At 44.5% G+C, this 288,358-nt stretch overlaps 2 protein-coding genes across 2 annotated transcripts; both read right to left on the bottom strand.

Annotated features, from left to right (window-relative positions):
• Positions 1-67,005: 67,005 nt before the first annotated feature.
• Positions 67,006-68,758, bottom strand: LOC146863374 (uncharacterized). The gene is made up of 2 exons (XM_085642803.1): positions 68,327-68,758; positions 67,006-68,035 (listed from the first exon to the last, which is right to left on the bottom strand). Exons 1-2 carry the CDS (start codon positions 68,751-68,753, stop codon positions 67,011-67,013), a joined length of 1,452 nt encoding a protein of 483 aa, XP_085498929.1. The 5' UTR covers positions 68,754-68,758; the 3' UTR covers positions 67,006-67,010.
• Positions 68,759-70,386: 1,628 nt separating this feature from the next.
• LOC146863373 (uncharacterized) lies at positions 70,387-257,847 on the bottom strand. The gene is made up of 4 exons (XM_085642802.1): positions 257,716-257,847; positions 204,636-205,488; positions 160,076-160,256; positions 70,387-72,742 (listed from the first exon to the last, which is right to left on the bottom strand). The coding sequence occupies exons 1-4, from the start codon at positions 257,726-257,728 to the stop codon at positions 72,545-72,547; spliced, it is 1,245 nt and encodes a 414-aa protein (XP_085498928.1). The 5' UTR covers positions 257,729-257,847; the 3' UTR covers positions 70,387-72,544.
• Between the last annotated feature and the right edge of the window lie 30,511 nt (positions 257,848-288,358).

Here is a 288,358-nt window from a genome sequence, read left to right as displayed (position 1 = left end):
ACATTCACGCACATTCATGCAAGAAAAATATAGTACATGCACACAGAATCCTGCTTCCCGAGAACAGCGTACAATCTGTCCTATTACAGAATTATAACATACAACAACTAAGCAGCTTACCTCTGCCCAGTTCCTCAAACAAGCTCAGAGAATACCTATTACTCCTCCCGCAATAAGCTTTAACGGCAATCCTTACGGATCCCTGGGACTTAAGACCAGAGTTTCACAGATAACCTTCACTACGATACACACTCCTTATATACCAGAAATATCTAATAGTAACATACGACGATGTCACTGATTCCGAACCCAGACAATGTGAACGCGCAACTTCAATTGTCACACGTAATTCCTTACAATCCCGTCTTTCCTGAGAGCAGCATATACTTCCCTCTGCCCTACTACGGAACTGCTACAACAGCTTCCAAATTCCAGAAGCACTACATATAACTCAACATGACGACTCCAACATATAGTATTAGTACATATACCAATATCATCAAAAATAAATCAATAATCAATAAGCTAATATACAAGCAATCTTATCTTATCAGATCAAGACAACCATCTATAACCATCCTCTGCTACCAGAGAAATTGACAGAGATCAGGGTACCTAAAATAAACCCACTTCCACAGATAGAGTAATTTCACAGTTACACACACATACATTCATCATACGCTAGGGCCCATTTCACTAACATACGCTCAAATACTCTACCAGCATAAGACCTGTGGGAAGAAAACCCTGCATCTATATCTAGGACGATAGGACCTGATTATAGTGGTTATCCTTGAACATACTCTATACAATCTATACAACAATGATCAAAATGTACACAATAATTGACAAGAAAGAATATTCAACACCATGTTTAAAAGTTATATTGCTTTATCTAAAATTAGTCAAAGTAAATCAGAATAAATCATTTCTCATAGTTACCTATTCTAACTAAGTGTCAGAACGGGTCAGGACCAGTCTCTCGGTAAAGTCTCTCAAGACAAAGTCCTCAGCATCGATCCTCAGCAACGCAAGTTCACGCGGCAAAGGTAAAATGGCAAGTGGCAAAACCCTCCCTAAGCTAACAATTCTTATAATGAAAAATACAATGGAAACACACATAAAGTTGGCAGGATAAACTGTATCACTGAGCAGAACGAAAAGGAAGAGATGTAACATTGCTACATCTGAAAATCTTCGCTCAGGAAAAGTCACAAGACGTGAACTACGGAACAGGAACCAAGAAACTATCAAAGTATCCAACTTGTACAACTTCCCTCGGCAGCCAGGCCACAGTTCATTGTTTATTTCTGAAGCTCCTTTGTTTGCCAAGGACGTTCCATTTCTTTTGGAGATCCTCCAAACTGCTGATGTCCTCATGGAAAAATACAACAAGGACCACGGTCAGTTGTCTTCGACCTTTTTCCAGCAGGGGTCTCTCTTGCCACATCACAGAATATGCCACAGCCAGGCTTCGAAATACTGTCAGCTCGGCTAAGGCCTTCATAGGCCACAATAGACCATCTTAATTAAAGAGACAAAATAAACGTTACTACAGCATAATGATTAAACAGTGTTAACCCCACTAATACCCTTATGTGTATGTATTTATCTAGCTTTGCGACATAAAAAGCATTAATTCAGACAGCGTTTTGTGCTCAAAATAAATAGCACACAGCAACGTTTAAACATGAAAACTTGCACGTTATTATTAGGACAGAAACAGCACAAATAAGCCAACCCTCGTGTAACTTTCTCTTATGTTAGGACAAACGGGTTGATTACTAAAACACACTTGCACAAAGACAAATAGTTAATTGTTAATTATTAATAAATTAATAAAACACATAGACATGCCAGAGCTTCAAAAGCCCTAGAATTTTCTAAAAGAAAACTCTGCTCCAGCAATCCCCCCTTTGGTGATTTTATCACCAAATAAACCCAAAAAAAAAAAAAAAATTAGTGAAAATTTAGTCCCATTTTAGGAAAATCAGAAATGTCTTTTCCCTTTACACAACATTAAACACTAGTCACTCTTTCATCATCTCTCTTTGTCTCTAAGTAAACACTCTCCCTCAATTCTTCTAATTCAATTTCTTGAGGTTCTCTTTTCAACTTCTTATTTTTCTTTTCCTTATTCAATTTCTTTCTCCCTCCCCTGTTTTTACAACACACACACACCAATCTTATTATTAACAAAGCCACAATTATACAAGACAAGGGAAACAATATTCTACCTATAATTGTACTACCTATTTTTGCAATAAAATCCTTAACATCTATCATTTTATTAGCTATTTTAGTCCACAAACTCCCAGCTTCAAGTGGTACTAATTCTTCATGTAAATCAGTAATATTTCTGATATAGACCTTCAGGTCTTTACTTTCGTCAGGAATGTAAGTGCAACAATGTTGAACTTTCAAAATTCCACAGACTCCACCCTCCTTGGCCAATAGAATATCAAGGGCAAGTCGATTTTGCATAGACATGGCACGTACGGCACTTAATTCCGTATTTACCAAAAGAAACCCTCCTGCGGTATTTGTCGATAAGCGATCAACCACTGTGGACAGTTTCCGAATTCCATAAGCATTTAAAGAAATTCCCACTGCTGGAATCAAAACCCCAAAAATATCACCCACAATTTCAGACCAAGTTTCTCTCTTAAAACGTGTTAATAAGTTAATATCTTCTACATCTCTTATTTTATCTGTATGAAAAATTTTAGGAAAAACCAGGCCCACATAACATGTGCCATACCAATGGTCAGGCAACTTGTAATAAGCCTTGTTCCCACAAACATAGTACACTCCTGGAAAAATCGTATCTTCTCCACCTCTGAAACCCCAACCTGTCGCAATGAAGTATGTATCATGGCACTCACTAGTTCCCACAAAATATGTATCATATTGGGATTTCCTTCTGGTAATGCAAAGTTTACCCTTCTGCGGCGCATCTAGAGCTAAAGTTGGACTAGCCCCATTCTTCAACTCTTTTCCCATCTCAATGTCCCAAATTGTTTCACTCTCTTCATATTTTCTCCCTTTCTCATGCATGTTCATTCTCCTTTCTTCTACCATATCCAGGAAAGCTCTCTCCTCTTCTTTCAAACTGCAAGTTAAATTATTCTTAAAAATATAATCTAATGTTAATCCTTTTTCTTCAATAAAAATCTCACCAAAAGTGTTAGCTTCTTTAGCTGGATTCAGCTCTTTGTTCATTGGCAAGTGCCCAAAAATACTATCTCTGTTAGACATTTTATAATCTATTTTCCCTAACAAATAAAAAACACTACTTAAAATACTACAAGAAATACCATATGTAGCTGGTAAATGATGATAAGTAACACCCTCTGAAACAGATGCAGGTAATTGCATGCAGACATAGCAATCCCTTACTTCCATTGTCTTCACATATTCATATAACAGTTTAGAAAAAACATTACTAGAACAATTATTAGTTGACCTATCTTTGTGTATGTAACTACTACTTCTAATTGGAACTACTTTTTGTGAATTTTTCTCTACATTTGTCACATTCTCTATATTCATTCCAAACTCTACTCTAAAAGTAACTAATAAAACTAAAACACCCCATAGAAGCATTAATAATCCAGTACAACAGCAGCACATTCTGCACCACCTCTTAAAGAAGGCACATCTATTTCTATTATCCTCTATGTTAGCCATTTTAGTTTAGCCTCTACTACTCCACTACTGTTTGAACTTCTTCAATTCTCCAACAATTCTTCAGCTTTCAGTTTATCCAAATGATCTCCTCGTTCACTTGATCTAAGTGAACCCTTCTTTCACTCAGTTTGGATATTTGTCATTCTTCACTTCAATTTCTTCAACATCAAATTGTATCAGATCTCCAACGTCGGAATCCTCAGTACTCGACTCTTCTCCAATGTCAGTCAAGAGTACTTTCAAAATTTCACCAGTATCTTCCTCAACCACTTTTCTCAAGACCACTTCCGGATTATCTCGAGTCACTGTTTCTTCTTTTCCTTCTTCAGATAGTGTCACATAAGACCATTCCGGTGATCTGTACTTTTGGTTGGGTCTTTTAACTCTTCTTATTTCTACTGGTTCTTTTGATTTCTTTGATTCTTCTCCTTCAGCCTTTGAAGTTTGACTTGATATTTCATTTACTTGTTCGGCTTTCGATGAATTTGCTCTTATTACTCTGTATCTCACTCTTTTAACTCGGTTGTTAGGCCAACGATCTCCTTTCACAACCTTTTTCGGCCTTAATTCTTTAACACTCTTTTCTCCAATCGAAGTTCTCTTTCTCAGAACTCGACCCTCTGTTTGTTCATCCTCATCATCTGTTTCAAGTGCCTCTTGTTTCCGTTTCCCAGCAGTTTTCTTCTTCTCCACAGATTTCTTCACCACTGTTTGAGACTTCCCTACTTCTGTCCCTCCTCGGGTCTCCGACACGCAATCTTCTTGCTGTCTACTTGTCCCTTCACCTAGCTCCTCATCAATGTTCCCTACACCTCCTCGGGGGTCTTCCGCAATCTGTCCCTCTCTATCTTCTTCTGACCCTGTTTCTTCAAGAATAATCTCAAGTGGTTCTTCAATCTCCTCCTCTTCTGATTCAGTAGTAATCTCTGTGTGATTTCTTTTTTCTTTTCTTTTCCCTCCACTGCTACTTGAAACTTCAGGCTCTTTAACAGAATCTGATCTTTTCTCTGATACTCGCAGTGATTCTCTTGAAGCTCTCTGTGCTTCTTTTCTCACTGATTCCGTATCTTCAGTATCTTCATCATCACTGGAATCCGACTCTTCAAAATACTCTTTACCAGTTCCCTCTCTCGGACTTGGAACTCTCAGAGTATGACTTGCATGTACCCAGTGCTTCACTCCAGCACACTTTACTGCAGTCGTCGTAGTCAGAATAACTTGTCTTGGCCTTCCCCACCTTGGAATCAAGCAATTTCTCCTCCTGTGAACTTTTATCCTCACCCAATCTCCTGGACTCAGATCATGGGCTTGCTTCTTCTCAAGTGTGGTAGCTTCTTCTCCAACCTGGTGAAACACAGAATGAACTGCGTCAGCCAGGCCTTTACAGTAATCCAAAATCATGTCATCAGTTATTGACACCAACTTATTCACAGGCACGAATGCATGGCGCATAGCACGTCCCATGATTATTTCATGCGGGCTCAAACCAGTAGTTCTATCTGGAGTAGATCTCATTGTCATCAGAACTAGAGGTAACACATCTGGCCATTTCATGCCAGTGGCTAAACACATCTTTCCAATTCTATTCTTGATTGTGCCATTGATCTGCTCAACCACACCAGAAGCCTCTGGTCGGTATGCACAATGTAGCTTCTGCTGTATTTTCAATGCTTCACTAATCAAACCTATGAGTTCATTCTGAAAGTGCCTACCTCTGTCAGACTCAACTGTAACTGGAAACCCGTACCTAGGAATCAACTCTCTCAACAGTAATTTTGCCACTGTTAATCCATCATTTCTTCTAGTCGGGTAAGCTTCCACCCACCTTGAAAACAAACAGACTACCACTAGAACATACCTCAGTCTGTTTACTTGGGGCATTTCAATGAAATCAATCTGCATTCTTGTAAAAGGACCTCCTTCTCTGCCTATTGTCCCTAGACTCACCACTGTCTTTTTCCCAGTGTTAAATTGCTGACAAATTAAACACCTTTGACAGATGCTCTCTGCAATTGTCCTGAACTTTGCATTGTACCAGGTCTGCTTGAACGACCTTACCATCGCATCCCTCCCCAGCTGTCCCTGGCCATGATACATCCTTGCCATTGACGACAAAATGGAGTTAGGCATCACTGGTCTGCCATCTCTGTAGACCCAAACATGGTCTGTTTCTCTTGGAGCACATCCTGCTTTAACCCAATCTTGTTTCTCTTCTTCTCCTGCCTCATCTTGTAACTGATTTACTTCATCCCACGTTTCTAGGACATTAGTAAACATCACAGAAAGAAAAGACATTTCCTCTATTCTGTCCCGATTAATTGACTGATTTGTTTTAGCACAATACTGTGCAACATCATTGGCGTACCTGTTACCAACAGTAATAAAATCATCCCCTGGACCATGGGCAGCACATTTTACAACAGCTAATTCCTCAGGCAGCTGTATCGCCTCAAGCAATTTTCCAATCAATTCAGCATTCTTTATCGGAGTTCCACCCGACGTCAAGAAACCTCTTTGCAGCCACAACTGGCCAAAGTCATGCACCACTCCAAATCCATACTGACTATCAGTCAACACGGTTGTTCTCAAATCTTTCCCAATCTCACAAGCTTTTGTCAATGCCACTAATTCAGCAACTTGCGCAGATTTCACTCCTTTCAATGGTGACGCTTCCATGACCTCTGAAACTTTGCACACTGCATATGCTGCACATAGCACACCATCATCATTCCTCAAGCATGATCCATCCACAAACAGCACATGGTCATTCTCAGGTAAGGGAATATCCCTTATGTCTGGTCTCGGTTTTGTACAATACTCAAGCACATCCAAACAATCATGATCATCTTCCATCTTTATACCCACATTTTCAATATCCGGCAAAAGTGTCGCTGGATTCACATTCACACATCTCTCAAGAGTCACATTTGAAGCTCCCAGAATCACTTTTTCGTACTTAGTCAGCCGACTATGTGACATATGCTGAGTTCTGCTTCTTGTCAAAAGAATTGCCACATTGTGAGGTACGAATACCCTTACAGGATATCCCATTATGATTCCCTCACTTTGCTCCAGGCTTCTGCATGTTGCAGCCACAGATTTTAGACAACCTGGTAAACCCACAGCTACAGGGTCAAGTGTCGATGAGAAGTATGCAATAGGCCTTCTCAATTGTCCATGTTTCTGGATTAACACTGAAAGTGCACATCCATTTCTCTCACTGCAGTACAATTCAAACTCTTTTTCGTAGTCAGGCATACCCAAAGCTGGAGCCTCACACATTTTACTTTTGAGCTCTTCAAATGCTGCCAATTGTTCTGCATCCAGATCTAATGGATCTTTCATTTCACTTTTCGTCAGCTTAATCAGTGGCTTTGCTATCAGGGAAAAATTAATTATCCACTGACGACAATATCCCACCATACCCAGGAACATTCTCACTTCTCTCTGGGTTTTTGGAGCTTTCATTTCTCTGATTATTCTGATCCTGTCAGTAGTCACTTTTCTCAGACCCTTTTCAATATTGTGTCCAAGATAATGCACCTCTTTCTTGCAAAACTGCAATTTGGCTGGAGATACCTTTAACCCTCCATCTGCCAGATGATTCAGTAAAGCTATGGTATCCACTTCACAAGCTTCACGTGTCTTTGATGCCACCAGTAGGTCATCAATGTACTGCACTAACACTGAGTTTTCGGGCATAATCAAACTCTCCAACGATTTCTTCAATAACTGATTAAATATCGAAGGACTCTCCGTATACCCCTGTGGGATTCGACACCATGCTAAGATACGCTGGCCAAACCTAAATGCAAAAATCGGCTGGCTGTCATGATGCAATGGAATTGAAAAGAATGCATGACACAAATCAATCACTGTATACCACTCAGCATCATGTGGAATTTGATACAGAATCACTGATGGATTTGGCACAATAGGACAACATGCCACCACAATTTGATTAATTTTTCTCAGATCCTGTACGATCCTAAATTTGCCATTAGGCTTTTTCAGTCCCATTATCGGTGAATTACACGGACTACTCAGCAGTTCTCTCAGAACTCCTTGCTGAATCATTTTCTCAATTATAGGAGTTATCCCTTCAATTATTTCTGGTGTCATCTTGTACTGAGGAATGTTAGGATATGTAATTCCCTCTTTCACTGCAATTTTCACTGGATCTACATTATTCATCAATCCCACATCCTCTCCTGTAAAATCCCAAACTGCTCTTTTCACAGTGTCTCTCAGCTCTTGAGGCAAATCCTCCGGATTGAACACAGCAAATGCACCAATTAACTCATTTTCTCTATTTTCTAGAGTCATTCGGTACAAAACATCATCATCTGGTGTCTCAAAAGCTATTCCATCTGGTGTACAAAAAATTGTGCAGTTCATTTTACACAATAAGTCCCTACCTAACAGGTTCACTGGACTCGTGTCACAGACAATAAATCTGTGCATGTCTGAAAATTTCCCTATCTGTACTCTTACTGGTTCAGTAAGACGTGTTCTGATTTGTGTATTGGCTACACCAACTACTTGGATTGCTTCATCCGAGAGAGGAAGATTTCTAACATCTGTTGACCTGACAGTTGATCTTGTCGCACCTGTGTCTACCAAAAAAGTAACACTCTCCTCATTTATTTTCCCATCCACAAATGGTCCTGCCTGGTCTATTTCTAGAGTTGCACCAAGTATGCACTCTTCTTCCTCTCTTCGGCACCGTCAATAATCACCCTCAGACTCACTCCCTTCACTCTTTAACAAGTACTGCTGTACTTTGTTAGAACGTCTTGGTTTGTTTACCTGCTCATCATTGTAGAATTCCGAGTCCTGATTGTACTTTTGTACCCCTCTATTCTGCGGCAAGGGCGGTTTTGGCTCCTGACTCTGCTGTCTCACAACTTTCTGTTGTTGCTGTTGATTATTCCCTTCATTCTGGTTCTGCACCTGTTGATTTAAGGATTTACCCTCATTATTCACTAATGGTGGATTAGGACATTCAGATCTCCAATGTCCCAGCTGGCCACAGTTGTGACAAGGGAACTTCTTTTTCGCTTCCTCAAGACTTCCTTTCCCCTTTCCTGCATATCTGGGTCTATTTCCTGCATTATTTCCTGGATTATTCGCCTGTTCCACTAACTGTGCTTCCTGTCTTTCTGCAACTTTCACTTGTGCCCACATTGCTTTCTCTTTCAGCTTTCTTTGTTTTGCTTCAATTTCATCACTGAAGTATTTTGCATGTCTCAAAATCTCATCTACTTTTTTACTTTGCCAATCCACCGTGTGCTCACGAATTCTTTCACCAATTTCAGGTCTTAAACCATGTACAAATCTGTATACAAAATGACTCAAATCCTTGTCACCCAGGTGTTCATCTCCACTGAATTGTTTAAATGCCAGTATCAGCCTCTCGTAAAAAGCATGAACTGATTATTTTGCTTCCTGTTGTGTTCGATCTATCTTAACCCAGTCTGTCTCTTTTGGAGGAACTTTACTCTTCAGGTATACCATCACCTGATCATACTTCCTCATCACTTCTGGATCTGGTGCCCCTGTTCTCGGATCTCTTGGATATTCCTCAGTAGGCCAACTCACAACTATTTTACACTCAGTCCACAAGTCTGCTGGAACAATTATATCAAACAGACTATTCAGGTCAACCCACAGCACTTTTGACAACTTCACAAACCTGTCTACCTGCCTATACCACTCGACGGGCTTTTCTCTTAATCGAGGGAAATCATTCGTAAATGATAATATATCCTGTCTGGTCCATGGAACATGTACATATCCTCCTCCAGGTATTTCTCTCATGGGATAATGCTCCACTGGTTTCTCCTTTTCTCTCACTGGAAATGCTGAATAAGTTGTTCTATCTTCAGATTCCTCTCTTTTCTTATACCACCTATCCTTCCACTTTTCTACATCACCCCATCTTCGCAATAATGCCACCATTTCTTTAATCTGTCCTGTTCTACCAGAAGTATTCAAATTTTCAATGTCTTTCTCTGTGAAATCCATCCTGTAAGTTTTCTGCAAGACCTTTACTTTATCAATATCAACTCCTTGCTCATTTGCTATCGCTCTTAGTCTATCATGTGTATTTCTTGCTCTCCATGTTATGCTCTTGCACATAAACATTAATTCACCATCATGATGACTCTTCAGGATTTCTGTTGGAACTGTTCCCGTCACAAGCTCTTCTAACTCTATACGTAACTTAACCACATCAATAACTTGTGAATCCTTATCCTTTTTCTGAAGAACCTTCATCCAATCATTCAAATCATCAACTGTTATTTCAGCAGTTTTTCTCACTGGAACCACTTTTTTCTGCGGTTCTAAAATTGGCATCCCTGAACAACTGGGTTCACTAACATCCAATAGTTCACTACATGTGTCATGTCTTGTTTGTCTCAGGTCACTTCTTTCTGCTCTTTTATTTGAATCTCCTGAAGGACCAACTGAATTTGTCAGATTATTCCCAACATATGGAATCACCAGTCCATTCTCACCTGCTCTCTGTTTGTCAAACACAGGCATAACTGGACCTATTGTTACAGGCACCGTAACAGCTTCCAGATTCTTTGTTAACTCCCTAATTTTCTCAGTCAGTTCTGTTGTCGTTTTTGCTAATTTTCTGGCATTTTCCTCACTACTTCGATTTTCTCTCTCCCTGAAAGAACTACTACTTCTTGATTCAGGTGTCATTTTTTCTTTCTCAACTGTATCTCTTATCGGAGAAACAACTGGTGTACTCTCATCTGGTTCTGGTCTATATGGAGGTGGTCTCTTGTAAATCATGTCATTTAAGACCTCATCCTCATACTCTCCATATCTTCTCATATCTGACTCAGGAACCCTTTCTACAGAAGGAGCAGAAACTTCAACTGTTCTCATTGGATATAATCCCTCTGTCATACTAGCATCTCGCCATCTTTTCATTCGATCATGATGTGTCTCACGATCATGTCTCCTCCCAAACATGTACCTGTAATACCCTCCAGATCTTTGCTTTTCTCGGTCATGAACTTCCTCTTCCCATTCCACTAAAGCCTCGAACTGTGTAGGTCTTGGCTTCGGGTCTAAGCATAACATCTTTTCCCGTAAATTTCTCAACACGGCCAAATTAAATGAACCATGTTCTGGAAATGCTAGAACACCATCTTCTTTAGTATACCTAACCCAATTCTGCAACCATATACAGGTATGTAATCCATATTTCGCAACCATGAAGGATGCAGGTGTTTTCGCTGGAGGTAGCAACTCACCCTCTCTCGTTTTAACCTCTTTATCCTTACTAAACCACTTCTTAACTTTTCCAAAGAAGGTTTTCTTCTTTTTCTCTTCTTGGTAATACATTTTAGCGCTTACTAAAACTCTCTACTCTTTCCGTATTATAAATATACAATACGAGTTTCTCAACCAATTGCAGCGCGAATCACACTAACGCACCAATCCTGGAGCGTCTACGTCACTAAACAGCTCTTCCAATCCCTGCGCGACTCACACTAACGCACCAATCCTAGCGCGAACCCTTTTCTGATCCACTATCCAATCAGAGCGCGGACCTTCTGACGTCAACAGTCGCTGCAGTCTCTGTCTCCTGTCTCTGTCACTCGTCTACCCCTCCTTTACAAAAAACTCTTAGTAGACTTCGTGTCAAAAATTTCTACAAAATCTATTAGTTACAACATAAAAACATCTCCATTGTCTGCTTCGCTAACCACAGAATAGTAAAAGAGAGTCTATTTTTCAAGAGTCAACAAGCTTTCATACATCTCATAACTGTTTCCTCTAGGACTTATCCAAAGAGTCTTACAATCAATAAATGTATATACATTCACGCACATTCATGCAAGAAAAATATAGTACATGCACACAGAATCCTGCTTCCCGAGAACAGCGTACAATCTGTCCTATTACAGAATTATAACATACAACAACTAAGCAGCTTACCTCTGCCCAGTTCCTCAAACAAGCTCAGAGAATACCTATTACTCCTCCCGCAATAAGCTTTAACGGCAATCCTTACGGATCCCTGGGACTTAAGACCAGAGTTTCACAGATAACCTTCACTACGATACACACTCCTTATATACCAGAAATATCTAATAGTAACATACGACGATGTCACTGATTCCGAACCCAGACAATGTGAACGCGCAACTTCAATTGTCACACGTAATTCCTTACAATCCCGTCTTTCCTGAGAGCAGCATATACTTCCCTCTGCCCTACTACGGAACTGCTACAACAGCTTCCAAATTCCAGAAGCACTACATATAACTCAACATGACGACTCCAACATATAGTATTAGTACATATACCAATATCATCAAAAATAAATCAATAATCAATAAGCTAATATACAAGCAATCTTATCTTATCAGATCAAGACAACCATCTATAACCATCCTCTGCTACCAGAGAAATTGACAGAGATCAGGGTACCTAAAATAAACCCACTTCCACAGATAGAGTAATTTCACAGTTACACACACATACATTCATCATACGCTAGGGCCCATTTCACTAACATACGCTCAAATACTCTACCAGCATAAGACCTGTGGGAAGAAAACCCTGCATCTATATCTAGGACGATAGGACCTGATTATAGTGGTTATCCTTGAACATACTCTATACAATCTATACAACAATGATCAAAATGTACACAATAATTGACAAGAAAGAATATTCAACACCATGTTTAAAAGTTATATTGCTTTATCTAAAATTAGTCAAAGTAAATCAGAATAAATCATTTCTCATAGTTACCTATTCTAACTAAGTGTCAGAACGGGTCAGGACCAGTCTCTCGGTAAAGTCTCTCAAGACAAAGTCCTCAGCATCGATCCTCAGCAACGCAAGTTCACGCGGCAAAGGTAAAATGGCAAGTGGCAAAACCCTCCCTAAGCTAACAATTCTTATAATGAAAAATACAATGGAAACACACATAAAGTTGGCAGGATAAACTGTATCACTGAGCAGAACGAAAAGGAAGAGATGTAACATTGCTACATCTGAAAATCTTCGCTCAGGAAAAGTCACAAGACGTGAACTACGGAACAGGAACCAAGAAACTATCAAAGTATCCAACTTGTACAACTTCCCTCGGCAGCCAGGCCACAGTTCATTGTTTATTTCTGAAGCTCCTTTGTTTGCCAAGGATGTTCCATTTCTTTTGGAGATCCTCCAAACTGCTGATGTCCTCATGGAAAAATACAACAAGGACCACGGTCAGTTGTCTTCGACCTTTTTCCAGCAGGGGTCTCTCTTGCCACATCACAGAATATGCCACAGCCAGGCTTCGAAATACTGTCAGCTCGGCTAAGGCCTTCATAGGCCACAATAGACCATCTTAATTAAAGAGACAAAATAAACGTTACTACAGCATAATGATTAAACAGTGTTAACCCCACTAATACCCTTATGTGTATGTATTTATCTAGCTTTGCGACATAAAAAGCATTAATTCAGACAGCGTTTTGTGCTCAAAATAAATAGCACACAGCAACGTTTAAACATGAAAACTTGCACGTTATTATTAGGACAGAAACAGCACAAATAAGCTAACCCTCGTGTAACTTTCTCTTATGTTAGGACAAACGGGTTGATTACTAAAACACACTTGCACAAAGACAAATAGTTAATTGTTAATTATTAATAAATTAATAAAACACATAGACATGCCAGAGCTTCAAAAGCCCTAGAATTTTCTAAAAGAAAACTCTGCTCCAGCACTTCCATAACTTCTGAAACCTTGCACACTGCCTATGCTGCACTCAGCACACCCTCATCATTCCTCAGACATGATCCATCCACAAACAGCACATGATCACTCTCGGGCAATGGAAGATCTCTTATGTCTGGTCTCGGTTTTGTACAGTAATCAAGCACATCCAAACAATTGTGATCATCTTCTGTCTTTACACCCACATTTTCAATATCTGGCAACAATGTTGCTGGATTCACATTCACACATCTCTCAAGAGTCACATTTGATGCTCCTAGAATGACTTTCTCATATTTAGTCAGCCGACTATGTGACATGTACTGAGTTCTGCTTCTTGTCAAAAGAATTGCCACATTATGAGGTACGAATACCCTTACAGGATATCCCATTATGATTCCCTCACTCTGTTCCAGGCTTCTGCATGTTGCAGCTACGGATTTCAAACAACCTGGCAAACCTACAGCTACAGGGTCAAGTGTTGATGAGAAGTACGCAATAGGCCTCCTCAGCTGTCCATGCTTCTGGATTAACACTGAACGTGCACATCCATTTCTCTCACTGCAGTACAACTCAAACTCTTTTTCATAGTCTGGCATACCCAAAGCAGGGGCTTCACCCATTCTGCTTTTCAGTTCCTCAAATGCTGCCATTTGCTCTCCATCTAGTTCCAATGGGTCTTTCACCTCACTCTTTGTCAGCTTAATCAGTGGTCTTGCTATCAGGGAAAAGTTACTAATCCCCTGACGACAATAACCCACCATCCCCAGAAACATTCTCACTTCCCTCTGGGTCCTTGGGGCCTTCATTCCCCTGATGATTTTGATCCTGTCATCAGTCACCTTTCTCAGACCCTTTTCAATATTGTGTCCAAGATAATGCACCTCTTTTTTGCAAAATTGCAATTTGGCTGGAGATACTTTTAACCCTCCATCTGCCAGATGATTCAGTAAAGCTATGGTATCTACTTCACAAGCTTCACGTGTCTTTGATGCCACAAGTATGTCATCAATATACTGCACTAGTACTGAGTTTTCAGGCATGATCAAACTTTCCAATGATTTTTTCAACAACTGATTGAATATCGAAGGACTCTCTGTATACCCCTGTGGGATACGACACCATGCCAAAATACGCTGGCCAAATCTAAATGCAAAAATCGGCTGGCTGTCATGATGCAATGGAATTGAAAAGAAAGCATGACACAAATCAATCACTGTGTACCACTCAGCATCATGTGGAATCTGATACAAAATCACTGACGGATTTGGCACAATGGGACAACATGCCACCAGAATTTTGTTAACCTTTCTCAAATCTTGTACAATCCTGAACTTCCCATTCGGCTTCTTTAGCCCCATGATCGGTGAATTACACGGGCTACTCAGTAGTTCTCTCTAAACTCCCTGCTGAATCATTTTCTCAATAATAGGAGTTATTCCTTCAATTATTTCTGATGTCATTTTGTACTGAGGAATGTTAGGATGTGTAATTCCCTCTTTCACTGAAATTTTCACAGGATCTACATTATTCATCAATCCCACATCCTTTCCAGTAAAATCCCAAACTGTCTTTTTCACTGTGTCTCTCAGCTCTTGAGGCAAATCCTCCGGTTTAAACCTCCTGCCTGGTCTATTTCTAGAGTTGCACCAAGTATGCACTCTTCCTCCTCTCTTCGGCACCGTCAATAGTCACCTTCAGACTCACTCCCTTCATTCTTTAACAAATACTGTTGTATCTGGTTAGAACGCCTGGGTTTGTTTACCTGCTCATCATTGTAGAATCCTGAATCCTGATTGTACTTTTGTGACCCTCTATTCTGCGGCAAGGGCGGTTTTGGCTCTTGGCTCTGCTGTCTCACAACCTTCTGTTGTTGCTGCTGTTGATTACTCCCCTCGTTCTGCACCTGTTGATTTAAGGTTTTACTCTCATTATTCACTAATGGTGGATTGGTACACTCGGACCTCCAATGTCCCAGTTGACCACAGTTGTGACAAGGAAACTTTTTCTTTGCTTCCTCAAGATTCCCTTTTCCTTTCCCTGCATATCTGGGCCTATTCCCTGGATTATTTGCCTGTTCCACCAACTGTGCTTCTTGTCTTTCCGCAACCTTCACTTGTGCCCACATTGCCTTTTCTTTCAGCTTTCTTTGTTTTGCTTCAATTTCATCACTGAAGTATTTTGCATGTCTCAGAATCTCATCTATTTTCTTACTCTGCCAGTCCACTGTATGCTCACAAATTCTCTCACTAATCTCAGGTCTCAGGCCATATACAAATCTGTATACAAAATGACTCAAATCCTTGTCACCCAGGTGCTCATCCCCACTGAATTGTTTAAAAGCCAGTATCATCCTCTCATAAAAAGCATGAACTGATTCTTTTGCTTCCTGATGTGTTCGATCTATCTTAACCCAGTCTGTCTCCTTTGGAGGTACTTTACTTTTCAGGTATAAATCACCTGTTCATACTTCCTCATTACCTCTGGATCTGGTGCTCCTGTTCTCTGATCTCTTGGATATTCCTCAGTAGGCCAACTTACAACTATTTTACACTCAGCCCACAAGTCTGCTGGAACAATTATATCAAACAGACTATTCAGGTCAATCCACAGCACTTTTGACAATTTCACAAACCTGTCTACCTGCCTATACCACTCAACAGGCTTTTCTCTCAGTCGAGGGAAATCATTTGTAAATGATAAAATATCCTGTCTGGTCCATGGAACATGTACATATCCTCCTCCAGGTATTTCTCTCATAGGATAAGCATCCACTGTTTTCTCTTTTTCTCTCACAGGAAATGCTGAATAAGTCCTGTCCACTGACTCTTCCCTTTTCTTATACCACCTATCCTTCCACTTTTCTACATCACCCCATTTTCGCAACAGTGCGATTATTTCCTTAATCTGTCCTGTTCTACCAGCACCATTCAGATTCTCAATATCTTTGTCCGAGAAATCCATCCTGTAAGACTTCTGCAACACTTTCACCTTATCAATGTCAACTCCTTGTTCATTCGCTATTGCTCTTAACCTGTCATGTGTATTCTTAGCTCTCCAGGTGATGTTTTTGCACATGAATAACAATTCTCCATCATGATGGTTTTTTAGAATGTCTGTAGGAATTGTCCCTGCAACAAGCTCCTCTAATTCTATGCGTAACCTGGCCACATCAATTGCCTGTGAATCTTTATCCCTCTTTTGAAGGACTCTCATCCAATCATTCAAATCTTCAGCTGTTACTTCAGTAGTTTTTCTTACTGGAACCACTTTTTCTGGCATCCTCTGTGGTTCTAAAATTGGCATCCCTGAACAACCAGTATCACTAGTATCCGGTCTCGAATTAGACTGTACCTCTAATCCTCCACTACAGGTGTCATGTCTGGATTGTCTCAAATCACTACTTTCTGTCCTTTTTCCTGAGTCTCCTGAGGGACCAGCCAAACTTGTCATTTTATTCCCAACATATGGAACCACCAAACCATTTTCACCTGTCCTCTGCTTATCAAAAATAGGCATAACCGGACCTATTGTTACAGGCACCGTAACAGCTTCTAGATTCTTTGTCAGTTCTCTAATCTTTTCAGTCAGTTCAGATGTAGTTCTGGCTAATTCTCTCGTATTCTCGTCACTACACCGATTCTCTCTCTCTTTTTCCCTGAAAGGATTACCACTCCTTAACTCAGGTGTCACAACTTCTGTCTCAATGATACGCAATGTATCTCTTATCAGAGAAACAACTGGTGTGCTTTCTTCTGGTTCTGGTCTATATGGAGGTGGTCTCTTGTAAATCATGTCATTCAAGACCTCATCCTCATACTCATTAACTCCATATCTTTTCACTTCTGCCTCAGGAACCCTTTCCGTACCCTTCCTTTCTTCCTCAACAGTCCTCATAGGATATAATCCCTCTGACATACTAGCATCTCGCCATCTCCTCATTCGATCATGATGAGTTTCACGATCATATTTCCTCCCAAACATGTACCTATAGTTGCCTCCAGACCTCTGTTTTTCTCGCTCATGTACTTCATCTTCCCATTCCACCAATGCCTCAAACTGTGTCGGCCTTGGTCTTGGGTCAAGACACAACATCTTTTCCCGTAAATTTCTCAACACGGCCATATTAAATGAACCATGTTCCGGGAAAGCCATAACACCATCCTCTCTAGTGTACCTAACCCAATTGTCCAACCATATACAGGTATGATACACATATTTCGCAGCCATGAAGGATGCAGGCGTTTTCGTTGGAGGTAACAATTCACCTTCTCTTGTTTTAATGTCCTTATCCTTGTCGAACCATCTTTTTAATTTACCGAATAAGGATTTCTTCTTTTTCTCCTCTTGGTAATACATTTTAGCGTTTACCAAATCTTTTTAATCCCTTCCGTAATACAACTGTACAGTACGATATTTCATCCAATAACAGCGCGACTCACACCAACGCACCAATCCCAGCGCGAGCACTGTTCTGATCCACTACCCAATCAGAGCGCGGTCTCTATGACGTCAGCAGCCGCTGACTGCAGTTTCTGCTCTGTCTCCTGTCACTCGTCTACCCCTCCTTTACAAAACTTCTCGGTAGACTTTGTGTCAAATTCTACAAAATCTATTAGTTACAACATATAAACATCTCCATTGTCTGCTTCGCTAACCACAGAATAGTAAAGAAAATCTATTTCACAAGAATCCCGTCTTTCCCTGAAACAGCACTTACTTCTGCTCCACTACGGAATTAATACTCTCGTTGACACAGTAGCACATCCCTCTACTCTGCCCTTCTAACATGCATTCATTAACTGTTTCCTCTAGGACTTCTCCAAAGAGTTTTACAATCAACTAAATGCTCATACATTCACGCACATTCATACAAGAAAAATGTAGTACATACGCACAGAATTCTGTTTTTTCGAGAACAGCGAACAGTCTGGCCTACCACAGAATTATAACACACGTTAACCAAGCAGTGTATACCTCTGCCCAGTCCTTCAAACAAGCTCAGAGAATACCTATTACTTCTCCAGCGATAAGCTTTAACGGCGAACCTTACGGATCCCTGGGACTTAAGACCAGAGTTTCACAGATAACCTTCGCTACCATACGCACTCCTTTTATGCTGAAAATATATCCCTAATAGTAACACACAACAATGTCACTGATTCTGAACCCAGACAATGTGACGTGCAACTTCAATTGTCACACGTTTCTCCTGCATACATACAGGACCAACAATCCCGTTTTTCCCAAGAGCAGTATATACTTCCCTCTGCCCTACTACGGAACTGCTACCAGCTCCCAAGTTCCAGAAGCACTACATAGAACTCAACATGACGACTTCAACATATAGTATTAGTACATATACCAACATCAATCAATAATCAATAAATCAAAAAGCCAATATACAAGCAATCTAATCAGATCAAGACAATCATCAAAACCATCAAATTCTGCTACCAGGAAATTGGTGCAGATCAGGGCATACAAATTCTCCCTACTTCCACGGATAGAGTAATTTCACAGATACACGCACATGCACTCATCACACACTTGGGCCCATTTCACTAACATACGCTCGATTACTCTATCAGCATTGAACCTGCGGAGAGAAAACTCCTAAACACCCTGTATCTACAGTGAGGCCAATAGGATCAGTTTGATACTGTCCTGAGTCATGATCTAAACAACAATAATCAAATAGAGTACTCAATAAACAACAAGAAATAGCCACCAACACTGTATTTAAAATAATGGTACTTTATCTAAAATTAGTTCAAATGGAAGTCAATCAAAGCAAAATCATTATTCTCATAATTACCTATTCTAGCTAAATGTCAAAAATGGGTCAGGACAGGTCTCTCAGTAGAAGTCTCCCGAGTCGCCATCCTCACAGCATCGATCCTCACCAACGCAGGTTTGGGAAGAAGTGGCCTTAGACCCTCTCTAGGCTATCAATACTTATAGGAAATCTTACAAATTAAAGAAACATAAAATGTTCTGAATATCCGTTGAACCGCTGAGCAGAGCGAGCAGGAAAGTGAAGTACTGGGTATTTTAGACCCAGCGGTGCAGGGGCACACACCCTATGACTTCTGGGTTCACCCTGTTCCGGACCTACAGAAACACAGAGTCTTCTGGGTGAAGTCAAAGAATCGTTTATTGGCTGCAGACCAATGACAGGTATCCTAGAAGTACAACAGCGTGTATGTTCTCAGGAGACTGCTGAAAATCATAGGAACGGACTTCATCTTAAATACAAAATATCATGCTCCAGGCACACATTCCTTGGTTTACGATATGGCCATATAAAGGTATACATTACAAACGAAAAAGCAGAGTCATGATGACCATCCCACATTCCAGTTCGGCCAGCCCACAATGATTTACACAGTAAGATTCAGATCCCACGTTTGATGTAAAGAGACCCCCCAATAAACATGAGCATCTCCTGTTTTGGGAAACAAGTCATAAAGCAGGAACAAGCAGGTGTGGAAGAGATTAGCCGGGGGACTGTGTAGAATGAAAGGGTTTTATGACGGGTCAAGCCCTGATGCTAATCACAGGTGGACGGAGGAAGGGGAGCTCGTGAGACCGGTTTGACCCGGGGGCAGCAGAGCCAGCTGCCCAGGTCACAGAGAAGTCAGAGGGAAAGCCCATGTACTGTGAGGCCCGTATTTACTCCATTATAGCCTATGTGAGGGCAATGACAAGATGGCCACTGCTTCCAAAATGGAACCCGCGTAGTGAAGCTGAATAACGTGTAAACAGTGCATTTATAGCTAGAACGGTATATAAAGCACTCGTACATGCCGCATTTACCATTTGCGGTTCGCTAATACCAAGATAGACAGGGGTAGGGCCCTGTCCCCTACGCGGTCCCGAATATTAAAGTACGACAGACCCTCCTTTTGCCCTTACATAGGCAATCACTATACTCATCTTAATCCGAGTCTAGGTCAATGTCCGCAAAGTCATGGAGATGTTGCTGTAGCATCATCCTGTTACTTAGCTCGTCCCTCGATACAGGTTTCCTTACACATAAGGTAGTACAGAGACCACATATCGCGGGAGCACACTGTATACACAGGCAGAACAGGAAAAGAATGGCTAAGATCATTCCAATGACCATCAGAACTTTCCAACCCCAGGCAGATATCAATTCCCAGAACCACCCCACCAGTGACCAATCTCCCTTATCCACGTGTATGGCTTCAGATATTTTATGGAGTTTGGAGATGGCTTGATACACTGTTGGAGCATTATCTGGTATGAAAATGCAGCAACTGGATTGGATGACCTTGCATACCCCACCGCGATCTGCAAGAATAACGTCTAGAACCATGCGGTTCTGCAGAGTCATAAGGCGATCCGCTTGGAGCTCAGCTGTCAGATTACTAAGGGCACCAGCCGTTACATTGACAGTGGATTCAACCACACGTGTCAGTTGTCTCAGGTTCCTACTATTGACCATAGGTCCCCAAAACGGCAGGAAACCCAAGAAGAAGTCTCCTGCTTCCTGACCGGCAGTATCCTCCTTACTAATCACACCTCTCACAACTCTGGTCTTGTGATAGTCAGAGGCAGCAGTAAATGTCGGCGGTAGCAAGTTCGCAATATAACATGTGCCCGAGAAATCAGGGGGCAGCCATGTATATGCTCGGTCATGACAGATGAAATATGTGCCCTTAGCAGCCAAAAACGCAGGGGAAAACTGTGAAGGGAAAGTGTACGTTTCAGTACAGTCACTTCTTCCCAGTTGAGCTCTAGGATTCTGACCATTACCCTGTAAGCAGAACCGACCCATGTGGGGTACGACCCAGATTGGAGATGAGATTTTTCGCTGTCTTTCACCCAGACTAATACTATACCCCGTCGCGTTCCATCCTACATAAGGTCTCAACTCTTCTTTGGGAATAGAGGAGTATGCATCGATATCCCTACTCATATCGGCAACTCCTCTCATCAAAGCCTTATTATTGGTGATAGGTCTGATGGAACGCGGTTGGCGAGGGGAGTATGTATCTAGAGCATAGAGAAACATGGTTTGGAATGCCCATGACGATCCATTGTAACTGTACGGCAGCACCAGGTAGGGAATACCCTTGTTAATGGTATGTGGCATTAACCCACACACCCAGCAATTGGTCGTATTCATTACCAGTTGGTGCTGGTGCAAGAGCTGGATAAACGAGTTATTTACAAACTCTGATCGTCTGGTCTGTTCGTGCTCAGGCAAAGGGTGAAAAGAGTGAGAGGAGGCAGTAGAAAGAGGTATAGGCTGTTCAGTGGGTGCAATGGGCTTTTGAGCGGAGAAAAACACAAATCCTACAATAAACAGTATGATACTACACAGTGTAAAAAGGCATAAAAAGACAAAACATTTACTTTTTACAATTCTACACATCCTTGCGTTAAAGTTCATTTCCTCAATTGGTCTCTCCATCTTAAAAAACTCCATCCTCTACTCGGGCCGCTCGCGGTGGATGAGTTTCTTCTGCTAAGGAGTACGCCTGTCAGTCCAGGGAAACGCCCTAGACCAACCAGAACCGTTGACCTAGCGTCTTCGGCCTGTACCCCAAAGTCTTGGCACCGCGACCCTGCGGCAGAACCCGGATGGTGGTTCGAAAAACAAAAATCAAGAAAGTCCTTCAGATGGGAGAGCAAAAATGTCAAAAGGGAAATAATGAGGAAATCTTTATTTGTCCATGGGCCTAGGTCTCAAATTATAGCGGAGACGGCCAGGTGCTGTTTGGTCTTGAAACAAAAGTTCAGGCTCAGTGGTGTCCAGTCGACTTGATGGTGGCACAGCTTCCTGCAGAATATTGTCACTCTCTTGGTCTGAAACTGTGCCTCTTAAGCGTGCGTCACTGAATGGTACAAAGCGAGGTACAATGTCTGTCTCTGAGTCGGCGATACCCTCCTTGACCCACTGGTCATATGGCAGAGGCAAGGGGACTACCTTGCAGTGGGTACCATGAATCCAGTGCTTCTTCCCTTTCACTCGCACTGCTGATCTTGTCGAAAGAAGAACAAGATGAGGGCCGATCCAGCGAGGCTCGTCGTTGCTCTTACGCTGAAAATTTCGGACTAGCACCCACGTACCAGGGTTGATAGGGTGTCCAGGAGGTTCAGAGGCTTGGGGGAGAGTATCATGTACCTGTTGGTGCAAAACACGCAGTTTAACAGTCAAATCATACAGGTAATCGAACAGTACTGGATGTTCTATTTCGCTAAATTTCGCCGGTCTTGGCACGCCCCATACATTAGCCGGGCGGCCAAAGACGACCTCATAAGGGCTAAGTCCCACTCGTGAGTGTATGGTCATTCTGGTGGACAGGAGTGCTAAAGGCAGAGCGTCAGGCCATTTAAGACCGGTGCTCGCCTGGATTTTGGCCTGCTTGAGCTTCAAGGCTCCATTGTAGCGTTCTACTAATCCAGCTGATTGGGGGTGATTTGCAGCGTGGAACTTCTGCTTTATCCCTAGCCCTTCACATACATTCTTCATCACTTTACCCACAAACTCACTTCCGTTATCACACCACACCATTCTTGGCATCCCAAACCTAGGGAAAAACTCCTTCACAAGGGCTTTGGCGGTGGATAGGGCAGTGTTATCTTTCAGAGGATAAGCCTCAATCCATTTTGAGAAAGCACAAACAACCACCAATACATATTTCAGGTTGTTGCATCTTTCCATGTGAATAAAGTCCAGCTGCAAAACTTCAAATGGACATGATGGGGGTGCAAAGTGACTAGCCGGAGTTGGGGTTCCCCTACCAGGGTTGTACTTCAAGCATACTATGCAATTCTTGACCACATTCTCTGCACACTTGGGAATCCCAGCATTCTGCCATACTGGAGCCAACAACTTGCATATACCTTTCGTACTGATATGTGCCATTCCATGTGCCATAGTAACCACTGGAAGCACATATGCATCAGGCAACAACCATCGCCTATGTTCTGTCAGATCAATCCAACAACCATTCTTATCCAACTTACCCATACTTTCTCTCCACTTGCTTAACTCTTCCTCTGTGGCTTCAGCTTGAAGCAACTTCACACTCTCTATTGTGTTCTCACACATTCCCACATCATTAACCCATCTTGCGGGACCTGCAACATACATTCTAGTCTTCACATTCTGTGCTGTTTCTTTCGCGGTCTCATCAGCAAACGCATTCCCACGTCCAACATCATCTGTGACTTTCCTGTGCGCACTGCATTTCATGATCGCAACTTGCAACGGTAGGGTCAGTGACTCAAGGAGATCATTCACCAACTTGCCATTCTGAATTTTAGCTCCATGTGACGTCAGGAACCCACGCTCTTTCCACAGTCGCCCAAAATTATGAGCCACGCCAAAGGCGTACTGGCTATCTGTGTATATATTCACTCTCATTCCTTCAGACAACACACATGCTCTCGTGAGGGCGATTAATTCTGCTGCTTGGGCCGAATTATGTGGCACTCGTGCAGTTTCCACGACCGTGTGCAAAGTCGTGATAGCATAGGCAGCAGTCGTGTCACCATTAGGGAGCTTAAAACATGACCCATCTACCCATAAAGTGCCATCACACTCAGTCAGGGGAGTATCTTTTAGATCTACTCTCCCTTTCGTCTCTTCTTCTGTTCTGAACAGACAGTCATGTTGCTCAATCTCATCTGAGTCTGCTGGAATTGGCAACAATGTAGCTGGTTTCAGCGTATTGCATCTCTTTATGTGTATGTGATTAGCTAACAGTGTAAGTTCGTAGCCCGATAATCGTGCACTAGTCAAGTGTTGTGTCTTAGTTCTATTTAATAATGTGTCTACAGCGTGTGGAACCATAACAATCAATGTGTTGTCCATTACCAAACCAGCAGATTGTCGGATAGACATCGCTGCAGCAGCTGTCGCTCTCAGACAGCTTGGCAATGCCCTCGCTACAGGGTCCAAGGTAGATGAAAAATATGCGCATGGGCGCGGTCTGTCGCCAAAAGGCTGTGTTAACACTGACAACGCACATCCATCTTTCTCGTGAACATACAATGTAAAAGGCTTACTGTAGTCGGGAGTACCCAACACAGGTGCTGAACATAATGCATTACGCAATTCCACAAAACTTTTCTGGCACTCTTCAGACCATGGGATAGGATTCGGTGTGTCTTTGCATGTTAAGGCTAACAAAGGTTTTGCTAATAAAGAAAAACTAGGGATCCAATGCCTACAGTATGAAGTGATGCCCAAGAAAGCACGTACTTCTCTCTGTGTTTTTGGCACACTCAACTGTGCAATGGCTTGAATTCTTTCTGGGGTCAGTTTCCTTCCCTCCTTCGATAAGAGATGACCTAAGTAGGTCACTTCTTGTCGACAATATTGCAGCTTAGAGAGAGACACCTTGTGATGGAATGCGGATAAATGGCGCAACAGTGACAATGTGGCTGCTTTACAGATCTTTTCAGTATCCGCAGCGATCAGTAAATCGTCCACGTACTGAATCAGGATAGCGCCACTAGGTAAAACAAGTGCATCAAGCTGCGCTTTCAAAGCCTGACTATATATGGATGGACTCTCACAGTAGCCCTGGGGAGCGCGTTTGAAGCGGAAGCTTCGGCCTCCCAGACTAAAACCAAAAATATCTCTGCTCTCTTCTGCAATTGGGATACTAAAGAAAGCATTCTTTAAATCGATCACTGAAAACCATGCAGCAGAGGCTGGAATCATCGTTAACAAGGCAGTTATATCGGGGACAACCGGAAACTGTGGCACAACAATCTTATTAACCTCTCTGAGATCAATCACAAATCTGTAAACAGGTGGCTGTGAAGGATCCGTTCGTTTTAAGACAGGTAAAATCGGACTATTGCAAACGTTGCCTCTTGTCTCTTCAATCACACCCTTATGAATCAAGTCGCTGACAATGTCTAACAATGCTTTCTGCCCTTCATTAGAGATCTTGTACTGGGGAATACGTGGCAGTCTGACATTAGTCTTTAGAGTCACCACATATGGCGGTATCTCCAAGAGGCCCACATCATTGGGACCAGTAGCCCAAAGGGCATCCGGAAGGGATGACAATTCAGGTGGCATCGTGTTTTTAGACAAATACATTGGGGAAATCACCTTCTTGCCTAATGTAAGTTGTACTCCTGAAGGAGAACAATACAGTGTAGCATGCAATCTTTTCAACAAATCTAATCCTAGCAAATTCTCACCACAACCTGTTGTCAGAATCAGGGGTGCTTTCAGCTCGCAAGGTCCAACAGAAAGTGACATGGGACTAGAAATCGGGTTCCTAACCGGGGCGCCAGAAAAACCTACTGAAACATTTATATCGCCAGACAAAGGTGCGCCAGGGAGTTTTGAATGCATGATTGAACTCTTTGCAGCACCAGTGTCTAGCAGAAAAGGCTCCGTTACATTTGCTGTAGTCACCTCAACATACGGTCCACTCTGATCCACTGGCACTGAAACAACTCCCTCTCTTTGTCTACGGCTGTCCTAGTAATCAATATTCTCTGCATCACCGTCCTCTGCATAATAATCATTATTATAATACTGTGCCGTATTACTAGTCGCGTTAGCTTGCTGATCAAAGCTATTAATGGTACTTTGAGGCGGCAGAGGACGCGCGTTCTGGGGAACACTTCCACGCTCTCGGCCTCTAGGAGCTTGCTGACCACCCCTACCTCTTGTGCCATACGCATTACCGTTCCGCTGCATTAATTTAGGGCAACTGTATTTAAAATGACCTTCCTCTTTACAGTATGAACATTGGTTGGGACCTACAGGGACACGTGGTTGATAATACCCACTCATTTGCTGATTGTTCTGAAACTGTTGGGGTTGGTGATAGACACCTTGGGGTTGTCTATAATTATTCTGACCTCCACGTGGCGGATAGGCCTGCTGTAAAAGGACCTTTGTCTTTAGTTCCTTCGTTTTCTTCTCTGTTCTATCTTTCTCGTCTTTATCTCTGTTTTCATAATACTGTGCAGTAGCCAGTATCTGTGCTGAAGAAGAAACAGCCCAAGAACTTTCTGAATCTTTTAACTTTTTACACAGGTCAGGAAGTAAATTCTGCACAAACTTATCCACAAACAGCCGTTGGCCACCCTCAGTACTCATATCTTGCCCACTGTGATCAATAAATGTTTCTTCAAACCTAGTAAAGAAGTCCGACACTGTCTCATCTTTCTTCTGCTTGCATGCGGATAACTTGTCCCAATTTACGCGCATCGCAGGCATTATTGTCTTCATATACGTGATGATTCTACCAGGCAATTCAGCTACTAAAGGTTCTGGTTTCGCACCACCAGTTTGTCTAGCATCAGCAGCAACAATGTTAGCCCATGTATCCCCTAGTTCTGCATTGTGATCTACATTACGAATTGATCCCCATAGAGGCTGTGGAACAACATTACCAAACAACATGTCTATGTCGGCCAGATTCATAATGCATGACCCTGCCGTCTGTGACAACTCTTTATAATAACCTGCTGGGTTTTTACGGGGATCAGGCAAGGACTGCTTAAGCGCTAACACCTCAGAGCGCTTCCATGGAACATGCACCCAAACACGCTGGAAATGCGCTGCCACAGCGGGGTTACCACCGACAGCTGCAACCGCTTCCTTCCATACCGGGGGAACTTCTCTCATAGGGTATTGTCGCGCTTTTGCCTTTTTTCCCACAAGGACCTCTTGTTCAAACAATGATTGTTGGCAATCATCATTCCTTAAGGACAATACAACCGCAACTGCTTTATCTACTTCGCGGTCCACAATTATACCAGTTCCAAAATCGAACCTCACTCTACACAACTCCTGCGGGTTTGGATTTCTACCACTATCCTCCAATTCTTCACAGAGAATTTCGCACATTTTCTCAAACACATATCTCTGTTTCGGGGCATCCCATTGATGGAAAGTGTTGACAACTGATTCCACATCATACAGTGAAGGAAAAACGATCCATCTACGCGCCATGTGATCTATTACCTTTTTCTCATCGGGGTTAGGCAATTGGCTGCGCAACTGCTTACGCTGTAAACCAGGAGTCGCACCAGATGACCCAAAGAGAGGAGACATTAATGTAGTAACCACATTAGCTAAGCGCTGTCGCGCTGAAGGAGAAGCTGAGGCGAGAACAGGGGGAAAAACAGAGGGAAGAAAAGAGGATGTAGAGACAGATACTGGAGTGGTGGAAGGAAGAGTGTTAGGGGAGGCAGTTACTGGATTAGGCAAAGTCGCAGGAAGTGCGGGGGCAGTTGGAAGCACAACTGGAGGCGCTTGAGAGGGCTGCGCTACAGGGATAAGAACTGGCTGCAAAGCAACTGGCGGTTGCGGCAAGGCTTGCAGTACATGCACTGGAGGCGGCATATTTACAAGCTGGGGAGGCGCCGTGGCAGTTTGAGCATACGGGGGTGGCGAACTCAACAAATGTGACATCAGGGGATCTTTCTCCTTTTCTTCGGACTCATTCTGCTTAGAATGTGGCAAAGCTGGGTAACATTTGTCAATCCCTAACTTACGCTGCCTGTGCAATTGCCGTAAATTTCTCAAGACGGCCATATTAAATGAACCATGTTCCGGGAAAGCCATAACACCATCCTCTCTAGTGTACCTAACCCAATTGTCCAACCATATACAGGTATGATACACATATTTCGCAGCCATGAAGGATGCAGGCGTTTTCGTTGGAGGTAACAATTCACCTTCTCTTGTTTTAATGTCCTTATCCTTGTCGAACCATCTTTTTAATTTACCGAATAAGGATTTCTTCTTTTTCTCCTCTTGGTAATACATTTTAGCGTTTACCAAATCTTTTTAATCCCTTCCGTAATACAACTGTACAGTACGATATTTCATCCAATAACAGCGCGACTCACACCAACGCACCAATCCTGGAGCGCCTACGTCACCCTGTACCCCTTCCAATCCTTGCGCGGCTCACACCAACGTACCAATCCCAGCGCGAGCACTGTTCTGATCCACTACCCAATCAGAGCGCGGTCTCTATGACGTCAGCAGCCGCTGACTGCAGTTTCTGCTCTGTCTCCTGTCACTCGTCTACCCCTCCTTTACAAAACTTCTCAGTAGACTTCGTGTCAAATTCTACAAAATCTATTAGTTACAACATATAAACATCTCCATTGTCTGCTTCGCTAACCACAGAATAGTAAAGAAAATCTATTTCACAAGAATCCCGTCTTTCCCTGAAACAGCACTTACTTCTGCTCCACTACGGAATTAATACTCTCGTTGACACAGTAGCACATCCCTCTACTCTGCCCTTCTAACATGCATTCATTAACTGTTTCCTCTAGGACTTCTCCAAAGAGTTTTACAATCAACTAAATGCTCATACATTCACGCACATTCATACAAGAAAAATGTAGTACATACGCACAGAATTCTGTTTTTTCGAGAACAGCGAACAGTCTGGCCTACCACAGAATTATAACACACGTTAACCAAGCAGTGTATACCTCTGCCCAGTCCTTCAAACAAGCTCAGAGAATACCTATTACTTCTCCAGCGATAAGCTTTAACGGCGAACCTTACGGATCCCTGGGACTTAAGACCAGAGTTTCACAGATAACCTTCGCTACCATACGCACTCCTTTTATGCCGAAAATATATCCCTAATAGTAACACACAACATTGTCACTGATTCCGAACCCAGACAATGTGACGTGCAACTTCAATTGTCACACGTTTCTCCTGCATACATACAGGACCAACAATCCCGTTTTTCCCAAGAGCAGTATATACTTCCCTCTGCCCTACTACGGAACTGCTACCAGCTCCCAAGTTCCAGAAGCACTACATAGAACTCAACATGACGACTTCAACATATAGTATTAGTACATATACCAACATCAATCAATAATCAATAAATCAAAAAGCCAATATACAAGCAATCTAATCAGATCAAGACAATCATCAAAACCATCAAATTCTGCTACCAGGAAATTGGTGCAGATCAGGGCATACAAATTCTCCCTACTTCCACGGATAGAGTAATTTCACAGATACACGCACATGCACTCATCACACACTTGGGCCCATTTCACTAACATACGCTCGATTACTCTATCAGCATTGAACCTGCGGAGAGAAAACTCCTAAACACCCTGTATCTACAGTGAGGCCAATAGGATCAGTTTGATACTGTCCTGAGTCATGATCTAAACAACAATAATCAAATAGAGTACTCAATAAACAACAAGAAATAGCCACCAACACTGTATTTAAAATAATGGTACTTTATCTAAAATTAGTTCAAATGGAAGTCAATCAAAGCAAAATCATTATTCTCATAATTACCTATTCTAGCTAAATGTCAAAAATGGGTCAGGACAGGTCTCTCAGTAGAAGTCTCCCGAGTCGCCATCCTCACAGCATCGATCCTCACCAACGCAGGTTTGGGAAGAAGTGGCCTTAGACCCTCTCTAGGCTATCAATACTTATAGGAAATCTTACAAATTAAAGAAACATAAAATGTTCTGAATATCCGTTGAACCGCTGAGCAGAGCGAGCAGGAAAGTGAAGTACTGGGTATTTTAGACCCAGCGGTGCAGGGGCACACACCCTATGACTTCTGGGTTCACTCTGTTCCGGACCTACAGAAACACAGAGTCTTCTGGGTGAAGTCAAAGAATCGTTTATTGGCTGCAGACCAATGACAGGTATCCTAGAAGTACAACAGCGTGTATGTTCTCAGGAGACTGCTGAAAATCATAGGAACGGACTTCATCTTAAATACAAAATATCATGCTCCAGGCACACATTCCTTGGTTTACGATATGGCCATATAAAGGTATACATTACAAACGAAAAAGCAGAGTCATGATGACCATCCCACATTCCAGTTCGGCCAGCCCACAATGATTTACACAGTAAGATTCAGATCCCACGTTTGATGTAAAGAGACCCCCCAATAAACATGAGCATCTCCTGTTTTGGGAAACAAGTCATAAAGCAGGAACAAGCAGGTGTGGAAGAGATTAGCCGGGGGACTGTGTAGAATGAAAGGGTTTTATGACGGGTCAAGCCCTGATGCTAATCACAGGTGGACGGAGGAAGGGGAGCTCGTGAGACCGGTTTGACCCGGGGGCAGCAGAGCCAGCTGCCCAGGTCACAGAGAAGTCAGAGGGAAAGCCCATGTACTGTGAGGCCCGTATTTACTCCATTATAGCCTATGTGAGGGCAATGACAAGATGGCCACTGCTTCCAAAATGGAACCCGCGTAGTGAAGCTGAATAACGTGTAAACAGTGCATTTATAGCTAGAACGGTATATAAAGCACTCTTACATGCCGCATTTACCATTTGCGGTTCGCTAATACCAAGATAGACAGGGGTAGGGCCCTGTCCCCTACGCGGTCCCGAATATTAAAGTACGACAGACCCTCCTTTTGCCCTTACATAGGCAATCACTATACTCATCTTAATCCGAGTCTAGGTCAATGTCCGCAAAGTCATGGAGATGTTGCTGTAGCATCATCCTGTTACTTAGCTCGTCCCTCGATACAGGTTTCCTTACACATAAGGTAGTACAGAGACCACATATCGCGGGAGCACACTGTATACACAGGCAGAACAGGAAAAGAATGGCTAAGATCATTCCAATGACCATCAGAACTTTCCAACCCCAGGCAGATATCAATTCCCAGAACCACCCCACCAGTGACCAATCTCCCTTATCCACGTGTATGGCTTCAGATATTTTATGGAGTTTGGAGATGGCTTGATACACTGTTGGAGCATTATCTGGTATGAAAATGCAGCAACTGGATTGGATGACCTTGCATACCCCACCGCGGTCTGCAAGAATAACGTCTAGAACCATGCGGTTCTGCAGAGTCATAAGGCGATCCGCTTGGAGCTCAGCTGTCAGATTACTAAGGGCACCAGCCGTTACATTGACAGTGGATTCAACCACACGTGTCAGTTGTCTCAGGTTCCTACTATTGACCATAGGTCCCCAAAACGGCAGGAAACCCAAGAAGAAGTCTCCTGCTTCCTGACCGGCAGTATCCTCCTTACTAATCACACCTCTCACAACTCTGGTCTTGTGATAGTCAGAGGCAGCAGTAAATGTCGGCGGTAGCAAGTTCGCAATATAACATGTGCCCGAGAAATCAGGGGGCAGCCATGTATATGCTCGGTCATGACAGATGAAATATGTGCCCTTAGCAGCCAAAAACGCAGGGGAAAACTGTGACGGGAAAGTGTACGTTTCAGTACAGTCACTTCTTCCCAGTTGAGCTCTAGGATTCTGACCATTACCCTGTAAGCAGAACCGACCCATGTGGGGTACGACCCAGATTGGAGATGAGATTTTTCGCTGTCTTTCACCCAGACTAATACTATACCCCGTCGCGTTCCATCCTACATAAGGTCTCAACTCTTCTTTGGGAATAGAGGAGTATGCATCGATATCCCTACTCATATCGGCAACTCCTCTCATCAAAGCCTTATTATTGGTGATAGGTCTGATGGAACGCGGTTGGCGAGGGGAGTATGTATCTAGAGCATAGAGAAACATGGTTTGGAATGCCCATGACGATCCATTGTAACTGTACGGCAGCACCAGGTAGGGAATACCCTTGTTAATGGTATGTGGCATTAACCCACACACCCAGCAATTGGTCGTATTCATTACCAGTTGGTGCTGGTGCAAGAGCTGGATAAACGAGTTATTTACAAACTCTGATCGTCTGGTCTGTTCGTGCTCAGGCAAAGGGTGAAAAGAGTGAGAGGAGGCAGTAGAAAGAGGTATAGGCTGTTCAGTGGGTGCAATGGGCTTTTGAGCGGAGAAAAACACAAATCCTACAATAAACAGTATGATACTACACAGTGTAAAAAGGCATAAAAAGACAAAACATTTACTTTTTACAATTCTACACATCCTTGCGTTAAAGTTCATTTCCTCAATTGGTCTCTCCATCTTAAAAAACTCCATCCTCTACTCGGGCCGCTCGCGGTGGATGAGTTTCTTCTGCTAAGGAGTACGCCTGTCAGTCCAGGGAAACGCCCTAGACCAACCAGAACCGTTGACCTAGCGTCTTCGGCCTGTACCCCAAAGTCTTGGCACCGCGACCCTGCGGCAGAACCCGGATGGTGGTTCGAAAAACAAAAATCAAGAAAGTCCTTCAGATGGGAGAGCAAAAATGTCAAAAGGGAAATAATGAGGAAATCTTTATTTGTCCATGGGCCTAGGTCTCAAATTATAGCGGAGACGGCCAGGTGCTGTTTGGTCTTGAAACAAAAGTTCAGGCTCAGTGGTGTCCAGTCGACTTGATGGTGGCACAGCTTCCTGCAGAATATTGTCACTCTCTTGGTCTGAAACTGTGCCTCTTAAGCGTGCGTCACTGAATGGTACAAAGCGAGGTACAATGTCTGTCTCTGAGTCGGCGATACCCTCCTTGACCCACTGGTCATATGGCAGAGGCAAGGGGACTACCTTGCAGTGGGTACCATGAATCCAGTGCTTCTTCCCTTTCACTCGCACTGCTGATCTTGTCGAAAGAAGAACAAGATGAGGGCCGATCCAGCGAGGCTCGTCGTTGCTCTTACGCTGAAAATTTCGGACTAGCACCCACGTACCAGGGTTGATAGGGTGTCCAGGAGGTTCAGAGGCTTGGGGGAGAGTACCATGTACCTGTTGGTGCAAAACACGCAGTTTAACAGTCAAATCATACAGGTAATCGAGCAGTACTGGATGTTCTATTTCGCTAAATTTCGCCGGTCTTGGCACGCCCCATACATTAGCCGGGCGGCCAAAGACGACCTCATAAGGGCTAAGTCCCACTCGTGAGTGTATGGTCATTCTGGTGGACAGGAGTGCTAAAGGCAGAGCGTCAGGCCATTTAAGACCGGTGCTCGCCTGGATTTTGGCCAGCTTGAGCTTTAAGGCTCCATTGTAGCGTTCTACTAATCCAGCTGATTGGGGGTGATTTGCAGCGTGGAACTTCTGCTTTATCCCTAGCCCTTCACATACATTCTTCATCACTTTACCCACAAACTCACTTCCGTTATCACACCACACCATTCTTGGCATCCCAAACCTAGGGAAAAACTCCTTCACAAGGGCTTTGGCGGTGGATAGGGCAGTGTTATCTTTCAGAGGATAAGCCTCAATCCATTTTGAGAAAGCACAAACAACCACCAATACATATTTCAGGTTGTTGCATCTTTCCATGTGAATAAAGTCCAGCTGCAAAACTTCAAATGGACATGATGGGGGTGCAAAGTGACCAGCCGGAGTTGGGGTTCCCCTACCAGAGTTGTACTTCAAGCATACTATGCAATTCTTGACCACATTCTCTGCACACTTGGGAATGCCAGCATTCTGCCATACTGGAGCCAACAACTTGCATATACCTTTCGTACTGATATGTGCCATTCCATGTGCCATAGTAACCACTGGAAGCACATATGCATCAGGCAACAACCATCGCCTATGTTCTGTCAGATCAATCCAACAACCATTCTTATCCAACTTACCCATACTTTCTCTCCACTTGCTTAACTCTTCCTCTGTGGCTTCAGCTTGAAGCAACTTCACACTCTCTATTGTGTTCTCACACATTCCCACATCATTAACCCATCTTGCGGGACCTGCAACATACATTCTAGTCTTCACATTCTGTGCTGTTTCTTTCGCGGTCTCATCAGCAAACGCATTCCCACGTCCAACATCATCTGTGACTTTCCTGTGCGCACTGCATTTCATGATCGCAACTTGCAACGGTAGGGTCAGTGACTCAAGGAGATCATTCACCAACTTGCCATTCTGAATTTTAGCTCCATGTGACGTCAGGAACCCACGCTCTTTCCACAGTCGCCCAAAATTATGAGCCACGCCAAAGGCGTACTGGCTATCTGTGTATATATTCACTCTCATTCCTTCAGACAACACACATGCTCTCGTGAGGGCGATTAATTCTGCTGCTTGGGCCGAATTATGTGGCACTCGTGCAGTTTCCACGACCGTGTGCAAAGTCGTGATAGCATAGGCAGCAGTCGTGTCACCATTAGGGAGCTTAAAACATGACCCATCTACCCATAAAGTGCCATCACACTCAGTCAGGGGAGTATCTTTTAGATCTACTCTCCCTTTCGTCTCTTCTTCTGTTCTGAACAGACAGTCATGTTGCTCAATCTCATCTGAGTCTGCTGGAATTGGCAACAATGTAGCTGGATTCAGCGTATTGCATCTCTTTATGTGTATGTGATGAGCTAACAGTGTAAGTTTGAAGCCCGATAATCGTGCACTAGTCAAGTGTTGTGTCTTAGTTCTATTTAATAATGTGTCTACAGCGTGTGGAACCATAACAATCAATGTGTTGTCCATTACCAAACCAGCAGATTGTCGGATAGACATCGCTGCAGCAGCTGTCGCTCTCAGACAGCTTGGCAATGCCCTCGCTACAGGGTCCAAGGTAGATGAAAAATATGCGCATGGGCGGGGTCTGTCGCCAAAAGGCTGTGTTAACACTGACAACGCACATCCATCTTTCTCGTGAACATACAATGTAAAAGGCTTACTGTAGTCGGGAGTACCCAACACAGGTGCTGAACATAATGCATTACGCAATTCCACAAAACTTTTCTGGCACTCTTCAGACCATGGGATAGGATTCGGTGTGTCTTTGCATGTTAAGGCTAACAAAGGTTTTGCCAATAAAGAAAAACTAGGGATCCAATGCCTACAGTATGAAGTGATGCCCAAGAAAGCACGTACTTCTCTCTGTGTTTTTGGCACACTCAACTGTGCAATGGCTTGAATTCTTTCTGGGGTCAGTTTCCTTCCCTCCTTCGATAAGAGATGACCTAAGTAGGTCACTTCTTGTCGACAATATTGCAGCTTAGAGAGAGACACCTTGTGATGGAATGCGGATAAATGGCGCAACAGTGACAATGTGGCTGCTTTACAGATCTTTTCAGTATCCGCAGCGATCAGTAAATCGTCCACGTACTGAATCAGGATAGCGCCACTAGGTAAAACAAGTGCATCAAGCTGCTCTTTCAAAGCCTGACTATATATGGATGGACTCTCACAGTAGCCCTGGGGAGCGCGTTTGAAGCGGAAGCTTCGGCTTCCCAGACTAAAACCAAAAATATCTCTGCTCTCTTCTGCAATTGGGATACTAAAGAAAGCATTCTTTAAATCGATCACTGAAAACCATGCAGCAGAGGCTGGAATCATCGTTAACAAGGCAGTTATATCGGGGACAACCGGAAACTGTGGCACAACAATCTTATTAACCTCTCTGAGATCAATCACAAATCTGTAAACAGGTGGCTGTGAAGGATCCGTTCGTTTTAAGACAGGTAAAATCGGACTATTGCAAACGTTGCCTCTTGTCTCTTCAATCACACCCTTATGAATCAAGTCGCTGACAATGTCTAACAATGCTTTCTGCCCTTCATTAGAGATCTTGTACTGGGGAATACGTGGCAGTCTGACATTAGTCTTTAGAGTCACCACATATGGCGGTATCTCCAAGAGGCCCACATCATTGGGACCAGTAGCCCAAAGGGCATCCGGAAGGGATGACAATTCAGGTGGCATCGTGTTTTTAGACAAATACATTGGGGAAATCACCTTCTTGCCTAATGTAAGTTGTACTCCTGAAGGAGAACAATACAGTGTAGCATGCAATCTTTTCAACAAATCTAATCCTAGCAAATTCTCACCACAACCTGTTGTCAGAATCAGGGGTGCTTTCAGCTCGCAAGGTCCAACAGAAAGTGACATGGGACTAGAAATCGGGTTCCTAACCGGGGCGCCAGAAAAACCTACTGAAACATTTATATCGCCAGACAAAGGTGCGCCAGGGAGTTTTGAATGCATGATTGAACTCTTTGCAGCACCAGTGTCTAGCAGAAAAGGCTCCGTTACATTTGCTGTAGTCACCTCAACATACGGTCCACTCTGATCCACTGGCACTGAAACAACTCCCTCTCTTTGTCTACGGCTGTCCTAGTAATCAATATTCTCTGCATCACCGTCCTCTGCATAATAATCATTATTATAATACTGTGCCGTATTACTAGTCGCGTTAGCTTGCTGATCAAAGCTATTAATGGTACTTTGAGGCGGCAGAGGACGCGCGTTCTGGGGAACACTTCCACGCTCTCGGCCTCTAGGAGCTTGCTGACCACCCCTACCTCTTGTGCCATACGCATTACCGTTCCGCTGCATTAATTTAGGGCAACTGTATTTAAAATGACCTTCCTCTTTACAGTATGAACATTGGTTGGGACCTACAGGGACACGTGGTTGATAATACCCACTCATTTGCTGATTGTTCTGAAACTGTTGGGGTTGGTGATAGACACCTTGGGGTTGTCTATAATTATTCTGACCTCCACGTGGCGGATAGGCCTGCTGTAAAAGGACCTTTGTCTTTAGTTCCTTCGTTTTCTTCTCTGTTCTATCTTTCTCGTCTTTATCTCTGTTTTCATAATACTGTGCAGTAGCCAGTATCTGTGCTGAAGAAGAAACAGCCCAAGAACTTTCTGAATCTTTTAACTTTTTACACAGGTCAGGAAGTAAATTCTGCACAAACTTATCCACAAACAGCCGTTGGCCACCCTCAGTACTCATATCTTGCCCACTGTGATCAATAAATGTTTCTTCAAACCTAGTAAAGAAGTCCGACACTGTCTCATCTTTCTTCTGCTTGCATGCGGATAACTTGTCCCAATTTACGCGCATCGCAGGCATTATTGTCTTCATATACGTGATGATTCTACCAGGCAATTCAGCTACTAAAGGTTCTGGTTTCGCACCACCAGTTTGTCTAGCATCAGCAGCAACAATGTTAGCCCATGTATCCCCTAGTTCTGCATTGTGATCTACATTACGAATTGATCCCCATAGAGGCTGTGGAACAACATTACCAAACAACATGTCTATGTCGGCCAGATTCATAATGCATGACCCTGCCGTCTGTGACAACTCTTTATAATAACCTGCTGGGTTTTTACGGGGATCAGGCAAGGACTGCTTAAGCGCTAACACCTCAGAGCGCTTCCATGGAACATGCACCCAAACACGCTGGAAATGCGCTGCCACAGCGGGGTTACCACCGACAGCTGCAACCGCTTCCTTCCATACCGGGGGAACTTCTCTCATAGGGTATTGTCGCGCTTTTGCCTTTTTTCCCACAAGGACCTCTTGTTCAAACAATGATTGTTGGCAATCATCATTCCTTAAGGACAATACAACCGCAACTGCTTTATCTACTTCGCGGTCCACAATTATACCAGTTCCAAAATCGAACCTCACTCTACACAACTCCTGCGGGTTTGGATTTCTACCACTATCCTCCAATTCTTCACAGAGAATTTCGCACATTTTCTCAAACACATATCTCTGTTTCGGGGCATCCCATTGATGGAAAGTGTTGACAACTGATTCCACATCATACAGTGAAGGAAAAACGATCCATCTACGCGCCATGTGATCTATTACCTTTTTCTCATCGGGGTTAGGCAATTGGCTGCGCAACTGCTTACGCTGTAAACCAGGAGTCGCACCAGATGACCCAAAGAGAGGAGACATTAATGTAGTAACCACATTAGCTAAGCGCTGTCGCGCTGAAGGAGAAGCTGAGGCGAGAACAGGGGGAAAAACAGAGGGAAGAAAAGAGGATGTAGAGACAGATACTGGAGTGGTGGAAGGAAGAGTGTTAGGGGAGGCAGTTACTGGATTAGGCAAAGTCGCAGGAAGTGCGGGGGCAGTTGGAAGCACAACTGGAGGCGCTTGAGAGGGCTGCGCTACAGGGATAAGAACTGGCTGCAAAGCAACTGGCGGTTGCGGCAAGGCTTGCAGTACATGCACTGGAGGCGGCATATTTACAAGCTGGGGAGGCGCCGTGGCAGTTTGAGCATACGGGGGTGGCGAACTCAACAAATGTGACATCAGGGGATCTTTCTCCTTTTCTTCGGACTCATTCTGCTTAGAATGTGGCAAAGCTGGGTAACATTTGTCAATCCCTAACTTACGCTGCCTGTGCAATTGCTCACTCATCTGCTCCTCTTCATTGTCTTTAAATTGTACAGCTGCTTGCATTACTGACATACCTCTCTCTCTCTTATTCTTTTTCGCTAACTTAATTTCCTTCTGTTTGGCTTCCTTTCGCCATAAGCGGAAAGAGTCAAACATCGCCGGCCGGGCTTTCTTCTTAAACAATTTAATTTCCAAATTATCTAAAATATCGGTATCAAAACTACCATTTTGGGGCCATTTTAAAACACCATCTTTCCTGGTGTAGTGGATCCACACTTCGTTATATGCATTGGGGCCTACGCCATGTTTTACATAGAGTATGAAAAATAGGGGATTGATTCAATAAGGGTATCAGAGGCCAGAATCGATAGACTATTATGAACATATATTTACCTCTGAACCCATCAATTACAAGAAATATTTGATCATCAGTCCTTTTTATTTGGCTGAGAGAACCAATATCATTTTGCTTATTTTCACAATTTTCTATATACAGGGTAAACTCTACAACAATAGGCTCCTATATTTTTTCGCTATTCACACAAGTATCCTGTACATAATATTTACATTTATTTACACAGACATATACAAAAAACAAATAATAAGACGTTATGTAGCTAAGTTGTACACCGTTAGTTTTTCATAAGAGAAAAGTCCAATATTCTATAACCTTGGGACCTTAAGCTGATTATTCCTCAAGATATTTTGATTTTGTTGGTCCTGAGCAGAGTCAGTAACAAAGTTTGCGATGTTCAGGCAAGGGGTAACCTTATCTTAATTAGGTTCCTTTTATTTAGGGGAGGGAAAACAAAAAGGGAGTTGTTTCCACTGTTCCTGTTTTTCAGGATCTCTGCTAGGCTGGTTTTTATATATAGCCTACGCGTTTCGACCTTTAAATGGACCTACAAAGTCGTGGAAAGGTCTTCTTCAGGGCTTGCTTTGTTGTGATATGGACATGTGATCTTGCCGGTCTCCTGCAAAAATAACAGTGAACCTTATTTAGGGTGTGCAATCGTGTAATTTATGCTAGATCTGATGGATCATGATCAAAGTTACGTACCTATAATCTTATTTAGCTCATGTGGCTCAAACCGGTGTTGTTTTCTTGGCCTGTAATAGCATAAATGTGTCTGTATTAGTGCTTCATTTGGCAAAAAGCTAGTATGGTTTATGCTCTATTTGCCTCGATGTTAGTGGGCACCTACCAGGCTGTTTTCCAAATCGATGGAGGATGCCTGTGCGTTTCTTTGTTGTTATTTCTTATGTTGTTATAAGGATTCCAAAAAGCCGTTTGAGGTTTTCTGAAAAAAGATCGTCATGTTTAGGATGTTTTTCTTACAGTCCTCTGTTCCTTTATTTGCATGCTTTAGCACCCGTGTTCAAGGGGAGAGGGGTTTTTTTGAGGTTGTGTAGTGGCTGTACAACGTGCTTCCTAGCTCCTGGTTCTAACTTTTATATTGCATCATGCGTTAGTATTACTTGGTGTAGGCTCTGGGTCAGTACTCATTTACACCATGTTGGACACCGCCGTGAAGTTAAAGTGAACGGTAGTTTCCGTTATTTTGAAAGCAACTTACGATTTCTTCGAGGGAGAAGGCTTAAAGTTCCTTTTTCTCTCTTCGTGATCCTCGCGGTCTCGTTCTTCGTAGTCCTCGCGTTCTCGCTGCTGTGGAGCCGTCAGCGCTTCCTGGGTTGGTTCGTCCTCGTAACTTGACTGGTGCGTGACGTCGCAACGTCATTGCGTGGTTTGTTACTTGAGATTTCATTGGTCTATCGTCATTTGACAGCGGGAGTTTTTAGCGTCCGTGTAACCATGGTAGAGTATGGTTTTCCTTTAATGAAACAATAAAGCATCGTGTAAAATGGCTCCGTTGTTTAGCCAAGTATATTAGCAAAGCGACCCATCATTTATACGTGTCTTCTGTCGACTTTGCTTATATCAATTTCTTTTGTTAATCGGTATGTTGAGCTGACATCGGCGTAAGTCTTATTTGAATTTAGTTTAGAGGGAACAATAAAGTTATCCGGACAGCAGTGGATGGATGCTGGTGTTGTTATCCGACCTCACTGTCGTCATGGTTACATCTCCCAAGTGGTTCTTGAAAAATCCAAGCATATGTGTTGCTGGCTTGTGATCTTATAATAATTGGTTCTCCTTTTGAAGAGTATTTGGACTCTTATCCCCTTTTTTATTCACAATAACGTGAGTTGAGTTAGGGTATAATCTTAGAAGTGGGTGGAGGCAAAGCTTGCGTTTAAGGTGGTTATATTATATTCCCGAGTTCTGTCATCTCGTTAAGGCCATTGTCCATTGTGTTCAGTAACATAATCATTCTGGCTTCTGTCCTAGACAGGCGTGAATCTGTGTTACTTCCTTTTATGTGTCGTAATACTGTCCATTTAATTTCATCTGGTCCATGATTTTTTTCGGTACAGTGTGACACCATGGGTGCATTGGGTGTCCTGCATCTGATGCGTGACCTGTGTTGGGAGATCCTGTTTTTTATGGCTTGTGATGTTTTTCCGACATATGCTAAAGAGCATGGGCACACAACGCAGTATACAACATTATGGGTGTTGCAGTTTGTGAAGTTTTCGTGGTTCACGAATTTCATCCCATATATGAATTTAGTACCCTCAATGGTACTTTCACATGAAGTACAGTTCCCGCATTTTCTGTGGCCTTTTATCGGTGGCATAGACCACAGAGTACGTAGGGTTGTTTCTGGTTTTGGCAGGTTGGTATTTGCTCGTACTAGTTTTTCTTTTATGCTTGTGTTTTTTTTCAAGGCAAAGATTGGAGTTTGGTTAAACGGGTGCAAGTCTTTCACTGTATTCCAGTTTTTTCGGATGATTTTTTGTATTTCGTTGGTGCGTCCTGAAAAAGTAGTAACACAGACCAATGGAGTGTCGTCCTGCTTGTCCTTTGGGATGAGAAGAGACTCTCGTGGAGTGTACCAGGCTCTTTTCATCGCTTTCTTTAGAAGTTTTTTGGGATAGCTACGGGTTTTTAATTTTTCCAAGAGTTCTGTTGCATTTTTGAAATAGTCTTCCTTTTTTGAGCAATTGCGTCTTATCCTTAAGAATTGACTGAATGGTAGATTTTCTCGTAGATTTCGTTGATGGAAGCTTGAAAATTCTAAGAAGGTGTTTCTATCAGTATTCTTCGTGAATAGTGTGGTATATAGACGGCCTTCTTCGTGTTTCACCATAATGTCTAGAAAGTTCATCTCTGTTTTGTTTGAATTCATGGTGAATTGGATGTTTTGGTTTCTGTCATTTAGCCATGTCAAGAAAGAATGTAGTTGATCTATATTTCCTCTCCAGAGCATGAACACATCGTCTATATACCGACGCCACATTTTGATGTGTCCGTCATGGGGATTGTTGTTGTATATCCACTTTTCTTCAAATAATGCCATGAACATTATAGCCATTTCCGGCGCAAATGGACAACCCATAGCAGTACCCATGGTTTGCAGGTATTGAATATCATTAAATTTGAAAAAATTGTGTTTTAAACAAATTTCCGCAAATTTTAGTATTGCCAGAGTTGGTACAATGTGAGGTCTTGGTCTTTTTTCTAGAAAGACTTCAAGGGCTTCCAAACCGTCTTGTTGTGGGATATTGGAGTAAAGACTCACGATATCCAATGTGACTAGAAACTCATTTTCTTCATCAAAGGGTTGATCTTCAAGCATGTTGATGGCTTGCATAGTGTCCTTGATGTAGCTTGGGGTCTCCAAAATAAGGGGTTTGAGAAACGTATCCACGTATTTTGCTGGACGCTCTAAGATGGAATTGACGCCCGAGATTATTGGTCTTCCTGGAGGTTTCTTTGGGTCCTTGTGTATTTTGGGAAGGACATACATGATCGGGGTCCTGGGGTTCTCGTTAATCAGGAATTGTGATTCCTTTTTGGAGAGCCAGCCTTCTTCTATTCCATTACTTATAACGGACATGATTTTGGTCTTTATTATCTGGTTCCAGTCTTCATTTGTTTTCCGATAATATTTTTCATCGGATAGTTGGCGTAATACTTCCTGTTCATAGCTGTCTCTGGTCCAGATCACAATCCCGCCACCCTTGTCTGCGGGCTTGATTATCAAGTTCTTATTTTGGGCGAGATCGTCCAGTGCCTGTTGTTGTACCTTTGTGAGATTCCACTTTGTGAACACTTTTTTCTTGTTTAGTTTATCTATGTCTCTAAGGACGTTCTTTTCAAAGGACAGCAATTCGACTGGCATGTTGGTTGTATTCGGAAAGAAGGTAGAGGGATTTTTTAAGCCTGAGGTATTTCGTGCAGTCAACTCAATTCTGCCCTGGAAAAAGATTTTGAGCCGCATTTTACGGAACAGCTGTATTATTTCCAGTTTAGTCTGGTTCAAGTCCGGTCTTACTGTAGGGATGAAAGAAAGGCCCTTCTGTAGAACTGTTTTTTCGTTTCTTGATAGCTCATAGTCCGTTAAATTGTAAATACAGTCGTTTACTTCTTCTGTGTTTTTATTTTTCATGGTTACCAACGGTAAACATTCCTTCTTGTTGTAATTTCTCCTTGGTATTGGTTGGAGCGAGCATTGTGCCATCTGTTCGCTCGAGGGCGTCCTCTGGGTCGATTGGTGCCCCTGCCTAAAAAAGGAGCCGGTTGGTAATTTGTTCTTTGTTGATTACTTGCTTCGTTAGAGCTAGCTTCGTTATCACTTGAGCTTCCGGAAGACGATGGATCTGAGAATGTTAGAAACCGTCTCCTGCTTCTACCTCCGTATGTTTTTAACGCTCCTGTGTTGTACGGGGTTTTGTAATATTCCTTATCCAGGTAAGGATATGTCTTTTTTTCGGAGAAATTCGATATGTCCTTTGAAAGTTTTTGGCGTTTTTGATCTTCAGTGTTTTTTTTGAAGGTTTCGTTTTCTTTTTCCAATTTTGCTAGTAGTGACTGTGCATTCTCGATCGCCGAATTATTCAATAAAGCATCTTCCAGTTCTTTAATTAATTCCAGTTCTAGGAGGCTGAGACGTTCAGCAGTTTTGATAGAGTGGAACATCCAGTCCCTGGAGCACTTTGTCCCAATGTGGCTGAAACCATCCAGGTATTCTGGTTGATCGGTGAATATCACCGGGATGTTTCTTACTTGCAGGCCTGTAGGTATTGTGCCGGCTCTCAAATGTTCTAAAAGTACTTCTCCATGGAGAGCGGTCCTTATTTGTTTTTTCTTCAGCCTTGTTATCTTTTCTACTTCAGATTGTTGGCCAAAGTTTGTGGCGGTGGTACTGCCTACATTGAGTATTGATGGACGTTTTAGTAGTTCTTCGATGTCTTCCTCCCTTATACTTAGAGTTTTAGGTTCTGACATTTGACGGTAGACCAAGTAGATGTTATGAGTGGTTTTTGTTAAATCTAAGCTAATTTATGGTACGTAACTTGTAGCACAAACAATTTTTCGGATATTGTGAGGGGTCTGGATGGAGAGAGGACCCTGTCAGTGATTTAGTGGTTGCTGGGGTATCTGCCCCAGCTCGAGGACCTCAGGGTTCTCTGACGGACAAAACCTCTGATTATTCCCTCGTAGGCCTGGTGCCTACTCTAACGTAGAGTATGAAAAATAGGGGATTGATTCAATAAGGGTATCAGAGGCCAGAATCGATAGACTATTATGAACATATATTTACCTCTGAACCCATCAATTACAAGAAATATTTGATCATCAGTCCTTTTTATTTGGCTGAGAGAACCAATATCATTTTGCTTATTTTCACAATTTTCTATATACAGGGTAAACTCTACAACAATAGGCTCCTATATTTTTTCGCTATTCACACAAGTATCCTGTACATAATATTTACATTTATTTACACAGACATATACAAAAAACAAATAATAAGACGTTATGTAGCTAAGTTGTACACCGTTAGTTTTTCATAAGAGAAAAGTCCAATATTCTATAACCTTGGGACCTTAAGCTGATTATTCCTCAAGATATTTTGATTTTGTTGGTCCTGAGCAGAGTCAGTAACAAAGTTTGCGATGTTCAGGCAAGGGGTAACCTTATCTTAATTAGGTTCCTTTTATTTAGGGGAGGGAAAACAAAAAGGGAGTTGTTTCCACTGTTCCTGTTTTTCAGGATCTCTGCTAGGCTGGTTTTTATATATAGCCTACGCGTTTCGACCTTTAAATGGACCTACAAAGTCGTGGAAAGGTCTTCTTCAGGGCTTGCTTTGTTGTGATATGGACATGTGATCTTGCCGGTCTCCTGCAAAAATAACAGTGAACCTTATTTAGGGTGTGCAATCGTGTAATTTATGCTAGATCTGATGGATCATGATCAAAGTTACGTACCTATAATCTTATTTAGCTCATGTGGCTCAAACCGGTGTTGTTTTCTTGGCCTGTAATAGCATAAATGTGTCTGTATTAGTGCTTCATTTGGCAAAAAGCTAGTATGGTTTATGCTCTATTTGCCTCGATGTTAGTGGGCACCTACCAGGCTGTTTTCCAAATCGATGGAGGATGCCTGTGCGTTTCTTTGTTGTTATTTCTTATGTTGTTATAAGGATTCCAAAAAGCCGTTTGAGGTTTTCTGAAAAAAGATCGTCATGTTTAGGATGTTTTTCTTACAGTCCTCTGTTCCTTTATTTGCATGCTTTAGCACCCGTGTTCAAGGGGAGAGGGGTTTTTTTGAGGTTGTGTAGTGGCTGTACAACGTGCTTCCTAGCTCCTGGTTCTAACTTTTATATTGCATCATGCGTTAGTATTACTTGGTGTAGGCTCTGGGTCAGTACTCATTTACACCATGTTGGACACCGCCGTGAAGTTAAAGTGAACGGTAGTTTCCGTTATTTTGAAAGCAACTTACGATTTCTTCGAGGGAGAAGGCTTAAAGTTCCTTTTTCTCTCTTCGTGATCCTCGCGGTCTCGTTCTTCGTAGTCCTCGCGTTCTCGCTGCTGTGGAGCCGTCAGCGCTTCCTGGGTTGGTTCGTCCTCGTAACTTGACTGGTGCGTGACGTCGCAACGTCATTGCGTGGTTTGTTACTTGAGATTTCATTGGTCTATCGTCATTTGACAGCGGGAGTTTTTAGCGTCCGTGTAACCATGGTAGAGTATGGTTTTCCTTTAATGAAACAATAAAGCATCGTGTAAAATGGCTCCGTTGTTTAGCCAAGTATATTAGCAAAGCGACCCATCATTTATACGTGTCTTCTGTCGACTTTGCTTATATCAATTTCTTTTGTTAATCGGTATGTTGAGCTGACATCGGCGTAAGTCTTATTTGAATTTAGTTTAGAGGGAACAATAAAGTTATCCGGACAGCAGTGGATGGATGCTGGTGTTGTTATCCGACCTCACTGTCGTCATGGTTACATCTCCCAAGTGGTTCTTGAAAAATCCAAGCATATGTGTTGCTGGCTTGTGATCTTATAATAATTGGTTCTCCTTTTGAAGAGTATTTGGACTCTTATCCCCTTTTTTATTCACAATAACGTGAGTTGAGTTAGGGTATAATCTTAGAAGTGGGTGGAGGCAAAGCTTGCGTTTAAGGTGGTTATATTATATTCCCGAGTTCTGTCATCTCGTTAAGGCCATTGTCCATTGTGTTCAGTAACATAATCATTCTGGCTTCTGTCCTAGACAGGCGTGAATCTGTGTTACTTCCTTTTATGTGTCGTAATACTGTCCATTTAATTTCATCTGGTCCATGATTTTTTTCGGTACAGTGTGACACCATGGGTGCATTGGGTGTCCTGCATCTGATGCGTGACCTGTGTTGGGAGATCCTGTTTTTTATGGCTTGTGATGTTTTTCCGACATATGCTAAAGAGCATGGGCACACAACGCAGTATACAACATTATGGGTGTTGCAGTTTGTGAAGTTTTCGTGGTTCACGAATTTCATCCCATATATGAATTTAGTACCCTCAATGGTACTTTCACATGAAGTACAGTTCCCGCATTTTCTGTGGCCTTTTATCGGTGGCATAGACCACAGAGTACGTAGGGTTGTTTCTGGTTTTGGCAGGTTGGTATTTGCTCGTACTAGTTTTTCTTTTATGCTTGTGTTTTTTTTCAAGGCAAAGATTGGAGTTTGGTTAAACGGGTGCAAGTCTTTCACTGTATTCCAGTTTTTTCGGATGATTTTTTGTATTTCGTTGGTGCGTCCTGAAAAAGTAGTAACACAGACCAATGGAGTGTCGTCCTGCTTGTCCTTTGGGATGAGAAGAGACTCTCGTGGAGTGTACCAGGCTCTTTTCATCGCTTTCTTTAGAAGTTTTTTGGGATAGCTACGGGTTTTTAATTTTTCCAAGAGTTCTGTTGCATTTTTGAAATAGTCTTCCTTTTTTGAGCAATTGCGTCTTATCCTTAAGAATTGACTGAATGGTAGATTTTCTCGTAGATTTCGTTGATGGAAGCTTGAAAATTCTAAGAAGGTGTTTCTATCAGTATTCTTCGTGAATAGTGTGGTATATAGACGGCCTTCTTCGTGTTTCACCATAATGTCTAGAAAGTTCATCTCTGTTTTGTTTGAATTCATGGTGAATTGGATGTTTTGGTTTCTGTCATTTAGCCATGTCAAGAAAGAATGTAGTTGATCTATATTTCCTCTCCAGAGCATGAACACATCGTCTATATACCGACGCCACATTTTGATGTGTCCGTCATGGGGATTGTTGTTGTATATCCACTTTTCTTCAAATAATGCCATGAACATTATAGCCATTTCCGGCGCAAATGGACAACCCATAGCAGTACCCATGGTTTGCAGGTATTGAATATCATTAAATTTGAAAAAATTGTGTTTTAAACAAATTTCCGCAAATTTTAGTATTGCCAGAGTTGGTACAATGTGAGGTCTTGGTCTTTTTTCTAGAAAGACTTCAAGGGCTTCCAAACCGTCTTGTTGTGGGATATTGGAGTAAAGACTCACGATATCCAATGTGACTAGAAACTCATTTTCTTCATCAAAGGGTTGATCTTCAAGCATGTTGATGGCTTGCATAGTGTCCTTGATGTAGCTTGGGGTCTCCAAAATAAGGGGTTTGAGAAACGTATCCACGTATTTTGCTGGACGCTCTAAGATGGAATTGACGCCCGAGATTATTGGTCTTCCTGGAGGTTTCTTTGGGTCCTTGTGTATTTTGGGAAGGACATACATGATCGGGGTCCTGGGGTTCTCGTTAATCAGGAATTGTGATTCCTTTTTGGAGAGCCAGCCTTCTTCTATTCCATTACTTATAACGGACATGATTTTGGTCTTTATTATCTGGTTCCAGTCTTCATTTGTTTTCCGATAATATTTTTCATCGGATAGTTGGCGTAATACTTCCTGTTCATAGCTGTCTCTGGTCCAGATCACAATCCCGCCACCCTTGTCTGCGGGCTTGATTATCAAGTTCTTATTTTGGGCGAGATCGTCCAGTGCCTGTTGTTGTACCTTTGTGAGATTCCACTTTGTGAACACTTTTTTCTTGTTTAGTTTATCTATGTCTCTAAGGACGTTCTTTTCAAAGGACAGCAATTCGACTGGCATGTTGGTTGTATTCGGAAAGAAGGTAGAGGGATTTTTTAAGCCTGAGGTATTTCGTGCAGTCAACTCAATTCTGCCCTGGAAAAAGATTTTGAGCCGCATTTTACGGAACAGCTGTATTATTTCCAGTTTAGTCTGGTTCAAGTCCGGTCTTACTGTAGGGATGAAAGAAAGGCCCTTCTGTAGAACTGTTTTTTCGTTTCTTGATAGCTCATAGTCCGTTAAATTGTAAATACAGTCGTTTACTTCTTCTGTGTTTTTATTTTTCATGGTTACCAACGGTAAACATTCCTTCTTGTTGTAATTTCTCCTTGGTATTGGTTGGAGCAGGCATTGTGCCATCTGTTCGCTCGAGGGCGTCCTCTGGGTCGATTGGTGCCCCTGCCTAAAAAAGGAGCCGGTTGGTAATTTGTTCTTTGTTGATTACTTGCTTCGTTAGAGCTAGCTTCGTTATCACTTGAGCTTCCGGAAGACGATGGATCTGAGAATGTTAGAAACCGTCTCCTGCTTCTACCTCCGTATGTTTTTAACGCTCCTGTGTTGTACGGGGTTTTGTAATATTCCTTATCCAGGTAAGGATATGTCTTTTTTTCGGAGAAATTCGATATGTCCTTTGAAAGTTTTTGGCGTTTTTGATCTTCAGTGTTTTTTTTGAAGGTTTCGTTTTCTTTTTCCAATTTTGCTAGTAGTGACTGTGCATTCTCGATCGCCGAATTATTCAATAAAGCATCTTCCAGTTCTTTAATTAATTCCAGTTCTAGGAGGCTGAGACGTTCAGCAGTTTTGATAGAGTGGAACATCCAGTCCCTGGAGCACTTTGTCCCAATGTGGCTGAAACCATCCAGGTATTCTGGTTGATCGGTGAATATCACCGGGATGTTTCTTACTTGCAGGCCTGTAGGTATTGTGCCGGCTCTCAAATGTTCTAAAAGTACTTCTCCATGGAGAGCGGTCCTTATTTGTTTTTTCTTCAGCCTTGTTATCTTTTCTACTTCAGATTGTTGGCCAAAGTTTGTGGCGGTGGTACTGCCTACATTGAGTATTGATGGACGTTTTAGTAGTTCTTCGATGTCTTCCTCCCTTATACTTAGAGTTTTAGGTTCTGACATTTGACGGTAGACCAAGTAGATGTTATGAGTGGTTTTTGTTAAATCTAAGCTAATTTATGGTACGTAACTTGTAGCACAAACAATTTTTCGGATATTGTGAGGGGTCTGGATGGAGAGAGGACCCTGTCAGTGATTTAGTGGTTGCTGGGGTATCTGCCCCAGCTCGAGGACCTCAGGGTTCTCTGACGGACAAAACCTCTGATTATTCCCTCGTAGGCCTGGTGCCTACTCTAACGTAGAGTATGAAAAATAGGGGATTGATTCAATAAGGGTATCAGAGGCCAGAATCGATAGACTATTATGAACATATATTTACCTCTGAACCCATCAATTACAAGAAATATTTGATCATCAGTCCTTTTTATTTGGCTGAGAGAACCAATATCATTTTGCTTATTTTCACAATTTTCTATATACAGGGTAAACTCTACAACAATAGGCTCCTATATTTTTTCGCTATTCACACAAGTATCCTGTACATAATATTTACATTTATTTACACAGACATATACAAAAAACAAATAATAAGACGTTATGTAGCTAAGTTGTACACCGTTAGTTTTTCATAAGAGAAAAGTCCAATATTCTATAACCTTGGGACCTTAAGCTGATTATTCCTCAAGATATTTTGATTTTGTTGGTCCTGAGCAGAGTCAGTAACAAAGTTTGCGATGTTCAGGCAAGGGGTAACCTTATCTTAATTAGGTTCCTTTTATTTAGGGGAGGGAAAACAAAAAGGGAGTTGTTTCCACTGTTCCTGTTTTTCAGGATCTCTGCTAGGCTGGTTTTTATATATAGCCTACGCGTTTCGACCTTTAAATGGACCTACAAAGTCGTGGAAAGGTCTTCTTCAGGGCTTGCTTTGTTGTGATATGGACATGTGATCTTGCCGGTCTCCTGCAAAAATAACAGTGAACCTTATTTAGGGTGTGCAATCGTGTAATTTATGCTAGATCTGATGGATCATGATCAAAGTTACGTACCTATAATCTTATTTAGCTCATGTGGCTCAAACCGGTGTTGTTTTCTTGGCCTGTAATAGCATAAATGTGTCTGTATTAGTGCTTCATTTGGCAAAAAGCTAGTATGGTTTATGCTCTATTTGCCTCGATGTTAGTGGGCACCTACCAGGCTGTTTTCCAAATCGATGGAGGATGCCTGTGCGTTTCTTTGTTGTTATTTCTTATGTTGTTATAAGGATTCCAAAAAGCCGTTTGAGGTTTTCTGAAAAAAGATCGTCATGTTTAGGATGTTTTTCTTACAGTCCTCTGTTCCTTTATTTGCATGCTTTAGCACCCGTGTTCAAGGGGAGAGGGGTTTTTTTGAGGTTGTGTAGTGGCTGTACAACGTGCTTCCTAGCTCCTGGTTCTAACTTTTATATTGCATCATGCGTTAGTATTACTTGGTGTAGGCTCTGGGTCAGTACTCATTTACACCATGTTGGACACCGCCGTGAAGTTAAAGTGAACGGTAGTTTCCGTTATTTTGAAAGCAACTTACGATTTCTTCGAGGGAGAAGGCTTAAAGTTCCTTTTTCTCTCTTCGTGATCCTCGCGGTCTCGTTCTTCGTAGTCCTCGCGTTCTCGCTGCTGTGGAGCCGTCAGCGCTTCCTGGGTTGGTTCGTCCTCGTAACTTGACTGGTGCGTGACGTCGCAACGTCATTGCGTGGTTTGTTACTTGAGATTTCATTGGTCTATCGTCATTTGACAGCGGGAGTTTTTAGCGTCCGTGTAACCATGGTAGAGTATGGTTTTCCTTTAATGAAACAATAAAGCATCGTGTAAAATGGCTCCGTTGTTCATGATCCATCAGATCTAGCATAAATTACACGATTGCACACCCTAAATAAGGTTCACTGTTATTTTTGCAGGAGACCGGCAAGATCACATGTCCATATCACAACAAAGCAAGCCCTGAAGAAGACCTTTCCACGACTTTGTAGGTCCATTTAAAGGTCGAAACGCGTAGGCTATATATAAAAACCAGCCTAGCAGAGATCCTGAAAAACAGGAACAGTGGAAACAACTCCCTTTTTGTTTTCCCTCCCCTAAATAAAAGGAACCTAATTAAGATAAGGTTACCCCTTGCCTGAACATCGCAAACTTTGTTACTGACTCTGCTCAGGACCAACAAAATCAAAATATCTTGAGGAATAATCAGCTTAAGGTCCCAAGGTTATAGAATATTGGACTTTTCTCTTATGAAAAACTAACGGTGTACAACTTAGCTACATAACGTCTTATTATTTGTTTTTTGTATATGTCTGTGTAAATAAATGTAAATATTATGTACAGGATACTTGTGTGAATAGCGAAAAAATATAGGAGCCTATTGTTGTAGAGTTTACCCTGTATATAGAAAATTGTGAAAATAAGCAAAATGATATTGGTTCTCTCAGCCAAATAAAAAGGACTGATGATCAAATATTTCTTGTAATTGATGGGTTCAGAGGTAAATATATGTTCATAATAAATGTTTTACATAGAGCTCATAAGTTGGAGTTCCAATCGGAGGAACCGGACATGATTCCTCTAGCTGGAAATCTTTTCCACAACCCAAACAGAATATTCTACCAAATAGTCCAGAACCAGGCATCTTCGCTCACTAGTCTAGATCCAAACGTCAAAGGATTATCGATTACGATAGCCCCGTGAATACACGAGTCCTCTGGTTTTGGCGTTTGCAAACTCCAAAGTATCAAATTACCAAATCAAACGATCCCGAAGGATACCAAAAACAAATAGGAGACGCTCCACTCATACTTAACTGAATATTGCTGATCGATGGCATCACCAGAAGACTCTCTCGATTGTTTCGCTCTCTCAAAACTCGTCAAGGGTCCAAAACAGGTCGATTAATCAGGGCAGCAGTCCTTCGTAGCCGTCGGGACGCAGAGAACCTCGCAGAAAAGACTTTCGGACCACGTCGACATGCAGGGGTCGATGAAGTGGCGGCCTTCCTCCGGAATTTCCACACGAAGCTCCTCACGAACCTCTGGCTTGGACTGGTACCGCTGAAATCGTCCCGAGTTGGGCGCCAAACTGAAGTACTGGGTATTTTAGCCCCAGCGGTGCAGGGGCACACACCCTATGACTTCTGGGTTCACCCTGTTCCGGACCTACAGAAACACAGAGTCTTCTGGGTGAAGTCAAAGAATCGTTTATTGGCTGCAGACCAATGACAGGTATCCTAGAAGTACAACAGCGTGTATGTTCTCAGGAGACTGCTGAAAATCATAGGAACGGACTTCATCTTAAATACAAAATATCATGCTCCAGGCACACATTCCTTGGTTTACGATATGGCCATGTAAAGGTATACATTACAAACGAAAAAGCAGAGTCATGATGACCATCCCACATTCCAGTTCGGCCAGCCCACAATGATTTACACAGTAAGATTCAGATCCCACGTTTGATGTAAAGAGACCCCCCAATAAACATGAGCATCTCCTGTTTTGGGAAACAAGTCATAAAGCAGGAACAAGCAGGTGTGGAAGAGATTAGCCGGGGGACTGTGTAGAATGAAAGGGTTTTATGACGGGTCAAGCCCTGATGCTAATCACAGGTGGACGGAGGAAGGGGAGCTCGTGAGACCGGTTTGACCCGGGGGCAGCAGAGCCAGCTGCCCAGGTCACAGAGAAGTCAGAGGGAAAGCCCATGTACTGTGAGGCCCATGTTTACTCCATTATAGCCTATGTGAGGGCAATGACAAGATGGCCACTGCTTCCAAAATGGAACCCGCGTAGTGAAGCTGAATAACGTGTAAACAGTGCATTTATAGCTAGAACGGTATATAAAGCACTCGTACATGCCGCATTTACCATTTGCGGTTCGCTAATACCAAGATAGACAGGGGTAGGGCCCTGTCCCCTACGCGGTCCCGAATATTAAAGTACGACAAAAGGATGTAGCATCGCTACATTTGGAAAATCTCCGCTCAGAAAAATCACAAAAATAAAAAGACGGAAGAAGGAAACTCGAGTTTTACAAATGTTTCTTTTGCGCACACAGTTCCTCGGAACCACCACTGTAATCACAAAGTTCATTGTGGCTCCCTTGTCCTCCAAGGTTACTTGGGCGCTTGGACGCTTGCCTGGAGTCACTGTCATCACGAAAACTTTCAAAACCAGGCGAAGGCTGTGGTCAGGTGACTCTCGACCATATTCAGCAAGGCCCTCTCATCAAAATTCGATCACTCGAGCACAGGCTTTAAACGGCAGCCATTTTATCATAGGCCAAAACGGACCATCTTAATTAAAAGAGACAAAAACAACGTTACCACAGCATAGTGATTGAACAGTGTTAACCCCACTAATACCCTTATGTGTATGTAATTATCTAGCCTTTTGCAACACAGTAAAGCATTAATACACGTTATTTCAAAAAGCGTTTTTGTGCTTTAAACAAACAACACTCAGCAACATTCATTTAATTAAACCTGCACAATATTATTAAGCAACATGAATGCATTCCCACGTGTATTTTTCTCTCATTAGTAAATGTTGGTTAATCAGAACAAAACAAACTATTAATTAGTCGTTTTAAATTAGTGTTTTTAAATCAAAACATATAGACGAAACTGGAGCTTAAAAACCCAATAGATTTTCAACAGAAAACTCTGCTCCAGCAATCCCCCCTTTGGTGATATTATCACCAAATAAACAACCAAAAAAGCCCCAAAAATATCACCTACAATTTCAGACCAAGTTTCTCTCTTAAAACGTGTTAGTAAATTAATATATTCTACATCTTCTATTCTATCTATATGAAAGATCTTTGGAAAGACCAGGCCCACATAACACGTGCCATACCAATGGTCAGGCAACCTGTAATAAGCCTTGTTCCCACAAACAGAATACACTCCTGGGAAAACTGGATCTTCTCCTCCCTTGAAACCCCATCCTGTTGCAATGAAGTATGTATCATGACACTCACTAGTCCCAACAAAATATGTATCATACTGGGATCTCTTTCTGGTAATGCATAATTTACCCTTCTGTGGTGCATCTAGAGCTAAAGTTGGACTAGCCCCATTTTTCAACTCTCTCCCCATCTCAATGTCCCAAATTGTCTCACTCATTTTGTATTTCCCTGCCTTTTCATGCATGCTCATTCTCCTTTCCTCCACCATATTCAGGAAAGCTTTCTCCTCTTCTTTCAAACTGCAGGTTAAATTGTTCTTAAAAATGTAATCTAATGTTAACTCTTCTTTTTCAATAAAAATCTCACCAAAAATGTTAGCTTCTTTAGCTGGATTCAGCTTTTTGTTCATTGGCAATTGCCCAAAAATGTTATCTTTGTTAGACATCTCATAATCTATTTTCCCTAGTAAATAAAAAACACTGTTCAATACACTACATGAAATTCCATACGTAGCTGGTAAATGGTGATAAGTAACTCCCTCTGAAACGGATGCAGGTAATTGCATACATACGTAGCAATCCCTAACTTCCATCGTCTTCACGTATTCGTACAACAACTTTGAAAAAACATTGCTAGAAAAATCATTAATTTAAGCATTACTAATTCTAGTTGGAACTACTTTATGTGAACTCTTCTCTGCATTAGTCACATTCTCAGTATGGATTTCAAATGTACCTATCGTAACTTTAAAAGTAACTAATAAAGCTAGTACACCCCATAGCAGCATTAATAATCCAGTACAGCAGCAGCACATTCTACACCATCTTTTTAAGAAGGCACATCTACTTTGATTATTCTCTATGTTAGCCATTTTACTACTTTGACCGTGTCTTTTGACTTAGTCTCTACTATTTCACTACTGGCACTTCTAGAATTTTGGATCACTTCAAACAGCTTAATTTCAAACTTTTCTTCTTTTCACTTTTCTCCAAGTGACTCCTTTAATTCACTCAATTTGGATATTCATCATTCTTCACTTCAACTTCTTCAACATCAAATTGTATTAGATCTCCAACAATATCCTCAGTATCCGACTTTTCATCAATGTCAGTCAAGATAACTTTCAGGATTTCACCTGTTTCCTCCTCAACCACTTCTCGTACGGTCTCCTCTGGATTTCCTTGACTTTCTGCCTCTTCACCTTCAGACAGTGCCACGTACGTCCATTCCGGCGACCTATACTTCTGGTTAGGTTTTCTTATCCTTTTGATCCCCTCTGGTTCTTTTGACTCTTTTCTTTTTTCACCTTTTGCTGGATTCTGACTCAACACCTCATTCACTTGTTCAGCCTTCGAGGTATTTGCTCGTGTCAATCTATATCTCAGCCTCTTTACTCTGTTGTTAGGCCAAAGATCTCCTCTCACAACCTTTTTTGGTCTTGTTTCTTTATTATTTCTTTCTCCAATCCAAGTTCTCTTTCTCAGAACTCGACCCTCTGATTTCTCATTCTCACTTTCATCCGATTCTGTTTCAAATGCCTCTTGTTCTTCAGCAGTTTTCTTTAGCTCCACAGTCTTTTCCACCACTGTTTGAGACTTCCCTAACTCTTTCCCTCCTCGGGTCTCCGACACGCAATCTTCTTGCTGTCTACTTGTCCCTTCACCTAGCTTATCAAGAATGTTCCCTACACCTCCTCGGGGGTCTTCCGCAAACTGTCCCTCTCTATCTTCTTCTGACCCTGCTTCTTCAGGTATAATCTCAAGTGGTTCTTCAATCTCCTCATCTGATTCAGGAGTAGTCTCTGTGGAACTGCTCTTTTCTCTTCATTTTCCTCCACTGCTTGTTGGAACTTCAGGCTCTCTTACAGAATTTGATCTCCCTTCTGAGACTCTCAATGGTTCTCTTGAAACCTCCTCTGATTCTCTTTCAGAACTTCGATTCTTTTTCACTTGTTCTGTTTCTTCATCATCACTGGAATCTGACTCTTCAAAATACTCCTTACCAGTCCCATCTTTTGGATTAGGAACTCTCAGAGTATGACTTGCATGTACCCAGTTTTTCACACCAACACACTTCACTGCAGTTGTCGTAGTCAGAATAACTTGTCTTGGTCTTCCCCACCTTGGAACCAAGCAATTTCTTCTTCTGTTCACTTTAATCCTCACCCAGTCCCCTGGACTCAGATCATGAGCTTGCTTCTTCTCAAGTGTTGTAGCGTCTTCTCCAACCTGGTGAAACACAGAATGAACTGCGTCAGCCAGGCCTTTACAGTAATCCAAAATCATGTCATCAGTTATTGTCATCAACTTATTGACAGGCACAAATGCATGTCGCATTGCGCGTCCCATCAAAATCTCATGTGGACTCAAACCAGTAGTTCTATCTGGAGTAGATCTAATAGTCATTAGCACTAGAGGCAAGACATCAGGCCATTTCATTCCAGTGGCTAAACACATCTTACCAATCCTGTTTTTAATTGTGCCGTTCATCTGCTCCACAACGCCAGAAGCCTCTGGCCTGTATGCACAATGTAGCTTCTGCTGTATGCCCAATGCTTCACAAATCAAACTCATGAGCTCATTATAGAAGTGTCCACCTCTATCATACTCAATCGTTACTGGAAACCCGTACCTAGGAATCAACTCTCTTAACAGTAACTTTGCCACTGTTATTCCATCATTTCTCCTAGTCGGATAGGCCTCCACCCATCTTGAGAACAAGCAGACTACCACTAGAACATACCTCAATCTGTTCACTTGTGGCATTTCAATGAAATCAATTTGCATTCTCGTAAAAGGACCACCTTCTCTGCCTATCGTTCCCAGACTCACCACTGTTTTTTTTCCAGTGTTAAATTGCTGGCAAATCAAACACCTTTGACAGATGCTTTCTGCAATTGTCCTGAACTTTGCATTATACCAAGTCTGCTTAAAAGACCTGATCATGGCATCCCTTCCCAAATGTCCCTGGCCATGATACATTCTTGCCATTGTCGACAACATAGAGTTAGGCATGACTGGTCTACCATCTCTATAGACCCAAACATGATCTGTTTCTCTTGGGGCACAACCTGCCTTGATCCAGTCTTTCTTTTCTTCTTTTCCTGCCTCATCCTGCAACTGTTTCACTTCATCCCACGTCTCTAGGACATTAGTAAACATCACAGAACAAAAAGACATTTCCCCTTCTCGTTCCCTATTAATCGAGTGATTGTTCTTAGCACAATATTGTGCTATGTCGTTGGCAAATCTATTACCAAGAGTAGCAAAATCATCTCCTTGTCCATGAGCAGCACATTTCACAACTGCTAACTCTTTAGGCAGCTGTATCGCCTCAAGTAATTTTCCAATCACTTCAGCATTCTTTATTGGAGTCCCACTCGACGTCAAGAAACCTCTCTGTAGCCAAAGCTGGCCAAAATCATGTACAACTCCAAATCCGTACTGACTATCAGTCATCACAGTCACTCTCAGATTCTCTCCAATTTTGCAAGCTTTTGTCAATGCCACCAATTCAGCAACTTGAGCAGATTTCACTCCTTTCAATGGTGATGCTTCCATAACTTCTGAAACCTTGCACACTGCCTATGCTGCACTCAGCACACCCTCATCATTCCTCAGACATGATCCATCCACAAACAGCACATGATCACTCTCGGGCAATGGAAGATCTCTTATGTCTGGTCTCGGTTTTGTACAGTAATCAAGCACATCCAAACAATTGTGATCATCTTCTGTCTTTACACCCACATTTTCAATATCTGGCAACAATGTTGCTGGATTCACATTCACACATCTCTCAAGAGTCACATTTGATGCTCCTAGAATGACTTTCTCATATTTAGTCAGCCGACTATGTGACATGTACTGAGTTCTGCTTCTTGTCAAAAGAATTGCCACATTATGAGGTACGAATACCCTTACAGAATATCCCATTATGATTCCCTCACTCTGTTCCAGGCTTCTGCATGTTGCAGCTACAGATTTCAAACAACCTGGCAAACCTACAGCTACAGGGTCAAGTGTTGATGAGAAGTACGCAATAGGCCTCCTCAGCTGTCCATGCTTCTGGATTAACACTGAAAGTGCACATCCATTTCTCTCACTGCAGTACAACTCAAACTCTTTTTCATAGTCTGGCATACCCAAAGCAGGGGCTTCACACATTCTGCTTTTCAGTTCCTCAAATGCTGCCATTTGCTCTCCATCTAGTTCCAATGGGTCTTTCACCTCACTCTTTGTCAGCTTAATCAGTGGTCTTGCTATCAGGGAAAAGTTACTAATCCCCTGACGACAATAACCCACCATCCCCAGAAACATTCTCACTTCCCTCTGGGTCCTTGGGGCCTTCATTCCCCTGATGATTTTGATCCTGTCATCAGTCACCTTTCTCAGACCCTTTTCAATATTGTGTCCAAGATAATGCACCTCTTTTTTGCAAAATTGCAATTTGGCTGGAGATACTTTTAACCCTCCATCTGCCAGATGATTCAGTAAAGCTATGGTATCTACTTCACAAGCTTCACGTGTCTTTGATGCCACAAGTAGGTCATCAATATACTGCACTAGTACTGAGTTTTCAGGCATGATCAAACTTTCCAATGATTTTTTCAACAACTGATTGAATATCGAAGGACTCTCTGTATACCCCTGTGGGATTCGACACCATGCCAAAATACGCTGGCCAAATCTAAATGCAAAAATCGGCTGGCTGTCATGATGCAATGGAATTGAAAAGAAAGCATGACACAAATCAATCACTGTGTACCACTCAGCATCATGTGGAATCTGATACAAAATCACTGACGGATTTGGCACAATGGGACAACATGCCACCAGAATTTTGTTAACCTTTCTCAAATCTTGTACAATCCTGAACTTCCCATTCGGCTTCTTTAGCCCCATGATCGGTGAATTACACGGGCTACTCAGTAGTTCTCTCAAAACTCCCTGCTGAATCATTTTCTCAATAATAGGAGTTATTCCTTCAATTATTTCTGGTGTCATTTTGTACTGAGGAATGTTAGGATATGTAATTCCCTCTTTCACTGAAATTTTCACAGGATCTACATTATTCATCAATCCCACATCCTCTCCAGTAAAATCCCAAACTGTCTTTTTCACTGTGTCTCTCAGCTCTTGAGGCAAATCCTCCGGTTTAAACCTCCTGCCTGGTCTATTTCTAGAGTTGCACCAAGTATGCACTCTTCCTCCTCTCTTCGGCACCGTCAATAGTCACCTTCAGACTCACTCCCTTCATTCTTTAACAAATACTGTTGTATCTGGTTAGAACGCCTGGGTTTGTTTACCTGCTCATCATTGTAGAATCCTGAATCCTGATTGTACTTTTGTGACCCTCTATTCTGCGGCAAGGGCGGTTTTGGCTCTTGGCTCTGCTGTCTCACAACCTTCTGTTGTTGCTGCTGTTGATTACTCCCCTCGTTCTGCACCTGTTGATTTAAGGTTTTACTCTCATTATTCACTAATGGTGGATTGGTACACTCGGACCTCCAATGTCCCAGTTGACCACAGTTGTGACAAGGAAACTTTTTCTTTGCTTCCTCAAGATTCCCTTTTCCTTTCCCTGCATATCTGGGCCTATTCCCTGGATTATTTGCCTGTTCCACCAACTGTGCTTCTTGTCTTTCCGCAACCTTCACTTGTGCCCACATTGCCTTTTCTTTCAGCTTTCTTTGTTTTGCTTCAATTTCATTACTGAAGTATTTTGCATGTCTCGGAATCTCATCTATTTTCTTACTCTGCCAGTCCACTGTATGCTCACAAATTCTCTCACTAATCTCAGGTCTCAGGCCATATACAAATCTGTATACAAAATGACTCAAATCCTTGTCACCCAGGTGCTCATCCCCACTGAATTGTTTAAAAGCCAGTATCATCCTCTCATAAAAAGCATGAACTGATTCTTTTGCTTCCTGATGTGTTCGATCTATCTTAACCCAGTCTGTCTCCTTTGGAGGTACTTTACTTTTCAGGTATAAATCACCTGTTCATACTTCCTCATTACCTCTGGATCTGGTGCTCCTGTTCTCTGATCTCTTGGATATTCCTCAGTAGGCCAACTTACAACTATTTTACACTCAGCCCACAAGTCTGCTGGAACAATTATATCAAACAGACTATTCAGGTCAATCCACAGCACTTTTGACAATTTCACAAACCTGTCTACCTGCCTATACCACTCAACAGGCTTTTCTCTCAGTCGAGGGAAATCATTCGTAAATGATAAAATATCCTGTCTGGTCCATGGAACATGTACATATCCTCCTCCAGGTATTTCTCTCATAGGATAAGCATCCACTGTTTTCTCTTTTTCTCTCACAGGAAATGCTGAATAAGTCCTGTCCACTGACTCTTCCCTTTTCTTATACCACCTATCCTTCCACTTTTCTACATCACCCCATTTTCGCAACAGTGCGATCATTTCCTTAATCTGTCCTGTTCTACCAGCACCATTCAGATTCTCAATATCTTTGTCCGAGAAATCCATCCTGTAAGACTTCTGCAACACTTTCACCTTATCAATGTCAACTCCTTGTTCATTCGCTATTGCTCTTAACCTGTCATGTGTATTCTTAGCTCTCCAGGTGATGTTTTTGCACATAAATAACAATTCTCCATCATGATGGTTTTTTAGAATGTCTGTAGGAATTGTCCCTGCAACAAGCTCCTCTAATTCTATGCGTAACCTGGCCACATCAATTGCCTGTGAATCTTTATCCCTCTTTTGAAGGACTCTCATCCAATCATTCAAATCTTCAGCTGTTATTTCAGTAGTTTTTCTTACTGGAACCACTTTTTCTGGCATCCTCTGTGGTTCTAAAATTGGCATCCCTGAACAACCAGTATCACTAGTATCCGGTCTCGAATTAGACTGTACCTCTAATCCTCCACTACAGGTGTCATGTCTGGATTGTCTCAAATCACTACTTTCTGTCCTTTTTCCTGAGTCTCCTGAGGGACCAGCCAAACTTGTCATTTTATTCCCAACATATGGAACCACCAAACCATTTTCACCTGTCCTCTGCTTATCAAAAATAGGCATAACCGGACCTATTGTTACAGGCACCGTAACAGCTTCTAGATTCTTTGTCAGTTCTCTAATCTTTTCAGTCAGTTCAGATGTAGTTCTGGCTAATTCTCTCGTATTCTCGTCACTACACCGATTCTCTCTCTCTTTTTCCCTGAAAGGATTACCACTCCTTAACTCAGGTGTCACAACTTCTGTCTCAATGATACGCAATGTATCTCTTATCAGAGAAACAACTGGTGTGCTTTCTTCTGGTTCTGGTCTATATGGAGGTGGTCTCTTGTAAATCATGTCATTCAAGACCTCATCCTCATACTCATTAACTCCATATCTTTTCACTTCTGCCTCAGGAACCCTTTCCGTACCCTTCCTTTCTTCCTCAACAGTCCTCATAGGATATAATCCCTCTGACATACTAGCATCTCGCCATCTCCTCATTCGATCATGATGAGTTTCACGATCATATTTCCTCCCAAACATGTACCTATAGTTGCCTCCAGACCTCTGTTTTTCTCGCTCATGTACTTCATCTTCCCATTCCACCAATGCCTCAAACTGTGTCGGCCTTGGTCTTGGGTCAAGACACAACATCTTTTCCCGTAAATTTCTCAACACGGCCATATTAAATGAACCATGTTCCGGGAAAGCCATAACACCATCCTCTCTAGTGTACCTAACCCAATTGTCCAACCATATACAGGTATGATACACATATTTCGCAGCCATGAAGGATGCAGGCGTTTTCGTTGGAGGTAACAATTCACCTTCTCTTGTTTTAATGTCCTTATCCTTGTCGAACCATCTTTTTAATTTACCGAACAAGGATTTCTTCTTTTTCTCCTCTTGGTAATACATTTTAGCGTTTACCAAATCTTTTTAATCCCTTCCGTAATACAACTGTACAGTACGATATTTCATCCAATAACAGCGCGACTCACACCAACGCACCAATCCTGGAGCGCCTACGTCACCCTGTACCCCTTCCAATCCTTGCGCGGCTCACACCAACGTACCAATCCCAGCGCGAGCACTGTTCTGATCCACTACCCAATCAGAGCGCGGTCTCTATGACGTCAGCAGCCGCTGACTGCAGTTTCTGCTCTGTCTCCTGTCACTCGTCTACCCCTCCTTTACAAAACTTCTCAGTAGACTTCGTGTCAAATTCTACAAAATCTATTAGTTACAACATATAAACATCTCCATTGTCTGCTTCGCTAACCACAGAATAGTAAAGAAAATCTATTTCACAAGAATCCCGTCTTTCCCTGAAACAGCACTTACTTCTGCTCCACTACGGAATTAATACTCTCGTTGACACAGTAGCACATCCCTCTACTCTGCCCTTCTAACATGCATTCATTAACTGTTTCCTCTAGGACTTCTCCAAAGAGTTTTACAATCAACTAAATGCTCATACATTCACGCACATTCATACAAGAAAAATGTAGTACATACGCACAGAATTCTGTTTTTTCGAGAACAGCGAACAGTCTGCCCTACCACAGAATTATAACACACGTTAACCAAGCAGTGTATACCTCTGCCCAGTCCTTCAAACAAGCTCAGAGAATACCTATTACTTCTCCAGCGATAAGCTTTAACGGCGAACCTTACGGATACCTGGGACTTAAGACCAGAGTTTCACAGATAACCTTCGCTACCATACGCACTCCTTTTATGCCGAAAATATATCCCTAATAGTAACACACAACAATGTCACTGATTCCGAACCCAGACAATGTGACGTGCAACTTCAATTGTCACACGTTTCTCCTGCATACATACAGGACCAACAATCCCGTTTTTCCCGAGAGCAGTATATACTTCCCTCTGCCCTACTACGGAACTGCTACCAGCTCCCAAGTTCCAGAAGCACTACATAGAACTCAACATGACGACTTCAACATATAGTATTAGTACATATACCAACATCAATCAATTATCAATAAATCAAAAAGCCAATATACAAGCAATCTAATCAGATCAAGACAATCATCAAAACCATCAAATTCTGCTACCAGGAAATTGGTGCAGATCAGGGCATACAAATTCTCCCTACTTCCACGGATAGAGTAATTTCACAGATACACGCACATGCACTCATCACACACTTGGGCCCATTTCACTAACATACGCTCGATTACTCTATCAGCATTGAACCTGCGGAGAGAAAACTCCTAAACACCCTGTATCTACAGTGAGGCCAATAGGATCAGTTTGATACTGTCCTGAGTCATGATCTAAACAACAATAATCAAATAGAGTACTCAATAAACAACAAGAAATAGCCACCAACACTGTATTTAAAATAATGGTACTTTATCTAAAATTAGTTCAAATGGAAGTCAATCAAAGCAAAATCATTATTCTCATAATTACCTATTCTAGCTAAATGTCAAAAATGGGTCAGGACAGGTCTCTCAGTAGAAGTCTCCCGAGTCGCCATCCTCACAGCATCGATCCTCACCAACGCAGGTTTGGGAAGAAGTGGCCTTAGACCCTCTCTAGGCTATCAATACTTATAGGAAATCTTACAAATTAAAGAAACATAAAATGTTCTGAATATCCGTTGAACCGCTGAGCAGAGCGAGCAGGAAAGGATGTAGCATCGCTACATTTGGAAAATCTCCGCTCAGAAAAATCACAAAAATAAAAAGACGGAAGAAGGAAACTCGAGTTTTACAAATGTTTCTTTTGCGCACACAGTTCCTCGGAACCACCACTGTAATCACAAAGTTCATTGTGGCTCCCTTGTCCTCCAAGGTTACTTGGGCGCTTGGACGCTTGCCTGGAGTCACTGTCATCACGGAAACTTTCAAAACCAGGCGAAGGCTGTGGTCAGGTGACTCTCGACCATATTCAGCAAGGCCCTCTCATCAAAATTCGATCACTCGAGCACAGGCTTTAAACGGCAGCCATTTTATCATAGGCCAAAACGGACCATCTTAATTAAAAGAGACAAAAACAACGTTACCACAGCATAGTGATTGAACAGTGTTAACCCCACTAATACCCTTATGTGTATGTAATTATCTAGCCTTTTGCAACACAGTAAAGCATTAATACACGTTATTTCAAAAAGCGTTTTTGTGCTTTAAACAAACAACACTCAGCAACATTCATTTAATTAAACCTGCACATTATTATTAAGCAACATGAATGCATTCCCACGTGTATTTTTCTCTCATTAGTAAATGTTGGTTAATCAGAACAAAACAAACTATTAATTAGTCGTTTTAAATTAGTGTTTTTAAATCAAAACATATAGACGAAACTGGAGCTTAAAAACCCAATAGATTTTCAACAGAAAACTCTGCTCCAGCAATCATAGTCATAGGAAATGTTGGCCAATGGTTAAGGTGGGGCAATGTGTTCGTGTGAAGAACCCCAGAGGGGTGGTGAAGGGGGCTGCGTGTTGCTCTGGGTCACTGGGCCACTGAGGGTAAAGAAGGTGTTGGGTAGTGCTGTGGAGTTGGAGGGTGTATACATTTACGCAGTCTTCAGGAGGATATGAGTGTGTCCAGTAGGGATAGTGGTAGTGAAGATAAGTGTAGTGGGCATGTTTTGGGTAGAGAAGGAGTAGTGGAGGCGTGTAGTGGAAGGAAGGAAGTAACAATGGGTAATTGTGTTGGAAATTACATTCCTGTGCGACATGTTGGAAGAATGAGGAAATGTCTGGCATATTTTGCTGATTATCAGTTGGGGTAATCGCTGTGTTGCATTTATGCCTCATGCATTTTAACTTCGAATTGTTCTATGTGTAGTATGTATATAGGTCTTTGTAGTTTATGGTTGTGGCTTTATGGGGAAGATGTATGGTATGAGGATGGTATTCTAAAGAGGGGTAAGTAGAATGTAGTGATGGAAGAGCATTGTGTGATGTGGGTGGATTCTAGGGTGACGGTTGAACGGTGGATGTAGGCATAGCCTGTTGCTGGGGCCACTCTGTTTGTATGTACACAAACAACATTAAAAGAAGTAATTACCCTACTGGTGTGTACATACGTCTTTGAACAGTATTCATGTTGGCATGCAGACTCTGGAGAAACAGTTCAAAGGCCCAAAGTATGGGTGCCTTAGAGGATGATGTACGCTTTATCGAGCATGATAAAAAGCAATATTCTGGAGTTCTTAAGTCAATATCTGTGATAGCTCCAATTACAAGTTTACCATTGAAAATGGGATATTATTTGACACCAAAATCTGCATCACGTGGTATTTAGTGAGCATTTTCCTTAGTACAAATTGGCTTGTCTGAATTGTCAATTTGTACCTCGGGAAAAGTTAAAGGGTGCTCGGGAAAACTTAAAGGGTGCAGACTTTAACCAACCCAGTAATAACCAAGGGCCTCATGTAGGTAGCCAAATACCAGTCGGTAACGGCCGATTTTCGGTAAATATGCCGTTACCGACCGGTATTCAGACAAGTGAGATGTAGGAGTCCAAAAACGACTTTTCGGTAAATATGAGGCGGTAAATACCGAATCATATTTACCGAATCCTAAAATACCGATTCAGATTTACCGAATACATACTTAACGAATCGGTAAATATGAAGTGGTAAAAATTAAAATGACATGTAGGAGCACTCGGTAATTAAGAAATCCAAGAAAATCGGTAAATAAGAGTCGGTAATTAACACAGATTGAAAGCAGGTGGTAACCATCAACAGTGCACATAAGCAATCCCAAAATGCAACAGCGTGGACAACATGGCCGCTATGTATGTCATAGCAAGGCGCCTACGTCTACAGGCAGCAGGACTGAGGGTTTGGCGACGGGAGGAACGCATCTACAGACAGCGCATCACACTATTCCACCTGACTGATGCAGAGATACATGAGAGGTACAGGCTACACCCCGAAACCATCATGGACTTAATCAGGGACCTTCACCCACTCCTGGACCAGCCAATAAGAAGGGCGCACGCCATACCCCCACATGTGCAGGTGCTCTGCAGCCTACATCTGCTGGCATCCGGCAGTTATCAGGTGGTGATAGCTGCGGTGGGTGGTGTATCCCAGAGTTGCCTGTCACGTTTCTTCAGGAAGTTCCTGGATGCCATGATGCAGAGAATGCACCACTACATCAGCTTCCCCAACACACAGGCTGCACAGCAGAAAACAAAAACAGACTTTTATCACATGGCACAGTTCCCCCATGTCATCGGCTGTATTGATGGTACACACATCCCAATCTGTCCACCAGCTGACACAGAGCACATCTACAGGAACAGGAAGTCCACCCACTCCATCAATGTGCAGGTGATCTGTGATGCAGGGAACATCATCACAGATATTGTTGCAAAGTTTCCAGGGAGCACCCACGACTCATACATCTTCCAGAATAGTGGGATCTACACACGACTGAGTGCCGGAGAATTTGGAGAGGGATACCTGCTAGGTGAGTAACAGTGACGCCCCTTGCAACCTGCAAATCATAGTGTAAAGAGGCATGTGACTGATGTTTCCCTTATACTCATCTAGGCGACAGTGCATATGCATGCCGGTCATTCATCCTCACTCCCTACCTACACCCAGCAACCCAGAGTGAGAGACGATACAACGTGGCACACAAAACAACACGCAATGTGGTGGAGCGCACGTTTGGACTACTGAAGAGCAGGTTCCGCTGCCTCCACAAGAGCGGAGGCGCACGCCAGTACACACCCATCGCCTGCTGCAAGATTATTGCCACTTGTGCAATGCTGCACAACCTTGCCACGAAAAAAGGTACAGATGTGGAACTAACATATTTTGAGGACAACGAGGATGAGTCAGGCCAGCCACAGGGCAACGCAGCTAGAGTGCCAACTGCAATCGATGGGAGAGAGAGACGGTCAGAGATCACATGCAACTATTTCTGAGTAAGTAAGGGGACACAGCCAGTTGTGATGAGTCATGACGTAGTTTTAATGTGGCACCACGCCATGAACACATGAACAAGCCAATCTGGCAATATACCATCTATACAAGGAGTATGTCCAGGGTTACGTCACCCATTGGGAAGTGGCTAAGCAGGGCCACATCAATGTTTGCGCATACGCGCTGCAGTGGTGGATGGCACGGCCTGTGCATCCTCACTAGAGCCAACCCCAAGCCGCCTGCTGCTCCTGCGTGCTTCTGGGACGGGGGGTGTGCTGCTGCTCCTGCTGCTGGTGTCGATGCTCTCCGCAGCATCCCCTGCAGCAGTTGTCGACGCCTGACTGGTTAATAGCACCCCTAGTGCACTTGTCACCTGCACCATCCCCCGAGACAGGTCGCTGCAGCAGTGTGTTAGTCCCTCCTGCATCGTCACAGAGCGCCGGCACAGTAGAGAAGTCGCAGTTGCCAGACGGTTGAGTGCCCTGTTGGTAGTGTCCCTTCTCTGCCGTTCCCTGCGCCGTGTGTCGAGGTCAGCATCTAATTTGCTGCACAACTGCAGAATTGACTGGGACTTGTCCCGAATGCCCGCAGCCATGCCGCTGATGTTCTTGTCCATGTTGACTAATGTGGTTTTCGTCACCCGCATGTGCCTCTGGACTGACATGACTGCCTTTGTTTGCAGGCGCTGTTGTTTCAACATTTGGCCCTCGAGACCCAAGAAGACACCATGGCCGTCAATGGTTGCTGGTGGACTCTGGACACGCGACCTGCGGCGCCCTCTTGCTCCCGTCTGTGCTGCCTGTGAGGTGTGGGGCGCAGTGGCATGGCTCCCTTCCTGGGGCCTGGTGAGTTCTTCAGGGCCCATGCTGTCGTCTGACGAGGTGTCTAAGGCTCGTAGCCTGGCTGCTGGGCGCCTCCTCATTCCCACACCTGCAAGCGGAGATGTGGCCGGTGATTCGAACATGAGTGGCGATGCTGGCTCTGGGTGAGGTGATGCTGGCTCTGGGTGAGGTGATGCTGGCTCTGGGTGAGGTGATGCTGGCTCTGGCTGCGACGAGGCTGCCTGTGTTGGTGGTGCGGCTGCCAGTGGGCCTGCTCCCTGGTCTGAACTTGTGCTGGCTAGAGGTGATATTTGTGGCCGGTGTGCCGTCTCTCCTGCAGCATGCCCTGTCCTGCATGATGTCACATCTGTGGACAGAAATACAACATTGGCTCAGTGTCCCCGAAGGGCTGCATTGAAAGCGTCACAATAAATCATTTCACATTCCAAAATGTCCTCTGTCTCCTTGTGCCTCGAGTGCGTGACATGCCTTGTTGCCCTGTAACATTTACGTCATGGTTGGTGTTTCCCTGACTACATCTCCCGGAATGCATTGCCTGTCTGCACTGACACGTGTGGACTGCAGTGTGATTCTCGTTTCACAATGGGGGATGTGGGATAGGGATTGGGGGTGCTACATTGCTGTGCTTGCGTCTTACCTTGTTGTGTGGCGGCTCTGGCAGAGCTGTCGGCGTCCCCAAGACCCACGACGCTCTCTTGCTCGATTGTGGCCCCCACCAGCTCCTCCAGTTCGGTGAGGGCAGGTGCCCTGTTGGTTCCACCTCCAGTCTGGCTGGCCTCCTTCTGGATGTCGCCCATCTTCCTCTTGGTTACAATCCTCAGGTCATACCAGCGCTTCTTTAGGACCTCTATGTCCCTGTGGGTCACTCCCACAGCATTGACCTGCGCCTGGATGGCCAGCCATATGTTGCGCTTTTCAGCCTCAGGCACTTGCAGGGATTGCCTTCCAAACAGCTTCTGGTGCTGCTTCACCACCTCCTCCACCAGCACCTGGAGTTCCTTGGGGCTAAATTTCAGCTTCCTCCTCCTTTCCCCTCCGTCTCTCTGTGTTCTCTGGCTGGACATGATGTTCGTTTTCCCGCTCGCACAGGCACCGGCTCCCTGCCTCTCCTCTGCACTCCAAGCCTCTCCAGGGTCGGCTAATTATGTACACCTGCCTGGGTGTGGCCACTTCCTGGTTGGGTGGGCTGTGGTTGCACAGGATTAGCAGTTTCGTCAAGTCATGTGATTTTATTTACCGATTCCGTACATACCGATTCGGTATTTTCCGATTCGGTAAATACCGATTCGGTATTTTCCGAATCGGTAAATACCACCTCGGTATTTACCGATTCGGTGAATTCCGATTCGTGATTACCGAATGTTACCGAATCGGTAACTGTTACCGAATTTTTACCTACATATAACTTACCGATTCTAATTTACCGATTCGGTACGGCTCGGTATTTACGAAACGGTAAAATGTATTTACCTACATGAGGCCCCAAGTGTTGTAAATGTCACACCACTCATAATACCGAACCCTGTGCAAATGGTAATTTGTGCAGGGATCAGATGTTTTCTAACCAGGTCATAATCAGTGCCACCTGTGAAATGAAAATGTTATATTAACTTCACTCCTAAGTGAGTGCATTATTTCCTTGATTTGAATTGTGTAAAAAAAATAATTGAAATGAAATGTGGGTGACATCATATCTCTGAGTTTAAGCTGATTGTGGTCAGAAACAGTGTATCGGCTTCCAGATACACGTGTCCAGGGCTGGCTTTCGGGCAGTGCGACCTTGATCTCGGGGTGCTGTTATGAATAACATATGAGTTTAAAAGCACTTGCTGCAGAGATCCTTGAGTGTCCCACAGTTTTCAGGCAACAATAAAAATGTCAAGATAACCCCGGTGATTAATGTTCCTGCTGGAGTGAGATCAGAGTTTTGTCTAATGGCAGTTTTGACTCATGAAAGAGTAGCGCGGAAGGTTAATATTCCTGCTACAAAGAAGGTGTACCATGCAGTTAACAGAACTGTATTTTATAGGGATAGATCAGTGGGTTACTGCTTTTGCCACAGAGATCCCTTTGTAACTTGCAGTTCATAAGTTACAATCCTAATATACAACAATGACCTATGAACTGTCATCAAATAGCTGCATGCAAACAATTTTTTCTCCAGTCTTTCATTATCCTCATGTTACAAATTTTTTTTTTGTGGGTAGAAGTACATTATTACTACTAAAGCCAGCCCCATTCCCAACCATTGTGTTACGTATTAAATCCTGAGTATGCGCTTCTCCAGACCAAGTGCTTTAAATTATACTCCCAACTGGAATAGATGACATGTGATTTCTATCCTTGTAATCCTCAATGTCTTGTGTAACATTTCCTGTGTTCATTGTCTCTGTGTAATGTGAGTATGATGTAAAGTGCTCTGACACTAAACTGTTATGAGTATAGCTTTAACACAAATGCAAAGCATGTGAGAGGTATTAGGAGCACTTTTGATGGGTGGTAGTGAGGGAATCCATGGAAAAGGAGGTCATTGGGTGAGGCACACCGGACACCACCTGCGCTCAAACCAACCCTGCATGTGTCAGTGGCAGAGAATCGTGCCCTGGAATAATTAGTAAGTACGTATTATCCAGTTCATGCTGTGACACATGGGTAAAACATTTAAAAAAAGACTCAGGAAGGACACTAAAGCCAATGTTCAAATTTCAAGCACTCTTTATTTGAAAATGGGAGAAAACCATAAAAGGTTAAGCATGGCTTATAAGCAGCAGAATTTTCCTGCTTTTTCAGCAAGCAATAAATCAACCTTTTCTTTCTCCTAGACAGTCTTTGACAGTTGTGAAAAACAATCAGGAACTGATAGTGGTGTGAATGCCATTGAAAGAGAGACATCCGACATTGAAATGCCTGAAGCCTGTTAGACATTCTAGTACACAATGAGTAATCTTTCTTCTATACCATTTAAAAGTATAACTTATTGTAGAATCATTCAAGTAAAATTACAAAAAGATACAATTGTAAGGAGTACTCCAGACTTTAAGCCTCACAGCCAATAGCTACAACAAACCAGAAGACAAACACATGTTCACATAGTTCATTGACCTTCCCTAAGTGAAAGAAGCAAAATCTAAGCACTACTCAGCTGCTTCCATTGACAAGTTATTTTCTGGAAAATAATTATGTTTATGAAGACATTTCCCATCAAATAAAACTGAAGGCAAATATTGTAAACATATTTTCCTGTTATTGAAAGGGGTATCCAATGAATAGAAAAATTACTTCCCTTTGCTCTGTTCTCCAGCTCTAATAGTCACAACAAGAGGCGCTCTAGAATGCTTGTTTGATGACCTCAGCTGGGGCTAAGGGTTGTATTGTGACATCATTCATAGCATCACACCTTTATGACAATGCAAAACCTAATATTGGACCTAGATCCATCCCTAACACGAATCCTGAGATGCCTAAGTCATTAAATGGGTCATCTGAATAATGATGTAACAGTACATCTCAAAACCCCAGGTGTCATCATCAAACTAGAATGCTTATTGATGGTAATTGTTTGCGATGGAGGAATGGACAAAGAGGCAATTATTTTTCTCCACGCTGGATGAAATCTTTAACAGATAGGACAAAGCAGAAGAATAGAGATGTGGTTATCGTTTTGATAAGTTTAAGGTTTGTAGTAAAGGTATGATTTTTGGATAGGGTTCGGCCTGAAATCAGCGATTTTCTTCCACATCGTCAATACAATTTTGCTGCAAGATGGTGCCTAGGTCCATTTTTTAAAAATCTGTTATGGGGGAGGGGAGGAACACGGGAGTGCAGCAGCACTCCATAAATACATGAAATAACCTTATGTTTCCTGTGGTCTATGGATATGTTGCTATATGTTTTAAGCATTCACAGAGCTGTGACGTTTGCTCTTCAGCTTGAGAATGCAGGGATCTCTTGTGATTGGTCTTAGGTCTGCATTATGTGGCCTGAGGAGTGTAAAACAGATCCTAATGCCTGTTTAATGTTGTTTTGACTACAAATGTTTTATTAACAGACATTGCATTCAAACTTTGTCAAAACCTGTCAATTCGATATAGAAAACAAAGGTTAGAGGGGCATTTTAGTTAGGAATTCTAATAGAATCTCATATTACATTAAAAGAAACCTTTGAAATTCACATGAAAAACTTAAGTTTACATGGACATTATAGTTTGGTGAATATTCAATTAAAACATACTATTTTAAATACACAAAACCACTGAAATTCTTCAGCTATAGATATTTCAAGTAAATATAAGTCATGTCCTAAAGTAACTATATCTTGCACCCTCTCTGCACTGCTAATTACCTCACATTTTACATCACTCATTACATGTTCTATGACATCTTTGAGAACATCACTGCAACATCTGAAATGATATTGTTGATGACACTGTGCATGGCAGGGACAAAATCAAGGATGGGACCCCACAATAAAACCCCCTCCCCATATAAGCAAAAATTGAGATGGACACTCACAATAATGGTTACCTCCCATGGGCAACAATAGAGGTAGACACCCTCAATAAGACTAAACACCCTTGAGCTGCAAATTAGACGGGCACACGCAACAAGACTCACCGTCTACAGAAAACAACTGAGATGGACATCCAAAATAAGACTCACCGCCCACAAGCAACAGCTCAGGCGGACATCCACATTAGCACTGAGTGGTCAAGCAGTTTGTAAATTGCTGATTTATGGATTGCGTGACATAGCATGAAACATGATTAAGAATGATTGGTGTTTAATATATTTTTGCTGTATTGCGGATATAGCAGGTGTTATGAATTTGTTTTATATGGAGGGAATCTCCCTCTATTTAAATATCTTCCTGAACAACGCTCAAATTAAAGTAAGTAGAGCCCTCCCAAGTGCCCTCTATAGTGGTCTCATAGCCAAAGATGGTCAAAACTTTAGCAGTATAAGGAATCTTAATTTCAGCTTTCTGGACCACAGCCTTTTGGCGCACAGCTTTTCCTGGTGCGACCTGGAATGTTTGAGACATGCTGTACTGTGTCTGTTGAGAGAAAGAGAAGAATACTGAAGTTAGTAGTTTGAACATAGTGGTTGTTTAGTCAAAGTTAAGAGTAGGACTGCAACACTTACATGTCATGCTGATCATTCAAAGAATTCAGACCTAAGAAAATCTCTTTCTTGATTCCAAATGCAACTTACACAACATTTCAATTTATGTAGTTGTAGAGCAGCTACAACATATAAAAGTAAAAATACATCATCATCTCCAGTGACATGTGGTCCCAAATTCATCAAAAATTCAGTATGGACACAGCCCTATGAAAACACAACCATAAATCAGAAAAACAATGATAGCAAACTCCAAGGTACCCAGCTGGCAATGAGGAACATCAAGCTGTAATGAAACACTTTGAGGCCAAAACCTTTGGAGCATCCTCCTACCATGGAAATCCCACCTTTTTGATAATGGCAGCATCAACTCACCTTTTTCATACCACGTGGCCACATATGACATTCTCCAGGTTATACAAAATTTTCTAGCTCGTAGTTCGCCCATAGTTTGACACTACAGAACAACAAGACTTAATTTCTGTTACACCTAGAATGGTATTGTGACGGTTGTACTTTTGCTGAGTTAGCCATCACTCTAACCTCACCAGTTTTCTGCAAACATGAGTGTGCAGAATAAACCAAATCATTAGCATATGAGTTGTACATAATTAAAGAGGGTGTCTTCAGAATGCCTAAACATGAACATTCCATATGTGATCTAATTCACTTTGAATATAGTGAATCATGAGAAATGTAAACCATTGATACAGGATCACAGACAGAGTTTACATTTAGATTTAGGCATCGAGATTAGGTTTAATATTAGGTTAAACGGTAGGTTTAGTGTAAGGCTTAGGGTTCTGGTTAGGTCTAGGGTGCTTGATTAGAGTTAATAATATTGTTGAAATAGGAGTTTTTCTAAGCTTTAATTAAGTGCAGTGGAATGGAACTATTAAAGCATGAAGAAGCGATACTGTTCTTTTGAACATCGACAGCCATGTAAATGTCAGTCATTCATTTATAAGGCAGCAGAAAGAAAATGTGTCACATATGAATATTTTAAATGGCTATTAAATGTGAACTTCCAGATCTGTCTTAAGAGTATCTATATTCTTCCTGTATGATCTAGCATCGTTTATCCAAGTCATTGCAGTTGGACACGAGAAAGTCCCAATTAAAGATGCACATTATCTGTGATCCACAATATCTGCCGTTCAAATCAACATTAGGATCATTAGATTTCAAAAAATACAAAATGTGTGAGCACTCTTCTATACAACAGAAACAAAATACATCTTATATATAACCACTGATTTCTCTTTGTGACTCCATTCTCCCAATATGTTTAATGTTTCTCTCCTATTCTTAACCCAACATTCAAGCACCTTATTCAAAATATTCAAACGTCTGCAAATCCTCAAGTCAATCCCACCCAAAATAAAAACATAGCAAATCTTTATAAGGGTACTAGGCTCCTAGTTGTGGTTTCTACAATTGTCACACATATACCTATAAGACTTTTAGCTTTCCATGATCTAGCTCCTGAACCTTTTGCAAACACTGGAGAAGATAAAGTACATTTAAGTTCATCCTCCTTTTGTCCAACCAAAACCAGTAGGAAACAGATGGCCATACTAACTGCTGGGGCTTTTAATGGTGTGTGGATATGTGTGAGTCTATAAAGGACGAGAGCCCTAAACATAAATGCACATTTGCATAAACCTATAGAACCCACATTAGGGAAATCTACTCTGGAAATTCCACATAAGACAAGACTCAAAAATACAAACCATGAAGGTTTATTTAAAGTTCCAGAATTAGAAGAGAGGGCAAAAAGGTATGGTTGATCAATCCATTCATAATATGCAACATTCAATTAGAATCATTGGCAATGGATGCTGAGCTTCATTCTAGTCAATTGCCAGAATCATTTACAGTCTAGCACAAGGAAATGAGAATCAAAGGGCAAGACATCATAAGGACTGCTTGGTAAAAAGCAGTAGAGAAGAACAGGAAATATAAGTGCAGATTAGTAACAAACTGGCAGAGTTTCCTGGGTTATCTAGGAAAGAACATGGGCTGCATCCTAAACCAAGGATCCTTAAAATATATTTTTAGTACATACATTTACTATGGTGTGAGGAGAATGTTACACCTCTTAAGCCAAGGATAAAACAGAAAAACACATCACATGGAAAAGGTGACCTTTCCTTTACTTCTAATGAATAATTACAGCATCTCTGCTCGGTCAAAGAAAGTTGCCTTTGATTGTATAACTCCGAACTCCATCCTGAAGGAAGAAGTATCATTTGCACAGGAGAAACATAGACTGCACTACAAACAGGACCACTAAGCTAATTGAATTTCATATATTCATCACATAATTAAGGTCATATCTGAGGAGCTCGTGAATAGCAGGGAAAAAGAAAAACATGATATATAAAACTGCATGTAGGGGTGCGCTATTATAAAAATTAAAACAGGAGCAGGCCCACTTTGGTTAAGCTAAGTGAGGTAACGGAGATGAGACAGTAATTAGTAGATTCCTTTATTAACTGAGGAGCATCAGTAAGGTACATCTTCCATCTCCTATCCAGCAACGATTCTGGTGAACCACACAGTGGAACCAGAATCCCCACCAAACCCAAACATTCTATGAACACGAGGATGCAAGGCAACTAGTTGCCAAGCAACACAACACTTCCCCCCTCTATATATCAAAAATAAGGAATTAAATAATATATACAAAAAGAAATAAAACAAAATTAAAGGTGGAAGACAGGAAGAATAACCAGGAATAAGGAACATACATATTATCATCATAACACAGCATCACTCATTGTTAACCACAAAATCTCTAAGCCAAGAGGGAGCTTTCATCTCACGAGGAGCCCTCTGGTTAATAGCAGGGAGATCAGAAGACGGAATGTTCTTACCAGAGTTCGGACCAGCCAACTTTGAACCCTCCGGGACCACCCCATCCCCCTCCTGAACCACAACCGGCTGCTGCAAATTGGATCCTTCTGCCATTTCAGAGGAAAAACCAGCAACCTCATTAAAATCATCTTCCAATCACTCTGAATTGTAAGGATTATCACTGATTCACCTACTACACTGACCAGGGTGATCCATAGCAACCCTTTTTAAATTCCAAACCTCACCGTTTTTAAGTCTCACAGCATTGTGGAGCACATCAACAACTTCCTCAGCGTCAAAGAAAGCACTCTCACCCTTGCATACAAACCCAGGCTTTTTAACCCTAACCCAATCTCCCACTTCAATCACAACTGGTTTGGTGGAATGTTTGACATTGTAATATTCTCTGTTTTTTTCATGAACACGCTGCATCCTATTCCATACTTCATCCTTAGACCAATTAACCGGACCAGAAGAAAATAACCAACCAGGGTTAAATTTAGACCGGGGTTTACGTCCATGCATAATAACAAACGGGGGTAAACCGGTCGCCTCGGTGGCAGTCACACGGTAGGCCCAGACAGTCTTGCCCTCCTGTGAAATCCAATTTTGTGCATTACTAGAAGCGATTTGAATTATGCCTTTTAACACACGGTTAAATCTCTGGACCATACCATTCCCGCTAGGGTTATACAACGAAGTAGTCTTATGATTCACGCCAAGTTTTGTAAAGTACTCCTTTGCCATGTTGGACACAAACTGGACTCCATTGTCACTAATTAATGACGCCGGAATACCCCCAGAGGAGAAAACCTCGTCCAAGAACTCAAGAACCGCCAAAGTATCAGCCTTATCAACAATTTTTACAACTGACCAGCGGGAGAAAAGATCCATAAGCATGAAAATATACTTCTGAGACTCGCCACACTGGTCCTTAATGGGTCCCAAAATGTCAATAGCGACCGTGTCCCACGGCTCTTTTGAAACAATAGTTTTACACATTGGTTGTCTGAAAGTCTTCAAAGACTTGTCCGAATTACCACATGTAGTACAATTCCTAACTACTCTCTCTGTCTCAATATCCAACCCAGGCCACCAGAACAATTTTTTAATCACTGCCTTGGTTCTAGTAATGCCAGAATGACCCTTATGACACAGTTCCACAATGGAAGAACGGAGGCTCATAGGTGGAATAATTATTTCGCCTCTCAAAAGAAAACCGTCACAAAAAGAAAGTTCTGATCTGACTTCCCAAAAAGGCTTGACCATGTCGGGTATATTATCCTTACGTGGCCAACCTTTCAAAACAAATGACACTACCTTAGATAATGTCTCATCACTACGAAATTCAGATTCCCATTCGATTTTGTTGATAGCAGAGCGGCCCTGATTGTGAATTAACGCAACCTGAAAATCATTCCATTTCTCGTCTTCGCATTTTTCCAGCATAACAGGCATTCTAGAAAGGAAATCAGCAACCAGATTGTCTCTGCCTGGGGTATAAACAATTCTATACGTAAAATTCTGCATTCGCATAGAAATTCTAGATAGTCTAGACGAGTTATTAGAAGAACCTTCTGAGGACAGTATTTTGACCAAAGGTTTGTGGTCAGATCTTAGAGTGCAAACCTTTCCCCATATGAATTATTTAAAATGGTCAAGAACCCAAGCACACGCCAATGCCTCCTTCTCAATTATAGGGTACTTCTCCTCGCATGGAGAAAGAGACCTAGACGCAAAGGCGATGATGTTCTCTTTGCCATTACCAGAGTACTGAGATAAAACTGCACCCAACCCCTTATTACTTGCATCAGTAGTCACGACACTTTCGGCAGCCGGATCGAAACTACTGAGGCAGGCTGCATTTGCAATCGCAGTCTTGATAGCATTAAAATCCCTATCGCATTCAGTAGACCAAACAAAATTCACACTTTTCTTAAGAAGCTGCCGAATATTGAAACATTTGTCAGCGAAGTTAGGAACGTATTTAGCGCAAAACTCAGCCATGCCTAAAAAGGATCTAACATCATCCTTGGTGCAAGGAGTCAGTGCCTCTTCAATAGCTGAAACCAAGGATGGCTTGGGTCTAACACCATTACGATCAATGACGTGTCCCAGGTAGGTTACGCTTTCACATGCAAATTTACATTTAGCAAACTCAAATTTTTTCATTTTTTCATTAGAACGTTTGGCTATAACGACTGGAGAAATTCACTCTGATGCCTCTATTGGTTCTATCACCTTTGCTGCCACTAATTTATCTAATTCCTTGGACACATCATCCTTAACCAATATAGGAACATTGCGACAACGGTGCACCTTGGGAACAGCATTCTCTTTAAGGAGGATAAGATGTTCGAAGCCACGTAAATTGCCCAGTTTTCCACTAAAAACAGAAGGGAATTGTTTATCATTCTCTCGCCAAATGAAGAACCTTCATCAAGTATCAACACTTGTTCCTTGCTGTTAGGGTCTAGAATAATATGCAGAAGTTTCTGATCCAACCATCCCAACACAGGAGGGCCACTCTTAGCAACGTACAATTTAGCTTGACAACGTCTGTTCTTGAACTAAAAAACAAACCATCTGAAACCAACAAGATCAATTTTTTCACCCCCGTAACCCTCAGGGTGGATATCAGGTTCGAATAATTGTTCACCCGCCTTACCAATAAATTTACTTTTCCACAACTTTTCTTCAATTATGGTGTAAGGTGACCCTGAGTCAGCTATAATGTCAATATTCACATCACCAATCAACATGTTGCAAATCGGTTTGTTGGTACATACAACGTCGTTAATATTTAGCAGCAAGTTACTTCTAAAGTTTTTAGACAAGTCCTCAATCAAAATCATTTCCATAGGATCAGGGTTTGATTCATCTACACTTTCACAGTTCATATTCGTGACACATTTAATCTTGTAATTCCTCCTCTTACGCACTTTCGCAAAATGGCCTACTAAACCACAACTGGTACATTTCTGCTTAATAGCGGGACACGTCTTACTATGAGCAAGGTGGTCTAAGCTTCCACACCTATAGCATTTAGCATGCTCCTTAAAAGGAGGTCTATCTTTAAACTTGTGAGCAACTCTATTGAAATCATTAGGGACACTCGTTTCACTAATTAGTGCCACATTTTGAGTATCATTCTTTAAGGCAACAGCACATCGACCAGATATCTCTGCTTTCCTTACAATAGCTAATATATCATCCAGTGGGGCATCGCCATTCACCCATAATCTATCTTGAATCGCAGGGTTGGCGGTATGCATAACAACCTGATCTCTAATCAAATCGTCATGCAAAACTCCAAATTTACAATCGAGAGCAAGCCTTTTTAAATCAGACACGTAGTTATCAATAGATTCAGATTTCGCCAGTTTCCTCTGAAAAAATTGATACCTAGTGACACCCATGCATACTTTTGGTTCAAAATAATTGTCTAGCTGCAATAAGGCGATTTCAGAAACATTAAAATCCCCAGAAGTAACGCTACTAAACAATTGGTGGAAGGTCTTAAGTCCCATAGCGCCCAAAGCATGCAATAGTAATCTTTTCTTCTGTTCCGCTGCCATTTTTTTTGCTTCGTCAACAGCCTCGATGTTGTTAATAAAATACGCCTTCCACTCAGAACACTTGAGAGGGGGTTAATTTCCTGTGGCCCAAAATGGTTGAGGCGAAGAAATGCTAAAATTAGCATTATTTATCTGAGCTGAACTTGTGCCCTCTGTAGACATGGTAAGTTATTAATACAGGAAGACTGATTGGCGATAGTTTGTTTTGTAATTGAAAACAAATGATAGTCAGGAGAAAAGTATATAGCAAGATCCAAATCCCCCAGCTCAAGTATCTAATATGGTATTATGAATACCTCAAATATGATGCCAATGATACTATTGCTGCTTGTAGGTTGTGCGAGGCAAGATAAACAAATACAGTAGTTAAGCCCCGTAGTTTATTCCGATCACTCCGCTCCGATACTTGGTAACTTGGCAATCAGTATGCATCCCTCAAAATGGCCGACAAGGGAGGTCACGCAGCGTGGTGACGTTGCTCCGTAATACGTGACACATGTGATGACGATGCTCCGTTTTCCTGGAAGACGTCACCGAAGTTCCTCGGCTCCGAAGCTTCAGTAAGGAACGCCACCTCGAGCACAGCACCACCGAAGGTTCGGGATCGCAATGAGTTCCAGGCCCACTTCAAACGATGCGATCACTCAACGGCAGGTAATTCTTGAGCTCTGCAATAGATGCGCTTCATATCAATTGATGCGATCACCACAGTTGGCAAATTCCTAGATCCCCCGGAGTCGATCCACCTCCAACGAAGAACCGCTCCGCACACCCACAGGTTCACAGCTATCACAGGACAGCGAATGTTCCGATTCCACAAAACGATCCAAAAACAAAAAAAACAAAAATTCAAAGGTCCAAAGGTTCAACGTGGGTTCGATGCTCCTCAGCTCCTCAGTCGCCAATTGAGGTAACGGAGATGAGACAGTAATTAGTAGATTCCTTTAATAACTGAGGAGCATCAGTAAGGTACATCTTCCATCTCCTATCCAGCAACGATTCTGGTGAACCACACAGTAGAACCAGAATCCCCACCAAACCCAAACATTCTATGAACACGAGGATGCAAGGCAACTAGTTGCCAAGCAACACAACACTAAGCATTTCACCATGTTAAAACACAACCCAAGCACCTCCATTGTGTCTCACTTCATCACTTTACTAAATGGAAATATTCGTTTTTAATGTTGAATCCGATATTTTATGACACAGGGTCTCGCAACGTCAGCATAATTTCAGGATAACTAGCATCTGCCTCTCCCCCAGTACCTTTCAAACAGATTTGAAGAATTGGAGAAAATAGTAAAAGTCATGCAGGATTGACTAACATCTTATTTTAAAATTTGTATTCATAGTACCTCTTTTTTACAGCAGTTAAACATTTGTGAAAAGAAATTGTACACATTTGTAGCAGCAAGTTACTGTTTTTTACAATTGACATACATTTAATTACATTTCTGAATAAATAATATTCTTGTTTAACCCATGATATTTTCTTAAAATGTTTTAAATGATCGTAAAATGTTTGGGGGGATATGTACAAGGAAGTGGCGGAGAGAGGCTGTAGCCTACCTGGCTTAACGCCTCTCTCGACCACTTCTGAAACGCAACGCTGAACCATATTTACAATGATATGGTGCAGCCTTGCATGTCCCCCTGCGATGGCGCTACACTTAGCTGTGCAGTGCCAACGCAGGCCCCCTTGCAACAGGTTGTCTGCGTGCAGGGGAGGATTGTTTATGTGTAGGAAGGTGTTCCTTCCTACACTTAAACAATCCTGAATGCCGCTTTGTCACATTCATGTGTGATGCTTAATGCAGCACACATGGAAGTTACAAAATGGCAATGCACAAGGCAGCACACATGGAAAAAGCAAAAACGAGGAGAAATAAAGCATTTCTCCTAATTTCGCTAAGTTAAGACTAGGTTTACTCTGGTCTTAATTTTGGCGCTGCCCCCTATGTACGCCACCCTTGTACACAGGGGGCATCGTCAAAAACAATGGGTGTTGCGGTGGAACACCCACTGCCCACCCCTTTCTCGCTACCCGCAGCGTGAAAGGGTGCCTTATTCACAAGGCAGTGTTAAGCCACATTAAGTGGCTTAACGCTGCCTTGTAAATAAGGCTAAGCCCGTATCGCCACCACAGCATCGGTAAAAGTGATGTTGTGGTGGCGATAGGGGCATGCACATATGCCCCTTTATTTTCTTAAATCTCTAAAACTATTTTTAATGTTTGAACAGCTCCAGCAATTTTTACTCTTAATTACAAAGTTTTACCACATTTATTAATAAACTCATTCAGTATTGATAAACTAGGATAGCTTGAAGTTTTCTTGGCTTCTTAATAATATCTCTAACTGTATTGCATTTGTTTATTGATAATTTAATACATTTACCAACAAGGTAAAAGGATTCAAACATTGGTCCGTTTAAAGATAGGATAATAAGAGAAGTGGGTTGAGTATAGATTGGGAATGGGCGCTTAAAGAGCAGCATGGGAAAGGGTTAAAGGTCAATAGAGTATTAGCCAGGGGATAGAGCTATGCTAGGAAACAAGAAAAGATCCACCGAAAGATTGGATGAGGGAGTGTCAGAATGAGTTAAATTGTACCGCGTGGGAAGTTGTCGTAGTTCATACATTTTTGTTACTGGTCTAGAGGAATGCCATGAAGCTAATCCCATTCACTATGAATTCTAATTATAACAGAAATGACAGCAGCCAACACAGATGGCAAAATCTGGAGTGGGAAAAGAGAAAATACTGAAGCAAGGCTCGTGAGGCCTTCTTTGGAACTGCGTATGGAAGTCTGCAGTGAAATACCAGATTAGAAAAGAACTTTGCAATATTCAAATTACATAAAATCTGTGAAACAATTTGTCATTCTGAAGGCGTTCAATCCTCTTCAGGTTGCTTTTATGATGACGCAGGACTTCTGACCAGAAAGCAGTACATCAAGGTACATAGGAGATGGGTCCCCTCCCTAAGGGAAAAACTCCCCCATATAAATGAATGATGCCTTTTATGTGTTCCTGCCCTGAGAGTTCTTGAAGCCCCCAGCAGGTAAAGATTGGAAATAGACAGGGGCAGGCAACTGTAGGTAAGTACAAACAAGCAATGATAAATCCAATAAGTCTGGCCTATTATAGGTGTGTGCAGCTTGTTGTTGGAAAGATTAAGGTTCTTGTTATTAACTGTGGTGGACGTGGACTATGATCTTTGTATGGCCTTGTGGACAGGTTACAGGGTTCTTTCAAACATTGATTTTGTTGCACATTTGTGACATTGTCATTGAAATATGTCATATACCTTACACCGCTCCTATATGATGTTTTACACAACTCTAACATGGGAGAAAAAAAGTTGAACTATTGCAAGGCAGTTGGGCTCACAGTTGGATGGTCACAAAAGAGAGAGTTACTGTAAATGACAGGGTCATAAGAAAGAGAAATGAACCGATGGTGACTGGTTGCATAGGGCAACTCCTGTTTTCCTTCTTACCTTGAGGGAAATGGGTGTTGTTGAGCACATACATAAAGCAGGACTTCCAGTACTGTTATAAGGAATACTGCTGTATATTCTATATAAAGCTAGAAAAGAGTTCAATCTCAGCTATTCCAGACAGAGATGGTCTGACCCCAGTCCCCCTCCATCACTTAGGTCTTGGCATTCCTCTCACAAGGTAAAATAAAGGAGATATGTTCCCATGAAAAGGAGAGTGTGTTGGCTACAGAATACCAATGCCTTCATCACTGGAAGTGATTGGAGTTACAACCTTACAAGTAAGACAGCCAAGGTGGCAGTTAAAAAATAAAAGTGGGAAAGAATGTTAAACAAAACTTGCTCTTGTTAAATCATAAGAGTAAATGTGGAAAATGGATAGTGTAATTCATGGCCCTTTTCCATAAAGCTGACATGTTGAAGTATCTGTTTCACTGATCGGACATTGCAGACACTAACAGACTACTCAGAAGCACACAATATGGGTCCTTGTATCTTTCTTTCATACAATGCATTTAAATGTCAATTGACAGAGGTGTGGACCTTACATTGTGTCAAGCCTGAGGCCTCATAGCCACTACAGGTACCCCTTGCACATGGCTGGAATACGAAAGTGATCACACACCTATATGGTGCCTATTTTGCAAAATGGGTCACAAGATGAATGCTTTGAAAGGATGATGGGGGTGATACTTGTGCAGGGAGCTAACCCAGAAGGAATGATATCAGGGACTGATTCACAAAGCTAAACTGTGTACAAAATAAGGGAAATAACAGTTTCAAGGGCATGGAAAATACAACATTGCAAAGAAACAACACCTAGGACACCAATTCAAAAATGGTATTACAATTTCAAGACATAGGCCAAAAGAACATGTTCTCTTGGCCTATATCTTTATATTGTAATCAAGTTTTTTAATTGGTTGCCTAGGCGTTGTTTCTTTACATTCTCACAAAGCTAAACCTACATGTTTGTGTACATTTATGAGTTTTCCGTATTTACAGAACAGTATTTTATGAGTAAGTTTACGAGTGTGAAGACTCTGCAGTAAGGACGGAGAACTAACACATAAAAAGATAGCCCTGTCCTATCCTATCTTTTCATGTGCAGAGTTCTCAAGCCCGGACTGTGTAAAGTTTACCTTTGTTAAACAGGCCCCCAGTGTCTGGCCCACACTAACGGGGTATCCAGAAATGACCATATTAAAGTATCCTAATTTAACTTCCTACATCATACCTAGCTGACCCTTGAGCTGATAGGGTGCATGTACCCAAGAGCGACCAACACCTTCCGCAGATGTGTGGAAGGAGAAGAAGGTTTCTACCACATGGTGTGGCAGTGACCGGTGGTGGGAAGTTTTGGGAGGAAAGGGTTTATGCACAGCCAAAGTGGTGGGGAAGAATATTTTGAAGGAACCTCCTAGACCTGGCCTCTGTTCTCAAAAAAAGGCTGGCTATGGATTAGAAATCCCCTTTTGGGCCACTGATAGAAGACTGGCTTTTGGATCTGATTAAATGTGTTAATACGAAAATAGATATGCTTGCAAATCCAGTGGTGGGTGAAGAAGGAGGGATACACACATTGGGATGGTTATTTAGAAACCCTTGAAGAAAAATATGATGAAAGGCTACCGTAAGTGCTCATTTCACTACAGGTAACTCATCTGCATCACAGTGCCACAAAGATTGATGCATCCTTTTTGGAAAGCAACTTTATTGTAGTCCTCACACCCCCTAATACCTCTTGTCTGATTTTAATTATTTCTCCCTGGCCATTACATGTTACCCTTATAGTCACAAGCAAACACCGAGCTACATTATCGGGCCGATTACGATCCTGGAAAAACCCGGTACAAACCGTGGGTCGGAGCGTTTTCTCCGTCCGACTCGTACCGGGTTGTAAAACTTTACAAACATGCAATTACGATTCGTACGGAAACACCTTTTCCGTACGATTCGGAAAAAAGACCAACCGACAGAAAAATACATACAAATGTGATCCGGGACAACGCGGACGTGACGTCCGGACGGAGTTAGGCATGTTTTTACGTACCAGCAATTACGATTCGCACCGACTGCAGTCCGGATGGGAATATTTTTAAAGCACCCAAAAAGTGCTGGAAAAGCTAAGTACGCGTCGATGCGAGCTGATTAGGGTGCCCGGTACGCGCCGTACCCCCCCAGCCCCCCGTATGTACGGCGCGTACCCCCCAGCCCCCCGTATGTACGGGGCGTACCCCCCAGCCCCCGTATGTACGGGGCGTACCCCTGTACCCCCCAGTCCCCCGTATGTACGGAGCGTTCCCCCCACCCCCGTGCTGGGGGTCCGCACCGTACATACGGGGGGCTGGGGGGTACGCTCCGTACATACGGGGGGCTGGGGAGTACGCTCCGTACATACGGGGGGCTGGGGGGTACGCCCCGTACATACGGGGGGCTGGGGAGTACGCTCCGTACATACGGGGGGCTGGGGGGTACGCTCCGTACATACGGGGGACTGGGGGGTACAGGGGTACGCCCCGTACATACGGGGGGCTGGGGGGTATGCTCCGTACATACGGGGGGTTGGGGGGGGGTACCCGGCACTTGTTTGGACATCTCCATGGTTGCTATGGGAGTTCGCTCCGGACGGTCTTTTTTCCATGCAGTTGTACAATCGGACGGATGGGACGGATCGTAATTGCGCATTGGGACTTCAGTTTTCCCATTTGTACGTAAAAATGTCCGGGGACGTGTCGGAGACTTTTCCCGACCCGAGGACGTGTGGGGGAATTTTCCCAATGCGATTCGTATGGACTTTTTCCCATACGAATCGTACTTGGCAGTTTGTACGGCGCTTTTACCATTTGTACGGAAAAAAGTCCAGATTCAATTGGGTTGGGGAAATTCTTTCCAGGATCCTAATCGGCACCTGTGTCTTCTCAACTCATAACTCCAAGATGACTAACAGCTATGTTCATAAGATTGTTCTGTTGCAAGCACTATGTTCAGATATTTCTAGCTTCTATGATAGTACTTTTTTTCCATGTACCAAAAAGGAGTAGTCTGATGTGGCAGTTAACATGTACAATATGTACAAGTACGCCTGGGCTACATCACTGCTGTTTATTTGTTCCATTGTTGCAAATGGGATATATGCATATGAGACAATAAATAAGTATATTTAAGAAGAAGTGTGCCTCAAGTGTTATATGTGAATCCAGCAGACCTGTCAAACAGGATTTGACACTGTAGTATCAAAAGGTTGCCCGATACCCTCACTTGGCATATTCTGTGGAGTTCAGAGAGTCGTCTCTGCCCATTCAGGTAGCCTGTTGTTTGCTTCTGGGGATGTTTCACATCTGTTCATACCTATTGAAGGCTCATTACTTGCTGAGAGCTGACAGAGGGTTATATTAATTAGCTTTCTGAGGGGCAGATTTTCAAAGAGTTTGCACAGGCGCTCGTATGATGCAAAGCGGCGCAAAACCTTGCACACATTTTCAGATAGGAGCAAGTAAGTATTTGCACCATATTTTAAAGTTGGCGTGACGCACAAACAGTTTTGCATCACTCTGCGCCAAAGTCGATTTAATGTTTGCAGAGTGGGTGTGTCAGGGCGTTACCCAAGCAAAAAGCTCCAAAACCCTGTAGGGACAGGTATTTACAAGAGTCACGCAAAGTGACGCAAAGCAGTGCAAAAAACAGCACGAAAAAAATAGCACAGGTACAAAACAGTCGCAAAAAGAGCTTCAGTCATTTTCTGGGAGATCTACCAGCAGAAGCACAACAAATATACACTGGCTGTGGAAATCATGGAAAGAATCTACAAGCAGAGAATATCACTCATCCACATAGAGATACTGGTAGCTGGATCCTCTTCTGACTACTGCATTACAGGAATGGGTTGTGGGGCAAAGTTCTCTGCCATTTCTTGAGTTTGGACTTCCACCAAAATACGTTGCATCCTTTTGAGGTGTTTTTCGATTTTTTTTTTAAGGACGTGCATGACGCACATACTTTTTGCGCTGCGACGCAAGACTATTTTTGCGCATGTGCTAGTTTGCGAAGCCTCATGTTATAAATATGATGCAGCGCTATTTACTTTCACGCACGCAGCGCTAAGGTTTTCTGGCACAGCACAATTCCTACTCGACCTTTGAAAATCTGCCCCTGAGAGTTCAGACACATAAAGGGTAATTTTGTAAAAGTTACATTTACTTAATATTTTTTAAAACTCCAACATTGAATTGAATTTTCTATAACTATTAAAAATAGTTGTTTAATTATTTTTCTAATTGGTCCTTTTCTTGAGATATAGTATTACTATTTTATTCTGCACTATGATTTTCTACTTAGGATGGCTACTGCGAAAATACCTTTTGGAGTCTAGTCACTGAAGGGCATGTTAATATTGTTTTTTTACGTGTCTTACATTTAAATACCATATACCCTGCCTTCTGAGCTACAAGGCCTACATCGGGGTAACATATTAACTTTGAAACAGAAGGATTTTACCTATCAAAAAGTATTTATTTTGACAGATCACAGTGAAGGCTTTCCGCTATTACAGTCAAGCTACAGTGGTAGGTCTGAAGCCTTGTTTGCACTCCCACTATCGTGATGGCATCTGCAGTCCACTTCTTGGCACTTCTGTACATTACTAGGGACTTATAGACAAGTTAAATAGACCAGGTAGGAATATGTTAATGTTAATGTTATGGTAATTTATATAGCGCACGGCTGCCCCAGCCAAGGGGCGTCCCGGCGCTGCGAAAAAACCAATTGCAGAGAGAAAGAGGCGCAAAGAAAGAGAAGCAATTATTGAAAAAGGTGAGTTTTAATAGCCTTTCTGAAGGTCAAAAGGTCCTGCATGCCACGGATAGATTCCGGAAGACTATTCCATAACTTGGCAGCTAAGAAGCTAAAGGATCGGCCGCCTACTCTGGCCAGTCTGGTGCGAGGAATGATCGCAAGATGTTGTCCCTCTGAGCGAAGCGACCTCCTAGGAGTATACTCCGACAAGAGGGGGCACAGCATTGGGGGAGAGGCGGTTTTAAGGATTTTAAAGGCTAAACATAGTGCCTTAAACTGGATCCTTTTACCCACCGGGAGCCAGTGTAATTTTTTCAAGGCTCCGGTCGTCGAGGAGTGGCGAGGGAGACCTACCAGCACCCTGGCAGCCGCATTCTGGACTCTCTGTAGTCTGGAGGTTTCGGCAAGGTTCGCCCCTAATAAAAGAGAACTGGCATAATCCAGTCTTGAAAGGATAGTCGCCTGAACAATTAACTGGCGGGTGCGGCAGTCGAAGAACCTCAAAATAGGTCTGAGGTTACGTAGAATGCCGAAGCAGGTGGCCGCCACCTTTTTAGTATGGTGCGTAAACCTCAGTGCCGAGTCCACCCAGACTCCCAGATTTTTAACACATTCCTTAGGCTTAGGAGGTTGGCCCAAGACATCAGGCCACCAGCTATCACCCCAGGACGCGGTATTTTTCCCCAGGAGCAGTATCTCTGTTTTCCCCGCGTTAAGTTGGAGAAAATTCGCCGTCATCCAGTTGGTGATGTCAGTGAGTGTCTGTTTAAAGCGATAAGCCTCCAGACCACTGTTGTCATTGAGAGCCACCACCAGCTGGGTATCGTCAGCGTAGGATACCAATGCTAGTCCGCTCCTTCTAGCCACCTCTGCAAGGGGGCGGACATAGACATTGAACAGGGTAGGGCTCAGGGAAGAACCCTGCGGCACTCCCTGTCCGATGTTATGCTCCTTCGAGATGTAAGGGGGGGTGGAGACTCTGAAAGACCTGTTGGAAAGAAAGTCTCTAAACCATCCTAAAGCTATCCCTGTAATACTAATTTCCTCCAATCTCGTCAGAAGGACCTCGTGCGACACCGTATCGAAGGCAGCACTGAGGTCCAACAGGACCAGTGCTGCCATTCCGCCGCTGTCAAGGATGGTACAGAGGTCCTCTGTAACACTGAGCAGGGCTGTCTCGGTGCTGTGACCAGCTCTAAACCCGTGTTGGGAGTCATCCAGAATGTTATTGGTTAGGAGGAAGTTGGTCAGAATGTTATTGACGTGTGCCTCGATGATTTTGGCTGGCCAGGGAAGCAGGGAGATGGGCCTAAAATTTTCAGGAAGCATGGGATCTAAAGTGGGTTTTTTTAAGATGGGGGATACCCATGCCTGCTTCCATTTAGAAGGAATGCTGGCAGTAGAGAGAGACAGGTTAATAGTGCCTCGTATATGTTCTGTAATAAGTTCATGGGCTTCACAGAAAGTCTCCGGTTTTAAGGGATCCGCCGGGGAGCCAGATTTAATTTTTCTACAAATTTTTTGAAAACTCTCTTGCTCAAGAGTAGGAAGAGAGGAAAGAGAAGGTCTGGTAGAGTCCAGAGTAACCGAAAGCTGCGGACATTTAGGGAAAGTGTCATAAATTTTCCTAATCTTATTGGTGAAAAAATTAGCCATATTATTGCAAAGGTCAGGGGAGGTAGTGGCAGTGATAGCAATTTTTTTCGCAGTAAGGTCTTTCAGAATTTTAAAAACAGATTTAGAGGTGTTGGAGCTACTGTTGATTTCATCGGCATAATATGCCGCTCTTGTTCTGCACACCTTTCGGTGATAGGTTATCTGGAGTAGGGCATAATTCTGTTTGAGATTGGCATCGTAGTTTTTTCTCCAACCCCTCTCCGCCTTTTTGCATTCCTTTTTCAGAATGGCTAGTTCAGAGTTGTACCAAGGACTAGCCGTATGGGTACGGGCCTCGATCCACCTGGCAGGGATCAGGGTGTCTAGTGCCTGGGTGATCCAGAGGCAAAACTGGTCATACCTTACGTCAAGGTCCTCACTTAAGGGAGGAGGATTTAACACCAGGAGTTCATGCAGATCTTCTAAGCGGAGTTTTCTCCATGGACGTTTTTGAACTAGCGGAGTGGGCACCAGAACAGGGCTAGAATTGCAGGAAATTGACAGTATTACCAGATGATGGTCCGTCCAAGTCATAGGAATAGGCGGGTATGCGGATCCACTCGTAATATTAGTAAAGATGGGATCAAGGAGGTGTCCCGCTCTATGGGTGGGACCACTTACGAGTTGATTAAGCTGAAAAGCAGCGAGATCCGCAAGAAAGGTGGCAACTTTAGGCTCGGTGTCTCTGTCTAGATGTATGTTGAGGTCGCCTATGATCGTGAAATTAGCCGTTTTAGTGATGTTAGTGCCCAGATACTGTAGGAGAGAGTTACTGAAGGGGATGTCAGCGCCGGGGGGTCTATAAATCAAGAGGCCAGTTGCGCAGAACTGTGAGTTGGCTTTGATAGAAAAGCGAACGCTTTCGCTGCCCTTAATGTCCACTTTAGTTAGTTGGCAGGCAAGGTGAGATTTGACTATAAGTGCTAGCCCGCCCCCTCTTGAGCTCCTGTTCACCGTGTGAGTGGTATATCCCGTAGGAGTAGCTAAATTGCAAACCGAGTCCATGTCATCTTGGAGCCACGTCTCGGTCGTGAACAGGGCATCAAGGGAGTGATCTATTAAGAGATCATGGATTTCTAGATGGTGTTTTTGCATAGATCTAACATTTAGGTGTCCTAGCCTGAGGGCCTGGGGCGGTTTAGGTTTCGATTTGGTATTAGAGCAGAGTTTGGAGGGGTGTAGTAGGGGATTTAGAATATGGGCTGGGTTCCGCCTGGTACATGCGCAAGTGGGGTGCTGGAGACTCAACAACTCGGTCTTAGAATAGCACATCTTACCCTGAAACATGTGAGAGGGGGAACAATATATCTGGCGCCAGGCGCTGCCTTAGCGCGGACGGGCGCAGACGGGCAGCTCTTTGGCGGGGCTGCGCGCGATCGCTGCGCGCTCGTGGTACTGCGAGGGCTAAATAGCCCAGAGGAAGTCAAGCACTAGAGCGCTAACCGCTCTTCGTGCAGGCCGACCGGAAGTGCCTGGAGGCCCCCACGATGAGTAGCAGGGAGGTGGCTCCGCCAGAGAAGGCAAGTCAGTAATGGCGTGTGATGCAGGGGGGTAATGAATTTTAAAAAGCACTCAGTAAAAATATCACACAATTTCACAACAGAAAAATAAAAATGCACATTAACACAGGAGCGCTATCAAGCTCTTACTGCCCAGGTCAGATCGCAAAGCGGGTCGGGGACACTGCCACTGTCTCCTTCCCGCAGCGAGCCACTGTCTCCTTCAGCCTAAATAGCCCAGAGGAAGTCAAGCACTAGAGCGCTAACCGCTCTTCGTGCAGGCCGACCGGAAGTGCCTGGAGGCCCCCACGATGAGTAGCAGGGAGGTGGCTCCGCCAGAGAAGGCAAGTCAGTAATGGCGTGTGATGCAGGGGGGTAATGAATTTTAAAAAGCACTCAGTAAAAATATCACACAATTTCACAACAGAAAAATAAAAATGCACATTAACACAGGAGCGCTATCAAGCTCTTACTGCCCAGGTCAGATCGCAAAGCGGGTCGGGGACACTGCCACTGTCTCCTTCCCGCAGCGAGCCACTGTCTCCTTCAGCCTAAATAGCCCAGAGGAAGTCAAGCACTGGAGCGCTAACCGCTCTTCGTGCAGGCCGACCGGAAGTGCCTGGAGGCCCCCACGATGAGTAGCAGGGAGGTGGCTCCGCCAGAGAAGGCAAGTCAGTAATGGCGTGTGATGCAGGGGGATATTGAATTTTAAAAAGCACTCAGTAAAAATATCACACAATTTCACAACAGAAAAATAAAAATGCACATTAACACAGGAGCGCTATCAAGCTCTTACTGCCCAGGTCAGATCGCAAAGCGGGTCGGGGACACTGCCACTGTCTCCTTCCCGCAGCGAGCCACTGTCTCCTTCAGCCTAAATAGCCCAGAGGAAGTCAAGCACTAGAGCGCTAACCGCTCTTCGTGCAGGCCGACCGGAAGTGCCTGGAGGCCCCCACGATGAGTAGCAGGGAGGTGGCTCCGCCAGAGAAGGCAAGTCAGTAATGGCGTGTGATGCAGGGGGGTATTGAATTTTAAAAAGCACTCAGTAAAAATATCACACAATTTCACAACAGAAAAATAAAAATGCACATTAACACAGGAGCGCTATCAAGCTCTTACTGCCCAGGTCAGATCGCAAAGCGGGTCGGGGACACTGCCACTGTCTCCTTCCTGCCAATTTATTCATGTTTAATGCAGGAGTGCACGCACCTTACCACTGGTTACCAGGGTTAAGGTGCACAGAGTTCTAAAACCTTCAAAAATATAGGGTCCAGCAAAAACTGAAAAATTCAGGGTGACCAGAAAAGTTGTTTCAGTACAAGCACTAATACCAGAGCTAGACCTTTTAATATGACAGTAGTCATACTTAGGAAACTCGTACTGTGCAGCAGAGCCTTAAGGCACCAGAGCAATATTTGGTTTACACAGGCATTTACAAAAGGTCTCCTTACCTATATGAAGACAAAAATGATAAATAAGTCCTTTTTTTTGCAAAGGTCAACGTCTCTTTTTAAGCTCTTGTCAGATATAAAGAAATTAAAAATACTCATGAAGCTATTTAGCATTGAGATGCACAATGGGCTAGCTCTTTTCAAAATGTTGTTTCCGAAAGCATGGTTTTTTAATGTTGGAACAGCTCGTCATGAGCACCGGAAGGGCTTTAGCACTGATTGGGATAATCTACTAAAGCAGGCACTACAGCTGTTGTTGACCTGATCTGGCTGTCAACATTTCTACGGTAGATGTTGCCCAGACCTGGCTATATCGGGGATACAGACAGTTGTAGTCCGGATCAGATCTACAGCATATCCACGGCAGATGCAGCCATTGGGCTTATGCAGATAGTTGCCATCTGGATCAGATCAATGCACTAATCTCGTGAGATTGAACCCAGACCAGGTCAATGCAGGCCGCTGCAAACCTGGTTGGACTAATGCAGCAACCACAGCAGACAACTCCAACCATGCAGATGTGGGCACTATAGCCTAGATCACTCCAATGCCAGTATTAGCGTTAATGCTTGAAGAGGTTCCAGCAGAAGCCATTTTAGAGAGACTGCAGGGACCCTCTGTGAAATGAGTCACTTCCAGTTTGCTCTCAGACAGTCAGCTTTCACTAGATTTCCATCTAGCAGGCAGGGATTCTTCTAACCACTTAGGTAGATTTGCCACTTCTCCAATGTAAGGTTCAGATTTCAGGCGATGTTCTCTCTCCTTAACGAGCCTGGTTGTCAGGCAGCCGGATCACTAGCAGAATATCGAGGAGAAGAATATCGAGCTGCCACAATATCGAGGTAAAAATATAGAGTGAAAGAAAATCGGCTTCCTATCTACAAACAGGTAAGTACAAAAAATATTGAATCCTAAATATCGGTGTTAATAATATAGTTTGCTAAAATATCGACTTTTTTCAATGTCTTAAAACTAATATAAATTAATTAAATAATAAATATAATTAAGTAAAACATACTTACTAATAATTAAAAAATGGTAACATTAATAAATAATAAATTTAAAGTAAAAAAAAGAAACATGCTTTTTTTATATATTAACTTAATATTAACAAATAATCAATATGTTTATTCATAATGTTCAAAACATAATTTAAAATATAATTACATGTATATGTAAATAAACCAATAATATAAATATTAAAATAAATGATATATAATAAGTTAAAACATTAAAATATTTTTTTTTATATGATATTTTACACTACATTAAATATAACAATACTGAAAACGTTGCATAGCGTACGGGGTAAAATTACTATTCCCACTCCAGCGACTGGTACAGTAGGGAAAGTGTTGGATAGCAGGAGGATAAAAATTACTATTCCCACTCCAGCGAGTGGAACAGTAGGGAAAATGTTGGATAGCGGGTGGGTAAAAATTACTATTCCCACTCCAGCGAGTGCAACAGTAGGGAAAGTGTTGGCTAGCAGGTGGGTAAAAGTTACTATTCCCACTCCAGTGAGTGCAACAGTAGGGAGAGTGTTGGATAGCGAACAGGAAAAAAATCCTTATTCCCACTCCAGTGAGTGCAACAGTAGGAAAAGTGTTGTATAGCGGGTGGGAATAATGTACTATTCCAACTCCACCGAGTGTAACAGTAGAGAAAGTGTTGGATAGCGGGAGAGTAAAAATTACTATTCGCACTCCAGCGAATGGAACAGCAGGGGAAGTTTTTGATAGCGGGAGGGTGAAAATTACTATTCCCACTCCAGCGAGTGCAACAGTAGGGAAAGTGCTGGATAGCGGGTGGGTAAAAACTACTATTCCCACTCCAGTGAGTGCAACAGTAGGAAAAGTGTTGGATAGCGGGTGGGTAAAAATTACTGTTCCCACTCCAGTGAGTGCAACAGTAGGAAAAGTGTTGGATAGGAGGTGGGAATAATGTACTATTCCCACTCCACCAAGTGTAACAGTAGAGAAAGTGTTGGATAGCGGGAGGGTAAAAACTTCTATTCCCTCTCCAGCGAGTAGCGAAAGTTTTAGATAGCAGTTGGATAAAAATTACTATTCCCACTCCAGTGAGTGCACCAGTAGGGTAAGTGTTGGATAGCGGGTGGGTAAAAATTACTATTCCCACTACAGTGAGTGCAACAGTAGGGAACGTGTTGGATAGCGGGAGGGTAAAAATTACTATTCCCACTCCAGCGAATGCAGCAATAGGGAAAGTGTTGGATAGCGGGTGGGAATAATTTAATATTCCCACTCCACCAAGTGTAACAGTAGGGAAAGTGTTGGATAGCGTAGGGGACTATTTTAGTATACCCACTCCTGCAATATAATTAACATTAATTAACAATTCATTATTTTTTCAAAATTAATTTACCTCTCACCATTTTCCCCTATAAACGTCACCTACAATATTGTAAAATATTAATAAATGAACATAATTAAATAACACTTAATTAATTAACTAATAACAATTAACAATACAATTAATAACCATCAAATCTAAATTAATTCGCACAATTAACACTAAAAAATAACTTGTAATAAATATTATATTAAAACAATTAAAAATTACATTAAAACTAAATTACTTCCTAACCTACTCCCCTATCAAGCCTCAACCCACTCCTAAAAAAAGTACGCAATTAACATATTTACAAATTAATTATTAATAATAATATCTAATTAATTACTAATTAATTAATAAAATAACACAATTAACATATTTACCAATTCATTATTAATTGGTATTAATCAATTATAAGTAATTATGTATTAATTATTTAACTTAATTTACAATATAAATTACTAAATACTAAATTATTAATTACTAACATAATTCATTAATTTCAATTAAATTACTTCCCACCCTATTCCCCTAAAAACCCACAACCCGCTACAGAATTAAATTACGCAAAAAGTAATTAACATATGTAATGAAAGGTCTCAGATCTCCCCTGGACCAAGGTATGTACCGTCACTTTCCCAGGGAGAGAATATCAATTCCAAACTTATGGAATATAACATATACACAGCACTTCCTAAGGTGGGCAAACTTTCAACACTCCCCCAAAGGCAAGGCAAGAAAACGATACCACATGAGTCTCCTCTTGACCAAGGTAACACACGCAACACTTCTCTAGAGCGAGATATACTTTGCACATCACTTGCCAGGAGTAGAACAACTTCCTATAACACAATTACCTACTAGAAGGGAATTCACCCATCCTTCTACAACAGAATACTTGGCCAAGAAGAGTCCACACCTCCTGCTTCAAGGAAAAGACGAATTCAAACATATGGAATATATAAATTTATTAACACCTTACTTCAATCACGGGCATGACGAATATATATTGATCATGGCAGACTCTCACATATCAAATAACCGATTGAAATACACAATCAAAGGAAATATATATGTAGAAATATATATGTATGGATATAAGAATCAGAAATTAAGAAGGAAAGGAAAGAATTCAGAAAAGAATCAAGAGACAGTTAGTAGCAGAGACACCTCGCCTACTGCGTCATCATTTCACCCCACTTCGCTCAAGGGGAGTCCATTGCTTGAACCGGGTGAAAGCTCAGAGGTGACACCAGCCCCCACTCTTCCGTGACAACATGTCTGCTCCACTATTTATGAGTATGGCTGTGTATAGATTAACTTTAGCCAGGGCATGGCTTGATAAAACTCCCCGCCCATGCAAACATGGCTGGCGAATTTAATCTCTGCATTTAATTTGGAAAAACCTATATATGCTAGGAAGGGAAGAGCTGGGAGAGCTCTAGGTTTAAGAATTTAGAAGCCATTAGCACGGTGGAGGGATGGGATAGGGTAGAGAGTAGAGGACTTAGAGGGCTTAGGGTTTTTTTTGGATTACTAAGTATAAGTATGATATGATTTGTTTAATTTGTTAAATAAGTCCCATTGTTGTGTATGATATTTTTGTTGGTGAAAATATGTATTGAACATAAAAGTGCGATGTCGAAGGCAAAATAAAAATATATTTAAAAAAAATAAAATAAATAAATACAAATATAAATGCATGCATACATATACATATACATATATGCATACATATGCATGTTAAAAAAAAAAAAAGAAGTCCCTTTGAATTGTTAAGCACCATGAAAAGGACACAGAAGGAAGATGGGTATTTTTAAATGTATTACTTAATGATATTCCTGTAACAAATATTAATATATATGTTCCAAATAAAGCTTATTTGAATTTTTGGACGACAAAAAAAAAAAAAAAAAAAAATGAATAATATTTTGATGGAAGAAATACAAAACAACGTATCTCAAATGGATTTTTCGACCAAAATATAGCTCCTGAAAGCAGATATTTGACAGCATTCTCAGCACTAGGCTTACAGTTGAAATTTTGTTGGTTACCCCAGTGGTACAAGAATTGACCTGGGCTGTTTTCACCCAGAGTAATAGAGTTACTTCAAAATGTTGATGAGGTGGCATTGTCCTATATAGATGATAGCTATCTAATAGATGATAAATTAGTGGAACACTTGGACAGAGTAGACCGCATAATCCTAGGATTTGCTCACCTGGGCTACATATTTAACTTCAAAAACCAAAGATTACCCATCTCAATGTCCTGTTTTTAGGATACGAGTTGTCAAGTGAAGGCAAAAGCCTGGCAACAACCTTTTTTGAAAAATGTGCATTTCTCCAGCCTCCAACGAATCTGAAAAGACTACAATCCATCTTAGAATTTTAGCATTTTGGGAGAACATACATTTTGGATTACTCAGAATGGATGTGATTTGATCAGACCTGAGTTCTCGATAATACATTGGACACAGGAACATACAAACATGTTATGTTCCGTACAAGATGACATGATAGCTTCCAAACATTTACACATATGTGTAAACACAACCAACCTGGTGATCCACGTAGTTGCTGGACCAACCGGGTATACATACATAATGTTCAATTAAGGTGATACAGTACCTATTGGAAACAAATCGCATTTGTACACAAACGCAGATATGCATTTTGAAGCAACTGAGAAATTCTCACAGCAGTACAGACTGCTGTAGTGAGAGAGAGAAAGCACTAGCTCGGGGTAAGAATATAACCCCGGTGCCGACCTTAGAGGCTGGCTGTCACCAAAGCAAAGGTTCTAAATGCGAAAGCTTTACATCCATGATAGATACAATGGTCTAACTCTCTCACTGCATCAGACGTAGACTACAGATTTGATTCTACAATACAAACACAAGCGTTTTATGCAGTAAGAATAGGACTATCCTCTGCCAAATGGAATAATGCCTCTAGATCGATATTACATCCTCTAGACTGATGCTTCTGCCCAGCCTGCCACAGGGACCAAGTACCCATGTTCCACACCATACGCAATCATGAAGGGGTGCATGCATGATGGCAAGTTCATTCCTGAAAAGAAACACCTAAGGGACTGTGCCGTGCAGCTAACAGAACTCAAAACCCTAATACTGGCTTTGCAGGACACGGATCATAGATTCCCTGCACTTATAGTGTGTGATTCGTACTACTCTGTCCTTAGACATATACCTCTTCTGTAAGTGATGTCTGGTCTAGATTTAATGCAGTCACTGAGGGATGTGTCTCCCTTCAGTATATGCCAATGTCTACTGAGGCTCCTCACAAGTATTTTAGACAGTGTGTGGTGATTAGTAATCATTCTTATTATGTCCTCATTTTTCTTTTTCTGTTGTACAGGACGTTCCCTCAACGTGTCTTGTCTTCTGAATTTATTAATCCGTGACCTGGCAGAGTCTAGAACTCGGCTATCATACCCACGTAATGTGGAACTTTTTAACATATTGTTTGCACATTCTTCAAAATCTGGCCTGGCTACAATTGCGCCTAGTTCGGATAAGTTCTCTATAGGGAATCACTTTGATTGTGCAACAGAAAAGAAAAAAAGAAAAATGTGGACAGAGTAACAATGATTACTAATCACAACACACTGTCTAAAATACTTGTGAGGAGCATTAAATCTAGACCACACATCACTTACAGAAGAGGTATATGTCTAAGGAACTTATTGAGTCCAAGTTACCGCATTCCAAAAAGAAAAAGTGATTGGCTCACAATTGAAACTGCTGGCTTTTATGGATGTGGACATTGTGTGGTGTGTAAATGGGCAAGTAATGGCAAAAAAGAATTTGTGGGCCCTGGGGGCAAACTGTAAAAAATCTTGACTAATATCAACTGCAGCACTAAATACGTAGTGTACATTATTGAGTGCAGATGCAACAAAAAATATGTTGATAGTACCATACGCACCCTGAGAGAAATAATGGGGAACATATCAGGGCAGTGAAACAGTGTGACCAAAGGTACCCAATTGCTGCACATATCTGCCAATGTGAATCGGAGGACAGAAAAAAGGATTTCAGATTTTATGGAATAGAACAAACACTGAGACACCCACGAGGGGGCAATCGAGAAATCATGTTGAGGAGGAATGAGGCAACTTGGATTTTGACATTGCGGACAACCGGGTTGGGTCTGAATATCGACCTGGAGTTACATTATTTTTTTAGGAACTAAGGGGCATATCAACAAGGGCTTTATCTCTGCTTTGTTGGCTTTAAAAGCCAAAAAAGCAGAGATAAAACTAGCGCCCTATCAACAACAGGGTGCTAACACGCAAATTTGCATGTTAGCACCCTTTTACTCTACGCTTCCCCTTGCATCTTTAATGAGATGCAAAGGGGGCGTTCCAGAGTAAAATAATAGGAGAAATGTCGCTAAGCGACATTTCTCCTATTATCAAGAATGTCGCTAACCCTGTTAGAGACAAAAAAAAGCAGCGCTAACCGCGGTTAACGCTGCTTTTTTACGTCTGCTAATTTTCAGACTTAGCCATGATATCCTATGGAAGGAGGATATCATGGCTAAGTTTGCCTGTCCCTATCAACAAGGTAACGTGTGATTATCGCTGGGTTTCCAGCGATAATCTCACGTTAGCCTGTTAGCGTGAGGATTTTTATCGCTATTGAGATAAGCGTTGCTTATAGCACGCTATCTCAGCGATAAAAATTCACGCTAGCCGGCGATAATTATCCTCACGCTAAGAGCGCTGAGCGATAATTATCGCCGGTTGTTGTTGATATGCCCCCAAGTAGTGTTATGGGGTTTGCTCATATGTAAATATTGTCTGTGACCACTTTGTGTTAAGTGGCTAAAATGTAAATACAAACGAATATTTGATGACTCACTGTTAATGTTAATAAAATTAAGGGATGGTATGCATCTGTGGATTTAATCACCAAACATGTATTGAACACTAAGGTTGACGGTGGGGAATGTTGGCTCAAGATGGGCTATTTATCATATCGATGAAATAATGTACATATTACTGTATGCCATGTGAAGACTGTACATAATGGTGTGATATATGATATCCGTAGAGGGATGGTGGGACATTTTAGACTGACAAAAAGATGGTAATAAGTAGAAGATCAGACATTCACACATATTGAAATTTCAGCCTGTATGTGTGTATGATACAATTGGAAAGGGCAGCCTCTTCTGAAACGAGTGAAATGTCATGATGTTGATATAAAAGGTGAGGTGTGGTATTTAAGCTCAATTGGAGCTTACTCTTCTGGTATGAAGATTTAGTAATAATTCGGATGAGAGTACGACTAGGAAGGAAATATCTAAGAAGGGGCAGTAAGGTGGTGTAATGGCAGATATGACCGTTAAAAGATGGCAGGCGGTAATTTTCCGGTATGGAGGTGCCTCGGATATAAGAACACATATGCAAGGCATTTAGATAGTTCGAGGCGAGCATTATTTAAACAATTACTGCAGTAGATCATACATTTCATTACTATTTTAAACTATAGAAATATTGGGTTTTATATTGCCGATATTGCGGTTGAAAGACGTAAACATAATGCTGAATGGAGACACGTGAGAGTTTGACACACACGGCACTCAAATAGCCTTGATTGATCCAGCTATAAATGATGTGGAATATATAGGTCCTTAATAATCTTTATGCTATTAATTGCTAATAACTTGAGGTCATTTTTGTACGCACAAGATGGCGCTTATGTAACTGGCACTTCTAATTAGAGACACGCTACACTTGCGATCACGTGATTCAGGGCAAAGTTCAAAAGAGCGGATGACTCGATCAATCGGCCTCGTACTCGAGGATGCCGGCGCGAGGGGGCTGTTGAGAAAGCGATTCGACAAATTACATTACAGTAAGAGTAAGCATGACGACTGTGGAGTATAGAATCCGCATCTATAGGATCTTGAGGAAGGGTAGTTGGTCTGAGACCCTTTATCATCTTTTTGACCGTCACTGTGGTAGCTATTAAAATGGTTGGGGGAGTCGCATCTTATTATGATAGATAAAATAATAGCTTGTTAGAGCGGAAGACAGATTAAGTAATTTGACAGTTTTATTGCTAGAATACCGATAGCGGATATAGGAATTCGCAAACATATCATATGCACTATATTGATATATTGAACTTGGTAGGAACGTTAAACATTTCCTGATTTTATGCAATAATTTAGTTCAGCGGGATGTGACTTAACATACTGCTGCACTGTCTAGTGGGTGTAGTATTAGACACCTACTGAATCACAAGCAGGGACTATATGGAACAAATAATAGAACTGCTGTGCGCCACATTACGTACTGTTGCTCCGCTAGTGGTTGTAGGAGGATTGATAGATACTAGCCATTTATTGCTTATATTTTTTATAGTTCGGGACACAAGACACCGGATTAAACACGTTGAATCTCACCACCCCTTAGAGAAATATTAACTAACATCGGAGGATCATGTGGGTCGGAATTATCACCACACATAAAGTAGATATAAGTTTGGGGACTTATTAGGCCGCTGGCAGTTTGAGAGGTTTTTATAGGTTGAACCAGGACATATACTAATTGAGAATTCCTTTTCTCCCTCTTCCCCTTGCCTTTTGCTAACTTTTAGCGGTGTAAAGAAAAGCTAATTGAGCTTTGTGTATCACATAACGTCACTTCTTTCACGAGTGGGTGGCAGGGCACTCACGTTTGATTAATCAGGCTGTTGGTGAATGGCAATTTTTATTATGGAAGGTTGGATCAGTGGGGAATAGACACATATTAGATATAATCAGACACATAACACATATGGCGCTTGTATCATTTTAATATCGGTGCATTAAGGATTGCTCAATGTATATTGCATGAGAATTATCATGGTCAAGAAATGTATATTTTAAAATAAAGTCGGTTAGTCTCTTTGGATTAAAATTGCACTAAATATACTATGTCACGGTGGAGGCAAAGAGGTGCAATGTCTTAAAGACTAGGAATATTTAGGTATGCATAAACAGTGACTGTGGTCTATCTCTTACATAGCCTTGAAAAAGTTGTAAATCTAACAAGAGGCATGAAACACGTGTTGGCTTTGGGCTTTCGACCAGTCACATGATAAGAAGGATTATCAAAAGAATTAAAGACTGAAGATTCTAAAGAAACTTGTTTTGGACTGTGGATTCATATTCTTCTTTATTTACTCTGTTACTGTTTTCACATTGTTATTAACTTGAAATTCACGTGTGCTAGGGAATTTGGCGAATACATATGCTCAGATTCCAGGAGTGGGGGTGGAGTTATACCTAACACTGATTGCAGATTGGGACTAATACTAGCTGCACATGAGGGTCTAGGTTCAGGACATGCAGGGATTACTGCACCAGTTTCATTACTGAAGCAGCACTATTGGTGGCCAGGTCATGCTAAACAAACCAAGGACTTTGTCCTCAATGTGACATCGGCCAGCAGATGAAGGGCTTCACCATAGCACGTCCACCAAAGGCCTGTTTCTATTTGGATCACTGCAGTCCCTTACAATCAGGCGAGGCTTACAAGTACATCTTGGTGGCAGTGGATTCATGCTCCAGATTCCTGTGGGTATGGCCACAGCAGTCGACTGATACCCAAACTGTTATGAAAACATGCGAGTCTTCATCGTGACATACGCAATTGGCAAACTATATTCCGACCAGAATCCGGTGTTTAGCTCTCTGGCTTACAAAGAAGCCATGGGACGTTTGGGTGTGATCTTGTGGTACTCCTCCCCCTATCATCCTGATGGAAATTCGATAGTCGAGAGGAAACACAGTAACTTAAAGCAGTCTTTAACTGCAAGGGTACTAGGCTAATGTCGCAGTTTTGTCCATTACCTATATGGGGTCCAGAGGGCACGTAGCATGCTAAGAACATCCCTGGATGGTCGTACTCCATATTTAGTCCTGTTTGGGGTAAGAATGTGGGTCCCAGACCTCAACAATGGCAGAACAGTGGTGGTAGAAACACCGTTTGACATCCATGAACATTTGTCTGTTTAATAGGAGCTAAATGAATTCTGGGACGAAAAAAGCAATGTTGAACCAAAACGTAGCTGGGTCCCGAAGATTGGGGATCTGGTCAGGCAACAAACTGTAGACAAGAAATAATTTTGTCCATCATACAGAAGCCTGTAACTGTCCTGGCTTTTGAAGGTACTAGGATTATAGTTCTTCCGCCCCTTGTCGGTCGAAGAGACAAAAGGTCTGTTGCCATTGATCTGATCAAACCAGACTAAGTGGCCGATTCTCAACAGTAGGTCACGTGGCATCCTGGGTAGCCACTGCTTTCCTCTGTGGAAGCTTTAATGACAAAAGAAGATTCCTCTTTCCAGCAAGAAACAGTAAAAAACAATGAAGTACTACTTCTCGCTGTTGAAACAACAGCAGCTGTACAATCAACTAGTACAGAGGCACAAATTTCAATTCAACAATTTGAAGCAAACAATAGTACCTCAATATACCAAAGATTGAGTCATCTCTTGTTTCTACAAAACCTGCTGAGCTACCAAAAATAGATCGGACGGCGTCTGGCTACTTTGTGGACTACAACGAATTCTCATCAGATTCAACTGAACCTGAGCCACCATTGCCGTCACCTCTCCCTTTCAAGCTACAAGTGATTGCTCTCTATTTTTGGTTGAAAAAGACATACTTGGTTACTCCTTGGTTGCACCTTTAGATTACAATTAGGTTAGTTTTCATGGTCCTATGGATTGATTTGGTGACTATCTTGTTCCTGCATCTAAACGGACATCATCACCTAGTGCGCTCTGCAGTTTAACTTGTGAACTTGGTATTGAAGCCACATGCATCATCGTACCCTGAACAAAGGGACCTGTCCCTGATGAACGTTATAACAGTTCCAGTTCCAGAAGGAATAGTATGGGAAAGGGTGTGTATGGTCCTACTTAACTTTTACACATCCTGTATTTATTTAAGATTGCTTTAAATTATATCATCCCCTTCAGTACTATCTCTGATGATTGGGACATTGATACAGTACATAATATGCTAGAAGATCTAGAACAGTCAACTGTGATTTCTTCTGATGAATTGTATAATGGTACATCTAATTATGGTGATATGTTCTGTTATCAACATTTTGGTCACCACTATATGCATAAAACAAGTATCACACAGGCTATTTATAATTACACAAAATGGAAACACTGTCCAACACCATCAAAAGGTCAAACATTTGTATAGAAGTTTGCCTATTTATCTGGTTTTGAAACATCAGACACAGCCTCATACTTTAGCAGGCTGGCACCCCCACATGCAAAGAAAAGTATGCTAACAAACACCAAGCTGATATACTCTGCTTCTTTTCTTTCCCAGTTGTCTTTACAGGGATTTGACTTTTGGAAGAACACAATAGACACAAAATCTGTTTGGGGACAAAAGATTGGCTAGTTCAGGGAACTGAGGCTATGTTTAGAGCATGCCTAAAACCATATCAAATGATTTTCTTGAACAAAACCGTGCTACATACTTCCTTTTCTGGAAAAGCCAAGATGAAGGATTTGACACACCACTTAATGCCACATTTGCACGTTTTGGCAACATTTCTCGCAATGCAGTGAGGATACGCTAGATGCCATAATAAGCAATGGCTCTTACAATTCATCAAACCCCAATTAGAGGGGATGGTTGGTTTGGCCTTTAGACGCCATTGGGTCCCAGTCCAAATTCGTGGGTAATACCAAAGGGTTTAAGGTCAATAAGCCTGATCAACGATGTGTACAATCGGAACACTCATGGGTGGTTACATAATATAGTGTTGGGAGGTGGTGCCTTGATTGTCTAAAAACCTTGACACTATCTCAGGTGAAGCAACACTTGTCCTTTCTATCTGATGAAATGGATCTCAGGGATTTCATATTAGTCCCCCGGAATCCACGTCAAAAGCACTTATATGCTATATACAATGAGCTATTGAACGTCTCTCAACAGGGAGGTGCTGAAAGACTGCGTAAAATTGTTAGGATTAATCTAGAAAAGGCTTGAGCAGTGGTTATCAATGGCATGACCACATTATCCTCTAGAAATATTTAGATATTGGGCAACATAGTATCGTCTGCAATTGACATAATACAAAAAGACATGTCTATTTTACAATCCGGGCAGCCAAAACTTCGGCCAACTGTTTTGTTGAGCTGGACACTTCAGACCTTGTGTTCAGGCCATGTGCTTTAGTGTTATATTAATACATCAAATCTGTTTTCTTCATATGATTCCTCTGAAAGACAGATATTAATGGCATGAATAGATGCAAAGTATACCTTGTTGGGCATTGAAAAACTAGACCGATTACTTTTCACTCTTGCCAAAATGCCTTCCACAGATTGGATAATCCATGGGTACATTACCCTACCAGTCACGACATTCCAATTCCAATATTGTCTTAAACCTCATCAGGTAGGCAGATATGAAGCTTTGGGAGAATGATTTGTGCATAAATGCTGGGAGTTACCATTCAAGATTAGATGAAGAAATGGAGACAAAGACGTTTTACTCAGCGGTTCAGACTGTGAGAATGCTTTAAGTTAAGCGGGTCCTTGATATAATGACATTTCACTTCACGGGGCTTGTGATGCATTGGTTGTGAACTTGACTTGTTATCTATAGGGTTCCCTGGCTGCCGCGATTCATCCAGTTTTCAAGCTGCTCTCTAATGGGGGCTATTTGACGCTGAATGATCAAGGCTGCTGTGGAATGAACCAGGTATCGTTTATGTTGTATGGTTAATTCCCTAGTTACTCGTTGCACATAAGTATTGTTTTCACCAGCCCACAAAGTTAGGGAGGCAACGCTGTGGCCTTGGATAAATGTTTCCAACATACGCTTTGATTCTTCATGCAAGCTAAAAGCCATTATTTTTCAAAAGGATGTGGTCTCAATATCTGCCAGAGAGACGTTTGATCTCCAGGTTGTGAGGTCCTCGTCTGAGATACAGACGCTACTTCATACTAACTTCACACTGCATTTTGGAGAGCTGGTCCACCGTGTATTTAACATGTCTGATACAAAGGTAATAGTGTACTTTCTTAAAGGTATTGGCTCTGGATTGGTTAGCACCTTTCAGACAGTTTTTGGAGTTACACTCCATACTATGAAGAGATTTGGAAGTCTTACGCCTGCCCTGCTACTTAAGCGCGAATTCTGATTTTAATTTCCCTGCTCTGCAATGAACATCACAGGTCAAATTGAAAGGGAGACAGCACTGGCTGTGCTGCTATGCCGTGTGTGCAAGATACACTGCTCCTGCATACCTCGGCTTTGAGAACTGAATGAGCATTGGATGGTGTCATTCAAGCCTGTTTGCCTTAGTGCGTCAAGCTTGTATTAAGCTGCCTGCTTTGTAGCCATGAATGCGTAGTAGATTTATGTTTCAAATCACAATTGGTTCTGCCATTGGACATTGATATACTTATAGACCCTTAGAAGACCCATGGGTACAGTCGTCCCCAGAGCATTCTTTTACTGTTGAACACACTCTTCCAACCACCCTGGGATTCTTTGGCTCCCAGTGAACGGGATACCGTTTTTGAAAAATGCTTAAAGAATGTATCCTTTCCTGCGGCTGATGCGGGAACTGTATAGAACCATGTTTGCTCCATAAACCTGCTTTGAGGTGCAACTCTGGGAACGTCGTCTGTGGTTGTCAGCAACATCAGTGTTGCGTCTACCATGAATTAGATATGTGTCTGAGATTACAAACGCATATTTTACCTGCCTGTGTTGTATCCTTTGTTCGTTTTTAAAAAATACGATAAAGAAATTTAAACAAAAAAAAACAATGTTGTGTTTACCACTCGAAACACATGAACAATTGGCTTTTCCATTAGGTGGAAACTATTTGGCATGTTTGTAAACAAAATGAACTGAAAACAATGTTTTGCTGCTTTTATTCCAGGTACTCTGGCTTTCTTAGTTGGTGGAGCGATTTGTCTGGTTAATTCCGATAACGAACGAGACTCCTCTATGCTAACCAGTTACGCGACCCCCAGCAATTTGTACATACCTGTTTCCTTTGACCACTATTTGTTGTTATTATTTTTCGCCTGTTCACGCTGTCCTTTGCACTTTGTGTCACTGCACCGTCACTTATCACTGGGACGCCCAGTACCCACTTGTGTATTATGGTCACTATACATTTTAATTGTACAGTAGTGCTGCTATAACTACCTCCAATTACAAAGTCGATAATTACATCACCACCTCGTGGTCTCCTTTTGTTCTCTCCCCTGTTTTATGATATATGCTATCTTTCTAAACTGCCCTTGCTAAATGTTCCCCATTTGAGACATTGTTATAGTTCTATACCAATTACCTGGTCTCACCTGGGTTAACGGGTTCTACTCCTGTCTATTTTGCATTGAATTGGAAAGGCTGCATAGAAAGCCTTGCACAAAATAGGACAGCTGGTAAGGGTTAAAGATCGAGTTCTGCATTTAGCAGCCTAACAGGGCTAAAGGCAGGGTTTTGCTTTGACACTTCGGCCTCTGAAAAACTCTGAAAGACAAGATGACAGCGCAGGGAGAGAAAGAGAAGCTTTGCATACTATTTTTGGCAAAAGCAAGTTTTTGTGCAGTCATATGAACAGAAGGGAACATAGTGGTATATGTGGGCCCTGATTAGAGAATAGCTCTGCCATGTGTATAGCACTAATGCTTTTAGTTTAAAGATTACTGTGCAAGGGCTGAGGTAAGGAGGCATTGGGATTTAGTTTGCATTCATTCGCCCTCATGTTACACTAGTACAATTGATAAAGGAATTGGTAGTTGGTTATTAATGTTTTCTAGCTTGCTCAATGTGCTATTTACCTCCCACAAGTTTGTTTGTGCCCAGTTGCCACAAATAGGGGTAGATAGTGTCGACAGAAGGTAAACCTATTTCAGGTTTTCCTACTGTCAAAATTGGGGAAGGAGATTAGCTCCTCTACAAATTAAGGGTAGGAACATTTATATTTTCTCTCTCTTTTTCTCACTCTCTTTTGAGCCTGTCTAAATTGTCTAGGAAATAGCCATGAAACATTTAATTGGCTATCAGTAATACTGTTTTTAAATTGTTAGCATTTAAGAAAATGAAGAAAGAAATATATATGCTATGTTACTGCCCATCCTGTCTGATGAAATTATGAAAGGATGAGTAGTCTAGATTGCTGTTCCTTTATTTGACCTTTAAGGGGAAACTATATGTTATTCTCATGCTACATACAGTTTTTGCAAGGGCATTGTTAGTCTTTTATTAGCTAGTCTGTGTAAATAAACTGACAGCCCTTATTAGAGCTGGTGAATAGGGTTTTTTCCTTTGAAAATGATGTTGTATAGTCCACATCGTGAAAAGTAGAATGCATATGGTTTATAATATCAGGGAAGACGCCCATGTGATCCTCAGCAAACATTTTTGAAGGAAAATATTAGGCCTGGGCGAAAATTTTGTTGCGTTCGCGGAAATTGCGATAATTTGACATTTTCGCGTTCCGCGGAGAGCGCGAAAATGTCAAAAATTCCGGTTTCCACAGCTTGGCGATAATTTGTTTCTTGTTCGCGCTGTAAAATAATACATTCTCGCGCGCGCGCGATCGCCTTACCTGAATCCCTGCGTTCGCCGACAAGTTTTCTTTATCCGGTCGCGTTCTCCATGAGATGTTGTATTGTTTTTAGCCATTTGCGCTGTCTCGCGACAGTTCGCGCCCGCAGTGACGTCATGCGTCGCGCGATCACGTCTTTCTTCTCGCGATCATGCACCGCGAGACAACTCAAAACAAGGTGGCCGCGCCCGCAAGCAACCACATGGGTAAGTTGGCGACCCGCAACCATGCAGAAAATCTCGCGAACATGCCGGAAAAAAACTTCCGCATCTTCGCGATATTTCCGCTTGTTTGCGATAATTTTAAACATTTTCGCGATAATTTGCGAAAGTTAATTTCGCAAATTCCACCCACCCCTAGAAAATATTGTTTTATAGGAGTTTGTTTGTCACAAATTTATGTAACCACTAGGTTGAGTTTTTTTTAGTTCTTTATGTAAAAAGAATCCCTGTTAAATGAGCAGTTTTAGATTTTCCTGCTGCACCTATAACATGAGAGCATGGTCCTAAGCGTACAATGTAGGTGTCTTCATGAAAGAAAAAACATTTTAGAAATGTCTGCAGTCCTGTACAAGTAATGCAAGGTTTATGAGTAAAAGTGTAGAACATTTTCTTTTTTTCTTGAGGTTCTTCAGATGAATAATATAGGAATACACAAATGTAAGGATTTAGAGTATGTCTGTATTGTTTTTCTCTTTTCCTCAGAATTCAGTAAATGAACACAGACTTCCTTAGCTGCTTCAAATAGTGTAATAGGTTCAGGTGTTTTTTACTCTCAGATAGATGAAGGGGTTCTTGGGTGCCTTGCTAATATATGGGGCGCCCCAAGACTGGGAAGGTATTCTGAGACTATCCTCTCTGTTGATAGATTAATTGTATGTCTTGTCTAAAGACCTTTTGTTCTGTCCACCAATAGATATTTGCTGCCTTACAACCATTGCCAGAGGGGTCCGGACATCAGATCCAGCCTGTGGAGTCAGCACCAGTTCAGCTTGAAGCCAAGGTGAAGGATACCAGCACAGGCGTTTCTGGGTACTAGAACATCAGTGAAGGTAGAAGGCTGGAAGCACTGGGTTGTGAAGTGTGTACCCCTACCACTGTCTTGGGCGAAAGACGGGGTCACAAATCAGAAAGGAGAAGTCGTGGAGGCAGTTTTTGATGCCCAGCTGAGAGTCACAGACCAACCAGAACGGCACGGAGGCTTGAGGTGACCCCCTTTGAAATAAGGGTTGCTTCAGGTACTTCAGCATCACGCCCCTGAATCCTGGCCATAAAGTTTGCACCTTTGTTTGTTGATCAAGAGATACCTGGGCATACTGGGTACAATCTTTGGCCCCAACAAAAGAGCAGTGCGCCAGCGGAGCAATACAGGAGTTATGGAAGGACTTGAGTTTAGGGCACAGGTGCTGTGCCTGTTAGATTGAAATGAAGAAAACTGGTGCACTGCCTGAGACACTGGACAGGATCGCTGAGGGCATTTGCCCCGGAAGGTGATTGCCCTATCCTAAAAGAAGAAACTTTTCCCTTGAAACTGGGTTGTGATTTTTCTTGAGTTGCGAGTTGTGCAGCTCCACCGTGGGAACAACAAGAGCCTGCCTGTGAGGCTCAGACGGACACAGGGAGAAGACTCCCCTCTGGCTGGTTGTACAGCGGCTTCAATTTCCCAAGGACTTCTTTTTGTTAGCAATGTACCCTTTTGGTCGTCCCATTTTTGAGGAGGAGCAGCCTTTGCGGCTCCTCGTCATAATTCCTATGGCCCTGTGTGGTCCTCCTCGTCCCCTGGAGCTAGGATTGTGTTTGTAATAATATGTCTAACTGCTCTAATATTTGCATTAGGAATAATGTTTATTCTGCAAGAGAAACGTTCTTCTTAGCAGTTGACAAATGTTACTTTGCCCTCCTCCTAAAGTATATTAATTGATACTCTAGCCCTCATAAAAAGAACATTGGAAAAGTCTATTGAAAATGTTTTTTTAGATACGTTTTCTCCTGATACCTGTGTGTTAATTATGACCCAATGCTCTGTTCCCTTAGTACTCCTGCTTATACCTTATATATACACCCAATTAATGAAATATTTAGAATGAAAAATGCCCACCTAGCAATGGATTAGGATATTGATGAATTTATGAGAATAAATGTTCAAAATATTTTTTATGTTCCTTCTAGATCATAGGATGTCTTTAGCTCATGCTAAAGTTAAAGATTGCAGGAATTGCTGTTAGCATGAGCTAAACGCCATTTTGTTCCTGGCAGCCATTTTAGTTAGCCATGTGCTTTCTCCCTCTTCCAGAGCCTTGCGCATGCTCAGAAAGACCTGTAGCTGCCAGAATGCGTACTTGTACCGCCTCCTGTTGAACCCCGATGTGGGTATATAAGGTCCCTGTTCTCTGTACTCCTTAGACTGTCTCCTACAGTGGCCTGAGGGTACTGTATGACGCAGCCTCCCTCATGTGAGGTTATTAAATATGTTCCTTTGATATTACAGCTTCCGTGCCAATCTCTTCTTTGTTAGTTTAAAGGACCAGGTGTATCAGTGAACCCCTAAAAAGGTTTTTATTTCTTCATGGGGAGATAGCTAAAGGCCAGACTTAATATCATTCATTGAAGCAATCACTGAAATGGTTGTTTTATTAGTAATGTTTAAATAAAAAGCCTTTTAATTGTAAAGTGCCTTTTATTATTTTGTGAAGAAGAATCAAAACCTACACAAGCAGTAAAATTGTAGGCATCTGGTGACATGGTTAAGGCTTTGGTATTTTATATTTGATATTTCATGGTCACATTTTTGGGGCCAGATGTACAACCGTTCCTTTTTTGCGGGTCGCAAATTGCTAATTTTTGCGACTCGCAAAACAGAATGTACTAATGTGTCTTAGACACATTTAGCAATTCCCAATGGGGTCGCAATTTGCGACCCATTGATAATGTCCAGCGCTCACAGGGATGGCGGCCTGCTGGGGTCAGCAGACCACCATGTCTTTGACTGCCTTTTAAATAAAGCAGTCTTTTTTTTAATTTAAAGGAAAATGGGATGCATTTAAAAAAGAAAGAGAAAATGATTCATTTTTTAAGAATAGGTAGTGAACCTGGGACCACTACCTGCTCTTGTAAAGCATTTTCACTGCAAGTCACAAAGGGGATGGAGCCCCCAAAGACCCCTTCCCACTTGCGACTGGCTTGCCTGCGACTTGTAGTAGGTGGTTACTGCGATTGTTTTGCAACCGCATTTGCATAACAATCGTACATACCAGTACAACTCACTATTATGAATGGACGCCCTTGGCATGCCCCTTCCTAATAGGGAATCACAACCCATATTTTGGGAGTTGGTAATAGGTTGCCGCGTCGTAACATAGGGTTTGTACATACCGCAAACAGTCACAAACATCCCGATTTTCCGTTTGCGACCGCTAAAAAGGGTTGTACATCTGGCCATCGGTTATTTGATACTTAATATTTCAAGCCTATGCCACAAAAATAAAAATCCAACAAGAAAAGCTGCTGCTACCTAACTGCTGTGCAAACACAAGGATATGATGGATGGAGTGCTTAAGCTTAAACCTTTCAGACACTCACCCCCAGTCACAGATCTGGGTTGAATTAATAATTGTTCTTTAGCTCACTGCTCCACCCCAGTTCAGACCCAGCTATATGCAAATCAGTCTTGACCCTGTTTCTTGTGGGAACAGTCCAGCCCAAACTGCCAAGCCGTGTCTTTCCTGGACCATAAACAAACATCCTGGTAATGGTTTCGGGGTAAAACCCCTCATCAGCCAGGCTAGCTTGAATCCAGTGGCAAAGGGAGCTAATTGCTGTGGCCATATGCTTTAGAATTCATTTTGCTTGAAGACGTAGTTTAAACACACGACCTGAAAAAAAAAATGGATAAAGAATGAAAATGAAAAAAAACTTTGTCAAGGTAATGTATTGGGTAACTACCTTTGGCACATAAGTGCACTTGGTTTAGGCAGATGTAGACATGTGATGAGACAAAATACTATTGCTCAATGTGCATGAGAGCTAACTGGGTCTGGCCTTTGAGACAGCTTTAATATGATTTTTTTTTTATATTATACATAAATATAGGGACTTTTTGTCAAGTCTTTTTATCCACTGGTCTGCTCAATTGTCATTCATATTTGGTTCTGCCCACCGCAGCATTCACCATGGAGGAATGGGTCAGCCCATTTTTTTCATTTACTCCTCTTACTGACAGCATTTTTGCCTGTGTACAGTGTGGAGATGTGCTGAAAAAGAAGTTCTCAGTCTGTGCCAGGACCTTGTGGTTTAGTCTATTGTTTCAATGAAAAAATCAAAAGTTACCCCCTTTTAAAGTTATTATTTACTTGTCTCCTAATTATTTTATAAGGAACCATCAGCTCACCAGACAAACCTAACCAGGCCCTCGTCTGTCTAATATTCAAGTTCCCAAAGAAAATGGTGAGCGTGTTATCTCACGTTTATGAGACCTGAAGGCAGTTCTTTCAGACTATTTTCACTTTTTATTTAAACATCTTAATTTAAACATTCTGAGCTGGGGCAAGGGCATTCCTCCAAATGTGCTTTGGCAGACTTTATTACATCTGAATTAGAATTAGAATATGTTTTATTACCCCATAAAATGAACAGATTTAAACAATACAAACATACACTAACATAAACTTTTGAGCAAATACTGCTAGAATAAAACTAAAGCACTCAAAGGAAATACTATGCAGTGAGTAAGCGATTGATCCATTTTCCTGTCAGTTTAGGCATCTACTTAGACCAATTGCAATGAGTCTATTTGTATCTGATTTTAAACTCCTTATTGCAGTCCAGTATTTTGTCAATCCCAGATTGAGACATATTGGACAAATCCTTTTCCTTCCTATGTGCGAATACACAGGGCAAGCAAGCATGAAATGTTCCAAAGATTCGCGCATATTTTTACAGGAGTATTCAACTAAAGCCATCGTCCCCGGCTGCCATTTGATGGTAAAAGATTTAACAGGAGGTGTCCCTGCCCCACTGTTTGCAAAAGACAAAAAACCTGTTTAGCAAAGTTTGCAGTCAGGGTTTCTGATACCAGCAGTGTATTCTCTGCAAACAGGAGGACTGGGAAGTTGCAGCCATCGAGTTTAGGGGAATCATTCACTGTGCCCATAAGGTTACTGATGGCATAATCTATAAGGAGGGTAGTGTTCACAACAGAGCCCCACCTATCTCCTCTACGAATGTCAGCATGATCAGTTAGCTCAGGAGCCATCCCCACTAATCATGCCGAACAGACTTAGGCATTGTTATCTTTGTGGAGTCAGATCAGAATTTCCAACATACTGTGTGGAGTGCCAATACCTCTCAAACTGCCCATGGTTTGTCTCTTGGGACCAGGCCAAACGCTGTTCTCAGATCGACTAAAGCCACATACAAATGCTGAGTTGCAAGGGTTGGTTACATATTTCCAGTACAACATTATAAAATGAAAGACTTGTTCAAGCATACTGACTTTGGTCCTAAAACCTGGATACAAGGTGGACAGAATCTCTTTGTCCACAGCCCATTCTTGGAATGTGCCAAGAAGTTGCTTCCAAGACAATTTCTGAAGGTCACCAGCCAGCTGAGGGGTCTGCAGTTGGCGGGGTCATCCATCTTGCCTTCATGTAAATTGCTGTAATCGACGCTCCTCACCATACAGGAGTCTCTGCTCTGGCTAGAATGACCCTTGAGAATACATTATCCTATGGCAGACTTGGGACTGCGAACAGTACAGGTCCACTGGGGACTTCAAGGGGCCCGTCACTTTCCTCTCATTCGCTGTTTGTCTCTCTGAAGATGTAAACTCTCTCGGGTCCACCCACGGGTGAAATGGGGACTAGCTTCAGGGGGTTGAGGCAGTAATACGGTGTCTGGTGCTGATGAAAATGTGTTTAATTCAGGGAGAGGGTAATTCGAATGAGGGGTTGTATATAAGCCTCCACAGTGTTGCGTGTGTGGTTCATGAACACCTGAAGGCTAAATTAGTTAGGCGCAACGTAGGAGGGCAGGACGCACGCAGCAAGTATTCGACACACTCCCACACTGGATATGTTGCTTGGTCGCATGCCCCGGATCATCCGGTCACCAGACCCTTTATTTGCAGTACTATATCCGGGTCACAGCAACTACCATTGCTGCAAAAAACACAGGGATGGCCCACCCAACATAACACACAGCATTAAAGGAGTGCCTGCTACCGTATGCAAAATGCACCAAAATATAGAATTTTCTTTTTTCTAAGCAGCCTCCAGTAAATCCAAACAACTGGCATCATGTCGCTCTCCATTTGCTCTTGCCTGAGTGACTTTAAAGGTTTGCCCTGCTGCTGTGATCGCTGGTTTACAATGCTAACAACAAGGTCCTTTTGGCTCATTTACAATCTTTGTTAAGCCATGCAGCTTTGGTGGTTGCCCTTCTAGATCAGTGAGTGTAATTCTTAGAAAAGAGATACCTCCAGTAGAGTGCAGGTTGAGGTGTGTGTCACTAATCAGTATATGCCCTGGATCTGCTTCAACATGTGCCCTCATCACTGAGACAAAGGTGCCAGACCTTGTCCCCTGACCTTTAATGTTGGGACATTTAATGGACCTGCGGTGATTTCCCAGTATTGACTCAATATTAAAAATTTAAACAAATATTGTCAGCTCGGAAACCCTTTGCCACACTAGCAGAAGTGTTATTATGTTTGTGATTTGAACACGCTTCCCACCTCTGATTACCAGCTCCCAATTGGCCATTAATTAAACACGTTATAACACAAATGAGATGCCACTTACAAAAGATTAGTGCATAAAACACCCAGAGGCAATGAAACACATACATCCTTTGGTTGTGTCTGTGACTCTTTAATCCATGTCTTCTTCACCGAATACAGATAAGCACCGCCACAGCGCTTCGCCTGGTGGCAGGCTTACTCATTGCAGCAGAGATGTATAAAAACCACACAAGTCTAATAACTATTCTCTGTAAGCATACATTACACACAACTCTATATACAACATAGAACAACATATAAGCCAAAAAGCTATTGTCTGTAGACCCCCATTGCACACAAATCTATAAATAACATAAAACAATGACTAGCATTTGGCCCAAGAGAGGCAGGAAGCTTAATAAAACACATTATTGCACATCATTGTGAACATACATTTGTTAGACTAGAGACTCTCTATACCCTTTTTTTATACAGTGAGGCAGACAAAAGTATCATATGTGCATTAGTGCAAACATAACATAAAACACAGGCAGGTTACCCTTCAAGGAGCAACCACCTGTCCATCAATGTGGATATGTGCCCAAAGAATCAAAAATAATTACAAACACAAAAAATAAAAACACACTTAAGCACAATACGTACATGAGAATATGCACATGCCAAGGAAATGTATCAGAGAATTTCCATATTTACAAAAGGGATCCTGACCCTCAGGTGCTCATTCATTTCAGTGTCCAACATGCACAAGAATCAAGATCCATGGGGGAAAAGAAGAAAGAAAATTAAAAATAACACACGAGTTGCCAGAGAAATTTACTATCAATAAAGAGGCGCATATATAGATGATAGTCCACCCTTAGTCCTTTCACCTTTTAACAACGTGTTATGATGTTATGTTGCAGGCACAGTGATGAGAGTGCCACCAAACCTGCCTGCTGATAAAACATCAATGGTTTGGGACTGGATTTCTGTCAAGAAAATATTGATACAATGGAAACCAATTCTGTACTTGGAAGGGATGCCTACAAGATGCCTCTTCCAGATACTGAATAGGTACGGTTTATGATTCCTATTTTCGGAGTAAAAAACATTTCAGACCACTATACTAGGATTAGCATATACGAAAACACAGTTAAATAGTCACAAACACTGATTCAGAGCCCCATTAATCCATAGTTTTCTCATCAGTATTTTCATTGCAAATATTGCAGTGATATTATCAATAATGTCATACAAGATGTCATGGGCCAGATGTACGACCATTTTGCGAGTGCCAAATCATTCAGAAATTGATTTGCCCAAGCAAAATTACCTGTTTGCAATGTACAACAGGCACTCACAAAACAATTTTTTGCAATGCGACAATACCGACTCGCAAAAATAGTGTGCGGAAATTGCGCGTCCCAAATAACGACTCGCTAATTGCGACTCGCTAATCAGAATGTACAAATCAGTCACAATTTGCGAGCATGCGCAAATTGGCTTGTTTGTACATTCAATCAACCATGAATCAAAAACAGGTGGTGACAGGTCCCAACTTGTAAAAACAGCCCCATAATGCATCAGAAATCTTTCTACAATGGCTGCCCTGTATGTGAAAGCGAGGAGGATGAGGATACTGGCTGCTCAGCAGAGGAGGCAGAGACAGGAGAGGATATTCAAAGTCAGGCTAACCTTGTTTGAGAAGACAGAGCAAGAGATATATGAGCAGTACAGGCTGAGTAGCACTGTGATTCTAGATCTAATAGACACCTTGAAGCCACATCTAGAAAGCAGAACCTAGCACAGCAATGCAATCCTCACACATGTATAGGTGTTGGGTCCCTCCACCTATTGCCCACTGGTATTTACCAAGATGTCATTGCAGTGGCTGGAGGGGTGTCGCAGAGTGAGATTTTGTGTTTCTGTTTCAATTTCTTAGATGCCATACTCCACCACACACACCAACACATCTACCTGCCCAGGGATGATGTGGAACTAGAAAATACCAAAATGCAATTCTAGAGAGTAGCAAGGTTTCCACAGGTCATTGGGTGCAAATATGGTACCCATGGGCCCATGTGTCCCCCATTTTGCATCAAATACATATTCATGAATCAGAAAAGCACACATTCCCTCAACATTCAAGTTGGCTGCAATGCATAAAACATCATCGCAGACATTGTGGCCAAATATCCAGGGAGCACCCATGACTCACACATCTTTAGGCACAGTGGCATATACCAGAAATTAGAAAGAGGTGACTTTGACGAAGGATACCTACTATGTACTGAAATTTCATGTCCACAGTGAGATGTATTTGCACTTTAATTTCAGTCTTCATGTTGTCTCACCATCATATATATTTTACCAGTTCACAGTGCATATGCCCTGCGACCGTGGATACTCACACCATACCTGTCTTCCAACAACCAACATTAAAGGCGGTACAACATGTCACATAGGTGCACCAGGTCCGTGATTGAGCGCACATTTGGCCTCCTTAAATTTGCGCTTCTGTTGCCTTCAAAAGAGTGGCAGAGCCTTGCAGTATAGACCTGAATGGCTGCAAAATAGTGGCAACATGTGCCATACTCCATAACATTGCCTGCAGAGGTGGCTTGCCCATGGAGGTGTCTGAATCTGACTTGGAGGATGATGACCCTGGCCCACCAGCCCCACAGCCAAGCGAGGGAAGCTCAGCAGCAGAGGGGAGAAGGCGCAAGGACCACATAGCCAGACATTATTTTGCGAGGTATGTCCTACCTATTGACACACTACCCTCAACAAATGACAATACGAAATTTTCACAATGAAATTTACCCTTTATTTTGAGGGCAAGCAACCTGTTCATCTCCATCTGCTTAACTAAAAAAAGAGTATAACTGTCATGTGGTTACTGCAGCATCAAAGAAAAATAAACTGCGCACACTGTATGGCACATAAGTGTTAACAAGTAATTTCTTGCATCTACGTCCAGCATGGGGGGTCTGGCAGGTGGAATTACAGGCTGGCAGCTGCTGCTTCTCTGCAGCATTGGTGTTTCTGCAGCAAAGATACAATTGCAGCTGGACACCTCACTGTCTGCTGACATTGTTGCTCCTCCACTGGCAAACATGTTAGTTTGTATTGCCTCCACTGCAGCTGGTATCTGTTGGACTCCTCGTGCAAAGTCACCACTGTAGTGTCCCATCTCTATCTGCAGACCCAGGGTGTGCTTGGTGTGTTGCGTGTTTGCCTGCGGCAGCCTCCCTATTGTCCTGGTCAGAGAGTCCATTCTGCGTGCCCAGCTGTGCTCCATTTGCCTTTGCTGCCCTTTCTTCTCAGACAACTCTGTGCACAGCTACCCCATAGTCCATTTAAGGGCATCAAATTTGCCCTCAATGCGGGCCTGGTTCTCGGCCATCTGTTGGGCGATGTTTAAAAATCCCTGGCTCAGCTTGGTTTTAATGAGCCTAATCTGTTTTTGTTGCAGGTGCTGAACTTTCAGCATGGCCTGTTCCAGACCACCAAACACTGCCTGATTGGCTGCTCCAAAATGGGAGGAGTGTGCAGCCTAGCTTGGAGCCGCCTTTTTGAGTGCTGGGTTGGACGCAGCAGCTGGATCCTGGTTACCGGAGTGCATTGGGATGGTGCTGGCTACTATGATGCTGGGATATCAATCGCTGGAGTCTGCAGTATCCTGGATATTAGAACAACTTGGCTCACTTGCACATCCTGCCCTGCCTCCATCTGGCCCTGATCCTGGACTTCATCAGCATCATCTGCCCTTTGCTCTCCTCCCAGAGGTTTATCAATGTGGCAAATAGAAAAATAAAATAAAAATATTTTAGTCGATATCTCAGTGGTGGTTCTATGTTTTTCAGCTCATATCAGTCCTTAACTGCACTGTTTATGCCACTGACTACGTTTCCCATAATGCACCGACTATGACTTTTGGTTCATATAGATGGAGCATCTAGATGTATTTGGGTGTGGGTGTGTGGCATGCATGTAGAGAGCAGGCCTTTGGTTGAAATGCTGATATGGTACACATATCACACTTACCAGAGGGTGGTGGAGGTAGAGATGTGTTGAGGGTTCCGAATCCAAACACTGCCTCTCTTTCCAGGGTACTCTCCACCATAGCCTCTTCTGTTGATGGTGCCGAGACATTGTATGGGCCTCGTCCTGTTCCTTAGACTTCATGTAGCCGAGCTGCCACCCTCTCCTTGGTCCTGGAGTGCAGGTCTTAACACCTTTTCTTTCGATCGTCCAGGGACCTGTTGGCCACACCCAGGGCCTTTATGTGCAGCTGCATCTCTCTCCAGAATTTTCTTTTGCCTGACTCTGGGACAGTGTGAGATGCCCTCCAAAACATCTGCTCAGGATCATTGCAGCATTCTTCTTTTAGTATGTCCAGTTGCTTTTCAGAGAATTTCAGCTTGCGCAGATGCTCCTTTCCTGCCTTCTCACTGGAGTTGCTGGACATTATGGGATTTGTTTGGAGCCTGCCTGCAGTGTTGGTCTGTGCTGCTGCATCTTACCATGTGCTATCAATTCTGATCAGGATCCTCCAGGGACATCACTTCCTGTTCTGGGGTCCTTCTGCTCTCCGAGGAAGTGTTTCTGCTCTTTTTTCACCGCAGTCGCTATTTGTGTGGGCAAAATGATGTTTTCTGCTGCGTTCACTATTTGCAAACACAAAACTGGATTTTCAGCTTATGACTCGTAACTAACCACCTCGCTAAATTACGATGCGAGTCATTTGCGACTCGCAATTTGGGGACCAGTTTGGTCCGTACATTTTATTTTGGGACTCGCAATTTGACGCAAATTGCGAGTCACAAATTCAAGCGGTCATGTATCTGGCCCCATGAGCGATGTAATATGTTGGGCAATTAGCAGTGCATGGCAAGAGCCTAAGTTATAGTTACCTTGGCATGAGTTATACTTACTCGAGATAACTATAGCTGTTGAATTTTAGTGGTTTTGTACATTTAAAGCAGCACAATTTAACTGTCATTTTCACCTATCATGCCCCTTTAACCTTTGTTTTTTTCAGTAAATTTCTATGGTTTTTATTATGGAAAGTAGGATATAAATACATTTACTAACTATAATGTCACTATTACCATTGCTTTTTTCAGTGATTTTTTAAAAAGAAATTCACATACATTGATATTTATTATCAAATATAAAGCTAACCCCACGCCGAGTACTAAACCACAGAAATGTAGCAGATACAGTAAGTTATTTCAGGTAACTATAACTCGTGCCCTAAGGAAACTATTACTCATGCTCCTAACATGCACAGCTTTTTCATCAATAATGTCACTGCAAATGTTGAAGTGATATTATCAATGATGTCATATAAGTTATGAGCAATGAAAGTGTAATTAGCAGTGCATGGTGAGGGCGTGAGCTATAGTTATCTTAGGTGATGAGTTATAGTTACTTAATTTTTTTTAGTGAAGTTCTATATTTAATTAATGCTATTTCATAGCTATAATGTGCTTAGAACCTTTGGATTTTTCAGTGAATTTAATTTTTTTTTTATGCTATTTCCTTACTGTAACGTCCCTGGAACCTGGGTGTGTGAGTGGTTGTGTGAGTGTGTAAGTGGGTATGTGAGTGGCTGTATGGGTCTGTGAGTGGGTGTGTGAGTTGTTTTGTGGGTGTGTGAGTAGGTGTGTGCTTGGCTGTATGCGTGTGTAAGAGGGTATGTGAGTATGTGTGTGAGTTCGTGAATGGATGTGTGAGTGGTTTTGTGGGTTTGTGAGTGAGTGGCTGAATGGGTGTGTCAGTGGGTGCGTGAATGATTTGTGTGGGTCTGTGAGTGGGTATATGAGTAGTATTGTAGGACGTGAGAGAGTGTGTGATTGGGTCTGTGAATGGGGTCTGGATCCGCAGATACCCCATGGATTCACATGGGGGGCTGAGCTGAGCACCGCAGTGGATCCACTGGTCCTAGTGCACTAAAAAACACAGGACGGCCTTGATGAAGGTGCGACTACAGGCCCCCTCCTCCCCGGCAGGACCATGACGCACTAGTATGGCATATTTAATGTACAGAGTGGCATTACAAGTTACATTAATAACAATCGTATGTATGTTATGTGATTTCGCATGGCATGCTAACTATTGTGTTCCTATTAGGGACATTAAGGAGTGGCACCAATAGGAACTAGTTTCCTGTAGGTCCTGACGAAGAGCCAATAGGGGCAGGGCTCGAAACATGTTGACCGATATGACGAGATAAACTCATTGCAACCTATTTCTTCCTACAAAATCCCCTGATTTTAACCATACTGGCTAGAGGCAGGAAAATAATGTTGGGGTCCTACTAGCCAGGTATTTTTAACTTGATAGCACTTACATTCCACTCTCCTCACAAACACTGTCTTTATCATAGACGTTATTTCCAAGTGCTCCCACATATTTGCTTGGTCGTAGCACACCTCGATCCGCAGCAGATCCTCAATGATGAAGCATGCCACCAAGGGGCAACACTGGTGGGTGAGGATTTTCTAAGCTCTTCCCCCTGCTGGGTTTTTCTATTGTTGAGTATATAGTATTGAGGAGAGTGAACCCAGTTTTTCCTCTTCCTCCCCCCTTTTTTCCTTATACGGGTGCAACTTTCTTTTCATGTTGAGTCCAGCCAATGAAGGCATTGAATTTTGGCGCGTGGATCTGTGAATCCACCATGTTGGATGTGCATGCCTAGATATTAATATTTTTTTTCCTTTAATGGCTCCAAAATCAGTGAACATAATCCACATTGTAAAAAGAGATTTCTGAACCAAGATCTAGCGTTCTGGCAAATTTGGGGTTTGACCTATAGTTGTGTCTAACATTTTTATGTAAAATTGGATGGGGAACACTTCAGTGTGTGAGTGGTTTTATGGGTGTGTGAGTGGAGGGTGTATGGGTGTGTGAGTGGTTTTACAGGTGTGAGTGGATTGTGTGGGTGAGTGAGTGGTATTATGGGTGTGTGAGTGCTTGTATGGGTCTGTGAGTAGGTGTGTGAGTGGTTTTGTGAGTGAGTGTGTGAGTAGTTGTATGGGTCTGTATAAAGCTGTGAGTGGGTTTGTGAGTGGTTGTATTGGAGTGAGAGTGGTTATAACAGTGTGTGAGTGGTTGTGTGGGGATGTGAGTGGCTGGATGGGTGTGTGAGTAGGTTCGTGAGTATTTGTTCTGTAGATGATGTTATCAGTGATGTCATTTAAGATGACATCAGTGATGGCATCTGTTATGTCACTGACATAGTCATGAGTGATGTATGATATAAGGTCATAAGTAGTGCGTTGCGGGGATGTAAGTTATAGTTAGCTCAGGTAAATATCAGCTGAATTTCTATGGTTTTGTGCATGCAAAATCTGAGCCTAACTGGAAAGTCCCTGTAATCTTAGTTTTTTTCAGTGAATTTCCAAGGTTTCTTTATTTCTATTTCCAAACTATAACGTCCTGTAACCTTAGTTTTTTTAGTGAATTTCAAAGGGTTTTTGTAACCTGTAACCTTTGTGTGAGTGGCTGCATAGATCGTTGAGTGGGTCTGTGAGTGGTTTTGAGGATGTATGAGTAGGTGTGAGAGTGGCCGTATGGGTCAGTGAGTGGGTATGTGAGTGTGTGTAAAGGTGTATGAGCGGGTGTAGGATGTGTGAGTAGCTGTGTGAGTATGTGAGTGTTTGTTAGTGGCTGTATGGGTCTCACCGCTCCTGCCGCTGTGCCCACTGCCCATTCGCTCCCCCCGCCTCCCATCTCCCAGCTGCTACTCCCTCCCACCTCCCCATATATGCCGGCAGCTGCACCGAAGGCGTGCCTAAGGCAAGCTCGTCTGCGCCTGTCCGTGCCTGGACCGTGCCCAGCACCAGAACCCCTGGCCCCTGCTCCCGCCACGACGACCGCCGCTGCTACAATGCCAGCACGCTCCATGCTCTCAACCCCGGACGGACCCACACCTGCTTCAAGGCCGCGCCGAAACGCACACACGGTCCCTTCACCTGCCGGAACTGCAGCTACACCGATGAACCACCCGCCAAGAATGACCGCACCCACCTGCAAGGCATACTAATGAACACCCGCTCCGCGCGCAAACACACCGTCGAGCTCTGGGACCTGCTCGACACAACATCCCCAGACGTCACCTTCTTGACAGAGACCTGTTTGAACGACTCCTCTGCACCCGACATCGCCATAGCCATCCCAGACGACTACAAGATCACCCACAGAGACTGCACCAACGGAGTTGGAGGAGGAATTGCCATCGTCCACAAGAACAGCATCAGGGTCGCGACCAGCACCGACGACTCTCTTAGCACCGCCGAACACATGCACTTCCAGATCCACACAGACCCCAACTCCACCCTCAGAGGCACCCTCGTCTACCAACTGCCCGGACCCCGCCCCCAGTTCAGCGACTCCATCGCCGACTTCATCAGCATGCACGCCCTGACCTCCACCGACTACATCCTCCTCGGAGACCTGAACTTTCACCTTGAGAACAACAATGACAACAACTCCACAACCCTGATCGATAACCTGGCCAACCTCAGACTAAAGCAACTCGTCACAACGCCCACCCACTCCACCAGCCACACACTCGACCCCGTCTTCTCCTCAAGCCCGCACGTCTCCGTCAGCCACACCACCGAACTCCTCTGGACCGACCACCGCTGCATCCACTTCACCTTCTAGAAATCCACCACACACCACCGCACCCAACAGATCCCCCGCCGCTGCTGGAGCAAAATCACCGAAGATCAACTACATGCAGACCTCGCTCTCAGCCCACCCACCGAACCCTCCAACACCGACGACACTGCCCACAGCTTTAGACGCTGGATAGAAGACTGCGCCAACACCCTCTCCCCGCTGAAGAAACCCCCCCACAGAGACACCAGCAAGAGGGCCAGTTGGTTCACCCCAGAACTCCTAGCCTCCAAGCAAGCCTGCGGGAAACTAGTGAAGAAATGGCACAGCGAACAAACTCCGGACAACCGCGCAGCACACAAGGACGCCATCTGCAACCGCCACCACCTCATCAGGGCCGCCAAGAAAACCTTGTTCAAAGACCGCCTCGACAACAAAGCACACAATAGCAAGGAGCTCTTCAACATCGTGAAGGAACTCTCCAACTCCAGCTCCAACACCAACGACATCCCGCCGTCACAAGCCCTGTGTGACTCCCTCACCACCTTCTTCCACCGCAAGATAGCAGACATCCACGACAACTTCAACACCCAGACAGACCCAACAGACAGCAACACAACAGACCCTAAACACACCATCGACCACGACCCCCTGCTAGCCTGGGCCAACATGAACATTGATGACACCATCAAGACCATGAGCACAATCCACTCCGGCTCTCCGTCAGATCCCTTCCTGCACCACATCTTCAACAAAGCAAGCAGCTCCATCGCACCCCACCTGCGCAACGTCATCAATCTTTTCCTCGAGACCGCGACCTTCCCAGAGAGCTGGAAACATGCCGAGATCAACATCCTACTAAAAAAAACCAAGGCTGACCCAAGAGACCTCAAGAACTGCCGGCCCATCTCTCTGCTCCCCTTCCCGGCCAAGGTCATTGAGAAAATCGTCAACAGACAGCTAACCCGATACCTCGAAGAAAACAGAATCCTGGACCCTTCCCAGTCAGGATTCCGCAGCAACCACAGCACCGAGACCGCCCTCATCGCCGCCACTGACGACATCAGGACCCTGCTGGACAACGGCGAGACCGCAGCACTAATCCTCCTAGACCTCTCCGCCGCCTTTGACACTGTCTGCCACAGCACACTACGCACACGCCTCCATGCCACAGGGATCTGAGACAAGGCACTGGAATGGACCACCTCCTTCCTATCCAGCAGAACCCAGAGCATCTGCCTCCCCCCATTCCGGTCCAAAGCATCCGAGATCATCTGCGGCGTACCCCAGGGATCCTCCCTCAGCCCGACACGTCGCACGACAGCACGACCTCAACATAATCTCCTACGCCAACCACATTCAACGGATCCTCTCCCTCACCAAGGACCCCACCACCGCTAAAGCCAACCTCCACGAAGGAATGAAAGCCGTCGCTGACTGGATGAAGACCAGCCGTCTGAAGCTGAACTCGTACAAGACGGAGGTCCTCATCCTCGGCTTCAACCCTTCAGTCTGGAAAGACTCCTGGTAGCCGGCAACACTGGGAGCAGCCCCGACACCCACCGACCACGCAGGCAACCTAGAAATCATCCTCGACTCAACGCTCTCAATGACCAAGCAGGTCAACGCCGTCTCCTCCTCCTGCTCCAACACCCTCCGCATGCTCCGCAAGATCTAGCAAACTCTGCTACGCTTCACGGGAGGTGGAGTACTTTAGCTAAACTTTGCGCACCAGGCGGAGCGCAGACCTTGGAAAACTTCACAAACTCCACCAGCGGAGCAGAGTCCACCGCCCACCGTTAATTCTTTGGCATCAAGAAGGGATCACCAAAATTGGTGGGAGATGCTGGGTGACCTTTTGGTAAGCTGCCCATAATGCTGCTAAAAGGCAGGAAGACCTTTGCATGCTACTAAGGTGGATGGGGCGGGGGCAAATGGGTAAGGCTTGCAGGTTATTTTGCACATTTGCATACTCATAATAATTTAAAGAGTGAATCATGGACTCTGCTGTCACAGGGAGAGGCCAAGAAAGAACCCAGCCATCACAGTCACTACAGATTGCACACCAATGGATCAATGATGCATTCATGAGGAAGAGGGGCATCCCTTCCTGGGCCAATATCGGCCCCTGGCACCCCATCCCCAGGGGCCCAGCCACTTGATGCTGGGAGACCTGGCCCCACCGAGGGCACCCAGTGTGCAGTGTTGGGGACCGCAGAGGGAGCCTTAATGCCCCTATGGTCCCTGCAAGCTCCCCATCTCTCCCGGGAGCCGGCACTATTCCCGCAGGCAGGAAGCAGCCAAAAAGATTTTGCTCCCTGTGTGCGGGAGCAATCCTTTCATCTGTTTTCCTGTCTGCTGTGAAAATGGAGGGAAAGTCTGCTCCCACTGAGTAGGAGCAGTTTTCTTCCTTCCACCCACTAGGATTAGAATTACTGTTTGCTCATGCTTGACGGAAGCTATCAAAGCTCCTGCCAAGTGAGAGCAAACATCTATGTCCCAACAGTGGACCATTAGGGACATAAAGAGCCAGCCCTGGGGGATGGCAATCCCCAGGGCCATTAATAGCTCTAAGAGGGGGACCATGGGGCCCGTCCTTTGTTATAAAAGGTCTGCCCCTGCGAGGTGGTGGTCCAGTTGGGGGGGTGCACAGCCCTCCTCCCCTTTCAGAAAAGATGACACAGCCGCAGGGACGTGGTGCTGTCCTGGGCTGTAAACGTTCTTCACTGGGGGGCATGTGGCCTTCCTCTCATATTTGCACATTGGCCTCTCCATAGGGAGGTGGTGGTCCCTAGGGCCCATACCAGCAAAGGGGAGGGGGACCACATGCACCCCCTCCCTATAAGATATATATATATAAAGTAGCCAAAAGGACCTGGCCCACCCATGGGCTGAAATACAAAGAAGTGCAAATTTCCAGCTATTTTTGCTGTGAAACTTAAAAAAATATTATTTTGCCCAGGCAGGGTTCCTTGGACACCCCAGCACCAGGCCTAGGAGTTCAGGGTATTCCTACCCTGCCTCCTTTTCTTTATTTTTTACTTTTTTGTCAGAGTCTCAAAGTGTTGGCATTCAATCAGATCTCAGCATGAGGTCTGCTGGATTCATGTAGGGTCTGTGTCCCTAGATATACACATTTGTTTTCCTTTAGGATTTCAAAAACAACTGAATGGATTTTCACCACATCACAGAAAGCACACTTTCTGCTGTACTTGGTGTAATTCTTTTCAGCGGTTCTGGCTGGAGTCGTGCCTAAAATCTCTATGGGAAAAATTCCCCTATTTTTCATCAGCCCCTGCTTGATGATTCATCCCGAAACTTTCTATGCACAACTAGACAAAGTGGGGCAGATTTTTGGGAAAATTTCTTGACGATTCGTCAAATGGCACCAAAGTTATAAGTAAATAAAAAAAAGTTTTTCCTTTAGAAACTATGTCCTAACTATAACTGCCTTCTGGCGACCGCCAGTCGCTATATATATTTAAAACCAAATGTTACAGGGACATTATAGTAAGGTTCTGAATATACTCACACAAAACTATTGAAATACACTTTATTATAACATCCCTGTAACTTGCGCTCTTACCATGCACAGTTTTCTCTTCAATAATTTTACTGCAAATGTTTTTGATATTATCTATAATGTTATCAGAGAGTTATCATGAGTGTTGCAATATGTGGGGTAATTAGCAGTGCATTGTGAGGGTACAAGTTATAGTTACTTTAGGGCACAAGTTATAGTTACTTCACCTAACCATAACTATAACTGCAAAATTTCTATGGTTTTGTTCCAGTAAATTTAGTAAATTTCTATGGTTTTTTAATTCTTCTTTCTAACCATAACGCCCCAGTAACCTTTGTTCTTTTTCAGTGAATTTCTACATTTCTTTTAATGTTATTTCCTTACTATACCATCCCGGTAACCTTTGTTTTTTTTCAATGCAGGTCTATGTTTTTAACAGTATTTCTTAACTATAACGTCCCTGTACATGACGGAGTCACCATGAAACGTCTAACCTTCTTTTAGTAAAAGTGCAAATAGGAGGATTTTCTATTTGTACCTACAGTATATTAATTTTTCCATAATATTCCCATTTTACCTGCTTTGGGAACAGTTCACAAAGTCATGCAAGAGGCAATCAAGCAGCACAACACGATGTAATACTTTATGTAGTCTGAAAATACCTTTGTGAATAGGTCCCAAAGGGAAGATGTTCTTTTTCACGACATACCTGTGGTAAAACTAAGCACCCTAGTGGCCACTCCCACTAATTACATCACAGCTTCTCTCTTGCAGTACAAACTTGTTTCTTCCCATTTGTAGTAGGGCTACAAGCAGACTTAAACTCTCAGAGCCATGCATAAATATAAGGAGGGCAGGTTTAACAAAAAAGTCAATAACACAAAAAATCATGTGCAGACTGAGAATGCAAGTTGCAGCCAGATTTTTTGCATTCTCTTATATATTCGATTTCAGACACGAGTATTGAATTTAAGATTCTTATTGATTGAATGTGGCGGTGTTGCTTACAGGTATTTAAGTCATAAGCCTCAAATACAGATGTGCCTTCTCACACGTCCTTTTACTGCATCTGGGGGCACCACTGTATAAATCTGCCTGCTCTGTGTTCACCTATTTCTGTATTTAACACATGAGGGAGCAAGTGTTTGTGTGAATGTTAAGTATATCCATAATCCTACAGAAGTCACGAGACAGTGGAAATAGGGCATATCTTCGTTATTGAGAACATGCTTCAGTTCTTTATAGGCTTGCATTGCTTTCCTCTGATTTCCATTATTAAGAAGACATCATAACTAACTTTTATTTCTTAATGACTACATGGGTCTTTTATTCAATGACGCAATTTTTGTTACTTTACATGTACCACATTTTTGGTTTGCCCTTTTTATAACTGTGCTTGTTAACTTACTATATGTTTATTATCATGTATGCTTTTACCTACAAATCTTATCTGCTTCTTTTTACAGCACTCTGATACCGTTACAGGTCATGTTCACGCTCTTTAATGCTTTACAATTAAATAAATAAGAAATGCATGTATTATTTTATATTTGCAAACTTTACTGATGGTTCGGAATTAAAAAGCATCATTGTAGGCTTCAAAACTCTTGACCTAGAAAACTGCCTCATTTAATTTGCCTGCCAATAATCAGGCATATAACAAAATAATGCGACAACATCTCCTAAGATCAATTTTTAATCCCAGGCAGCACAGGATGAAGTAGCGTATGTTAATACAATAGAAACACAGCACTGTATTACAAGTGAGCCCATGAACTGCTTCGGATGCACTGCTCATTATAATGAACTTGCTACAATCCCAGACAAACTAAAGGCACATGGCAGCAAATGCACATTTACCTAGCTGCCCGAGGTGATGCACACATTTTATTAGCTAGCTTCATGTCACAAGTCAAACTAAAATCCATACAGTTTGGACTCTAGTCATGCGACAGAAATTAATTCCCTCATTCTCGACCACAAGTTGGACGTCTTGTTTTTAACAGAAACCTGGATCTCTTCCAGCTCCAGCCCGGATATGGTCAGAGCACTTCCACCAGGCTTTCTTATATCTCACCTAGATAGACCAGTAGGGCGGGGAGGTGGAATTGCCATCCTTTACAGGGATGCGTTAACCTGTAAGGTCCAGGATGGAGGGATGAGCGACTGTGAGAGCTGTCAATTCTCTCTACGGTTGTCGCATACCGCTTCCTTGGCAGGCCTCCTTGTCTATCGCCCACCTGGGACCATGGGCAACTTCCTCAACTCTTTTCTTGAAACGGTCGCGCTTCTTGCCTCTTCCACAGTCAACTTTGTGGCACTAGGTGACTTTAACATCCATTTTGATGACCCCTCTGACTCTCTGGCAGTAGATCTTCAGGGTGATCTGAAAGCATTCGAGATTAACCTGGTCAATTCAGGTGCAACGCACGGGAAGGGACACTTGCTCGACCCCATTTTTTCGAACTCGGAACGCCTTAAAGTACTGCCCGCGCTGGTTCTGCCCTGGACAGATCATTTTATGGTTCCGGCCTATTGGCAGTTTGATGTCCCAGTGGTACCTACACCTAGAGTATACACGGTGGAAAGAGCCTGGTCTAGGCTCCCAGTGGATACCTTGGCAGTACACTTGGAGGCGACACGTCCCCCCCCGGGCCTGACCCGCTAGTCGCTGATGTGAACTTAAACACCTGGTTGACCAACTCGCTCGATGCTATCCTCCCTAAGAAAAGACTACTCACCAGGGGTAAGAGAGTGGGCTCAGCTCCCTGGTACACGCCAGAGCTCAGAGCTTTGAGGAAGGGTTGCAAGAGGCAGGAGCAGATCTGGAGGAGGGACTGGGGCGAAGTGAGCTGGAGAGAATACCGGGCAGCACTTAACATCTACAAATCCGCCATCCGGGCAGCGAAATTCAAGTTCTTTGAGGAGAGAATAGGACTCTCTTCTAATTCCTCGAAAGAGTCGTTTAAGGTCATCAGAGAACTTCTGCAAACCCCCGAACCTCCGGTCACTCATGACAACCCGCGTGAAAAATGCTCAGAATTAGCCACGTTCTTTAAATCTAAGATAGAAAACATCTTGGCGTCCCTCCCTCGGTTAGCGCAGGAGCAATCCTCCGAATGCAACCCTGGGTCTCAGCCTGGGGTGAGGACAGCAGAGCTGGACTCCTTTGGTCCAGTCACTGTGGACGAGGCTCTTTGGGTCTTGGTGACCCTGAAGAGTGGGTCTCCGAGAGATCCGGTACCGATGAAATACCTGAAGCAGGTAGCTTCTACCATCGGCGGCCCAGTGACGGACCTTTTGAACCTATCCTTCACCCAAGGAGTTGTGCCTCCCAGCTGGAAAGGAGCGGTAGTTAAGGCCCTCCTGAAGAAGCCCAGCCTGGACCCCGCTGACCTTGCTAATTTTAGGCCCTGCTCCCCGGCCTTAGCAAGGTGGCGGAGAAACTTGTGAATAGGCGCCTTTCGGGTTTTCTGGAATCCAACTCTCTCTTGGGTGACTCCCAAACGAGATTTCGCCCTGGCCAGGGGACGGACACTGTCCTGCTGGCAGTTGTGGAGAATGCCAGGAGCATTTTGGATTCAGGGGGATCGGTGGCAGTGATCCTCCTGGACCTTAGTGCGGCATTTGACACCGTAGACCATCAGGTGTTACTCCAGCGGCTGTCGGGGGTGGGGGTCTCCGGGTTGGCCCTGAAATGGCTCGCGTCCTTCTTAGAAGATCGGACGTTTGAGGTCTGGGAAGGCCACGAGAAGTCAACATCGGTTCCCCTCCAGTGTGGTGTGCCACAGGGCTCATCGCTGAGCCCCACACTATTTAATATCTATTTGGCCCCACTGGAGAGTGTGGTACTGCCACTGGGTATCAAGATCATCAGCTATGCGGATGATACCCAGTTGGTGGTTGGGCTTCCCCAGCCGGCGAACCAACCCGACCTGCTGCACACATGTTTAGCCAGGGTCTTCACCTGGATGTGCAACTCAGCACTTAAACTTAACGGTTCAAAAACCGAACTGATGATGCTGGGGAACTCCCCTCCCTCCTTCTCCCCTAGTAGCTGGCCTAGCTGTCTGGGAGCGCCACCTACCCCAAAACAGGAGATTAAGAGCTTGGGGGTGTGGCTGGAGCAGGACCTATCCTTCAAGACACACGCAAAAAAGACCGCAGGCGTGTGTTTCGGCCTGCTCCGGTCAGCCCGGAAGATCCTACCCCTTCTCCCGATGGCCACTAGGAGGTTACTAATCCAGGGTCTCATCATTTCACGGCTGGACTACAGCAATGCGCTGTTTCTGGGGGCTCCAGAATCAACTCTAAACAAATTGCAACAAGTGCAAAATGCTGCCGCCAGGCTTTTGACGGACCTTCCCAGGCGGCAGTCAGCCCGACCTGCGTTGAAGGCGCTCCACTGGCTCCCTGTGAGAGAGAGGGTGAAGTTTAAAGCACTCTGCATGGCTCACAAAATCTTGCAGGGAAAAGGGCCCCCTATCCTGCGGAGTATGGTCCAACCTTATAAGGCCTCTCGCACCCTCCGCTCAGACCACCAACATCTCTTGCAAGTCGCGAAAGTAAAAAAAGCCAGGACTGGCGGTAGAAGATTTTCCGTCAACGTCGCAGCATTATGGAACTCCCTTCCGCATGCCCTTCGCTCCGAAACTGGCACCTTGCGATTTCGCAAACTTTTAAGGACTCATCTGTTCCCTGCTTAGTGCTCTGCTGGTTTGGTGTGTACTCTGGACGAGCGCTGGGATGCCCAAGGGTAACCACGCGCTATACAAGACTCAATAATAATAATAATAATTACTCTGTTCACACCTGTGGTCTCCCTCTGAGGAGCTCTCATCCCTGTGCTTGTATTTCAAACACTGAACAGGGCTTTTTGCGCATTTTGGCTCCCCCAGACGTTACCTCAGCTTATCTGGTTTTGCCACCCAGGGAGGTGGTACTCTCTGAGGCCCTTCAGAGCCACAGGAGGGATGTCTGTGTGGCTTCCTTTCAATTTCATTACAGGGCATGCCGCTGAGACCTCGCCTACCATGGGGTTAATCTTTAAACAAGAGCTGATAATGATGCTTGATTTTTTGGAAATTTTGCTGCAAATTTGCAGATTCACCTGCGTATTTATGCTACAATTCAGAGAAAAAATGTTTTTAACCACTGACGGGGTCCCTCTGGGACCCCACCACCAGATCTAGGGGCCAGAGTAGTCCTACCCTGCCTTATTTTCTTAATTTTGTATATTTGCTTGAGGGACTTGGCTGAGTCCAAGTCCCAAAATGGCAGCCAACACTTCCTGGTTTGCAGCCAATCAGATTTCAGCACAAGGACTGTAGGATCCACGTCCCTACATATTCAATTTTGGGTTCCTTTTAATAGATCTAAAGTTACTGAACAGATTTACAGAGCTAGCTTTCTGCCAAAATTTGTAATTAACATTGCGTGTTTTGGGACCCCCCTTTCTCTCTGTCCCTGCTTGACAGATCACCCTGAAACCTTCCTGTTACCAGCTGAAGTGAGCGTCAGATTCAATTAAAAAATATTATGAAGATTTGTCAAACAGCGCAAAAGATATAGGCAAGTAAAAAATATTTTTCCTATGGAAACTAGGTCCTAACTATAGCTACCTACTGGCGACCGACAGTAGGTAGTATTAATTATTTGTTAAATTTTTGTTATTTTATATAAATTCATTCAGTAGTTTTCAAGAAATTAAAGGAAATCCAAATTTGTATATCTATGATCGCGACTACTTTGCGACTATTTTGCAATCATTCATGAATGCATGCAACAACAGGAATACCATGATTGGCTGGCCGCAACATGAGCAGAAAGTTGCGGCTACCATTTTAGTTTGTCGGCACAGACCCTGGGGCTACACAGAAATGGCAAAAACTGGCATACAGGGTCAGGTTGGATGTACCCTGACACCATGAATGGGATATAGGAGTGTTTTGGGGACACAGTATGGGCAGAAAACGTTTAAGAAAAAGTTTTCTGCACCACATGTGATATTCACAAATTTGCAGTGACGCCAGCATGGCTCCCATGTAACATCGACCATTTCAGAAAAATCACCCAACAAATTCAAAACATATACATATTCACACACCCACCCTCCATCTGACTCAACAACTTGGACAACCCCTCACAGACCCACTCAGAGACACACTAACAGACCAACTCAGAGGCATATGCACCCACTTAGAGACCTACTAATATACTCATGTAACCACTCACAGACCCACTCAGAGACTCATGCAGCTACTCACAGATCCACTCAGACACTCACATGCCCACTCACAGATCCACTCAGACATTCATGCAGCCATTCACAGACCCACTGATGTGCCCACTCACAGATGCACTCGGGGACACACCCACCCAAAGACCGAGTTAGATGCATGCTACTCACAGACTATCACACACTCATTCACAGACCCACTGAGACACTCATGCACCCACTCACAGACCTACTCAGAGACTCATAGATCCACTCACAGATGTACTCAGACACTCTTACACTCAGTCATAGACCCACTCAGACACTGTTAAATATACTTATAGACCTACTCAGACACTCATGCACCCATCTATAGATGTACTCAGACATGCTCACAGCCACTCACAAACCCTCTCAGGAGTCATGCACCCAGACCCGCTCACACGCACACCCAAAGAGACACTCATGCACTCACTGAAAGACTCAGGGACTAATGTGTTCACTCACAGATCTTCTCAAACACTCATGTACTCATTCACAGATCCACTCAGAGAGTGATGTACCCACTCAGAGACCCAGTCAGTCACTCATATACTCACTCACAGACCCACTCTGACACTTGCACAGCCAGTGACACATCCACTCAGACACTCTTGCATTTACTGACATGCTCACTCAGATACTCACGCACTTACTAACAAACTCACTCAGATACTCATACACCCTCTCATAGTCCCAGTCAGACACCTAAACCCACTGACACTCATGCACCTACTAAAAGACATTCTCAGTCACTCTCACAACTGCTCACAAACCCACTCAGGAGTCATGCACCCAGTCACAGACCCACTCACACACTCATAAACCCACTCACATCACAGACCCATTCAGACTCTCGCACACCTACTCACATACCCAGTGTGACACTCACAAACTCACTCACACACCCATAGTGATACTCGCACTCACTGACATACTCGGAGACTCATACATCCACTCACAGATGCTCTAAGACACTTATGCACTCATTCAAATACCCACTCAGACATTGATACACCCACTCAGAGGTCCAGTCAGAAACTCATGCACTCACTCGCAGACCCACTTAGACTGTAATGCACCTACTCAGACACCCAGTGAGACACTTTTCCAGCTACTCCCAGACCCACTCTTACACATCTAACCACTGAGATACTTATTCACTCACTCACACACTCACTCACAAAGGTTATAGGTTACTGTTAGGAATAAAATTAAAACAACCTTAGGAATTCACTTTAAACACCAAAGGTTACCGGGACATTATATTTAAGAAATACCATTAAAAAGCATAGAAAATTACTAGAAAAACAACACAGATGCTCATGCACCCACTCACAGACTGATTCAGACCTACTCAGAGACTCATGCATCTACTCACAGACCCCCTCAGACACTCATGCATTGATTCACAGACTCACTCAGAGAGTGATGCACCCATTCAGAGACCCAGTCAGACACTCATGTACCCACTGACAGACCTACTCAGACACTCAGGCAACCCTTGACCGACCCATTCAAACACTCTCACACCCACTAACAGACATACTCGAATACTCTTGAACCTACTCACAGATGCACTAACTCTCACAACCACTCACAAACTTACTCAGGAGTCATGCACCCAGTCACAAACCCATTCATATATCCATGAACTGACCTACTCAGACTCTCACACACCCAGTGAGACACTCATACCCTCACTCACACACCCTGAGACACTCATGCACTCACAGACCCACATACACCAACTCAGACATCCTGTGAGACATGTATGCAGCCGCTTACAGATTCACTCAGAAATGGATATACTCTTTCACAGACCTACTCAGACACTCATGCACCCACTGACTGACCCACTCAGACACATATGCACCCACTCACAGACACACTCAGAGTCTAATAGATGCACCTTTAGAGTAATTTAGATAGTGACTTACCCAGTGTGTTTCTCAGAATCACTTATATAGTTATGAATTTTGAATGCGCTGGTGTAAATCAATCAGGGTACTTGTAAAGCGCGCTACTTACCTGTGAGGGTCTCAAGGCGCTGAGGGGTGGGGGGGGGGTTGGGTGCCGCTACTGCTCGAAGAGCCAGGTCTTGAGGAGTCTTCTGAAGGCGAGTAGGTCTTGGGTCTGTCGTAGGTGGGTTGGGAGGGTGTTCCAGGTTTTGGCGGCAAGGTAATAGAAGGATCTGCCGCTGGCGGTCGTGCGTTGGATGCGGGGGACATCTGCGAGGGCGAGGTTGGCGGAGCGGAGCTGGCAGGTGGGAGTGTAGAAGCTGAGTCTGCTGTTCAGGTAGGCTGGTCCGGCGTTGTGGAGTGCTTTGTGTGCGTGGATGAGGAGCTTGAAGGTGATCCTCTTGTTGATGGGGAGCCAGTGCAGGTCTCTCAGGACGGGGGTGGTGTGGCTGCAGCGGGGGCATTGACGATCAGTCGGGCGGAGGCGTTTTGGATGCGTTATAGCCGCCGTTGGTGTTTGGCTGGGATTCCTGCATAGAGTGCGTTGCCGTAGTCCAGTCTGCTGCTGACGAGGGCCTGCGTCACTATTCTTCTTGTTTCGGTCGGGATCCATTTGTAGATCCGGTGGAGCATGCATAGGGTGTTGTAGCAGGAGGAGGAGACAGCGTTGACTTGCTTGGACATGGAGAGGGAGGAGTCGAGGATGAATCCTAGGTTGCGTGCATGGTCGGTTGGTGTCGGTGCTGTCCCCAGAGCGGTCGGCCACCAGGAGTCTTCCCAGGCTGAGGGGGTGGGTCTGAGGATGAGGACCTCCGTCTTGTCTGAGTTCAGTTTCAGACGGCTGCTTCTCATCCAGTCGGCGATGGCGTTCATGCCCTCGTGAATGTTGGTTTTGGCGGTGTGAGGGTTCTTGGTGAGGGAGAAGATGAGCTGGGTGTCGTCGGCGTAGGAGATTATGTTGAGGTTGTGGTGGCGGGCCACTTGTGCGAGGGGGGCCATGTAGATGTTGAACAGCGTCGGGCTGAGGGATGAGCCCTGGGGGATGCCGCAGATGATGTCGGTGGCTTCTGACCGGAAAGGTGGGAGACGGACGCTCTGGGTTCTGCCGGAGAGGAAGGACGTGGTCCATTCAAGGGCCTTCTCTTGGATTCCGGCTTCTTGGAGGCGTGTCTTTAGGGTGCGGTGTCACACCGCCATTCAGTGACCCACTCACTCACTCTTATAAACACTTAGACACCCAATCACTCACACATATGCACACTAATAATCCCAGTCACCCACTTATACAACCACTTACACAACCTCTCAATTTTACAAGCAGTCACACATTCACTCATCCGTTCAACCACTCGCATAGCTAGTCACTCACTTATACATACACTCCCTACCCACACAGTCAGTTACTCATACAGACACCAACACACACACTCACTCACCTATTCAGCCACTAGCACTCAATCATACAGGCACTTACACAGCCATTCACTCACCCATAAACCCACTTTCAGAGGCAGTTACTCATTCATGCAGCAGCTGACACACCCAATTACTCGCCCATGCAGCCACTTACACACTCATTCACCCACTTACAGCCACTCTTCCTTATACATACACACACACACACAGTTTATCATTATTTTAACCATGAAAAGTGGTTCTACCAAGAAACCTTTCTTTTTTTCTTTCTGGAGCTGTTTTTAAAAAAGTTTTATAACCTTTTGTATTTTCTTGTGTTTTTTCTTAAATACAATGGCAACTTGAAAAAAAACATTATCTCCAGAAACTCAAAAACACTATAACTAGTGGCATAAATGTAAAAAAAAATTAACATGTGTGATTTTTAGCTCTCTCCAAAACTACAGCAACACACTGTTCACCAACAGTAAGCACCGTATTGCATTCTAGACATAATGTTCTAATTCCTTTCAGTTCTGGAGACTTTTCTGGTGGATGTTTCTCCAGAAGGGATTGTAAAAAAATCCCACATGATGCACTGGAATTTTGGGGCTGGTTCTTCATCTGAAGACTTACTTTGTGAAGAGTTTCACTCCTGCTCCTCACTTCCTTGGCATAGCTCCTGCTCCTCACTTCCTCCAGATGCCATTTTATCAAAGATAAAAGGCCCAAAAAAAAATACGACAGTTGTAGCACTACAAAGTACAGGACACCTGTAAATAATCTTCCAATATCTCTACTGGAAGGTTGAAAAAGAAAAAACAGGTAGGAACTTCCTTTGAAGATTGATGAAAAGTGTCTTGTCCAATCAAATCTCTTTGTTACATAGTCATCTGATAATTGCGAACACTGACCTCATCGCAAAAACCGGTGCCGTCGCAAAGACGTCAGTTACAATTAAAAAGCGTTTTACAATAAAATTACTTACAGAAATACAAGTATAAACACTATATTAGTTAACTACTGATCTCAAACATGAATTAAAATATGTGTATATATGTGATTTATACATTTAAAAAAACACACTATCTGACATTTCACAATGAATTTGCGTAGGATACAAAAACTTTGTTTCCCAAAAAAATATACAGTGATCAAGCCAGGTCTTGGGGCATGAGGAGATCAAAAAAAGTAGGAGGGGGCACATGGGGCCTACCTCTTATGGCTGTTCTTATCCCTGGGGACTACCACCTCCCTGGGACTTTATTTACATTTGGGAGGGGGGCGTGCAGACTCCCCTCCATTGGGCTCATTGGGTCCTGCCGACCACTACCTTACTGGGACTTTCAAACAATAGAGAAGGGGTAACCGGCAGACCCTCTCTAGGGTTTTTAACAGGTCCTTGAAACCACCACCTCCCCATGGCTAAATAAATAAAGATGCAGAGGCAACAGATAAAAGATGGCTCCTGCACACAACGTACTGCATATTTAGCACCTTCCTGTATATAGAAGCTATGCAGCTCCCACAGGAGGCGGGGAGCCCCCTTCCCCATTGCATAGAAGGACAGAACAGAGCACAGAAAAACGAACTGGAAAGGAAAAACTGAGGACAGAAAAATTTACAGAAAAGGCGAAACTGTGCAGAAGTGGACAAAACAGAGACCAGAAAAACAAGCAGAAAAGATAAAACAGAGCAAAAGAGTGCAAAACAGAGGGCACTCAAATACCCACACACCCACTCACAGACCTACTGAGAGACTTACACACCTACTCACAAACCCTTTGAGACACTCATGCACCCACTAACAGACCCACTGAGAGACTCATGTACTCACTCACAGACCAACTCAGACACTCATGCACTCACAGACTGATTCACACACTTATGGTGGTACTCACAAACCCACTCAGCCACTCTGAATCCTACTCACAGACCCACTAGATACTCAGACACCCACTAAGACACTCCCTCAGAAACCCATATATCTACTCACAGACCCACTCAGATACTCAGACACTCATGCACCCACTCACACACCAGTGAGAAACATATGCAGTCATTCCCAGACCTACTCATACACTCACACACCCACTGAGACACTCATGCACTCACTCACACACTCACTCTCAAAGGTTACAGGTTACAGTTAGGAAATAAAATTAAACAACCTTAGAAATTCACTTACAAAGCAAAGTTTAAAGGGATGATATAGTTAGGAAATAACATTAAAAAGCCATTGAAATTCCCTTAAAAAAACACAAAGGTCACAGGGATGTTATGGTCAGGAAATAACATCAAAAAACCATAGAAATTTGTTAAAACACAAATGTTAGAGGGATGTTATAGTAAGCAAATAATATTAAAATATCACAGAAATTCACCCAAAATAACCACAAAAGCTACAGTGACATTATAGATAGCAAATAACATTAAACATTCAACGAAAAAAACATAGGTTACATGAACGTTATAGCTCAGATTTCACTTGTACAAAACCAGTGAAATTCAGCAGTTATAGTTACCTTAGCTAACTATAACTTACTCCATTGCTATGCACTGCTTTTGACCTTACATATTACATCACTCATGATGTTTTCAGTGATATCACTGATTACATCGCAAATTACATCACTGAGGCCATCTTCGATTACATCTGCCACAAAACGATTCACATACCCATACACATTCATAACCACTCACTCATCCTTAGAACTACTCATACACCCACATACTCACTCACTCATATAGCCATTCACATTACCACATATAGCCATACACTCACCATACAGCTACTCACAAACACACATATTTACCTATACAGCCATCACACACCCATACAGCCTCTCAACACAGCAACTCATTCACCCATAAAGGCACTCACACTCACTCATATCCTCCCACCACTTACATACCCATTCACACATCCAGACAAACACTCTCACATCTGCTCACTCACCTATACAGTCATTCACACAGAAACTCACTCTCCAATATAGCCAATCACACACCAACTCACTTAACCAAACACACACTCAAATAGCCACTCACTCATCCACACACCCATTCACTCACTCACCCATACACCTACCCATGCTTCCATTCACACAACTCAGTTACCAAGACAGCCAATGACACAACCACTCACTCACCTTTACAGCCACTCACAGAGCCACTCATCCACACAGCTACTCAGACACCCATTCACAAACACATACAGCCAATCACACACAGATCAATCAATGAATCAGGGTTGGTAAAGTGCAACTACTCATGCGTAAGTGTCTCAAGGTGCCGGGGGGAGAGAGGACAGCTCCATTGAGTGCTGGGGTCATCCGAAGAGGCAGGTCTTGAGGTCCTTCCTGAACCGGGGCAATGTGGGAGATTGCTAGAGGTAGAGGGTGAGGCTGTTGCAGGTTTTGGCTGTGATGCAGGAGAAGGACTTTCCTCCCATTCTAGCCTTGTTGATGCATGGAATGGTGGCCATAGAGAGTTGGGCTGATCCGAGGTGTCTTTTGGGTGGGTGGAAGGAGAGGTGGCTGTTCAGGTCTGCAGGTCCGGTGTTGTGAAGGGCCTTGAAAGTGTGGGTGAGGAGTTTGAAGATTATTCTTTTTTTGACTGGTCAGTGGAGATTGCGGAGATGTTGGGTGATGTGACTGAGATGGGGACTGTTGAGGATCAGTCTGGCTGCTGCATTCTGGACAGTCTGGAGTTTTCAATGGAGTTTCTTGTTGATTCTGGCATAGACAGCATTGCTGTAGTTCAGTTTGCTGATGATGATTGCGTGTGTGACAGTGTTTCTGGATTCAGTTGGGATCCATCTGAAAGTCTTTCGAAGCATGTGGAGAGTGTACATTTGTGGACTTATAATTGAACTGGACAATTGCTCAGGATGTAAAACTTTATTTGCTTAAAATATTTGGAGATTGCTGTCTTCAAATTTGGAAACATTGAGTGGCCGTTTCTTATTATCCTCTGAGCAGTCTAATAATTATCATCATGTAACTTAGTACAACCCAGTGCTAAGTTGTACCCTGACACTATTTGTTTACTGTATGTTGAGGTGATTGGAATAAAAAATGGAATGAGACATCAGCAGACCAGAGGACGAAGAGGGCTGGCTGATCGCCCTACTAAGTAAGTATTTTATAAATATAATGTTACTAAAATCAAAATATTTAAGCTGTCAGCCTTAAAAAAGGAAATGGAAAATAAATCACCATCTAACAGAGCACCCAATTTCAGCAAAATTAATAGTCACTATTTAAAGTTAATGTAAAAAAATCAATAAGATAAAAATCACAGTTTGAATCGAAGCTTTGCAACCAAAAATAAAGGAACAGATTTAATGTGACTGTGAAGAATGTGCACAAGCTTTGTTCAGTCACTCCAATTGAATGGGTTAAGTGGGCTGACCCATTGTCCCAATCCTATGGAGGCAGAAGCAAAATGCAAATGACAATTTAATAGACCAAAGGATGAAGCCTACACACCAAAATCCTATTTATGTACATTATGTATAATTTTTTTGTTTGTGAAATAGTGGTCTAGTGAGACAGATTGTCAGACCACATTGGTTCTGGGCCAGCAGGGGCTACTGGAGCTCAGGTGTGGGCAGGATTCATTTGCTTCTTTTCTTGTTTTATATTTCTTTATTTCGTTTTTTCACATGGAAAACAATACAGGAAGGAGAGGGGTAACGAGCAGGATACATCAAGCAGTACAAAACTGTGGTAGCCCATCAGCACCAATACATGTGGGTGCAAGTAAAACATAATGTGATGCTGCAACACCACAGCCCAAGCTGACCGGTCACTGGCAGGCTAGCCAGGGACTCAGGTGGGTGTATGGTGAGGAGGAGTGGGAGGGGTGTTATGGGGGCAATCCACAATCCCTGGGGGTAGAGGAAGAAGAAAAAATGAGGCACAGCTGTGAGAAAGGGACAAGAATGGTAGGGAAGAAAGGTAGGCACAGAGCAATGGTTATAGAGCAGGGACCAGGTAACGGCCCGCTGGGGCCAAGACTGGCCACAGGGTTGTCATAGCTCAGCGGAGCAGAGTCCATTCTGCAGGCAGTCTATGGTGAACAATCATTGTCCTTCATCTCAGATGAAGGGTGCCCAGGTCAGGAAAAAAAGATCTGTGTTATCCTGCAGGTTGTAGATGCCCTGATACAAAGTTGTCTGGTACATGTATGAGAGCCACTCTTCATGCTTGGGAGGAAAGGTGAGCACCAATGACGAAGTATGCAGTTCTTTGCAGTCGTAAACACCATGTGAAATAGGAAGCACTCTTGCCGAGAGAGGGTTGGGGAATCTGTGGGGTCATGGAGCAAGAGTAGAAGTCGGGTTAGAGGCACAGAAATTGGCAGAACCATGCTCACCCTGGTACCGATTGCCTCCCAACAGAATTGGACTATGACGCAGTCGTGGGGAACATGGACCAGGCCACAGCGAAATGCCAGCAGATAGAATGGGGCAGCCGGCCCCCCCCACCCGCAGCTTCTCCGGGGTTCCAGTGCCAGTCATGCAGCCATTTGAAGAGGCAACACTTCTGCCGTGCCTCACTGGTGACGTGATCTAGTGCCACCAGCAGTTTCACTTAGTCCTCCAGTTCATAGTCCATCTATAGCCTGGTTAGCCATTTAGAGTGGATGCTGGTCAACAGGGGTAAGGAATACAAATGAAACAAGAAGCTATAAAAGCCTAACATTACCACCCGGAAGCGTCCTCATGTTCGTATATAAAAGACCACAGGGAGGGCTGTAGGGCCTACGGACGAGGATCCAGGCGGCGGGCGAGGCAGTGACTCAGCTGAAGATACCAGCAGTATTGGTGGGATGGAAGACCAAACTCTTTATGGAGCTCTGCAAAAGATTTGAGGGCTCCTTGATCGAGCACATGATGGAGGGTGTGGATTCCTGCACTGTGGCATACCCCCCAGTTCAGTACCTGCTTGCCAATGCGTATGCTGGAGTTGCCATTTAAGGGAGCATTGTCGCGGAAGCAAACATCCATAGAGAAAGAGCGGTTGGCTCTCAGCCAAGATTTAGCCATTGGGCATTTCTTTTTATAATTTTTGTGCCTTACAAGTCTTGGTATGTCCTTTTTGTCCCCCTGTTCTAAGGTGGATCTTATAAAACTGAAATCAATGGAACTCAATTGGATCGAATATTCTAATTTTGCATTAGTGTAGAGCTTCAAAGTGAAAAAATACACCTTTAAATACTGGTCAAAGATAATTAGATAATTCTTGACATGTTTTGACACCTCCGTGTGCACCAAAGATGTCTGAGGGGCTGTTCAGCTGCACACAGGTGTATTAAGTAGCGCTGAGTAGTCAGGTTAGTCGATTTTACTATTGGTTGCAGGAGTTGGTTAATATAATTTTAGGTTATTAGGCATGCTTCTCAGTAGAGCAGCGATTACAGATTGCTTGGCCTCTTGGCACTGGGTATGTTTGGCCATCATTAATCCATTAAGCGATTAATGATAATTAATCATTAACTATCATTAATGGCTGATTCATGGTTAAAGACGAGACTGGCGAGTACTGTACAGAAAAGAAGCTGTCCCATAGAGTTTACATCACTATATGGAAGCTTCGTATGAAACCCGCTGTTGAAAAGTAAGTACTGAGACTCTGACATGAGTGCACTGTTGGGTGAATGACTTTTGAGGCTCAGGTATAAGTGCGGCGTTGAATGGGAGAGTGCCTGGAATTATCAAGCAGGTGCACATTTTACATCGCATTGTACCTTACTCCTGCACCTAGCAATACCCACTGCTAGGAGCTGTGGTCTGGAAAGGACTGCGAAAGCATGTTCAGCATCTTGCAGGCTCCTTGATGAGCTGCAGTTCATGTGGGTACATGCCACACTCCACCATGTCCATGATGCTCTGAGTCAAGCTACAGTACACACTGTTCCAAAGTGGGCGGTAGCCGTCGATTGTAGGGAGCAGTGGTACTGCATCACCCGGAAGTTCTAAAATTATGGACAAGTGACATCCATTAAACATAAACAATGGACAACGAATGTTACATACGATGTTTATGGTATTGTTGAACAGATGCCGTGTAGTACCACTACTTCCATGAGCCACGCAATGTCTGATATCTTCCCTGTCCCCCACTACAACTAATGTGGCCAGAACACAGTCAGTGTGCTCCATGCATAAGGAGAGGGAGGTGAGCGAAGATTGTTTCATGCAGTTAACTGTAGTGCCTGCAGTCTAGACTTAAAGGGCTTTGCTTCCCAGTCCATCCAAGGTAGCACCATAATTAGGGGTGGACAGCGGGCCATGCGACTGAATCAAAGTTAATTGCCATACTCTGCACTCCCAGTGAAGCGCAGAGTTGACAAAATTCTGCAAACTTTGTTGGCGGAGCAGAGTTCCCCACCCACCCCTAGATGAGACCACTTATCAAAGTCCTGTTTCAAGCGTGCCAACAGTGGGTTGAGGTTGTCTGCCACTATGTGGTCCAGTCCCCAATTGATGTAGATTCCCAGGTATTTAAGACATGAGGGCTTCCATTGGAAAGGGTAGGAGGACACGGCCGCACAAATGGTCACCGGAGACATCAGGCGGGCCTCGCATTTGTCCCAGTTGATCCAGTATCCAGAGCAGAATGCAAAGTTGGATATGATGTCCAGCAAGGCAGTAGTGAGCATGTTCGGTCTGTGAGTATAAGCAGGATATCGTCTGCATAGGGGTATAAAGTCGACATCCCTCTGGAGGTGGGAATGCCGGTTATCCATGGGGATTGGTGGAGGGAAGTCTGGGAGATCCATGGTGAGGAGAAATAGAAGGGGCGATAATAGATAGCCCTGTCAGGTACCCCAGTGGACCAGGAAAGGGTCCGAGAGGAACCCCCCACAGTTGATTTGGCAGTGGGCGAATCATAGAGCCACCAAACCTTACCTGTAAAATCCACCTGCGGCCAAATTTATGGAGTGCCACAAATAGGTTCCCCTATTCTATCTTGTCAAATGCTTTCTCATCGTCCAGGGAGAGGGCTAACGTATCCTCAGGCTTATCCTTGGAGGACCACAAGGCATGGGCCAGAGTGATTAGGTGATTCTGAGATGTGTACATAGGGACAAACCCAACTTGAGAGTAGTGGATCAAGGTCGGTATCATTTTCCAGAGGCGAGCCGCCAAAACCCCAGCCAGGAAATTGACATCCACATTGAGCAGAAATATAGTCCTGCAGCTGCCACAGAGGACAGGGTCCTTCCTAGGCTTGGTGAGGACTGTGATCAGGGCTTTGTTTGAGATGGGACCGAGAGAGCGCAAACGTTCTGCCTCCCGGAAGGCATTGTAGAGGGAATTCATCACCTCCTCGCCCGACCATTTGTAAAACTCCGCCAGATTGTGGATGATGCCCTCTGTGGACCTAATGGCCGGGATGGCCAGAGCTGCCATCTGTTTACATAGCTGAGCTGCCAAGAACTTCCACACATTGTCGTCCTGCTAATAGTGGTGGCCCTTCACCCATTGCAGCGCATACTCAGCCTTGGAGGTGTAGATACTATTTAGGTCCATTCAAGCTTTCTCTAGATGGCACTAGAGGAGGACTAAGGGTTTGTCAGTGTAGAGGTAGGAGGGTGGGAGACCAGGAAGTAGTCCATGGGTGCCATGCACCGGTGAAAAAAAAGTGAATTCTTGCTGTGCGGGGGGTGAGAGGCACCAAATGTCCACAATGAAGTATCGCTGGAGGGCCCGGACCATGCTATTTCTCACACGAGTTGACCAGTGCAGTCTCAGACCGCATCCCTGGCCAAGTTCCTGTCTCCCCCATGAGGCAGTGGGTGGGCCCTATTTCCGTAAGGAGGCAGTTGAGCAGGGGCCCAGTTGCCACATACACAGACACGACTCAGACACAGAGCGTCTGTTCGCCAAGATGGAGCTTCAGGGGAGAGAGGAGAGGGAGAGAGCAGCACAGAAGGCAAGCTGCATGGACCAGGGGGGGCCCCGAGGGGAAGGGGTGAGAGAGAACCAAAGGCAAGCAGCCAGGGAGCCAAACTCATAGCATCAAGGGTATCTGGGGCTCATAAAGATAGGTGACACACCACGGTGGAGCCAGCGGGGTCCAACCAGGTTAGCAAGGGTGAAGACAAAGAGGGGAGCCAAATGGGAGGCCTGGGGCAAGTGCCTCAGCAGCAAGGCCAGGATTCCAGGGGCCAGTGGTGGGAGAGCCCCAGTGGTGGGAGAGTGTACAGGAGAGAGACGCAGCATCAGGGACACAGGGGCACCATAGCGTAGCCTCGGGTGCAAGAAGGTTGCTCTGAGGGGAGTGATAAAGGCATGGAAAGCGTAGAGGGACATGGGCTGAGCAAAATGGCCAACAGGCTGCATCCTGCTCCAATAACAGGCGACAAACAACAATGCAACAAAGTGTTGGGAATGGCCTTAACCAGTAATGAAATAAAAAACAGTAGCACAGAGGAAAGACATTCAGGCAATATGAAAATACTCACCAATCCTTCCAAGGGGCGCAAATTTGCAGACTGGCAGCAGCAAGGGCATTGGGGGTGCTTCAGTCCTTGGGTGGGATGGGTTTCAGCAGAGAGCGAGGTCTATGGTGCCCCAATCCTGCGTGAGCTCCACAACCACCCTTATTGCCTTGTCTTTGCTTCTCTGGCATCTGACAGAGTTGTTCTGTGACCTGTCCAGATGATGACCCCATGTGGTTCCCCTGTCCTCACTCATATGGGCCGTGTGCTGGTGGCAGCAAAAGCACCCCAGATGTCGTCAAGCGGAGTGGACCCAGACGGTGGGCTCTTTGAAGCTCCAGGGGAGGGAAGAAGGTCAGGTCATGAGGATAGGGAGGAGGTTGCAAACCTCAGATGTCAGAGCCCTCCACGCGTTTTGAGAATCCTGAAAAGTAGAGATTGTTCTTGTGGCACTAGTGATCTAGGTCAGTGAGTTTGTTGCACAGGTGCTTGGATGGCCTTCAGGTGACCTGCATTTATTTTAACTCCAGACCAATGCCGAAACATTGCCTTGAGATCTGGGACACCTTAGCAGATATAAAACTGACCTAGCATTTATTACAGAAACTTGGCTAGATGATAACAACTCCCCTGGCATTGCTACCGGAAGGGACGAAAGAGAGGGGGTATAGTGGTCCTATTTAAAGACTGATGTATCTGCGTTCCTGAGTCAATTCGGTGAACATGAGATCCTGGCTTTTTTCAATATCCAGGGGTGAGTAAAAACTACTCCAAGGGGCAGTGATTTATAATCCTCCTGGATATAATCCAGCGTTTAGCACCAAATTGTTGTTCCAACTATTCCCTACTTGCCTAAACATAAACACTTTCTAGCTATTGGCGACTTCAACGTTCACTTCGAAAATTCCATAGACACGGTGGTGAAACACTTTGAAAGTGACAGGCCGATACTGCAATTAAGACAATGGTTCAAAGGGCCAACCCACAAGTCTGGGCATACATTGGACCTTCTAATTTCTAACATACAGGCTACCAACGTCTCCAAGGTCACACCTCTGTCCTGGACTGACCACTCCCTAATCTCCTTTTCCCTCAACCTGCCAATTAAGTTAACCAAGGTGGCCAAACAATTAATGATGGTAAAAAGACCATGGAATCTTATTACCCCTGATTTGTTTGGGTTCAATTTTTTTGCATGTGACCCAAGCATTGCAGAAACACTCTCTGCTCAGGCTGAGGCTGAACTTCTGCATGATGAACTCACCAATGCACTGGACCTGTGCGCCCCTAGATTAGCAAGCAAATCTAACAGGAAAATACCATCTGAGAAATGGTACTCATTAGATTTAAAATTACTAAAAAGGAGATGTAAATCCCTAGAACAGAAGTGGAGACTATCCAAAGAAAACAATGATAATCTGCTCTACAAAAAGGATTTGAAAATCTACCATAATGCCCTCAAAAGTGCAAAAAAAACCTCTACTATGCAAAACGAATTGACGATAATTGCAATTCTCCTAAAGAATTATATAAAATGGTGAAGGAACTCTGCAAACTAGCTAGTATGTCCCACACTATGACCCCTTCTGCTGACAATTGCGAGATAATTAGCAACTTCTTCACTCATAAAGTCTCCTTCAATAGCCAACTCACTGTTAACAAATAGGGAGACATTAGCGCCACACCCCAAAGCACATGCTTATTTAAGCAACCTGGCCCCTTTTTCAGAAGAACAAATCACTTAAGCTATGACTGAGGTTAAAGCTGGATCTCCACTCGACCCGTGCCCTCACTTTATTTTCTCAAGACTTGCTTCAGTCCTAAGCCTAAGTCATTTGCATCTTTAATAAATCCCTGGACTCAGCATCATTCCAGGACATATGGAAAGAAACCATTGTATTTCCACTATTAAAAAAAGCAGGCCTGGAAATCTATAATCCTGCAAGCTACCGACCAATCTCTCAATTACCTTACCTGTCTAAGGTGTTGGAGAAACTGGTCAATAAACAACTGGTCAACTTCTTAGAAACTAATAAAATACTAGATCCCTCAAAAATCGGTTTTAGAGCTGACAACAATACAGAAGCCACCCTACTTGTAGTATCAGATAACATCAGATCCTTGGTGGACCAAGGTAAAGCCGCTGCATTGATCGTTTTAGACCTAACGGCAGCTTTCGATACCGTTTCCCATGACCACTTGCTACATATTTTATATGAAAAAGGAGTATATTGAAAAGCCCTTCAGTGCTTCACCTCTTTTCTATCCAATAGAACACAAAAAGTCCAAATGGGCCCTTATTCTTCCAGCTCGCGAACTATCAGATACGGATTCCCATAGTGGGCCTCCTTGAGCCCCACTCTCTTTAACGCTTATGTCTCCTCCCTAGCGGAGATCACCAGGAAATGGGGCTTCAATATCTGCTCCTATGCGGGTGATACACAGTTGCTAATTGCCTTTGAAGAACGGCATAAAAATACCAAACACAATCTAACTAACTGTCTCACAGAAACAGCAACCTGGATGACGGAACACAGCCTGAAGTTAAACGCCCAAAAGTCCGAGATCCTGCTTTTTGGTGGAGCACACTTAATCTGGCACAATACCTGGTGGCCCCAGGCGCTGTTGCAAAAAACGTGGGCATTCTCATTGATAATGGTCTGACAATGCAAGACCAAGTCAGAGCGCTATGAGGAAAGAGCTTCGCTTTGATGAAACTACTGCGCAGACTTTTTTCATGTATACCCTTAAACTGTATGTGGGAGAGTAGGATCTGCTTCACATGGGTACCCCCACTTTTTGCTGGTGTTTCACTGTTTTTCGACCTTAGTCTGGCTGTGGCCCTGCTAATCAGGACCACAGCCTTGCTGCTTCCTCTCTAAAATGGTTTCCATGTACATTAGGTACATATCTAATTGGATTCTGGCGTGCCTTATAAGCCCCTAGTATATGGTATACTATGTACCAAGGGCATAGGTACCTCAGAGGCCTACCAGGGGCTGATGCATGTATTATGCAACCCCTTGGAAGCACTCCAAAATGGCACCACAAGTCTGCTACAGCAGCCTGGGTAAGGGTGTGCTTGCAACTCTTACAGTGGTATAGGCTACCTATATCACTACCATTGCACACACATGTAAAACCTATAAATCACTCCTATAGCAGGCCTTAACAATCCTGAAGGTAGAGTGTTTGGTTTTTATGTGAGAGGGTGCCCCTGCATGAGCAGAGCCCCTCTGCAGCGTTCAGAGTACCTCCTCTGATGCTGTTTGTGGTGCAGCCTGACCATATACTCTTAAGTGCATTATAACCTCGCGGTAAATGCTAACTTTGGGATGGCTGAATGGAAACATGTTGTGTTTGGTGTCAAACACGTTGGAATACTACCCCCCCCCCCCCACCAGTTCTGGTGGCGGTGGTAGCATTCCACCCTTCTAGAGAGAGAGACATGTTCAAACTGGTCTAACCCGGTAGGACTTTCTTGAGCCCTGGCATCACAAAATGGATGCCTCTGCCACAGACATGGGTCTTGCCTCCTGCTGCTGACCGAAACACCGGCAGGGGAGGCCTGGACTATAGGTTTCTTGTCAAAGGGAGGTGCCACCACCTCCCCAGACAGGCAGATGTGTATTGGGGCTGGATGGGAGCACTCTTTGGTGCTTTGAAGTCCTGCACTGGGGACACACTTGGTGTCCCTGTGCATAGTCCAGTTCAAACCGGTTGCAGGGGCTACCTGCCCCTGCTCTGGCACGAAACTGGACAAAGGAATTGGGTGTAACCACCCCTCTTTCCAAAACCTCCCATAGGTGGGTCCCCAGAGTATGTCCAACCCCCAATCCTAATATAAGTATGGGAACCCAATCCTTGTGACTTTAGATTAACCTGGATGAAACTCTGCAACATATATCCTGGACCTTCGACTTTCTATCTCGACTAGAAGACAGAAGAATTCTCCCTTGGGGTCAAGGAGTGACTCTCCTGCTTGGCAGGCACCAAAGAAGCAACTGACCGGTCTGCATCGCTGAAGCTCCCGTCGGATGCTGAAGTCTTTGCATCACCAGAGGTAGATTTCCAGACTTCTCCGAGGCTACCCTGAGTCCACAGCAAAGCTGAGGCCCGTGGCTATCGTGGGTGACATGGAACCGTGACCCCAGGACACTGGGAACTTTTGCAGCAACACTATCTTCTGGGACTTCCTTGAAGTTGTGCTTTGGGCTTCGAGTAGCTCCAGCCTTAAGCACCTCCTGCACCGAAGATTGCTGGCCTCCACTCCACGAGTGACCCGTGGGCCAGTTTCAAGTGCGACCGCTCGAGGCTCCTTTGCGATCGCTAGCCCGTTGGCTAGTAGGTCCCCACGAAGGCAACTCCTCTTCTACTTGGGCTTTCCTGGTTGCTCCAGACGTGCCCCAACTTACCCTTGCTGGGTGAGTCTCCCAGACCTTGCTGATCTGCACCGCAGTCCTTTCTCTGATTTTCAGTGACTTGCCGTTGCCAAGGCTTGTTGGGTCCAATCTGGTTGCCGATACCGCAGCACTCGACAGACTTTGTGGGACAGCTCAAATCCAGCTCCTGGTCATCATCAGGACCTCGGGACCTGGTGGCTGAAGAGTCAAGACACCCATCAACTCACCTGAAGCACCCGACATCTGTGGGCATTGGTCCATCCTGCCCTCGGTCACTGGCTAGTGACCCAGACTCTGTCCCCTCTGCTTTCAGGTTCCTTACATCCTGGATCCAGGCTTGGATCTCTTCGGACACTTCTCCTCTTCACAGCAGCAGCAGTTCTTCGCCAGCTTCCATTGTAATCGACGACACGACCCGACACCAAAAGACACCTATGCACCCGGCTTCCCTGGGTGAGGTAACTCGAGTACTCCGGTGCTCCCGTGGGTCCGAGTCCTAGAACTTCTTAAGTCCAAAAGGGTTTGGTCCTGACTCGATTCTAAGTGTCCATAATCTTTAAATTTCCAACCGCAACATTGCCCATAGAATCTAACGGGAACCTGCGGTTGTGTTCACACACTGCATACAGTCCCATTGGGTCCCTGTGTCACTACCTTGGGTGGTTCCTTGGTGTCCCAGCGATTCTACAGACTCTAGGCCTTGTGTCTAGTTCAGTTGTGGTTCTTATAACACTTTTTTGGTATATGGTTTGGTACGCCCCCAGGGCCCAAACGTGTATTTGTGCTATTACTGTTGATTGCTAACTTGCAAATTAAGTACTTCGAACTCCAGTCTCATAAAGAGACTAGAGGGGTGTGTTCTATCTTAAATGCATATATTTTGAATATATACCTGGTGTGGTTGTCCTTTCATTTGGTCATTTAAGAGATTATAGACTGGTAAAACAAGCTGCTTTACATTCCTTCAAGACCTAGCCTGAAGGCTGCTCTCTGTAGCTACCACTAGGATATCTTTCAATAAAGGTTGTCTTTAACCAATTCACCATAAGGGGTTGTTTGGACTGATACAAGGTGCCCACTAGAACTAGTACACAGCATATATCAGGCCACCATCTCACACTGTAGAAAATTCATTACCCATGCACTACCTTCTAGCAGACTTGATTACAGGAATGCGCTCTATGTGGGCATGCCCGACTACCTTTTCTCCCGATTCTGGTGGTCCAGAATGCTGCCGCTAGATTAGTCTGCAACAAGAGCAAGTATAGCTCCGCATCTGAAAGTCTAAGGGAACTACACTGGCTGCCCGTACAAGCTCCTGTGTTATGCTCATAGAGCACTACATAAGAATGGCCCTCGGATCTTAAGAGATAAAATTGAATTTTATATGCCGGCACGAAATCTGAGATCTCGCCATCAGGCCATGGTCAAGACCAAACGGATCAAGAAGGTTAGAGCTGGAGGGCGGTCCTTTTCTAATCTGGCAGCCGTCCACTGGAATGAGCTACCCTTAGACCTTTGCCTAATGGACACATGTTTGTCCTTTAGGAAGAAACTGAAAACATGACTGTTCCCCAAAACATAGCCAAAGCCACTTAGTCCAAATTTGACTGAAGTCTCAATCCCTATATTGTCAGGTTAATCATCATTTTCATATCAGAATAATGCTTTCTTAGCGCCATGATGTCCCTTGGGATGAATGTTGCGCTCAACAAATACAAATAAAGGTGCCATAGCTTCAAATACTGGCCCAGGAGGTGAATGAGCAGCTCTTTCACCATTGACAGGTGATTCTCAAACACCTCTACTCTGTCACTGAAGCCTGCAATGTCAGCCCAGATCAACTTTGATTCCATAGTGAAGCTGAACATCTTGGCATTCAACCCCTCCAGGTGACAGCCCACTGTGTTGATTTCTTGGAGGATACAGTCCATCATGGGGTACGTTAGAGGGCAGGATGAAACATCAGTGGCCACAGCGGCAGGCAGTTTAAAGGATGCAGTTGTGGGGTGGGGCAGTAAAACAACCTCTATGATGAGCAGCTGACCAATCAACTTGCCAGAGGGCATCTCTGGATATGTAGGGAGGAGGGGGGATTTGCTGCCTACTACTAGTATTAACAGGGCCCTCAGTTGACGATGAGACAGGCCACTCTGTAGCAAGGTAGAGTGGGAGCCTGTCATGACCGGAAGTCCTTCTGCACAGAATGGCCAAAGTTCAGGCGAGGTCTCCACTACTCTGCGTGCCGGGTGCTGGCCTCATGTTGTCTCAAGACCCAGTAGTCTAGAGAGTGCCAGTGTCCCTTCTCGGTCTACCCCAGGTGGAACTGCCATGTGCCAGCTTGTTTCCGGTCCAGGGAAGACATGGCTTGGCAGTTCGGGCTGGACTGTTCCCATGAGGCACAGGGTCAGACTGATTTGCATATGGCCATGTCTGAACTGGGGTGGCAGAGTGGGCTAAAGAACGGTGATGGATTAAACCCAGATCGGTTGACTGGGGGTGAGTGCTTGCAATGTTCAACACTCCGTCCATCATTTCCTTTGGTTTTTGCTTTGTTCGCCATAAGTTGGCAGGGTATGCTCAGACGTGAGTCCCTTGCTCACTTTGTCACTGGATTCAAGCAAGCCTGGCTGAAGACGGCTGAAATGCCAGAAACTGGTTCTAGGAAGCTTGTTTCCGGTCCAGGGAAGACATGGTTTGGCAGTTCGGGCTGGACTGTTCCCATGAGGCACAGGGACAGACTGATTTGCATATGGCCCTGTCTGAACTGGGGTGGCAGAGTGGGTTAAGGAACGGTGATGGATTAAACCCAGATCGGTTGACTGGGGGTGAGTGCTTGCAATATTCAACACTCCGTCCATCATTTCCTTTGGTTTTTGCTTTGTTCGCCATAAGCTGGCAGGGTATGCTCAGACGTGAGTCCCTTGCTCACTTTGTCACTGGATTCAAGCAAGCCTGGCTGAAGACGGCTGAAATGCCAGCAACCGGTCCTAGGAAACTTGTTTCCGGTCCAGGGAAGACATGGCTTGACAGTTCGGGCTGGACTGTTCCCATGAGGCACAGGGTCAGACTGATTTGCATATGGCCATGTCTGAACTGGGGTGGCAGAGTGGGCTAAAGAACGGTAATGGATTAAACCCAGATCGGTTGACTGGGGGTGAGTGCTTGCAATGTTCAACACTCCGTCCATCATTTCCTTTGGTTTTTGCTTTGTTCGCCATAAGCTGGCAGGGTATGCTCAGACGTGAGTCCCTTGCTCACTTTGTCACTGGATTCAAGCAAGCCTGCCTGAAGACGGCTGAAATGCCAGAAACCGGTCCTAGGAAGATTGTTTCCGGTCCAGGGAAGACATGGTTTGGCAGTTCGGGCTGGACTGTTCCCATGAGGCACAGGGTCAGACTGATTTGCATATGGCCATGTCTGAACTGGGGTGGCAGAGTGGGCTGAAGAACGGTGATGGATTAAATCCAGATCGGTTGACTGGGGGTGAGTGCTTGCAATGTTCAACACTCCGTCCATCATTTCCTTTGGTTTTTGCTTTGTTCGCCATAAGCTGGCAGGGTATGCTCAGACGTGAGTCCCTTGCTCACTTTGTCACTGGATTCAAGCAAGCCTGGCTGAAGATGGCTGAAATACCAGAAACCGGTCCTAGGAAGCTTGTTTCCGGTCCAGGGAAGACATGGCTTGGCAGTTCGTGCTGGACTGTTCCCATGAGGCACAGGGTCAGACTGATTTGCATATGGCCATGTCTGAACTGGGGTGGCAGAGTGGGCTAAAGAACGGTGATGGATTAAACCCAGATCGGTTGACTGGGGGTGAGTGCTTGCAATGTTTAACACTCCGTCCATCATTTCCTTTGGTTTTTGCTTTGTTCGCCATAAGTTAGCAGGGTATGCTCAGACGTGAGTCCCTTGCTCACTTAGTCACTGGATTCAAGCATACCAGTAACCGGTCCTAGGAAGCTTATTTCCGGTCCAGGGAAGACATGGCTTGGCAGTTCGGGATGGACTGTTCCCATGAGGCACAGGGGCAGACTGATTTGCATATGGCCATGTCTGAACTGGGGTGGCAGAGTGGGCTAAAGAACGGTGATGGATTAAACCCAGATCGGTTGACTGGGGGTGAGTGCTTGCAATGTCCAACACTCCATCCATCATTTCCTTTGGTTTTTGCTTTGTTCGCCATAAGTTGGCAGGGTATGCTCAGACGTGAGTCCCTTAATCACTTTGTCACTGGATTCACGCAAGCCTGGCTGAAGACGGCTGAAATACCAGAAACCGGTCCTAGTAAGCTTGTTTCCGGTCCAGGGAAGACATGGCTTGGCAGTTCGGGCTGGACTGTTCCCATGAGGCACAGGGTCATACTGATTTGCATATGGCCATGTCTGAACTGGGGTGGCAGAGTGGGCTAAAGAACAGTGATGGATTAAACCCAGATCGGTTGACTGGGGGTGAGTGCTTGCAATGTTCAACACTCCGTCCATCATTTCCTTTGGTTTTTCCCTTCTCGGTCTACCCCAGGTGGAACTGCCATATGCCAGGGCCTGCAGGCCGCCCCCCAGGTCCAGACTGATGTGAAAAGGGGGGGGGCACTGATATACAACTGCCAGAGGGTGCACACATGAAAGGGGAGGCCAGACAGAGGCCAGGTACAGCTCTGGAGTCCAAAGGAGCCAAAGAGGACCTAAGAACAACCTAGGAAAGGGGATGGTTTACACCGATCCAAGGAGGAGGGGCCAGCGGGATGGAAGGGGCATCAATGGCCTCTCAAATGCCTGGTGTGCGAAGGTCAGCGGCCTCTGCCAGAGCTCAATCCAAGTCTAAGCAGGTCACTCCACCAGGCCCCCTAGGGCAGGAGGCTGCCACTGCTCCTTCCCTGCAGGTATCAAAGGGACGGGACTCCTCACCACGTTAGGTCGGAGGGTCAAGTCATTGTCAAGAGGGAACCCGAGGGTACATGGTCTTGTCAGCCCTCTCTGCTCTCTCCAGTAGAGGCTACCAACCGGGCCACTTCACACCCCTCAGCAGGGCTGGCAGAACAGAGAAAAGGGGGAGAGGGCAGGCGAGCACTGTCCCTGGAGACCCAGTGGAGCCAGAGGAGTCACAGTGTGGGGGAAAAATGTCAGTCTATGCCCCAATGCAGGGCAGCTAGCCCAATATGGTAATCTAGCACCTAGGCCACATTGTGGTCCTACGGCCATTCATTGCGTTGTCTCGTCCCTCTGGGGCTAGCTCCCCGTGGATGAGAGAGCAGGTGTGTGATGTGTCATCAGTTAGGTCGATTCCCCAATGAGGCGAGAGTACAGTGGGGTACCCAGGAAACCTGGCCTTGCTTCGCGACACTCACCCCTCAACTGGGGCCATGTTTATGGGGCCAGCAAGGCCAGCCAGGCCAGACAAAAGAAATGCATATAGGCCCAGGCCACCTAAGCAGCGTGGGAGGGGCAGTGCACTTTATGTTCCTTGCTTTGTTTGGTTTGCACCTCCATGTCCCGGTGTACGGCAATGCAGCCACTTCAGCTGGGATGAACTGATCACAGACCACCTGTCAGCCATGCAGTCTTCTCCTTGTCCGCTGCATCCCTCCAATCCTTTGTCAGAGCAGGATACAGGAGGATCAGGACAGTAGCGTGGTTTGCAGTGGATTCCGATATAATTACAAACTCAAAAAAGCAGCACACAAATACAATACACTAAAACGTTTATTTGACGTTGGAAAGTATCCCCAGAGGGCAAATACTGGAGTCTTCCCACAACAGTTGAAACACAAAATTACACAGCTGAGGTTGGTAGAGTACACTTTCTTTTCCCATACACCAAAAACCTTCTTCCGAATTGATCATATTTTTATGAGTGAAGTGCTACAACCAACCAATATGACCATGGAAATTCACTTGATTTCCATTTCTGACCAAGACATTGTGGAAATCACGCTTGAATGTCCTGGATCAAAGTCCTCTTTTCAGAGGTGTTTTTTTCCAAATCCCTTAACCAGCGACCGTACATTTCAGTATGAACTTAGGTCAATGATTATAGAGTATTCCCATACTAATCATCCCCAAGATACTATCTATGCCACACACTGGGACGCCTTCAAGGCAGTAATACAAGGGAAGTGCATAGCTCTGATGACCACCCTCACAAGGCAAAGAACTACGGAATATCTAGCACTAGAAGTTGAGTTACTCCAGGCTCAAAGGGCCCATAAGGATTCACCCTCCCTCCTGCTGCAACGTAAAATGAATATACTCAAGGGTAAACATACAGCTATATTCTCCAATAGAGCAGATTTAACACTTTCACGCCTGTTAGGAATAGGTTTTCTGGCTGGCTGGGGTATGCACCTAAGCCAGGCAGAATCCACCACTCTAGTCGGGATAAGGGAATTACACGTCTAAAATAACCCCTGCTCAGCCCCTTGGTAGCTTGGCACGAGCAGTCAAGCTTATTTCAGAGGCAATGTGTAAAGTATTTGCACATAACGGACAGTAATACAGTGAAAACACTACAAAAGGACACCACACCAGTTAAAAAAAAAAATATCCAATGTTTATCCATGTAAAACAAGACCAAACAAAACAAGTCCAACATACAGTAATCCACAATACATATAAAGCAAAATTGGACTTTATATACAGTTCCTTGAAGTCGATAGCTCCGTCCGGGGCTATCGCTGCATCGTGAACAAACAAATCCAACCGTTCGGTCCAGTCATGGCGTCGCAGGACAGCTATGGTGTCAGAGAGACCCATAAAACAGTACCTTTGGAGATGCAGGGCGTTAGACTTTGCGGTGAGTTCCAGAGTTTTGAAGTCAGAAGCACCGGAGTTGGCAGGCAGAGACGGAACATCCCTTATATCACAGAGGATAGAGATCATGACCTGTCACTGGGTGAGGATCATGAAATGCCAAATGATGGTGTTAGTGGTGAAGAGGAAGGGGCTGACTTGCGTGAAGATCTCATCAACAACGTCTTCTCATGAGTGAAAGATTGTCATGAGATGTCATGACATTGACTGTTACAGAGACTCTTGCTGTGAAGATGCGAGGAGGATGTTTGAGGGACCTATTAGGGATGTAAAGCTCTGGAAAAATCTGCTGAAGCTGTTTATAAATGACGCATTGGACATGTGCACACTTTGTTGCTGTTGCTTGGTGTAGGATACAGATTTTGAATGTACTTTGTACTCCACAAGTTGACTATGTGACTTATATCATATGTATGGGTTTATAGCTAATCTCTTTGTCATGGTCTGTTTTAGGTACCTTTACCATGGCACCTTCATTTGGACATTTCAGAGTTGTGACATTAGCAGGTATATTTTGCTGTTTTGAAGTATGAGGTGTACATGGATTGCTCCTTGGAATGTCTGCCACAGACTTTGAGTGTGCAAAACCTGTACCAAGACAGCTTGCACAGGTATATGATGTAACCACAATTGGGAATAAGGCTGAGACCTGTCCTAAAAGGGCACATTTTGGTAGTTGAAACACAAATTAAATAGATTGATAGGTAACAATCTAATCCATGATTTAAAGTGAGACACTTGAACATTTTAAATGTTTTCATTAGAGAATATATTCAAGCAGTGTTGTTAGGCCATTAGTGCTTTGGGTGAGAAACATTCCTTTGAATGTGAGACAGTATTTGAAGGAGTTAATAGGCACATTCTGCAAAGCTAATACAATAGAAGATATTGAATCTTAGATTCATTATCCTCCACAGATCAGACAAATTATTTCTGACCTCAGAGCCATTCACAGCGCTAGTTGTGTGGGCAGAAAAATATATTTGGTGGGTAAGGCAAACTTAGTTTTAAAATCCACCTATCACCGGATCAATCAATCAATCAGCAGTATTTATAAAGCACTGCTTGTCACCAGAGAGGGGATACAGGTGCTTGCTGTAGGTCTTAGTTGAAGAGCCAGGTCTTGAGCCCCTCCATCAAGTCGATCAGGGAGGGCAAGGTGCAGGGGTGAAGGGTGTTCCAAGCTTTGGCTGCGAGATGGGAGAAGAAGCGTCCTCCAGAGCTGCAGCAGCGTATGCACTGGATCTGTGCAAGGTGTGAGCGAAGGTTCTTGAGGGATCGTGGAAGTAAAGACAGTGGTTCATGTAGGGGGTCCGTGGTCATGGAGGGCTTTGTAGGTGTGTGCGGGAGCTTGAACTAGCATCTCTTCTGGGCCAGAAGCCAGATGGAGCTTCACATCCAATCATGTTCTGTTAACATACCGTTTGTGGCATGCCAATACAAGAGGAGGCCCTTTTGATTAGGGTGCCGGGTGAAAGTTATTTCGAAGGTGACATTTCGCCCAAAGTGTCATTCAGCACTATGCCATATTAAATCTAAGATTGATCAAATTAAACGAAAGTCATTTGACAGTCATTGTTGAAAAATGTAGATTAGAGGTAAGATGTGTGGCATATTTGGTCAGAGGAAAAGAGTAGGATGCCCAGAGATATTTGAAAGGTAAGCAGCAATACTCTTATCAAAAAGGTCAGCAGTGGTAAATGTGGAATTAGATGTGGCAGCAAATTCATCCAGCCATCAGGTTAAAGAGAGAGACTGTTAATATTGTACCAACAAGATGACCTCTGAAGGAGCATGTGAGCATAGATTTGAGGATGCTAGGACATGTGATTTGGCCAGCCTTACAAATATTTGTCTACAGGGATTTCAGCACAGGGTATAAAGGATGGAGAGCAAGAAACCCAGCGACCTTCGATTGAGCTGGCGAGGAAGATAAAAAGAAAGACAGCCAGTTTTGGCAACAAAAAAAAGTGATTGGCTCATCCAATCATTATGATATTGTTTTTGATTACTCAGACATTTACCACTCAGATTGGGTAAACTTGTCCTACTTAAGGCACACAAATTATGTATTTATTTATTTGATGACGATGACAGGAAGGAAAAGAAACTGCACATTCGTTAGTGGGTGTAAAGTGTTGCAAAGTACAGCAAAAGATGAGATGAGATGCAGAAGCCCTGACCCATGAGCAAGCAAGCTTGTTGAAGGACCAGGAGACCCAGTTAGGTGAGATCATTGGGGAGGAGAAGAAGGAATAATTGAAGTAGGTCCTAGGCCTAAGACAGAGCAGAGGTGCTTCTTCTAGATGTAGAGATACCTTACAGGGAAAGGGTTAGAATAATATGTTTAGGGATTGTGGACACTTATAAATAATTATATATATATATTGATTTGTCGTTTCGTGTGTCTGTTAATCGGCATATTCGGACATAAAGAGCTGTGAGTTCTCCTCTGCTTCAATTGAAGTGGTCTTAATTAAACATAGGGGCAGTTTTTTTGTTCACCAACCAAAGTTCTCAAATATGCATTCATATATGTCTTCAAGTGTTGAACAGCAAAAAATAAAAACAATATTACATTGCTCTATAGAAACGTAATTTAATGAGAAGCTAAACTAAGATTACATTTAACAGCCAGAGTTGGCTTGACTGAAATGATATTACTCAGTTGTGTGGGTCATGGCATACCTCCATCTGCCTGAAATTGCATATCTCAGCTCTGTAATGACATGCCTCAGTTTGTCTGAAATTAAATATCTCAGTTCTGAACTGAGATGTGTGAAATGAAATACCTCGGTTTTGTTGACGTCAGTGAAGCTCCAGGTGTTGGTGGTGCTTGCATTGATGCTGACTTGGACTCCTCCTTCGGCGATGAAGGGCACCCCGGCTTGAAAGGTCAGTTGTGTGTCCATTCCCATATTGAACCCGTGCTCATGGGAGAACGTGCTCTCAGACGCAACTGTTTTATTAAACCTGGAGGAGACAAGTCAATACTAAGAATCAACTATTTGTTTACAGAAATACTTACACATTCAAATCAGGCTACTTAACCAAGCATAAACAGCAGTGCACCGGTTGAAATAAAGAAGGGTGCAGATGAGCATAGTTTATTGGACGTCTTATTTATGATAGGTCTTGCTCCCAGCAACACTCCATTGATGAGCAGTCCAATGTGTTACAGCAAATCTCAGTTATAGGAGATCACACTCACTCTCATGACATCATGTTACTTGACTATGGACTCACAGCCCATTAAGGTTCTGGGATTCCCACTGACTGGAGTCTTGGTTAGCTGAGAACAATGCACTTGGTATTGTTTAATATTTAATCATATTGGACAGTGGCCGAGTAGGTTAAACCTAAATGTTGTATAGTTATGTAATGTTAGATTTATGGGTAATGGCATTGGGTACCCAGTGGATATAGTACTGGTTCATTTCAATAGACGGACTCCAGTTCTTGATAAAGAGGCTTTATCAGAAGTACAAGTCACACAGGGCCATATCAACAACAACCGGCGATAATTATCGCAAAGCGCACTTAGCGCTCGGATAATTATCGCCGGCTAGCGTGAATTTTTATCGCTGAGATAGTGTGCTATTAGCAACGCTTATCTCAATAGCGATAAAAATCCTCACGCTAAGTGGCTAACGTGAGATTATCGCTGGAAACCCAGCGATAATCTCACGTTAGCTTGTTGTTAGGGACAGACAAACTTAGCCATGATATCCTCCTTCCATAGGATATCATGGCTAAGTCAGAAAAATACCAGACGTAAAAAAGAAGCGTTAACCGCGGTTAGCGCTGCTTTTTTTGTCTCTAACAGGGTTAGCGATATTCTTGATAATAGGAGAAATGTGACTTAGCGTCATTTCTCCTATTATTTTACTCTGGAACGCCCCCTTTGCATCTCATTAGAGATGCAAGGGGAAGCGTAGAGGAAAAGGGTGCTAACATGCAAATTTGCATGTTAGAACCCTGTTGTTGATAGGGCGCTAGTTTTATCTCTGCTTTTTTGGCTTTTAAAGCCAAAAAAGCAGAGATAAAGCCCTTGTTGATATGCCACACAGTGTGAAACCCCTGGCAAACCCCGGCAACTAACGAGCTCCCCTGGGAGTCTATAATACCCTGCAATGAAATCCATAGAGCTTTTCCACAGGATATAACCCCCCCTTTTTTTCAACAACAATAAAAACATAACTCTCTTATTATAAATAAGGAAAGCAATATAAACAATACAACTTTAAATTAATCTTGCATTACTAAAACTACACATGCAAAAGCATAATCATTACATTGCTTAGGGCCTGATTACGAGTTTGTCAGTCCGACCACCGAGGTCGTGTTGACGTCGGATCCACCACCGCACTGTTGGTGGTCCAATTGCGATGTTGTCGGTTTGCATTGCCAAAACTGCCAAATCAACACCGACATCAACAGCCTGTTACAGGGAACTTCACCGCTGTCCAAATTACGAGTAGGCTTTCCGATGAACCAACCATGGTGGTTGGACCAGCTGCTTAGAGTCGACGGAAACAAAAGATTTGGGGGCATATTATCAAGCCAGACGATAAAGTTATCGCCGCTTTAGTGGCAGAAAACTGCCGCTAAAAAGGCGATAATGGGCTTGATAATATGCTCTATGGAATTCCAATTGAAGCCCATGTTAGATGTGAAGGACGTCTAACATGGGCTTCAATTGGAATTCCATAGAGCATATTATCAAGTCCATTATCGCCATTTTAGCGGCAGTTTTCTGCCGCTAAAGCGGCGATAATTTTATCGCCTGGCTTGATAATATGCCCCTTGGTTTGCATACTCATTCATTTCTACCCTGCAGTCTCTGACATGGATCCATTCCTCCAGGACAATGATCCTGTTGGCGCCAAAATCAATGTAAGTCGGTTATGCTACATGTAACCATAGACTGGACTTTGCTCATTTGGGACACACTCCAACAATGTGTATACCCTACCACAAGGCATATTTGCATATGTGTCACGCTTTTGTGTACATCCCACATGTTTTATGTGAAGATGTACACACTTGCATCGACAAATTCAGAAATATATACACTGCCGCCAAAGACACCGCTGTGGTACCAGCGGAAACATAGTAATATGGAAGACGGGAGACCGCAGACTCAGCGGTCTTTTTGGACAGCCACCAAGGCTGACTGGCAGTCGGACTGATGAAGTCGTAACCAGGACATTTAATCTTTACATATAGAAATGTAATCATATCAATGTACATTACTTAATCATATGCAAAACCTAATCATCCACTTTATACGGCTTGCACCTAATCTACCTACTAATCCTTCCTTTTCTCACCAGTTTCTGTACTGATTTATCAGGACAACTACTTATAGACACTTTCTTGGAGACAGGAGTCACTACTGGTCCTTCAGAATTTTCTTTGCACACTTGGTATTCCAATTCATTGCACAAGGTCACTTTCCTAGGAATTCCACCACCTTACATCACTTAGCAAGATCATATTTCCTTTAACCTGTATCACACTCTTAGGATCCGACCATTTATACCTTCCATTTTTACAAGTCCTCCCTACACTACTTTTACCAAATCCTCCTCAAGTTACAGTTGTGTCTGTCCACATATGGATTCTGAAACCTTCCACTCTCTCACACAAACTGTTCCAAATTCCCCGATTCACATTTTCCATCCACGCACGGACCAAAGATGTGCAAGCCAAACTTTCTTTGATCAGGAAAAAACACAATCTCCTCTAAGTGTATGGAGCATAGGGGCATATCAACAACAACCGGCGATAATTATCGCTAAGCGCACTTAGCGCTAGGATAATTATCGCCGGCTAGCGTTGATTTTTATCGCTGAGATAGCGTGCTATTTGCAACGCTTATCTCAATAGCGATAAAAATCCTCACGCTAAGTGGCTAACGTGAGATTATCGCTGGAAACCCAGCGATAATCTCACGTTAGCTTGTTGATAGGGACAGACAAACTTAGCCATGATATCCTCCTTCCATAGGATATCATGGCTAAGTCAGAAAAATACCAGATGTAAAAAAGCAGCGTTAACCGCGGTTAGCGCTGCTTTTTTTGTCTCTAACAGGGTTAGAGATATTATTGATAATAGGAGAAATGTCGCTTAGCGTCATTTCTCCTATTATTTTACTCTGGAACGCCCCCTTTGCATCTCATTAGAGATGCAAGGGGCAGCGTAGAGTAAAAGGGTGCTAACATGCAAATTTGCATGTTAGCACCCTGTTGTTGATAGGGTGTTAGTTTTATCTCTGCTTTTTTGGCTTTTAAAGCCAAAAAAGCAGAGATAAAGCCCTTGTTGATATGCCCCATAGTTCGGTAACGCCACAACATGGGGCATATTAACCAGGGCCTTATCTCCGCTTTTTTGGCTTTAAAAGCCAAAAAAGCAGAGATAATCTTATCATTAGTGCATGTTAGCACCCATTTTGCAGACGCTCGCTTTGTATCTCTAATGAGACGCTAAGTGAACGTCACTGGGCGTACCCCTGACAGACTACCTTGTAAATTATCGCGAACTGCACATTGCGATATTTGCAAGGTGGCCCTCAGGATTCTAGCAGACGTTAGTTTATGGCAAAAACCGCGGTTTTCACCAAAAACTAACATCTGCTAAAATCTTGACTTACCTATTCACGACATAGGGGGTGGATTCTACTGATACGATCACAGGGTCGTATCAGCAAGGTTATCGCCGTTTTCCATGGAACATCGCTGGAAAACCAGCGATGTTCCATGGAAAACACCGCTGTCGCAGGAATAATTATCGCTATTGCGCTATACGTTGTTGATACAGCGCTAGCATGGTGATAATTTCCTACGATAGCCGGCGATAACAAATCTATTGCTAAGAGCGGCCAGCGATAATAACCGTTGATAATATGCCCCCATGTTTTTCTTGTCTTGCCACCACCTCCATCTTCTTTACATTTTTCAATTGAATGCAGCCACTCAAAACTTAGTTGAAACACTCAACTAACCCGTTTCTAAGGTGTTTAATTCCCTCCTTCTGAAGTACCAATTAAAATTCATCAGGAACAAGTTGTGGACTGTTATGCAAAACCTTTTCTGGAGGCAACTTTCTCTCCTGAATACTTCTTCACAATAAAAGACATGATCTTGGACGACTTAATCTCATTCATGAATGCGACCTCAGGCCACTCAGTAAAGCAATCTATCAACAAAACAGCGCATCTACTCTCCAGTAGGGGTGGGCAAAAATTGCAATATTCACTTTCGCAAACTATCGCGAAAATGTTAAAAATCTCCGCAAACAGGTGGAAATATCGCGAAGACGCAGAAGTTTTTTTCCCGCCCTTTCGCGGTATTTTCTGCATGATCGCGGCTCACCAACTTACCCATGCGGTTGCTCATGGGCGCGGCCATCTTGTTTTCACTTGTCCCCCCGCTCGCGTTCGATATGACGTGCCCGCGTCCTCACGCTCTTGCTCGCGGTGGAGAATGACATGTTCGAGATCTCAATCGTCTCATACTCTCGCGGTGCATGATCGCGAGAAGAAAGACGTGATCGTGCAACAAATGACGTGATCACGCGACAAATGACGTTAATGGGGGCGCGAACAGTCGCGAGACAGCGCAAATGGCTACCAACAATCCAACATCTCGTGGAGAACGCGACCGGATCGGGAAAACTTGTCGGCGAACGCGGGGATTCAGGTAAGGCGAACGCGCGCACGCGAGAATGTATTTTTTTACAGCGCGAGGAAGAAAAAAGATTCCAGTAATATGCGGATTGCGGAAATTTTGACATTTTCACGCTATCCGTGGAACCCGAAAATGCCAAATTATCGCAATTTCCGCGAGCGGAACGAAATTTTTGCCCAGGCCTACTCTCCAGTCCCAATAAATCAAACTGACCCCTGATGTTAATTGCAACCTTTTCCAATGCCCTTTTCGGCAAGCAACAGGCACAATGAGAGTCTCTACAACCGTATGAGTTTTATCACTGCATGTGCAAGGTGTACAATTCTGAAGAAATATTTCTACTTATCTATCCAGGCAAGTTCACCAAAAATCAACTGGGATATTTCTCTTCAAGGCAGACATGCCACCATGACCAACATGCAATAACTCCAACAAACTGCTTCTTAGGTTTGTAGGCACCACTAATCTGTCCCCTCTCTGGAGAATGCCACCTTCTACAGACAATTCTTCCTAGACTGGCAAAAACTCACTAAAAACCTTTCTGTCTTCAACATGTAACATTTTTCCACTTGGTAACGTTGTTATCACAAGTTGCAAAACTCATTTACCATCTATTTGATATTTCCATTCATCTTCACCAATAGCCCCAACACACACTTCTGGCACAGGTGCCACCAACCATTCCCCATCCTTCTCAAAAGTGTTGTCTCTTAATGGCAAACGAGTCAGATAGTCAGCATTAACGTTCTTGATTACTAGCACCTACCTAATGTGAAAAGAGTACTCTTGTAAGCTATACAATCGTTGTGCCACTCGACGGGTTCCCTCCAGGCACCTCTCGTAGAAACCAAAATCTACTAATCGCTTATGGTAAATGCACAATTCAAAATGAGCCTGCCACAAATACGTTCTAAAGCTGTGCACCCCACCAACACACCAGTGCTTCCTTTTTTATGGTAGAATATGTACCTTCCACGCCCCTCAATGTTTGTGACACAAAAGCCACTTCTCTCTCTACTCCATCCCACCTTTGCAATAGAACAGCGCCAAATCTGTACACACTGGCATCAGTACCTACAATAGTACAACAATGTGGATTGAACAGTTTCTATTTAACCACCTTAACAATCAATCCTTTGTTTTTCTCAAATGCCTGCTGATACTCACTTGATCACAAAAATTTAGTATTTTTTCACCATTACACAATAATACATGAGGAAAAGTCAATAGGCTTTTTTTGAGGAAAAGTCAATAGGGTTTTTTTGACATACACAAATCTATAAAGAGGGGAAAAAACTAATATCATAATAAAAAAGAGAAGAAAAAAGAGAAAGAATCAAAGTAAACTTATACTACCCGCCCTATTACCCTATCTTTTTATAGGAAAAACTATATAAGAAGCAAAGACCCCAAGGTAAGAAAGAAAATTTGTGAGCAAATTAATTCTATGTCCATTTCTCCTTCCACCTGTAAATTGGTGCCCAAATGCGCCTGCCGAGCTTTCTTCCATTTCTACCCTTTCTTTCATATATTCCTTTTTCTAAATTAAAGATGGAGAGAAGCCTAGCGAGCCATTTGCTGAAATGATGGGGCCATCTTGTCAAGCCAGGCAGAGGCAATACATATTCTCATTACTGACATAGCCAAAGAAATCAAGTAACAGGACCGGTCTTGCGTATTCTCATTATTAACCCCCAAAAGAATTAGTTCCGGCGTTAGTACTATTTTCAAATTTAAAAATTTGTTCAGAAATTTCTCAATTGCATTAACTAATGTATCAAGCTGTGGGCAGGTCGAGAACATATGAACTATGTCTGCTTGAACACTGTTGCAGCGAGGGCATCTAGTCTCTTCTTCCCCCCCCCCACTGTGCTATCTTAGCCGGCGTGTTGTATAATGAGAATATTGTTCTAGAAATATCTCCTGATTTATGTTAAGTTTATCCGCCCATTTTTCCCCATGCTTCCCTAAATCATCTTTCTTTAGAAGAGCTAATTCTGAGTAAGTTCCCCTAATGGGGCATTTCTCCATATATCTTACATCCTCAATAATTTTAACTTCATTGAAGCTAGCCGATCCCCCTTTTTTGCTTTCTAAAAAACTCCGTACTTGAAGATATTTAAAAACGTATCTAGTTTCCAACCCATATATCACCTGAATATCACCAAATGTTTGAATTCCATCGGTCCTAATAAGATCCCCTACTTTCTGTAACCCATGCCTCTCCCATTCTAGCATTACGCCATCTGAAAAAATTCCAGGAAACATCGACTTTCTATACATTGGAGTATAGGCCTAATTTCCTTTTAAATGTTGTCCAAATTTTAAATACTGCGTTCAAAGTCTTAAATCTTGTTTTTTTATAGTTGCTTGGTTCACTATATTTCAATTAGCAATTTTGTTCTTCCTCCCCTAATAATAATTTATAAACATATGGGGAACCTGTTTTTATCCAAGGATCTTCAATAGTCCCACCCAGTAACCCCCGCATATATTGAAAAGCAGCTGCCCAATAATACATAAAAAAATCTGGCACTGCCCAGCTACCCCTTTCCCTTGGTAAAGTCATGTACCTTAAAGCACTCCTTGTTTTTCCATATGCCCAGATAAACCTATTTGTGATATTCTCCAGAGTTAAAAACCACTGTTTCTCAAATTCCAGTGGAATGGACCTGAATAAATAGAGCACTTTGGGTAAGAAAACCATCTTTATCATATTGCATTGTCCTACAATAGACAAGTGGAGATTGTGTATCCTATCAAAATCTTTTTTAGCCTTCTGAATTGCAGGAGTTATATTTCTTTCTACAAGCTGTTCCAGGTTAGATGTAATAGAAATACCCAAATATGTTGCAATATCAGTAACCCGGGAATCCTCAAATTCCTCCTTCCCATTCTTTACTACCTGAGTCTTCTGTCGATTCAATGCGTAACCCGAAATTAATCCAAATACCTGAGCTTCGTTCTCTATTGCAGCTAATGCTGTGTAGGGCTCGGGGGTGACCACCGCAACATCATCCACGTAAGCTAGGATTTTTGTTTCTAACCTGTGGAGTTTCACTGATTTAATTGCATTATTAACCTCTATTTTCCAAGTCTATATACAGTGCAAATAGCAGAGGTGAGCAAGGACAGCCCTGCCTAGTCCCCCGTGTGATTATTATCGGAGCAGTTAGCCCCCTATTGATTCTTAGTTGTGCTGTAGGTGTTTTATAAAGAGCCTGTATCGCCCGAAGAAAGGAGTTCCTGAAGCCATACCATTTCAGAACCATCCACAGAGACCCTATCAAAAGCTTTTTCAGCGTCTAGCAATATTATGACCCTGCGTGTATGATCACTACTTCCCCTCCCAGAAATGAACCCATGTTTGTCGCGGATGAACCACCTTTCCAATAACATAATTTAAACGAGTCGCCAAGGCCTTAGATAGTATTTTAGTATCACTATTCATTAACATGATTGGCCTGTAAGAGCATGGCTCTCTAGGTGGTTTCCCCTTTTTAAAAAATAACCACCCCGGCCCAGGACTTAGGGATCGAGTTCCCCTTCTGAGCTTGTTGAACAGTATTTACTAAATCTGGCCCGATTACATTAAGAAAAGTTTTATAAAATTCCAGTGGAATCAAGTCTGGGCCAACTGCCTTTCCAGAGGGGAGGCTCCTAATTGCGCCATAAACCTCCTCCATAGTCAATAGGGTTTCAAGCATTTCCTTATCTTCAGATGGTATACATTGTATAGGTGTGTCTCTCAAATACTCTAAATCAGACTCTCCTCATCTCGCTGTTCCTTATAGTATAGTCTTTCAGAATATTGTCGAAATACTTCACGTATATCTGGTATATCCCTAGCTAGATTTCCACTGGCATCTAGAACTTCGAGAATTTCTTCTGCAGCATTTTCTTGTCTCAATCGTGCTACCAAAACTGATCCAACTCGTTCACTATATTCATAGCATAACTCCTTCTTACTAAGAAATCTTTCAGGTGCCCTAGCTGCAGGGATTTCTCCAACCTCCGCCTTAGAGTTTGCTAGTTTTAACTGTATATTGTCTGTGGGGACGCCTAGTGTCAAAGCTGCTGCAAGCTCCTCTTCCACTTCAATTAAATTTTGATAAAGTGGTCTTTCTCGCTGCACCTCTTTCTTCTGCCAGTATAGTCTAAAACTCAACGTCTCCTCTCTCACCCCAGCCTTAAACACATCCCATACAACCCCCAAACTAGTGCTCCCCATATTAATATCTCAAAACCCCTTTATCCAATTACTCATATATGCCACATATTCTTGATCCTTTAAAAGTTTTCTTTCAAATGTCCACTTCCGTTCTGCTCTCTCCACCCGAGTAAACGTTACTGCTAATATTAAGGGATTATGGTCTGAGATTACCCTTGGATGTTTCTCTATTTTGCTGTTTACGAGCACCTGCTGTGAGACAAAGAAGTAATCTAATCGGACAACTATTTTGTGAGGGGCTGTAAAAAATGTACTTCCTGGGTCATCAGGCCTCAGATGGGTCCACACATCAGTGAGACCGTTATTCTGCACTAAATTTGTAAGAACATTATAAACCATTCTTTTTCGTACCAAGTATTTATGGCCCACTTCCCCCCAGAGTCCTCCCAAACCATTAAGAATAAGATCACCACATAGTATAATGGGGGTTGGCCATAATGTAAGTTCAGTATCCAGAAATTGAAAAAGATCTGGATTGTCCCCAGTCGCCCCGTATGCTGAGCACAAGGTAAAGGTAATCCCTTGATAAGTACATTCCACCATAGACCAACGGGCCCACCTGTCAGCTTGATGTATTTTAAAAAGAATATCTCCCCGCCAAGAAAGAATAGCCACCCCTCTTGTTCTGCCACCCTGTCTCGTGTTCACGATGAGCCTATACCCTAGTTGTTCCATACTGCTCCCTCTGTCACCTTCAATATGAGTCTCCTGCAGGCATATAATATCTGCCTTAAGGTTTTTTAACACTATTGCTGCTCTTTGTCTCTTGCCATGATCATTCAAGCCACATATATTCATTGATATAATTCGTATATATTCATTAGCTATTCAGAAGTAGTTTATCATCCATGAAATTCACTTTATTATATATTTGAAATCTAACATCATAAATTTTATAAATCAACCAAACATCTTAATTTCCCCCTTTCTCAAAGTGTTCCTCAAATACAGTGTTGCGCCTCTTTCCCCTCTCTGCGTCCTCCATCCCCGTCCCCCTCCTAGTGACCCTACCCCCAACCCCACCCTCCTCCATACCCCTTACAAGCAAATAGGTCAGCAATGACCCATATGTGGTAGTCGTATCTCACCGCTCGATCTGCCGAGAGATTCCTCCCCAAAATCCACTAGCTACTAGATCAATACTGAGACACATTTACTGCATTTAAAACAAAATGCTGTTCTGTATTATGTCACCAATCTTACCAACAAAAAAGGGAAAGAAGAAAAAAGAGAGAAAAAAGAATTCTTAAAGGAAAGCTTTTTAGAGAGTTTCTGCCTAGGATAGCCCCCCTGGAAGAGTCCGTATAGTCCCGGTCCTTCATTTAGCTTCTCTGTGCTCCTGCAGGTACTCCTGTGCCTTTATCTCCAACGTAAACACTTGCACCTTCCTGCTTGTAATAGCTTTGAGGCGTGCTGGAAATAATAAGAATGCTTCGCAGCCGATCCCCCGAAAGGAGGAAATCATTTGCCGGAGCCTCCACCTTCTCTCTACCGTGACATGGCAAAAATCTGGGCGAGCAAAAAATGTGTTTCCCTTATATGTCCGCATGGCATCTTGCCTTGCTCTGTCCATTATTGCCTGACGCAAAAGAAAGTTACCTAAATAAACTAGTGCTGCCCTAGGCCGTTGATCCGGTACGTTGTTTTTCTTCTGTGTCATCGGAAAGCAGTGTGCACGCTGGACCTCATGATCCCAATTCCATTGGGAAAGTTCCGGAAATGCTCCTATCAGGAGATTCACAACAAAAGATCTAATATTGTCCCCTTCAATATTTTCCGCAAGTCCCAGCAGTCTAACGTTATTTCTCCGCTGCCGATTTTCAAAATCTTCAAGCTTCCAGAGCACATCTTCTGCTTGTTTATCCTGTGTCTTCCTATGTTGTTGTAGTCTCCCAACATCTTCATCCAAAATTACAGTTCTTACTTCAGCCTGAGTTACCCTTTCTGCAATGTCAGTACATGCTTTATTCACTTTTCGGAGGGCCCCCTGCAGTTTTTTAGTTGCTTGGTGTGCCTTATGACTCTCCTGCCTCGCCTCCCTTTGCATCTGTTTCAATGTGGAGTACACCAAATCGTTTGACGGAGGCTCAGCTACTTCTGTAATTCCGTTTGCAGCATTAGCATTAGCCCTTTGGGCTAGTGCCTGTGTATACTCCTCATTATAGACTTGACTAGTGGAGGAGTAGTCCCATTTCAATTTGCAGGCTTTGGCTGTATCTAATTTGGTAGGGCTGGCTCTTGCTTTGCTTTTACGTTTTTGGGTGAGGGTTTTATTTATCAGTCTCGTCATTTGAGTTGCCCTCACTGAGAAAAGAATCATAGGTGTCGTCAGTTAGGGAAAAAAACATATCTCCCTCTGGAGATCCAAAAGTAGGTTTAGACCACATAGATGTTGATTTTAAGCCGGTTCCCCCTTTCTGAGAACGTGTCAGTTCAAAAGCATCAGGAGTTATAATTAATAAACTGTCTTTACCTTTTTCCTTTTGCTTAGCCCCTGGCAGATTCCCTGTAGGATCAGATATTTTATTCCCAGCGACGCCAACAGCACTTGAGACTACCTCTTGTGATCTCTGATGCTCAGCCCCTTCCATCATCTCTCCTGGCGCCGATTCCAGCTGACTCTGTGTTTGTGGCAACATTGTATCCCCGGAAGGCGGGAGCGGATTAGGCTCTATCTCGGCAGCGACCTCCGTTAGCCCAAAGCCCCCGGCATCTCCCTCATGACCCACCGGGGCAGGTAAAAAGACTTCTGCGATGGAAGGCTGGCGCGAGGCACCCTCTTAGTGGGTCACTCGTATTTTATTCCACCTATCCGAGACTCCGTCCCGCGCCTTCAAACCAGCCTCATCTGTTTTCTTTCCTCCGCCTCGAGGTTGAAGTTGAGCCAAGCCGCGTCCCACTGCGAGTCCCACCATGACTCCCGCGGCTCCCGCAGTTCATCCCTCCTTCTGCTTAATGATCCTGGGAGCCATCCTGCTTGCCTGATCAGCGCTTCTGCGACGTGCACTACCCTCTGAGTGAGAGCCTGCCGATACCACAAGCAGAAATCCTTTCAGTCTCTGCCCGACACCGCTACGATTCCACCACAGCAACACTCGGCTAATCAGGTAGTTGTATGTCAGCATACTGGTCTTTCAATATGCTTGGGGAGAGAACCCATCAGGAACTCTCCCTGCGGTCAGCCGGCGGCCATCTTGCTCAACATGAACAGAAGATTCCATTGAATACCACCCAGGAGGATGCAGACGTATCTGGTGATAAGCATACGATAAATATAGTGTGGTGAAATGCCTGGCATCTGTTACATTCAACATTAACGTTTGGCAACAGATGACGATCAACCTATATGTAATCGCTCATGTTTATGATGTGTAGTTTGCTCTTACGTTTCTTGGCTAAAACAGCTGGAGTGAACCGTTCAAACAATTCAATTGATTCTATAACACCCTCTTCATACAGTTTGGCAAGTTCTTTCTTCAACTGATCTCGTAATGCTAATGACACATTACAAACCTTGTGCGCCTTAGATATAACACCCTCCTTCAGTATAATATGGTGCCTAAAACACTTCATACATCCCAAATTTCCAACAATGTTGGACATTTGGAACTCCACTTAACAACATGACTTTGCTCCACCAGCAATACTTGGTCAGGATGATTTGGGCTCAAGACTATTTCCAACATGGGTTGTCCTTTTCAGCCTAGTAATGCTTTGCCATTCTTTACCACATACACTTTGCCAATTGCACACCTATGTTGAACTCAAACTGGGTTGTGAATTACTCCTTGACTGGTAATTTTCTAAAACAGTACCCTTAAAGTTCTACTTCAGCTGTTAACAGTTCACAACTTCCCATCACTTTCCACAATGACTGGTCAATAATTGTGTAGGGTGAACAGAAATCTTCCCACATCCATATTGGTTTTCCAATCATAGCCACAACACACTTTGGCGGATAATGCCCAGCTCCTTACCTAGGAGTTTTAACATCACACACAACCATAACCTCTATATTATATCATTTGTACTCAGTGTTTCCACACTCCCTTCACTTCCTCCTGTTTGTTGACCAAATTTACATTATCTTTGAAATTCTTCCGTGCACCTAATAACAACCTAGAAAAGCTTCTTACACTGGTAGCATCTAGCTTTGACAGTGGGACAAGAATTAGATTTGGCCATGGGCTTTGTACTACCACTCCTATAGCATTGTCTATTTCTACCTTTAACATGTGTTCTTATTAAGTTGAAACTACAGTTTTTCTCACCTTTCACATGTGTAGATTTTGTTAAAAGTCTGACTTCATTCCAATCTGAGTAGTCTGGCTTACCATTGGTCTGATCAATTATTTAACTCCTGAACATATTGCAGAGTGTTTTCATTACCCCATGAAATGTCTATAGTTTTTTCAAACAAAGAATTCTTTAACCCTAATAGTTTCTCATAAATTCTCATGATGCTGGTTCTATTTATCATCTGGTCCCTAATAATCCATTCATGCAATTCCTTAAACCTGCACGAAGCTACTAAAGTTAAAAGTACAGCTACCTATTGCCTAATTGTCTCACCATGTAATTGAGCTTGCAAGAAAAATCTGTGCCTTTCCACTACAATACTCAGTCTTTCGCCAAAATTGTCCTCCAGTGACTTCATCGCTCCTATATATTCAACAACCAATTCATCAGCCTCACCATCAAATCCGACATGCATGTCCCCAATTATTATGCACCGATTCTGGTAACGTCTTTATTACTTTTCTGCAGCCAACATATAAACAATGCTTTAGCATTGCTAAGTCACTTTTGGCAACACAGACATCACCCCCAACAGCCTCGAATTATGTCTCAAAAGACTCTCTCCAACCCTCCCAAATCATAGGAGGAAGTGCTGGACCATTCCAAAACACGACGGAAGCAACAATATTTTATATTGCCCCCAAAATATTCAGCACACACAGGGGCATATTTATGAGTGGGTTTGCGTCACGCTTGCACCACACAATGTCGTGCAAGTTCGGTTCAAGCTCAAAATGTGATTTATAAAGCTACGCAAGGCCACCTTGCGTGGCCAGGTGGCTTCATAAATCCAGAGTAACACAACGCAGCGCAAGGGATGTGTTCCATGGGTGCTGCCAGTAGTGGCCCGTGGAGGGAGTGCCGTGGGACGGTGGGGTGGGGCGGGGGAGGGGCGGGGTAGGAGGTAGTAAACTCCGGCTCACAGCATTTGGTGTTTCAGCGCGCGCAACAAAATTCTTTTTATTTATTTATTTGTTTACATTACTCCGGTCGGCCATGAGCCGGAGTTTACTAACCCCCACCCTACCCCTCCCCTCTCCTGCCCCAACCCAGCGCCCCGCAGCCCTCCCTCCATGGGCCACTACTTGGTTTTGCATAGGTGTTCCCATGCAACATCCATGGATTTTGATGTATTTCCAGTTTTTTCAAAAGTGGTAGACCTGGGAATGCTCCCAAATGTTACGCCTTCCCAGGTGAGGCGTAAAAAGGAAAAATATCTGTATTTCTCCTTGTAACTTCCTCTTTCTAATTGTGCTTATATATAAAAAGAGAAATATGACTCAGGGGATTGTTTTTGTGCAGTAAGGTGGCCCTTCTGGAGAAAAAAAACAATCCTCCTCATAATGAAGGCACTCTTAATCAATGATGCAGGGGTGCCTGTGTGGGCGCTAGGCAGCCAAAATGATGCAAGTGCAGGGACAAAGGCAAGAATGCACCATGTTCTTTTAAATATGGTGCATTCCTGACCTTTTCCAATCAAGTAGCGCAGCAAGGTGGCCCACAGTTTGGAACACACCCCAAAATAAAAATAAAATATTAAAAGTTGCCATCGTAGTTTGGACAAAACAACAAAAGTAGTCTTCATTGTCCAGATCACATACACTTGTCCGCATCAGGCAAGCTGATGTATGCTGGTATTGAATACAGTATGTGTAGAATCCTAGATTCCTGTACATGATTATGTGTACCATTTTCCACCATATGCTCAGCCAGTGGAATGTTACAGTGAAGATGTATTACAGAATGTTGGGAGTCTGTGAAGTAAAGCCACAGTTGAGAATGCGCTGGGCAGCATGCTGGCTGCTCCTGGTGGGGCTAGATCAGGACCTTTAGTGGACTTATCTATCTCCTCTATATATCTACAATAAATCATCTTGAACTACATCAATCTGTGTGGACGTGATTTCTACAGTTTTATGGTGATGAGGATGGGATGGGAGGAGTGTGTTCACGGGTCCCAGTCCCATTTGACTCAACGTTATGTTTTCATTGTATCAATACATTGTCAATTTCGCAATGCAATGTTATGTTCATTTTATAACTGGGAAGTATGAGTGATCTTTTTGTATTTTCTTCTCATCTTCTCTGTTTTCTCACTTTTTCAGTTCTCCTCGTGATGTCTTTTCTCCTTGTTATCCATGGCTTCTTGTTTCTTGTTGTTTGTTTTTCATTCTTCTCTATTTTTCTCTTATCGTAGGGTGTCTTTTGGGTTCTTTCTTTCTCTTCTGGTTACTCTTCCTTCACCTCTTTGTGTGTGTTTGGATGTAGTCCATTGGTTTGTTGTGTTATGCTATGCTTTGCCTCCTCGCATATCTACCTGGCCAGTGGGTGTGTTTTGGGGTAGTGATTTGTGCTTTCACGTCTATTCTTTTCCTCATTGTTTTCGTTCCCTGTGTTTTTTTATACTTTTCTGTTTTATTTATAGAAGGGAGGATGGGTTGCATTTATCTGTTTTGTCATCTGTCGCCTACTCTTTCTCTACTCCCACCTATTTTTTCTATTCTCTCCTTGTTGTTCTCTTCTTTGCATTGTTAATTCCTATTTTCCTTTTCTCATTTATGGTTCTCCCATCTCAGTTTCCATCTTATTTGCTTTTCTTATATAACAAAGAGAGATATGTAGTATCCTAGTTTCCTGTTCAAGTTTATGTATACCATTTTCCACCACATGCCCAGCCAGTGGAATTTTACAGTGATGATGTATTACAGAATGTTGGGAGTCTGTGAAGAAAAGCCACAGTTGAGGATGGGCTGAGCAGCATGCTGGCTGCTCCTGATGGGGCTAGTTCAGGACCTTTACTGGACTTATCTAGCTCATCTACAAATCTATAATTAATTATCCTGAACTACATCAACCTGTGTGGATGTGATTACTACAATATCTTAAAGGAAGTACCTTACTCCCAGCACACGTCTGCTCAACCCAGCCGGAATAGTCCCTTTTCTTTTTCTCATAACAAAGATCAGCCTCATTTTAGCTCCCCGTTTTGACAGTCCTCTTTCTATATTCTTTTCTACACCCTTCATGGGAGGAGCCATGGAACGCCAACTGTTGTATTTATGGGTTTACTTAGTACTGCATTTATGTTATAAGCTTTTGTAATATGGGTCTATGGAACCCTTTGGATATCATAGGTCTTGGGTGATAACATCACAGGATTCCATGTCAGTTGGTGTACAGTCGAATGAAGGTGTTTGGCTTTTCAAACCCAGGTTGTTTCTGTCATTAAACTTGGATGAAGACTCCTATGAATGGTGTTATTAAGTTTTATTACTACATTTTCTGGGGACGAGAGAGGGATCAACCAGGCACCTGTTCTCTGTGGTGTTTTTGGACTGGCAAAACAATCTGTGTGACCTGTCTGTGAGCGGCTGTCTAGCGCTCATTGAGATGAGTGTGGCCTGTCTTCATGATGTCTGACTAGCACGTGGTACCAGCGCTTTTATTGGAGCAGTGTACCGTCTCTCCCTGCCTACTGTGCATCTCCAGCGGAGCACTCTTTCTGGGTTAACAAGTGAGAGAGTGGTGGTGCATTCTCTTCTGAGGTGCTTCCTTCCATGTGATGTGTTTTTGTTTTCTTGCTTTCTTTCCAAAGGAGGTGGCGTTCATTTTTATTTGATTCCTTTCCCTGGGGGCGGAGGCCTTCCACAGCGCACGTGGGTCTGATTTACGTAGTGCACACATTGCTGCCTCAGCTGCAACTAGTGTCTCTAGTTTGTTTGGATCTCTCCCTCTGTAGGTCTAGCTCCTCAGCAGTGGCAGCAGGGTGCGTGTGCATGTTTAGCAGTACCATTTGCTCTCTGACTCATGCACGCATTAGGGGGACATAAATAGTTCTTTGTTTTCCAAGATATAGCACTACCTGCACAGTGATCCCTCTCCATAGCTGCTTTCTTCTTTATGCACAGTGATTCCTCACCATGGCTGCTTTATTTTTTCTGAATTGACTTCCTGTTTCTTCACAACAGTACCTGTGACTTCCTCTGTAGTATTTTTTTATTTGGTCAAAGCACCACATACTGCTGAGTGGATTTATCTTGAAGTTCTTGTCAAAGTTATTTTGTAGTTTCATGCACAATTAGTCGATCAATTACAGCACTACCGTCATTCTTGATGCAACAGCGGGACACATTCATTGAGTGGGAGGACAGGTCTGAAATTGTGGACAATTTCAAGGAGGCTCAGCTAAGGTTACAAAATTGCTTTGCCAAAACTGTAAATATAGTAATGAGACACCACCATTTTTATAGCAACCGCAGATACCTGGTAGGCAATTGATGACTTTGTAGCTCAGTTGCGTGAACTAGCAGCTAAGTGAAAATTTGGTCCCATGATGGAGGAAATTATTAGGGACCAGCTAATTGTTCAAAAGAGTAGAACATAGGGTATTGGTTGTGGGAAAAGAGGAGTACCAGACTGAGAAAAGAAGATTACAACCCAAAGCATAATTTAGAATTAATGACAATATTGCTGTGTTAATGGTAGATTCAGGCTCTTTGTACACAATCTTACAAAGCACATGTTCGATAACCTATGGCCAAAGGAAAGGTTAAATGCTTTGATTTAGTCTTGAAAAGTTATCAGCGAGCTAATTATGGTGTCATGGGTTACTTCACAGCAGATATAGGGTTTGAAGATCGTATATCTAAACAGGGAGTATATGTAGCAGCTGATGGTCCACCTATATTGGGGTGGTCTCACCAGTACGACCTGCACATCATTATGAATCCTAGGGCTAGAGGACAAGTGTTGGTCATTTAGGAGGGAGAGTTAGATGCTTGACTCAAAGACTTTGAAAGGATATTTGAACATAGATTTGGTGAGATTGATGGAGCAGGTAAAGCAACATTTTGTATACCTCCTCTATTTGCATGAAAATACTAATCACTTAACCGACTTATATAATAATTTGAATGAACTATTTGCAGTATTATATTAATAAACCATTTGCACTTTTAGTAAACACCAATTACACGCGGGATTCATTGCTATTTGCATGGCAGAATAACCTCAATAACTAACTGTGGTACGCCAATTAACAATAGTACGTGTGGTGATAGAATATTGCATGATATATGTTGCTTTTGTGACGTTTGCATTCCCGTTAGGACCGAAGGGTGACTTTTATTGCTTTAAATGTCGCTAAAAGCTACGAAAATACTAATACATATAGGGATCAGTGAGGGTTTAACATTAGAATCTTCATTTCTGTGTATTAATTACTCTTTTGTGTTTGTTTTGCTTAAGTTGGCATTTGGGCCTACCAAACCATGACATCCAAAATGGAGTTCGGAAGTGTCCACCGTCTCGTGAGCGCGATGTCTACTGCACAGACTCGGATGGCTCCGTAGACCTCCAGGCAACCTCAAGTCAGAGCACAGTGTTCCTGGTCAAGGATAGGAACATGGAGGATTGCCAAACTTCCGTTTTTAAAAATCAATACAAGAACAATGAATGTTCACAACCAGAAGAAATACAAAGTTTCATGGATATGACCCGGATCGAGAAAGTGACTTAACATATTCCTTGGGAACCTAAAGTCTGTGAAAATTCGATGATGTTAAAATTTTCTTCAAATTGACCAATCAGATTGTAGTATTGTTAAAAGAATGTTTCATGTTACCCAGGATTTTATAATGAAAAGGGTAGTAGAATAGGGAGGAGTTAGTTAGAGAGGAGTATGGAGATCGATCGATGACCGCACACCCCTATCGACCCCACAGGCGATGATAGATGCTTACACGTTTTCTGGTCTTTTGGAGATCTTTAGGACTGTGACGTGCTGAGCAAAGAGCTTTCCGGACTTTGAGTCTCAGCCTGCTTTTTGGGACAATTGAGCAGAGAATTCGGTTTATGCAGAGCCAATTGAATTAGAAAATAACCCATTAGAAAGAATAGGTAAATATAAAATGTCATGCAATTTGTGTTATTTGACTAAAATTTCAACTTTGATTGACTAAAATGCTAATTGCAAATACGATTTGGATAAAATAAATTGATTAACAAGATATTATGAGTTTATCAAAAAGGCAATGCAGCACACCCCAAAAGTAACCTGCACCCCTTAAACAATCTTATCTCCGGGTGTAGTCCAAAAGTTGTAAATATTCATACAAAGAACACCATCGATATCCGTTCTTGATATAACTGGATATGTTATATTTATTCGTTAATAATCATATGGGTATCCAATTTTCACAGCGCAGCCGACGCGCGTTTCGCCCAACGGGCTTTCTCAAGGCTGCATATATACAAGAAAAAAGAGAAAACATGGTATCTAATACTCTGTATGAGCAGAAACATAAACAATATTATCAGCTGTGTTATACCGTACATACTAGTACAAAACAGATCCATATTTTCGCATATACAGACAACCATAAAAACCTATCATATAGTCCAACACATTAGAAACACGGCTCCAAGGGAGAGTGCCCCCCAAGAGATAGAAAGTAATCCCCTAAGTTAGGTGATTAATAGAGAGATAGATCCCGAATGGTTCCCCAAGTGTATAGAACGTCAGAGTCCAAAAAACAGCTGAATCACTCAGTCCTGTATCCTTGAATTACCGAAATTCGTCATGTGCATTCCACCGATAAATATAGTGAGTGTTAATGGGTGTGCCCATGTTTATTACCAAGTCAACGAAAAATGCATGACCGTAAAGTGCTCCGAGTCATGCTGTACGAGGTGATGACATCTCACCTAGTCAAGTTCAATGTATCGTTCGTCTTTGGTGTAAAAAACTCCAAGTTACACCTAGAAGAAAAATAATGTGTCCTATGACCACTGACAATATTGCTAACATGGTATCTACCACATCGTCTATTGCGACATTCAGTGTTGCTTACCTAACCCCAACCAAATGGTCACGTATAATTCATATAGAGTGCCACGAGTTAGACACTATCAGCGTTTTTCCGTATCTGTAATATATAGAGTATAACGAAGGACCAGGAAAGCGGATTCTTCTCTTAGGTTCTGAGAGAGTTTTTGTTCAGACTAAACCAAGCTATGGTTATGGACTGTATTTCTTTGCCTTATACTAATGAGCTAATCTTTTAGTTGTCCAACTCTAAGTACTTTTCTAAATTAGACCTTAGGACCGTCTGTCATCAGGTAAAATTGCATTGAGACTCAAAGCATTTGACGGCCTTCATCATCACTGAGGGTGTGTTTGAGATCGACAGGTTACCTTTTGGGCTCTCGTCAGCTGCCAGTGAGTTTCAGAGACTAATGACACACTTATTGGCTGGGATAACCAATGTGTTTTTTTTTCAAGACAATATACTAATCTTTGGAGAAAATGTCGCTGGGCACAACAGGTTGATGTACCAGGTATTAAACTGCATAGCTGAGGCAGTCATGGTGCTATGCAAAGACAAGTGCAGTTTTCTAGTCAAAAAAGCGGAATATCTAAGATACTTCGATTATTGTCGATGGTAAACGGTCTAAAATGAATTTGATCAGCGCAATTGTGAATGCACAAGTTCCCCTGGCATGGACATGTTGTAATCCTTCATGGGGCTCCGGTAGTATTATTCAAAGTGTGTGAAGGATTTTGCTGGAAAATCAAATCCGTTGAGGATCTTGTTGAAAAAAGGAAAATAAATTGAATGGGGAAAGGTCCTGCAGATCACTTTTGAGCAACTTAAAATTAACATTGCACAGGATGAAATATGAGTTCAGGGTAAGTTTGGCTTAAGAACTATCATAACTGTTGATGCGAGTGCCAATGGCATAGGTGCAGTCTTATCTCAAGTACATGAAACAAAGGAAAGTACAGTGCCTTTCCTACTGCACTTTTTGACTGAGGCAGGAAAAAACTACTCAATCATTGAGCGTGATGCGCTACCAGCTGCCTGGGTAACTAATCATTTCCTGGTGTTTATTTGGGGTGAAAAAGTCGCACTGAGAACTGACCATAAGCCATTGTTACCAGTGATGGGGCTGAATAGCACAACCAGATGTTCAGGTCGCTTGGTGAGGCTGGCAGTTAGGTTACAGGAGCACGACTGTGACGTTAAATACCTGCCTGGTTGGAAGAACAAGGTGGCAGACTGCTTGTCTCATTTGCCTGATAAGGCTGCAGATGAATGCACCTTTGATTCTTAAGACGTAGTTGCTGATGTAGAGGGTGCAACTGAAGGTCTACATGGAAGTGTATCCATGGATGAGCAAAGGTTAGCAATGGAAACTAATGAGGTTCTTGAAGCAGTGAAGGAAATGCTCAGAGGTGAATTGAGAAGGGAAAGCATGCTACCAGATGCAGTTAGACCAATTCATAAGGTCCTAGAAGAGTTGTCCCTAGTAAGAAATGGCTTGATTATGCAGAAAGAAAAATGTGTGCCACCTACAGCCGTGAAAGAAAGACTTATAGAGTAAGCCCAAGAAGGACATTTTGGCAAAACCTTTACTATTAGGGGACTGAAAGACCAATTTTGGTGGCCAAAAATGGACATCCAAATGAAGGCGTGGGAGGAGAAGTGTGAATCATGCAAAAATTCGGTAAAGAAATTGAGAGTCGGTTTGGGTGTGACTGAACACAATCAGCATGTGGTTGAGGCAGAGCATTCAAGGGAGAAACTTTGTTTGGAGTTATTGGCCCATTTGTGAGCCGTACGGAGTATGAGAGGTAAACAGCGGTAATGGTAGATGTTAAGTCTCGGTGGTTAGAGGTGGTATTTATTAAATCCATCAACACGAAAGCCACTATTTCTGTGATGGGTTAAGATTCTAAAGGGAAGGGATACCCTCTAAATTGATCACAGACAATGGCACACAGTTGACATCTTTGGAAATGCAACAAATTTTGGATAACTTGGGTATTAAACGCATTTGTACCTCACTCTACAACCCCCAAAGCAACGGCCAGGTCGAGAAACGTAACCGTTTGGTTAAAGGCACCATGGAGCTGGGTAATAGAGTCGGTATTGACATGTGGAAGGCAATCAAATATATGTTGTGGGCATATCGCACTACTGTAATTCTGCTGCTCGGAAAACACCTTTTGAGTTTATTAGGGGTGGGAAGCCAGGGACTAAGTTATTTCCACTGTGGATGTTTGAGAGTGATTCCAAATTGATGGAAAAGGACAAAACTTCTTCTAAAGGTCAGAGTCTGATTAAAATCAATGATTGGGTGAAGATAAAACCTGGTCTATACTGCATTTAAAGTAAAGGAAGTTGGAGGCAGTTGGGTTCAACTGGAAAACATACAGACTTGGAATCTCAGGAGTGTGGCTTTGTTTCAGAAGGATGGGCAACGTATTCTCCCATTGTCCGAGAAGGAGGAGGAAGGTTATGGCTGGTCACTGATGGATGACGAGGAGTTTGTTAGACCCAAAGCGAGTGGTGTAAGGAGGTTCATGAATGTGGAAATGAGTGGGGGAGACTCCAGCCTGCGAGGTGTTTGGGTGAGCAGGCCCCCTGCCTGGTGGGGTGATTACATTTTTTGCTAGGTACCTTCCTTTGTTGTTTTATTTGTTCTGTGTGTCTTGGTTGGGACTATACCTCTTTTCAATTCTGTTTAGAGGTCTAGATATATGTTGTATTTTTGTGCATGTTCTACTATGTGTTATTGTTAAAAGGAAGGGGATATGTTGTATTATTGGTTTACTGTAGTGCTACATTTATGTTATAAGCTTTTGTAATATTGGTCCATGGAATCCTGTGGATGTCACAGGCCTTGGGTGGTGACATCACAGGATTCCATATCAGTTGGTGAACAGTCAGATTAAGGTGTATGGCATTTCAGACACAGGTTGTTTCTTCCATTAAACTTGGATGAAGACTTCTATGAATGGTGTTACGTTGTTTGATTACTACACATACTCAAGAACCAACTTTCGTATTTACATTTTACAACCATCCTAGCCAACATTAGCCATCTTTAGGTCAGACCTTGAACTGCCTGTAATTACCAGCTTACATACCAGCCGCTGTCTGTTTGAACTCCACACCATTGTCAGCTTGATTAAAGTTAACAGACACCCGAGACAGCTGCCGTGTGAGGACATTCACTTGATCCTTGTCAGCAGACATGCAGAACTGAATGAGTCAGACACACTTGTGGTCACCGTTGCGCGCAAAAGCAGCATGAGTCCCATATAAATGTAGAACGGATTGCGCAAGTTTGAACACTTGCACCTTCCCAAAAAACACTTTGACCCTGTCGCAGCAAAGAATGGACCCTGACCTATGCAATACTCACACCATTCCTTCGCTCAGTCCTGGTGTCAATTTTCCACACGCCTGTTGCTTTAGGCTGCAACCATTACCCCCGACCCTGGAAATTTTCAAGAATTCACACTAACCAGGGTCCGCTCCAATGTCAGTTGTCAATATGACATCCCATCCTCATCACCACTTTTCAAAAGATGGACTCCAGCTCTTGACACCGACCAACTGACCAGCTCCCTCAGGATTCTAGAATACCTAGCAATGAATTCCATAGAGCTTTGCCACAACCCATACAAACCATCTGCAGGATTACTGACATGTGCTCTTTACAAGACTGTGTCAGATACAAATTTGATAGAATCAGGCACTCAAGCTATTCCGTAACTGATAGAAAAGCTATGGTTTCCAAGGGATTCAAGAATCCCATTTAAAGATCTTTCCATCATTCATAAGACTTACAGGAACAGTGACTTTAACCACTGCCAACAACTGGACCTTCCATGAAGAACCTCTGATCAGCCAATTTATTCATTTAATGAACCTAAAGATACCAAAAATATGGGGACAGATCTATGGATATCAGAGACCCAGATGGCACCAAACCCTGAATACCTTCCTGACAGTATGACGCAACCATCTGCAAATCTCTAAAAACGGAATGTTGCGGGTTGAGCAATCAATAAGTTGTAGGATATGAGAAAAGTAGCAAATGAAGAATATCTGATAGGGCCATTGCTTTGCATGCAGGTGGACTACACAAGTAATTTCCAGACAGTTCTTATGTCTCTATAAGAAAAATGAGTGCATCCTCCCTAGTGTGAGGGATGCTCCTATCAACAAGGTGCTTTACTTCCTACCTTGATTAGTTCAGTGTAAAACCTTGGTTAGTTTAATTTAAAAATACAGTTTCTTCTAATCAGAACCTTACAAAAATTAGTATACATATTTACAGATAGAAATGATAACATATTTGTTAAAATGAGTAAAGTTTGAGACATAAAAGAAATGTTAGAAAGTGAGTGAGAGAGAGAAGAAAATTGACATAGCAATTAGCACTCAGAATATAGCCCCCACTGAAAAGTCTGTCAGGCTTTCCTCTCCCTCTCTGAATGGGAATACTAACAGTGCTGTGGCATATGTGTCTCCTAATGCTGAGTACAATGTACCTGCTACTTTTGTAGGATACCTACGGCAGGGTGTATACAGGAATCAACTCCTTCGACCAGAGACCAGAGATGTAAACTCGAGAAGCACCAGGGTTGATCCTGAACACACATAAGGGGCAGCCATACACTTTCCCGCATGTGACCTGCAGCTTCTGAACATTGTGTAAACTCAGTCAACACTGAGACTCTGACTGCCCAGAAATCTGAGAATTGTCCACTACAAGAGGTCTGTCGTCCTGTTGTAAGTAGGGCCGAGAAGCCCCGTTCTCCTTCTGAAATTTAGCTCACATTTGGAGGCTATGTTATTGGCAGCCCGCACCTTTGTGCAGTAGGAGCCCCTCTGATAGCGCATTTGTAGCAGAGAGTAGGTTTGGTCTGCTAGACCAATAAAAACAAAACGAACACTCACCAACCTGATTTCCCCTGTGACATACAGCACTACTATCTTCTTGGGGCCTACCCTGCACTGTTAAGTTGTTGAGATAAGTCGCAGACAGGGACCTTTTTGGGAACTGGTCCATTTGTCATTTAACTAATTTCTTGCACTGAATTTTAATCTTGCTGAATACTGCATTTAAAGTAATTGCTGCTTGTTTTTAAAATTTTAGCCAAACTGTAGCACTTTTCTCTCATCTATTTTACCTATCACATTCTTGGCATTCGTCATATCGAGAAGAAGACAATCTAGTCTTTCTTCACTGAGCCCCTCCCTTCCAGTATTTATTCAAGGGATGGCGCTGACGCGCAGTGGACGCACTCAGTGGGCGCACCTCTGGCGCACCAAAGGCAAGCCCGTCTGCACCCGTCCGTGTCCGGAATGCGCCCATGGCCAGAAATGCTGCCCAATTCACACAAGGGACTTGTTTCTCCAGAGAATCTCGTTTGGCACTTAAAAATAGCCCTCATAACTGTAAAGACTCCATCGATGTGGCTAAATGAAGGGGCCCAACCTGTTGTAGGAACTGTGAAACAGCTCTTGAAACCATATAAGTTAAACCGAGGGGACACAGTTTTAAATCGACCTACCTACGAGGAGGTCTCATCAATGCCCGATCACTGTATAAACACACCCACCACATTAATGATCTTATTCTAAATGACAACTTAGATTGTCTTTTATAACAGAAACGTGGCTCAAATCTTCGTGAAATTCAGATATTGTTTGTGCCTCCCCCCCCTGGACTACTGCATCCATAGACAGGATAGACCCGAACAGTGGGGAGGAGGCCTGGCAATTATCTATCGCAGTTCGCTGAAATGCTCTGTATTTGAAATATCTGACCTTAGAGGAGCAGAGAGTATCGGTTTCTGTTTCCATCTAGAGGACTCTTTGCCTTTTCAGGAGCCTTGGTCTATCAACCACCAGGCCCCAATAGCATCTTTTTAGAAAGCACAGGAGATATTGTGTGTACACTCATTCTTAGATTTGCTAATTTCACACTACTGGGAGGCATTAACATTCACCTAGACGTTCAAAGTGATCCTGGGGCAACAAAGTTACACAAACCCATAGCCACTCTTGACTAAAACAGCACATACTGACGTTTACCCACAACTCCAGTCACATATTGGCTGGTATCTGCTCAAACCTCACGACCCTCACCACTAAGGACCCGGTTAACCTCACTTGGTCTGATCATAAGCTTATACATCTGGAAATATGTATGAGTACCTGACAAAACACATAGGCCATATATGCACCAACCGAAGTTAAAGCCCAGGTGGAAGGATCTGGTAGCCCACCCCGACCTTAATTTAATAGCCACAGTATGCAAGCCCAGACTATCAGGTGACCTGACTGAAGACAACAAACGTTTCACGTTATGGATATCCACCCTGAAGGACCGTATTGCATCCCCCGGCCCACAAAAGAAACCTTGCTAAAGAAACCCTTGGCCCAATGGTATACCTAAAACTTGAAAGAAATGCACAGCCACTACAGAAAACTGGAAAGCAGATGGCAACTTAATTACAATCAGACAGAACTAACTAATTTCAAGGTTGCCCTTAAACACTACTTAAAACATAAAAATCGCAAAGAAATCTTACTTTTCTGAAATGCTTAAATTGGCCAACTCTAATCAGAAAACTATCTTTAACATTGTGAGCTCATTCTTACAACCCACGTCTCTTAGACAAGAGATTCCTCCCTCACAATCTCTCTGCGACCGCATAGAGGACTTTTTGAACAAAAGGTCCAGTCGCTGCAAAAAGGCTTTTCTTGTACCCCTAGCACCCTGACACACACCAAGATCGTCTCTGACAGAAACAGGCCCGCCCTCCGAGTCTTTCAAAACATCAGTTGAGATCAAAATCATCAGGCAACCCTGGCACTGAAATAAAGATCACCTTTTGACCCCTGTCCCCCATGATTCTACATGCTCTGAATGATACTGTCAATCCAATCATCAATAACTTAATAAATGCCGCCTTATCCTCAGTGTAGGTTCCCAATGAGTGGAAACTCATGGCAGTCAAACCTCTGCAAAAGAAAAAGCTCGCTGACCCCACCACCCTTACTAACCTCCGTCCCATCTCTCTTCTGGTAAACCTACAACTTATTACCTATCTGGAAGGAGCAAATATCCTACACCCTAATCAATCTGGTTTCAGGCCACAGCATTCTACGGCATCAGCCCTCCTGCACATGGCTGAATCCCTTAAAGCCGCCCTTGACCAGAAAAAGAGCGCTGTGTTGACCCTATTGGACCTATCATCTGCTTTCAACATGGTCTCACATGACATTCTTCTTGACCCCTTTAATATGGTATTTCCCACCTCGCCCTGGCTTGGCTAAAATCATTCCTCCAAAACCGAAGGCAAGTCATCACCCTTGGACAATACCAGTCAGCAGAAAAGCCTCTGCTCTCCGGGGTCCCTCAAGGATCTATCCTAAGTCCTGTGCTTTTTAATGCCTATATGACCCCATTGATCGACTGATATCGCCCTTCAACATTTAGACCATCTCATATGCAGATGATACTCAGCTAGTCCTGGTCTCAGACAAAAACACCACACTGGCTGAAGAAAACATCTGTCACTGCCTCGCAGCGGTTTTTCACAGGATGAAAACCAACCACCTGAGTTGCAACTCAGGAAAAATGAAAATCATTCAATTGGGGAAGGGGAATGAGTTCTGCCCCAGTCTATGGTGGCCGGTAGATAAACCCCCACCAGCCGAACACAGTAACAGCAACCAGAGATCTCGAGGTCAGATTTGATTCAGCTCTGTCATTCCACCAGCAAGCGCTATCTGTGGCAGGCACCTGTTTTCACCTGATAAAATCAGTAAAAAAGTTCTTCAATCTACTCCCCATCAAAGCAAGGCAGGCAGTTGCAACAGCCTTAATTACATCCAGAATTTACTATTGCAACAGCCTCTATGCAGGGTCAAATAAATCAGTCCGACACAAACTTCAGATGGTCCAACATGCTGCGGCCCGACTAGTATTAAAATGGCCTAGGAAATCTTCTGCATCGGCCGCTCTGGAAGCATTGCACTGGTTACCTGTCCATAAAAGAATCTTGTTCAAACTCTTGATAAATACTTTCAGAAGCTTTCGCTCTTCAGGCCCTCAGTATCTTCAGTCCAGGTTCATTCGCTATTTACCATGCTGCACTCTTAGATTCTCCAATGCAAACCTCTTGAAGCCTCCAGCATTTAGATGACTCAAAAGGAGAGATCTATTGTAGTGTTGGGCACAAAAGCCTACAATAAACTCCCCATTAACCTCGATAGTATTCAATCAGAAACCCTCTTTAGGAAGACCTTTAAAACCTGGATTGTCACTGCCCCCGACGCACTATGCAGAGGACACATCTAAACTTTTCTCTTTTAGTTTTCAATATTTCTCTGTTCGCCATGATACTCTTCGGAGTGACAGTTGCGCTCTACAAATACTCTCTAACATAACATATGGCATAACCAGACACCACAGTGCAGGCTTCTGCTGCATTTCAAATTCCACACCATCATAATCTCACATAAGAAGCACGTGGCACCTCACATGAGGCAGACGTAACTAAGAAAAATGGCAATAGACTTTGACGCCTGGTGCTTTGCCCACCCATGAGGTATCCCCCATACCTTCACACCACAGGTGATAAGGCGGGGGGGCCTAACTCGCCAGAGACATCTGGATTGTAGCCCATCCACAACTCCTGGGATATGCAACCCACCATCCTGATGCCCAGAACATATGCCCCATTGTAGCAACTAGGACTGCATGTCGCATGTTGAAGTACTGTGGGCTGGGATCTTCAAAGGTAGTATCCACTCAGGACAGAGACTTCACCGGCAACAGCAAGAGACCCTGACTTATGCTACCTACTCTCACTACCCATGCTGGGATCAGAATCAGCCAGCTAGCTGTCACCTGTCAGAGGGACCACACAAACAGAACCACAAATTCAGACTTGACTTCTATAGTCAAGCGTGATTAGGCAGTAATTTGCTTCTCTCAATCACTGTGTCACTGGAACAAAAAGCTGTCACATGGATCATATTACTCTTGTGATGTATTGGGCCCCAATTCCAAATTGCTTCCTGTATGTGACCCGCCGCCATTCTTAACGCTGATGTCCAATCATAACAGGGACTCAAGGGTGCCAGCTCTGGCCTGTCTCAGCTTATGACAAAGGTTAAGAAAAGAACCCATGCTTTGCAAGGCGTAGTTCGGAGTCCTAGCTCCAGTCAGATCTGAACGGCAGACGAGCGTTCGGTAACCGGGGCACCCTTTTGTAGATTTGGATCATCTGTTGGTTAAGTGTGGTACTGAGCTTGCCAAGAGAGATCTCAAAGCCATACGACAGGGTGGGGCCTATCTTGGCTCGTATAACTTCCAACATTGCAGCTAAGTTGATGTCGGTCAGCTTTTTGGAGAGGTTAGAGAGGCTGCCTTTCATGGCAATTTCGTGGCGATGTTTGGTTAGTGTGCCCCTTGAGTTGATATGGAATCCTAGGTACCAGTAAGTTTTGCTAACTATAATTTGAATGTTGTCGTACGACCAGCCACCACCTCTGTAGTGCTTCCTGCCAAGTATAGCCACTTTGGTTTTCTTAAGATTTACCACCAATATGTTAGTGGTGGCATACACGTGTAGGGGTTTAACAGCTGTTGCAGTCCAACTTGTGTACGACTAAAAAGAGCGAGGTTGTCAGCATGTAAGAGATTACTGCTCTGTGCGCCACCGATCCTGGGGGGATGACTATTTATTGTGTCCAGGTCTGCTGAGAGGTCAGCTAAAAAAAGATGAAAAAGCAGCGAGCTAGCCCACATCCCTGTTTCACTTCCCCTCTCGCCTGGGATTTTTCTAGATAAGTGCGATCCAGTGCAGATCTTGACTTGAATCCCGTTGTTGGTATGAAGCTGGATAATTGACTTCAATAGTTTGCCAGGTATTCCCCAATTGGATAGCTTAGACCAAAGCCCTTGGTACGTGGTCAAAAGCAGCTTGAAAAGCCACAAAGCAGCAGACGAGTGCTGTGGCAGATGCAATTGCTTTATCAATAAGAATGGATAAAGCTAAGAGATTGGTCAGTGTTCCTTGTGTTTGCCACTAACCTCGTTTGATTCTTAGGTAACAGTCCTTTTGAGTCAGCCCAACGTTTCAGGTCTTCCAGCAGCAAGCTGGCGAAAAGCTTAGCTTCATTATCCAAAAGAGCTATCAGCCATAGTTACTTAGGGGTTGATTTTAGCAGGATTGTGGATAGGCTGAATGATCGCACCGCGCCAGGAGTCTGGTAATATTGAGCTCCGTAATGAGTAATTGAACAGGCTGACTAAGTGCTTGGACCAGAAGGGTATGTTCTTTTTAAACAGGGCCTGTGGCAGGCTGTTTGGGCCTGGAGCTCCGTCCGATTTGGCTTTGGATAGAGTTTTAGCCAGCTTTGTGGGAGAAAGGAAGTCTTCTTCCGTTGAGTTTTTCTGCACGCCTTGCGGGATGTCATGTCTTTCCTGGGGAGGATTTGTCGCTGGTAATGCCTTCCACTCTTCCACCTGGAAGAATGGGAATGTCTTTTAGCAATGTTGTCTAGCAGCACATCTGCTGTTGAGCATGGCTGAAAGTTACTTAAAGCCTAAAATCAGAGGATGTTGAGCCAACACTGAGTCACTTTGCCCCACATATTGAGTTAATAGTTGTACCCCTATTAACACTAAACGCACTATGAAGTGGCCTGACCTGGCCGCATCCTGATACTTTCTTCAGTGACTTTCAGCCATGCTGAACAGCAGATGTGCTGGTAGACAACATGGCTAACAGACATTCCATTTAAAAGCCAATATATTGGGCATTGCTGAGATCTATTGGCTTTGCCAATTCTTCTTCGGTGTTGACGGGGCCTTGCTGAACAAAGGTGGGCGTGACAGTGAGAAACAGTTGAGGAGCTTTGAAGTGAAGTGAGGATGTGGAGTAACAGCCAAAGCTGCTGACTGGAACTGGGGAACCAGGTTTGGATCTCTGGGTCGTCTGAACAATTTGTGATTTTGGTCAAATCAGTTATGCTTCCCCCTGCCTACAACAAACATTGTGTCCTTGCCCGTCATCGACAGGAAGAGACAGGGCAGGGCCACCCCACTTGATTTTTAACTATCCAGCAGTGGACTCCAAAGATCGTCTCCAGAGAATGCGGCAGAGTGGTACCCGATATCCTATGGAAGGATCACTGTGAAAATCATCCCGCCTCGGCAAGTAGACTGGTTCCTTTTGGGCGCCCCCCTCATTATTATAAACTGTATATGCAGTATGCTCATGGTTGATTGATTATACTTATGTGGCCTTTAAGGGGTTTAGCCTAACGGTCATCTCTATCCATTAGTATAACGAACTCGTCTGGGTTATTATTATATTATTAAAAGGTTTGTCTGTTTGCCTATTGCCCGGCGGATCATTAGATTTGTCCAAAGGGCGGTTACAGTGCGGATTGTCTCTTAAATTATACTATGGGGAAACGCACTTGTGCTAATAAAAAGACCCGAGTCCAAGTCAACCCCTCTTCCCCGCCCCTTCCAACTTCAATTGATAAAATGTTACAATGGGCCATAGGTGCTGTTTCAACTGAAATTGAACACACTGAAAGGCTGTTGTCAATCACCCCTGAACTCTCCTTTCCAATAGTAGATTTGCCTATTCCCAAAATCACTCCTGCAGTACCTTTATCTATTGGAAATGCTTCCCCGCCCCCCTTACAACAAGCAAATGTTTCGACAATTGTAACTAGAAAGGGGGATGAGGGCGTAGGCACTCGTAAAAATGGGAAACGTAAGCAAACGGTTGGGAGGGCACCTAACAGTAAGAAAGCAAAAGTAGGGAACGAGGCAAGTGTAGAATGTACATCCAAGCTAAACCCAACATTGGAATGTACTGTTACCACTGGTATAGATCCAATATATCCACCCTGGGCTCAGACTCTATTGGCAGACCTGCTGACTCAATTTAAAGTTATTCTAAAGGAAGAAGTTGCCCCTTTAGTCGCCCAATTAAATAATGTGACCTCTTTGGGGGATTCAAGGCAAATGCTAGTTAGCACTAATACAACACAATCTACACTGAGGGGGGTGGTCCTAATTGTCAGATAGATTCTAACAGCCAGGCTCCCCTAGACAATCAGGTGACATCTAGGACTCACAACCCCAATATACAGCCGAACATTAGCCAAGACACCAGTCGTATTCCTCAGCACCCTGACGTACAGCGAGCACAAGAACGGACAGTGAATACAACGATGAGGATACCTCACTGTACGGTTGAGAATAATGCCACAATCGATACCATGCGGAGAACCCACCAAACCACCAATAGTGTATCAGGGCCGCGCACAAGCAGAGAAGAGTTGAGGAGGGAAGAGTGTCCAGTGGGTATAACGGAAGCAGCTACCCAGCCAACCATAAACCTTCCACCAGCATCATCACCCTATGTAATTATCTTGACAGGGGTCCCACTACTTAATAATACCCAGAGGGAGTCACAATTAGAACTGAGGAACAAGAGTTTGTTTTGGTTAGGAAAGCATAGGCAGTTCCCCTATGAAAGGGTTGGGGAAATCTTAATGGTGCGGAGAGTTGACTGGGTGGGACCTAGTAAAAAAATAATCCAAGGGGATTGTGTGATCATCAACTTTAAAAATCCCCAGACCGTACGCAGGCTTATAACCCATAAATTTAGCCCCACAGAGCCCCACATAGAGGTGAGAGCTCTCTCGCTTGACCATTTCTACTCTCACTGTTATAACACTGGTAGGGTAGAGGTAATCTCAGGGCATGATAGGCAGCCGACTGACCACCAGAATGCACCCTACTTTTAGACCTCTTTTTTTTAACTTGCCTGTACACAACCGCTTTTGGGCTCTGGAAGATGTGGACTGACTAGCAGGGATAGTGGGACTGGGCCACTCAAAGAGCACTACGATGCATCCGAAAGGACAAGTGGAGCCAGATTATGGGGGTAGAAGCCAGCTCTCTCACCCAGAGTTAGGCCCAGACCCGCGGGATCGGGCAGTAGCCACCTTTCAGGGGATTAAGGGCCCTGTGGGTCTATGTCATTTTCATGGACCCATATCTCCCATTTCTTTTGCCCCTCCTAATAACATTGTACACGGGGCAAACTCCCCAATTGTAACTGCATACTGTATTGATCCCCCAAGAGAAATCCTGTACACAGGTAGAAAGCTGAAGATCCTTTCCTGGAACGTGGCTGGCATTAAGGGTAAACTCTCCTGCCCTGATTGGGGACTTTTCGTGGACCAGTATGACATTTGTATGTTCCAGGAAACATGGGCAAGGGGCGATTGCACAAGGGTGGGATTTACGACATTTAATATACCAGCTGTTACAAGAGAGAGGGGCAGACCGTCTGGGGGTTTATCTATCTGGGTCGGCTCACATGTGGGCTGTCTAGCTAGTCCCCTGTACACTTCCTCCAGTGATATCCAATGTGTAATGCTTAGTTTTCCTACTAAGATGAAGTTTGCCCTTATTAATGTCTATTCCTGACATGTAAGTGTGAGCAAGGAATCACTAACCCTTGGTGTATTAAACTCCTTTATTCCCACTGTCCTGTTCAATACGAGGCTGATCGTTGGGGGTGACTTTAACTGCCAATTTGAGCCCCTTCCTGGCATTCACGATCTAATTTTTAATGAGGAGGACTCCCAGAGGACTATTCCTGACTCGCAAATCCAGCCGATCAAGTCCTGGACCCCCCTGGTACTTCAAATAAACGCCATTCTGCTAAACCACTCGCTGACAGCGTGTAATGGCCGCACAATCTCTGATAGGCCAGGGAAATTAACATTTAATAGAATTGGCAAAGCCTCTCTTCTGGATTATATCCTAGTGGAGACCAGATCATGGCACAGGGTCCTTGACTTTACCGTCTTACCACGGCATGATAGTGACCATAATGCCTTGGCATTGGTATTAAAGGTGCCGGACTCAGGCATTGCCCCGCTTAGTAGTCCCCCCATTGAGAACAGACCATTACTAACTAACAACAGAAGAAGAGTTAAGTGGAGGGTAATAAAGCAAACACCTGAGAAGCTGGGTGCTCTATATGAAGTAGTATTACCAGTTTTGCAAGAACTTTGCAGCATTTCTGCCGACGGGGATAATTTAGCCCCCCATCAACCAAGTTAGAGAACTCCATAAGAGCTTGTCAACTAAACTAGCTGATATATTTTACCCGACAGTGTGCCCTAAAAAAAACAAAAATTGTAACCCAGTCATGGTTTAACGATGAATGTCGAAAGGCAAAACGGGCATTGATAGTGGCTATCAAAGCAAAAAATAGGCTTTTAACAAAATCTAGGAGGGCTTTATATAAAGAGGCTGTTCACCAACCAAAGAACTCCTAGGAAGTGAATAAATGGGAGGACATAAAAACTGCCCTATTTAACCGGGACATGAAGGAATTCTGGGCCATAGTTAGAACAGGTACTCAGGAAGGCAATTCAGCCTTAGAGCCGAATATTCCAGCAGAAAAGTGGGCAGACCATTTTCAGGCGCTATACAAAATGGAATTCGACCCTGGCACCCATAATGGCAGCCACATCGCCACTCAAGGGGTTTCGAGTGTAGACAGCGGCCTGGTAGTTGAGGTGAGTTCTCCCTCACCTAGGTATTCTGATGGGGTGCCGATTGGGATTACCCTTCTGGAGGTTTTCAAAGCAATTAAGAAACTTCCTGCAGGTAAAGCACCTGGATTAGACAGGTTACCAGGGGACTTGTTTCGAGAATAGCCAACAATTTGGGGTCCCTACCTGTGGGTATTATTCAATGCTATAATGAACGGTATGCCAATCCCTGATACCTGGGCCGGAGCAGAAATTGTCCCAGTCTTTAAAAAGGGCTCTCCACTAATCCCTGCAAACTATAGACCGATCAGTTTGATCGATGTCACCCAAAAATTGTTTGCACGGGTACTTTTAGACCGAATCCAGGGATGGATGCAAGATAATGATATTATAAGCCCTTATCAAGCCGGATTCAGGAAGAACACTTCCACCGTTGACCAAATATATAGACTCCAACTCATATTTTGGAAAACGGTGACAATGGAGGGTGGCAGCCTCTATATCATTTTCGTGGACCTGAAAACGGCTTTTGATTTGGTGCCCAGAGACAAACTATGGGGGGTATTAAGAGATCTGGGGATTCCCTTTTACCTTCTTAGCATGCTTATTAAGCTGCATGAAGCCAATTATGCTCGAGTAAGATGTGGAAAAGGGGGAGAATTAACTCCAAGACTCCCAGTTGGCAGAGGAGTGAGGCAGGTCTGTGTGCTTGCACCAACCCTGTTTTGCCTCTTTGTCAACGCACTTATTGCCCAACTTACTGAAGTTAAGGACAATGATGCCCCCAAGTTAGCAAACTCAAAGGTTCCAGCATTGATGTTTGCTGACGACACCCTTCTGATGTCTAAGTCGCCGATGGGAATCCAGAGGATACTGGACAGTTTCGTCATCTTTTGCAATAATAGGGGGCTGGAGATTAATACCACAAAAACCAAGTTTATGGTTGTTAACCCAGCCAAGAAAACACGTCCAAATCCCCACTTAGATGGTATAGCACTGGAAAGGGTTCCTGTATTTGACTATTTGGGTGTCACCCTTACTGAAAATATGGACTGGGGGCCACAAATAGCCAAAGCTAAGCTTAAACTGGCACAGACCTCCGGTGGGATTGCTAAATTACTGAGGGAATCCACCTACAAACTGACTGGGCCTATTATTGAAATATATAAGGCACAAGCAAGGGGAGCCACGCTGTATGGGGCTGAACTTTGGGGACATTGTTCTTGTACCCTTTTGAGTAAAGTTGAGAACAGTTTTTTAAGACAAATTTTGGGTCACTCCGTTAACCCCCCTGCGGCTAGATTTAGGTATAAGGCCGATTGAAGATGAGGTTACCCTTAGACCTCTAACTTTCTGGCGCAGGATGTGGGTGACCCTGGAACTGGAGGATTATCAGGTAGAAACTAAAGAGCTACTAGGTCTTCCCGGGGCAGAAAAAAAATTGCTTGGTTTGCACATATAAGGGAAGAGTGCACAAGGATAGGCAAACCAACCCTCTGGAGTAACCCTGAAGAAACATGTTCTACAGTTTCACGTACTGAACTGGTGAGAACTTATCGCACTCACAAATTGGAAGTCATCTATAGGAATCCGAACCTAGGAGTTCTTAGTTTCTTACTGTGAAAGATGAGTATAAATTAGAATCCTTTCTGGATGATATTCTACCGTTCTCAGCAAGAAAATTATACCTCCGGTTTAGATTTAGCACCCTTCCTTTGCGGGCCTTCACTTCCAAATGGTCTGTACCGGGCCATCGTGGGTGCCCAGCTTGTGACCACCAGGAGGAGTTAGAGCTGCATGTTTTATTTTTCTGCCCAGGTTATAAATCGGCAAGACAGTGTTGGCTTATTCAGCTGTGTAGGAACATGGGGTTTGTGCATTGCCAGGAGGCATTTATAGTTTTGAAGTACGATACCTCTAAGCCCATTGTCTTTGCTGTTTCTCGTTTTTTAAACACAATGTGGCGCAGGCGTTGGGTTTTCTTGGAAAAAGAAAAAAAGATAATAATAACCACCCCAGCTGCTAGCGTATAGATTATTCTATTGCGTATAATAAGGCGAATGGAAAAACTTTTTTCATTCTTTTAATTGTTTTAGATTTTTAACCATGAGATGATTATTTTTAAGTGAGACATTTTATGTATAACCCTCTCCAGGCATTTTTTTAATTGCACCGATTTTATCAAATTTCCTGTGCATTGGTTGGTCTTTGCAATTGACTCGTTTGCTATTGTATTCATGCCTGTGTTTTTTTTTTTTATTTTTTTGTTTTTTTTTAAACAAGACCTTTATTGCAGACTCACACAATACACAGCTGACAGCCTACAACCCTTCGGGCCGGCCGCGGAGGATGTACTTTGCAGTTCGTTAGTAAGCACACAGCCAAGTGCCGTCAACCCGGGGGTACGGCGGCGTTAGAACAATGTGAGTGAATCACAGTGTCAAGGAGGATATTGCAGGACTCCTTTTTTCCTTATATTAATCCTAAACATAGAACTATTGCCAAACTGGTGAACAGCACCCAACAGCCGTATTACCCCCCCCGCCCCCCAAACAAACCAGGTCATCACGTAGCACCATAAGTCGCCTATCTACTAATGATGTGACTACCGCACCCCATCCATTAGCACCCGGAGCCACCACAGCGTTAGGATTTAAAGATCCTCTGCGTCTTCCCGCCCCTCGGGAGGAGGCTCGCATATGCCCCCCCTGAAATCATTCCAGTTGGACCACACTTCCCTCCACTTCCGGGGGCATCCTCTCGTTATATATACAGTCTTTTCCTGCAGCATACACCAGTCCATGTCGCTGTGCCAATCCGACACTTTGGGTGGGAGAGGACTGCCCCAGAGCCTCGCTATGTTCCTCTTCGCCACCATTTGTCCGAGCGTCACCCAGAGCCTCCCTTCCGGTGACAGGTCTGTAGGTTCCCATATATTGAGGAGGCACCTCTTGGCCTCCGGGCGAATCTCCACCTCCCATACCTCCTCCATACACTGCACCACCCTTCTCCAATAGCGCTGAATCTTAGGGCAATCCCACACCATATGGAAGAAGGTACCTGTGCCCCCACATCCCCTTCTGCAGAGTACTGAGTCCGCCCTCCCCATCGTGTGTAGCCTAGTGCAGGAGATATACACCCTGTGAAGGATCTTAAGTTGGATAAGTCGCAGCCGGGCTGATATTGCGACCTCACGGGGAGAAGCCAGAGCGTAGAGCCATTCTTCATCGTCTATCTCCAGCCCATCAGCGGCCCATTTCTCTCTAAGAGGCAGAAGCGTGTCGGGGGGGTTGTTAATCAACTTTTTGTACGTGAGTGATATGGCGTGTTCCGGGAGGTGCCCATCTAACAACCTATCTTCAAGCGGGGAGGATTGTGGTATCTTGGTCTCCGGTGGGATGTTAGTCCGGAGGGAGTGTCGCACCTGTAGGTATCGAAAGTATTCGGTGTGAGCTAGCTCATATGTGTCTTGCATTTGGGCGAATGTACGGATCCCCGTAGGGCCCCAGATATCCTTGATTTGGGAGATACCAGTTAAGTCCCAATTACGGAACCCCTTGGTGCGCCCCAGGTTGCCCAGCTTGTCGGAGGCCCACAGTGGCGTGGCCATCGTAAGGACCCCTGCCCATCCAAGCTTCCTCTGGGCGACGTGCCATACCTGTACCGAGTGACGGGTAGGTCCGGTTAGTGGACGTATACCCCGTCTGGAGTAGAGTGCTATCTCGTAGTTCCCCCCGGGAAGCAGCCATCTGTCCATGCCGTAGGCGGGATCGTTCCCGTCTCCATATGTACCCTGGTTGATCGCGGACAGGTGGGCCGCCCAGTAGTATTTGCGGATGTCAGGGAGGGCTATACCACCGTCGTACCATCCCAATGTGAGTTTGGCCAGGGAGCTTCGGGGCGACCCGGCCCAGAGGAGGTCGCGCAGTGCGGCCTCGATGGCCGCGAAGTAGCCATTGGGGACTAAATCTGGATAATTTTGCAGCGCGTACAGAAACCGTGGTAATGCTAGCATCTTGAATAGGGCTGCCCGGCCCAGCAGAGTCAGTGGCAGGTGCTGCCAGGATTTGGCCTCCCGTTGGAGCCGATCGAGTGGCGGCTTGAGGTTGCGCTCGTATGACAGAGCTTTATTGGTGGTGATGTAGACTCCTAGGTACTTAAACCCTTCCACTGCCACATTAATGGGGCACTTGGCCGGGAGACGCGGAGGTTCTCCCCGTAGGACATATAGGTGTGATTTGGCCCAGTTGACCCGGAAGCCAGAGTTACGGCCGAAGATAGCAAGTATATTGAGTGCCACAATTATGGACCTGCGTGGTTTGCTAAGGTAGAGGAGTATGTCGTCGGCGTAGAGGGAGATTCTATCCTCCCATCCCTCTGCCCATGATATACCTGTAAGGTCGACCGCCTGCCGTATCCAGGCCGCGAGTGGTTCGAGGGAGAGGGCGAAAAGAAGGGGGGAGAGGGGGCAGCCCTGCCGGGTCCCTCTCTCCAGCAAGAAAACCTCGGACAGCTTGTTGTTCACCAGCACACGCGCCAAGGGTTCAGCATACAGTAGGCACACCCACCCTATAAATTGAGGGCCAAAGCCCAGTTTGCGCAGGACCGCGAACATGTATGGCCACTCTAGGGTGTCGAAGGCCATTGTGGCGTCCAGAGAGACCACCACCGCGTCCTCCTGTAGTCTGTGGCATTGCCCCAGCACGCCGTTTAGCCTTCGTATGTTGAGGGCCGTGTTCCGGCGGGGCATAAATCCCGACTGGTCTGGGTGGACCAACGAAGGCAGCACCGATTTAAGCCTGTTGGCCAGTGTCTTCGCCAGTATTTTGGGCTCCGCGTTGAGGAGCGAGATCGGTCTGTACGACGCACACGCATCTTTAGGCTTCCCTTCCTTTGGTATCGCCACTATGGTCGCAACACGCTGATCACGGGGCAACATCCCCCTCTCCATACTGTGCTCGAACATGGGTTTCAGATGCTTGCTAACAGCCTCCGGCTGGAGCTTGTAGAGCTCAATTGGGAGGCCGTTGGGGCCGAGCGCCTTACCAGGACGCAGTTCTACTATCGCCCGCTGAAGTTCGGCCTCAGTGAGTGGACTGTCCATAGCCTCACGATCGTCATCCGACAAGGAGGGCATACGAATGTCTGTTAGGAGGTCCATGGAGTCCTCCTCCGGCCGGTCCGACTCACGCCTGTAGACCCGCTGGTAGTGTCTCGCAAACTGTTCAACTATTTCCCGAGGTTCAGTAACCACCGTCCCGCACTCGGTACGAATTTCAGGCACCACCTTACTGGCTTGTTGTTTTTTCGCAAGCCAGGCAATAAGTTTCCCGGCTTTATCGCCCTGATCGTAGATTCTACCCAGCTTGTGGCGCGCCATGTTCTGGGCCTCTTGAGTGACTGCTTCTCTATACTCCGCCGTCTTCAACTGCAGTCTATGCCTGGCCTCCCCCTCCCCCTCCCCATCCCCCACCGCCTCCCCCCCAGAACCTCCAATTCCGCCTCTAGTGTAGCGACCTGCCTGCACCGCTCCCGTCGCCTCGCCGATATGGCCGAAAGCGCCTCTCCCCTAATCACGGGATTGAACGCCTCTCATAAGGTGACGGGGGAGTTCACCGAGCCGAGATTCTCTTCAAAGTAGCGTGTGATTGAGGCGGATACCTGCTTTCTGGTGTCCTCGTGTTTAAGGTGCCATGCGTTTATTGGCGCTAAGCAGCCCTCCCGTTGAGTCCCGAATGTGATGTGCGTGTGGACTGGTGAGTGGTCAGAAATGCCTCTGGGCAGGTGTGCTGCCTCACGTACCGTCATGTCGTGTTGTAGAATAGTGAGGATGTAATCTAAGCGCGAGAATGAATGATGCGATCCCGAAAAGAAGGTAAAGTGTCTGTCCGTTGGGTGGAGCAGGCGCCAGACGTCCACGAGCCCGAAGGCCTCAAGAAAGTCCGCCAACCACTCCTGCCCCCGAGGGAGATCTCTGGGGGGCTGTCTATCACGGGTTCCCGACACCACAGCATTAAAGTCCCTTCCCAACACCAACTGACCCTCGGGGAGGGAAAGGAGAAGAGTGCCGAGCTCCGCGAAGGCCCGGGCTTGGAGGCCAGGCGGGATGTAGACCGAAACTAGGTTTAGCGTGCGGCCCTCCCAGCGGCCAGACACCGCCGAAAAGCGGCCCTGCGGGTCTGTCCTGACTAGGGCTATGTGGAGGGGCAGCGCTCGCCGTACCAGCACCCCCGCCCCCCTAGAGCTGGAGGTGAAGCCAGAGTGGGCCGCCAGAGTGTAGCCGTACCTATTGAGGGCCCGACAGACGTTCCCCATCATATGCGTTTCTTGCAGTAGTACTACATCAGGCTGGCGCCGCTTGAGGAATTGCAGTACTATGGTGCGCTTGAGTCTATCCCCCAGTCCGTTGACATTCCAGCTGAGGACCTTCAAACTTTTTTCATATCTCTCAACCATTGCTGTGGCTTGTTTGGGTGCTTTGTCCCACCACCCCGGCAGTGCTGCCTACCGTAGGGCAACATGTTACGTGTGACCATAAAATTCCCCCAAACTCCCCCCTCCCCCTGGTTCCCCCCCAAAAAGTGCGAGGAATGCCTACAGTCAGAGGTCTGGATGACCCTACGTGCCACCCTCTTCCCTCCCCTTCTGTCCCCAACATCCCTACCCCCCCTTGCCAAAACAACCCCCCCCTCCCTGCCCCCTGCTCCGTGGGTTCTGAACTACCCACCACCCCAATTAGCAGAGCGCCTGTCGCCCAACCCTGCCCCAGTGGAGCCCACTGAGGAACTCTACGTAAGAAGTTCGTGGGCCAGCCCCCTCCTGACCGCCTGTCCGTGGTGCCCCAGTTCGTATAGTCCTCAGGCCAACAGTGCATCATCTAGTGGTGAGCTTGGCTCACAAGAGTCGGGCAAGCCCTCCCACTGCCCCCTTTTGCAAGTAAGTCTTAAAGTCAAAGAAACCTTCATACATTACTGTCCGACGGCTTCTGGTCGAGCTCCCGTGGCTTCAATGTGCTGCGCTGTCTCTGGGCGAGCCCCATCGGGGACTGTTTGAGCGCGAACGCGAGGATCTCTGGCTCTGCTCCCCACCGTCCACTGGTCCTGCCGTTGAGCCCGGGGAGGGCTGCCTCACTCCATGCCCCCGTGCGCCGTCCCGCCGGGGGGCCGCCGCCGATCGTGTCCAGCCACTCCTGCACCGCCGCCGGCGAAGTGAAGAAGAGGGATTTACCGCCTGCGATGATCTTCAATTTGGCGGGAAAGAACATCATGTACCGGATCCCACGATCTCTCAGCGCCGCCTTAACCCCTTGAAAGGAGCGCCTTTCCTGCTGGACCTGGAGCGTGAAGTCCGGGAAGAAGCGAACCGTGGCCCCCTCGTAGTGTAGATCGCCATGTTGTCGAGCCGCCTGGAGAATTGCATCGCGGTCGCGGTAGTTCAATACTTTGGCGATAATGGTGCGCGGGAGGGCCCCTGGTTTAGGTTTTGGGATCGGAGCCCTGTGCGCCCGCTCAATAGTGAAGAGCTTGGAGAGCCTCTTGGGTTTAAGGTGGCGGAGGATCAGATCCTCCAGAAAGAGCTCCACACAGTCCCCTTCAAGTCCTTCCGCCACACCCACTACGCGTATGTTGCTCCTCCTGGCCCTACCTTCCTGGTCGTCGAGCCGTAGGGCCATCTGCCGATGTTGCTGCACTAGCTCAGTGACCCTGTTCTCGAGCCGCCTCTCCGAGTCCTGCAGGGCCTTGATGTCCGTTTCGTTGGTCTTGGACCGATCCGTGGTTTTCCCCAAGTCGGCCTGAAGCAGGTTCACCTCAATGGTGATCTTGTCCATTTTTGTCTCCAGGGTCGTCCCCAGGGTTTGTATGGCGGCCATGATAGATGTCAGGGAGGGTTCCGCTTGCCCTGCGGCTTCCTTCGTGGGTCCTCCCGGCTGCGGCGTCGTTTTGGCGACCGTATAGTGGTCGAGCTTGTTCGTCTGGGTCACGGTGCCCCCTTTAGGCCTCATTGTCGTTCCGGTGCCCCTGGAGCCTTGCGGTCCTCACTGGCTAGGGCTCCCACTGATATGTGCCAACTCCGATCCTCACGGCTGAAGTCTGGGCGTAGCCAAAGCTCACCGAAACACGGCAGTAGGCCGCCCAGAGCAGGGGGTGGAGGGGGGAACCCCAGAGTGAGCAGGCCGCCACGATACGGGGTCCACGACCACAGCCCCCAACGCCGTAAGCTCTTCTGTGTCCAGGCTGCCCAGCAGCGGCCCCCCCGCGGCAGCCCGTCCTCCGCTCGCACACCTGCAGCAGTAGTATGTCACCGGCCGTCCCCCTTCCAGTCGGGGCCCTCAGCCGGCCGCAGCCGTCGCGGCAGCCCGTTTGTTCTCCCCGGCGTCGGGGTCTCCAGCAGTGCCCCCAGGAAGTCCGGGTCCCACGGCGCCTCAGCGTTACCTGCGGGCCGCCGCCCCCGTCCGTCGCAGTCACTCAGGGCGCAGCGCGCCTTAGGCCGAAAGCCAGGGCCTCGATTTTGGCCGGGAGCGGCCACGGAGTTCCAAGGGCGAGGCGCCGAGCCGCCGCCGCCCGTCGCGGCCGCCGGATGGGGTCGTCAGTAGCCTGTAGGAGTCCGGGAAGCCTCTCCGGCTGAGCACTGGGCCCGAGGAAGCTGGTGGGTTCGCTGGGTGATCCCTCCAGCACGGATGGACGTCGGATTTAAACGGGGCATCAACGGTCCCGGCGGAGCTCCGGGATCAGGCGGCCATTCAGTACGGCGCCTGGCCACGCCCCCCATGCCTGTGTTTTTTATTTTTTTATCATCATTATTGCACTTGCACTTTTCTGAACCAATTGGCTTGCCCACTGGTTAGTGCGGCGAAATCTTCTTCCGCACTTTGATTCTTATATTTCCGTTGGATGTGTCTTAACCATACATTGTCATGATTTGGATTATATTGTTACGATGCGGATTGTATTGTATGCAAACTTTTATGGTCTTAAAGACCGAAATAAAGGTTTTTGAACTGAACTGAACTGTAATGTAACTGGAGGGCACTTAAAGCACTCCAGTACCATTGGCTGGGGTTAGCATTATGGCAAGACGGAGAACAAAACGAGTGCTCCAAAACCATCTGATCATGCTAACAAGAAAACAAATAAAAGCACCAGTGACGATGGAGGCAGTGGGGGAGGGTCAAGAAGGGAAGCAGGAAGGGATAGGGAGATGGGCAAGCAATGATGGGAAAGGACAGGAGGAAGCTGCAACGAAGGGGGGAAAACACTTAACTGAAGCAGGATCAGCGTCTAAAAGGAATGTGTCATTTCCACTTAAGACGAAGGGCTTTGTTTAGAGTAGGGTGGAGATGGAGACCCTGACAAAAAATATCAGGTCAATATTTAAAACAACCCGCACATAAAATAAGGTCCAGTGGTAAGTGTTGCTTTTATCACTTACTGCTAAGTCCTTGAAGGAACTATTGTCACCTGTCGTTTTTCACAGCAGGGTGCCATTAATTGTGCCAAGGGGTGCTTGTTGAGAGGGAGGATGTTGCATTGTTAGGATGAAACAATGATGTTTAAGAGCCAAGAATGCATGGAGTCAGTTAGTTTAACCCTGTTATTGCCATCTGTGCATTTTGAAGACTTCCTGCAGGAAGGGTGATTGAAGTGATGGCTTGTGTAGCAAGGGTGTAACTGTTGGATAAGGAGGATGTTAGATGACATGACATCATACTTACGAAAACACGGAATTTAAGGGCGAGGTGCTGTTCCTGTTGTCATAGACCTGCTGTGCCACGACCTCTGGCAGCTTGGAGATGATCTGCCCGGCATCAGGCTGGAAGTCAAATGTCACGATGCTCTTTATAGTTCTGTCTCTTGTGAATGCCATGAATTTATAGAAGTAACCATGTCCCAGCTTTTCGGCTCTAAGCAGCCATTCGTCGTCCACTGAAGTAGGAGGAGATGCTGTGAGCATGTTCCCTTCTGATTTAGAGGCACACCAGAGCCTGCCATCTGGACTGAATGCCATCCAGTGACTTAACTCACTCCATCCACTGCCTTGGCCAATGGTCTGGCTTACCATAAGCCATTCTTCATCTGGACTCGTTGGAGGACTATTCTTTACAAATTTATCATCGGTCACGGCATACAACATTCCCTCAGGATCAAAGAAGAGCGCGTGAAACGCATCCCATCCTCTAGAGCCAATTTTGGTCGCTTCTGTGAACAGCCAGGCAACGTTTTCATTGGTCGGTGGTGGACCGTTGTAGAGTTCACCGTCATGAGTGACGACATAAAGCGTGCCATTGGGGTGAAAGAAGAGACGCTTGAATCTCTCCCAGTCGGTTTTCCCTACGCGCTTTGCATTGACCTCGAACCAGTTCTTGGATGAACTCGAAGGCATTTCACCCATATATATCTCAGAGCCTCTCACGACATATAGTTTGCCTTCTGGACTGAAGGCTGCATGACTTGGATCGCTCAGATCTCCCATTTTAAGAGCTCTGGTGTTGTAATCGTCGAGGTAAGCTGCTGGAGGCAAACCCGCCCTGCATGTGCCTTCAGTGTCCACACTGAACAAAATCAAATCTGAAAAAGAGTAGAAAAATATTGTTATTTGCACCTGATATTTGTTGACAAAAAGATACCAAGGTACCACAATATACTATTTACAATGTTGTGTCATAGACGTGAGTTGGAGATCACCAGGGGTAGCGGCTACTGCCCATGGCTTACCCTTTGGTACTTCTGAAACTGCTCTGGCAACCATAGGCTACAACACTCCTTTGTGTTCAAGCAGTGCAGTACTCTATGAGAAGTACATTTAGTCACACAAAGAACTGCAATACTGGAAAAGGCATCTATATTGCTTGTTATTTCTCCCTGACATATTAGAGAATCAACATCTGGCCCAGAGGATTGTCACCTTAGATGTTGTATCTATGTCAATTTTTCAAAGAACTTGACGATATCACAGTTCTTGGAAAGATAAGGTCTGGCAACAACAGTGTTAAACTACAGACATGACAATGATTTTGCAAAAACAGGAAAAAATGGCGATGTCCAGTGTCCGAGACGGAGAAGATGGCGGCATCCATGATTGTTGTATTTATTTCTTAACATGCATTGTGCATGCGTTTGTTGATATGACACATATTGTGAATCACTGCACACACTTGTTGCCCACATGCTTGTTGCCAGTCGTGCTTCTTTCTTATTTAAATGTACACTTGCATCTTCTGAGGGGCATTCCACGTTCTGCCATTCGGTACACTGAACAGTCATGGGCATATGTAGAAGGACATCACACTTTTTCTTTTTATCACCTTATTTACAAAGTGCTGCTAACTGCAGTTAGCGACACTTTTCCCATTGAAACATGAATTTTTAAGGTCGCCACTTCTGTTTGCGGGAGTTAATGAAAATGAGATGAAAGGTGGGCGTTCCGTGCAGAAACTGCCGCTAACCCCACATCACAATATTTACAAGGAATTCCTTGTATGGTGCAAAACCCAAAAGCCTGCCTCTAACTCCAGTTAGAGGCCATTTTCTAAGACCAGAAAATAGCTGATCTTAAAAATGGTGCAAACACTTGGGGCCTCATTTCAGAAGGTTTTGGTGCTGGACAGAGCTGCAAAGAATGTTGCTGCGCTGCCCTGCGACAAAACTATAGGGCAGGAATGCACACCATTAATAAGATAGGATGCATTCCTGGTCCTCATTGATTAAAAGTGATGCATCACTGCGACAAAACAGCTCTGCAACACTTTTCACTACGCCCTTCTTGAGATACCATGGATGCGCTGTTTTCACTGTAAGGCACTCCATGTCGCAATTAATGACAGATACGTCTGAAATCCTGACGTATCTGTCAGTGATAAAGTCATGCATTGCTGCAGTTGTGTCACAAGCATGATGCAACTCCATCAATGCACAGGGCCAACCTATCCCTGTGGCACTGCGTCACCCTTACGCCTGCCATGAGGCACGCGTAAGGTACTGACGCAGTGTCGTCCTACTATTGATGCAGTGAAATCTGATGGATTTCACTGTGCCACTCCCATGAGGCATTGTTGTATGGGAACGCCCACCCTGAATACATCATACCTGATGCAGGTATAATGTGGTACAGGACTTCACAAGGTCACACAAGGTCACACATATGCCTAGATGCGTCACTTTGCAAATAGGGCACAACATGGTGCAAGAATCACGCTGCAAGCATGTCAAGAGAATGGCGCACCGTCATGAATAAGCCCCCTCCTCTTTTTCCCCTACGTTGGCGCACAATGGCTGATATGTGCCAACGCAGGCACCCTTGCACCAAGGGTGACTGTGTTGCAGAGTTGATTGATGTTGTGGCTCCATCTCTTCTTGAGACATGTGCAGGTGGGGCTGGCTAGTGGAGGGCTTGAGTGAACCAGTTGGCCTTCTTGGAGTGTTGTTTGCCTGGTATGTTCATGAGGGGTGCCAGGTTGTCGGCGCAGTTGGAGATCCATTGGTGGAGGTTGCACGCTGCATTGTTGGCGTCTGTAAGCATTGGCTGAGTGGTGGTCCAGAGGGAGTTGATGGGAAGTTCTTTAGTGGCCTTGATCCAGCTACGACAAGGGGTGACAAGGATGGCTATGGTGTACAGTGCGCGTGGTGATGGCTTGATGTAAACAATGATGGTCGGTAAAGGAGAGTCCTGTGGTGTGGCTGTAGTTGAAGTTCCCGCTGGTGGAGAAGACAGGCTCGAGCATGTGCCAGGCTTTGTGGGCTGGTGCGATGACTAGCTACTTGAGTCCGATGTTGGCGAGGTTCCCCAGGAAGGGGGTGGTGTTCTTGTCACTGTGGTTGTCCAGGTGAACCTTGAGGTCTCCGAGTAGGAGGTAGTCAGTAGATGGGAGAGCTTGGGGTGTGATGCGGTCTGCAATGACATTGGTGATTGGGGATTTATGGCCCGGGGACCTGTAGATGAGGGTGCCGCAGAGATGGTGTTGGGGTTGGTGTGGATCTGCAAGTGGAGGTGTTCCATGGTTACCGTTGGGTCATTAGAGTGCGTAGTCAGTTTAGTGTGCCTTTTTTAGACAATGGCAATGCCTCCTCCTGTCCTCTTGGGGTGGTCCGTGTGGGTGAATTTGTGGCCATTGTGGATGGTGATGGCGATGTCCGGTCCGGAGCAGAGGTTAGTCCAGGTTTCTGAGTAAAAACCACAGGGCTAGCGGAATCCCACTGAGACAGCACCGGATTTAAGAGTGACTCAATATAATAATATGGTGAAAGAAATTATTTATTCACCAGGAGTGTGCACTGTTGGTTAGCACCCGCCAGCACAATGCTTTTCCAATACTTGGAATATACATATGAAAAAACACAGCACCAAATGCACCACTCAATTTATATAATACAAATGAGTCCAAATCCTCAAAGTAGTACGTATTCCAAAAGGTTCTTCTTTATTGTTTAATTTGAAATGTGAATTTTTTGACAACAGCAAAAGCAGCCGACGCGTTTCGTCCCACTTTGGACTTCTTCAGGGCTAAAATCGTAGGTTGAATGATAAGCACATATGGTTATGATTAGCTCAAAAGAGTCTATCACGATCCAATCGGAAATAGTATATCCTTAGTATGGGATCACCGTCCTGTTTAAAAAGAAGAAAAATGAATAGTATTAATTAGAAGTAGAATGTGCAAAAACGATGATCCTTTGCCATCAGTAACAAGCCATAGTCAAATGGTGGGTTTGAACGTAAAATCCTCCAATGATAAGAGTGAATTTGTCTTATCGTGTGATACCCGATTCAGTATCCAAAAACACAGTCAAAGGGAGGCGTCCGCCCCGTCCGGTAACAGCGACAGGTTTCTGTGAAGAAGGCGATGTCTGAAGAGGTGGCATTGAGGAGGTCCCAGATTTCTGCTACGTATTTGTGGAGGGACCGCATTATTGAGGATGCGTTTGAGCCGGTCGGCTGCGCTGTCAGTTGGCTGGGCGCCAGGACGCGCTGGTGTGCTTACGTGACAGAAATTGTGTTTGCAGTTTTGACAGGCTCAGGGTGCAAGAGAATTCTACATTGTTGCTAGATGGCAGGCGGTGTGACATCCAGGTTTGATGGCGATGAAGGTGCTGGCGGTTCAGTGGTGGTGTTTCTGAGAGGATGGGTACTGGGTGCAGTCCAGTGGTGGATGGACGCAGACGGGCTTGCCTTTGGCGCACCAGTGATCCACCCGCTGCGCATGGCCGCACGGCGGCCACCATTAAGTGGTGCTGCAGGGGGGACTGGACAGCTCGGAGGCGGGAAACATGGGAAAGGACACTGGAGGGGGCAGGGACACGGGGGGGTGGGGGTTGTAAATATATTTTTTTATTATTCTTACCTTGAGGCCGGGTCCCGCATCTTCTGTGCTCCTGCTCTCCTGAGTCTGCTTCCAGGATCAGGAAGCAGGCAGCCAGGCTCCCTCGCCATAATCTAAACACTTCAATGCGGATTGGCATTGTGATTGTTCTTGAGCGCCGTGACAAGGCGTTCAGCCAGGGGCTGGAGGGGAGAGTATGTACTCCATGCAGGCTGTAATGCAGCCTGCATTGCAAACAGGGAAGTGCGCATGACTGCTTTGGGCGGCCTGAGAGGGCCGACCAAACAGTCATTGCGCACTTTAGTGGGCATACCATTCAACCCCTGCCCTGCTCTGTGAGTAGAGCAGCTCCACCGATCCTCCTGCCCACAAAGGAAACATAGCATGAGTAGCTCATAAAGTTATCATCATGTTATGTTTCCTCTTCTTGCACTGCTTGAAAGCAGTGGGGCGACACTCTTCTGCCATAACGGATGAGCCACCAGTGGGGGTGCATCACCCACAGGTGCTAGGCCTGGGCCCAACTCTACCTCCCGGGCCTCCTCCGATATGTGTCCCACTTTCTCTTCACCTAGACATTGACACTGTGACGCAGTCCGCTGAACTCTCCAAATCTGTGACTCAGCCAGCAGGAGCCTCAGCCAGGCGGGATTTCACAAGCCTGGGTAAAGCAGTTGCTGCCAAGTCCACTGGAGAACCTCCTGATGCAGGTGATGCAATAGTTCCCCCTTAGGCGTGAAGTTTCAGCACTCCCCCACAAAATTTCACCACAGCTTAGGGGCCTCACCCTTCACAGCCTCTGGCCAGTGCTACATCCTCCGGCCTGTGATACAGAGAGGCGCGACCCACCATTGGTAATCTCTTCCTTGCACCCCGGTGTAGTGGTGGTACGTGGTATGCGCTGCAGACCTCCCTACGTTAGTGCGCAGGAGCACCTCTACCATTCACAGCCCCAAGGGTGGCCAGGTGGTCTGCAACGTTTCTCCATGTGACCTGGCAGACTATACCACAAGGTATGGGCGATCGCCGATGCCTCAATGTCTACCGCCACGGCCCAACAACTCCACAGCACTTCCGCATCCCATTCCGGGTCCCAGACGCCAGCCCATCGAGGCCTCCGGGCCCTGGGGACTGTCCACTCTTTCAAGGTTTTGAATGCCATGGTATTGCCAGGAGTGCGTAATGATAACTGATGCATCACTGGTATTGCACTCTTTTCATGATTGTAGCCCTGAATTTCCCTCTTCAACTGGGACTCTGGCTGGTCATCCTGGCTGTTGGAGGGCATGGGGGGTTTGTTGATCTGTGATGCACTTGGCCCTGGCTGCTCCATTCTTCATTACATTGGTTTTTCCCCTAATTCTCATTGGAGGTTGACTTAAAGGCTATTCTTGCCACTAGAGGCAAGAAAATTCATGTTGGGCTGACTAACATGAGCTTTTTTGCCGCTTAATGGGCCTTTCGTCAGTTTTCGCCCGCTATCGCCAGAATTTGTATCACCTTCTCACTCTTGTTAGCGGCAGTTTTCACCGTGGCTACCTGAAACTATTGCCATCTAGCGACTTATTGTAAATACATCGCTAACAGGGCGATAGTTTTTAGTGATAGGCCATGTTAAGAAAACTGCTGCTAACCAGCTTTAGCGATAGTTAGTGGCAGTTCTTGTACAAAAACCCCTCAGTTTCTAACAACAGTCAGTTACTGGATCGCAGTGTGGAAGCTGTCGGAAGATGGGCATCTTGTAACAGACGAAAGAAGAATAAACATGAGGGATATTTGAAGAAGCTCCAGAGTACTCTCTTCATTGTGTCTCCTTACAATAATGATCTATTATGGAGGCGGGGCCTAGCTAAGATGGACACAGGCCCTAAGGACTTTATGTCAATAGAGTAAATGAAGGAATAGATTCTTTTGTTTAAACACCTCAACTCTTACACATTTACCTGTATAAATGTACACGCAGTTTCATTTTTGGGACAGTACAGAGCTCCTTTGAAGTTAGATTCATGAAAGCTTTGAAACATGATCTCTAAACACATTGCTATTCCCTGGAGCAGAAAAGTGAGTTTATTAACTGTCAATTAATTCAGGGGAAACTAATGAAGTGACAGTGACATTCTATTGAATGACCATTCAGCTCTGAACTGGTGAGGGTGACAAGTATGTGTGGCTTTATCTGCACTGATTAGAAATACTAAGAGCTGTCCTACCACACAGATGCAGTTCATGGTTTGTGATGGAAGACAAGGTGGTGTTGCGTGATTTGTCCCTGGCAAATGGAGGAGAGCCCTCAGGAAAAATCTGATAACTCACAGAGTGGATGGTGTCTGGACCCCAGGCAATAGGTTGTACACAACCAGAGAACAGATTCGAGGTATTGCAACAACAGTGAAGTGGCAAAACTATAGAAAGCAAACCAAACTCACCTGGAGCACAAGTGCTTCCTGATGAACTTTGACTGCTGCCTTATCATACCCAAGGAGGTGCTGTGCACCGTCAATCCAAACCAGCGGTGTACGCTTTCTTAGTTGGTGTCATTCAATGTTGCTCGCATGGTGTGTGGGGTCTGGGGCCTCCTACTGGGATGTGTTCTGAGCTGGGATGTCTGTATGTTAAATCAGCTGTGCTGTTGGGTGCATGTCCATTGGTAACAGTATTAAGAAAGCTGCGAAGGCACTTCGGCGGTCTTTAGCAACAGCTGCAGTAGGCAAGCTTGATTCTACAGGATTGAGGAAGTCTGGGTCATTAAAACTTCTACAGCCTTCAACTGGGAATCTCAAGAAGTGTGCAAGAGTGAGGTCTCAGCGACGATTCGGGGGACAAAGATATTACACTAAAAATTAAAACTCTACCTTTTGCGGATAAACCTTCATTATTCTACATGTTAAAGAATGCAAGTGCCAAAGGGTACCTCTCTCAAAAACCAATGACTGGATGTTTGATTCATAATGCTAGTTGAACTAGCGATATGTCCAAATTGAAACTGATGGATCCTTGGACTCTCCAGGCCAATCAAGTTGATTTAGACTTGCAACGTAGTGCAACAGGCACAGCACCATATATGTTTACTAGTCTGTTCACTACTTCTGTGGTGGATACTTGAAGTCTGAGTCCCAGCAACAATGCAGCTGAGGGGGGTACTAGGGTGACTAAGGCACTACCTGGGTTATTGAAGGATAAATGGAGCCAGGGTTCCATGGCACAACTAATGCCTTATAACACACTAGAACCACTTCTCCCCAAGTCACACCAAGGAGGCATGAGTTCAGGCATCGATAAGCCTGCTCCTCAGGCACGGGACTATGAATGCCATGAAGTGGTGGAGGTATTTTATTTCTCTTTCAGAAACACATAGTACCTCAACCTCTTCCGCATCAGAGTCTGAATCAGAGACAGATTATGAAAGCTCGCTTTCAATCTCGAAAAATATGGAACAGACCCAGATCAGAAGTAACAGATCGAACAAATCTGGGAAACTGTCAAGAACATCTCCTAAAAAACTAAAAAGGGCATGGCTACAACAAGATCATCACTTGCTTCCAAGCCACTGCGTTAAGTGGGCGCGCACGCCACGAATGGCGTAAAGTAACTTAGCATTTAAAAAACCGTACAAATTCACTGAAAAAACCATAGGTTTCACACATGTTATAGTTAGGAATTAGCATTTAAAAAACCTTGCAAATTCACTGAAAAAACCATAGGTTTCACACATGTTATAGTTAGCAGAAATTTTACTGATAAAAAACCAATGAAATTCCCCCGTTATAGTTAGTGCAGGCAACTATAACTCACGCGACCGCAATCTTCTGCTGATGACATATGTGTCTTTATGAAAAAAAAATATTTGTAATATATGTATAGCTAAAAATGTATGGAAGAAGACATGGGCAAATAAGTGTCTAAATACAGTATTAGCATCAGCAGAGGATTGCGGTCGCGTGAGTTATAGTTGCCTGCACTAACTATAACGGGGGAATTTCATTGGTTTTTTATCAGTAAAATTTCCGCTAACTATAACATGTGTGAAACCTATGGTTTTTTCAGTGAATATATATATATATATATATAAATATATCTATATATATATTCACTTAAAAAACCATAGGTTTCACACATGTTATAGTTAGCTGGGCATTTCACTCGTGAAAAACCAATGAAATTCCCCCGTTATAGTTAGTGCAGGCAACTATAACTCACGCGACCGCAATCCTCTGCTGATGACGTCAGATATTACATCACTGTATTTAGACACTTATTTACCCATGTCTTCTTCCATTAATTTTTAGCTATACATATATTACAAATATTTTTTTTTCAGAAAAACACATATGTCATCAGTGATGTAATATCTGACGTCATCAGCAGAGGATTGCGGTTGCGTGAGTTATAGTTGCCTGCACTAACTATAACGGGGGAATTTCATTGGTTTTTCACGAGTGAAATGCCCAGCTAACTATAACATGTGTGAAACCTATGGTTTTTTAAGTGAATTTGCAAGGTTTTTTAAATGCTAATTCCTAACTATAACGTGTGTGAAACCTATGTTTTTTTCAGTGAATTTGTACGGTTTTTTAAATGCTAAGTTATGTATTTATTTATTTATTTTAAGGTTTTTCACCGTGTGCGTACCGTGCGCGCACGGTGCCCTTCTCGCACCGTGCGCGCTCTGTGGGCTCTCTTTACGTAGTTCGCGGAATTTTTCCGTTTCTACCGTGCGCGTACGCTACGCGCACTCCGCGATTTTTCATAAAAAATTTAAAATCCATTTTGGCCCTTGGGGGTCCTTCAGGGACCCCCTGACCAAGGCTAGGGGGTCAGGAACTGTCCAGCTTGCCCCCTTTACACGTTATCCACCTTTATTTTTCACCCCCTCAGACTGCGAGAGGCAAAATGGCGGCTGACACTTCCTGGTTTCGACCGATTCGAATGTTTACTAAGATCTAATAACCAATCAGAATGGCGCTCGCGCACGGCGGCGTGCGCGTACGGTAAGCTTACGGTACGCGCTCGGAGCGCGCCTATATATATATATATTGATTTAAATGCTATTTTCTCAGGAAATACTGAACAGATTTACACGAGACCTTCAAAAGGCACATCCCTGACCTGAGGGCTACCTCTCTGCCAAATTTCAAGTAATTCTGTTCAGCCGTTCGGGCTGTAGCTCGGACTAAAGGTCCTATGGAAAAATGCATGGGGAAAATGCGTTTTGGGACCCCCCTTTTTCTCAGCCCCCGCTTGACGAATCCCCCCGAGACTTTCAGGGTAGGAGCGGAGCGTAGCGCCCCACCTATTTTGAAAAATTCGCGAGGATTCGTCGACCGGTGCCAAAGTTATTCAAAATAGAATGTTGCGGATTTCCTATGGAAACGTGGTCCTAACTATAACTACCTACTGGCGACCGCCAGTAGGTAATATAGAGATATCGATATATCGATATATATATATATATTCACTGAAAAAACCATAGGTTTCAGGCCTGATATAACTAATTGCATTTGACTGGAAATTCACATTGAGCTCAATGTTGCTTTGTGTTTGAAATTGTGTTGCCCATTGCAACAACTGTAACTACTGTACTTAAAAGTCAATTGCCTATTTGCAAAGTATTTAAACTAAACTAATTCATTCTGAGAAAGCATATTTTCTATTGTAATATATAATATAATTAAAAAAATAAAATATCTAAAAATAAACAGTTTAAGCAATGTAGTAAATCAGTATCAAAAAAATCAGTATAACAATACATTAAAAATTGTCATTTACAAAACCTTTGAAATTCACTGAAAAAAACATAGGTTTCAGGCCTAATATAGTTAGGAATTAGCATTTAAAAAACCTTTGAAATTCACTGAAAAAAACATAAGTTTCCGGCCTGATATAGTTAGGAATTAGCATTTAAAAAAACTTTGAAATTCACTGAAAAAGCCATAGGTTTCAGGCCTGATATAGTTAGGAATTAACATTTAAAAAAACCTTAGAAATTCACTGAAAAAACAATAGGTTTTAGGGGTGTTATAGTTAGCTGGACATTTCACTCGAACAAAACCATTGAAATTCCTCCGATATAGTTAGTTGTACTAACTACATCTCGCGTGCCCGCAATCCACTGCTGAATATGTCACATATTACATCATTCATGACATGGTCAGTGACATCACTGATGACATCTCAAACGACATCACTGATGACATCATCCAGAGAATGTGGTTTGGTTCGTTATTTAAATATGTATTATATATATAGCAATTTACATTGAAGAATGAGTGGATATATAAATATAAATATCTGGATGGAGATTTTAGTAGCAGTGTGATTGACTGTTTACTTGACTAATTTATAGTGTCTCACTAAATATATTGGATAGTGACTAAACTGTATGAATATCTGTATCACTTTGTCAGTTGCTGTGTAAACTGCTGCACTAGGTGGTTACTAGCTACGTGAAAGTCTATACTATTTATTGATTAGTTAACTGAGTATTTGTATGGGAGAGTGAATGTGTGTGTGGTTCGGTGGGGGGTGTGTGACTGCCCAAAATTGTGTGAATAGTTGATTCAGTAGGTATATGAAGTTAAAACTACATGTTATAACAGTTGTTTGGGTGAGTGAATATCTTTATGGGTGTGGTGATGAGCAAATATATGTCTCAATGGTACATGTCCAACAAACTAGAAAAATAAAAGCCAGTGTATGTGTCAGTTGTTGTATATAAATAAGTATACATAACACTCAGTGATTGTATGAGTGACTGTATGGATAACTGTATAGTTGTAATAGTGATTTGTATGAGCTATTATATATATGATTAGATGAAGTGGCGTTTTTATAAGTGTATAGCTAAGTAAAACTAAGTATGATCCATTGTTAGCATAAGTGAGTAGGATGACTTCATAAGTGATTAGGATGTGTGCTGGTGTGTAATGTCGATATAGGTGTATAAGTATATTTGATAGTGTTCTATTGATCATTGACAGCATGTATGAGTGAATCTATAGGTAAGTGATTAGATGTGTGTATAGATCTAGGAATCACTGAGTGGGTGTTTAGAAACTTGTATTGGTGTGTCAATGGTTTTAAATCTGGCACTCTCTATTTTACAGTGAGTGATGAAACTAGTGTATGATGAGGTGTATCTGATTGTCACGTGGATGATGTCATCAGTGATGTCATCAGTGATGTCATTTGAGATGTCATCCGGATGTCACTGAGCATGTCATGAATGATGTAATATGTGACATCATCAGCAGTCGATTGCGGGCGCGCGAGATGTAGTTAGTACAACTAACTATATCGGAGGAATTTCAATGGTTTTGTTCGAGTAAAATGTCCAGCTAAATATAACACCCCTAAAACCTATTGTTTTTTCAGTGAATTTCTAAGTATTTTTAAATGCTAATTCCTAACTATATCAGGCCTGAAACCTATGGTTTTTTCAGTGAATTTCAAAGGTTTTTTAAATGCTAATTCCTAACTATATCAGGCCGGAAACTTATGGTTTTTTCAGTGAATTTCAAAGGTTTTTTAAATGCTAATTCCTAACTATATTAGGCCTGAAACCTATGTTTTTTTCAGTGAATTTCAAAGGTTTTGTAAATGACAATTTTTAATGTATTGTTATACTGATTTTTTTGATACTGATTTACTACATTGCTTAAACTGTTTATTTTTAGATATTTTATTTTTTTAATTATATTATATATTACAATAGAAAATATGCTTTCTCAGAATGAATTAGTTTAGTTTAAATACTTTGCAAATAGGCAATTGACTTTTAAGTACAGTAGTTACAGTTGTTGCAATGGGCAACACAATTTCAAACACAAAGCAACATTGAGCTCAATGTGAATTTCCAGTCAAATGCAATTAGTTACTTTGTGAATTACTTTTCTAACCACAGGACTGGATGCTAGATGCAGTCCTTGGACATCTCCTGTAAACAGTTGAGTAAAAGCGTTTTGGTTACAGTAGTAATTTTTAAGGATTATTATTGTATTTTAAAAGTTGACAGAAAATTTTTCACATAGAATCACCAATGTTATCCTATGGCAGAAAATTCACTCGGCAGGTAAGTAGTGTTATCGTTACTTTTTCTTACTCAGTGGTGGATACTGGATCCAGCACAGGTGAATCTCCTGTAAACAGTTGAAAGAATGTGTTTAAGTCATACAGACGATTTTTTAGGAATATTTTTAGTTTGTGAAAATAGACACTTAGAAACTTTTCTACTTAAAAGCAGACAATGGATTCCTATGGAAAGAAATACAAGTTACTGGTAAGTACGCTTAGAATTACTTTTCAGGGTCAGTGCTGGTCTAAAAGATACAGCCCTGGGTTCTCTCCTGATAACAGGTGAGTAAATCGGAATTCGTAGTTCGGCTGATTTTAGAGGAATATTTGTACAGAGGTGACGTGTGCAAACGCGCCCCGTGGATTGTTTTAAGTTGGGGGATTAAGGCCCCTTGAATCCTGAGGTCCCCTGGCGGCCAACTTGCCCACCAGGTACCTCCAGTATGCGCTAGGGAGCTGCGTTGCAGAGAGGTGTTCAGAGGCCATGCCCCTTTTTACAACACTCTGTCTGTGATTAGGTCATTGACTTCTTGTGCATGTCTGTTCAAGGAGCATGAGGGATGTGAGGGCACGAGAGGGAATATGCAAGGCAGTGAGGGACAGCTCGTAGGGAAGACCAAATCCGCCCCTTCAGCTGATGCAAGATACTGGGCCCATTAAGCGTGTTGGGTCCATTATATGGCAATTATGAGAGGTTTTCCTCATTAAGCGTTTTAAAAATTTGGAGGAAAGAGGTTTAACTGCTCCAATGCGGGGATTGTTGGCTGATGGTGGCTGCGGAACAGCCGTGGATGGGTGCAGACGAGCTGGCCATTGGTGTGCCTGCTGCACACATCCGTGGGCCTGAACTTAAGGGTGAATGCGGCCAGGCCCAGTCTCAGACCTCTTCTCTCGAGCGCAACAACTAGTGCGACAACCTTGAGGTTGCGAGGGGGTGAGGAGCAGTCAAAACAGGGTTATCTAGCACACATCACCAATTGTTAAAAAAACAAAAGTGACAGCGCAATTAAAAATACGATTCATTAGTTATTATTAGCATCAGTTAAAATGTTTTAGCAGCAGCGAATTCCAAGGTAATATTGAGCAGCCTTTCAGTGTAAGTATCAATTATTAGAGAATACAGAGTGCCTTGCACGGAGTGCATGCATTCAGGTTCAATAAGGATTTGGAGTGCCCAGCGATCTCATCCACACCGTGGGCCTAAACTTCAGGGTGTATGCTGTCAGGCCCCACCTCCCACACTCTTGAGCGCAACAACTAGTGCGTCAACCTCGAAGTTGGGGGGAGGGACCAGTCAAGTATCAAAACAGAGGTTAGCTAACACACATCCACAGTTGTGCAAAGATCAAAAGTGATGGTGCAATTAACAATACAATTAATTAGTGATTATTAGCAGCAGTTGGAATATTTTAGCAACAGCAATTTCCAATTGAATTATTAGCAGCCTTTCAGTGTAAGCATCTGTTAGAGAATGCAGTGCGCCTGGCAAGCAGCGCGTGCATTTAGGTTCAAAAAGGATTTGGAGTACCCAGCGGTTGCATCCGCATCTCGGGCCTGACCATAATGGTGGATGAGGCCAGTCCCCACCTCCTGCGCTCCTCTTCAGCATTGCGAGGGTGGGAGGGAGCAGTCAAGTGCCAAAACAGTACTTAGCTAACAAACATCAGTTCAGTTTAAAACTAACTTTTAATAGATCCTTCACACATATTTTGATGTACTAAGGTCAGGGCCACTGGAATATGCTGCAAAGGAGCACCCAATTATGCGGCAGGTTTGACTAAATTTTGCAGCAAAAAAATTAAAATTATGCAGCATAACGTGGTACTTTTTCTTACAGTATTACTTCATTGTTTTGTAATTTTTACACATGATAAAACTGTCTCCTCAAAGATTGTACCTCCTCATTACTATCAGTTTAACAACTAAGTGCAGAAATAAGCAACTGAAAGATGACCAGTTAATACTTGCAAAGGGCCTTCCATTGTGTGCGAACACATGTAGCCACCCTTTGTAATTTTTGATCCGTTTGTGCTACAAACAAATTTGTTTTGTCAAAATCTGCAGATTATGCAGCAGATGATGGCTTATGTGGCATGTCCACAAATCCATAATTATGAGAAAAAAGCCACTGCTACAGAAATGAACAACTCCAATCTCCCTGACTAAGGTGAAACGAATGCACATTTAAATTTTTTTAATTTTGAAAACACAGTACCATATTTTTACATGATCTGTGCTGCTTGATCGATATGCCACATATTTTCAAGGCTTGTTTCGTGTATGGGCTCTTAAGAGCTAGTGTCGACCTCTGGTTCAGTTGTCCCTGTTAGTTTGTTGGCTCGCCCACCTATGCCTTGCACCATAGTCAGGGCCATTGGATTTATGCGGCAGGAGAGGACCAACTTATGTGTTGAAGAGAAAACAGATTAGGCAGCATTATGGGCTATATTTGGTGCTAGTATTACTTTATTATTTTGGCATTTTCATCGATGCCAACATTGTCTGGGCAAACGTTGCACCTCATTAGTTCCAGTTTCACACCTAAATACAAAAATTGGCAACATAAACTTTTAGTAAGTTTTGATCCATTCGAGCTCAAAACAATTTTTGGGGGTTAAAGTTGTTTCAGGATTCTGCTCAGGAAGAGAACTATGCTTGGGACCATAGAATATAGGCAGAAGATCATTCCCTCACTCGGAAGATCCTTCTCTCAGATTGCAGCCAAGACCTGGAATGGGATACCGGCAGACATCAGACACGCCCCCTCCCTGAACACCTTCAGGAAGACCCTCAAGACCTGACTCTTTGGCTAAACAGATCTTCGGACCTCCCTCAGCAGCTTGAGACCCTCATGGGGGAGTAGCGTGCTTACAATTCCCCTGATTGATTGATTGATTGCTAGAGACTGAGTCACCATACCACCTCAGTACAGATAAGCCTGAGTCCGACTAGCTCTAGTGCCTCACTAGCACTCCTAACCTTAACAGAGAAACAAGTGAATTAGCACCCCACAACACAACACTTGTGACCCTCTCAGGGATTGCTGTAACTGGACACCCCCTTTTGCTCTCTCACTCCTACTCGGCCCAAATAAAATAAACAAATGACACGAAGTAAGTTTAAAATATTTAATCAAACTATTGTGCCCTAGAATGCAGTATTCATGGCACAGTTAGAAGACAAATGTATATCAAAAACACTGTTATCATGGCTATTGAACCATATACTGTAAAAAGCCCTGTCATGGTATACGACAGATTAGCCTAAAACCCCCTCCCCCTTCTTCTACTGAAGATAAAGGATTATATATTAAAGATCTCTGAGATTAGTAGCGGCCATCTTACCTTAGCATACACAGATACATACATATACGCTCTACATCTCAACCGCCACAAGGATCTTGTTACAGACCTCTTGTTCCATGGATTTTCTTACTCTCTTGCGCTTACTCAGTTATATGACAAGACATGTGTGCCCATAAGCAGCAGCTGCCTTCTTGTGTTATGTCTAGGTGTTAGAGCCTGACCAGAGAGAATAATAAGGGACATTCCATGTTTGAACGTGTCTAGGGTGTTCAGATTAACTCCCAGGAAAAAAACTGAATGCAAAAAAATATGCAGGTTCCATGTGAAAGTACAGTGTGGGGCAAAGCAAGTATGTTTATATAGTAACGTGTGCAAATGAAAATGCGTCCTACAACCTGCACAATTAGGCTAACATGGGTAGAACTACAATGGGCTATGCAGAATACACATGACAGGATATGATTGGGGGTTAAAATCTGAAGATTATAAAGCAAAAGATGAAATAAACGGTACATGTAGCAAATTCATTGTTATGCGGAAAAGGCCAGGGCTTTGCATAATTCCAGTGGCCCTGATTTTAGTACAAGGGGAGATAGTTCTGTCAATCATAGGTTTTGTACCAGAAGGGGATCCTTCTAATACAAAAAATATACTTTAAGACCTGTCCCACTATATAAAGTTGCTCCACCGTTATGCCTGCTTCGAGGAGACATAATTATTTAGGCTCAAATCCCTGTCTGTCAATGTTAGTAGATAGGGTTGTACCCTAAATGTTATGTTATGTTATGTTATAGTGATTTATATAGCGCGCGATTACCAAGTAGGTGTCCTGGCGCTGTCCACTACTCCCTGATCTCAAGAAACCAAAATTGTTTGTTGAACAACCAGGTCTTCAAAGCTTTCCTAAATTGCAGTAGGTTTTCCATGCGTCTCAGGTGGAGCCGCAATCCGTTCCACAGCTTGGCTGCACCATACGAAAAGCTACGTCCTCCCCAGCGAGCTTTTTTTATGACGGGGACCGTAATCAAACTGGCATCTGAAGAAAGAAGACGCCGGGGCGGGACATACCTTTTGAATCGTTTTATGAGGTAGTCAGAGCCCTCTCCGTTCAAGGCCTTGAAGACCAAACAAAGAGACTTAAACTGGACTCTACTCTTGATTGGAAGCCAGTGAAGGTCTCGGATGGCCTTTGATATGGGAGAAAGTTTAGGGATGCCAGTTAAGAGTCTGGCAGCAGCATTCTGCAATAGCTGCAGTCTCTGCAACAGGTTCTCCTGAATGTTGAGGTATGGACTATTGCAGTAGTCCAATCTAGGTGTTACCAGGGCTACTACCACAGTCTGTCGATATTCCTGGGGAAGCAGGAACAGAATCTTTTTCAACATTCTCAGGATATAGCCGGTTTTAGAGGCTACCGCCTTTACCTGTAATGTCATGGATATTTTGTCGTCTACTACCATCCCGAGATTCTTTACTTTGTTGACCGGAATGGGAAGGGCCCCCAGTTCCTGTGGCCACCATGAACGGGTCCAGAAACTGGGGGTGTTAACAAACAACATGACCTCGGTTTTGTTTGAGTTCAACCTAAGGCAGTTGCTTGCCATCCATTGGGCCACTTCCGACATACAGGACTGAAAGTCCTGGTCCATCCCTATTTCGCGGCCAGGAAGTAAAGACACAACGATTTGCGTGTCATCCGCATAGGAGGTGACACTAAAACCGTGGTTTCCGATAATGGGAGAAAGGGAGGAGACGTAGATATTGAACAGGGTGGGACACAATGAGGACCCGTGCGGGACCCCGCAAGGTAGAGAAAAAGGTTGGGAAGAAAATTTTTCCAATGATACTGTTTGGCTCCGCTCAGAAAGAAAGGAGTTTAGCAGTTCCCATGCCTTTTGCTGAATTCCACCTTTCCTTACCTGGTCCATCAACAAACCGTGATGGACCGTATCGAAAGTGGCTGATAGATCCAAAAGGATCAAGGCCGCTCTGCCTCCCAGGTCCACCGCAGACCTGATCTGTTCAGTAGCCGTAATCAGAGCGGATTCGGTGCTGTGTCCTTCCCGAAATCCGTGCTGGGAGGCATCCAACAGTAAAGTATTCCTCACAAATGCTGTGAGTTGAGGGTTTATTGCCCTCTCTACTAGTTTAGCCGGAAGTGGGAGACGGGAGATAGGCCGGAAATTATTCGGATCAGAGGGATCCAGGCTGGGTTTTTTCAAAGGAGGGCGAATAGAAGCCGTTTTCCAAACTTTTGGAAACATCCCTCCTTCAAACATGCCGTTAAAAATAGGGGTAAGGTGGATGGCTATAGGTAGTGGAGCCAGTTTAATGATCTTCAAAGGGCAAGGGTCCAATGGGGATCCGGATTTGGCTTTAACTAGTAAGTCCAAGGTGTCCTGAAGGGTGAGAGGCCTTGAACTTCTTAAGGATAGTGGATGGTGGAGCCGCATTGGTCTCTGTCTCGTCCTCCTGCTCAATCCTGATAGGGTCACTGAGACTGGTAAAAATTGTATTAACTTTGGTTAAAAAAAATGATGCAATTTTTTCACAAAGCTCTGAACTAGCTGGGACGGGGGCAGGTTTGACTGAGGACCGCTTAGTAATAGTGGAGAAAAGCTCTTTTGTTGAGTTTTTGGCCGCTGATATCTGGGCGGCAAAGTGCTTTTGCTTAGCATCCCGCAACATGCGTTTATATGTGGCCAAGCTTGCCAGATATAGCAGTTTTTCCTCCTCCGTATATCCCTTCCTCCAATTGCGTTCCAACCGCTTATATGTAAATTTTTTCAGTTTTAATTCCCTCGAGTACCAAGGGGCTGAGGGCACCATTCTTTTGAAAACCGCTAATTTGGGTGGAGCGAGGTTAGTACAGGCCTGGGTAAGGCAATTTGTGTAAGACGAGGCAGCCTCATCCATATTACTGGAAATGGGTGTAAGAGAGGTGGTGAGTACCCCAAATAGGGTCTCAGCTTCCACCCTATTCCAAGCTCTGACTTCTTTACATACTGTTTGATACCGCCCATTGGCTATGTGGGGTGTGGGTGTGATGTTAAACCGAACTACCGCATGATCTGACCAAGCCAGAGGTACCAGGGCTAAAAAAGCTAGTTCTGGGGGGTTGGAAAAAACCCCATCGAGGGTGTGTCCCGAATGATGCGATGGGCCCGTTACGTGTTGTAACAGCTCTGCAGTTTCCATAATATTGAGGAGGAGTGCCGTGTCTGGGTCATCTGCCAGCTCAAGGTAAAAGTTAAAATCCCCTAATATGGTATGCGAGTTCCCCAGCAAGGCATCCTCTAAAAGGGTTCCTAATGTGGGAAAGAAAGATGATTTAGTACTCGGGGGTCTATAAATGAGGATACCTTTAAAGGAGAAGTGACTTGTTAGTCTCAAATTAAATGCGAGAGCTTCGGTAACGAAAGGGCTTTAAATGTTCCCTGTAATGAACTATGGTATAAAATAGCCAGGCCACCTCCCCTCTTGTTAGGTCTGTTAAGAACTTCACAGTAAAAACCAGGGGGGTGGCTTTAACTAAGTCTGGACTGGATGCCTCATCCGTCCAGGTTTCTGTGATGAAAGCGAGTTTGATATCTAAATCCAACAATAGTTGAGAACATTCCGTGCCATGTTTCACCGATGATCTGGCGTTTATTAGGATACAGGAAAAGGTGTCCGACCCCCCACTAGCAGATAGTCCATCCTTTGTCATGGTTTTGATGGATTCAGAGCATATCGGTGGACAAGGCGTTAAACAATTGGGGCAGGGGCCAGAGGACCTAGCGTAGCCAAACTCCACCGGTATGCGAGGGCATTTGACCATACTCCCCCTCGAGTTTAGTTCCATCAAAGTGGCTCTTGAGTAATAGAGTCGTTTAGGCTTACCTGAGTGCAACTGGGCAGGGTGAAGTGTGCTGAGCGCGACCTGGGCGCGGACGGCGCAGACGGGCATGCCTTAGGCGTGCCTTCGGCGCGCTAGCGGCGCGCCCGCTGCGCGCATCCGATGCGCGGTCGCGCCAGTGCCCCTAAAATAGGCGTCTTAGAACAACTAGACCGCCAAACAAATCTTGCCTACCCAAAATGGCCGCCGCTAGCCAGAAACGCGATCCACAGGTGATGCCTGTTCGGGTCTGGGCAGCGCCGAGAAAGCAAGGGAAACAAAGGTGAGCGAAGCGACTAAGCGCTGCTTATTTTTATATTAAAATAAAGCTAAAAACCAATGTGCAAAGATATGCGGACAGACAAAAGTGCAAATGCAGAGGAATAAAAGCAGTAAAGCCAGTCGCCTTGAACCGCGATAGCGTTTCTAGCTGCCTGAAAAGAGTGTAACTCTCAGTCATCTACTCCCGGCTCAAGCCTCAGGAGTGCATGGACAGTGCGCGGTCGCGCCAGGGCCCCTAAAATAGGCTTCTTAGAACAACTAGACTGCCAAACAAATCTTGCCTACCCAAAATGGCCGCCGCTAGCCAGAAACGCAATCCACAGGTGATGCGTGTTCGGGTCAGGGCAGCGCCGAGAAAGCACGGAAAATAAAGGTGAGCAAAGCGACTAAGCGCTGCTTATTTTTATATTAAAATAAAGCTAAAAACCAATGTGTAAAGATATGCGGACAGACAAAAGTGCAAATGCATAGGAATAAAAGCAATTTGATAAAAGCAGTAAAGCCAGTCGCCTTGAACCGCGATAGCGTTTCTAGCTGCCTGAAAAGAGTGTAACTCTCAGTCATCTACTCCCGGCTCAAGCCTCAGGAGTGCATGGACAGTGCGCGGTCGCGCCAGTGCCCCTAAAATAGGCGTCTTAGAGCAACTAGACCGCCAAACAAATCTTGCCTACCCAAAATGGCCGCCGCTAGCCAGAAACGCGATCCACAGGTGATGCCTGTTCGGGTCTGGGCAGCGCCGAGAAAGCAAGGGAAACAAAGGTGAGCGAAGCGACTAAGTGCTGCTTATTTTTATATTAAAATAAAGCTAAAAACCAATGTGCAAAGATATGCGGACAGACAAAAGTGCAAATGCATAGGAATAAAAGCAATTTGATAAAAGCAGTATAGCCAGTCGCCTTGAACCGCGATAGCGTTTCTAGCTGCCTGAAAAGAGTGTAAATCCCATGGGTGGTTACCCTGTATCACCCATGGTACGCTCCCTTGATGGAAAGAGGTGCAAAGTAGGCCATACTGCTACTTTGCATTAATATGGGCAACTTTCCGCACAAATCAGGATTTGCGTTGAAAAGTCAATCCCACCAAAACACTGTGTGCTGGTTTTGCATCACCTTTATGATGCAAACTCAGTGCAAAGTGATAATAAATCTGGACCAGAATCTCTAAACAGGTACTTGTCAATATTATTAGGATGCTTTGTGTTCCTACTGCTAGCAAATCCAAGGCTACTAAATTACCAAAGCAGAGCAAATGTTGCTGTACTGTGTAAAATCACAAGGCAATGAAGATGTCTAAGAGAAAGGGCCCTTGAGCATGTGAGAAAAAAGGTTTGTGCATGGAATTGAGCTGGAAAAATTTCTGTAGTCATGTTCCGGATTTTAAAGAAGGTCTAAATTTGCTGGAACAGCTATTATTTAGTTAAGGTTCTTGTAGAGTGCTAAACCAGAAAATGTATATACACCAACAATTTCAGGGGTGGCTAGAAATGCAGTTGTACCAATTCACTTAACTGCACATTAGTGTTTTCCTAAAAACAATGGGTCAATTTCAAAATATTTTTGCGGCATCTCATAATTGTCTGCAGCTATGTTCACAGAAGCATGTTTGATTCATGTCTTTGAAATTCATGTGCCTCACCCAAAATCTCCCATATAGAACATATTAAGTCCAACATCCTTTTCAACCATGCAGTCCAGAGGGATACCCAGAATCACAACCCAAATCAGAATACACCACTGCATTGTCCAGAGTATTAAACACTATATAAATACAAGAGGACCAAACAACCACATCACGATTTCTACTCTATAGCCATCATAAATGGTGAGGTGTGGATGCAGGCTTCTTAGTGGTGGCATTATGTAGGCACTTGGGCTGGACAAGACCTACTGCCCCATTACCTTGTAAGGATTCTAGTGGAGGTTAGACAAGTGGGGCAGAGAAGATAGTGAGAGCCACCGTGTTCTGTGATGCTAACATGTGAATTTAGTCCAGGGCATGATTATTTTTGCTGCAGCCAGTGCAAAGGCACCTTGGCCCAGACATGAGAGAGGCCGAGTCTTCTCCACACTGGCTGCAGTTTATATATTATGAGACACTCAAAGGTGATGGGAGACATGCTTGCAATAATTCTAACAACTAGAAATCATTCTGGGTAGCATTCCAACCCATTGATTTTTTGCTTAACATGCCAACTCGGTTTGGACCCAGCCATATGTGAATCAGCCTTGACCCTGCTTCAGTAGGAGCAGTGTAGCCTGAACTGCCAGGCCAGGTTCTCCCTGAATCATCAGAACACAAGCAACCAAAGACTGGTTTTGCCTTGATTTTATTAAGAATTTCTTTAAGTGTCTCCCTGGGTTTAGCTCTTTGTGTCTCTTCGTCTGAGAGGGGCTGGGGAAGGGTCATTCAAACAGAGTGAAAAAGGGCCTAGGAAGGCACTGGTAAAACTCAGAACAGAGGATACAGCAGATCAGAGTCCAAGCCTTCATTCAATGGGTTGTGCAGGAGCTTGTCATAAGGTAGAAAAGAGGGCAAGGAGACAGGGATGAAGATGATGCATGAGGCGAAAAGGCAGAAGAAATTAAGAATAACAAAAGCGTGACATTATACAGAGGTGCAGAGAATGAGGTTGGAGGAGGAGGTCAACTGTGGATGTGATATATTAAGGAGGGGAAAAATGGAAGGGTTAGATGGGGATATGAAGTAGAGTGAATAAAGGTAGAGGAGAGACAGCATTAGGAAGGGAACAAGGAGATAGTAAAGACACAATGGAAAGAATGATGAGAGAGTAGAGAAAAGGAGAAATGATAAGTATGAGGGCTAGAAAAAAAGAAAAGGCTTTGGATAGGAAAGGAGAAAAATAATAGAAAGATGGAGAGGAAACAAGATTTGGGAGTGTGACAGAGAGGAGGGATTTGAGAGTCCAGGATGAGCTGTGAAGTGAGAGGAGAAAGGAACACATGAATAAGTAAGAAATGGAGAGGAAAAGAAAGAAAGGAGAGTTAAATGTATAAAGGGAAAGAAAAAGGGAGGGAACAAAATAAGGAATAAAGGATAATAAAACAACCAAAAGGGAATAGGTAGACCAAGATGTGAGAAACAAGGAGGTGGGAAACAAGAAGAGTAATGAGGTGGGTGAAAGCGAAGCATATTCCAGTTATAGGATTTCATAGAGTAAGGTTGGAATAAGAGAGAACATGGAGATTAGAGGGAGTATGTAGGAGAGAGAAGAGGAGGGTGTTGATTGAAAAGAGGGGACAGGATAATGATGAAGTGGAGCAGAGCAGAAAGAGAGAAAGAAAAGTGGGGAGATTATAGAGGAGCAAAGAGAGAAGAAAAAACAAAAAAGGCAGGAAGGAGATAAAGGCACGCAAGAGGGATTGAGTAGTAGTGGATAGAGATAAGAACAGGTGCAAGGAGGCGATAAGAGCAGCATGGAGATATCAAATAGAGAGGAATTGTAGGTAGAACGATTCTGGCACAAGAAGCAGTGGCACCCATGAACATGGATGCGAGTAGCCCACTGTGCCCCTTTAATGTGTGTATTTTAATACCAACCCAGTGGTGAGGGAGGCATTATTTTCTGGTTTGCATTAGAGCCCATGGCACCCTTACCAAGCAACTGATTTTGGTAGCTTGCACACCACACATTCTTGCATATGAAGTTGTTGCTTGACTTCAGCGCATGCAGGCTTGGCTGCAGTGCAGGGAGCACCGTTATTGCCGCACACAGAGGAAACAAATTAGAGGGAACATTGACTACAACCGACAAATATTTAAATGCCTTTATTCCTACCACCCACCGTTGTCACACCTTGCTGTAGCTCTATAACCCTGGATCAAATAAAAACATACATAGTATCCTTCAACTCAACCTCTCTGTTCTCAACATTAACTGCCACTCAGCTAAATAAATAGAAGAAAAACAAGTGCCTCATGTTCTGCCTCCCGCTCTCACCACTGTCTGAGCAGTTCCTTACCCCCCGCTCTCGCACTGGGAGTGAAGGCGCAGCGCCATGTTGAAATGGGGTTGATGTTCTGTTACAGCCCATGTCAGTCCTCACACAGGAGACCGCTGGGGGTGCAAGAGCACTACCAGCACTCCCCCACCTCTCAAGACCCTCAAGAGGAGGTGGAGCACCTTTCATCAGAGCATGGACTTCACAGACCAGTAATTTACTGCTCTGAAATAAGAACAGTGATACATTAAACACGCGTTACCATTCTGGCATCTTAACCTGTTTTTCCAAACCTAAGATTGCAATTCCCAATGAGTAAAAAAGCAAAAAAGGTACACCAAGCCAGTAAGATTAATAATGGCCTCAGAAAATATATGCTTCATACATAGATTGATAGCATAGAAAGTGCGTGCATTAGTTTCCACAAACTGTATATGCATCAGTGTCTCCCGATAGCACACAAAATATATGATGTGGAGATGCATAAGTTGCCCAAGGCATAATATGTATTAATATGCAATTTGCAATGTGCACAGATACCCCAAAGGGTTTCCCAGTGCAGACTAGCGTACAGGTCCAATGCAGTAAGCTAAAATAGAAAGATTTTCAGACCCTTGCGAAAGCTCAAGACTGAATTACAATTCCTTATAGCTGAAGGAAGTAGTTTAGAGCCAAGATATGCAAAAGAACGGCCTTTCATGGAGGTTAAACCAAACCTTGGTACCAAGAAGATCTTAGGGTGCTATTTGGCTAGAAAGGAACCACCAGTTCCTGAATGTAACCAGGACCTAAACCCTGTTTGGCTTTAAACGTAAAGCACAGTGCTTTAAGTACAATACGCTTTAAGATCCTCAACCAATGTAATTCCCGTTGCAAATGGGAAACTGAGGCAGATTTCGGTAAACAAAAAAGCAGCCCAGCAGCTGCATTTTGTACAATCTGACTGTGCTGAACCAGGGCCTTATCAGCACCTAGGTACAGCACTTTACCCTAATCCAGAATAGATATGATTAAGGCCTGAATGGCCATTCTTTGCACCGCTAAAGGGATCAGCCAAAGAATCTTTGTCAGCGATCTGAAGGAGACCGGGTGGGCAGGGTCCCAAGGGACCCCTGTCAGTGTCTAGAACCCCACGCAGAGGCGTTCTTACCCACAATCATGACCTCTGTCTTGTCACCATTAAGCTTGTGTGAGTTCTTGCTTATCGTCAAAATTTTACTCAAGCGCATTCTCAGAATCAGAAGAGTCATGATTCTGTCCCTTTGATAAAGAGAAAATAATCTGAGTATTGTCGGCATATGAAATAAAGGGTAAGTTTGCAACACTCAACTAGGTCTGCCAATGAACGGACATAGATGTTAAATAGAAGGGGCTCAAAGCAGAGCCCTGTGGAACTCCTGAGGTCAGGGCTTGTGGCTTAGTGCACACATTGGTACAAAACCTAAAACAGATAGTCTTTTAAGAAGGAAGCAAGCCATCCCAGTGCTGAATCATCCAGACCCAATGCTACCAATCTAGCTAACAGGATTGCATGGGACACCGTATCAAGAGCCACACTCACATCCAATAGAATGACTGCAGTGGTGCTGCCATCATCAAGATGTTTTCTAAGATGTTCAGTGATGCCCAAAGGGGTGAACTTTGTTCTAAGTTCAGTTCTGAAGCCAGACTGTGAGGAATTCTAAAAGGTTTTGGGCCTCAACAAATGCGGTAAGCTGGGCATTCACATGTTCCGCCCAAACTTTGACCACCACTGGTAGCAAAAAATGGGCCTAAAATTAGAAAAATTGGAGGAATCCAATTGAGCTTTTTCCAGAGCATGCTGCTATCTCTGAGGCTCAGACCCATCTCTCAATTAAAAATTGAGACGCTCCAGTACCTTAGTTAAAGGGTCGTGTCCAGTGACTTGAGTTTGTCAGGAAGTAGAGGGTCAAGAGTGGAGCCTGATTTAATAGATTGCAGAGTCTCCAACAGAGATGTCAAATCCAGGAGATACCATTTTCATAATTTAGTAGCATCAATGGCCACAGACCAAAATAATGGATCAATGACCACAGACAATGTACACATCCATGAACTCAGACAATGAGAAATATCCATGGTCTCTAAAAACAAGAATACATCTTTGAACCAGTCAATATCATGCATTAATTGCTTCAGATATTATTTGCATTAGTGGTCCTCAGAAGAATATTAATTAATTGGCTTAGACAATATCTACCTTGGTAGTCCCAGGCATTATGTTTCATGGCATATAATATTGGAGTTTCCTGACAGCATAATCATCAATTACTGCAGGCTGTAACAACCTAAATGGCTGGAGGCGGTACATATATCAGTGGCCCTTGAAAATGTAAACAGCAATGGTCCCAGGCAGTGTTGAGCATCAATGACCACAGGCCTTAATCTGAATCAATGGCACAAGACAGTATGTGCTTTAAAATCCCCCAAAAATATGACCCCGAAGTTTAAAAAGTATTAAAATCTGCTTGATGTAACAGGTAGCAATGGCCCCTGACAGCCACAAATATTAATGGCAGCAGACAGTAATGAAGCTCAAGGCTAACAACCCTGATAGGCCGGTGGCTTCAGGTGTTGCATGTAGCACTGCTGGCTCACTAGTCACCACAACCATCGATCTGGAATAGTGCCTGCCGCAGCTGGAACAACACCAATACTCATGGAATGCATGCTGGTGGTGGGTTGGATGACGGTACAAAGCAAGCCACAACAACTCATGCCTGACCCACGCGATCTCAACCACGACGCGTCTTTACCACGCATGCCTTTACCGCACATGCCTTAACAACACAATTTTGTGGTAAAGACATGATTGGTAAAGGGACATGTGTGGTAAAGATCACACCCCTGCCCACTTCCATGAAAACTGTCCATTTTCTCCCGCCCAGCCGTGAGCCCTATAAGTTGACCCCAGTGCCCTAAAGACAATCCTAACCCCAGGCCACCCTCCCTGAGCACTAAAAACTCTTCCCTAAACCTGTAAACTACCCTGACCCAGCCCCCCCTGCCCTCAGGCATAAAACTGTCCCCAGCCCTGAAAAGTATCCCTTCTCCCTCCCTGCCCTGAGCCCTAAAGACTGACCCCATGCCCTAAAAACTACCCCAACCACAGCCCCCTGAACTGAGCCCTAAAAATGGACCCATACCCTTGAAAACTACCCGATCCCCCCTGCCCTCATTCCTAAAACCCAGTCCCATTCTCTATAAACAAGCTTGACCCCCGAGCCCTAAAAACTACCCCCCCCACGCCCTCAAAACTCTGCCCCAGCCCCACTTACCTGCCCGCATCCTCTCCTGAGCCTTCCTCTTCCTGCCCGTCCATTCCAGCATCTAGACCGTGCACAGTCTTAGCTAGGCATATGCCTGCTTAAGGCATAAGAGTGTTAAGGCAAGCGCTGTTGGGCTTGCGGGGAAACCACACGCGTGGCTCAGGCCGCCTTGTTAAAGCCGTTTCCTCTGGTGATGTACCACCACTCCCTGGGGAGGCCGTGGCCCATGCTGGCTCACTGCTACATCCACAGCAGCCTTAGAGCCGGTGCAAATAATGGGAATTTCAATGGAAATTCTGGAGAGGTTACACCTCTGATGGATAGAGCACAGAAAATGTATTAGGCATTTTATTTAGCACTAACCCTTTGCAGATTTATATTCTAATAATGTATGTGAGCTCTCAATGAGAACTCTATATGTCAGGGATGGGCAACATGTAACTGATACAGCAATCAATAACTGAGGCGGCTAAAAGACTTTTCCTGTCATTGGGCCCCATATACGAGAAGAATAAAAATATATGACTAGAAACATATCTAACTTATGTTTATTTTCTAGTCATACATTTCTAGTAGTACACCTGGAAAGCTGCACCAACCACAGGTTTCCAAGTGTACCGCTGTGAATGTAATGTGACCCATCTTGCATGGCCCTATTCCTTGTATACAGAACTCTAGAAATAGGGCCTCCTGTCAAATGCACTTTCTTCTCTATGGTGAAAACTTTTTTCCCAGACAGAACACTCTTCCGCTGCACCAGCAGCGAATTTGGGTTCATCCAGTCCCTGCCATTGTGGAAGGGAGTTACTCCAGCTCTTGGCCATAGTAAGTTTCCTGACAGAATTTGGAATGAAATTAGAATTCCAACAAATGTACACGTGTGTGGCCATTCACACACTGCCAAGGCATGCCATGCCTTGCACCAGGAAAAGTCAAGTGGGGCGCAGGGGTTTTGTTGGGGGCACAACCAGATTACGCAACTCTCTTCCTCGTGAAATGGAAAAGATGAGCACTTTGCTCGCTTTCAGGGAAGCACTTAAAACGTGGCTATTTACTCAATAATCTCATTCATTTTCTTTGTGCAGCTCACTTCTCTGAGACCAGTGCCCAAACGCGCGTGGGCATTCGCATTCTTTTTTCATTTCATTTCTTGAGTGGAGTCTACTGGTGCAGAATTCCGAGCAGTAGTCGCAGGGCAACAGCGCTGCAGGTTCCATTATGTGTTGATGGTATAAGCTTGGGGGACAAGTAAAGGTGTTTCTAGCCACACCTTTACTTCCAAAATAGCCTGCATAGGGTTTTTTGGGGGGGAAAACAAGTTCATCTTTTATCTTTTCAGTTCTTTGCATATGTATTTAACATTGTGTATAAAGTTAAAGTGGACAAATTAATACTATAATCTGTTAAATAATGAACATGTTTGTGAGAAAAATGCCAAATGGGTGGTAATAAAAACATAAAATCACTCCTTTAGTAGAAAGGCAATAGGAACCCTGTTACCTGTCAATTAAGCAAGTGGTGACACCTGTGAAGATATTTATTATGTTAAGTATAACCTGGTTCCAGTTATATTTGCATTTGTAAAAGGAACACCCTTATATGCATAATTATTATTTGTTGAAAAATGGATATGTATCTGGCAGACCATTTGGTAGAATTGAGACTTCTGGCCTCAATCTGAATGCACTGAGGCACTGCTTGATATCTCTACCCCCCCCCCCCCCCCCCCCGAATTACTATAATTACTATACCGGCTTGGTGGGTGTTATTTTGAGTGGGACCTTGAAGTCCCCTTTAATATGATCAAAATTCTGCGAAATAGAAAGTGGCCATAAACATACCTGTAAACACGGACCCATTTGCAGATTTGCAGATCTGCACCAAGGAGGGTGGATGGAAAACTACTGCTGAAACAGACAGGAGGGTGAGCTCCTTCCGTGGTGGAAAATGAAAGCAAACACCCCCTTATTTTAACAGTGATGTAGAGAACTAAGTGCAGGTCCAAATGCATATTTTCTCTATCGTTACTTTGTGCAGATTGTCTTCATATTAAGCTTTTCACACGAGCAAGTTGGACTAAGGTCAAATATTCAAAGCTAACTACATATTTGGAAGTTTTCAGTGAGTACTCAGTAGGATTTTTTCATTTAAAAAAGCCATATATTTACACACAAATATAAGAGGACCTATTTGAGCAGAAATATGGCTTACTTAAAAGTCATATTGACTCACCCCTATCCCACCTCGTAGTCTTTTTAGGTCTAGCATTAGAAATTATTTGACTAAATATAGGGCTTTTCAGTCTGCCACCTTCATCTATTGGTCTGTTCTGTCATTCACATGTTTCTTCAGCCCACTATGGCATAGCAGGAAGGGGTCAGCCCGCTTCAGCCATGTGTTACCTTCATTGTGAGTGGTGGCATTGTGCTGTTTCACAAAGTGCATGTCTGCAGCCCACATCAAGTAGTGCTTTCAATGCCAGGGGCTGATGTGGCAAAGTGTGCTTTATGAGTCCAGAAAAACATATTTTTAGTGAGGACATCTGCTTCCCAAAAATGAAATGTTCACAAATACCATAAAGAACAAGGATGTGGCCTAAGGGCTAGAAGCTGGGGAAGCAGGTTCACGTTTCGCCAACTACGCTCAACATCCTGTGATTCTGGGCAAATCACTGAATCTCCCCGTGCCTAACAAAATGAATGTGTCCGTCTGTAACACAAATGGTGCTCCTGTAAAGCATTCAGATACCTCAGATAAACTCCCAAATAAAATAATAAATAAGCACTGGCAAAGCCAATAGGTTTGCAGCCAACACTAGACCTATTGGTTTTGACAATGCTTCTTTAAAGTTGAGGGATTGTTTGTTGACTGGATGATACGTTTTCTAGCTTCTTCTAGTACACGACACAAAATTTAGCTTTCTAGATCTCCTTGCATTTTAAGGACTTTGTCAATGTACCAACCAAAGACAACAACGTCAGTGTGTCTGCAACCACCCCACAACACCCTGAGCAATATTTTAGTGTTTTAGGTTATGATCAAGTCTATGAGACATCAGAGGGAGAGTTAGCGAATCCAAACTGTCTTTTGTTACGGAAAGGTGCACTCATGAACATTAGGAAAAAATAGATATATTTTAAAGATTGATATAAATTAAAATCCTTTCCTCATGCGCACAATATGAACTATAACTACAGTGAAGGTAAAGAGAATGTTAGCTGCAACATTTGCCAAAAGCGTGAACATCAAAGAACACTCCAGCATGCTGGCTGTAGACCTTTGTAGTCTTCCCACCCTCACTCTTCTATTTACTAGGCTAAACTTAGCAATACAAGATGGCCCAATCCGAGTATGAGAGATGCTTCACACCAGTTTGAACAATAAGGCTTTATGTTTGGTAAAATAGCAGAGTTTCCTCATGTTGTCTCTGCTGGGTTTGTTGTCTGTTTGGAATAGCTCGACAGATATTCCGAGCACAAGGCCCAGAGCTAGGACATTGTCTCTACAAGAGAACACAGTCCTGTCCCCAGTGCATGAAGGAAGAATGGAATGCTTAGCAGAGCTTCGGGGAGTCTTGCTTGAGGCTCAGGATGGAATCTGGTCCCATGCTCATCTGGCTCTGTGTCTGTGACCTTAATGAAGTTTCCCTCTTAACCAAGTGGTCAGCTGGCAGCCCTTATAGACTCAGGGGCTCAATTACCAGCCCGTGCGTCACCGGAATATCACTTTTTGTGCATGGGGTGTATCCATATCTACAAGCCCACGTAAATCCACCCTATGTAAATTTTCATGGCCTTGTAGATATGGAATGAGGCAACGCGGTGTTGCCTCACACTACGATGGGAAGGCTTGCCATTGGCGTTACAGTGGGTGTACCTACATAACACCCATGGCATTTGACACATTCTCAGATTTACAACAAGTTGTATACCTGGGAATGCCTCAAAACCTTACGCCTCCCCTGGGGAGGTGTAGGGAAGGCACAATGAGGAGAAATAACATTATTTCTTCTGGTTTCCTCCTCTTTCTATGTGCGCTGCATTTAGCTGTACACATAGAAAGAGGAAATCACCACCATTGATTTTTTTTTGTGCAGGATGGTGTCCCTTCTTACACATAAACAATCATCCCTGCAGCGCAGACACCCTTGCACCATGGGTTTACTGAAATGTTCACTTCATTTAGCATCCGCAGCAGGATGAAGGCAATATCTTCTCCCCAGGAAGTCTATGCGCGAGCTGAAGATGCTCTCCGACTGCGATCTTGCTAAGATTTTCATTTATTTAATGGCTTCACAAAATGACCTTCTCAAATGGCACTTTATTAATATTAATTTGAAAACAGAGAATTATGGGGCATATTATCAAGCCAGGCGATAAAATCATCGCCGCTTTAGCGGCAGAAAACTGCCTCTAAAACGGCGATAATGGGCTTGATAATATGCTCTATGGAATTCCAATTGAAGCCCATGTTAAATGTGAAGGACGTCAAACCTGAGCTTCAATTGGAATTCCATAGAGCATATTATCAAGCCCATTATCGCCGTTTTAGCGGCAGTTTTCGGTCACTAAAGCGGCGATAATTTTATCGTCTGGCTTGATAATATGCCCCCACAGTCGCTGTGCACAATAGCCTTCACAGAACAGTAGCCTTTCTCCTTGAAGTGATGCGCAGAGAGCTGTGTGGGTTGCGAAGAAGTTCATTGTGTGTGGTTCAACTTTGCTGTGGCTGTTAGGATAGGATAGGATAGGATAGGATAACCATTTGTATAGCGCAACGAATGCCGAAGCGTCTTGGCGCTGTTCACCCATAGATGCGACTTTTTCACTGTGTATATGTCTGACATTTCTGTTTCCGGTGTGCATGTGTCTGACATTTGCAGAGCCTCGGGTGTAACACTTACACATCCATAATAAAGGCACAGGGCAATCACCCCCTTGCAGTACCATGCAATTATGAGTTTATACCCCCAGAATGGGGAATAACTGCGCAGAGCAGGTTTTATTGGGTGACATTCTACAGTGTTTGCTGTTCTATGCCAAAGTTAACATTTAGGGAGCTGTTGGGGGGAAGGTGCATGGATGGGGAAAGTAGGAGAAGATAGGAGAGAACATTGATTGCAGGGGAACCACTAGATGTTCCCCTAGTACTTTGGGAGGAGATTGGGCAGGGGCCCATGAATGGACCAGACTTCACTGCAGCCCATTCCCATGGTCTCTTCACATGCATATTTTCCACTTGGTAAAATGGTGTTTGTTTTCCCCTCACCCGGTAAATCCAGGTGTGGCAACAGTGTCCCACTCATGACTGAGTGGAATTCCACAGCGGAATTACTCCCCAATCACCTTGTGTTTTGGGGCTTTTGAGTGCTGTAGGCAAGATAACGGGTTCCCCTGCTGAATGTGATGTGGGGCCCTGAGTCTCTTATATGTTACAGGGATGGGGTTGGGGTAATTCTGTGGGCTATAGGTGCTTCTGTTACCCCCCTGAGGCATTTGAGTGACAGTTTATCATGAGCACCTTAAAAAGTGGCGCAATTCATAAATTTCTAGTCCTGCTTTACTCTTTGAAATTGTGAACAAGAGGTTCTTCAATGGTATCATCAATAGTAAAACTCAAAGTATGAGAATTCATAGGAAACTCTGGATTGATGGAGTGATCACACCTAGCATGGACTGACCGAGACAAATGAGAAGGCTTATGCCACTTTCTTCATTGTATTGGGCACCTTGAGATAGCTTGGTGCAATAGGAACTTATGATCTTGTCAGAGGAGACAAAAACTCCCACCCCTCCCACTGCATTGTGAGACCTTGAAATGGGGGTGCAAAGAGTCATACAGAGGTGTCAGAAAATCACTTCCATCTGAAGGCGATACTGCAGCATTACTCATTGAACCTCTCAATATTTGCCCACAACAGTAATGTTATCTTATAATACATTGGAGCTTTGTATAGTCCATTATTGCATAAATGATGTTAATAAAAATGATCATCATAATTTTAGCAGTGAAAATTAAATAGTGGTAAAAGCTACATAAACCCCAAATATTGCCATTCCCACATCCTGGCAGTGTTTCTCCCCAGCAACTAGCCACTCCGCGTCCCCACTCCAGTTGCTAGAATCTTATATAACTTTTCATGTAATACGGTTTATAGAGCAAGGGGGGCCTCCTCGAGCTAGAATCATTTTTCTATTTATGAAAGCACACAGTAGCTGCCTGTTGGTCTTGGTCCTCCCTGCAGTCACTCCAAACATTTTAACTCCTCCCCTCTTGTTTTCTGAATTTAGATTTTGTTGGCGTTAGGAATCTATGCACTTTACTACTGCTAAAGTGTACTAAAGTGCTTGTGCTCACCTCCTTTAAAACATGGCAAAATTGGCTTACACCCAATTGCCACGGTTCATTTACTTGTAAGTCCCTAGTAAAGTTTTAATACATGTACCCAGGGTCTGTAAGTTAAATGCTGCTAGTAGGCCTGCGGAACATATTGTGCAACCCACATAAGTAGGTCTTTAAAACATGTCTCAGGTCTGCCATTGCAGCCTATGTGCAGATTTTATCTGCCACTTCAACCAGGCAAAATAAAGCTTTTGCCAAGCCTAAACCTTCATTTTTAATAAAGATAAGTCAACTCTAAGGTAGGACCTAAACAGCCAATAGGGTGGGATGCATTGCAGGTAGGCCATGTGTTGTTAAGTTTTCCATGTCCTGGTAGTGAAAAACTCACACATCCGTGTTCAATACTGTGAGACCTACGTCTCCTATAAGATGATATTGGGTTACCTTATTAAATTGAATAAGCACTAACCTTTGGTTGGGAACACGTAGAAATGTCATAATCTTAAAAGAATTGTAACTTAAAATTCCTTTTAATTGGAAACTCAGATATTAAGGCACAATTCTGAAAATGCTACTTTAAGAACATTGTCATTTTCTTATCCTAACCAATTGGTGCCTGTGTCCTGGGTCACATGACTGTGAATAGTTGGGAGTTGGCCTTTGTGAATTACTCCCAGACAGTGAGACAAAGGAGGAATAGCTGTTGGCAGCATGGCCCATTCTGCTAGGAAGGGTACGGCAGAGCTGTTCCCTGTCTCACTTTTATTTCAAGGAGCCGTCTCCAGCCGACACACAATGGTATTTGACACTAGCCTTTTGTCACCCTAGACTACTTGGAGCCCGGGCAGGGGAAGAAAGGGAAATCAGATGAGGAGATAGGCAAAATTGTCTCCACTTCGTAGGATGACATCCTCATACCAACTCTTCAGTACACTCCTGGACCTGTGGAGCATCCCCCAGAAGGACTGCCTTGTACTTCAGAGAACTTCCCTGCTTCTTGAGGCCTGCCTTGCTGCTTAATTGGAGGGCTACCAGAGTGCCTCCAAGGGCTTCTTGTCTGGCTTTTTGTGTGAGCTACAGGGACATAACAACCCTGCACCTGGCCTCTGCTTGGAGTGAGTCCTGACCGCAAAGTGGTGCGTAACCAGTCCTTGGATGTTGTACTAAAAGTAGTTCTCCAGCCAAATCCTTAACTTGGGACTTAGAGAATTTGCCATAAAAAAATGGCGTAAGAAGCAATAGGAGGCTCGGTCCTACCTGCTCGTTGATCTGTGGGAGGTGCATCACTGGTTGGCCTGACTTGGCTGCAGCTCCCACAATGTTTTTCCCTGCAGCAGCAAATCCTGTTCACCGGTTCCTTTAGGGAAGGGGTATCTGGCTTCGTGGACAGCTCATTCGCAACAGCCTGCAGCCTTGTCCCACTGGAGATTTTCGACTTCCAAAAAAGTGGCAAAGCCTAAATGCACAAAACTTCTACATGTCTTCATCCTGTATCTCCCCAATGATGATGCTCCTCCGCAGACCCCGCTGGCTGCCTTGCCCTGCTGAACTATATCTTCTTAGGTACTTTTCTTCAAAGTCTGAAGGTAAGCTGAGACCTGGCCTAATCCACCTTCTGCATCCAGACCAGGCTCCATCACAGTCGGCATAACTTTTGTCTTCGCCTCAGTCTCACGCGAATAAATGCCAATGGCTGGTGCTTGGATCTTTAGGCACTATTTTTCACTAAACATATTCATATCTCTGGTTCTACAGAATGGATTGAATTAGTTTTGATGTCATTTTATTTATTAAATCTGACTTATTTCTCTAAGTTGGTGGGGGATTTTTCTTGTGTTGTGTTTTCATGTTATTACTGTTTGTTTGCTTCATAAATACTTAACACGGTGCCTCTAAGTTAAGTCTTTCTGCTTTTGTGCCAAGCTACCAGTAGGTTAAGCACAGGTAACTTAGTGACTTTTGTGGTTTATCCTGACAAGAATTGTGTTTGTTGCTTGAGAAGGAATAAATCCCCCCTCAATTAGTAACCCAATGTCTCACACTACTCTATGATATCTGTTACTTCTGTAGGAAAGTGAAATATTATTCAGTGATGTTGGTTAGGCTTCACTATGTAATACTCTCACAATGCCCCAAAATAGGTCCTTTGGATTCACACTAATAAATCCCTAGGTCAGTCCTGGTAGTGTGGCACAGAACAGACAGGACTGTAAGTAATTGACACAAATTGAAAAAAATCTAATACCAATTTATAAAAATAAAGCAGATTTTATGTACATTTAGACACCAGAATGAAGACAATCTGATGATTATAACTGGAGTTTTGGATTTTAGGAGGAAAAATGAATCACTGTAATTCAATGCTGCAGAACTTTAACATTGCTGTCAATGGTGAAAAGGGCTGCCGACAATCGGTCACTTGCAGGTCGAGTTGTGTGGAACCCACTAGGGGTTAAGGTGATGTACGTCAAGGGATTAGCCCATGACAATAAGTTACATTTTACCTAGTTCGTAGGGCCCGAGAGCAGAGTTGCTCTGGCTATCCCTGATGCTGAAGCAGGAGCCGCAGGAAGACTGGTTTTATGGCTTGGACGGTGCTGGTGAGGAAGCAGATGCAAAAAGTCGCCAAGGGGGCCACTGAGGAGGTCGGTTGAAAGTGCTGCGGAATAACCTCATGTTGCAGTTTCAAGTGAAGGTAGTGGTAGCAAGACTGGCCACGAACAAGCCTTGGCAGCGGTAAGGTCAGCATTAGGTTTTTTGACGTATGGAGGTCTGGGGTAAAACAGTAGCCGCCTGAAACTTCCTGGGGTTAAAACTATGTTTCTGCACTGGATCCTCTACTTTTGGGTGATTCCCTTGGAGGGCCTGATGGCCAGCAATTCTTTTCTTCTGGGAGCGTGTTTTTATCTGTGGACTGTGGGGGACTAGTCTGGAGTAGCCTTTGGCTCTCAAAGGGGGCCCTCAGTCTAGGGGAACCAGTTTTTAGTCTGGGACAATTCACAGTCGTGCTGGCACAGGGTGGTTGCCACTGGTGCAGAGTATAGCTCCTTTGCGTTTGTGCTGGTCCTGTAGTCACAGTCTTGGGTCTCCGCTTTGTCTTCTGTTGCGATTTGAATCAGAACTGAGGTTCTGGTGTCAGGGTGGCCCCTTAAATCCTAGATTTAGGGGTATTAGGGGTGTAGGCCCAAGTTGCCAATGGGCTAATAGCCACAGCGGCTAATCCGCCCCTAAGGTGACCACATTCAGGGATGTGCGTCACCTTAGCTACCCAGAACCCTCTATTCTTCCACTTTTAAAAATGTCAGAAGCCTTCTCTGGCTGTACAGAAGAGATAGTCCACCCTAAGGGTGTGACTAGCCTTCTGGGGGAGTGCACCTCCTGACTAAATAATTTTAGCACATGCCTGGGTGCAAATATGCCGTGGGAGCAGGAGGATGGCTGTTTCTTCCTTTGGGAGTCAGCCTGTATGCTTTGAATCTTACTGCCTTGATGTGCCACTTCACTAGCCATCTTGTAAGGGAGGGAGGTGTAACCTCCCTCCCGGCCAGGCATTTGTTTTTGACTCCTGAAGGTGTTCAAACCTCCAGGCATGGGGTGATATTCCTATCTTGGTGGCTTCAGCTGAGGGCTGTCAGCCAGGGACCAAGAAAGGCTGGGGCAACTAGGTGGGTAACCTCTAAGTTAGCCACCTGGGGGGTGCCACATCAGCTCTGACATGGAAATCACGTCAGGGGTGAGGAGGCAAGTTGTTAAATACCAAGCATGACATATTTCAGTGGAACCATATTGGAGCTGGCAACCCCAGGGTGCACGGGTGCCTGCCATGGTATCCTATGCCGGCTGATCACTTACAGTAGCCCTTAACGGAAAGAGGCTACTATAGGGACATCTAAGCTCGCACATATAGACCTAGACCAACACCTTCAATATATTGCCCCTCCTGGGCTCAGGGGGCCCATTTTAGGGGTGACTAGCATATATTAAAAAATAGTGGTTTGACCTTGCCACACATGGTAAGGGCAAAAATCAAGCTTGAGCAGTTTTCACTGCTCATGCAGTCTGTAATTGCAGCTCTGCTTTCATCTATTTAACCGGGTCACTCAGGCTCATAAAAACAGTGTTGCGGGCCCTGGTGACCCCTTTAGCTAACATGCCCTGGGTACCCCTGCTACTATTTACCAGGGAGTTATAAGGAGGTGAAAATCCTTGCCAATTGGGGTTACTAATTCACATGTATCGGATTTAGGGGGAGAGCAAGGCTCCAGTGCACTTTCAGAGTTGAAAACCAGCATCTAGTAGTCCGAATAGGAGCAGAAAGTGGGGGACACGTGCAAAAAGCCTGTTTTCTTACAACTTCTTTTTGAGCAAGGTCTATGTTAACATATGTCAAAGACTGTGATGCATATAACCTCGTATAAAAGTGTACACAAATGCCACAGAAAAAAATTGAAGCTGTTAGTAGCAACATGGCAATTTGATTATCATATGGAATTCTACACCTTTGACATCACAGATAGCATAATCAGTAACATATTATACATTACTATCACATTAAAATAAAAAAAAATAAAAAAACACAAAATAACTATTACATAAAGTTGTTAAATATAACATTTCACAACAGGCACATATCCCCACCCATGAGGTAGTAATAACAACACAGATATCAGAAAATATATGTGTAAGTATAAGAATGAATGGCAGAGACCGTATATGCATTTGTTGCCCCATACTGTAGGAGAACCAATTAGCCAAGGCTGTAACAAGCACCAGCTGTCCCTGATACTAAAGTAGTTTAATGGCCTCGGACACCATCTAAGATCGATTCGGAGGTACTGACCTCAGGTGTTGAATGTAGCATTTGAAGTCCACTAGGAACTCAGAAGCTAGGACTCAAAAAGTGGTTGTGTCTGTATTCATAACTCAGGTGGTGAGGAAGGGAATCCATGCCCTCCCCAGTCTAGTTTCACAAGGTTCATGCCCAGATTACATTATTTTGGAAAAATAAAAAAAACAAGTGAATCTTTTATTTATCTCAACTGACTGAGTATCATACTTTGTTCAGTGGGCCATGGGGCATGCAGGCGTTACTGGGCATCAACCATAGGGTTTGAGGTCATTTGCTACTCATGTCCCCTGTTATGAACTCCTATGCCTCTGCACACACGGTTAAGGTCAACCCTTTCGACATTTGATTCTCATGGTAGGTAGGGTGAGCAGTAAAAGGTTTTTTATTTGGGAAGTAGCACTAAGGTGTTTGAGCTCAGCAATCAATCAACAACCCAATAGGGTGAATCTCCAGTTCAGAGCATATCTTTTCAGGAAAGTCAGTGCCTTATTCACACAACAGTACTCACTACTAAACAACACAAATAACCAAAAACCAGTCAGAATGTCTAGTGCTACTTCATAGCATCTCAGCCCATCCTCGTTGTTCCTACGATACCTAGGCTTTAGATGGCCTCTCCCTCTCAAGATAAAACAGAAATAATGTGAATCTAGTATAAGTGCAGTAAAATCTCCCCTAAGACAGATGCTTTCTGTCTTTTCAGGCTTCACTCTGCCCACATGGTACTTTATAGTATGCCCTCCCACCCGATGAATGGCAGCTCAGAGCAGGGTAGTCTCCAAATACTTCCAACCTTGGGCACTTGTCTGGACACACTGGCATTCCCACTACAATTACTCGGGTTGCAAGAGCAAGAAGGAGTAGTTCTGAGGTGCCAGGGGCCAATTGGACCAATGGCAGGTTTCTAGTGCCTTTGGAGCTGGCAATTGGGATGATGCCAGGGCTGGATGTACCAGGGACGCTTTACAGTTGTGTAGGAAAGTGCCCTTTTTGTATGGTCATCCCCACACTTTTTGCCCAAAACTGATGGTCGCAACTCTGAAATCGTACTGAGACCTGCTAACTAGGCCCCATTGCCAGTGCTTTCTCCCTGAAATATGATGCAAGTGAAAAGGCAACCCCAATAAACAACAACTTTTACTCGTTTCCCTGGTAAGGGTACCCAGGGCATGAGAGTTAAAGGGGTCACCAGGGCCCGAATAACTGATTCTGCCACCTTGAATGACTCAAATAAACAGATGACAGCAGACTTGCCATTGCAGACTGCAGGAGCCGTGCAAAGTGCTCAAACTCAACTTTGCCCTCACCATGAGTGGCAAGGTCTCAGCACTATTTTCAATATATTTCAGTCACCCCTAAGGTAAGCCTCCTGATCCCAGGAGGCAGGGTGCGTTATATTAAAGGCATGGACATATAAGTGCAAGCTTATATGTCCCTGTAGTAGCCTACTTCCATTAGGGGTTGCATAAGTGTTCAGATGACCATAGGCTAACATTGGCTGTTTGCAAGCTCCATTATGGTCCCACCAAAATAAGTCATGTTTGGCATTAAACAACTTGTCTCATCAAACCTGATCTTTGTTCAAAGTTGGATTTAATGTGACATGCAACCATGTGGCTACCTTAGAAGGTGCCAGCCTTGTTTACCCAGCATTTCCTATGCCCCTGGCTGACAGCCACAACTGCTGCCGCCAAGACAGGAATTTAACTTCCTGCCAAGAGGTGTGAACTCTCTCAGAAGGCAGAAATAAAGGCCTTCCTGGATGTGAGGTGTCACCTCCCTCCCTGACAGGATGTCTAGTAAAATGTGGCACATCAAGGCGGTGAGCTTCAAAGCTCTCACCAACTCTGATATGCAAGCAGGCTTCCTTCCAGAGGACAAAAAAGCCAACCCCAGTCTGCAACGTCAGGACCTTCACAAACTAAAGGGGCGATAACCGGCACCTGTGGCAACCACCCTGCAACTGCATGGCTGTGACTTGCCCTACACGAGAGACTGGTGCCAAAGGAAAGAGAAACCCCTCTGCAAGCCAAATGCAGCATCAAAACTCCCTTGGACTAGAGGTACTAGTCCCCTGCAGCCCTCAGGTAAAGCACACTCCGGGAATCAAAGAATCACTGGCCATCTGGCCTGCAGAGGAATTGCCCAAAAGGAAATGTTCTAGTACATTGTGGGAAATGTAGTCCTGACCTCCAGCAAATTTCAGGCAGGTACCGTTTCACCCAGACTCAAGGACGTCAAATTAACTCAAGGCTGAGCTTGCCACTGTCAAGGCTTCTTTGTGGCCAGTCCGGCTACCACTACCTTTGTTCGACGCTGTGCCTTAAAGGAACCCTCAACCCTATGCCTTAGTGGCCCCGTTGTCGAGATTTTGCACATCTTTCCTCAACAGTACCGTCTAAATGGTAAAACCAGCAAGCCTGTGGCTCCCGCTTCATTACCAGGAACAGCCATCAAAACTCACACCCGGGCCAATGAGAAAGGTAAAATTCAAATGAATGTCAGACTCTGGTCCTGGGACCTGCATTATATTACCACACAGTGGTCCACTGAACTTAACCTCCAAGCGACCGATTGTCACCAGTGATTTCAACATTGACCGAATTGTTAATGTTTTGCAAGAGTGAAATGCACTGATTTATTTTTGCTTTAAAAATCCATAACTCTGGTTATACTCATCTTATTGTCTTCATTTTGGTGTCTAAATTTATATAAAAATCAGTTTCGTTTTTATAAATTGGTGCTGGGTTCTTGCGAGTCATGTCAATTACTTATCGTCCATGTCGGTACTCTGAAATGCTTACCACATATTTCTCTAGTAAAGCCTGACTGCTCTGTACCACACAACGAGGACTGAGGGAGGGATTTCTAAGTGTGAATCCAAAGGACATATTTTGGGGTAAGATCAAGGTACTGCATACTGAAGCCTAACCAATGTCACAACATAATACCCCACTTTCCTACAAGTTGCAAGCTCCACATGGGCTAGTCACAAGTTTGGCTAGTGTGGCCTCACATGAGCTGGTCACAACATATCCACTTGCAACCCCACAAAGATCAATCTTGCTCTTAATCAGTTGCAGTGCCACACAGGCAAATCCTAACGTATCCAGTAGCAGTCCCAAACAGAGTGATCACAATTTAAGCAGTCGCTTCACCATTCAGTCTGATTACAACCTTGACAATTGCTGCCCCACAAAGTCGGACCACTTTACTCAATTAAAACCCTGACAGGGCCCCAGCAATACAGGTGTTGTGGTTCCTGCATTTAGCCATCAGGAGAGACTTGGGGGTTTGTGGGCATGTTGTGCCATGACCTCTAAGATTGCTCTCCAGCAGACTGCTTCCATAGAAACCCACAGGATCTGTAGACATGCTGGGCCCGATTCACAGAACAAACTTAAGACTAAATCCTAAACTTAGTACCATTCTGGTATTCACAGAATGCACCTAGTACTTCTGGTATTCACAGAATGAACTTACTACTTTTGCTATTCACAGAATGAACTTAGTACTCCGGCCCGAGTGCGGACGTAAGTTTAGTAGTCGTGAATAGCAAAAGTACTAAGTTCATTCTGTGAATAGCAAAAGTAGTAAGTTCATTCTGTGAATACCAGAAGTACTAGGTGCATTCTGTGAATACCAGAATGGTACTAAGTTTAGGATTTAGTCTTAAGTTTGTTCTGTGAATCGGGCCCGCTGTCTTTCTATCTTGTTTGAGGAGTCTGACCTACTGTAGGTTAAGCAAGCTCCTTTCTACTCTCAGCAGACAGACAGGCAGGCATGATTTCCAGGAGATTCAGCAAAGTTATCCAGCTTTACCACCAAGAGATTACACTTCAGTTCACTTCTTAGAGACTTGCTTTCAGACAAGCACCATCCCTATTTACACAGTTGCCCTCTGAGTACTCTATGCAGCGCTCACTTCCTTAGCGATAGAGGACTTTGTACTGGAACAAAAAGTGGGTGAGTTTAATCATTGTTTTATACACAACTGTTTTTGTGGATTTCTACAATTTTCAGAACCTTCTGTGATTTTAACCAAAGTTTAATGTTTGTAGAGCATTCTGAGTACAATATGTTAGTGGAATCCACACTTTACCCTTAACTGGACTACGCTTAGGTACAGATTTATGAAAAACACATACAGTGCAGCGCAGCATTTCACCTAGCTGTGCTGCACTGCGTGACAACGAAAGGGTAGGAATGCACCGAATTTCAAAGAATACAGTGCATTCCTGTCTTTTCCTCTGCACTGCCACTGTTTGACTGCCTAGTGTCAAGGCAGCCACCCTTGCACCATGGTACAAGGGTGCCCGCATTGTAAGGTGAATTGTTTTTGTGCCAGAAGGGGCACCATCCTGCTAAAAAAAAAAACCCTACGGCATTTTCCTCTTTCTTTGTGTGCTGTAGAATGCAAAACAAGGAAAAATAAACATATTTCTCCTAATTACGCCTCACCTGGGGCAGCTTAGATTTTTGGCGCATTCCCAGGGATACCACTAATGTTAAGTCTGGGAATGCGTTAAAATCCATGGGAAGACCCATGAACACCCATGGAACACATCCCTAGTGCAGAGTAAGGAAACATAGCAATTTGCGCTGTGTTGCTTTACTCAAGATTTATGAAGCCACTCAGGGCCATGACGTTTGCAGTTCATTCTTGGTAAGAAAACATTGTGGCAACCACACAAGTCACACCATCCTCGACTCCCCTGAGATACCTTGATTTCAGAAATGTCTTATGTTGGTAGGGATCCCTCGGTGCCTGCTCAGCCGTGGCCCAAATGGTGCAGGTAACAACATCGTCAACATAAGTGAATTTGAAAGGACACTTCTTGATGGTGTGTTCTTTTTACATTTTGGGCATTCCTGACATGCTTATAGCACCAGACACATTTGTGGATACTGTTCAGACCCCACCAGGATATTGCAGCATGGAGTAGAAAACTTTGCGGCACAGCAGCAAGCTACTTAAAATGTTTAAAAATTTCTGCAGCATCATTTTCTTGACAACCAGTCTATTTAAAATGTTTTTTTCTTGTGATTTAACTTGAGGAGTAGTACTTTACAACATGGATAGCAGCAGTGCAACCTTCTCAAACACAAAGAATAAGTAAAGGCCCGGTGGCAGTAGCAGGCGGAACAGAACACAAAGTTTTCTCACATACGAAACAGATAATTAACAGGTAACACACCTAAGGAAGAGTGAGAAGAGGCAAGGAACTGTACTACATTGTCTGTAAGTAAACATACAAAAAGTGCAACACTCCTGAAAGAAACAGCCAGACCTCTTTTGCCATACTCTCATATACTTGCATAGGATTGCGAACCCTCACCTAGTTAGTGCAGTCTTTTTCATTGATAGGTTTCAGAGTTAGGACTGGAAAGCATCTGAGAGCATCTGTTTACTGGGTGTACAGTCTCCTTGTTTAGGATTGCCTGGTTTGGGTGAGGTTATGACCTGGTCCAGCACAAAGTTGCACATGTCACAAATACGTTAAGCGATACATAGCGTAATGGAGCACTTTGCACGTGATTCTTGTGTTGTCTAACAATATTTAATTAAGAGCAGGGTTTGACATTATTTTCAAAGTGCATTCACTGTAGGATTAGTGAACCTCTTATAAAGTGTGCTTAACAATGCTAAATTATATATTCTTTGAAGTCTTAATGGAATGAACCATTCTTACTCAGTAGACATGTACTTACTATAAAGATAAGATTCAACTTTCATAATGTGTGCTTTAATACTTTGAATAAGGTTAACCGGATGCCACATGTTATATGAATCTAATGCAATGTACTAAAGACATATTTCTATTTAAATTTAAACGTGTACATGCACATTAAATATGCACCATTGAATTAATACTTTAAGTTGTCTTCAGTTGGCCTGTAATTCACCATGCTGCATTTCATAAAATACTGATTTCCATTTTATGCTAACGTGAAATTTATTGCAGGTTTCACAAGCATTGTTAGTTTTAAGGTAGATACATTACTGTACTAGACATAGAGTAGAGAGCCTGAGAATAATACCTTGGAGAAAGTACACAAGTGAGAAAGAGATGTCGTTCCCATGTTTAGGGTGTGACTTTCTCTGGATGTTGCAGCTCTCAACGTGAGAACTGACAAAGTCAATGGACCCCTGATGTTGCGTACAGAGGAATGTTACCCAAAGACTTTGTGTGTTATAATATATTGTTCACCCCTTCTGACTTCAGAACAATTCCAGACTTCTTCCAGGTCTCATGCAGGAACCCTTCTGTAGATTTTCCTTTTCATATTTCTCTTGTGGATTTGTTGCCGGTACCTGAATGGACGTTGAGAGGTTTAGACCTATATGCCTCCTTTTAATTCCTTGCTAAGTGTGGCTTAGGCTAATGCTTATTCCTGACCCATAGAAGACTCTTGACTGAGCCACTGAGATGCTAACACCAGTTTTAATTTTTTTTCTTGTCTTGTCTCTATTTCCTTCATGGAATTTCTTGGTTCTTCTGTATTGCTGTACTTTTGCAAACTGTTTTTTTGTCAATATTGGCCTGCCTCAATTTATTTTGGAGATTAGGACTGCCTGTAGTTATTCAGCACTTGCAAGAACAGCATGGTCTTAAGAGTTGTGTACTTGAACTTGATTATTAATTTGTAAAAACCTTCTTAACCCTACCTACCATTCCTGGTCCTCATTGTGTAGCCAGATGCGTTACACTGTTAACTTATATTTGATTGATGTAAATGCTAACTGCCATCAGCTCTGAGTCAGACTAAAAAGGCCCATCGGATGACCGAATGTAAGAGAGTGGGCCCAGAAAATGCTGGATCAGACCCCTAAGTCAACATGCATGTTCTTCTTTGGCTAAAATGACAAACGTGTATGAAAATTGCATGGAAGTAACCTAATGATTTCTTTTTACAGTTGGCTCCATGCCACACAATTGAAAACAGGAGCGTTGAGCATCAGACCCTACTTCTCTTTTCTGTCAACATGTTTCAGTGCTCCGATATTGTCTGCCCAAAGTAAAGTGTTTACCTGGGACTATGGGCCTTGGGATCTCACCTCAAATGTTGTGAAACAGTCTCTGGATCATGGGTTATATTACGTGAAGTCATCCTATATAAGATGGAGTAAAAGCAGTGGAAACTCTCTTTCTTCATCGAGCAGGTCCTTCAGATGATGGGTGCAGTGCACACTTTGTTCAAAGAACATGCACATTGGGCAGCAGCATTGCAAGCTAGCTTCCTCAAATAGCCGGGCAGCCTAGTACGAACCTTCATTGCTCACAGAACATGTATAGTTGAGGTATGAATGAGATATGGGTTACAGATAGCTCTGTTGAGTTAGTACTTAACTCATTGAAAGAAACATGTAGGGGGTGAGTGACTTAATATGCAGGTTCTGACATCATTCTCCCTACGGTAATATTCAACAGCAGCACCCTGAAAATCCCAATACTATTACTCATCAACATGCTGAGTTGATTCTTTGTTTATTATCCTTGTTACTTGGTGCATCCCATCCACAGTGACTATGCTCTTGGCTCACACTCAGGTGCCCACCTGTTTGAAAAGGTTTCAAATGTGCCTTCACCAGGAGCAGTCCGTCCCAGCCTAGGAATTCCACCTATTCAAAATGTTGCCGGCTACCATCAGAGGTGGGCAAACCTAAAGGTTAACAGCAAGAACCAAGCCAGAGCGAAGCCAATGGTCTGGCTTGAATCAAAGAGTGTCATTCAACAAACACCAAGTTAACATATCATAAAGTCCCTTCAAAACGAAAATAAGATGTATTTCATTAACATGTGGGAGAGTTTCACCATAGTACATTGCATTACATCAATGCATTGAGAAATGTTTATTAAAAGTTTGTAAATATAAATTTGGAAATGTTCATGCCCCTGCCATGATGGCAATGCCACTCGAGATCTAAGAGGCAAATGACTTGTCATGTGTACCCTGCATTTGTCTTAGTTTATTATCCTTGAACATTACACCAAACAATAGCTTTTTTCTACAGTCCATATCCTGACTCACATATTTGAAGGTGCTTTAATGAGTGATAATGAAGAAAAAGGAGGTTCTGTGAAATTAAAGATTTACTCAGGATCATACAGTTTGGTCAAGCGGGGAAGTCAGGATTTAGCCCATATTTTCTGTTTTTACTTTGTGCAATTCAGTCACTAGATGGGTATCTCTATCTCTCATCCATTTTTCATCAAAAAGGTCACCGCTTTGTTTCTAATTTTTACTGTCTGAGGTACAGGCAGAATCCAAATTAAAGTTTGGCTCATTTTAGGCTTGGGTTCCAAGAGGATCTCGAGCTGAGCCAGAGGCAGAAATCTGTCTTGAAGCTGGCTCAACCTGTCATGAGGACTTGGAAAATTACACCAGCATAATTAACATAATTTGGGGAATTTTGTGTAACACTTGTTATAAGAAATTCCAGAAATTATGACATCCCGCCACTTTGGGGCTTATTACGATGTCGGTAGGAGTTGCCTCTCACCAATACTGTCTCGGACTCGGGACCGACCGACCTCCGGCCTGTGTCCAATGCAACTGAACACTGTTTGGTCGCATACTCACTTTTCTCAATGGGAGCTTGTGTCACGGCGCGTATATAGGCTTCTATAGAGAAATTGGTGTGTGCGTGTAAAACCCTGCACCCTGTGGCAGGCACCCCATGGTGCCTGCCACACAGTGCAGGCTTTTACAGGGGGGTACCCTAGGTACCCCCTTGACCACCAATCGTAGACCGCAGAGGCAGGGAGGCCCTGCTATGGGGTCCCAAAGTCACTTTCTGAAAGCCTTTCTGTGTCGGACAGGCTGTGGGAAACCGACATCGTAATCCAGATGGCAAAAACGCCATCCATAGGGGATTATGGTGCAGTTCCTCAGACTCCGAGAGCTGAACTGAACCGAGTCGGAATGACCAGTTGGAAAACTTCCGAAAGCTTCCGACTAGCCATCTGAGGCTTTCTGACCGACATCATAATCGGACCCTTTCTGTAATTATGCACAATTCACTTTGAAAATGTACTAAAAATGCATTTGTGGTAAAAACATACTGCAAACACATGGGAATGACATAATGCAAGCAGCTGTTATTTGAAGAGCTATTGTTTTTCCACTTTTTATAGAGCCAAAACAGTTTTGCATTATAAATTAACAAGAGGCTTAATTTCATGCTAAAATATAACACTAAATGATGGATTTCCATTACACTCGATTTCGCTACAATTACGCATTATATGCACATTTAGCACAACTTTATCCTTCAGTGGTTCGTCTGGCTCTATCTGCTACAATTACATGTGCCTCTGACAGCTAGGTATATTCTTCAAGGCTGTAGTGATGCAGTAAGTGATCCCAGTGGGGCTCAGGCAATCACTTCTTCCAAAACTCTGCCATATAAGTTTAATTTCTTCCATTGAGGACTAATGTTAGCATGTGAAAGCTTGCAGTAAATTCTAACGGGTGATAGTCTTATTTACAAGACAGTGTTAAGCCACTTAACGTGGCTTAACGCTGCCTTGTACATAAAGCACCCTTTCACGCTATACTTAGCGTGAAACGGGTTGGCAATGGGTGTTGCAGTGAGCATTCTGTCGCAACACCCATTGATTTTGACGCTGGCCCATATTCATAAGGGTTGCGTAAATATGCGGCAGCGCCAAAATTAAGACCAAGGAAAGCCTGGTCTTAACAGGCACAACGGGGAGAAATGCTTTATTTCTTCTTGGTTTTGCTGTTTTTATGTGTGGTTCATTGTGCAGCACACATAAAAGCAGCAAAATGCCATGCATGATTGTTTATTTGCAGTGGAGACGTGTAATGATGATAAGTAGGGGGTCCAGTGTCCCCATATCACTAAACGTTCTCCACAATCTATCCCTGGAGACCATAGCAAAAGCCACTTTAAGGGCTACAAAAGTGGCATGTAGACTGTCATTACCCAAATCCGCCTCAATTCACCTTACCAAGTGGAATCTGAAGACCTGGTCAACAGTGCTGGTTTTGGGGCAGAAACCAGACTGAAATTGGGTCAGGATTTAATTCTCTTCAGTCCAGGAGAGAAACCGATCAAGGATAATCTTACGAGCATTTTTTTGGCTAGAGGTGATGAGACTTATTGTTCGGTGGTTTGCAGGGTCCAGTTTTGTCCCTTTTTTGTAAATAGGGATAGTTTCTGCCCCCTTCCAGGATTTGGGGATAGCCGCTCCTGCCAGTATAGCATTAAAAAGGCAGGTGAGATATGGAGCCCAAATGGCATGTTCTGAGACAAAAAGATCCATTGGAATTCAGTCCAATCGTGGGGCTCTTCCCTGGATTCTGAGAGATTATCGCAGATTTGACCTCTGAGTTACTAAAGGAAAGCCCGGCCTCGAAGGAGGAATCTGTTTTAGGGGGGGGGGGGGGTAGATTGTGGTTGTCCTGATCTGTTTAGAGAAGGGTGAGGGCAACTATATAGGGTTTTGAAATGAGTCACCCAATCGTGGGAGAATATGGGATACAGGTTTCAGCTTGGCTCAACTGGCACAATGAGAGATTACATGCCAGTCGGCCCTTTGATTCCCCTTTCACACAGCTGTTAGTAGGTCACTCCAGATTGCTGTGTCCCAATCAATTTTTTCTATTTTTTGCCTTTGCTTGTAATTCAATCTGGCGATCTTAAGCTTGTGATAAGAACCCCCCTTTAAGGTCACCTAGGAGAGGGGTTGTTGCCACTCTACATTCTTTATTAGACCATGTGGTGTGTATAGACCTAGATGGTTTCTTTGTGATTATGGGCTTGTAAAAAACTGCATTTTTAGCTCCTCAACCCATTTAACGTGGGCACCCATAGTCTCTTCAGGGGTTAACTCTGGACCAACTAAGAATGTCAATACGGGGATCAGGCTTCGATAGATGTGGGCGAGAAGGACCTCATTCTCCACAATACTACACCACTCAATTGATCTACGGTTATTACTCACTGTCATCTCACCAAACTGTGTTCTCTCATCCCTTTTAAACCTACTTGCTATGCTGCCAAGGGTTAAATAAAAGGGAAAAATTATCGCTTTCTGTCCTTGGAAGGACTTCCATGTCTTCAATGTAAGCCCAGTATTGAAGGTTCACTAAGAAATAGTCAATGTGGCTTGTATACTTAGTTTACGTAGTGGGTCGCGACACTGCTCGTCTTTCGAGCGACTTTGGGCTGACGAGCCTGGTGTCTGCACCTGCGCGCCTTGAAAGGTACTTTACCTATATATTTTGGCAGTCTACTTGGCACCCCGCATACCTACCTGCTCCCTGCTGACGAGAGGCAATTACCTCGAAACACGTGTCCAGGGATGGCATTATTTCACATACTCGTGGCATAGGCGTACTCACCGCTGCCACTACATTATCCAGAATTCTTTGGGGCTATTTGCTAGTATGACGAGCAGTGTCGCGACCCACTACGTAAACTATTTAAAGCTCTTTCGAGCGACTTTGGGCTGACGAGCCTGGTGTCTGCACCTGCGCGCCTTGAAAGGTACTTTACCTATATATTTTGGCAGTCTACTTGGCACCCCGCATACCTACCTGCTCCCTGCTGACGAGAGGCAATTACCTCGAAACACGTGTCCAGGGATGGCATTATTTCACATACTCGTGGCATAGGCGTACTCACCGCTGCCACTACATTATCCAGAATTCTTTGGGGCTATTTGCTAGTATGACGAGCAGTGTCGCGACCCACTACGTAAACTATTTAAAGCTCTTTCGAGCGACTTTGGGCTGACGAGCCTGGTGTCTGCACCTGCGCGCCTTGAAAGGTACTTTACCTATATATTTTGGCAGTCTACTTGGCACCCCGCATACCTACCTGCTCCCTGCTGACGAGAGGCAATTACCTCGAAACACGTGTCCAGGGATGGCATTATTTCACATACTCGTGGCATAGGCGTACTCACCGCTGCCACTACATTATCCAGAATTCTTTGGGGCTATTTGCTAGTATGACGAGCAGTGTCGCGACCCACTACGTAAACTATTTAAAGCTCTTTCGAGCGACTTTGGGCTGACGAGCCTGGTGTCTGCACCTGCGCGCCTTGAAAGGTACTTTACCTATATATTTTGGCAGTCTACTTGGCACCCCGCATACCTACCTGCTCCCTGCTGACGAGAGGCAATTACCTCGAAACACGTGTCCAGGGATGGCATTATTTCACATACTCGTGGCATAGGCGTACTCACCGCTGCCACTACATTATCCAGAATTCTTTGGGGCTATTTGCTAGTATGACGAGCAGTGTCGCGACCCACTACGTAAACTATTTAAAGCTCTTTCGAGCGACTTTGGGCTGACGAGCCTGGTGTCTGCACCTGCGCGCCTTGAAAGGTACTTTACCTATATATTTTGGCAGTCTACTTGGCACCCCGCATACCTACCTGCTCCCTGCTGACGAGAGGCAATTACCTCGAAACACGTGTCCAGGGATGGCATTATTTCACATACTCGTGGCATAGGCGTACTCACCGCTGCCACTACATTATCCAGAATTCTTTGGGGCTATTTGCTAGTATGACGAGCAGTGTCGCGACCCACTACGTAAACTGGCTTGTATACTTGTTGCTTGGGAATGTCGGGTGTCTCTTCCGATCTGATTTGGTTCTGCCTTTACAGGCTCTTAGTTGGTTATGTATGCTAAAATCAGTTAGTTGCAAAGCTACTTTAGGGATTGATTTAATGCATGGGCCCAAAATGTGAGGGATACCCCAATGTTGACCAGATCCTTTTGCAGCATGCTTGGTTCAAGGCACACATTAATGGTGTTTTGCTCATGCAAAAACTAGGGGAAATAAAAATATTTCTCCTCGTTGTACCAATCTAACGCCTGTTTTTGCAGATCCTTGTAAATCTGGGGCAGCGTCAAAAAGCAATGGGTGTTGTGGTGGAACGCCCACAGCAACACCCATTGCACGCTCCTTTCATGCAGATACTCGCTCGAAAGTGTATCCTATTTTCAAACAGCCGTTAATTCACCAAAAAGTGTCTTGACGCCACTTTGTCAATATGGAGCAGGGCATTGAGCCACCGGAACGTTGGTAAAAGCGATGCTCCGGTGGAGCAATCCTCGTTTACATATACCCCTTTGTTACCCATACCGATATTCATGTATTTACTACTGAAGAGGGTACCTTATATTGTGGGGTACTGTGGCAGGCCTTAACATGAAATTCATTAGCTCCTCTTCAGAATTGTTAATGGAGATGTAAATACTTTACATGCTTTTTCTTGACAAGATCTTATCTATGAGGTCTACAGAAATACCAAGTTACGCATAGTAGCAAATTAATTACCTACCTCTCGTCAAGAATGAGATCTTGAAGAAGGTGGAAAGGGAAGCATCAGAATGAAAATTCATTGTTCAGTTTTGTTGGTGACTCTGTGCCCCACCCTCATACTTGCACACGCCCTACCCCATAATGAACATTCCTTAATAAGGCATAGTCACATGGTCAGTACCTAGTGGTGTTTTAAGTGCATTACACAGACGCATTTCAGTCCTGTTGGCAACTCTTTGCCCCACCCTCATTCTTACACTTGTTCCTGCCCCTACAGCTGCTCATTGACCAGGCATGAGCGGATTGACAACACTAGCTTGTGGAACCCATGAAACTACACCATTGACAATTTTATTTTCTTCATGGGTTCAAGGGATTCTGAAACAGAAAACACATCTGTATAAAAAATAGAGACATTTCTAAGGAAAATGAAACAAGAATAAAATATTAAACTCATATACAATGGGGCAGATTTATGTTTGACTTGCGCCTCATTTACGCCGCCGTTGCGTCACTTTTGTGACGCAGCAGCGGCGCAAATCCTGCGCCATGGTGCGGGGTATTTACAACGTGACGCATCTGGGAGATGCGTCACGTTGTAAAGCCCTGCGCCACATGTAGGCGTTCCAGGGCAGGTGGGGGCGTTCCGGCGCAGGAACGCCTCCTAAAAGTGGCTGAGTGAAATCTACAAGATTTCACTCAGTCACTTTTGAGCCCATGCTACGTCAAAACCCTGCGCCTGCTTGAAGCAGGCGTAAGGATTGACGCAGCATTGTGCAGATAGGGCCCCCCAGAGCATTGCTGGAGTTGCGACGCAACTCCAGCAATGCGCCACTTTTACGGCACAGATGCGTGACGCATCTGTGCCGTTTTTGCCCCATGGTGCGCCGCATTATAAATGCGGCGCATCCATGATGGCGGAGCTGGGGCGCAAAATAACTGGCGCATCCCTGCTGATATGCAGGGATGCGTCAGTTATTATAAATATGCCCCGATATATTTAAATGAATTCATGTATTTCACGTTGCTGTTGCACATCAAATTGTTCTCCTACAGACGGATTGCCATTTTAAAAGGATAAATGTAGTGATTTGTGAGGGCAAAGCACAGAGGAGGAGAAGGGAAGGGTGTGAAGTTGGAGAACTGAGAGGAAGGAAAGGAAATGCCAGCCGTCTTTGTTACTGTACCTGACTGAGACATGGCGACTGGAGGTCAGCAGAGGTAAGGACACAGGCAGACGCTTATAACCGGTAGGAAGGTGCAGCAGTGAAGGCAGATGCGAACCACTGCTGGTCAGCCCAGGGGAGCCTTATTTATTCAAACATGTCATGCAAAAACTGCAAAAAATAAACATTGGAATTAAACTGAAGCTCAGCTTTTCTTGCCTCATGATGCAAACAAAAACCCTGGGAAACAACTGTTTTCTGTCACATTGAAGCCAGCTGACATTCACACCCTCTGGTAGTTCCTTATGATGCTCAAACATCCTTCTGCACGGTGTGACCATGTGATATATGATGAAATGCAGTACATTTGACCATGTTCCAATCTCATTCAAGAGGGATCGCGCTTTTGTGGGGTTAAAAAAAAAAAACAATAAAATAGTACTTATATTTGCCTTAGGTGGCATTAGACATATACATTTTGAAAAGTTCATCCTGCCCCCCGTTTTCCCTTGCAAATTTAACACTAATGCATGTAAAAGCCAACACACCATTGAAGAAGTGGCTATTTATGAGGCTGCGGGTCAAATAGTTCATAATCTCTGCTGTTTAAAGGCCACTGGTTAAATACTAGCAAAGATGTACAATTTTACTGAAGGTCAGATAAACAGTGTGAAGGAAGCCTTTGTTTAGTGGGTCATGAAGGGAAAAGGGACTCCAGGCAATGGTATGGTGGTCGCCAACCTGTAATGGGGGTGCAACATATGTGAAGCATTTGAAAGTAAGGGCATATACAAATGGTACACAGTTTGTGCAAAGGTAAGTGCATGAATTAAGCTCAGCTGTTCCAAATTGGGGAAAAACCCAGTAAAATCAGATTTGAATAAACTTCTGTTTTAGAAGATTCTGGATTTGGCAGTCTGATATTTTGCGCTGTAGTCTAGGAGTACTTGGCTGTCTGCAAAGAATAATTAGTATAGTTTTAAAGCATGTTACATAAATGTTTTATTCACTCATGTGAATACATTGGTTTTTTTATGTTCATGGTCCTATTTTTGGTAGTTTTTGAGAGCTTGGCTCTTTTTAGGATTGTTTTGGAAGGTCTTGTGCTAGCTTTAGGCTGCTTTTTACGGGGGATTGCGCTTGTTTAGTATTTCAAACCTAACAACACAGCAGCAGTCAACAAACAGCAGCAAAAATATGAATGCAGACAGAAAGGCTGTTCTGGGCTAGACAATGAGGGCTGCTTAAAGTAGACAATTAGTGTTTGGGGGCAGAGTTCTTTGGTGAACTTGCAGGAGAGACATTGAGCAAGACACAGCAATGGGGCTTCTGCAAAATGGGCAAGTCAAAGTTGGAGACAGGTAAATAATGCATCTTGGTAGTGATGGAGCAAGGACTCATAGAAAAGAGAAGCAATCCTCTCTTTAACTTCTAATATTGTATTAACCTCGTATTGTGTAAATTAATTCACACAACATTGAACATAAAAGACAGAGAAGCTTGCTTATGTGCTTTACTAATAAGTAAATTGAGCGGCATCCTAAAATGGCTGCTAACAGGAAATCTTTATTGCGCATGCGTCAACTGCATCTACGCAGTATGACGAGCTGTCGCTTGGAGGGAATTTCTTGCACATGCACAGATGCTATTTGTTAGAATCCGGGTTCTCTGGTTGACACAGGTAGGTACTTGTGTCAAGCAGGGAACCGTTCCTCTAGTCAGGGTAGGGGGGTACACTCCAACAATAACTCCTGCTCACCAACTAGGTAGCTTGGCGCGAGCAGACAAGGCCTATCTCAGAGCGTTTAGGTTAAGCATTTGTGAACACACACACAGTACCTCAGTGACAACCCCACAAATGGACTCCACACGGGGATATATAGAAAAATAACACTTTATATATATATAGATTAGGCTTAGCACAAGACCAGATAACGTACAAATGGCCCACAATACTTATTAAACAAAGAGTTCTTGGTTTTAGCGGAGTTTTAAAGTTCTGTGCGCTTCGTTCCTGTCCGTACGATTCGTACGTGGTAAAAACTGCTTAGGAACGGGTCTCACCCGCACGCTAGGCGCTTCGGGATGAAGCATACACCCTACGGTGCTAACAGGCACAGTACCTTTACTTGGTGAGTTCGTCACGGATGCTGCGCTGACATCAAGCGCGATGTACGGTGCGTTGTCCTCCTGGTGCGATGCGTACTACGGTACGTTAGACAAGGGGATGATGCGTAGGTACGATGCGTTCAAAGTTCGTCGCGGCGTTCGTGCCGTACCATGAGATCGGCAATCTTGATTCGAAGCGCTGGATACAAGCGAACAGTATGCTCCGCACAGGGGAGACGTACGCGACTACCGTACACACCGCAGCCTTTCCAAAGCAGGGGAAAGAAGCGTACGCTGGGCAGTACAGTTCATAGGAGATAGTAGCAAGTACGGTTCGCAGTCCTTCTGTTACGGTGCGAGCTATGGCTCATAGGGACCCGTTAGTCGCGTTGCTCAGGCCGGACGATACCTTCCTTTGCAGTGCGAGCTACGGCTCGTAGAGGGACCTTAGTCACATTGTTCGGGCCGGTCAGCGGGATAGCAGCGTTCAGGGGGTACGCTGCGATCAGCAAGACGTACGCAGCAGTTCGAGTCAAAGATGCGGGGAAAACGGTCCATTTTCCAAGGCGATCTCATGGCGGTGAAGTCCACTGGTCCTGGGACTTTGTTCAGGGGGCAAGCTCACTCACAAGCCCTTGGAGATCTTCAGCACAAGTCAAATAAAAGCTTCTTGTGTCTTTTCTTCCTCTTCTTCAGCAGCAAGGCAACCACTGCAGGCCAATCCCCCAGGTCAGGGACAGTACTCCTCCATGCAGCTTTTCCAGTTCCTTCAGGTCTTCTTGGCAGGACAGGATCTAGTTTCTTAGGAGCAGGGCTCCTACATTCATACCACAAATCCTTTGTTCTCTCAGGCCAGGGGGGCCCTTGCCTAGTTCAGTTCAGTTCTGGAGCACTTTGTTAATGCGATGCAGGCTTCTTCTTTCAGGGTGCAGGGCAGAGCTATCAGACGCTCCACAGGTGGCGGAGCCAGCATTGTGGTGGCAGAGCAAAGCCCTATTCAGAGTCCAGGTGTACTCCTCCCACCCATCTATATGTCAATCTTTCTATTCGCCACCAGGCTACCTAGCCCTTCCCATCTGGGTTTCCCCAGCCCTGTCACTCACACAAGCCAGACAGCAGATACACATCACGCAGAGGCGGGCTGAAATGGTTAGGCAAGCAAAGGCCAACTTTCTAAAAGTGGCATTTGCAAACGCAGAATATTAAAATAAACCTTACTAAAAGATGTTCCTTATTATTCTGAGTTCAGGCATACTAAACTCGATTTTCTACCACGTTCCCTGGGTCTGTTAGGATCATAGGATGTAACAATCTTAACAGCCCATTCTGGCCTATGAGAACAGGGTAGCCTTACAATAGTGAAAAACGAAAATGGCTGTAATTCACTATTAGGACATGCCACACACATCAGGGCTTGTCCTACCTTATGCTACAATGCACCCTGCCCTTGGGCCTACCATAGGGGTAACTAACATGAAGTTAAGGGAAGGTTTAGGGACTGGCAAGTGGGTGCACTTGCCAGTCAGCATGTCAGTACCAGACTGCAAGCAGGTTCTGCAATGGCAGACCTAGACACATTTTACCAGGCCGCTTCTGTGGGTGGCACAATCAGTGCTGCAAACCCACCAGCGGCATTTGTATTTACACGCCCTGGCACTCCTGGTGAACTTTACTGGGGTCCGATAGTAAACCAAATAGGCCAATGATGGAATCCAACCAACATATACATTTACAATGGGGAGAGCATATGCACTTTAGCATTGAACAGCAGTGGTAAAGTGCCTAGAGTCATAAAAAAGCCAACAACAGGTCAGAAAAAATGCAGGAGGAAGGCAAAAAGTTTAGAGATGACCCTGCAAAAAGGGCCAAGTCCAACACTATTAAAATGGTTGCTTGAAAGCTCACATGCTTGGCATCTGCTTTGCTGAAACTAAACCAAGCTATTTTACTAATTCTAATGCGGGGAAAGCATTAATAAGTAAATGGGGTTATAGTAGAGATAGGTGGTATACAGTGAGACCATTTATTCTTGAAATTAATATTTGTCTTTTTGACTTTCTTGATACTGTGCATTTGGGCCTCTGGTATGAGTCTAGAGTTTGTTAACCACCTGACCTCCGCGCATGCTTAGTGGGAATGAGCCAGAAGAAGTGACAATCTACTTGAACGCAGTCCAAGGACACAAAAGATACATATCCTGGGAACAAGCATCGAAAACCTGTGGATGAATTGAAATACATGATAAAATATACACTTGTTTCTAATATGATGTGGATACGGGTGGGAATAAAGATTTGTGAATAAAAATTAAGGGGTGGGATCTTTGAACAATAGACTAATAGACAAAGATGAAAAATAAGCATGGTGTGATGATCTTCCCCCCTTGCCTGTCCAATCAGAGTAAGTAGTTTTACGATATTGAAACATTAATGGGTGGTATATGAATATCGAAGAGTATCATTGAGGTAGTTTTAGTTATTTAGTTAGATGGAGATTTACTGAATGCTGCAGAGCTTGGGATGCGGTCGGAGTGTCGAGTGATGCTGATGAAGAATCGAATGCAGAACCATCTATCTAAACCTAATTAATTTAGAAGAAGATCGCGGAAGAATCTCGAGGAGGAAGAGAGTGTCAGAGTGGGGTGCTACACAAGCGTCGGTGTTGGAGAGGTCATCTACCCTGTCCGGATTCCTGTCCTGAAGCCTTTGTCTCCTGATCTTTCCTGGGGGACCCTTCCCAGCTCCTTGGCCAGAGGGTTGGTTTTTACACCATCCTAGGTAATTATCATTTTCGTGAATGCGCAAATGTTCTTCTCTCTCTCTGTCCTCTCCCTTCTAAGCATAAGTCATTGCAAAGTATACTGTATGTGTTTGATGATTGATTTATTGAATCTTCCTTCCTGTGAGTGGTGGAGACTGTAATGTACTTTGAAGTAGTTCACATGAAACTAATTTAGATAAAGACTTTAAATTTTCCCTGAGTATGTGGTTATTTCATTGCAAATAAAATTAATTCATGTCTTTTCACCATCAACTAGTTCAACTAATGGTCCATTGACCAGAGGAAAGAACTGTTTGATGAGTGAAAAGATTAGTTGAGAACAAGAGGTGACTAATCTTGAAGCAATGGTAAAATCATAAACTTTGACTCCAATGTTTAGTACAAGGCTGTTTGTATGTGTGTTTATGGGCCCAGGTGAGTATATGGTGTTGGAGTATCTGTTGCTGGTTCACCGCCGGATCAGTAGTTCACCTAGCTGCCTGTCAAATAAACACACGTTTTCATCAGAGTTGGTTTCAGGCATAGATACTTATTGATCCTGGGTGGCCATTTAGCATTTTAGTCACACGCACAATGTATCTTTGCAATGCTAATTGTGATTTTTAAATACCAAGCGGTGTTTTAACTGGGCAAGGTTATGTCTCTAATGCGCCCTCATTTCTGTCCTAGACAGTGCTGTCTTTAATTAAGTTTAGTTAAAAAAATCTTGAAGGCAAGATAAATCTAAATGGCAAGCTTGGAAGCTGTACCAGACTAAAGACTTTGTGGAGAAGTCTTGGGAAGGGTAGGAAGCAGTAGGACCAGTAGAAGGAGGCTGATTACCTGCCGGAGCAGGAATGCATGGTGGGGGGGGCAGGGTGGGAGGGGGTAAGTCAACAGAATAGATCAAATTAAATAAATAAATAAAACCTATTACGTTGTCTGTCTATTTCCCCCATTGCCAGGCCCTGCTCCAGCACCCCACTGCGCTTACCTGCACTGGCTGCGACTGCTGATTACCAGTAGGAGAATAAGTGCCAGATGGTGGACCACCAGGAGGGCTTGGATGACCAGAGTCACAAGGATCAGGACAAGAAGAACCAGCCCCAGGAAGGCCTAATCCACAAGGGCCAGGGTTGCCAAGGCCAGAAAGCACCAGCATCAAATAGATGAGAAGCAGGACAAGAAAAAACAGGGCTATGGGTACTGGATCCAGGGTGAGAAGGATCAGGAGGGCCAGGAGGAGGATGTGGAACAGGGGGATCTGGACCCAGTGAACAAGGCCCAAAGGAAAAGAAGGACCAGACTTACGAGGAACAGATGGCCCTGGGCCATGAAAAGAAGGAGAGCTAGGAGGACCCGAGTGCGCTGACTTGGGATGAGGATAACCAGGGCCAGGAGAGGCAGGCTCGGGTAGAAAGACCAAAGAAGACCAGTATCAAAATTATCAGATACAGAAGAGTCAAAATCAGATCAGACCAAGAGGCCACATGCAAATGGACCAGGATTGAGAAGACCACAACTAGAAAGGACTAAGCACAGTGGGACCTGAGGACGCTAGATCTGAATGATCGGGATGGAAATAAATGACCAGGAAGCCAAGGCCTAGTGGGACTAGGATCAGAAAATCAATGAGGGTCAGACTCAGCATTGGTACTAGTCAGACCAGTGCCGCAGGGAGGAGTAAAGCCAGACCCAGCAAGAACATTACTAGGGGGACACCATGGTCGGATGGACAAGAACAAAGAAATATTGGGAGGACTAGTAGGAACAGAATGGGGCAGGAGGCTCGGGAGACTAGGAGAGCTAGGGAAACCAAGACCAGTGGGAGTAACACTAAAAGACCAGACACATTATTTGGAGTAGGCAAACTAGGGGACTAGATAAACCAGACAAATAGGTCCAGAAGGACTAATGGATGAGAATTAGGGTGAGGAGGATGAAAGGTCCAGGACGGGGAAAGACTAGGATAATCTGTGACAGGTCAAATTACTGCAGCACCATGAGGGCAAGGAACAGGAGGATGAGGAACAGGTGTATCAGGACCAGATGAAAGAGGACCATGAAGATAAGGACCTAGAGGGCAAGGCCAGCATGAACAGGATACTGGGATAAGCAGGACATGGTCTAGGAAGACTGGGGGGAACAGTACTAAGGGCACACAGAAGACAAGAGCAAGAAGACAAGGTACACTAAAATGATCATGACCAGAAAGACTGGAAACAGGGTTAAAAGGGTCATGAAGATTAGAGCCTCGGGGACTAGGACCCAATTGTGATGTGTGGCAGAGCACTTATTACAAGTAGCAGGACCAGGAGAGGAGGAGAATTGGATGTAAGAATGCAACCCGGAATTTGGAAGACCAAGTGGACTGAGCCGTGGTGGCCAGGAGAACCAGGACCAAAATGACCAGGCTTAAGAGGATATGAACAAGGAGAGCCTTGATCAAGAGGGCCAGGATCTATGTACCAGTAGGACTAAATAGACAAGGAACAGATGCAGGACAACCCAAAGCAGGAGGGCAAAGACTAGGGGTCACATTTATTAAGGTGACCCAAGGCAAATCAAGCCCTTAACTGTGATTTACTAAGCCACACAAAACCATCTTGTGTGGTTTAATAAATCCATGGCTTTGCATGATTTAGTAAATCCAAGGTAATGTAAGGCAGTGCATTTTGATGCCTTGCATTACTTTGCAGCAGGGAGGCATTCCATGGGTGGAGTCTGAGAGTTCCCAGACATCCACCCATGGTTGTTGGCATATTCTAAGATTTACAAAGAGTTGTAAACCTGGGAATGTGCCAAAATGGCATGCCTCCCAGATCCAGGTGTAACAAGACGAAATATCTTTAATTCTCTTTGTTACTTGCTTTTTAGGTCAAGTATTCAAGACCTGTTGTTACTTCTCTTGTGGGTTTAAAGCCATGCACCTACTTTCCATTTGTTTGTTTCAGTGTCCTTTAAAAATCCTTGCTTGCTAGTGGTCAGTCCTGCCTCTTTGTCCCTCCTTTTTAGGTCTCGCCTAGGCAGCGCATGCGCTGTTTCGACGAGAGATGCTGCATACACTATAGTGGGGGAAGCTCTGCCCACTCTCCGCCCATCTTTTTCATTGGCTTCAGTCAGTAAATGCTGCCTTTCAATTGGTTTAAGGCTTGTTAGTCCCTCCTCATGATGATTATGTCATAATTTGTATCCTTCCAAGGCTACTGGCCCCTTTACTCGCCGCACTTTCTTCTGGCACGCAGCCTAATCACAAGAGCGCGCACGCAATGACTGCTCTCTTCCTGGCCGGCTTTAGGAAGGCAGCATCACGTGATCCGCGTTCACCGCCACCGGCAGCAGCTGCAACGACCTGCGCGCGATGACGTGCTCTCTTCCTCGTTAACTCTATTTGGGCAAAGGTTTCCCGTCAATGGGATCATCTTGACACCCACATACAGCAATCCCGAACCGAGAGAGCAGCCGTTCGTATTTGCAAAGGGTCATAGGTGCGTGGCAACACCAGTGGTAGCATCTTTAGTAACTTCTCATCCATTTGAGATACAGAAGATTTATTTTTTTTGCTAAAATCTGCAAATTGTAGCGCAAGTGATGAATTATGTGGCAAGGGGGGGCATAATTATGCAGAAAACGCCGCAGCTACAGGATTGCATATTTCTGTATCTGTACCTATAATTAACATCAGTTCAATCCCCTATACGGGAAGACGTTTGTGTGCCCATCTTCAAATACCCAGACACTCAACTCCCTCATAAGCAGGCGCATGTATACCTAACTTCAGATAGACAAGTAGCCACCTCCCGTACAAACAGGCGTGCATAACGTCAGACAGACAGACATCCATCTCCCGTACTGGCAGGCATACATAACTGCAGGCATGCCTTAACACCCACCCACCCCCCACCCCTAGGTAGACATACTTTACTTCAGACAGACAGACATTCACTCCCAGACTGACATAAATCGACCCCCCCCTCCCCATATTAATACATTCATCTCAAGTACAGTTCGGTTTCGCATCTCTGTGTGGTCTAAGTGATGTGATGGCTATTTTAATTTACTGACTATGGAAGGATTGAAGTCGGAGTTGGTCTTACTAGGATTCCTACTGTTGGACAGGCCACACGAAGGGCTTGCTCCCTCCCCGCACGACAGGGCCCGAGCTCCGGCCCACCAGGCATAACCCACGAAAAGCACCTGTACCCCGTCTCCCGACGGATCTTCTGCCCTCGGACCTCTACTCCTCACGGGGCCCGGCCCCACCGGCTCCCCCGGCCGGTTCAAGCCGCCATCTTGGGCCCTGCACCACGAGGCCGCGTGGCCTCGGCCCGACCCTAACCCCGGGCCTGGCCGGCCCCGACATCCCGGCACCACCCTCCAACCAGGAGGTGAGCGGACCACTTGGCAGGTCAATGGGAGAACGAAGTGTCAAGAGCTCTTCCCCCGCCAGGTGCCGATCGCCTCCAGCTCCCCCAGGCGCTGGCTCCACCCCCTGCTGGGTGTCTGGACACCTTCATCCCGGGCCCTCCGACCTCCACGTGCGAGGGTCCGGACATCAAAGGGCGCCTGCCCTATAACTGGGGCAACTCCGGAGCAGGAAGGCAGTTGTATCCTGGAGTCGAGAGACACCGAGAGAACTCAGCCTGGACGGACTACTGGCGCTGCCGTAGCCCGCTCTTGTGAACCATCGTCCTGCCTGCTGGCGCTGCCGCGGCCTTCTGCAACATCCATCCTCGTCGGGACCTGCTGGCGCTGCCGCGGCCCGTTGTAACGACCATCCTCGTCGGGACCTGCTGGCGCTGCCGCGGCCCGTTGTAACGACCATCTTCGTCGGGACCTGCTGGCGCTGCCGCGGCCCGTTGTATCGACCATCCTCACCGGGACCTGCTGGCGCTGCCGCGGACCGTACATCGACCATCTTTCCGGGACCTGCTGGCGCTGCCGCGGACCGTGTACCGACCATCTCAACCGGGACCTGCTGGCGCTGCCGCGGCCCGTACCAACCAAACCACCAAGCTCGAGGATTGTGAGCTAGTCATCATCTCATCCGAACTACCTGACTGGTAGACAGACTGTCCCGCTACCCCTTACCCTGCTTTGAGAGACTTGAATCGAGGGGACCCCTGAGTCCAGACCTCCTTGTACCATTCAACCGTACCTTAAGAAGTGCTTATAAAGAACACTGAACTTTATCCGTGTGTGGTATCTGTCTGTGGGGGGGAAGTTACTTGTCTGTACGATCGCTGGAGATGGCTCTCCCCGGAGACCTCTCCTCCTGACCCCGGCCGACCCTCCCGGTCCGTCTACCCTTTCTAACATTGGTGGCCAGCGGCGCGATCCGAATCAACGCGTAATCGTACAGAGAGTAGCTCACCCCACGACAAAAACACGATGTCAGCCAAAGATAGCAGCTCCACCGAGAAATTCCAAATGGATAAATTAGAAGAATACAACCACCGCGAACTGAGACAATTCTGCATAGAACTTGGCATTGCTACCACCGGCCTGAGTACCAAGGATGATCTAAAGCACGCCCTAGAGTCGTGGACAGAAACTGGGGTCGCCGGACCCTTCGACCAAAGCAGCATCACACCAGAGGGGAACGCCACGGCTCCCGAGGAGCGGGGAACGGGCCTCTCGCAGGAGGAGATCCGAGAAAGAGAAAGAACCAGATTGCACGAGTTGGAAATGGCACGACTCAAGATGGATGGGGAACTCAAGTTAGCTGAACAGAAACTCAACCTCGAGCAGATGCGGCTCCGAGATGAACGAGAAGAGAAGCAGAGACAGAGAGAGCTGGAGGAGAAAAAAATAACGCTCGAGCACGAGCGCCAACTAGCGGAGATAGAACTTCGGAAACAGAATAAAGAACTGGGGGTGCCTGAGCGACCACACACCCCGGGGCCAATCGAGAAAAAAGTCCACATCCCCAAGGATGTTGTCCGCGAGTATGTCCGAGAAGACGACATACAACAGTGGTTTAAAGCCTACGAGATCGCCATGACCTCCCACCGGATCGACCGGAGTGATTGGGGAGCCGGACTTTGGGGGAGGTTTATCAACGAGGGTCGCGACGCCCTACTGCAGCTACCAGATCACCAAATGTCGTCCTACGACCACATGAAGGCTGCCCTCCTCACCCGCTACGGCCTCACACCCGAGATGTACCGCCAGAGGTTCAGAGATTGCACCCGGATCCCAGGTACAACTTGGGTAGAATACGTGAACTATTTCAGCCGTGCCTTCGAGGGTTGGATAAAGGGGAGCCATGTCACCACCTACGAACAACTCTTTAACCTGATGGTATGGGAGCACCTGTCGAACAACTGCTTCGTCGAGCTCAGGCAGCACCTCCTCGACAGTAAGCTGACTGACCCCCGGCAGCTCGCCGCCGAAGCTGACCGATGGGAAAGCACCCGAGTGGGCCGGAGGGGGCCACACGAACAGAACAGAAACAACCAAGGCCAGCACCGTCCTCGGGGAGGAGGAGGGGGCCAGGGGCGAGGGAGAGACGCCTTGCCAGCAACCCCCGTGGCCAGCACCCCGCCTCCGGCCGGCCGGGGCAACCCCCCGTGGCGTCCTGGGGTCCGAGCCAACGTCACGTGCCACCGATGCCAGCGAGTCGGCCACTACGCCAATGACCCGAGCTGCCCGCAGAACCAAACACCCAAGCCCCGCCAGGTAGCTGCCGCCGCCCTGGGGGAAGAGCGATCATCGGAGGAACCAGAGGAGTATGAGCCGGCCCAGCAAGAGTGGGAACCGGCCGCCATGGTCCTGGCGTGCTTAGGGGGAAGAGACATGGTCCCGCGGGCTCCCCTACCCGCTAACACCAGGAAATACGGTCAGTGGGTGACCATTAATGGACAGCGAGCCGAGGCCTTGCGTGACACAGGCGCCAGTGTGACGGCCGTCTGCTGTCACCTGGTGAAGCCCGAGCAGATCCTGCCGAACATTCTCTGCCCCGTCCGCTCGGCAGACAACTCTGAAAGTATGTGTCAAATGGCCTGCGTCCCATTCGAATGGGGAGGGGTCTCCGGCCTGTTGAAGGTGACGGTCCGGGACGATGCCCCCGTGGACTGCCTCCTGGGGAATGACCTCGAGAGTTCCCCGTGGGCCACCGTTGAGAGAAGAGAGCACCTGGGGATGCTGGGCCTCCCGGACTGGGCCTGCATAACCACCCGGTCCATGGCCGCCCGTGCCGTCCCTCGATCAGAAGAACCGGAATGGCCAGCACCTCCGCCCCCGGTCGCCCCAGTAGAAGACAACGACGAGGCCAGCCTCCCAGACCCGACGACCGAAGGGGACGCGCAACCCCAGGACCTTCCTGACCTGGCTCAGTGGCGTCAAGAAGGGGGGCCCACCCAAGAACAGTTCCGCCAGGAACAAAAGACCTGTCCCTCCCTCGAGGGACTCCACCAACAAGCCAGCGCCCAGAACGCAGGGGACTCCACCGGAACTCACTGGGTCTACTGGGATAACGACCTGCTATACAGCGAGCAAAGAATCGCCGAGCTGGGGGCCGGTCGAGTACTGGTGGTACCTCTCCGCTTCAGAGACTTTCTGCTCAACCTGGCCCACGATGTCCCCCTGGCTGGACACCTGGGCCAGGACAAAACGTACAGCCGCCTAGTGACCCACTTTTTCTGGCCGAAAATGAGGAACGACGTCCTGAACCACTGCCGATCTTGCCCCACATGCCAAGCCAGCGGGAAGAGTGGTCGGAAGCTGAAAGCCCCTCTGCAACCCTTCCCTGTGGTCACCACCCCGTTCGAAAGGGTGGGGATAGACATTGTGGGGCCTCTGGACCCCCGCACGGCACAAGGACACAGGTTCATCTTAGTACTGGTGGACCATGCCACCCGCTACCCCGAGGCGGTGCCCCTACGGACCGTGACAGCTCCGGTGGTTGGCCGGGCCCTAATGGGGATCTTCTCCCGGGTAGGCTTCCCCCGAGAAGTCGTCAGCGACCGAGGCACGAACTTTATATCCAAATACATGAAGTCCCTCTGGCAACAATGCGGGGTCACCTACAGATTCACGACCCCCTATCACCCCCAAGGGAACGGACTAGTGGAGCGTTTTAACCGCACTCTCAAGGGGATGATTGGGGGATTGGAAGAGCCCCTCCGTCGCCAGTGGGATGTACTACTCCCGTGCCTCCTCTTCGCCTACCGAGAAGTTCCCCAGAAGTCCCTCGGTTTTAGCCCTTTCGAACTCCTGTACGGGCACCCTGTGCGAGGGCCCCTCAGCCTCGTAAAAGAAGGTTGGGAGATGGCCCCCCTAAAGACCCCTCCAGACGTCTTCAAATACATCCTGGCCCTACGCAATCAGACCCGGCGCTTCAGAGAGATGGCCAAGGCGAACCTCGAGACCAGCCAGGAGGACATGAAGAGGTGGTATGATCACAATGCCTCCTCCGTTGAGTTCGAGCCCGGACAACAAGTATGGGTGATGTCCCCCACCGAACCATGTGCCTTGCAAGATAAGTGGACGGGGCCCTTCAAAGTGGTCGAGCGCAAAAGCCCCGTCACTTATCTCATCGACCTGGGGACCTCCCGGAACCCCCTCCGGGTCCTCCACACCAACCGACTCAAACCACACTTTGTGCGCTCAGAACTCAGCCTCCTGATGGCTACGGACAGTGGGGCAGAGGAAGACTCCGAACCCCTCCCGGATCTTCTGAAGACTCAGGAGAATGACGGCTCCGTGGACGGGGTCCGGCTCTCTGACGCCCTCACTTCGGAGCAACGCCAGGGCTGCCGGAACCTCCTGCTGCAGTTCGCTACCCTGTTCTCCCTCACCCCCGGGGTCACCCCTTGGTGTTTGCACGACGTGGACACCGGGGACAGTCCCCCTGTCCGACACCGGGCCTACCGCGTACCAGATCGGGTACGGGCCTGCATACAGGAGGAAGTGGCCAAGATGCTCACAATCGGGGTCATCGAGCCCTCGGACAGTCCCTGGGCCAGTCCGGTTGTATTGGTTCCCAAAGCCGCTGCCCCCGGCACCGCACCTGAACTGAGATTCTGCGTCGACTACCGGGGCTTGAACGCTGTCACCCGGACCGACGCTCATCCGATTCCCCGAGCAGACGAGCTGATCGACCGGCTGGGGGCCGCCCGCTACCTTAGTACCTTCGACCTAACAGCGGGCTACTGGCAGATCGGCCTCACACCCAGGGCTCAGGAACGGTCAGCCTTCTCTACCCCCGATGGCCACTACCAATTCAAGGTCATGCCCTTCGGCATGAAGAATGCCCCCGCCACGTTTCAACGCCTCGTGAACCAGGTCTTGGCGGGGCTCGAAGAGTTCAGCGCTGCCTACCTGGACGATATCGCTGTATACAGCCGCCACTGGCCCGACCACCTCCGTCACCTCCAAGAGGTCCTACAGGCCCTCCAGCGGGCCGGCCTCACAATTAAGGCCGGCAAGTGCCAAATTGGCCAAGGGTCTGTGACCTACCTTGGGCACCAAGTGGGAAGCGGGCTGGTGGCCCCGCTACAACTTAAGATTGCTGCCATCCAGTCCTGGCAGCCCCCCGTCACCCAGACCGAGGTCCGAGCCTTCTTGGGGCTCACCGGCTACTACCGGCGGTTCGTGAAAGACTACGGCAGCATCGTGGGGCCCCTCACGGGTCTCACGTCCAAGAACCAGCCGAGGCGGATTAACTAGACCCCGGATTGTCAAGCGGCCTTCAAGAAGCTGAAGGCCGCCCTGTGCACCGCCCCTGTGCTCCAGGCCTCCGATTACAGTCGGGAATTCGTGGTACAGACCGACGCCTCCGACCACGGCATCGGAGCCGTCCTTTCTCAGTTAAACCCCGAGGGTCATGACCAGCCGGTGGCCTTCATCAGTCGACGTCTCCTGGCCCGAGAACAGCGCTGGAGCACCATCGAGAGGGAGGCCTTCGCAGTGGTGTGGGCCCTCAAAAAGCTCCGGCCCTATCTCTTCGGTACCCACTTCCGGGTACAAACCGACCATCGACCCCTGCAGTGGCTGATGCAGATGCGGGGGGAGAACCCGAAACTCTTGCGCTGGTCCATTTCCCTGCAGGGAATGGACTTCACTGTGGAGCACCGACCAGGCCAAGACCACGCCAACGCGGATGGCCTGTCCCGCTTTTTCCGCCTCGACGAAGAGAGTCCCCAAGGAGATGGGTGACTCTCCCCGCCTTCAGCTGGGGGGGACGCATGTTGGACAGGCCACACGAAGGGCTTGCTCCCTCCCCGCACGACAGGGCCCGAGCTCCGGCCCACCAGGCATAACCCACGAAAAGCACCTGTACCCCGTCTCCCGACGGATCTTCTGCCCTCGGACCTCTACTCCTCACGGGGCCCGGCCCCACCGGCTCCCCCGGCCGGTTCAAGCCGCCATCTTGGGCCCTGCACCACGAGGCCGCGTGGCCTCGGCCCGACCCTAACCCCGGGCCTGGCCGGCCCCGACATCCCGGCACCACCCTCCAACCAGGAGGTGAGCGGACCACTTGGCAGGTCAATGGGAGAACGAAGTGTCAAGAGCTCTTCCCCCGCCAGGTGCCGATCGCCTCCAGCTCCCCCAGGCACTGGCTCCACCCCCTGCTGGGTGTCTGGACACCTTCATCCCGGGCCCTCCGACCTCCACGTGCGAGGGTCCGGACATCAAAGGGCGCCTGCCCTATAACTGGGGCAACTCCGGAGCAGGAAGGCAGTTGTATCCTGGAGTCGAGAGACACCGAGAGAACTCAGCCTGGACGGACTACTGGCGCTGCCGTAGCCCGCTCTTGTGAACCATCGTCCTGCCTGCTGGCGCTGCCGCGGCCTTCTGCAACATCCATCCTCGTCGGGACCTGCTGGCGCTGCCGCGGCCCGTTGTAACGACCATCCTCGTCGGGACCTGCTGGCGCTGCCGCAGCCCGTTGTAACGACCATCTTCGTCGGGACCTGCTGGCGCTGCCGCGGCCCGTTGTATCGACCATCCTCACCGGGACCTGCTGGCGCTGCCGCGGACCGTACATCGACCATCTTTCCGGGACCTGCTGGCGCTGCCGCGGACCGTGTACCGACCATCTCAACCGGGACCTGCTGGCGCTGCCGCGGCCCGTACCAACCAAACCACCAAGCTCGAGGATTGTGAGCTAGTCATCATCTCATCCGAACTACCTGACTGGTAGACAGACTGTCCCGCTACCCCTTACCCTGCTTTGAGAGACTTGAATCGAGGGGACCCCTGAGTCCAGACCTCCTTGTACCATTCAACCGTACCTTAAGAAGTGCTTATAAAGAACACTGAACTTTATCCGTGTGTGGTATCTGTCTGTGGGGGGGGAAGTTACTTGTCTGTACGATCGCTGGAGACGGCTCTCCCCGGAGACCTCTCCTCCTGACCCCGGCCGACCCTCCCGGTCCGTCTACCCTTTCTAACACCTACTTAATACCTAAAGATCACTGCAATTATCAGCAGTGAGTGTTTAACTCCCTGAGCTATACTTCAGACATTCTGAGGTCCTTCTGTAGACATCCAGTTAGACAGACATCCAACCTCAGACCAGCAGATCATTAATCTATTGATAAACATTCGACTAACAGGGGAAGGGGCTTAAAGCTCGAGACAGACATCGAAGCACTAGACAAAGAGACAGACCACCACCTCTGACAGAGACATTCACCTCCTTAAAGGCACGGACATGTGAGTTCCACAGAGACAGATATTCATCCCTCGGCATCCAGTTGCCTCCTTACAGACATACCCTAGCAGCCTCCAGGCATTCACCCTCTGAGAGGCAGGCCCATGTACAGACGGACATGTGCACACATACACCCCAGACATGCACCCATGCCAGACGTGACTCTGAGTTCCCGTGAGTAACAGTGTTGTCACCTATAACAGGTCTACAGCCTGCGACAAGCACGTGGCTCAATTGTCATTCAATGATCATGAACACTGGCAGGATGAAGGGCACAGTAGGCCCCATGGAGGTGACTGTAGCAAGTGCATTAACTTACTAAGCTACCTATGCAACCGGTGTCATTTTGTAGGTCGAGCCTAGAACAGCGCATGCGCTGTTGCTCGACATTTAGTATACGGGTTTCCAAAGTGCTACCTACCAGACCTCGCTGGCCTAGCGCTTGCGTTCACGTGAGCGAGCACGCGCGCTGCCGCCAATCACAGCTGTGCACGCACCACTCGCGTGCTTGACACACAGTGCGTCCCGTCCTCGCGATCACTTTCGCTGTGATCGTGATGGCGATCACTTTCGCTTTCATGGCCGGACCGCGCGGCCATTGCTTGTTGACTTATATTGCAGCAGAAGCAATTTGTGGTGCAAAAAATTGGATGTCTCCCTTCTTAATCGAGTCTGTTGGCATGGATGAGCTCTTGACAATACAAATTCTGTTTTGTAGTTGTATATTTAATATTTCCAAGTCCCGAAGTGTGTCCGACTGTGAATTCATCTCTGCTCTGCCAAGATAGCCGGACTCCAAACTCCATAATCAAACTCAGCATCCGACGCAGCCCTTTGTTGTCATGTTCGAATGTATTTTCGCCCAGCAGGTTTAGCTGGAGAAGAAACCCGACCCTTTCGGTATTAGCAACGCCATTTTAGTAATTTGGAATATCCATTTTGTCCTGTGTAATTCCTTTGCTAAAATTCCTCTGAACCTGATACCGGCTGAAGCCAAGACCAATAGTAACTGTTCATTTTCACTCAGCCCAGTTTTGGTTTCTTAATAATGTAAATTAAAGAGATACCTTGGCTCCGAGTCAGGTGCGTAACAAGGGTAGAAAATGGAATTAGAAGGGAGCAGTCAATGTTCCATATGTTTTTCTAGCAATTTAGAATGCGCTTTCCTGCCTAGCTGCCTCCTTCGGACGGGCCTATTAGAGTACACGCTAATTTCTATGGCAACGCTTTCTCATTTCTGCTTGTTTTTAGGTCGAGCCTACTGCAGCGCATGCGCTGTTGCTCGACTTTTGTAAGTGGAATTTAAAAGTGCTTCCCACCGGCATTTGCTGGCCTAATGCTTGCGTTCACGCTCGCGTGAACGTGCAATTACTTTCACTTTGGGCACTGTGCGCGCGCACCACTCGTGTCTTTGCCGGCGCGCGCGCGCCTCCGCCTCTCTCTCCCGCTGCAGCCCCCATCTTTGCATTCCCCGCGACCAATGCTTGTTGTTTATTGTGGCCCGTAGAACTGTCTCTAAATCAATCCTTTTAGACATTTGAATTCTAATGTTTTAGAGGATGGTCAACATGTATTTGTCTGAGGTCAGATGTATTTTAGGATTCCTGTCTCAAGGCTCTGAATTCCAGCTGGTGGCCTGTTTAAAGTTAGGTCTCTTCACCAATATATTTATTTAGGACAGAAAGGCGAGATCTGAAATAATAATTATGCCTACATCTTTAACTTTTGTTTACTGAGCTTGTCCTTGAGACTCGTCCACACCCGCTAGATCCACCTTTGGTGGTTTCAACTACCATATTCTCTGTTTTAGCCTTCCCAGGAAGTGGCTATTATTCCTGGTTTACAAACATATATTTAAAAAAAAGCATGTTGTATTCCTTAACTTACATGCAGACTCAACATTTCTCTGCCTTTGAGTGCTCTATGAATACAAGTGACCACCATATCTCAAATCTGATGAAAATGGCACTTTCATTTTTAAGACCTGCTATACTATACTGATTGGTGTAAAAACATTTGCTTTTGTTCACTCATTCAACAGCGGAACTAGAGTTTTTGACTGGCCAATGTCAGGCGGGCTGCGCTGTATTCAAGGCTTTGGTGGTGGTGGCCGGCTGGTACAGAGCTGCTTCACTCTGGGTGTTTTCTTTTCTCCTTATTAGCATCTCTAAACGGGTCGCGTTTTCCAAAGCTGAATTTTGCAGGACACCTTTTGTGCCGCAGCTCCTTCCTTCCATGTGCCTTGTAAACAAACACCAGACCCTCACAGATCCGTTTCACAGCTTCGAGTTCACAGTGTGCAGGGCCGCAAGACGCTCAGCCTCGAGTCCACACCTAGTAGTACGTCACATCCGTGTGATGCTCGATAGCATGTTGTAGTGAATGAAAGTGCTGTTTTTTTACTGGGGCATTTATATAAATATAGATAGTTGCACAATCACGCAACAAGACATCTGCTGTGGTTTTATAACGAGTGCAGGGTTCTTTCATTCCTTGCAACAGTGCTACGTGACGGTCCATGGCTGGAGATAAATACTAACCCTAGGCGTTTTACCAACAGTTCGAAATCCTGACAGCCATGTTTATTGTTCATCTTGCAAAATAGATTGCACATCCCTTGTCCTCTGAGGCCACAGACATGTCAGATTGTCAGAATTTCCATACTGCATATATATGTAACCAATTTGCACACAATTATTACAATTTACATAAAAATGGCTCATTAGCATAATTATGGTTATCCTGAAAACCTGGTTTATTTGTGGCCCTTGAGACAAAAAGCAAGTACAACTGCCCTGCAAGCTGTGTTAAATCACCCTGGGGCATATTTACAAGTTGGCGATAAAAACTTATCGCCGCTCTTGCGGCCGTTTTTGGCCAAAAAGCGGCGATAATTTTATCTCCTAATTAGCAAGGCCACGCTAACGCGTTAAACCGTGCTTTAGCGTCGGGATTCCTAACGCCCAGCTTTGCATCTCTAATGAGATGCAAAGTGGGCGTGCCTGACCTAACATGACAGGAGAAATGTCGCTAAGCGACATTTCAACTATCATCAAGCCCCACGCTATGAAGTATAGCATCAGGAAAAGTAGCGATAACCCCTGTTATTGCTACTTTCCTTACGCCTGCTTCAGGACTGACTTAGCCATGATATCCTATGGAGGGCGGATATCATGGCTAAGTTTGTGCGTCCCTATCAACAAGCTAATGCCACACTTCGTGAGATTATCGCTGGGTTTCAAGCGATAATCTCACATTAGGCAGTTAGCATGAGGATTTTTATCGCTGAGGAGATAAGCGTTGCTAATAGCACGCTATCTCAGCGATAAAAATCCACGTTACCCGGCGATAATTATCCTCACGCTAAGAGCGCTGAGCAATAATTATCGCCGGTTGTTGCTGATATGCCCCTCTGTGAGCAGCAGTGCTCCACGGCTAGCCCATAAAATGTCAGCAAAATATGTTTTTAATTATCTATAAACAGTTTGCAGCAATTTGAACGCCAGAAAACATGTAGATATTCTGATATCAAATACACATTGAATAAGAAAAAAAACAGGCTAACATGCTACCGTAAGGTATGAAGCAAAGGATGCTGTTTAAAAGAAGCTTCTTTACGATTGCATCCTCAGAGGTGCAAGTCACATCATTAAAAACAAGCATTTGCAATGCAACAGGTCTCACATTTACGCGAGTTTGAGCTATCGGCATTGTAAATGACAATTCCTTTTATTTATGTTTTGATTTTTGAAGCATAAATGAAACACATTCTCATTTACAATGCCAATAGCTCAAACTCACGTAAATGCGAGACCTATTGCATTGCAAATGCTTGTTTTCTTTGCATTTAATTTTTGATTTTTGGTTTTTGTACTTTGTTCATGGGCCCAATCGCAGATGGAAAACAGGTTGAACCACCTTCAGCTTGCTGTTCCAGCTCACGCAGGTGTTGGGTACAAGGCCTGTCAGTGTTCCAATTAAAACAACTTACAGTTTGCCAGCTTGACTAAAGTCAGTTCCAGGTATGTTAGATGCGCGGTGTTGTCACAAATAACTCGGCTCTGTTCAGTCATGTTAACCTTCATCAAAGCGCAGCCGTAAACCATGTAGTAGAAGCGCAGGCTTCAATAAATGTGAATTCGCCAGCTGCATCCCGTACAGTAGAAACTTGCCAACTTTCTATTCCTAGCCCAGCGGTAGGCCTCACTTCTTATGAAACGGCTTTTCAAAACCAACACGTATTTTTCAGTGATTCAGAGCTGTTGACCGTCAGAACCCGAATTTTAAATTAAGTGATATACAATTGAAACGTTTCCAACATTATGAAAGAAACTAATGCCCTGATGTTGCATCTTTAAATCGAATCTTAACCCATGAGGACTTTTCTGGCAAGCTGGGTGGAATTACTACGCTTTTCAGAAAAAATTTGAAGCACACATTGTTTTACTGCTCTCTTGTGTCATAACATAACTGCTTTTTTGTATAAAGCTCTGCAAAGCATCTTGCAGTATCCTCCCAGGTCTTTGGATAGGAGGCCATTAGGGCGAGAGGGCTCTGAATCCGCCTGCTGAGGCATAATATGTGCTTGTCTGAATCCTTCTCCAGCTCGGGTTGGCAGGAACCATTAGCAGATTTTGAAATTTTATGGTCGGGCTTGGCAGCACAGCAGTGCTTAATTTGAGCCATTGGTTTCTGGTGCTCAGCACTGGCACTTAATCATCAACACCAGCTCTTGAGCACCAGTTAAGGACACATTCGTTTCTGGTAGGCGTGGGGAGATTCAGTGATTTGCCCAGAATCACAGGATGTTGAGCCAACGCCGAGACTCGAACCTGGTTTCCCATCTCTGAAGTAGGCAGTAGTAGCCATTACGCCTCACCCTCGTCCCACTTTCATGGTTAATAGTTGGTTCTGTTTTAGGAGGTGATAACAGGAGAAATGGGCTGGTGCAAGCTGCCTCCTGACGAGAGCCCCAGCGCTTATTTCTTTTACAAATTAACCACTGCAGCACAGCTGTCACCTGACAATTATGTGAGCACCACTAGAGGGGGTCTTTGGCTCCCCTATATGTTGGGAGCCAGGAGTTTGTTTTGAGCAACCGCTAAAGGTCCTCCTATGCAGCGCATGCGCGCTGCGTAGGCGAGACCTAAAAATGGGTCTTGAGGAAATATTACTGCTAGGAAAGCAGTTGGGAATAATTAAAAGGCACAATTAGAAAAAAGTATTACAAAAAACAAAGTGTAGCTGTGAACCCATACTCCCAATAAAGCCATTGGAACAGGTGGGTACTGAGATAGGGTAAAGAATGGGTAAAGCAGGACATTTGGACTATCAAGCATATTTGGGATAAGACATGACGTAAGTAAAGCAACAGTTTCTCCAGAGTCCAGAAGACTACTCCATCCCTGCTTAAGAGGTGAAGTAAAGACCTAAGGGATGATGGGTTCCAGCAGGAAAGACGGGCTTCAATAATGCAGGGGAGGACAGATAAGTAGGCAAACTAAAGCAATGACGCCTTTCAAGAAAAGGTGACTAAAATACAGAAACATGGCAGACTTGCCAGACCTCCCTCTATATCTGCATTCATGTATTAGAGTTATTAATTTAAAGTCCAAATGCAAACTTCTCTCATTCAGATATTATCCTTTAATGGTATCACTGTTGGCTTTCACCTAAGCATGATGCACGTCAACTACCACATCCTGGGCACGGCCAAGGTGCAAGACTGATGAAAGCCCCAAATGACATTTTTACGGGGATTATAGGAGCAGCGCAAGAGCCCTGCATGAGAATTGACCAAGCACCAGTCACCTTTCCTTCTGTTGTTCACCAATTGTTCACCAACTAGGAGTTGTTCTTCGGGTGATTTAATACCACGTCAAAACCTCAGGATAAACATAAGTAACAAAATATGATTAGATAATGTTTAATATGAAGACCTTCTTCCGGGGCATGGAGAGAATTTGGCTAAAGAAAACTTGCTTCCTTTTGAAAAACAGTAACCTTTCATGAACTTTCTCCACTGCTGGAAACATAAATTACTAAAAATCATAATTTGCTGAAAAAAGTAACCACTTTTCTTCATAAATTACAAGATTTAAGGCAGTTATGTTACTCCTGCTAACCCTGGCACTCAGGCGAGGCCATGGACGTGTTTGTGTCCCAAGAAACATCTTATAGTTCTGTCTCTGGCTGGGAGCTTTTTAATATACTGCTTACCTGCAGTTCTTGCCAACCTATTTTGGATTGTTTATTTTGCTTCAGTATAGGGGGTCTTCTAAAACCAGGACTCAGTTTATGCTTTAATTTGTTTCATTGCATTTCCAACTCCAGTATTGGCCAAGCCTGCTGCTTAATTCCATTCAACGGGGCCACGTACACTTGGGAAAAGAAAACTGAACTACTTAATATGCATTACCGTTTCAGAACAATGAACGCGTGTTGTAGGTGTTGCCATGGCCGTGTCAAGGATGCATTTAAAAAAAAGCCTTTCCGTGCTTCCCCACACACCATTCATATATGCCAGGGGTTCTTGGGTGGTGTCACCCTTGGGTACTCGGAAGTATAAAAATCTGGACCACCCCTGTCCGCTGCTGGAATCAGCGACCTGCAGTTAGCAATCAGAGCTCTGCAGTACGTGCCCTGGCTGACTTTACTATCTTATCAATCCAGGAAATGCAATTGAGAACAAGCATTGGCCACGCAACCATGAAAGCGACGCGGCCGTGAAAGTGATCGCGCTAAGAAGCAGCAGCTGTTTTCAAGCACACTTGTGCTAGTGGTGGCATCCGCCTTGTGGGAGCGAGCAACAGCCAATTAGCAAGCGTGCTGCTGCTCGCTCCCGCAAGGTGGATCACGCCACAAGCACGAGTATGTGCTTCCAAAACTAGCAGAGCCTCACCTTCTAAGCCTACATATAGAATTGGTAAGTATACGCTGACATATCAGGGCATACAAAGTGAAAGAAAAGCCGGGACTGTTTCACTCTGACCTCTGAGTGATAAACCACGCTGCCTAATGCTTGGGGTGGATCTGAGGGCAGATGGACTGACACTTGGTGGAGGAGTTTAAATGTAGATAGGTGAAAAAGAATGTGATCTGTGAAGGATGACAGAAAGACTTTGAGAAATTAGCATAAATGATAATGGCTAACTAATGGGTCATAGTGTTATAGTAATCAGCAAAGGGGAGCTACAGATTATCAGAAGGCTTAGCTGAACAGAAAATGGGGTGATGGGTGCTCTATATAGATCATCTCAGATAGCCCAAAGTGGTATACTGTGTGACTCCCAGATCTTTGCTCTGAAACTTTATGTGCGTGTATGTGCAGTGGGTATGTAGCAAGTGCGTGATAGTAAGACTCCTTATCTGTTGAAAATCTAACCACTTGGACCAGTGTGATATATTTTGCATGGTGTGATGAAGAGTAGATTCAGCTTGCCTTCACAGTGGGTGTATATTGACTGCATCCCTGTGGCTGGAGGGTGGAGATCCAGAACTGAAGTTAGGATGACTGGAGAAAAGTTTACCCAAAGAAATTCTGTGAGGTCCAAAAGGCTACTGAGTCATGGCATAGAGTAAAGGGTAGGAATAAGTGGAGGTTTCTCTTGTTAAAGGTGTCAACGTTTCTAAGCAGGACTGCCTTTTTATCTGTGCCTGAGGACTGCTTAGGAAGGCTGATGACATCCAGGTGCATAGAATGTTATCCTTCAATGTGTCCTTGTTTTGGATACTGCTGTCAGAACCATCACCTGGGACAAAGGCTGTGTCTGAGTGACAGCCAGAAAATGATATTGGAAAGAGAATCGCCCCAAATCAGGTCTGAAACCTCAATAGTGGATACACGTCACATTTCTGAAAAATCAGCATTAAATTGGAACTGTGAAATGATTGATCTGCAAGTCACATGAATGGAGGTAACACAATGTCTCTGTTTAGTCAGTGCCTTATTCCTGACAACATTTGTAACACAGTCAATGAATAACAATCTTTGTGAGTTCGTTTTCTCCTCTGTCTTTAATGCCTATATGTCTTTCACTGATTTAGCGGAAAAATGCATCATATTCCAATGAAGTTCAGTTCAATTAATTATAGTCCAATTTCTTTGTGTGTGGCTCTTCAATAGAATACTTCCTCTGATGATATGACCTGACAGAGTAGTGGTTGTCGAAAGAAGACCTTTATACCCTTTACCCTATTTAGAGTAAAATCTGGCTATGAGGGACGGGAAAATATGTATTTGAAATGTTTGTTGCACAGCCATCATGTCTGATGGCAAATGTTTAGTAAATAGACAGGAACCACCTTCACAACAGTTCCCTTAGTGAGTTGTCCACAGGGTTAGTGGACAGCTTTAAATTTGATGGACAGAGGTCCTTTAGTATGATTGAGGTATTATTCTCCACCATCCTGACAGAGTTAGCTATGTCCTCGGAAAACAATAAATCAGGCTCATAGTTTTTCTTCCCTTTGTCATGAGATTGGAAAAACGCCTCTCAATTATACTGTGTTGGTAACTCCATAAGGGGCTCTATGCAATTGTTTCTATTTTGTTAAAATTACACTAAATATTAGATTACTTTATGTTGCTGCAGAAAAAAGAGGTGTGATAATATGGAGTCTTTTGGTAATCATATATCAAACCCATGACTTTGTGAGTTAAAACAAATACGTAACTTTAGAAGGGTAAACTGCTATAACTAGTCTTGCAAATTTATAATCATCTTTGTTATTAGTCACCTCTGAAGGTAAACAGTAAAGCAGTGGGACCATTTGTGGAGCAGGAGGCAGTTCCATTAAGGGCCTCCCAAGGGCCTCCCAAGTCACTAGGTCTTGGCCCACGGTGTAATGGAATGGCACTCTGTGCCATGTCTGTCAAAATAACTTGAGAACATTCAAACATTAGACCTATACATTTGTGCCTGCATTTAAGCCTGGTTTTAGCACTATTGGCCTCATGTACAAAATCACAGAGTTTGGAAACAGAGAAGTGCTTATCATTATGTATCAAACCTTTTTTATGAGTTGGAAAAAATGTTCAACTTGCAAGAAGACTTTTTGTTCCTTAATTCCAAATAGGAGGCTTCGTGAAAGGAGTTTCCATCATCCCCTTTCCAAACTGGAAAGGAATTTATTGATAGTTTGAGAGTGTGATTGCTGTCTTCAGGTTTTTTAGTGCACCAACCCAGAAACGTCTGTGTTGTTCTTCTTCTTACTGTATTTTGTTGCTTTTGGTGAAGAGCTCTCCTGCTCACTGTAAACATCTGTAGTATTTATATAAATAAATATGATATGTTTGAAGAGGTATTATCAGTGTACTCAGATCTTATTTGCAACATGCCAAGACACGTCAGTCACAATGAAAGAAGTGGTACCCAAAAGGGAGCCGCCAGTCGCTGCACACCATCCAGCCAAGGGGGACTGAAACTCCCATAACCCTAAGCACCAGGAGGTGCTGACGGCGTCTCGTCCGCGGCCAGAGGCGCTCATAAGCACTTCGCGTCTCCCGCAGCGTGGGAGCTGCCAGCCGCTGCATGCCATCCAGCCAAAGGGGACTACAACTCCCACAACCCCAAGCACCAGGAGGTGCTGACGCCGTCTCTTCAGCACCAGGAGGCGCTCATAAGCACTTTGCGGCTCAACAGCGCGGGAGTCGCTAGCTGCTGCACGCCATCCAGCAAACGGGGACGGCAACTTACACAACCCCAAGCACCAGGAGGTGCTGATGTTGTCTCTTCCGCACCCGGAGGCGCTCATAAGCACTTCGCAGAACCCCCAGCACGGGAGCCGCCAGCCGCTGCACACCATCCAGCCAAAGGGATCTACAACCCCCAGCACCAAGAGGTGCTGACGCCATCTCTTCTGCGCCCGGAGGTGGTTATAAATACAGGGCGGGCCCTTCTGCGCCCGTCAGAGCCCAGAGGAGGCTGGGCCCATTGAGGACTAAGGAGTTGCGGACTAAAGTACTGTCTGACTATCCCAACTGTTTGCATAGTGGTATTTTTGTTTTTTTGCGTTAGCTTTAAGTGCCACATACTAGCCCCTAATGGGAAAGCGAATGGCCAAGGAGGAGGGCTCTAAAGCCGCCAAACAAAAGAAGAGTAAAATTGCCAGGGTGGACAATGAGGAACACAAACTAGGGGAAGCGGAGGGGGGTAATTGATCGCATTGATAGTCTCTTGTCTGAGTGTGAAGGTATCCTTGAATCCAACGTACCTGACAATATAGAACAATGTACACAAACCCTTGCATGTCCCACATTTAGTATTTTTAATGGCTGCCATTCATCATCTCGCAGCACAGGGAAAGATAGGATCACAAAACAGTCATTCATAGGTCTAGTCTGAGTGGGGTTGATAATATAGCCACAGAGGAGGTGGCACCCACGGTTGACCTTTCAATGTTCCAGTGCAGTAATAGCTATGCTCCGCTTTTTGCTGCGGCAGACGTTCCAGACAAGTCGGCATTAACAAAAAGTAAGGCACAAAAATGGGGGACCCAGGTAAAATTATGATATAAAAGGAAAGTAAACCAACTGACCAGACCAATAGCATGCACTAGGGGAATTGTAGTCCATCATAGTGACACTCAAACTCCACCTGTAGTGAACTGTCTGCACCGACTTCCTTAATAGCCCAAATTCAGAACATGACAGAAGAAATCAAAGCATTAAAGACAGTAGTAGGCCACCTTTCTAAATCCTTCAACAGGATCCACAATGATGTCCAACTACTAAAAGAGTGTAGGTGATAAATCTACTTCATTGGTCTATGACTCGGGTGGGTTGGATAATCATCAGCCTTTACCAAGAGGCTCTCACACCAACAATAACGAAGTTGGTAGTAGTGGCTCAAGGTGCCCAAACCTAGGATTGGTCCAGAGAGTCTACTGTGCACTCAATAGGGTAGTGCATTATAATTTACCCACACCACAATAAGCAATGGCATCCCCATCAAGCTTCCCACCTCCCAGGGGCCCCAGGCACTCATCCTCGCATGGTAGTGACTCCTATGGTAGTGACATCAAACCAGTGCGGAAGCGGACAATTTACCTGACTAAGGTACCCAAGCCAGCACCCAGACCAAAAACAGAGGACGAGGCCCCCTTGATTAATGCATTTATTGATTGGACAAGGCGAGTGCGGGGATGCAGATCCATCATCAGGGACAATAGAATACTAGAAGGCACTCTACCCTAGGGGATGAAACGGATGCCATAGCTCTCACCCCAACACACCATGATTTGGTTAAGAACCTGGTAACTTATGATTTACAGACACAACACCTCTTTGAAACAGGCATTCGTCTTAAGTTCAGCCCCCTAGTGGGACCAGTAAATCTACCTCAAATAACCTTGCCGTTCCCCAACAAATTGCATCTACACTAAATGAGACAGATTGACAGTCTTCCTCACCCCCAAGGGATAGCATGCTGGCCACACCAACAGATCGCTCCAGCACGTACCCTACCACACTCATAATAGCGATTCCCTTAATCAAGATAGGACCCTATGAAAGTGCCCAGACCCAGTCAAACTGAGAACTTGATCCCTTAGCCCCAATTTTCTCCATGAATATAGACACAAACCAAAAGTCGCGGATCATCTCTTTACTATCCTGGAATATCGCTGGGCTGAGGAATAGGAGCGATGTCCCTGATTGGAATAATTTCATATGAAAATTCAACATTTGTGCTTTCCAGGAAACCTGGTCAATAGAGCCGCTCTACCATCCAGGATACCTAAACTATTATATTCAGGCTACCAAGGGTGTCAGGGGACGGCCGCTAGTGGGTCTTACAATCTGGGTTAGACAAGACATAGGGCTTAAGATTCGTGTCCTACCCTCAAATTGCAGTGACATTCTTCCAATCAGAGTGGCGCTCGGGCTGCATGGATCTTCTACCATCTTTAATGTATACGCTAGAGGCCATAGAGGGGAGAGAAGTTCTGATATGATCAATGCTCTGGGGGGACTCTTTGACAATATCTCATGGGAAGGTGGAGCCATAGTTGCCAGGGATCTAAAATACTACATTTGAACCGCTTGATGGCGAGGACAACGATCTAGCGAGGGAGGAGGATGAACAATGGGGTGTCCCACTTTTGGAGATACATCCAAATAAACGGTGGTCTGAGGCCGCTATTCAAATACAAGCTCTTTCCTTAGAGCATGGCCCAAGAGCTGTCAATGGTTGAACCTCTTCTGACAGACTAGGCTCAAATACATTCAACAACTTTTACCACTCTAGTCGCATTGACTATCTGTTAGTCAGTCTGAACCTATGCCACGCTCGCGAGGACATGGCCATCCAGGCATGCCTAGAGAGTGATCATGATCCCCTCTGCTCACAGTGCACATTTAGGGACCTTAGTGAACCAGTTCAACCAGCTAGCTTACCCATCACTTACCCATCACTTACCCATCACTTACCCATCACTTACCCATCACTAGTGGCCCCATAGTCTCAAATAATATGTGCTGAGTTAAGTGGCCTAGGATTATAGCTTGCCCTGAAACACTATCCATCATAAGTATTGAGCTCGAGTGTACTGTTAGTCAGATGGAGACAAGCTTCTCCTCCCCTGAATCGGTAAATGAACTCACACTACTGCACAACACACTTTTTAAAAAACAATTGAGGGCATTTTTTAATACAGAGTAGGTCCAGGGCGAAAGCTTTCACACTCAATCATCATCACCATGAATGCAGGTGTGCAGTTAAGAGGCTAGTGAAAGCAATTAAGACTGGTGCTGTGGAGAGAGTAATCTCCGCCAGGACTACCTATAAGGATGCCATCCACTGCACAAAAAAATCCTAGGATGGCAGGAACTTGAATGTAATAACACCAATTGGTTTTGTAATGTGGTGAAATGGGGTAGGGGTGGAATGAACAGCCACCAGAAAATCATGTTGAACCTGATGCTTGGGTAAGCCAATTTACCACCCAATACGCTGATGATAAACCAGAAGATAAATCACCATTCCCGATCTATCCCTTCCCAGCTGGTAGGGTATTCCATGAGGCAGATGTTAGTGGGGTTCTACCCCCTAACAGGGGGTAGAGCCCTCAGGCTAGATTGCACTCCTGCAGATATTTTTATGCATGATAGACAAAAATGGTCCAACTATATATTATTACTTGCCAAAGCTATAGCCCAAGGTGCACCATTACCAGCTACCTGGCAGGTGTGGAGATAATCCCAATATATAAAAAAGGTGAGAAATCCATACCTGGTAACTATAGGCTGATAAGCCTTATAGAACCCATACAGAAAGTGATCGCCAGGCTTGTTCTGGCCAAGGTCCAGATATGGATTGAGGCTAATTCCATCCTCACCCCACTCCAGGCAGGCTTCAGGGCCCATATCAGTTCAATTTACTGGGTCTTCCACTTTGTTCTTATATGCTGGTGAACTAATATTCCCAGCAAAGGAAGCATGTATTCTGCCTTCGTCGACCTTAAATCCACCTTCAACCTGGTCTCAAGGAATAAACTGTGGGAGGTCCTGAAGGAGATGGGGTTTTCACTTGATTTATTTTCCTTGATTGTCCGCCTGCATGAATATAATTATGCACAAATACGTTGGGGGCGGCTGGAAACAAGACAGACCTTTTTCCTGTGCGAAAGGGTGTTCGCCAAGGATGTGTGCTGGCTCCCACATTGTTCTCTCTTTTTATTAATGGAGTCGCAAATTTCCTTGATGCCATCAACACTGACGCTCCTGTCTTAGCTGGAAGAGAAACCCCATTCTAATGTTCTCGGGTGACAAGCTGATAAACTCGAAAACACCTGTCAGATTGCAGCGTGCCCTCCAGCTCTTTGAAGAGTTTTGTCTCCTGAGGGGTCTTAAAGTCAACTCCGCTAAGACAAAGTTCATGGCATTTAATCAGCACAGATTATTTAAAGGGAAAATGAGGATGGAGGGGTTACCCCTGGAGCAGGTTGATACTTTCGTCTATATAGGCATCAAACTGCAGAAGGACATGAGGTGGAAGCCACATATTGAAGTTATGGCACTAAAGCATAGGCAGCTAATTGGAACCTTCAGAAAAGAACTTAAAACCTATTTTACAAAGCCCCTAAGCCCGGTATTTCAAATCTATAACACCAAAGTGGTTAGTTCAGTTCTTT

This window comes from Triturus cristatus, chromosome 2_2 (assembly GCF_964204655.1).
Source record: "Triturus cristatus chromosome 2_2, aTriCri1.1, whole genome shotgun sequence".
NCBI classification, from domain to species: Eukaryota; Metazoa; Chordata; class Amphibia; order Caudata; family Salamandridae; genus Triturus; species Triturus cristatus.
Note: the sequence above shows the minus strand (reverse complement) of the source record. Positions and strands in the feature narration are given on the sequence as shown.

Bases quoted from the DNA above. Each gene is read 5' to 3' on its own strand.
- LOC146863374 (XM_085642803.1), bottom strand. From the start codon at position 68,753: ATGTCCAGCCAGAGAACACAGAGAGACGGAGGGGAAAGGAGGAGGAAG. The intron at 68,036-68,326 runs GTAAGACGCAAG...TTCTGTCCACAG, and splicing joins CAGAGCCGCCACACAACAAG to ATGTGACATCATGCAGGACA.
- LOC146863373 (XM_085642802.1), bottom strand. The intron at 160,257-204,635 runs GTAAGTATGATG...TGTCTCCTCCAG, and splicing joins CCCTTAAATTCCGTGTTTTC to GTTTAATAAAACAGTTGCGT. The intron at 72,743-160,075 runs GTATTTCATTTC...TTCTCTCAACAG, and splicing joins CTGACGTCAACAAAACCGAG to ACACAGTACAGCATGTCTCA.